This window comes from Podarcis vaucheri (assembly GCF_965113315.1).
Source record: "Podarcis vaucheri genome assembly, chromosome: Z".
NCBI lineage: Eukaryota > Metazoa > Chordata > Lepidosauria > Squamata > Lacertidae > Podarcis > Podarcis vaucheri.
Genome location: NC_138758.1, coordinates 44,074,022 through 44,362,379, shown reverse-complemented (window position 1 = coordinate 44,362,379; position 288,358 = coordinate 44,074,022). Strand labels below are relative to the sequence as shown.

General features: G+C 44.3%; 3 protein-coding genes and 2 long non-coding RNA genes across 11 annotated transcripts; 3 read left to right on the top strand and 2 right to left on the bottom strand.

Annotated features, from left to right (window-relative positions):
* Positions 1-77,062: 77,062 nt before the first annotated feature.
* On the top strand, positions 77,063-160,541 carry TNC (tenascin C). 6 transcript variants are annotated; one of them, XM_082208758.1, is made up of 27 exons: positions 77,063-77,475; positions 107,608-108,115; positions 110,737-112,329; positions 113,904-114,167; positions 115,757-115,872; positions 115,976-116,132; positions 118,341-118,610; positions 120,281-120,466; positions 120,882-120,971; positions 123,582-123,845; positions 128,915-129,187; positions 130,136-130,408; positions 132,308-132,583; positions 134,059-134,334; positions 135,509-135,781; positions 139,472-139,744; positions 142,829-142,951; positions 143,780-143,923; positions 144,710-144,829; positions 146,014-146,157; positions 146,463-146,593; positions 148,885-149,017; positions 150,474-150,625; positions 152,876-152,972; positions 153,725-153,886; positions 157,726-157,889; positions 159,429-160,541. In XM_082208758.1, exons 2-27 carry the CDS (start codon positions 107,653-107,655, stop codon positions 159,537-159,539), a joined length of 6,528 nt encoding a protein of 2,175 aa, XP_082064884.1. In that variant the 5' UTR covers positions 77,063-77,475; positions 107,608-107,652; the 3' UTR covers positions 159,540-160,541. The 6 variants fall into 6 exon arrangements, with proteins under 6 accessions (XP_082064884.1, XP_082064883.1, XP_082064885.1 ...); XM_082208757.1 differs by having other exon boundaries at positions 77,064-77,475; positions 107,523-108,115; XM_082208759.1 differs by lacking the exon at positions 134,059-134,334 and having other exon boundaries at positions 77,071-77,475; positions 107,523-108,115.
* A 12,921-nt stretch (positions 160,542-173,462) lies between these two features.
* Positions 173,463-187,241, bottom strand: LOC309524440. The gene is made up of 2 exons (XR_014215927.1): positions 186,946-187,241; positions 173,463-173,981 (listed from the first exon to the last, which is right to left on the bottom strand). It is a non-coding gene; the product is annotated as an uncharacterized lncRNA (long non-coding RNA).
* Positions 181,555-210,353, top strand: TNFSF8 (TNF superfamily member 8). The gene is made up of 5 exons (XM_082209019.1): positions 181,555-182,173; positions 191,443-191,488; positions 196,438-196,515; positions 206,237-209,134; positions 210,216-210,353. Exons 1-4 carry the CDS (start codon positions 181,976-181,978, stop codon positions 206,668-206,670), a joined length of 756 nt encoding a protein of 251 aa, XP_082065145.1. The 5' UTR covers positions 181,555-181,975; the 3' UTR covers positions 206,671-209,134; positions 210,216-210,353.
* A 55,177-nt stretch (positions 210,354-265,530) lies between these two features.
* Positions 265,531-273,231, bottom strand: LOC309524415. 2 transcript variants are annotated; one of them, XR_014215900.1, is made up of 5 exons: positions 273,089-273,231; positions 271,852-271,994; positions 270,811-270,864; positions 267,575-267,700; positions 265,531-266,540 (listed from the first exon to the last, which is right to left on the bottom strand). It is a non-coding gene; the product is annotated as an uncharacterized lncRNA (long non-coding RNA). The 2 variants fall into 2 exon arrangements; XR_014215901.1 differs by lacking the exon at positions 271,852-271,994.
* Positions 268,404-285,525, top strand: TNFSF15 (TNF superfamily member 15). Its single transcript, XM_082209022.1, has 4 exons — positions 268,404-268,841; positions 281,407-281,461; positions 283,821-283,853; positions 284,994-285,525. The coding sequence occupies exons 1-4, from the start codon at positions 268,662-268,664 to the stop codon at positions 285,440-285,442; spliced, it is 717 nt and encodes a 238-aa protein (XP_082065148.1). The 5' UTR covers positions 268,404-268,661; the 3' UTR covers positions 285,443-285,525.
* Positions 285,526-288,358: the final 2,833 nt, after the last annotated feature.

The following is a 288,358-nucleotide window of genomic DNA, read 5'->3' as shown; positions in this document are numbered from 1 at the left end:
AAAGTTAACTTCTCCTCCCTTCCTAACTGCTGTTGATAATGATCTGATCTGAAAGCCTCAGTGCTTTTCGTTACAGATACTAAAATAAATGCTGGTTCTTCCGGCCGGGAGGAAGCAGTCAAGTTCATTAGGATATCATGTACCTAAAGCAGAAACGGAGAACCTCTAGGGGCTGTTGGGACTCCCATCATCCTAAACCATTGTCTATGCTGCCTGGAGCCAACAATACCTGGAGGGTCACAGTTCTCCATTCCTAGTTTAGGAGAATCAATCCATTTCAGACCCAGTTTAGAGGCTGAATTATTCTGCAGTGGCATATTGTGTTTGTGTGTGTGGGGGGGGGGTCCATGCCCTTGGCACAATTTTGTGAGGGGGAACAAACAGGTGCCGTCACAGCAGTCCTCTTCATCGGAGCCTGGCTCCGTGTAAGAAGGAGTTGTGCCTTGGCTGTGGCGCTTATGCCTGGCCACAGCTCTGCCCCCGGGTCAGGCCTGACCTGGCAGCAGAGAGGAGGAGGCAAAAGCTGGGAGCAAGACATTATACATGGCCAGCTCTGAGTGATTAACTTGTTCTGACCAAAGCTGGGAGCTGACTGAGGTTGATTTTGCTTTACCCACTTGTGAGAACAGAGCCTTGAAGGGCCAACCCTCTGGACTGTCATTGTACAGTGGGAGGCATTTGGTTCTCAGACTCTGGTCTTATAGACTCTGGTGTTCTGGGATGTTATTGTTCAACCACCTCAAGTGCAATGGTTTCTCTATCTTTTGAAAGCAGCTCTAAGTTCTGACCTAGACTCAGTTCCTCATCTGCTGCCCCTGCAGCCTCTGTGTCCAGAACACTGGTGGATGCAGGAGGCATGACTTTTGTTTAGTCTGAGTATTGGTTTTTCACCTTTAAACAGGGTTCTATAAGCCATTAAATGTAATGTGGGTTTTTCACCCATCCCTGTCAAACAACATGGAAATATCTTAGATCAGAGGTTTTCAACCTTTTTGAGTCCACGGCTCCCTTAACCAACTATATTCTTTCTGTGGCACCCCTCTGGGGCTCAGGAGCCCAGTTGTGTCACTCTTTGCCTGCAGAGCTGGCAGCCTCTCATTCTTTTCCAAACATCTCTGAAATATACTTGGAGTCCTGTAGTGATTTCATGCTCTTTATTGCAGCTTGTAAAACAGTGATTTAATTGCCCCCCCAAGCTCAGGCTTTTATATACATTATTTACACAATGAGTTCCATCTGATTGGCTGATTCTGCTTCCCTCCTGGAGCCTGATTTGTTTTCTCCTGCAAGCCAATCAGTTGTTGCATTCTAGGATCCTGCTTGCCTATTGTTCTAGGATCCAAGCTTAGTTCATAACACCCTCCCTTGTGGAGTGTTCCCTCAACCTCCTCTCCTCTCCCCTCTGCTTGGGAGTCCTCTGGGCAGCTGCTGCTGCTGCCCCTGGTCTCTGAGCTGCCCCCTCCCACCCTAAAGAGAGGTGCCTCCTCACACTGCCCCACAAGGGCCTGGGGAGAGGATGCCCCAGCCTTAGTGACCCAACAGAGACTGGCCGAAGGTGAATGTGAGGCCTGCACCTTACCTTGGGAGGCAGCAGTAGTATCAGTGGGCACTGCCGGGTCTGCATGGTGGAAAGGCTCCCCTTCAGCACTGGGCACTCAGCTTCCAGGTGGGCCTTGCACACAGCAAGCACAAAAAAGGTCAGCACAGTGCCTGCCTGTCCGGCCTCCCACTTGTCTGTCCATTCCTAACAGCAAGGGCTGGTGAACTGGCTTGCTGGGCTCCCTCGCCCACTTGCTTGCTTATGCCGGCTGCCTCAGCTCCTGGCAACCAGCACCCCCTGGCCAGCCCCAGAGGCACCACTCGCCTGCAGAGCTTGCAGCCAGGGCTGCTGCAACAAACAGCTGCACAAGTTTTGGGGAGGCAGAGATGGGAGAGGGCATCAGAGGAGGACGCAAGGAAAGAAAGACGGGCAGAGGCCAGTGTTGCTTCCGGCACACAAGGCACCCCAGGGAGCCATGGCACACTGGTTGAAAAACACTGTGTTAGATGGTATCTAAGCATTTGGCAGGAATTATGAAAAAGCCCAAGTGGGTGAAGGGTGATAGATTCCCCACTTCTGTTAGTCCTGCTCCACCATTCCAGAGCATGCATGCATGTGCGCACGTGCGTGCGTGCGCGCACACACACAGCCATCTCAGGGAAGGGGATCAAACAAATCAATGAATTAACTGGAAGAAAAAGAAAAGAGGTATAAAGCAGGAAGCCCTCCTGAACTAGGGATGAAGGATAGATTTGGTTAATTTTGCATTCAAAGGTGGATCTATCTAACTGGCACTTTCCTGAAATGATACGAGAAACAAAATGCAACCATTCATTGCAACTCCACATTTTCAGTGCAGTTCTCTAGCCTAAGAACAGATGTGAAAAGTGTACAGTGGTACCTCGGATTACATACGCTTCAGGTTACATATGCTTCAGGTTACAGACTCTGCTAACCCAGAAATAGTGCTTCAGGTTAAGAACTTTGCTTCAGGATGAGAACAGAAATTGTGCTCTGGCGGCGCAGCAGCAGCAGGAGGCCCCATTAGCTAAAGTGGTGCTTCAGGTTAAGAACAGTTTCAGTTTAAGTACGGACCTACGGAACAAATTAAGTACTTAACCTGAGGTACCACTGTACATAAAATGCATTTGTTACTGAAAAGAGCATGCACAAATGCATTGCATTAGGAGAAACTGCTTGGGAGAAAAACTCTAAACAAGGCAAAATGCCACACACAAAAATGTGTAATTAGGAGAAATTTGCACTAAAATGCTGATGAATTTTCATGAAGACTTTTTGTTTTAAAGCATTCACAGACTGATGTGTAACTGTAGAGGACTAATGAATGGAAAGATGGAAAACCAAGATTGACAGATCTGCTCATTCCTATCCCAAACCTGGATGTGTGCATTCTTCTGTGTGGGAGTGAGCCCTATCCATAACTTCTTACCCTCTTTCCCCCTAACAACATAGTTATATAATAAGAGCCTGATGGATCAGGCCAATAGCCTATCTCCTGTTCTCACAATAGTGAGAAACCCGCAAGCAGGATTTGAACACAAGAGAACTCCCTGCTGTGATTTCCAGCAACTGCTATTCAGAAGCTTTGCTGACTCCAGCTGTGGAGGCAGAGCATAGTCATCATGGCTGGTAGCGTTTGATAGCCCTCTCCTGTATCAGGAAGGTAGGCTGGGGGTGTGGGGAGCTGTGTATTAGATGGGACATTCAGAGTCAGGCTGAGTTCAAAAGTGTAAGGACATAACTGAGAATCAGGTCAGACCTTTACAATGATAGAAATCTACATTCAGCACACATACACACTATTGAAGTACCACACTATACCTGTGTTTTAATTGCATTGGAAGCTCTCTCAAGTGTTATTGGAAGGTTAGTGGGTGGGATGCAAAAGCATTTTAGGTACCTATCAGCCAGTGCTTGCAACATCACTGCACAAATATCTCCCCTACGTGACTATGGTACCACTCGTACACACCACAACGACATTTCATGAATAGCTCTCCCATTTCAACATTAAGAAAACCATGCACGTTTGGTCATACCTTCTTCCAGTCTTGCAACATGCTGGGATATCATTGTTGGAAAAGTCAGTAAAGGTCTATCACAAGCACTATTGTTTCTGTAAATGTTATTCCAGTAGACTGAAGAGACAGAGAATGAGAAACATAGAGCATCCTCTCTAGCATATGCACGCTGAAAGCAACTCGCTCATCTGTTGTAAATCTGTTGACTTCTGCTAACGTTCCTGGTCCCGTGCCCATTTTGTCCAGGTGCACTTTTGGTCCAGATGTGTGTTGGCACCAGTAAAATCAGAGCTCATAAAAGGAAGAAGCAGAGCCATTATTTCTCAACCAGCAGACACTCTGTCAGCTTTTGAGGCTTAGACACTGATCGTGTGCATGCTGGAGAGTTAAAGATAATGCCATAGGCAGCCACTTTGCTTGAGGTAAAAGTGACACCTGATGCATCTTAACACATTGTTTTGTACACAAACAAAAAATAAGAAAGGTCCCCACCTCACTTAATGTTTCCTAAATTTTCTTTTCTTTTGCTTACTCCGTATATGAGAAACGGAAAACCTTTCACCTCGCAGACTGCACCTCCCTTCAGCCCCAGACACTGCGGCCACTGCGGCCACTGGCCAGGGATGATGGAAGTTGTAATCCAAGAGCAGTTGGAGGGTCATCTCCATCTTTACAAGCAGGGCTCCTCCAGATGACCTTTTTATTGAGCATTCATGGAACTGAGCCCATGTTCAGTCTTTATTGAGCATTTGTTCATATTTATTGACTGATTTATTTAAATAATTTGCGCCCCACATTTCACATGTGTCTTCTGGGTATTTTCCAGGAGCCACATGCCAGTGGTGGACAGGGGCCAGACACAAAAGTGGGTGGAGCAATTGGTGACTTAGACTTTGTAAATCAGGGTACTTTCTACATATACTCACACATCCATCTTTATCCTACAACCAAGAACTCAAGACTCATGATCAGAGTTCAATGACACATTCCAGCCAAGCAAAACTGCCCAAGGATGATGCACAGCAGGCTTGTGAAGGCTGTGGCTAGGAAGAGGGTGTGTACCTGAAGAGAGTCCTAAGGACCAGGTGAAAAGGCTGGGTGGCCACCTCTTGTGCCCTGCCTCTGAGGAGTCTCTGTCCCTGGAACAGAGTATCCTGGGAGAAGACATGGGTGGCTAGACATGAGCAATCCACACTGAATTGAATTTTGCATTTCTACATTTTGTTGCAGGACCCACTTGTGAATTTGTAGTTTTCAGATATTCCAGCTGCCTTTGAATTCAGCATCATCATAGTAGACTATCCATCATGCAACTGTTTTGCAGCTGCTTTGTTTCTGTGGCTGCAGGAGCCTAGGCTTGTCAAGGTATAGGAATGAAGAGCTTGGCAGGTTGTAACACTCATAAAATCCAAAACAGATCCATTTGTTGCCTTTCTGCCTTCTTGGTGGTCTTACTATTCCACTATTGATCACGTTGTAAGGAGGGTGGGTGGGTTGGAGAGAGGACCACAAATGCTGACTTTCTTTCTTTCTTTCTTTCTTTCTTTCTTTCTTTCTTTCTTTCTTTCTTTCTTCTTTCCCTCCCTTCCCAGCCCACAAAATTCCACTGAAAGAAAGGTCTCAAGAAAAGTGGCCAGGAAAGACCTTTGGTGTGTGGTCCCCAGTAAGCAATTGATTATTGTAACCACTAATAACTACTGTACCTCTATGGACATATGAAATGTCTTAAATCCACAGGAAAAGAAGAGAGAACCCACTTGAATGGTAAAGAATTGGTCATAAGCTGTTCTTTCAAATAATGCCATTATGTGCCCTCCAACAAAACAAAACCACAAGACCTTAAGAAGAGCCTCATAAATCATTCCAAAGCCCATGTAGTTCAGCATGTTTTTGCAGTGGCCAACCAGATGCTTCTGTAAAGCCCCCAGTCTGGGAGCAACAGCACACTCCCCACCTGTGATTTTCAGCAATTGACATTCACACTGCCTCCAACTGTAGAAATAGAGCATAGCCATATTGGAATCTAGAGATGTCAAATACTGTTTCAGTGGGCAAACCTCCTTCAAATATGTCCTTTGAATCCATGGATTCTTCTCCTGAGGATGGGGAGTCATGACACTCCAGGCACAAGCATTTTCTGGTTCATAACCAAGTCCAGCTACTGGCAAGTTGTGCCAAGGGACCTATTTTGGGTTTATTTCCTGCACCAGCCTGGAGTTAAAATATCAAATATGCAGACTTTTCCTATATTCACCCACCCGCTTTCTACCTGATCAGCAAGAGTTACAGAGCTCTGGATGTAATGAGGTCTCTGCTGTACAATTAAGTCCTACTGCTACCCACAGAAGTTAGGCTTGCTCCCTGGGTTATCTGAAACACTGAACTGGTAAAAAAAATCCAGACAATAATAATCTGAAGCACACTTCTACTTGCAATTGTATGGTGAAGTTTAATCATTGATTTGGGGGAAGCACTAAAAGACATAGGAAACTGCCTTACACCAAATCAGATCATTGGTCTGTTGAAGTCAGCAAAGTCTACATTTACGGGAAGTTCATCTCCTGCATTTCAGAAAAAGGCTCTCTCAGCTGTACTGGCAGATTCTGGGGATTGAAACTGGGACGTTCTGCTCTACCACTAAGCTATGGTCCTTCCCCAGGAGGACATAAAAAACTGTTTTATGCAGTGTCAGACCACTGCTCCATCTACAATGACTGCCAGCTATTTAGCAGGCTTTCAGATATGGGTTTTTCCAACCCCTATGTTGAAGTGCCAAGGATTAAACTTGACTTTCTACATGCAAAGAAGATGCTCCACCATTGAACTATGGATTCTTTCTGAAATGGGGCAATGGTGGACTGCACTCTTACTGGAGGGAATATGGCAAGGGGGCTGTTTAAAAAGGGGGTGGGGTGGGGGTGGGGTGGATTTGAGCATTGGAAGAGGAGCAGCTAACTCTGATGCCAATTCTGCAGTTCTTCAGACTCAAATCCAGAGAGCTCAGAAGCTTACAGGAAGCTTCTGCATTAAGCAATTAAGTGCCTTTCATTGGAGGATGAATGGAATGCCCATTATTATGCTCCAGACATGTTTCATTTCAATTGCGTAAACCTCCTTTTTAAAAAGAGCACTTTGCTTTCTCTGCAGAAACGCTTGTTACAGATGTCCCTTTTGAAGCAATGCCAATAAGAGGGAGAATTTAAAGAAGGAAAATTAGAGTTCACTTTGTTAAATCCATGAGACCATTTAATGATGTCATAGTAAACAGCACACATACACACACCTTCACACTTTATAGAAGGAGTGTGGGGAGGAGAAACCCATCTCTTTCAACTGCAATCTGTATATGTGCCTGAATAATTTGTGTGGCTGCCTGGGTGGCCATAATAAGCAAACCTGCTGCCTTAACATTCCATGTAGACAGGGCTGGGTATGCAACCAGGAAATGTGGAAGACATGACAGGTTTATTACTGGCTTCAGTTTTTGTGTGTGTGTTTTTAAGGGCTACACCTGCCCTACACAAATTATTTTAGTATGGTCTCATCTACATATTTGCCTCAATAATATATGAAAATATGAAGAACTGTCTGGCATGTGGATCACATTATTGCTAATAATAATAATAATAATAATAATAATAATAATAATAATGTCAGACAGAAAGAGGTATACATTTATAAAGAGATATAGAAGACACTGGGCTTCAAAATTGAACAATAGGCTTACTCACTCCAGCCTTTCCTTACTTCTCTGTGGGCAATGGTTTCAGCACCCATGGTTTCAGCACCATAGTACTGAACAGCAACCCTGCTAGGCATGAAATGAAATATCAGGGAGAGGGTGAAGTATTAGTACTTCCACGTGGCAAAAAACTGGGGCCAGCATTTGAGGTGAAGGGTAAAGTCTGCATTATATTGCACTTGCAGCACAGAAGCCTCTGACACTGAATAACTGAATATTCACAAACATTCCAATTGCATGAGTTAACCCTAGGATCAGACTGCAGCTTCCATTAAGAGGACACTTTCTGTTTACTCTGTTCTTGAAAGGTGAAAATGCCCACAAAGGTGACCAACATGCTTCTGCTTTAAACCATCAGCATCATCTATGCCTATGGTGACATTAGGCCCCAGTATTTGCTTAGCTTGAAGGACCTCCAATAATAGATGTTGCTGCTCAGCAAAGTTGTGAGAATTAAGGTCTGTTTGACTTTGTATTCAACCAAGTTTTATTAAGAAATCAATGGACCTGTTAGTCATGTCCTTTATTTTCAATGGGTCCTCAGAGTAGGACTAACAATAACCCTGTAACAACAGCCTTAAAGATGTCAGGGAGAAACAAAGGCTTTGCAGAGAGACCTCCAGCTTCACTGCTGTAGAGTTCAGGAGCTTGGCAGGTGGAAGAAGCTTCTGGGCCTTGCTGCAATCTTTGCACTAGTGACACTGCCTTTCAGATTGCAAGAACATCAGAATTTTGGACTTGAAAAATACTGAGATATTTTCTGATGGCAGTAGCCTCATTTTTGAATTGAGCTGAGAGCTTTTCTTCCATTACATATTGTATCTTCATCACTCCCAGGGCACAGTCTAAAGGCACATGGGGGCATTATTCTACTGACGCTAAACAGGTCTGGGTCTGGCCTGTGCCTGGATGGGTGAATACTTGGGTACCAGCAGCATGTCTGGGTCTACATGGCAGAATAAAAGTGTGATATAAATGTAAGAAAATTTGTTGTTGTTGTTGTTTTAAATGTATGCATCTTATTGAATTAAAAACACATTTCTCAAGCAAAATTCAGAGAGTCCATTCCAAATTCTGAGCACTTGGTCTATATTAATTAATATTGCCCAGGAAAGCTGACTCAACTCTTTTATAGAATGCAATCGTTCTGTAATATGAAGATCAGCCTTTCTTGTTCTGTTGATGTGTGAAAATAAGCGGCTTTTTGTCATCACAGATGAGACTGGATCATGAAAGGTTTGCAAATGAGCACATCACATCTTTCTTCTAATACCCTTGGAAATTTTTTACCATGAAACGACTTTGAATTTAGCTCCAAATAGAAGTTTCCTCCTGCATAATAGGTTATTTAAATGGGTAGCTGGTAATTATCATACACAGTCCTTTGGCTTAACTGATTCATTGGATTACACAAAACAACCCCTCCTCTCTCAATTAATATTCTGCACATCAATAGGAGCAGGATATGTGTCAGACACACTTTCAATAAAGGCTTCAGCTGATGCAGTTAGAAGGAATGCAATGAACATTTAAGAAGGCTTTAGATGCTTCCAAGAATATCCAAGTTGTATGAAAACTCCCTGCATATTTCTGCCTTCCCAAACCTTAGTGCAGCATGTTTAGAACCCTCAAAGTCTATACAACATTTTACTTGAGAAGGAGCTCCTGGGAATGGCTTTAACTCATCGGTAGAGCATCTGCTTTGCATGCAGAAGATCTCCCTTGCACTCCTTTCTGTTTTAGTAATGGATATTTAACCAGCATATGAATGTTATGGGGTGGCATCAGTTCATATCTGTGCATTCTAAATTCCTGGGTCCTGCTTTACTGCGCTTGGTTGGCAGGCCTGTTGAGTCACATGCCGCACTACTTTTGCAGGATACAGATCCTTCTGTAACTCTGCAGGTGGCGAGATTCCTGAATGCGGTTATCTCACACACAAAAACCACCAAAAACAACAACAACATCAAAAACTAATCAGACAGTTATGAAGAAGAGTGCATGTCGGATCTCGTCTTCAGTTTTCCTTTTTCTGGGATCCGTCCCTTGGAGCTCTCTCTGGCTCTGCTCAATGACCCACCCCTGCATCGTGGTGTTCACCTTCTGGTGCCGAATATATCGGTCTTTATGCCTCTGTGCTTTTATGTTTGTACATACTTTATGGGCTAATAGCCGTAAATAAATAAATAAATAAATAAATATCTGTGCATTTGTGTGGTCTTGTCTGTGTGTCTGAATGCCAGTGGAGGAGAAAATATAGTTTCTTTAGGATAGGGCCCCACAACATGGTTTAGCACAGGGCCCACTTAAAACAACCTTGCTTAATGCAGAACAGCTGCCCGGGGGGGGGGGAGTCTCTACTCCAAGTCCTGCGGCAACAGCCTTTCCTTCTGTCATTTGGCAAGCAGAGAGTGGAAATCCAGTTCGTGCTTTGGGCTCAAGGAGGTTTCCCCTTCATTTCTTTTCTCTGTATGGATAACTCCAGGCTGTTCGGCAGTGCAGCCAGTGGCATGGCAGGTCGCCAGGTAAGGAGTCTGGCTGACTCACTGGCTAAGAAGTGATCAGTATTTCCTTGGCTGGTATGGGAAGTGGAGTCACCCTGTTACATCCCTTTGCCAGTTTATCTGCAAATATGAAAAAGAGTCCTTTGTAGCTTTGGCTGCAGCTTTCCTGAAACTCATGGAGTAAATGCAGAATGTGGGCCTTTATAAGACTTATCAGGAGGACTGACCCAAGATGGGAAGAAGGAACATATTGGGTGGAATGGGGTGGGGAACGCCCCCTTTGAAATGCCCCCTCTCCCAATTTCAGCGGTCATTTATGGGATCCATAAATTGGAGTGAAAATCTTTTCCCATTCAGAATGAGGGCAGGAGCACTACTGAGTGTTCCTTCACTGCCACATCTCTGCCTGCCCCTAGGGTTGCAGGGATGGAAGAATCTGTCAGTTTTATTTTATCTCATTATCGCCTCCAATTTGAAATTCTCCATATCAGTTCACATTTAAAAATAAAATAAAGAAGTTGTCATGAAAATTCACCATCATTTTACTGCAAATTTCTCCAAATGCACACATTTGTATGTGCCTAATATGCACATTTATGCAAAGCAATTCCTCCCATCCCTACCTGGATAACTGTTGCCAGTCAGTGTGGACAATACTGAAGTAGTGGTCTGACAGTGCAAGGCAGCTGTCTGTGTTTGGGGAAGGACTATAGCACAGAGAAGGAACTTCTGCTTTGAATGCAAATGCTTCTAAGTTCCATCCTTAGCAACCTCCAGATAGGGCTGGGAATGTCCCTTTTTTAAAACCCAGGATGGCTGTGGTCATTCAGTGTACAGTACTGAACTAGATGGGCAAAAGGTCTGGCTCAGCATTAGGCAGCTTCCGATTAGGGCTGTGCACCATATGTGGCTGAGACAAATTGGGCATATTCACATGGACTCAGGAATCGGAAAAGTCAGGTACAGCCAATCAGAATTCCTGAAGACCATAGAATCATGTAGCTGGAAGAGATCCAAGGTTCATCTACCTGTAGTCCACCCCCCTGCAATGCAGGAATCTCAGCTAAATCATCCATGACAGATCCAACCTCTGCTTAAAACTGCTCCACTGTCAAACAGCTTTCTGTCAGAAAGCTTTTCCGTATGTTTAGCTGGAATCTTTTTTCTTGTAACTTTAGTACGCTTGGATACAGCGCATCAGGCCCTGGAGATTTGAATTCATTTAATGAAGTTAGGTGTTCCCTTTCCCTATCTTGGGTTGCAGCTCCCTCCTTACATCAGTTATTCTGTTATCACCAGGTTGCATATTGTTTTCCCTTTGGGTGAAGAATGGAGCCCAGCCCTCCCTGCCAATTCCACTGGAGTGACACCCCCCCCATTGGAGCGTAGGGCTACTCCATTTGCCCACTCACACGGGGGAGCTAGGTTGGCCAAAGCGGCCCTTGGATCACCCCAGTCTCACAAAGTAGCTTGGGGTTGGCAGAGTGGCTTGAGAAGGGTGCAACAGCCATGCACCCTTCGATCCCAGCCTTGCCAATCAAGGGTGAGACTGGGAGTGAAGGGCAAATGGAGGCAATTGCATCCTTCTCATGCTGTCCTGCCAGCCCCAAGCTGCTTTGCAAGGTTGGGATGTGATCTGAATGATTGGCTTGGCAAATGGTTCAGATCAGATCCCACCACCGCAAAGCAGTGTTGGGCTTGCAGGGTGGATTGAGGAGCCAAATGTGCAGTGTCCCCTAAAAAAAATGTACCGGGGCTGTTGCCCTGGCAGCAACCCCCCCCCCCATCCTGTGAAGGAGAGGTGGGTATCAAAGGGCCAAGATCTACCCCAACCTCCAGGAGAAGGTAGGAGTCAACTGCCTGTCCTTCCTGCATGGTGAAAACATGCAGGATTAGCCACTCCACCAAGTTACCAATCCTGCCTGATTCAAGTTGCTCCTTTGCAAGGGGGCTTCCCTGTAGAGAAGCCACTGACAAATGAGTACCAAGCAGAATCAACACCCCCTAGTCTCCGTTGGAAGGAAGGACTAGATGACCCTTTGGATTCCTTCCAACTCTGCCATACTATATCCCCCTCCCCCACAAATTCCCAAATATTTATGAACCCCAAAAGACCAATTATAAAGAAGGAAAGAGCTTTCCAGTGCTGGAGATTTTGCCAACCTTGATGGTGTTGAAATCTCTGATGGATTGGGGGGGGCACAATCTAAGGCCTTACAGTCGGACCCTGCGAGAGAGAGAGAGAGAGAGAGAGGTGTGTGTGTGTAAAATTGCTCTTCCAGCAAGTGTTTTTCTTTTCCTAGGACTGTTTCGCATTTGGGCCTGAACGTGACAGAAACAGATTATAGCTGAGGGCCCCTTTCTAATTACCTTTTGTAAGCTATGGAATTGACCTGCCTCCGTGGCAGTGAACTTTTCCTCCCTCTGCTTAGCTCAATGGCTTATTGTCCCACTGCCTCCCTCCCTTGCCTTTCAACTGCTTGTCATTCTACAGGAACCTCAACCAGGAGGTGGGAGTTTGCGCTGGAGAACTGACACTTATTGCTTCAGACAGACAAGGAGCTTAACTTTTTTTCACCTCCCTTGGGAATGGAGATGTTTTGGGAGGAGGAAGGGGGAAAGGGGGGGGGGACCTAGAGGCCAGTCTGCTGCATGTCAGTGAAAGATGAGTTAAGCCTTTTCTCCGGGCACCCTACATTGCTTCATTCCCCTCATAATCTCATCATTGCCTGGAAACTGCAGGCCAGAGACTAAAGAAGCCAGATAGGTTCACTTTGAAGTCTCTTCTAGAATCACTCCCAGGTTTTGAGGGCCATTCCGGAGCAGGAATGAACAGATCAGGAATTCAGATTTGCATATACTACATTACTAGGCTATTCAATCCCCCCCTTTTTTTTGCAAATAAAAAAGTCACAACTAAGTTCTACTCAGTGTAGACCTATTGAATTTGATAGAGCCATGCTACTCCTGTCCATTAATTTTAATGGACTAACTTTGGATACCATGTGTTGAGGTGCAACCAATGCCAGGCCAACTCAGAACAGACCCACTGAAATTTATGAACACGAGTAACTTAGAGCTATTGACTTGAATAGGTCTAATCTCAGTAGAACTTAGCTGGAGAAAACCGAAATTGTACAATTTCCTCTAAAATACACACCTTGTATGCAGCTTCTATGCATTCTTCCCCTAAATAGACATTTTCATATGCTTTCCAGTGCAAGGCCCCTAAAGCACATATTTTTGTACATATTGCCTTGTACATCTAGCTCAGGACTGTTTTCACTGATTGCCACCACATTCTCTAAGGTTTTAAGCAGGGCTCTTCTCCAGCTCTATCTGAAGAGATTCAGGATTGAACCTGGGACCTTCTGCATGAAAAGCAGACGCTTTACTACTGAGCTAAAGCTGTCCCCCCCAAGGGGGAATGCTTCAGTCGTTAAGAATTTGGGAGCCACTGAATATTTCAAATGCATGGAGTGGTCAGAGTTTGCTTTTATTTCAAGGGTGCCCTCCTCTGTGTTTCAGACTGGGATACAAATGCACTTTGGGATGATTCATGGCAAGCAGGCCGTAAACCAAATAAATAAATGAATGGCCTTGACTGCTTATAACCTTGGTTGCTTATAAATCCACAACAAAATAATTAATAAATAATTGCATTACAAAATTAAGGGCTGCCACTCCTGCTTGCATTGCTTGCCAACCCAGCACACACTAAGCCCCTGCCAACCCCCACCCCTCCTTTTACATCTCACCCACCCCACATCCTCTCACAGCATCACAGAAACTGCAGCCTTACTTTTTTTCTTTCAAACATTTATTAGAAAAAAATATATTATATAGAAGGACATCTAACAGCTTATAAGGTGTAATTTTTTTGGTAGTTCATAGTTTGCAAACAAACATCCTCCAGTTCTCTATGAACAATTATTCTGTTTCCTACCCTCCTAACTATTCCTAACCATTACTATAACCATTAATTTAATCAGCTGCATTCTATATCTCAAAAGTTTCACAATCCATTCTACTGTGGTTGGAGTTTTTGGTCTCGTCCCCCCCCCCCAAATTCATAAGCTGTGCATATACATTATGCTTCAATAAAGAAACTGCTTTTCTCAAATGGGGTTGGTTGGCCATGACTCCATATTCCTGCTGGAGCTGAAAAACCGTCTAGCCCACCCAGCCCATCCTGCTGATAGTTACTGGGATCCCTTAGATAATGATCTCTCCATGTCTCATGTCTTCCTCTGGGTAAGCTTTGTTGAGGTGGGTTTCATTGTGAAAGACCAAAGATGAGGGATTTGGTGGGGTGGGGGAAGGGGTGGGATGGATTCCTGCTCTTTGCCGATAACGAAAACGTTAATGGCTGAGGGGGGGAAACCCATTAATTTTTTTAATACCTAAGTGCCCCTTCTGTTCTCCCCTCTCCCTCACATTCCACCCCCACCCCATTCTGTTCTTCCTGAAATGAGCCTACCTTCAGGAAAGCATTTCAATCCTCTAAACCAGAGAGGGGAAAATAATCTCCGTACTGTGCGCCTGCATTTTTTTCCTGCCTCGGAGGCCTGGGCAATCTCTCCCAGGCTCCCCCCCCCCAGACTGTCCCTAGCTTTCATCCTGCCAAGCACAAGAAGAATAGACTATTCAATGCCAATGTACAGCATTTGCCTTTCGGTGTGTAGAACAAAACTGGATGAAAATAGGGATTTCTGCCGCCTGTTCTGTTGCTGGGGAGCCACAATGGTCTTAATGGATGCCATCTTTTGTGCTCAGGCGTCTTTTGTCTGTGTTCAGGATTTTCTTCAGTAAATTCTCCCCAAGGGCGGGGGGGGGGGAGAGAAAATTGGTGTGCATTTCCGGCTCATTCATTTGACCAACCCATCCACCAACCCATCTGCCTTAGTGGAGATAAACTTCATATTTCTTCCTTTCTTCCATTTCTAAATCACTCAGGGTTCTTTCCAACTCAGCTGTGCTCAGAGTAGACCCATTTAAATTAATAGATCTCAGTTAGCCTTGTCTATTTATTTTGATGGGCCAGCATGCTGAGTAGGACCTATACTGGATCCAACCTTCTATATGTTTAAAAATGTCTTAGTGGTATATACGGTAGAAAGAACAACCACAAAAAGCAATAAAATCCTGTCATGAAAAACAGAATCATTAACACCCTTCCCCATAAAAACAGTACAATCAAAACAGACAGTTTCTGCCCTATACATCTAAAGTAGCATCAGATCACTTCAAATGGACATGGCTTCCCCGAAACAATTTTGGGAACTGTAGTTTGTTCACAGGTACTGAGAGCTGTTAGTAAAGGTAGGAAGAATGGCAGATGAAGGTGATCGACTACATGGAATTGGCAGAAATGACTGGCAGAATCTGAGACCAGGGAGAAGAGTTGGTGAAAGAAGACTGGAAAAAAATTAAAGACTATTTACAGAAATATTGTAAAATTAATGAATGTTAGAAGGATGTTGGATAGAAACTAAGGGGTTTCCAGCTGTAATGCTTTAGGAGGTACAGGAAAAAAAGGTTTATAAATGGGTAAAAGCTTAATGGTAAGGATTTGCTGAACTAACAAATTGAAGTGGAATACAAAGAAGGGAGGTATGAGGAGGTCTGGGGAAATAAGCGTAAGGAAGATACGGTATGGAAAATTATTTGTTTTTTAACTGTTTTTATGTTGTATTTTGTATTTTGTTTCTTTTCATTTTTTCATTTTTTCATTGTTATATTTTCAAAAAACTTTAATAAATATCTTTTGAAGAAAAAAAAAGAGAGAGCTGTTAGTAAAGGTAAAGGTACCCCTGCCCGTACGAGCCAGTCTTGACAGACTCTAGGGTTGTGCACTCATCTCACTCTAGAGGCCGGGAGCCAGCGCTGTCCGCAGACACCTCCGGGTCACGTGGCTAGCGTGACGAAGCTGCTCTGGCGAGCCAGGGCCGCACACGGAAACGCCGTTTACCTTCCCGCTAGTAAGAGGTCCCTATTTATCTACTTGCACTTTGACGTGCTTTCGAACTGCTAGGTTGGCAGGCGCTGGGACTGAGCAATGGGAGCACACCCTGCTGTGGGGATTCAAACTGCCGACCATGCGATCGGCAAGTCCTAGGCGCTGAGGTTTAACCCACAGCGCCACCCGTGTCCCGCTGTTAGAAGTCTCCTATTCCACTTGTGGAGCTACAGTTCCCAGAGTTTTATGGGAGGAGAGTTTGGCTGCTAAAGCACTCTGGGAATTGTACTAGCTTTCTACATGTACTTGGTCACCCCTCTCTGTCCTCCATCCAGACAAAGAAGAAGCATTATCAGAGATATGAAGACCACATTTCAGCCAGACAGAAACATTCTAGGAAGAGGCAAAGTATGGAGGAGGAGGAGGAGGAGGAGGAGGAGGAGGAGGAGGAGGAGGAGGAAAGTGTCTAATACCAGATAGAGAGGTCTGGGGGCAAATTTGTCTCTGGGTTTGAGGTTTCCCCATCCCTGCCTTACAAAATCATAGCTACATTCCAGATGGGCATCTGTGTTCCTCTGCTGCTTGTAGCATCCCAATGCCTAACAACTTCACAGTGGCACCAGCTTCTTTGAATGGGAGCCCACCTCATCAGATGTGTGTTTACCCACCAGATGACATTGCGAAATCAACCACGGGAATGTGATCCAAACACTCTCATATCTGATTATTATTATGACTAGCCTACAACTGGCATGGAAATGTGCCTGAAACGGTCTGGAAAAGATCTAATTATGGGAGAGATTATTGAAACAATGTGTTTTGGCACCAGCTCAGCTACTCTGAAATGTCAGATCCAATCTGTTATCCAAACTTAGACATGCTACTACTATCATTAGCAAAACCAAGCAATTGTCAGATAATTAGTTATTGTAGTTTTAGGCAAAGTGCTGTAATGTGATCGAGGTTGTAATGTTCACATTCAGCTAGGGTTGCCATATCTTGAAGAACAAAAAGAGGGCAGTCTGAGCTGCTGCCAGCCCATACGTCTCTTTTCCTGGCTAGGGTAGCAGTGGCTGGAGTGTGCAGAGGCACCTGTGCCAGCACACCTCTTTCTCTGGCTCAGGCTGGCAGTGGCGTGCAGAACAGCCCAAGCCACCCATGTCACCTGCGCCACCTACATCTGTGCCTGAGCTGCCTGAGCCCGAACCATTGCCAACCTGAGTGGAAGCAGGACCCAAGCTCCTATCTGATTGCTCTGCTGCAGCACTTCTGCTTCTGGGGCACAGCACCGTCCTGAGCCTGTACATGCCCCCCCCCAAATAAAAAGCACCTCCCCGACCCAGACATTTCCTTTAAAATGAAAAATCCCCCCGGATGGGCTTGTTGGCCCCCCAAAAGAAGACATGTCCATGTTTTCCTGAACAAATGGCAACCCTAATTCAGCTCAAGGGAACACAAAAGAAATCAGAACAACCAGCTCCTGACTATAACTTGACATGTCATCAACTGTCTGGAATTTACCCATGGGCATAGCTAAGAGGGGGGCAAGCCCATGAATTTGCCCCAGCACTTGCTAAAGCTAACCTCAACTCTTCCTTTTATGTCTTTACTGGTTGTCTTACGTTTCATTGTGATTTCATTGTGAATGTTAGTTTGTGCTACGGAACACATGCAGAGACCTCAGGGTGAAGGGTGGGCAATCATAAATCTCAATATTAAATGAATAGGAGGGATTTCCAGCGAGGCAAGATGGCAAGCGCCATGGCTGAGCTCCTGAGGACCGCCAGCACCAACTGTGCTGCCTGGCTGGTCCCTGCGCAGCCACCACCTCCACCACTGTGATCGGGAGGGAACCAGGGATGCCCAACACCACAACCAGTGAGGATGCGCAGAGCCCCCAGCGGCCTCGAACCCACCAGGACCAGGAGCACCCTAGGGAAGGCCCAGTGGAGCTCCAAGGTCCAGAAGTCTCCAGAGCCAAACAGAAAACAAAAGGCAAAATGGAGGGGGCCTCAGCTGAGCACCAGCTTACCGTCGCCACTGCCACAGCCACTGCTGCCACTACCACCAAGGGAGACAGGTAGGAGCAAGGAATTGTGCAGCCTTGCCCAGGCCTGACCCCATGCCTACCTCCCAGGCAGCTAGCGCGAAAAGTGAAGGCTGGGGGCCGGGGGAGAACCATGTGCCAGAGACCACCCCAGGAAAAAACAAGTGCATCATGGGACCTCTAGGCTGGAAACGTATTATTATTATTATTATTATTATTATTATTAATTCTTATAATTCTTATAATTTTCTTATAATTTTCTTTTTTTTCTTTGAAGCACTGTAATGGCATCCATGCAGGAGGCCTGAACCATTGAAGGCTGCTCCCTGGGACTGCCACTGTACCCCTAACCCAGGGATGCAATATCCAGGCCCCGTGAACCCCGCAGTGAAATTAAAACTGCCTGTGAGTCAAAATTAACACCAATACTTTTTTTTGAAATTATATACACAAGCCCCTTTTTCATTAATACCATTAGTTTTCTTTCTTTCTTTCATTTCCACACATTTTCTAGTATTACATTTTTTACCATTATTATTTTTTAGTTTTGCCCTGGGATGCTTCCAATGTGCTTCAACAGTTTTCTTTAAAATCAAGATCAGTCAGTGCACTACTACCTGAGACACTTAGTAGCCAGCCTCTCTGCCTTCCTGCACTTAGACCTCACGTGCACTATACTTTTAAAGCAGCATTGTGCAACTTTAAAAATCTGTGGCTTCTGCAAAGGGTCTTGGGGACTGTACTTATTTAAGGCAGCTCAAAGATGTCAAGAGGCCCCTCACAGAGTCTCGATTCCTTGCTGGGAAGAGGGACTGACTGCTAAGCTGCTCTTATCTTTGAAGCAGTGATTGTTTAAAGTGGTATGATGCTGCTTTAAATGTGTAGAGCAGTTGAGGCCTTAAATTAAAAGCTGGGGAATGCAGCTTGAAGAAACTGCTCCTCCTCCTCCTCTTCTTCTCATATCATGAAGTGTGGATAGCCAGGGAGACTGAAGAGCATTGGAATAAATGTTTTTGGTTGTGTGTGTTTTTAAGCCACACCACTTTTGGCCTTCTTGCAAGGTAAGCTCAACCCCTCACCAACTGAAACTCTAAAAAAATAAATAAACCCCGAGCACCCAGCAAACAAAGCAGAAAAATGGAAGCCTTTTTATTGAGAGAAGAAAACTCTTTTTAAAACAAAAAACAGGAGGCTAGGTTTTTGGCATAGCATTGTTGTGCAATCATTCTTTTTACAGAATTCTGTGAGCTGCTTGCCATAGCATTCAGCCTCTTCGTGTCATTTCTGCCTCTTCCCCCTCATGCCGGAGATAAAAAGCAGTGATAAAAAGACCTCCCAGAGTCATCTTCAGAACTGGGATTGTTACACAGAGCTTATATAAATATAAAGTCATAAAATAGCCCTCTTATTTTTGAGTGTGGGCCAACTTCAACAACAACAATTTTATTAGATTTCTTTTTTAATCCACTCTTTATCATAAAGTTCCGGAATGGGTTCCAAGTATTTAAAAATACATGATTGATTTTGCACAATATTAAAATCAGTTAAAGCGATCTACAATCAACAGAAAAGTGGGGGTTCCCCCACTAAAATACATTTCTCTGTTGCCAAAATTCGTGGTGCATGTTTAGCATATAGATGAAAAGTATACAATGAAGCTGCCTGGTGCACCTCTATGGAGAAAGAACACATCATCCTAAAAATTCATCTTCTGAGGCCAGTGGAATTACTTGAGAGCTCTGCTGAGCTTAACACCTGGGAAAGTATACAGCAAGGAGATTTGAGTGCAGGAATATTTGAAGTTGCATCCCTAGATTTACACGAAATGCTGCATCTCATGGCCTTATTCATTGTCTTTAAAAATAAAGAAGTTAAATTTTAAATAAACAAACGAATATTGTTTATTTAAAATTTAACTTTTTTATTTTTATTAAAGATTTCCTTGGCCTACAAAAGTACATGCCTTGTCTCTTTTTTCAGGTTGTACAGTCTTACAAATCAGTTACATTTGTTGTGAGACATTAGTGTTGAGTACAGTATAAGGTTTGGTGCTAGAGGAGACGCTTGAGAGTCCCATGGACTGCAAGAAGATCCAACCTCTCCATCCTGAAGGAAATCAGCCCTGAGTGCTCACTGGAAGGACAGATCATGAAGCTGAGGCTCCAGTACTCTGGCTACCTCATGAGAAGAGAAGACTCCCTGGAAAAGACCCTGATGTTGGGAAAGATGGAGGGCGCAAGGAGAAGGGGACGACAGAGGACAAGATGGTTGGACAGTGTTCTCGAAGCTATGAACATGAGTTTGACCAAACTGCGGGAGGCAGTGGAAGGCAGGAGTGCCTGGCGTGCTCTGGTCCATGGGGCCACGAAGAGTCGGACATGACTAAATGACTAAACAACAACAACAACAGAGTATAAGGTTGGGGATGAAGGGGGGAGAAGAGGGGTGGGGTGATGAGGCTTATATTCTTTTGTATAGTGTATGTGTGGGGTTTTGTGTCATCATCAACTGGGTAGGTTCTCTTTCTATTCTTTTATTATACTTCCTTGGTAGTGAGAGGTATTGGGGGGCAGGGTGTGGTTGGTTTTCTGCTGTTGTCTGCAGTGGGGTTTGTTTGCATTTGTAAGGAGGGTTAGGGCTTGTTGGGTCAGGTAAGGCAGATTGATTTGTATGCTGTCGGCGGATTCTTGTTGTTGTCTTGTTGGGCTGTGTATGTGATAAAGGGGAGCCATACTGGGGTGGAGGCGTCCTCTTCTATTTGTCCCCATGTCAGTTTCAGTTTATTGGTTAGCTTTTCTAGTAAAGTCATTTTCCATACAATTAGATACCATTGGTCCATGTTTACTCCTGACAGGTCTCTCCAGTGCCTGGCTATGAGGCTTCTGACTGCTGAGAGTAGGTGGGTTATAAGCTCTGTATAATGTGAGTGGTCATTATGATATTGGAAGATGTTCAGTAGGGCCAGTTCTGGTGTGACTTTTAATACCTGTTTAATTATTTTGCATATGTCTTGTAGGACTGCTGTCCATAAGGGTTGGATTTTAGGACATTCCCACCGCATGTGGAGGTATGTGCCTGTGGAGGTGCAGCCTTGGACATATCAGCACCAGTTTCTGTGGTGTTAAGTACCATCTATGGGTGAGTTTCAGAGTGCGTTCCCTACATTTGGCTGATATGGACTTAAAGGGAGGTTTAGACCACATTCTAGTCCATTGTCTGGGGGTTAATTTCATAGCCTATGTTGTGCTCCCATGGTTCTTTCATTGTGTCAAGGGGGTTGTGGGATTTTGGAGCAGTATTTTGTATATTGTGGATACCATCCCTTTGCCATGTCAGGAGGTTTTCGAACATGGTCAAGGGCCTAGTGGCTGCTGATTTTACTACTGGATTGTTTAAGAAGGCATGTAGTTGAAGGCGTGTTAGCCAAGGTATTTGGGTGACTTGCATTTCATGTGTTGGTATGGGTTTGTTGTTTTTGTAGAAGCTTTTTAGACAGTGTAAGTCTTTGGCTTGCCAGGTTTTTATCTGGAGGTTTTGTGCTGCGTGTTGGAATTGTGGGTGATAGGCCAGGGGAGTTAGTGGGGATGGGGATTTTATTTAGTTTGTTTTGGAGAAATGGGTAATGGGCTTGCTGTTGTGGGGACCCATCGTTTCATCTCATCTTTTAGAACATATGGTATTTTATGGCGTACTTGGTTGGTGGTGTAATATGATTCTAAAGGTTACTCCAGCAACATCTCTCCATTTTATGTACCTTTTGGGTCCCATGACCAGCACCCAGGATTCCACAGTTGTTTTGTTCATTTTCTTTCTACCAGCCTCTATTCTCCATGTATTTCGGTGATGAAGCAAATCCCTAACAAGAGAATGCTGTGCTGCTTTTTGACTGTAAGCTGGATTTTTAGTACTACTACTACTAATACTACTACTACTATTCATCATCTATTGGGAGACTTGGTCTCCAAACAGAGAAGCCACAAGGCAGAAAAAAGAGATAATTAAGTGGTTGGGTTTCATTTCCTGCCAGCTCACCAAAACCCTTTTGCTTTTTTCTCTTTGGTCTTTGGAGAAAAGATGTTGAAATGGCAAAATCAGAGTAAAAAAAAATGCTTTTCAGATGTGGAATGTGTGTGGAGGAGCAATTGCCAGTCCTGTGTGCCCTTCCCAAAGAATCTAAGTTCCATGCAGCACAGATTGGCATTTCCCAGGACAAGCTGAAGCTTTGCACATTCTTCCTCCAACCCTCCTTTCCACCCCCAGAAAACCTTCAGCAAGAAAGAAGTTTGAGGCAACCCTGGCCTTGGCACATGTAAGTTGCTTCTCTAAGTTGCTGACAGTGAGGAAGTATTGACTGGGTGTTTGCTAATGTGTTCAGTGACCTCCCCATACCAAAAAAACACAAGAATAAAGTGGAGTCCAGAAGGACTGCACAATGCACAGGCTAGAGAATAATTCTGCATAGCAAAGGTTAAGACCTCACCACTGGGGATGCTGTTTCTTCCCCAGTGGCTGGATGCACAGAGAAAAGGCACATAACTTTGTCTAGGAACTCCCCCCCCCCCTCCTTCTGTATAAACAAAGAAGGGAGCTTGTCGGTGGAGAGCTTCCTCACTCTTGGTTTGGAAATTATGAATAAGGATATGGGACAAGTTTCCATAACAACTGATGGAAACCTCAGTAGAAAAAAGTGCTGCTATGCTTGAATCCTGCTTGCAGGTTTCCCACAGGCATCTGGTTGGCCGCTGCCAGAATACGATGCTGGACTAGACAAGTCATTGATCCAGTAGGCTCCTCTTATGTTCACATCTCAGCCTAACTTACTTCTTACAGCTGTGAAAATATGCAGCATGTCTTGCTGACTTTGGAATCAGCCAATGAAATGGATGATGCAGTCAAAGGAAAATGACTTCTTCATGTAAGTCATAATTCATTTTGCATTTAAGCCAGGGATGCAAAGATTCGTTCTTTTAGGTGATGCTTGAACCTCCCCATGACAAACATAATGCAAGTCCCAGAAAGGTGGGAATAGTTTGCCAAAAACATAATGGTGGGCCAACTTCCAAGGCCCAGAAGCCCCAATTAAGCCTGTGGGCCGGCTTCTGGTACTGGCTCCAGAGAGCTCACTGGGCTACTCAGATGGCAAGATGGGAGGTAAGTTTCAGGAATGGGGAAAATGTAAATGACATCCTTCCCCATCTTCCCTAACATCATCACCATCATCATTTTATTATTTGTACCCTGCCCATCTTGGGTGGCTTTCAACAGAATACTAAAAACAGAATAAAACTTCAAACATTAAAAACTTCCCTAAACAGGGCTGCCTTCAGATGTCTTCTGAAAGTCAGATAGTTGTTTATTTCCTTGACATCTGATGGGATGGCGTTCCACAGGGCAGGCACCACTTCCAAGAAGGCCCTTTGCCTGGTTCCCATGTTGCCTGTTGCAGGGTTTCCAGACCCAAACCTGAGGTTTTTTTATAGCTAATTCTGGAGATGGGAAGAATACCCCAAACTTTAATCCTTCCCTAGAACATATTTACAATAAGCTGACAATGAACTTAGTAGGTCAGTTCTCACTCTTTGTCTGCCTTCCACTGATTGATCACTATGCGTTGAATTCAGATGTCCCAAAGAGAACAATTCAAACTTTCCTGATATTTCCAGGTTTCTGTCTGGTTCTTTAGTGCTTTTTACAAATTCCTGCAGAACCTTTTGACAAGCTGATGACCCCAGTTTCATTTGCCCAGTTTTGTCTCTCTTTTTCCTGCCTCATGGATATAGAGGATATAAAGAGAGCACTTCAGTGGGCTTTTTTGATATTTGATCCTGCAACATGCTTTCACTGATATTAAGAAGGGAGTTGAAATTTATGGGTTGGGCAGTGTAAGGATTGGAGATGTCATAACTGTATATGAATTTTAACTCCTTAATCTTGAGAGCAGGGGAATTCACAGGTGTGTAGTTCAGTTTACTGATATGGTGATACCCAGTCTGAAAGCAAACACCTTTTCATCCATGGAAAAGCAGTTTCCTGGGGTTGCATCAGTTTTCCACAAAAGTATGTTCATAGCTGTAAAAAAGAAAGTCAATCTGTTCCAGCATGCTTCCAGTCAACCTGTGGTTAACTAGGAGAACATTAGTAATGGTGAGCATTTGGTGGGGTGGAGCTACTTCATGACTGGCATCAAAAGCCCTTCTTTAAGTAACTCTGAGAGGTGAAATCAAGTGCATTCCATCATGGAGACCCCTCTTCCAGTGGTACAGTCAGGATCCCTCTCTGGTCTGGCTGTACCAATAGGGTGGAGTGGTGCTGTGTGTATGTTTTTCCTCCTCCTGCAACTAACAGTTTTTTGTGCTATATTTTAGATGACTGCTTTTTAATTTATTGATGGTTGATTTTGTTTGCTGTTTGTTTTAATGGATGCATTTGTGATGTATACCAATTCTATAAATACTCAAGCTGCTTTGAATGCTCTCTGGCAGAAGGGGAGGGTGTACATTGATTCATGCTGCAATGCTGGGAACTTAATGTGTTTTATTTCTGAATTGAAGCTCTGATTCCTGCATTACAGGTTGGACTAGATGACCCTTGAGGCCGAAGTGTTATGATTCTGTTTATAGGACTATACTGTTTCATCACCAATTTAATATGCTTACTCAGAACCTAAGAAGCTGCATTATACTGTGTCAGACCCATGGGTCTGGATAGCCAAATATTATCTATCCTGTCTGGCAATGTCTCTCCATGTTTTCAGAATGAGGTATCTCCAAGGCCTACATGCAGATGTTATGGACTAGATGTGGGATCTTCTGCATGCAGAGCAGATGCTCTTCCAAAGTAAGTCCCATTGAATTTGATGAGGCATACTTGTTACTGTGTTTACAATAGTCAATTATGTACAAAGTTGACCATCTCATCTGTTTTTGAGAAGCCTAATCCAAATCCCAGAGAATCAACAGCAGACCCATAAACCACAGCATTCCTATGAGAGAACTCCCCCCCCTCTCCTAACTGGAGAAATCCCATGGATATATCCCATACACTGTGGTGGTCAGCATAGTTCGGTTGGTCAGGAAAGCCCTTTAGGGACAGAACAGATTTCTTTGTTTTCTTGTGAGTCACAAAGCTTAAGCCTCCCACAAAGAACAGCTTTTAGAAAGGGATTATTGTTTCTTACTTCAACCACAGATGTTTCTGAAAAGAAGAATGACATGGGAAGAAATAGATTGGGCAATAGAGAAATGGGCACCCTTGTCTGCCCTGACTGGCAGTGTCTCTCCAAGGTTTAAGAGAGAGGTTCCTCCTAGTCTCACACTGAGATGTCATGGAATGAACCTGGGACCTTGTGTCAGCAGAACCTATCTGCCACAGTACATGTGTCTGTTGGATCATAGAAGGAAGTGGGTGACTCATTGTCCTCCAAATATTATTGGACTATGACTCCAGTAACAGAACATTAAACATCAACCCCTGCCTTATTGGAATCTGCAATTGCAAGGTGGCTTCTCAGCTCCCCTGAGATTTTTTTCCACTTAATGCAGGGAAGTTGGGGTGGAGTGGGCATGCTTGGCACTTATAGGGCTGCTGGCAGTGGAGCTATCACATATAACCCCATATCTAAAAAGCCCTTTATGCCTGCACATTCTTTTGAATGCATAGAAAGTTCTTTTGTTGACCAAAATACTACAATGGTGTTTCATGGAGGGGTGTTGGCTTTTGGCATGGATCTTAGAGATCTGTGTGCGCTTTCCAGGTTGTCTACGAGTTTCAGGTTTGCGATCGCGGTTTTTAGCCAGTGTACAAAGAGATCTGCCGGGTGTACAAAGAGATTTGTCCTCTGTTCTCCGGGGGATATTGCGGAAGAGAGTGCTGCAGTGTCTGCTGTGATATTCTAGATCTGCTAGTTTTATTCTCGCTTCCATGCTTTCTCTTTCTTGGTGGTTGTCCGTATCAGCTAATTTGTTTTTCAGACATGTGTTTTCCTCTTGGAGTTGCTCTATTTGTTTTAGTTACATCTGGTTTTCCTTTTCTAGAGTGGAGATGGTGCCAGTGAGGGTTTCCACTTTGGAGGTCAGGTTGCTGATTATTGTCTTCGGGGGAGTCACTGTGTTCTTCAGTAGGTCTGCTATTCTTAGTTCCATTTCTCTCAGGTCCCTTTTCGTTGTTGCACAGTTGTCATCATGGGGGGGGATGTTGCGATCTCTTTGTTATTCAACATCTCTTTAGTTGATGCCGTCTCGATTGTCCTGGTGGCCTAGCCTGTAATCTGTTGAAGTGGGGGGGGGGGTGTTGTGGTTTGGTGATTCAGGTTATAGCATGAGATAAAAGACAAGAATATACATATACTGTTAAAAATGGGTGGGGGTGTATGTATATAGATATATGATTTTTGTTTGGTTTTTTTAATCAGATGGGGAGAAGGAGAATCAGAGTGTAGTACTGGGTGAATAAAACAAAAAGCAAAAAGAAAGCTAGGGGGATGGTAGGAGGGTGGAAAAGTAGGGACTTGAGAAAGTTTTTTTTAAAAAAAGTTTTAAAAAAATGTTGAGGTGTTGAAATCTAAAAAATTAAAAGGTGGGGATAAAATGTAGTGATGTGGCATCTGAATATAGACTGCATTTTTAATCAAGGCATATATTGGCTTATATCTTGATCAGGTTCCTAAATTAAATGGGCTTAGATTTTCAAAAGTATTCAAGCCAGGCAGAAGACCAGCAGTTTACAACCTTGGTAATGTTTATTCTCCTAGACAAGGGCCCCTTTTGATTGATAGCAGAAAACAATTCTCAAAGTCGTAAAAGCTGAAATTACAGGACACTGACCCTACATGTTACAGAAGATAAAAAAGGCAGAGATAAACATAATTAATAGTTGGTAAATAGTAAAATAATATCAATGTGCCTCCCAGTAAATGACCCAGATCTTCTTTCTAAGGTTAAAAGGCCAAGACCAAATGGGGAAGCATCTAGCTGGCAAGTCTTTTTTTCTAATGGGAAAAGCAGCTGGCTGAAGGAGGGGTTGTAAACTGGAGAGGCTTCTTTTGAAGCTGTTTTTTTACTGAGTTCCTTTTTACTTTACAAAGGCCTTATTCCTTTTAAAAGGCTACCTATGTTATGTATTAAATATATTGTCTTAAATGTAATTATGCAAAGGATTTAAGAAATGCTAGATTTCATATAGTTGTATTTAGCCCCCCTTGTCAGACAAGAGACGCCAAAACGAGCCCGCATGACAAATGGTTGTCAGACCTTTGTTTAAAGACCTCCAAAAGGAGATATTTCATTGATGATGCATGAGAATATGAACCCAAGGTCTCTGACATCTGTTCAAGATAAAATTTTAAATTATTAACCATCTGTTTTGGAGGGCAAGGAAGGCAAGAGGTGAGCTGGTAATTAAGATGCCTTGTTGAGACACATGTAAGATATATTACTACTTATTTGTCATTTATAGATGTAACAATATATAGCTCTTTGTGTTCCATATAAGGACAGGAGGATATGGGTGTATCTTTTAGAATTAATTATAGCAATCAGCCAATAGGAAATCCAACCAGGCTGATTGAACAGAGGCAGCCACAGGAGAAGCAAAGGGGGGCTGGATTAAGGGAATATAAGTGCTGGCCATAATGGCAGGAGGCCAGGCCAGAGCTTGGTAACTATATACCACTGTGCCTCTCATTTATTTGTCTGACAAATAAATTATTATTTCTCTGTTGCTGCGTTGAATATTTCATTCCAGCTAAGCGTTAACCACAAGCAGGGTGCTACATTTTATGGTGCCTGCGACTCGGATAAGTGGTCTGCTGGAACGCAGCCCCTTCGCCTTACTGGACGGGGTACAAGAGAGAGGACAACTGATTGCCTACCCAGCGCGCACTGGAAAAATTTTTTCCAGGGGAACGCAGCAGTCTCGTCTGTCTGATACCCTGCCCACTGACGGCGACGGACCGGGGGGAACCAGAGAAATAAACAGGGAACCAGCTAAGGGTAAGTGCACTAAGGGGTTTTGGCCCTCCAATTAATTGGGAGGAAGAGAAGTCCTGATCAAACTTCTGCGTCTCAGTAAAGGGGAACTGAGTACGCTAGGTGGCTGGGTACATCAGATGGTGGTCTGGTGGGGGAAAAGGGAAGAATGGGAGGTAGAGTGTGTGGTGAAGTATCTGGCGCATTGTATGTGTGAGAAAGTACAGAGCAATGTGTAGCTGACCTAAGTGTGGAGTGAGTACTACTTCGTTTCCCAGTAAGGTGTGTGTGTGAGTGACTGAGTGGATACTTCACAGGGCCATACAATGGGAGTTGGGGGTTCAAAGGGGGGAAATACACCTTTTAAATGTATGTTAAATAATTTTAAGAAAGCCTTCTCAGGGGCATATGGAGTCAAAATGACGCCAGAGCGCCTGAGAACGTTATGTGAACTAGAGTGGCCGAAACAAAATACTGGATGGCCATCTCAAGGAACCTTTGATATAAATTTAGTAAGCAAACTTTGGCCTAACATCGCCAAAGAAACTGGAGGGTGCCCAGAACAATTTTCATATATAGATTCCTGGCTGAGCACATTAAATAAAAATCCTCCATGGATAAGGGAATGCAAAGTCCAACGATGCAAATTATTGGCTGTAAAAGCCGAAGCTAGGAAAGGAATCTTGCCAAATAAACTCAAACCCATTTTTGAGGGACCAGAGGAAGAGCTGCTTCCATCTCCACCCTATGCTATCCCACATCGAAGGGAGCCTAATTCAAACCCTCCACCAGTTGTAACCCCAAGGCAAGAAAGTGGAATGAATAATGGGGGTGGAGTCACAGAACTTGATCCCTTGATAGATTATGATAAATATCTTCAGGAGGCATTGGAGTCCTATAACAAAGCCCAAGCAGAAGTGGTTATTCCACCTGTGAGTCCCAGTAGAACTCCATCTACAGTCTCTTTTAGTGGAATAACTGATTGCCTACCCCAAACCCCTGTATATCCAAGTCCTAGAGAATTATTACAGAAGTTACAGGGAGACCTTAATCGGTCAGCAAGCAATACAGCCAGGCGTATAAAGCTGCTAAAAGAACGCCTTGGGACAAATACCATCCCCTATGATTTGAGGCCCCTAGAGCAAAGCGAAGAGAAAGGTCACGTCGTAGCCCCTCTTAGAAGAGTATTTGATGCACTTGAGGAACCTGTGCTGGTTAATGGGCAACCCGGACGACGGCCACCTTGAACTTCGATCCTCCAGTACATTCCATTCACAACTACGGTTCTGATGAATTGGAAAACACCCTATCTTTCGCAGAAAAACCTCGGGCTATGATGGACTTGGTGACTTCAATAGTAAATACTCATAGTCCTACTTGGACAGATTGTCGCCAGCTCCTGAATACTCTCTTCACCACTGAGGAAAGGAGAGACATAATTGAAAAGGCACAGATACATTTGCGTGAGCAGGCCAGAGTGGGAAATATTTATAATATTGACCGTCATCTCCAGGACAACTTTCCCTTGGAAGATCCTAATTGGGATCCAAACAATGCAATTCACCTGGCCAGGCTTAACACCTACTGCCAGATGCTTGTGCAAGGTATCTGCAGGGCATGCCAGAAGCCCACTAATATGTCTAAAGTCTCAGGAGGGTAGACGTGTTACCCATAACACTGTTTCGTGTTTGGTGCACACCCACAAAAAGACTTAAGTTGTCACCTTTTGAGCTCCTGTATGGGAGGCCGCCCTCCTTTATTCAGGATATTCCAACTGACCTCAAACAAATAGGAGACCATGCAACACAGGGACAAGTGCAATCTCTCTCCCGTGTTTTTGTCTCTCTCCCGTGTTGGTTTGTTTGTTTTTATCTTAACAGGTGGGCCCTCGAGCGCACGCCGTGCAGCATTGCCGTGCCGATTCATCAGCTCCAGGCTGGCATAGCATATGGGTGAAAGAGTGGAAACGTGATCCACTTGCACCTAAGTGGCGTGGACCTTACACCGTCTTGCTCTCTACTCCAACAGCGGTGAAGGTAGCTGAGGTGACCCCCCTGGATTCATCACTCCCGTTTGAAGAAGTCCGAAGGCAGTTGGACGTGCAAAGGTGACCCCTCTAATCCTTTAAAACTGACTCTCTCCAAAAACCCCTGTATCTAGCCCTACGGGGAACGGGCTGGGTCACGGGCGACATTAGACGACCGGCCTGCTGCAGCCACAACCTGGAAGCTGGCTGACCTGCGCACGCCTGAAGCTTGAGGAGCGTCTGAACCAGAGACTGTGAGCGGAAAGATTCTCTTATACAATTGATTGACTGCCCCCTTGTGGAACAATTATCAGAGATATTACACATTGGGGATCCTTGGGATATATGTTTTGGTCTTGGTGGTTCCCCATTTCTGTCACTGGGGGAATTATATTGGGACTGATATTTATTTGCTATCACAATAAGGTAATCTTTTGTGAAAGGAATGCATATGCTAGACATCAACATGATTTTATTATTAATCCTGATCCCTTGGGAAGGGGAAGGGTCCTTGAATCTGACCAAATTTGCTAAATATGGATTCCGCTATGACCACAATATGTGGGTAGGTTTAGCTGAAATGGTAGCCAATGTTGCAAATAGGACCAATTGCCTTGTTTGCTCTCTTGGGCCAGATGATTCAGAGGGAGGTATGCCCTTATTACCGATACCATTAGATGCCATTGGTATGGTAAGCGAAATGCCACACCAAACAGAAATACAGAATTTCCCCGGATGGAACTCAACTAAACCATTACGAGTTATACCTGTACAAGGGGAATTCTGTGTACATAAATCATCAGATGCAGCTGATTCTACCATGATAGGCTCTTCTCATTGTCACTATACCTGGGATAATATTAAGAATACCTGGGCAAACGGTACTACCTATCGAACTCGGAATGCCTTGCCCTGTGCACCTTCTTTTATTCATGCATGGAAAGTGGTATGAAACATAACTGTGACAGAAAAAGGCAATCTAACATACTGCACTGTGAACTCTATACCCCTTGTGATACTTTGCCTTATGCACTCCACATACCAAAACCCTCAGACCCGATGGTTGTGGTGGATATGTGGAGAATGGGCATACAAGAAACTCCCTTCCAAATGGAGTGGGACTTGTTTCCTGGGGTATTACCACCAATGTGGATTATGCCCACTAATTTGGCCAAGCGTACACGAAGAAACGCTGATATTTCTCATATAGCAGGAGGAAGTACCCAAAGTTGGAGCGGTACTGATGATTGGCCACCAGAGCGCATTATAGCCTATTATGATCCTGTCTCCTGGAATCCTGGTGAGCTCATACAAGGGGCACGGGATCCTATTTATAATCTAAACAGAATAATTCGATTGCAAGCAGTAGTGGAACTTATTGCATAACAGCTGGATGAAAGTAGAGCCGTCATTTTGCAGCTGTAAATGGGAATGGATTATGTACTTGCCAAGCAGGGAGCCCTATGTGGAGTCTTGAACTTGACAGGGAATGCCTGTTGCTTTAACATTTCAGATAATGGTGAGGCAATCCGTGTGTTGGCCACAAAGAAGGAAAGTATAGCACATGTCCCAGTACAAACATGGGAAGGATGGGATATGGGATGGCTCACCAATTGGTTACCTAAAAGGGATACTATTGTCTTGCTTGTTTTTCTTGACAGTAGTAGTGATGGTTTTATGTATGATGCCAAGTATCATTTCATGTTTTAGAAGTACAATTAGCAAGATGATTTCGAATGAAACTCTACCTCATATCATGGCCCTATACAGAGCTTTAACTCAGGAATATGATGAAGTTCAAGCTATCAAGGACTCTTGGTGGCAAGGTCCTTGAGCTTGAAAGGGGGGAATGTGGCATCTGAATATAGACTGCATTTTTAATCAAGGCATATATTGGCTTATATCTTGATCAGGTTCCTAAATTAAATGGGCTTAGATTTTCAAAAGTATTCAAGCCAGGCAGAAGACCAGCAGTTTACAACCTTGGTAATGTTTATTCTCCTAGACAAGGGCCCCTTTTGATTGATAGCAGAAAACAATTCTCAAAGTCGTAAAAGCTGAAATTACAGGACACTGACCCTACATGTTACAGAAGATAAAAAAGGCAGAGATAAACATAATTAATAGTTGGTAAATAGTAAAATAATATCAATGTGCCTCCCAGTAAATGACCCAGATCTTCTTTCTAAGGTTAAAAGGCCAAGACCAAATGGGGAAGCATCTAGCTGGCAAGTCTTTTTTTCTAATGGGAAAAGCAGCTGGCTGAAGGAGGGGTTGTAAACTGGAGAGGCTTCTTTTGAAGCTGTTTTTTTACTGAGTTCCTTTTTACTTTACAAAGGCCTTATTCCTTTTAAAAGGCTACCTATGTTATGTATTAAATATATTGTCTTAAATGTAATTATGCAAAGGATTTAAGAAATGCTAGATTTCATATAGTTGTATTTAGCCCCCCTTGTCAGACAAGAGACGCCAAAACGAGCCCGCATGACAAATGGTTGTCAGACCTTTGTTTAAAGACCTCCAAAAGGAGATATTTCATTGATGATGCATGAGAATATGAACCCAAGGTCTCTGACATCTGTTCAAGATAAAATTTTAAATTATTAACCATCTGTTTTGGAGGGCAAGGAAGGCAAGAGGTGAGCTGGTAATTAAGATGCCTTGTTGAGACACATGTAAGATATATTACTACTTATTTGTCATTTATAGATGTAACAATATATAGCTCTTTGTGTTCCATATAAGGACAGGAGGATATGGGTGTATCTTTTAGAATTAATTATAGCAATCAGCCAATAGGAAATCCAACCAGGCTGATTGAACAGAGGCAGCCACAGGAGAAGCAAAGGGGGGCTGGATTAAGGGAATATAAGTGCTGGCCATAATGGCAGGAGGCCAGGCCAGAGCTTGGTAACTATATACCACTGTGCCTCTCATTTATTTGTCTGACAAATAAATTATTATTTCTCTGTTGCTGCGTTGAATATTTCATTCCAGCTAAGCGTTAACCACAAGCAGGGTGCTACAGTGATAGAAGGCAGGTTTTTTGGTTTTTTTTAAAAAGGGGGGTAAGAAAAGAGGAGGAAGAAGAGGAGGAGGAAGAGGAGAAGTACTACTGATAGAAAATGAGTAAAAATGAATTAAAATGTAGAGTGATTGTATTAATGAAAAGGGGGGTTTCTGCATATAATTAAAAAATGTATTATTTTGACTCACAAGCAGTTTCAATTCCACTGCGGAGTCTACGGAGCCTGGATGTCAGGTACCTGGGTTAGGACTAAGGTAGCAGTCCCATGGAACAGCCTTCAATGGTTCAGGCTTCCTGCATGGGAGCCGCCATTACAGTTCTTCCCCCTCCCCACCCCACCCCAAAAAATGAAGAAGAAAGGAAAAGAAGAAGAAGAAAATTCCACTCCCTTGAAAAAATATGGATCCCCCCACTGGCAGGGGAGGGCCTGTGCTGCATTTGTTTGTTTGTTTGTTTGTTTTCCTGGGTGGTCTCCAGCTCGCATTCCCCATTGGGCCCCCAGCCTGTTCCTTTCTCAATAATCGCCAGGGAGGTGGGCTCAGGGTCAGGCCTGGGCTAGGCTGTGCGCTTCCTCATGGTGTCCCTGGCTCTCCTGGTACCCTCTTACCTCTCTCTCTCAGTGATGGCAGTGGTTGTGGCAGCAGCAGCCGTAAGCTGGTGCTCAGCTGTGGGGGGGGGGCGCGCTCCTTCTTGCTTTTTGTTTTCCGTTTGGCTCTGGAGGCCTCTGGGCTTCGGAGTTCCGCTGGGCTTTTGGTGGGGTGCTCCCGGTCCCAGCTGGGTTGAGGCTGCTGGGGGCGGGGGTCTGGGGGCTCTGCACAGCCTCCTTGGTTGCCACATTGGGCACCCATTTCCCCCCAGTCACAGCAGCATTGGCGGTGGTGTTGGTGGTGTGGGGACCAGCCAGGCAGCATAGTTGATCATCACATGTTAGGGCAGAATCTTCAGGCATAAATGGGTTTGGGATGAGGCATTCTCTCTCGCACCCCCACTTTAAAATGACTCTATATGTCCTGTGCATTTAGCTGCATCCAGTGCTGAAATCCCAACATGCAAAGGTCAGCTCTTTACCACATTTTGAACCTGCAGTCAGCACATCTAAGTGATCAGGGATCACCTTGTTGGGTGGGGGGTCCTGAAACCAGACAGCCTTTGAGCTCTTGGCAGGCATGCCCCATAAATTATAGCTGCTTTGTCAGACACAGCTCCTGATGGCAGAGGTGTCTGTGATTTCTTTCTTTTCTAAATAAAACTCTCTAGAAACCTAAGGTGGTTGTGTCAAGGCAAGGGGCTGGTGGAAGGAAACCTGGCTGAAAGCAATTGTTTCCAACCAACCGTATCCATGTCTTTGATTTATGGGCAGCAGGAGCCATTATGTCCCTTACCCTTGTCTTTTCTTGATTGCAACATTCTGGAGTTTTATGTGCTAAATTAGAACAAGGATGAATGGCACCAACGTCCTATGGGGACTTTCTAATTTCATTTTTCAGCATTTTTCATTTCAGTGCCCTGTCTTTCTATCCAAGTAGAAGTCTGTTTTGCACAACAGTTGTCTGTCGATTTGGCAGAGATCTCGACATCTCAGATTCAACCTAATTATTCTTAGTATATTTTATTATTTTTACTAAATGTCACCAAGATATTTGGGAAGCTTCCCTTTCTGACCAGAATCTTCCAATCCTTTCGAATATGCTGCTCATTAAGAAAAGCGGGCATAGCCCATATCCTGAACAATGAATGAATGAATGAATTTTCGGCAACAAAAATATATCCAGAGTATTTTTAAAAAAATAACCTTTTGATGGAAAATTATATTTTACTGAACTGCATATCTAAATATGAACTGCATATCTAAATGTGAATCCTTGCGTATATTTTTTCTTAAAAAAAAATATCATAGTGTGGAAACAGAATGTACATGTGTGAACACCAGAGAATAGGAATACGTGGTCTGTCCATTTTTAATGTGATTATATCTTAAATGGGATTACTGATTGGCTGAAATCACTCAAAGAAACATGAAGCTGGTAGGGGTATTGGTGGCCACTGAAACAGCCACTTTTCCATCACATGACCTTCCAACCTAACTTACAATAATTCAATAGTACACACTTGCATTTAAAGCCCTAGTTGACAAGGGACTCCAACCTGCATGTTTCTTAAGGTCTACTGAACTGAAGCCCTCCTCCAATTGCTTTTTCTGTTGCAAGTGATTTAGTCAGCCACAACAGAGAGGTGCTTTAAAGTGTAGACACACTTGACAGTTATTGAAACAGAGGGGTTTCAGAAGGAAACAGAACTAAACATTGTCAAAAAAGTGAAATACCTGGGGGTCAATCTGTCTTCTAAGAGCTTGAATTTATTTAAAGACAACTATGAGAAATGTTGGTCAGAAGTTAAAAAAGACCTAGAAATCTGGTCAAGATTGAAACTATCCTTGTTAGGCCGAATTGCAGCTATAAAAATGAACGTTTTGCCAAAAATGTTGTTTTTGTTTCAAGCCTTGCAGATTGTGGACAGAGTGGAATGTTTTGGAAAGTGGCAGAAGGACATCTCTAGGTTTGTCTGGCAGGGCAAAAAGCCCCGAATAAAGTTTAAAATACTAACTGATGCAAAGGAGAGAGGGGGGTTTGCCCTGCCAGACTTAAGGTTATATTATGAAGCTGCGGCCTTCTGCTGGATGAAAGATTGGATTCTACTAGAAAACACTGATGTCCTAGATCTGGAAGGCTTTAATAATTCGTTAGGTTGGCATGCGTATCTGTGGTATGACAAGGGGAAAACACACGGAATGTTTAAAAACCATATTGTCAGAAAAGCAATATATATGGTCTGGAAAAAATACAAAGACTTATTGGAAAGCAAAACTCCGAGGTGGATTTCACCAATAGAGGCCAAGGCTCGGAAAAAACCCAATATGGAGGCATACTGGCCGAAATATTGGGAAATAATAGAAAACATTGGAGGTAATTGGAGGTTGCAGAGCTTTGAAAAATTAAAGGATAAGGTGCAAAATTGGTTACACTATGCCCAAATTAATGAGGTCTTTAAGCTAGACAAAAAAACAGGATTCCAGGTGGAAAAATCGAAACTTGAGACAGAGTTGTTAGAACCTAAGACCAAGTTATTATCGAGAATGTATAACTTGCTGCTTAAATGGAACACTCAGGATGAGACAGTTAAATCAGCGATGATAAAATGGGCTCAGGACATTGGTTATAATATCATGTCTGAAGACTGGGAGAGGTTATGGACCACCGGTATGAAGTTTACTGCATGTAATGCTCTGAAAGAAAATATTATGAAAATGGTATACAGGTGGTACATGACCCCGGTCAAGCTGGCTAAGATATACCATTTGTCCGATAATAAATGCTGGAAATGTAAGGAAGCTGAGGGGACATTCTTTCACCTTTGGTGGACTTGTCCAAGATTGAAGGCCTTCTGGGAAATGATTTATAACGAGTTAAAAAAGGTGTTCAAGTACACCTTCCCCAAGAAACCGGAGGCCTTCCTTCTGGGCATTGTCGGCCAGAAGGTGTTAAAAAAGGATAGAACCTTTTTTATGTATGCTACAACAGCAGCAAGAATCCTTATCGCTAAGCATTGGAAGACCCAAGATTTGCCCACACTGGAGGACTGGCAGACGCAATTGATGAACTACATGGAACTAGCCGAGATGACTGCAAGGATCCGAGACTTGGGAGAAGAGGCAATGGAGGAGGACTGGAAAAAATTTAAAGACTATTTGCAAAAGTATTATAAGTTATATGAATCTTAAGATGCCGTATGACTTGGAATGTTAGCCCCAGCAACGAAAATTTAATTATTTATGAAATTGGATAACATTTATGAAAGAATCAAAGTTTAAATGGGTAAAAATGACAACATGTTATATTTTTAGAGTAAATGGAAAATAAGAGATTTAAACCTAAATTGCAATTGAAAATACAAAGAAACATACGAAATAAGGGTATAATTTGCTGATAACTTTATTGTCAAGAATGCACTATGTGGGAGATGTGGGGAAGTCCAAAGGAAATTTGAAACAAGTTGTTGAAATGGTTGTGATTTTCTGTTTTTTTTCTTTCTTTCTTTCTTTCTATTCTTTATGTTACTTCTTTCTTCTGTTCTTTCTGTAATTTGGAAAAAATGCAATAAAAATCATTATAAAAAAAAGGAAAAAATAAAAATAAAGTGTAGACACACTGGCTTTTGAATATACCGTATTTTTCTGTGTATAAGACACCGCCATGTATAAGACGCCCCCTATTTTGGGGGGACGTCTTTTGGGGGGACCGCTCAGCACTATCCGTGTATAAGATGAGCCCCAATTTTAAACCTAATATTTTGGTTAAAAAAAACCCTAGTCTTATACTGAAAAATATGGTATATGACATTCAGAATTAACTGTTATCACAATAGTTTTAATTTCTGACTTTCCCTCCTTATTTTTGAAAAATTATTATCTTTGTATTATTGTATAAATAAGCTATTAGACATAGAGGTATAGTGCTCCACCCTACCCTGGGAATCCGAACTGGTTGTGGGTGTAGTTTAAAGATACTTGAAATGGAAGTGAATTCTCTTGACATTTGTAGGACTTCTGCCAATGTGGTAGCTAAGAAAGTGCCCTCCAGATGTATATTAGACTACAAAAGCTATAATCTCTCACCACTGTCCATGCTGCCTGGGACTGAGGGGAGATGTAGTCCAGGACTGGGGAACCTTATTCAGCCCGATGGCCACCTTCCCTCCTGGACAACCTTCTTGAGGTTGCATGCCGTTAGTGGGCAAGGTCTGAGGCAAAAAGTAGGTGGATCATTTACAGTGGTACCTCGGGTTACATACGCTTCAGGTTACAGACTCCGCTAACCCAGAAATAGTACCTCGAGTTAAGAACTTTGCTTCACGATGAGAACAGAAATCATGCTCTGGCAGCATGGCAGCAGCAGGAGGCCCCATTAGCTAAAGTGATGCTTCAGGTTAAGAACAGTTTCAGGATAAGAACAGACCCCCGGAACGAATTAAGTACTTAACCAGAGGTACAACTGTATTTATTTATTAGATTTATACTCCACATTTTCCTCCAAAGCAGCTCAGGGGAACAATGTACACACATAGCCTTTGAAAGGCACAGAGGTAGGTAGTTTTTTTCACAGTGCACTTTTGTAAATACAGTGGTACCTCTGGATGCAAATGAGATCTGTTCCGGAGCAGCCCCGTTCTCATCCTGAGTAGAGCGTAACCCACATCTGTGTGTGCATGGGTCACAATTCACCGCTTCCGCGCATGCACATGATGTCATTTTGAGGGTCTGCGCATGCGCGAGCGGCGAAACCCGGAAGTAACCTGCTACGTTATTTCCAGGTCACCGCGGAGCGCAACCCGAAAATACTTAACCTGAAGCTACTTCAACCCAAGGTATGACTGTAGCAGTTTGTGGTTGTATACACCTTTGCATAATAATGTAATCTAAAGTGGCAGCTAATATCTGTGTTGTCCGTGCACACGGGTTGGCTTGTTTGGCAGCTAAGAAGATCAGGAGAAAAGAACTAGATAAAATAGTGGTCAATTGCAAAGCTGGCACATCTCACCTGAGAACCCCCTGCTATTCTATCACAGTGTTTCCCAACCGGTGTTCCGCGGCACACTAGATGTTGCCTGGTGTGCCGCGAGATGTTGTCTGGAGGGAGGCGGGCGAGTCCAAAAAAGGTTGGGAAACACTGAAGTTTCTCTTTCAAAAAGGAAACGTGGGTTAAAGCGGCGACGCCGCCTCCCACTCACTTTCCTGCTCTGGCTTCCCTAACAGTTTTCCGAGTTGCGTCACTGGATCCAGCCCCCTTTTCCACAGGTGACATGGAGCTGGAGGGAGGGAAAGAGGGCTTTACGTTGCGCACAAAGGCAGCCTCCTAGAAGCGCTCTGGGCCGGCGCCGTTTCGCCAAAGGCGCCGGAGGACCCCCACCCTCAGCTCCTTCAGAAAGGAAGCCCCGCCCCTCGGCTCCCTACGCCGCCAGGCAGCTCAGCTGACTGACGAGGACGTTCTGCGGCGGCGGCCGCCGCACAACCACCGCAGTTGCTGGCAGCGTCCGCAGCGCAATAAGTAACAGCGCCTGGTGCTGCCAACTCTTTCTCTCTCTCTCCCGCCCCCCCGCCCCAAGCTCTCGCGCGCCCCGCGTCAACATCGCCGCGCGCAGCTTCCCGAGCTCGAGGCCAGCCGCTGCACGCATGTGCCGGCTCGTCATCGGCTCTGGTTGTTGCCTTTCTCCGCCGAGGTCGGTGGACCCCGAGCCTAGGCTTCCTTCCCGCACCCCGCTTTCCGAAGACCGCACACCAGTTGGGCCAGTACATATTCCCCTCCTGTGACTGGAGCGGAATAGCCCTTTCTCTTCTTCCCCAACCCTTGTCGTTAGAGGAGTCCCTCAGTCCCTCGCTTTGCTGCCTCCTCCCCCCCCCCAAAGCTTGGAGGTTCCCCGGCAAGGGGGAGGGGAAAAAATTGAAACTTACACTTTCGTGTGTCCCTCCCGGCGTGACGCTGCGCGCTGACGTCACGGGGCTGTAATGGTGGTGTGCCTCGAGATTTTTTTCATCAAACAAGTGTGCCTTTGCCCAAAAAAGGTTGGGAAACACTGTTCTATCATATGCAACCAATAATTTCTAGGAGACGCGACCGTGGTTATTGTATTTGCAGTGCCTGATGTTTTTATTGTTTTTATGGTTATTGTTGCTTTTCTTTTTGTTCCCTTTGTGAATGATGCCATGGCCTTTGGCTAGTGCAATAATGTTGATGATGATGATGACTAGGTTGGCTTGTTTATCTGTATGCAGAGGCACCTAAGTTACTGCACTGCCCCCTATTTTCCCCTTTTCATTTAAACATGGTGAGGGGGAGTGGCAAAGCCCTGCAACATCAGTAGATCTGCTCCAATAGAAAGTGAGCTGAGTAAGTGCTCTCTGTGTCCAAGGGCCTCATAGAAAACCCTAGAAGGCTGCATTTGGCCCCAGGCCTGAGGTTTGTTGTAATATACAGTTAATGATTAAGACTTGTGTGCATGAAAGTGTTAACCTGAGCTCAGGTTACCAGGGGAGCTATTTTTAATGAAATCCGCCAAAATCTGACATGAGCTGTCATGCGTCCGGATTTTCCCAGACATGCAGCAATTTTCTGCCCGGATGCTGATTATGAGTGGAGAATACCTCCTATGTCCAGGAAATTCCAGGTGTATGGCAACCCTAACTTAGCAGGCTCCCTGCAGCCTTTTGCCCCTCCCCCCCCCCCGCTCCCAGTCTTTTTCTTTTCCCCGCTCCCTGGAACAAATGGAAAAGGAGCCATGCAGCTTTGGCTCCCAGTTCAGCAAACCCTGCAAGTGAACTAAATCTCTCTAAAGGGAATTTTAAAGCCTGAATCTTTGCTAACCTTTTTGTAAGGAAACCAAGTTCTCTCTCTCTCTCTCTCTCTCTCTCTCACACACACACACACACACACAGTCATTTGGAAGCTTTTCACAACTTTGTTTCATTTCCAGCAGATGGAGACTTCTTTGTTTTGACTTCTGGAAACTCTATGAGATAAACATTCTCTTATTTGCAAAGCTAAGTGTATGTGATTTATTCTAGCCTAAGTGTTTTTGTGGAGAACATTTGTTTAAAGGTGGCTGAGGGTAGAGTCAAAATCTAACCAAGTTTGTATGTGTTTAGAGAAATTGCCATTCTGTGAGAGTATGAGATCTCTCTTCCAAACCTTTTTCTTCAACAAGGTTCCATGGGTGTAACCAAGAGAGCAGCTGCCCCCCTAAATCAATACAAATCAGGATCTGCACCCCCTAACAAAAAGCCTGGCTACGTCCATACAAGATTCCACCTTCTCTGGACTAATGTTTTTATGAACAACACAAAGGCCAACCAGGAAAAGGCACTTAAATAAGGCATAGAGCAGGACATGTGAAAGGTGTGGTGTGAGAAGAGGGATGGCCTGGGGAGACTCACAAGGGCCAGATGGAGAGATTTAGAGGGCCGCATTTGGCTCCAAGACCTGAATATCACCACACCACTTGTGGTTAAACAGCATCTGGAGGGGAGCACATTAGCTAGCCCAGCAGCTTAGAAGATATACCTGCCTTCTTTGACTTTGGAATATTTTCTGTATTTGGTCTGCTTTCCTAAGGCACAGCTCTCTTGCCATGAAACAGAGGAGGAGCATCATTTTGCAAACAGAAGGAAAGGTCTCCAATCACCCAAAGAAAGTCCTGTCTGTAAACAGGAAGCATCCAGTGACTGTATTTCTTTTCCCCCTCCCTGATGCCTTGGCAAAGCCTTCATTAGATGATCTCATCCCCGGCCAATTTCCTTTGCACATTGAAATAAAGACTGAACATGCTAATTAATTGTGAAAGGCCTTCCGCAAAGCCTAGTCTACCAGGAGGACATGAAAGCTGATGTTTGCCTTGCCTCAAAGAAGGGTGGCACAGCTGAAAGTGGCTTTATTTCCCTCCCTGGCAGACTTACAATGTTAAGGACCTTGAAAGCTCTGATCCCACCTCATTAAAGCCCCCTTGCCCTCTCCATAACCCATTATAAACTGAGGAAATGGTGAAAACAATCACCCATGCACTAATCCTCAGTTAGCATTTCCCCCTCTCAAGGTTTGCAGCACCTTTCCCATTGTTTGTTAAGAGTGGTTTTGCATTACAGCATCTCTCTCTCATTAGACGTCTTCAGCTCCATACATAATTTCAGAGTTCTTCTTATAGGCCCCATCACCTCCTCCACTGGTGACAAATATGTCTGATAATCCTCACCCCCTCCTCCTCCTCCTCCTCCACCTGCACCTGCCCCCCAGCAGATCTACTCTGGTATATCGGCTTTTGGACAAGGGAGGGATTTGTGTAGAAGAGTCCAAATGGCCCATCCAGGTGTGCCTGACTGCATTTCCAGACACTGAAATATAAACAGACTTATCAGCTCCATGGAAACAGCTGACATAACAGTTGGCTCAGTTCCTGGTGGATTGAATATTATTGCCTCCTTGGTTACCAGGGAAGTAACAAGCCCAGTTCAGTGGGGTGACAGTGGAGTATTTGCACCACGACAATCCTGCTGTACATAAAATTATGGAAAGATTCTGAGTTCTCTAGTTTCTCCACAAGTTTCTACTCCTTAGAGAGGGAGCGAGATCCTTAAACTTGTCTCTCCCCTTCCCACTGTAAGCAATGTCATAATTAAAATGGCCAGTCCCATCTGTTTATTTTTAACACACTTCTAATGTGCATGTATCACATTGTTAAAATACTGTACAAAAAGAAATTGTAATGCAAATAATTATTGGGAGAAAAGAAATGACAAACCTAGACAGCATCTTAAAAAGTAGAGACATCACCTTGCCAACAAAAGTCCGTATAGTAAAAGCTATTGTTTTCCCAGTAGTGATGTATGGAAGTGAAAGCTGGACTATAAAGAAGGCTGATCGCCGAAGAATTGATGCTGGAGGAGACTCTTGAGAGTCCCATGGACTGCAAGAAGATCAAAACTCTCCATTCTGAAGGAAATCAGCCTTGAGTGCTCACTGGAAGGACAGATCCTGAAGCTGAGACTCCAAGACTTTGGCCACCTCATGAGAAGAGAAGACTCCCTGGAAAAGACCCTGATGTTGGGAAATATGGAGGGCACAAGGAGAAGGGGACGACAGAGGACGAGATGGTTGGATAGTGTTCGCGAAGCTACCAGCATGAGTTTGACTAAACTGCGGGAGGCAGTGGAAGACAGGAGTGCCTGGCGTGCTCTAGTCCATGGGGTCATGAAGAGTCAGACACGACTAAACGATAAACAACAACAACAAAATGCAAATAATGTATTGCATTAAAAAAAAAACTTGGAAGAGAAACTATAGTGTGATTTGTTATCAGATATCATAAGAACATAGGAAATTAGAATTGAGTCAGAATGTTGACCCATTTAGCTCACTATTGTCTACACTGACTCTACAGGGTTTCTTCCAGTCCTGCCTGAAGATGCCAGGGATTGAAACTGAGAACTTCTGTAGGCAAAGCAGATGACAAGTTCAATCCCTGGCATATCCAGGTAGGAGTGGGACACAGTCCATAATACCTAGCAGACCTCACTGTTTGCAGCTTTGCAGGTTAAAAGGATCTGTTACAGGCAGTTTCAAGAGATTCCTTGAAGCTAAACAAACACTGGTCTGTCAGCACATGTACATGTGGTGGTGGCAACGGCCCAACATCACCATGGCCAGAAGGTGGAGATCCACAAAGGAAGTGCTTGGGGTTATTTCTTCTAAGAACTGGCCTACACAACCTGGAAGTGAGCCCTGCAAAACCTAGGAAGGAAGCTAAGTCATGATCTCACCCACACAAAAGGATTTCTGTTTTCCCCTTGTTTGCTGACTCACCAAACAGCAGAGGACTTTTGATGGATGAGAAATTCTGATTTATTTATTTGGGATTGGTTGCGTTTTCAGAGCCATCTGACTTTGAACTGAGAGATGGTATATATGTGTGAATATACATACACTGATTCTTCCTTGTTTCTAAAGGTTCTGATGCTTGAATTGTGGGAAGGGGATAGAGGGAATCCGACAACTTAAATTTGTGGTGGTCTCCCACAATGTATTTTTAGAAGGCTACTTAGGCGAGAACTGCTGGAAGTGCAACAGTAGAGAATGCTCGGTTTGTAACCTAATGCTTAATTATGTTTTCAGTAAGTCACTTAATATTGCTTACTAGGCAGAGTGGCATGATCTTTATTGAGTTAGCATGTGCTCTGATTGGCTGTGTTGTTCTGAAGCAGTTTTCTCTGTGTGCTTGGTTGAGGAGCTGTTCAATAGCAGAATGCATTGTGGCTTCAAGCTCCACATTGGGCAAAAGATTCCTGCATTGTAGAGCATTGGACTACATGACCCTAGTGGTCGCTTCCAACTCTGTGATTCCATAAGGCCTCAAGAGTTCCTTTCTCCCTGAACTATAAACCATTTTTGCTCAGTTTCCTTTGTAAAGTGTTATCAGGATTTTCTACCTTTCTCTGGACTCTGGGCTGTTATGTCAGGAACTTTGCTGACCAGAGCTTGATGGGGCTATAATTAGTGGGAGCTAGGATAGGTTAAAGGATTTCATTCAACCCATCCTTTGCCCCATAATTTAGCAACTGGCTGGCTTACTGAATTCATGCTTTTTGAAACAACAGATGAATAAAAACACAATCACCCTCTGAAATGTACATTTCTCTGAATTTTGCAGTGCAGCCGCATAAATAATGTGTGGTAATGCACATACTAGTGAAAGCAGCATACATAAATATATTACATTAGGGGGAAATGCTTTGCAAGAAGTGTATATATTGGGAGAAATTCACACTAAAATACTAATTAATTTTCTCATTATAAAAGTGATCTGGAGAGTTGAACTTAAGACTAGAAGAATGAAAAGCTGAGAGAAACCAAAATGGACATATACACATCTCTAGTCAGTAATCCATTGCTCCTGCAGCTGCTGGGAGGTACTAGACTTGAGATTATGCCTTACAGATCTCAGGAATCAGCTTTGAACCTAGCAACTGCCTGAGATCATGCATTTAAATTCAAAGACCCCAGCAAAACTAAAGCAGATCCAGTGCCATCCTAGGAGGTTATTTGCTTTAAGTTCCTTTCAGACTCTCAGTACTTTGTGGGGGAGAGCCAAGTTACAAAAAAGGCAATTCTGGCTAAACATAGGAAGAACTTTCTGACACTAAGAGCTGTTCGACAATGGAACAGTCTCCCCCTGGAGCTTGTAGACTCTCCTTCCTTGGAGGTGTTCAAGCAGAGGCTGGGTCTTGGATGCTTTAGTTGAGATTCCTGCATTGCAGGAGGCTAGACTGGATGACCCGTGGGGGCACCTCCCAACTTCATGATTCTATTATTATAAGTGCACAATGGAAATCTGGGTTTCCACAATTAAGTAGCAGATTAAAGTGCTCTGTTGCCTAAGTGCAAGAAATCCACTCTTAAGACATGCAAACACCTGACTTGCTGTGGTTGGGAAGGTGATACAGAAGGGGGAATGCACTGATAAGTGTGGGGTGATTGAATGATTAAAGAGAATATGTATAAACACCACAGAAAGAAATCAGGATGCATGCACTTTGTCATATAAGCTCCCCAAATCAGGACGAATACTGAATAAAGATTGAACACAGCCTAACCTCTGTAGAAGCTTTGTGCTAGCAAATCAGGATGAATGCTCAATAAACCAGTCATCTGAATGAGCCCTTGAAGGCAGCTGAAAAGCTGCCAGAATTGTTGCTGGACATGCTCTGGAGCAATTACAATTTTGTACAGTGTGGGTTTAAGCATCCTGTGGTGATGTCAGAAAACTCCCTGAGAGGACTCCTGAGGCTGGTGTTTTCTCCATAGCACAGCACACTCTGCAAAGGTGGGGAGTGGGGACCAGATATTTTGCATCTCTGTCAAGAGGGAATCCCAGGCCACCCCCTACTCCTTTCCTTTCTGCTCTCTTCATCCAAGCTCATACATTACTGGAGAGCTCATACATCAGGAATGCACCCTCAAAGCCACAACAATGGTGTGCAGGCGAATGCAGTCATGGAAAGTCTTCATGCCTCATGTTTGATTTCCTCCCCTTGAGAGAGAATCTTGTACGTATCCCGGGGGATGATCTCAGCATCTGAGCCTGCTGAATTTCTCCACATTTGTCTGGGTCACAGGGAGGGCAGAAACCCTTCCAAAGATTAGGGGAAGGAGGGAGGGAAGCATTCAGGTAGACGAGGAGATAGCTCTCCAAGAAATTCCATACCATTTGATGGGGTAGGTGGTCACTGTCCCCTGCTTTTTTACTTTAAACAAACAAAGGATGTAAGAAGCTGTCAAGCCATTGGTCCATCTCATTCAGTATTTCCTATACTTTCTGGCAGCAGCTCTTTAGGGTTTTGTTTGATCTAAGGTCTTTCCCCACTGTGCTTGGCATCCATGGCTGCCAGTAGCTTCAAAAATCTGTTTTGACTGGATACTATGCAATAACATAGGGCTGATTCCAATGCTAGTTCTACTCAGAGTAGAACTATTGAATGGGGGGAAAGCTGGGTGTGATCAGCATACCGGTGACACCAAACCCTGAACTTCCAGACAAACTTTCCCAGCAGTTTCATGTAAATTTCATGCTGGTCAATGTCCAAGGTATTGAACAGGTGTGACCCCCCCCCCCCGACCATCTTCTGGGTTTGCCCCTCCAGGAAGGAATGCAGCCACTGTAAAAGTGTGTCCCATCCCAGCAAGGTATCCCAGAAGGAAACCATGGTCGGTGGTATTGAAAGCTGCTGAGAGGACCAGTAAAACCATCAAGGACATATTCACCATGTCCAATTCCTGGTATGTCATCCACCAAGGCCACCAAGGCCATCTCTGTCTCGTAATCAGACTTGGAACCATATTGAAAAGGAACTAGATAATCAGTCACCCCCAGAAACCCCTGAAGTTGAGATACCTGCATGCATTTTTTCGGCTGGAACTCAGTTCTGACACCACTCAGGTGAGTGCCATTGCCATTCTAAGAGGAGGAGGAAGGTGTTCTTAGTGAGTTCTGGTATACCTTTTTCTCGAAAAATAGCACTGGTTACAAGTAACATTGTAAGGTGCAGGTAGAGTTGCCCCCATGTCTGTGAAAAACCATTATGGCCAAAGTTGTGTATTAGGTGCTTCTTAATTCTCGGAAATCAGCGAATTGAAAGGTAATGGAGTCAGCCTAATTTTTGGGGGGGGGCGTGGTCTGGTGATAATGAGCCACAATGAAAGCTTAGGGGGAATAGTGTGATGCAAATTGACAGGAGGAAGTTAGGGGTCATAGAATCCTCCCTGGCTACATTCCTTCATACCCTCGTGGAGTGCATTTGCCTTGCTGGAATTTGATATAATTTGATATTTATATATATATATATATTAGGTGCCAGGCAAAAACATTCCTCTTCAACCAGGCCTTTGGCAGATTAATGTTCTACAGCCCTTTAAATGTGTTTATCGGAGAAGTGGTTACTGTTTTGTTGCTTCTCTTTGACTATTTATTTGTGTTTTATCTTGTGTTTTTATCGTGAACCACTCAGATCTTTTGATGAAGAGCAATATATAAATCTAATTAATAATAAAATAAAATAATTCAATAAAGTCATAGTAATTGAGTGTATCAGAAAATATATAAAAAAAAATCATCGAAATAATTAATACAATTCAATAAAGCCATAGAGTTGAGTTGAGTGCCTCCCAGCAGAGGAAGGGGTTAGCTGATATTCTGTTTGCCCTACCACCCCTACCTAATGTCAAAAGAACTGCTGTTTTGTTCTTTAGGCATTTCCTTCATTGTTCTGTTTGTAGCTGATGGAGGTTGTAGTCCAAAATATTTGGAGGGCATCAGGTTGACAAAGGCTAAATTCCATAGTGTTAACTCGGTCACAATTTGTCAGCTATGTGCAATGGTTTTCCTTGGACACATGTTGTCAACTAGCCTGTGTATGCTGAAACAAGCTGATCTACATGTGCCATTTTTATTGGCGAGTTCGTTTGCCTGCAAGGGTTTCCTTGGGTGGAATGTGTCCTTGAACTTCTGATAGTGCATCTTGCTCACCTGAACGGAGCTTCACTTCTGCTTGACACAGTGGCTTTGGTGAAACTGTGCTCTCAACAGTCATTTTTCCTCTGTTTTTTGAGTATCCTCACTAGGGATGGACAAATCTGTCCATTTCAGTTTCTTTCTTCTTTTTTTGCAGGCTTCAATTCCCTATATTTCGACATCATTTTGCTTTTTAAAATGTCATGAAAATTCATCAGCATTTACTCCTTCATACTTTTTTCTATGCAATTTTGCTCAAAATACACATTTTTGCAAGGCAAACTTCACTGGTATAATGCATTTTTTGTTATTTTCACCATTTTGTGCATTTTTATATACACTTTACTCCAATATATGCATTTATGTACAGATTATTGACTGGAAAACTATATTGAAAAATTCAGTGAAGTGCGAAATTGAAGTACAGCTGTGTTTTGGCTCACACATTGATCCTGAAAGAAGAAATTAACTAGGTTCACCTTTAAAAGTGAACTGGATCAAGTCTGTCCCTCATCTGAAATCTCCACCTTCTATAAACCTCTAGAATCTACTGATCTTACTTCATTGTTATTGCTGCTGCAGTAATTTAGAGGGGGGAACTCTCCCACTTTTTGCAACTCCTTTTAAAACAGCTTGCTTATCCATTGACATGATCCTCACTTCCACTTGTCTCATTTACTCTAAGAGATGTTACTGTATACCCAAATACAGTGTACAGTACATAATATGAAGAACTGTGTTCTTCCGTCTTTGTCCCCTTATGTCATTGGACTACAACTCCCATTATCCCTGGCTTAGCCAATAGTCAGGGAGATGGGGGTTGTAGTTCAAAAACATCTGGACATCATGGCTGAAGAACAGCAGGCTTGCATGCTAATACCATATACAAGTGGGTCAGCATATATTCTGTGTTTTTGTTTTTTTTACATGGCTGACCATCATTTGAGGCCCTTCTCCACTGGAGGGTGGTAACACAAGAACAGGCCTTTGCAGTGGTGGCTCCCTGCTTGTGGAATGCTCTCCCCAGGGAGGGTCACCCAGTGCCATCATTATATATCTATAGGAGCATTTGGCTTTTAATTATCTATAGCTTTGAATGAATGGGATGCTTCAATCCAATTTTTAAAAATTAGAATAGTCTTTTATGTTTTGCTTTGTGTAGCTGCTTTAATGTGTTTGTTTGCTTATATATTGTAAATTGCTTTGAGTTACCTTGGTAAAAAGCAACAATGATCTATTGATGTTTGGCTTTGATTTTTTGCTTTTAACTTGCTTTTAACTTTTTAGGATTTACTGAATGCTTTTATAGTTTTATACAGTCGTACCTCGGGTTACATACGCTTCAGGTTACATACACTTCAGGTTACAGACTCCACTAACCCAGAAATAGTACCTTGGGTTAAGAACTTTGCTTCAGGATGAGAACAGAAATTGTGCTCCGGCGGTGTGGCGGCAGTAGGAGGCCCCATTAGCTAAAGTGGTGCTTCAGGTTAAGAACAGTTTCAGGTTAAGAACGGACCTCTGGAACAAATTAAGTACTTAACCTAGGTACCACTGTATTGTTTTTAACCACTGTGATATATTTGTTATGATACAGTGGTATGTAAATATTTTTAGAAATAAATAATATATTAAAATTAATAATAGCAGCAGCAGCAACAACAACAACAACAACAACAAGTCATAAACAAAACTCTTGCACTGAAAAAGGCTTTTCGTGAGGCCTGCATCATGACCTATACAAACTGGACACAAGGGTTTTTGGAAGGGCAGCTTTGATAAGCACATGAGGGGTCAATTTGCTCATCTCAAACTTCCTACAGTTTCACATGTGTATCTCCAGTTCAGAGCTAGCTGACTGCCTAAATAAAATAAAATAAAAATCTGCCATTCCCATTCTTACACTATAAAAGGGCATGCGCTTAAGCGTAAAGACCCTAAAAAGTTTTAGTATCTACTGTCTGACATCCCTAAAGCATTTCTCTCTTGGGGACAGGAGGATTTGCATGCCGTACATTCTGTAGTATTGGAATCATATAGAGACAGAGAATTGGTGGTTGGGATGAAGAGGCTTTTCAGCATGACAGCAACTTTCAAATGTAAATTCACTGGCTGATGGTTTGTGAAACAGAACAGTGACCTCAGAAGTCCTGACTAGCATACTTATGTCCTGAGGCTGAGCCAGAAGTTCTCAACTGAGAACTGTCAGCTTGAGATAAAGAGCTGGGGGCAAAGGCATAGTGTGGTGGGGGTGCATTGCTTCGATTGCACATTTTTTGGGGGGTGCAATCAGATGTCCCCACAACAGGCACAGAGCCCTGGTAACTGAGGCGTGATGGCAGGGGGGTTGACTTAGTGGACAGGCAGGTGGAGGCAGCGGGCAAGGAGCCTGTTGGAGGCAGGTTCTGTTCACCACACAGTAGTGTGGTGTCCTCCAATGCTGCACAGCCTGGAGGGGCCACCCCTGGCTGCTGGATGTCTCCCAACATTGTGCGCCTTGCGGGAAGTTGCCCCTGGCCTTGCTGCATTGGGAGATGCGGCATAGTCTGGCAGGATGTTGTCCTGGGCCATGCAATTTTGGGAGAGGCTGTGCAGACCAGTGCAACCTGGCAGACAAATGTCACATTGGGAGGAGGTCTGGTCGGTCTTGCCTGGTGCAACAGTCATCTTGCATTCAATGTGTGGTGTGCATGACAGCATGTACATGTGCTTGACATCAGCCCCACCAATTTTGGGCACAAGTTGGAATTGTGGGCATTAATCAAGGCTGCAGGGACGCAGGGGGCGCTGTGGGTAAAACCTCAGTGCCTAGGACTTGCTGATCATATGGTCGGCGGTTCGAATCCCCGCGGCTGGGTGAGCTCCCGCCGTTCGGTCCCAGCTCCTGCCCACCTAGCTGTTCGAAAGCACCCCCGGGTGCAAGTAGATAAATAGGTACCGCTTTATAGCGGGAAGGTAAACAGCATTTCTGTGTGTGGCACTGGTGCTGGCTCACCAGTGCAGCTTCGTCACGCTGGCCACGTGACCCGGAAGTGTCTTCGGACGGCGCTGGCTCCCGGCCTATAGAGTGAGATGAGCGCACAACCCTAGAGTCGGTCACGACTGGCCCATATGGGCAGGGGTACCTTTACCTTTACCTTTAATCAAGGCTGCATGCAAAAATTTGTTTATTCGGAGACATTTGCACTACAGTGCTGATAAATTTTGATGATGTCTATTGAACTAAAATTCAGAATTATTGCAGAACTTTGGAGATTTGAATTTTAAGAAAAATGAGAAACAGAGAGACCTGAAATAGACAGATTTGTCCATCCCTACCTGGGAGAGAATGCTGACCAAAACCCTGCACAGCAGTCTTCCCCAATCTCGGCCCTCCAGATGTTTTTGGCCTACAACTCCCATGATCCCTAGCTAGCAGGACCAGTGGTCAGGGTTGATGGAAATTGTAGTCTCAAAACATCTGGAGGGCCGAGGCTGAGGAAGCCTCTGCCAGGCTGTGTAGGCCCTACTGGTCTGACTCTATACAAGGCAGCTCCCTGTGTTTCCTATAGGCATAGTACCTACCCTATGACTAGCCTGATTTTGGAGGAGGACTGTAGTTCAAAGGTAGAACATCTGCTTTACACGTAGAAGGTTCCAGTTTCAATCCCTAGCATCTCTAGGTAGGACAGCTAAAGATTCCTAGTTTGAGACCCTGAAGTGTTGCTGCCACTAATGAGTTAGATGGACCAATGGTCTGACTCAGTACAAGTCCTATGTTATTCCTATGAATTGATTTTCTCTCTACATTTTAGAAATGCAATTAGATTTTTAAAAACCACTTCAAATTTCAAGATTTATTTTTCAAACATTCCATGGTATTCAGATGAGTTCTACTCAGTGTAAACCCATTGAAATGAATGAGCATAACCAGAACTTTTTTTCAGCTGGAGCTCACCAGAACTCAGTTCTGGCACCTCTCAGATGGGGACCAATGCCATTATAAGAGAACAAGGGAGGCATTCATGGTGAGTTCCGCCACCTCTTTTTCTAGAAAAATAGCCCTGAGAATAACTAAGATCCATTAATTTCAGTGACTCTGCTCAGAGTAAAACTGAGTTGAATGCGACCCACTGGTATAGAAAGTTGCATCAGCACCTTGAAGATGGGGATAAGCTTGAAATGGGGAGGCTGGGGCAGGGGAAACTGTATATTTCTTTTTCTGCTAGGCTTTCTTCACCTTGGGAGAACAAAGAGACGTCATCTGGAAAGGGTGGGCTATTGGCTGACTTTGCAGCTGGCACTGGTCAGCCATTGACCTCTCTGATCCTGGACAGTTGGTGGTCTAGTTTGTCTGGCCAAATTCCAGCTGGATGCATTTTCTTGCAACATTTCTTCTTTTGGTGGTGGGGATACTCCTGTAACCATTTCATTCTGAAGGAAACCCTTTCTGCATTCATTCTGTGATTCATTTTATAGGGCTTTCACTATTCTGTGGCAACTACAATCAAGTGATTGTATAGGCCAGCAGTAACTACAGTATCTGATAGTGTGTTGCCCTTGACCTGGTTTCAAACAGAGTTCCCAGCCAGTGATTGTTAGTGGAACATAGGACACTGCCTTGATGCCGGCTAAGACCTTTGTTCCAGTTAGCTCAGTATTGACAACACTGACTGGCAGACGCTTTGCAGGGTTTCAAATTAACATTCTTTCCCAGCCCTGCCTGAAAATACCAGGATTGAAGCTATGATCTTCTGTGTGCAAAGCAGATTTTCTATGGTTCCTCCCAAATAGAAAACTGCCTTACTCTGAGACTGGTCCCTCTAGCTTCGTATTGTCTTCATTGACTGACAGCAGCTTCTCCAAGTTGACTCTCCTAGCCCTACCTGGCTGTGCAGAGGATTGAACCTGGATTCTTCTGCATGGAAAGCAGATGCTCCACCACTGAGCTATGGCCCTTAACTTAAGACATGGGGAGCTGTCGTATACTGAGGGCTCATCCACACTTCCACTTGTCCCATGCCTAGAATTCACAGATCTGGGCGGCTTTCTGCTTTACCTGCACTTTCTATTATAATAATTTGTATTAAATTTTCTGTTTTACAATTTCAAATAAACATTTTCCAAATTTTAAAATATCCAATGACTTCCCTTTCTTCTCTTTCCATGCTTCATTTTATCATAGCTGTCAATGTTTCCCTTTTTTTAAGGGAAATTCCTTTGTTCCGAATAGGATTCCTTGCAAGAAGGGAAAAGTTGACAGCTATGCATTTTATACCCCTGCATATTTTACTATAACCATTTTCCACTTTTACATCCATCAAAAATTATTGACTCTGTTGAAATTATCTTAGTGCTGCCAGCGTTCTCAGCTGTACATAGTTATTTTCCATATATTCAATAAATGTTTTCCAATCCTCTTTAAATGTATGTTCTTCTTGCTCTCTTATTCTATGTGTTAAATCTGCAAGTTGTGCATATTCTGTCAACTTAAGTTGCCAGTAATCTTTAATTGGGACCTCGCTCACTTTCCATTTTGGAGCTAACAAAACATGGGCTGAAGTTGTTGCATACATAAATAACCTTTTCTGACACCTGGGAATTTCAGTCTGGGTTATCCCCAACAAAAAGGACTCTCATTTTGGGGGGAAAGTAATTTTAAACATTTTTCAAATTCATTATAAAACATTTCCCAATACCCTTTTACCTTTTTGCTAACACGCAGACCCATTTGTGTCACAACATAAAAATAACTTATACATGTACAATTACAGTGGTACCTCAGGTTCAGAACTTAATTCGTTCTGGAGGTCCGTTCTTAACCAGCAACTGTTCTTAACCTGAGGTGCCACTTTAGTTAATGGGGCCTCCTGTTGCAGCCGCGCCACCACCACGCAATTTCTGTTCTCATCCTGAAGTAGAGTTCTTAACCCGAGGTACTATTTCTGGGTTAGCGGAGTCTGTAACCTGAAGTGTCTGTAACCTGAAGCATCTGTAACCCGAGGTACCACTGTACAATAATGCAACGACCTTTGGGATGAGTGCCTATTTCCTTGTGGGAGCATCACCCAAGGAAGGTGAGCATAAATCTCCAAGGGAGTCATCAGGATTAAGAGGTAGATGATAGATTTTCTTGGAGCTAGTCACAAATGGGAGTGGAAAAGTCCCACACACTGATGCCCAATGGTTCAGTCCTAGTTGGTGGCAAACAATGTCACATGAAAGAGATCAAGAGAAGACAATATAAATGAACAGGAAAAGGATATTTGTTTGTTTGTTTGTAGGCATAGCCAGAATATAATTGAAAGATGGTTTCTCTTTTTTTGCCACAGCTTTTCTCCCAAAACCTTGAATATTTTCATTTAGCAGCACAGGATAGTCTTTGCACATCCCACAACATTGTAGAATGGATCAACCCCCTAATGTAGAGGTTCCCAAAATTATTTGGCCTACCACACACTTTTTTTGGGGGGGGTTACTCAGCACCTCCCTGGAAATCTACCTTCTTTAAGTGAACGAACAAAACAGAACAAACAGAAAGATGTAGTGACATATTTTTGTTTTTTTAATGTGTCTTTATTTCTACCTATACTCCACAACATTACATCTTTACGTCTTTACTATGGTAAAGAAAGATGTTGTAAATAAGACACATTGAAACATGAAATTATAAAATTATTTATTGAGCTCCATAGTAACATTCACATCACACACAGAAAATTAAGACAACAAGGAATAATATTAAAATAAAAATTATGAAAGCCATCTGAAACAATCCTAATGAGAAGGATCAACCTTATGCCCTGCTATCAATTTATTAATGTTCAGCTCTTTCTTTTTTGTCAGCAGCATTCTTAAATCACCACAATTAGCTATTTGCAGTCAGTTTCTTTTTTCATTAACAGATTTGTTGCCACAATGAATCCACGTTTCCCCTAAATATGATGAAGGAAATGCAACTAAAAACTTTCGTACTATAGCCCATAATCCAGGATAAAATGTAGGTATCTGGTTTTGCCGCTAGAGCTATCAGCAGCCTTCTTTGAATTTCAATTTCAATTCCTCATTTGTTGTTACTTCTATCAGTTCTTCTTGTAATTTTGGAGATTCTTCTGTGTTTGCATTTGAAAAAGGGTCCAAAATCCAGTCGGGTTTTAACTCTATGTTACATAGGTAAGTGTCATTGTGCGTCGAAGTTCCCCAGGCCACCCCAATAACTCACACTTCACACATCAAGTTTTGTTTAAGGTTTTTGGCATGAATTTGGCCACAACTTTATTTAAATACACACACGTGAGTGGTTGCTTAGGCATTGGTTACGACTATCTGTCCTTGCCCCAGGGACAGAACTGACTTCTGGATTCCAGCGGAAGCCAGTGAGGGAAACAACTTTTGGGGAGAAAATGAAGTCCCTCACTTCTCACCCTCATGCTGCTGGTGTCTTGCACGGCCCAAGTCCAATGCCAGGGACAAGGACGAAAAGAATGGCAAGCCCCTGGATTCCTTTAACAGAATTCCCTTTCCACACCACCATTGGAGGGGTGGGCACTTACCCCTCCACCAACCAATTTGAACCAATGCCTAACCGCCAACCTTACAAGTTGTGATGATTTGCTACACAGTAGGCAAAAACCAAATGGCACCAGCCAATCAGCCAAATGGACAAAATTCCTACCAGGCCCCTGCCCCAAGGCAGACGACCCCATGAATGGCATAGCAAGGTCAGAGGACAATGAACACCCCCCCTTTTCAGGGAGGGTGGGTGGGTGATCCAGTGCACACAGCCCAAGAGAAGGCCCCAGGCTGCGAGCCCTGTATTTAAGACCTCTGACCCCCTCTCACACTTTAGCAACATAACATTCTCCCCAGCAACACTCCTTGCCCAATCACAGCATGTGGCCAATTTGCTCAACAACAGTGGGGTGGCCTTTTTGGCCCCCACCAAAACACGTGCTCTCTATTATGGAGAACACGCTTCACACGACAGATGAAAGAGGTATGAACAGTATTTCAAAATATTCTTTTCCCCCCTTCAAATTTTTTTATTAAGTTTCACAAAATTATACACAAATAAAACACACACACACACAAACAAACAAACATAAATTATATCCTTATTAAAATTGCACTTATTAACATTGTTAAGTGACTTCCTCGCTTCCCCTTAGTTGAATTTCCATGCATATCCTTATAACGGCTTTCCAAATCATAATTCTTATGAACTTAACTTAGTCCAATAACATCCTTATATCTTTTCAATTCGAAATTGTACATGTTAAACATCACTTAACTTATATAAATTCCTAAGCCAATCTGTTGCTTGCAGGCTATTTCCAATTAGTTTAACTTAACAAATTTAACTAAGTAAACGTTTGAAAATTAGCTAAGTAATTGTTTGAAAATTTTGATTTTTCAAAATATTCTTTTCTTTTCTTCTTTCTTTTTACTTCCACTGACCCCTAATTTTTATTCAACACCCCCCATGGCACCCTAGGCTACTACTGCCCCCTTGGATCATTCCATCACCCCCCAGGGGGTGGTATCACCCACTTTTGGAAACACTGCCCTGATGGAGCAAACCCCATTGGATTAGCCTCCTTTTCATCCTGGATCCATCGTCTGCTCTCTTTATAAAAATATGTGAGTGTTGTACATTGCTAGCAACTGTTAGCAATATTTTTCCTGTTATAAAACATAATTCCTCCCACTTTCTTCTTTGATCTGCACAGTATCTTTGAAGTCACTCTCCCTCTGATGTGGTTTACTGCCCATTACCACTGGGAAATGCATTCCCCTAGAGGGCCACACCCCAATACAATGCCTTTTCCAGCCCTAATCCCCCATCACTGTCAATAAATGGATTTGCTCAAATAATTTTTGACAGACTGAGATATTTGATTGATTGATTGCGTTTCCAAGTTGCTGCATTAATGGGGTTCTCTGAGTTAAAGAACAGAAAGCAGTTACGAAACAGAAAGATAAAGCAATGTTGTGGTTCAAGGCCCCTATCCCCACTTAGTGGAATGAAGACACAGGACACGTAAGATAAGGTTAATGGGCAAGAAAAGGCCACAACTTTATTGATTACAGCAAGTGAAAAGGTATTGGCTTAGGCATTGGATCACGGCAGTTGACTCCACCCACTCGGAGAGGGGTGAGCCTAAAAGGGGGGGTATTCACCAGGAGGTGGAGCCTGTTGATGCTAATCCAACTATAAGCTCTCTCCTGATGTCAGCGAGGGTCGTGCCATGGCCCCCCGCCACACAGGCATCGGACAGGATCCACGACCGCTGGATTCCTTTAACGGAATACCCAAAATTGAAGGCATAGGCAATGGCCACACCTAGCCCTTCCACACACCACAAACACATTCCAATGCCTGACCTACCCACCAATACCACAAAAGTTGTGACGGTTGCTATGAGGTAGGCAAAAAAACCACAAAGCCTACCAGGCCCCCCGGACAACCAGGGTGACCAACCTAAGGTCCATAGCAAGGCCAAGAGGGAAACTGGGACCCTGAGCTCTAAGGGAGTGGAGGGTGGGTGACTTGCAATGGGCAGGCGGACAATGAGGCCACATGGCTGGCGCAGCAGCAAGTTAAGCTGCCAACCACGCCCCCTCCGAGCTGCCTGGTTGGGCGCTCACCTGTGGGCGTGGTGTGCCAACCAGGTGAGTGGGTGGCAGGGGGCTTAACTCCCCCCTGCGTGAGGCGGGCTTCAGGTCCCGCCCACAACCCCTCCCCTCTTGCCAGGAGGAGAGTCTTTAGGTAACAGGTCCTCTCATGCAGCCACCCTCTGGACTTCAGCTTGAGGGGACACTCAAAGTGCCCCCAGACTGTCATTATTTTGTGGGGAGGTTCCACGTGTGTATCATTCACTTAGATTTATACACTTAAAGTGCTCTGTCACCCTAGTCCAACAAATCCACTTTTAAAAAGAGAATTCTTGTGGTTAGAAAAGTGACAGAGAAATGCATAGAAAAGTGTGGAATGAACAAAACAATAGCAGGAGGGTATATAAGCACTTTGCAAGTGAATCAGAATGAATGTTCACCAGAAGGGCCAGCTCTATGGGGCCAAGGTGTTTTTGCCACCCCCGTTGGGGGGGGGCTGGGCCCACTCAATGTTGAGGGGGCAGAAGAGGCCAAGTGCCAAGCCAAGTGTGGCATGGCTTCAGTGGCTGGCTCTTCCTGCGCGTGAGAGCGTGAGAGGAGCCACCAGCTGCTGAAGCCATGTCACATGCCTGCTGCACATCACACACATGATGTCACACACACACGGCATACTCTAGGCATTTGATGTCACAAATGTGTGCTGCATGCTGCACATATGACATCACATGTGCAACACACCTTGAGGTCCTTCAATCTTAGGCACAAGTTGGTGCCTCTGATGCTTACTGTTGTATAACCACGCCGCCAACAAATCAAATTGGACATAATCTAACCTCCCCATAAGCTTTGTGCAAGTAAATCAGCATAAATGTTCAATAAACAGGTTGTATGGAGAAGCCCCCAGGGAACAGCCCTTATAGATGGTCTTAGAATCCTAGGACCTATGAGAAGATGCAATCCTTTAGGTATGTATCTAGTTACCAAGCTATGCAGGACTTTATGTCAAAATTAGTGCTTTGAGCCAGGAAATGGATTAGAAACCAAAGAATATTTTTTAAAAAATGAACCAATGTTATAGGTTCATTCATGCCTGATCCTGATTAGAAATTTTGCAGCCATATCCTTCACCAGTTGTTTTCCAGACCCTCTTGAAGGGTGGTCCTATGTGCAAAGCATTACAATATTCCAAACAGGAGTTTTAAAATAATAGAATGGGCTGCTGAAGCCCGGTTGTTTAGGCTACAGCTTTCATAACTTTGTTAATGTGTGATGACATGTCACATTTGTTGCCATGCATCTCTGAAAAGGGATTTAATTTATTTGCTTAGTCTCAATGATATATTCGCCTCAGTAATAACAAATGATCATTTATCAGACTTGCAGTCCATCTGAAGAAATGTGGCTGATCCAGCCTGGCTATGCTGGTTCTCAGAACAGTTCCGTATGTTATTTGCACTAATATATGTGTTTATGTGCACACTTTAGTCTTTGCAGTTCTGTACACTGGAAAGCTTCTAGCCCTTTCCAAAGCTACCTTCCCATCTAGTGGTAAAGCTGGGTGGCAGAACACCTCCCCTCTCATCAAATCAGTGTGAAGGGACGTATTGTGCAGAACTTTCCCCTTGGTCCCTCTCTGCCCCTAGTGGTGTGGGAGACCAGCAGCAAAGCTGGGTGGCTGAACACTGTGTCTCTCTGCTTCTGCTGCCTCCCTTACCAGGGTTGTCTCTGCAGTGTTGATGGGATGGGGCACTCATGGGGCCACCTCCTCTTCCATTTCCAACTGAGGCAGCTGCCTCACCCTGCCTCATGGGTGGGCTGGCTCTGTGAATTAAATTTCTCCACTCACCCTATACAGGCAGATAAAAGAAATTACTTCTTCATACAGCTCATATTTAAACCATGGAGCTCGCTCCCACGAGAGGCAGTGATGGCCACCACTTGAATGGCTGGACAAATTTGTGGACGATAAGGCTATCCATGGCTACTAGCCATGGTGATGATTTTCTACCTCCAACATTAGAGGCAATATGCTCAGAATTCCAGGTGGGGAAAGTTGCAGCTGTTCTCATGTCCACTGTGCAGGCTTCCCATAGGCATCTAGTTGGTCAATGTCCATCTGGTTGGAATGATGCTGGGTGCTCAATCCAACAGGTTCATTTTATATTCTAAATCTAAACCAACAAAGTAGATCCCACCATCCTGAGGCCTCCCCAGCTTGATTGGCAACAGCACCCAGTTGTTTGTACAGCAACATTTACAGGACCTCAGGGAGCACCTATTAAACAGGTGACCATATTGCCTCTAACCCCTCAGAACAGGCACAGGCAGTAATGTTGAAGGTTCCCTCTCCCTACTAGTAACATCTAGTGAGCAGAAGGAAATGAAGGTTCACAAAACAGTCAGAAGAGAGGGAAATATTTTAAAGCAAACTGTTCCTTAAGCATGGTCTTTCCCCAGACAGCCCTTTGGTCCGAAAAGCACTAGGGTGCTAGGTCTACAAGTGTGGTCAATAAGCAATGTGGGGGCTATGTGATGTATCACAGCAGTTATGTCAGACAAGGCCCCTGTTGTGTTGTGTTCTGGCCCTCTCCCTTCCATAGTGCTGAGCTTAACTAAGTGTTACCTGACTTTGATATTCTCCATACGGCTTTGGCATTTGGGCTTGTTTATATGTCCCGACAAGGAGAGAACAGATCTGTTTAATGTCCCCTGTATTTCTCTGCAGACGCTTTAAAATATTACATTGCAAATTGCCTTTGCCGTAGGGGCCTTGGTTCCCCAGATGAGCCTGCTAGTGGACTTACTAGTGGCAGATGAATTTGTTTGTGTAACAAGTGTAACAAGACAGATTGACTGTGACTAGATATCTTGGGAAGCCTGCCAAGGATGGTGAGGCACACAGTTGTGATTTGTCCTAAGTTGCATGTTGGAATATGTCCTCTTTTCAGTGGGCTTCCCTATCCAAGTCTGGTTTAAAGACATTAGTTGTATTTAACTAAGTCCTCCTTAGAATAGACCCATTTAAATGAATGAGCCTCACATAATAGAATCATAGAATTGTATGGTTAGAAAAGGCTCTACAGGTCTTATAGTCCAACCCTCTGAAATGCAGGAATCTCAGCTAAAGTCATCCAATCTCTGATTAAAAACCTCCAATGGGGTTTTTACCACCATCCAAGGGAGTCCATTCCACAGTCAAACAGCTCTTACCATCATAAAGTGCTTCCTAATCTCATTTATTGTTTTTTGAATCCAGATCCTACCTTCTGGAGTGGCACAAAACAAGCTTGCCCCATATTAGTTATGTGAACCTCAAAGCATCTATTCTGAGCAGGGTTCTAGCACTGAATATCACCCACAGAACCCTAAGGAGGAAGAGCAAGAAGTGCAGCTTTGAAGTTACTCATCCACAATTAGGGCTTATCCACACCTGGCACTTTCCAGGCACAGGCCCACACTTTAAAGCTTTTGCCCTGGAGCTTTTCCCATGAAAACCTGCTCTTTATTGCTGAAGCATAACAAACAGCAATTCAGGGTTTCTCTGGATTGCCATTTGCTCTGATTCAGCTTTGAAGTGTAGGCTTTTGCCAGGAAAGCTCTGGAGTGAAAGAAAGAAAAGGCACTTGGACATAGAGCCTTAAAATGTGGACTGTGCCTGGAAAGCACAGAGAAAGGGTAAGTGTGGATAAGCCTTAAGTGTGATGACTCACATGGAGATATCACAGTAGGGCTGGTCAGATCAAGAGGAAGGGTGGGAGCAGCTCAAGGAGCTGGAGTCTGGTGATCTTGGGGACCTACCAAGTTGGGATGGGTTTCACCTGGTCCCAGAGAAATCTTGGAATTATCTTGGGAGAAGATGACTGGTGCCAAGTCTGGCTCCAGAAAAGGTTCAAATGGATTGTCAGACAAGAGACCCAGCATTAGCCATTGGATGCTCCTGATCGATCCATTTGGAACAAAAAAAAACCACCCTCACCCCCCTCAGCAAGCCTCCTCCCACAGACGATGCATCAGATGACAAGCCCTCTCTGCCTGGGACCCTAGAGTCACTGTCAATCAGAGTAGACAACATTGCACTACAGCAGAGGCTGGTTCCTTAGGACAAATGAAGCACTGACCCACCAACTTCAGAATGCTCTCATTCACCCTCCACCTGCCTTCTTTCTTGCATCCATTCCAGAAGGAGCGACACTGGATTTCAGATTCCTTCCTTTCATCCCAGTGTTCTCTTTGTAGAGCTCAACAGGGAGGGCCAGACCCATAATTAGTTGATGCGGCCAGCCACTGGTTCTGATTCCGCCTATCGTTTGTATAGGCTCTACTTACGGTTGGCCTCTCTGCCTTGTGCCCTATCATAGAATCATAGAGTTGGAATAGACCACAAGGGCCATCGAGTGCAACCCCCTGCCAAGCAGGAAACACCATCAGAGCACTCCTGACATATGGTTGTCAAGCCTCTGCTTAAAGACCTCCAAAGGAGGAGATTCCACCACACTCCTTGGCAGCAAATTCCACTGTCAAACAGCTCTTACTGTCAGGAAGTTCTTCCTAATGTTTAGGTGGAATCTTCTTTCTTGTAGTTTGGATCCATTGCTCCATGTCCACTTCTCTGGAGCAGCAGAAAACAACCTTTCTCCCTCCTCTATATGACATCCTTTTATATATTTGAACATGGCTATCATATCACCCCTTAACCTCCTCTTCTCCAGGCTAAACATGCCCAGCTCCCTTAGCCGTTCCTCATAAGGCATCGTGTCCAGGCCTTTGACCATTTTGGTTGCCCTCCTCTGGACACGTTCCAGTTTGTCAGTGTCCTTCTTGAATTGTGGTGCCCAGAACTGGACACAGTACTCCAGGTGAGGTCTGACCAGAGCAGAATACAGTGGCACTATTACTTCCCTTGATCTAGATGCTATACTCCTATTGATGCAGCCCAGAATTGCATTGGCTTTTTTAGCTGCCGTGTCACACTGTTGGCTCATGTCAAGTTTGTGGTCAACCAAGACTCCTAGATCCAGTCCTGATGTTCATCAGCCACCACTGCTTGGTTAGGGGACTTGTGGTCTGACTCAGTAGAAGGCAACTTCCTAAATTCAGCATAGCAGCAGCTACTTTCCAGGCTAGAAACACTCTTCTGCACTCATCCCTCTCCCTCTGCTCCTAAGGATGCTGCCTCCCACACATTCTGCATGCCTATCATGTTAGACAGGGACTCTGGAGTGGCAGCTTTGCTTCAGAATTCCACAGATGGCTGTCAAGGCCTCTTAACAAATTCACCCAGAAGCCCTGAAAGGCTTCAGTCATTTGATTGTCTCCTGACCCAACTCCTGAAGCAATGATTGAGGAAGAGAAACCCACCACCTTTCATCAACCCACAGCTCTAGAGGCAGCACCTTCCTTAGCAAATGGGAGATTTCTGAAAGCTCTCGTCATCATTTACACTCCAATGTGATGGGGAAGGTGGAGAATGAAGCCTGGCTTGTGGAATTTATCTATCAGCATACTCACAGCTGAGCTCTTTCTGACTACATCCCTATTGTCTCAAAAATATATTTGAAGAAGGACTTTGAATTCTGGTGGAATGAGATCATCAGCCTCCAGTACCGAAATAGGACTTGGGAAACAGTGGCTGCTCCTGGAAGCATAAAGTGAGTCACTGCAGTTCCTACAGAAGTCAATGGCACCTCTCCAGCGTGCATCCCTGAAGCACGGTTCTTTGGAAGGTGCTGGGTCAACACCAACTCTGATTCACCTCTCCAAGAATGCTAAGGGCAACAAGGCCCTTGTCTCTCAGCACAGGGGAGCCAGGTTTCACAATGCTTCTGCTGTAGCTGCATCACAGACTGTTTGCGGCACAGGCTAGCCAGACAGCGTGGATGTGAACCAGACCAAAGTTTAATTAAAAGCATTTGGGAATGATGTGAGGATGCCTTTACGAAGTCAGCATTACTCACTTCTTGGGAGAATGTTGCCAACCTGAGTTGTCCTCTCATTGCTGTGCCATTAGTTTCAGGGATAATTTTATCCAGTCCTTTTTTAAAAAATAAACTAAAATAGGTGCCAGAACATACCATGTGCCCACCATCATCCTCACTGCCGCTTGCCCCCCTCCACTTGCTCACTCCCCTCCGGCATCATTGCTGCTTCCTCCTTCTCTGCTGCTGCTGTCTCCCATTGTTTTGCCGCGACCCTTACCACCCCGAAAGTGCCTTCTAGGAAGGTACCTGACGATAAAAAAAGGACACACCAGAGCCTTACGACTGCCAGGCGCCTTTCAGGAAGGCTCTTTGGCGATCATAAGGGTTGGGCCATAGTGCCTCTGTTCTTATTATCACCAAAGCGCCTTCCAGAAAGGTGCCTGACGGTTGTAAAGATCTAGCGTGCCCTTTTTACAGTCACCAGACACCTTTCCGGAAGGTGATTTGACATGGCCCTCAGGAAGGTTGTGCCTGCAGCTGCAGAAGGCAGCAGCAATGGAGGAGGAGAAGGTGGCAAAGATGGGGAGGTGAGTGAGTGGGAGGGAGGGAGGGAGGGCAGACAGGAAGTGGCAGCAAGATGGTGGCAGGGGAGGAAAGAGGTGGCAGTTTGCCGTGCTGATGCGTACTGACCCAAAAAAGCACTATTTATTTATTGCATTTTTTAAAAAAATACAGAGAAAGAATGAATTAAAAATTACACCTGAATGCACAACAAGAAAAAGGGAAAGCAGTTTGCTTGATCAGTGGCTGCTGGTGGCTACTTAGGAGAGTATCCAGCTAAGCTGTACTCCAGGGGTCAGCAACCTTTTTCAGCAGGGGGCCTGTCCACTGTCCCTCAGACCTTGTGGGGGGGCCGGACTATATTTTGAAAAAAGAATATGAACGAATTCCTATGCCTCACAAATAACCCAGAGATGCGTTTTAAATAAAAGCATACATTCTACTCATGTAAAAACACCAGGCAGGCCCCACAAATAACCCAGAGATGCATTTTAAATAAAAGGACACATTCTACTCACGTAAAAACACGCTGATTCCCAGACCATCTGCGGGCCGGATTTAGAAGGCGATTGGGCCGCATCCGGCCCCCAGGCCTTGGGTTGCCTACCCCTCCTCATAACAGACTCATTAATGTGTCCAGGCGAGCCTTGTCCATTAAGAATATAATAATAGCCCTGCTGGAACAAGGCCAGTGGCCCATCTGCTACAGCCTCCTGTTTGATGGTGGCCAGCAAGGGAAACCCACAGGCAGGACCCAAGAACAAGAGGCCTCTCCCCTACTGTATTTTCCAGCTGCTGGTTTTTAGAAGCATTGTTGTCTGACAGCTTAAGGCAGAACATCACAATCAAAATTAGTACTTAGTAGCCATTGATTATTTTTAGTTAGCCTACTTTGAATAGAACTAGCATTGAATATAACCCTTACTTTTTGACGTTTTCTTTTTTTTATCCATTGTTTCCAAAATAACTGATCCTGTAAACTTATTGTGACACATATACTCACAGTATATGTGGGTGGGGCCAGTTGTACATGTATATCTCTCTGGAAAATTTAGCTATAGGAAATATTGCTTTAGGGAAGGGGTGGAAAGATTTTGAAGGTGGCCACAACCACGCAGGAATGTTCTGCTTCCAGTCTTTCCAGGAATGGAAAGAAGGAACAGCTACTTAGTGGGAAGAAAACAAATGTTCCAGTGTTTTGTGCATCTGGCTTCCATTGTTGGACCTCATCCATGTAGCTGAGGGATCTTTTTTTCAGCTTCTTACATGTGCATGCTTGGAGGTAGTTTTGATTACTGATACCTCATTCTCTCTCCCTCTATGGACTAGTGGGGGTTGGTCCATTTGGCAGGACCAGTCTAGGACATTTTGGCATCTGAGGTAAAACAAAAAATGGTTCCCACCTCCCATCAGGAAAGAAGGGGCAAGTGATTAGGAACAAGGGGTCAATAAAGCTCTACATCAGGAACAAGGATGGAGGAGACCAACAGTGCCTCCTATTCACCAAGAGGTCCCTCTAAAAGTAGCATTACAGAGCGGGGGGGGCTGCCAAGGCAACAGGATCCACAGGGGCAGCAGATCTGGCCTCCAAGTAGTGTGCCACAGCTGTCACTGCCACCATAGCAGTTGCAGCAGCAGCGGGCAATGCGCTCCTTGGGGGCTAGATATGCTGCCCCTGTAGTTCCTGCCACCTGAGGCAGTTGCCTCACCTTGCCTTATGGGTTGGCCAGCCATGGCATTTGAGCAAATAGAGCACTGTCCCACCAACCTCAGTCAGCCATAAGTCAACCCCATCCTACCTGCCTTATTTACAATCAGTCCAATCAGCTTCCTTTGCCTTAGTCTCAGTGTTGCCCCCTGCAGAATTCAGTAGGAAGGCAGTTGGGGACAGAACTGGAATTAGTTAGTTTTGCCTGTCATTGGCTCTGGTGCCATCTTCCACTCTTCCAGTCCCAAGGGGCTTTGGAGGGAACCTCCTTTCCCTTCTTCCCATAAAAGTGAAGAGCAGTGGCTGCCGGAATGGAACATATTTTCAATGGAACGTGGCCGTTGACGACATCTGTGACGCCGCCACTGTGCTAATGGGGCAATCTGCATTGTCTCACCTCTATCAAAGCCTTTGGTGAAGGAAACTTTGCTGGAAACAAACCCAGGCATCCCTTATGCATCCTTTCCAGTACTGGGAAAGGCAAAATGACTGGGTCGTTTTGAGGTCTCTCCTCCCACACTGCCTGCTTTTCTTTCTTTCTTTCTTTCTTTCTTTCTTTCTTTCTTTCTTTCTCTTCCCTTCTCTTTTTTTCTTTTTTTCCATGCTATAACCCAAAGTCTGTCCTAACAGGAAATTTTCAGTCCATTAAAAGCCAAAAGTTACTGGAATTGTGCCTTTTTTTCTCTTTTTTCCTGGGCTTTCAGTGAGTTTCTCGAGCATTCTCATTAATCTTGGAAGGAACAGGTGTGAAAAATTCATCACTTCCCCTCCAGGGCTTGTTCAGACACACTGGTTGTGTAAGACACGACTAGGCTTCTGTCTGGCAGGGCTAGTAATCTGCTTCTAATTAACTGCATGCAATCCTTGTCGTCCCCCGCCCCTGCCACTGATTCATTCCTGAGCCATGAATGAACAGCTAATACAGAAAGTAATCAATAACGGTAAGAGTGTCCTGCAAAACTTGAACCTCAGGTCGAAGGCTCACATGTGGCCCTCCAGGAGTCTCTGACTGGCCCTTGGAATTCTCCCAAACCCCACCCCTTACTGGCTTGGCTTTGTGTTTCTGCCTGGCTGGAATGTGTCCTTCAACTCTCATAGTGTTTTTTCCATGTCTTGATGGAGAGTAGAGAGGAGTGTGCATGTCACTATGAGAGCATGTGGGGAAAGTTGCATACCCTCCAACCAGCTCCCTTTTTGTTATTTATTATCAGTCTGCTATATAATGTACATATTTCCAATGTTGTTTTATTAAGTTTTATTGCTTTCTTTGATATGTATCACTTGGATACATATTGCGAAAAGTGGTATAAAAGTATTCAAATAAATAAAATAATGAACAAATGAACAGATAAATAAAACATTTTGTCCTACTACTTCTGAATGTTGATCCAGATAGTCCTCCTTTTCTTTTGATCCTATATTGTGACAAATATGGGTTGTCTCCAATGTTAGTCCTCCTTAGATTTCACCCATTAAAACTAATGGGCCAAAGTCATGTTCATTGGTAATTTCAATGGGTCCACTCTGAATAGGCCTTGCATTAGAGGCACGGACACAGAGAGAGCTTTATTGTGGTCCATTGACCCAAAATGCACAGTAAAGTAAAGTTAAAGGAAAAGAGACCCCTGACCATTAGGTCCAGTCGTGACCGACTCAAGGTTGTCACCTTCACGAGCATGTGCATACCACCCAAACAAGCAGAAACCCAGCCCCCTGGATATTTCTTGTAAAATATAAAAATCTGCCCAGATGTATGGCAACCCTATGTAATAGTATCAATCTTATCCTCAAGTAGAATCTTGACATGAAAGGAGTCAGCAATTCCAGGTTGTTCTGTTAATATTGGATTGATTAGATGCTGCCTAACCGGGCTAAAGCCTCAGCGCCTAGGGCTTGCCGATCGAAAGGTCGGCGGTTCGAATCCCCGCGGCGGGGTGCGCTCCCGCTGCTCGGTCCCAGCGCCTGCCCACCTAGCAGTTCGAAAGCACCCCCGGGGGCAAGTAGATAAATAGGTACCGCTTACCAGCGGGAAGGTAAACGGCGTTCCGTGTGCGGCTCTGGCTCGCCAGAGCAGCGTTGTCACGCTGGCCCCGTGACCCGGAAGTGTCCCCGGACAGCGCTGGCCCCCGGCCAATAGATGTGAGATGGGCGCACAAACCCCAGAGTCTGTCAAGACTGGCCCGTTCGGGCAGGGGTACCTTTACCTTTACTTTAACCTGCTTATACAGACTACTGATGCAACGCTATGAAATTATTAGTGTTGTCAGACATGGAAAAGACAGCGTTAGTAATATGGAGAGAAATGATTAGGCAAGTTAGAAGAAGTGTAAAAATCTAAGTATTAGAATGTTTTAAGGAGAGTTAAAACATTATACGATCTGAAGAAAAATCAGAGTAGTACCTGGAGGTAGGCTGTATGAATTGTGTATTGCTTTGTAACGATTTGTCTCTGGACCATAATAAAGATTGTTGCTGTTGTTGAAACATTTGTCATGAATAAAGTTTGAATGCATTATATTTCTCAATTTTTTTATCAAACTGCATTCAGTGTACATGTCAGAAAAAAGATTTTGTAAGGAAAAGAGCTAAAGCAAAAGTTGTAACGTCATGTATAGATAGTTATATTGTTTACTATATAAATAGAATAATGTTTAAAAAGAAATTGTCACATGGTCTTCAACAGCATGCGATCAAGACTCTCATATGAGATTTCTATTTCCTCTTTAATATACAATTCCAGTGGGTTCCAGTGGTATCTTTCTTGATTTCTTAACTTAGTTGTTATTCTAATGATTAATCAAGTTAATCCAAATATTACAACTTTTCTAAACAATGGTTAGCAAAACAAACACAAGAAAATCCCCTGTGCATTGCAATAGATTAATGAAATAATGCTGTCTCTGGCAACTTGTCCAAAATACCCCATGCTTTCAGTGCTTCCATTAATGAGTCATGCTGACATGAACCATTTTCCCCTCCTTGTGACTGTGATGTAAAAGCCAGGGGAGCCAAATAACAGGGTGTTTAGGGGAATTGATGGGCACTGGGACCTAGAGGAAGCCAGAATAGCAATGTGTCATGGCAACCATGTGCACACCTGGTGCTTGGCGGTAGCAGATTAGACCTGATCAAATGCAAGAGGGAAGCACCAGGGGCTGTGTGATGGAGGAATGGAAAACAATCAAGGAAAGAGTCGCGGTTGATGACTGCAACCTCCATTGTAAATAGTGGTAGAGGTCAAAAGAGATCGAAAGGACTTGCCTCTTCTGAAACCCTTGCCCCTTGTTGGGGCTGTTTGTCTTCAGCTGTTACCATGCACATCCCCTGTTGTGTGTAGGGATGTGTCCTTTCATCATCTGTCTTTGTGTGCATCCCTTTCCATCTGAGACTTCACTAGGTGGAATGTTGCTGCATGGTGAGTGGGCTTCTGGGGGCGGGAAATGATTCAGTGCATAGCAGTGATAACCTATTTGTATAATAATAATAATAATAATAATAATAATAATAATAATAATAATAATAATAATGGCTTTATTATTTATACCCCACCCATCTGGCTGGGTTCCCCCAGCCACTCTGGGTGGCTTATAGCACATAATTTTTTAAAAAACATTGGACATTAAAAATATAGGGCTGCCTTCAGATGTCTTTTTACAGTCAGACAGTTGTTTATTTTCTTGATATCTGATGGGAGGGCATCCCACAGGGTGGGCGCCACTACTGAGAAGGCCCTCTGCCTGGTTCCCTGTAACTTCACTTCTCGCGGTGAGGGAACCACCTGAAAGAGTCTCCTGCTGCTGTTTTCTGCAGATGCAATAGAAGCAGTGAAGAAGATCCTCTTCGCTGTTGATATCACCACTTGGTAGGCTTGTTGTTGAGCTCTAACCCATATCTGGTCTGATTCAAAATAAGTTTTCTGCCACTGGCGCTCTAGCTGTCTCAGCAATTGATTCATCACCCTACAGCTCTGGTGGAAACCATAGGGCTGTCTGGGCTCCATGCAATTGGAGAGGGCACTTCGGAGCCAGACAGTCGATAGCCCTGCTTAACTCCATATTCTAGCAGGTCACCAGGGAATCAGCTGAAAGGCCATCAATATGGGATAAAACATCACCTACCACTCTTTGGAAACCATTTGTATCCATTAAGTGGAGGGGGTGGAACATCTGAATCAGTCCCACCTCCCTGCGGAGGGGAAGGGTCGCGGAGAAGTCCAGTTTCACCAGAAAGTGACCATGGCCCTTCTTTTATTTCACTTTTACTTAGTGTCAGATCACCCACATCCATAGAGGTGAACACCATGTCTAAGGCATGTCTGCAGCTACAAGTTGGGCCAAACTTACTCAGGGACAGCCTCATGGATGCCGTGCTTTCCACAAAGTCCCGAGCAGCCCCTTGTAAGGTTGTGTCGGCATGGATGTTAAAATTCCCCAGGACAATCAAACTAGGTGTTCTCCAGCAGAACATCTGCCATGACTTGAAGCAGATCGGGCAAAGAATCCTTGCTAACCTTCACAGGACCCATGATGCAGTATGACTGCAAAAAAATAATAATGTAGAAAATAAAACAAAACAAACAATGGGATAGTATTAATATAGCAACGTCATACAGGAAGCTCTTCAAATTCAATTTGGCAGCCAGTGTGTTGAAATCTGCTCCTTGAGATAGGGTAATTGAAACACAAAAATGAATCATTACAGTCTCTTTTGCACAATTTTAAACTGCACATGTCCTGATGCCACACATTGCAGAAGAAAATAAACTCAAAATCATTCCCTTTTCCCTAACCTACCACCTGATTCACATGATGGGAAGCACAACAGGGTCTGAATTCTTCATCCCAACTCCCCTTGATAGTCCCTTTGGGGAATTGCCATAGTTCAGTGGTGAAGCATCTTTTTGCAAACAGAGGGTCCCAGCTTCAATCTTCAGCATCTTCAGGTAGACCTAGGAGAAAACCCTGTTTAAAATTCTGGAGAGCCACCATCAGTGTAGATAGATATTTTTAGGGTTGCCAAATTCTAAAGAGCAAAAAAAGAGTTCACAGCCTTCTAGGTCAGTATTGCCTACACTGACTGGCAGCAGCTCTCCAGGGTTTCAGGCAGAGACTCTTTCCCCAGGTCCACCTGGAGATGCCAAGGATTGAATCTGGGGCCTTCATGCTCTGCCACTGAGCTACGGCCCTAAAACAAGCAGAAGACTGCACGATCAGGGGGAGGTTTCAAGAGATGGACAGACCCTGGATGAGTCTCTCACTCAGCATTAGGCAGAGGCTGGACAGTGTAGTGTAGGGGTAGAACGCTGGACTTGGAGTGGGGAGGAGGAGGGGAAAGCCCTTGGCAGGACGAGGGAGTCAGGGGAGCGAATGGAAGAGGGATCCCAGCAGAAGGAGAAGAGAGAGGGAAGGAAAGGAAGAGGGTCTGGAAGAGGAGAGGGGAGTGCTGGGGGGCGGTAGGGGCAAGGGAAGCACTGAAAAAGGTATGCCATGGCGAGAGGCTGGGGTGGGGGCAAGGGAATGAAGCAACAGAAAAAGGGAGAGCAAGCAAATGGGGAGCGATCAGAAATCAAAGCAGGAGGAAAACTCATTTGGGGAAAGAATCAGGGAGTGCAGCAGAGATTGGGGTAAAGGAGGGAGGAGGGAGATTAAATCAGTAAGTCACACTTGGGGAGAAGAGGGGTCTCCCAGAGCCAAAGATAGCCTCATTTTCTGGAGGACGCCCACAAAAGGGAAAAGAAAGGGGGTTGTGTGGTGTGGGGAGGGATCGTTGGATGGAAAAAGAGAACGGGAGAGAGGGATGCGGAGGAGGGCACACTGGGGGAGGAAGGGGAGGGAGCCTGAGAGAGAGTGAGTGAGAGAGAGGCACTATCGATTTTGTCCTGGGGGGCTTCAATCAGGAAGTGCTGCTGCAGTCGGGTGCTGAGAGGTGACTGCCTGTCTCTCTGTCTCCTTTCCTCCAGCTCTTTCCCTCTCTCACACACAGGGGAATTCAAAATCGCCCCAGCACGTGCATGACACACACACATACAACCCCAATTCAATGGGTTTTCCAAATGACAAATAAACACGCACTGTTGGCAGGGGGCCTTCTCAGTAGTGGCACCTTTCCTGTGGAACACCCTTCCTACAGATGTCAAGGAGATAAAGAATTACACAGCTTTTAGAAGACATCTGAAGGCAGCCCTGTATTGGGAGGTTTTCAAAGCTTGATGTTTTTATGATGTTTTTAGATATGCTGTAAACCGCCCAGAGTGGCTAGGGAAACCCAGCTAGATGAACAGTGTATAAATGATAACATTGTTGTTATTATTATTATTATTGCAGCTGTCTTCTCCTTTCTGTGCCGCAGCCCCTCCAAACCCACTCTGCATCTTCACACTCTTGCGCCAAAGCACTTGAAAGTGGTGCAAGAAAAGAGACTCAAGTGCAATAGCCAGGCAAGCAGCCAATCAGAAGCTTTGGTGATGATATCCAAAGCGTACCTGTATTTCTTATTGCTTTGGAAAGTGAAATTAGGAAGGTTCACATTTAAATGTAGAATCGATTTCATTGTTGGCCCTTCTCCATTTTTCCCTCTGCAGTACCCTGTGAGGTAGATTGGGTTGAGAGACAGTAATGTGGTTTCCCATTGAGCTTTGAACTCTGGTCTGCCAGATCCTAGTCCAATGCTCTAACTACAACACCAGTTGTGAATAGGCTATAGGAATAATGTACCATAGAGGGAAGGTTGCCTCCCTCATTCTCAGATTTGAGAATTATCTAGTCACAGCCTCTCCATCTTACCAGGATTCAATCTGATGTTAGCTTTGCGCTGGATTTCACCACCATCTTCCTACCTGGAAAAACAAGGTGATAGGGAGTTGTTCTTGGGGTGGGGGGTAGGGAGAGAGATTATATCTTAATTCTCCATAATCGTGCACAGCGAACATAATGACAGCTTACTCATTCCTTCTGAACTGCCAAACATTCTCTCTTTCCCTGCTCTGCAAGTCTGAGCTGAGCAACGGGAAAAGATTGCAGAGAATCTGTCATCAGAGCATTGCAACGGAGCTACTGAAATCTGCTGGAAGGGATTTTGGGATGGCAGCTGTCTTTAATAATAATTTAAACACACACACACACAAGTTAACCACAGAAAATGTGAACAAGTCAAATCCCATATGCTTGGAGGTTTCCTTCTCGTCCCCAAAGACGTCGAGGCAGGATATGAGCAGAGGTGTACGCTGCTGTGCCGGAAATGCAGAGAGAAACATGAGGCATTATGCCTCCCTATGCTCTCTTTGTCTGCCTTTCGGGAATGACCTCATCAGCCACGGCCTCCCACCATGACAGGAACTGGAGAACCATACATGGCCCAGAAGAAAACACAAGGGCTGAAGGAACTGTACACACTATACGGCTTAATCAGAGGATCTTGTCCCTTGTGGCTTCCTTTCCAGATATGCGGGGCTGGAGTAGGTGTTGAAAAGGGCCAGGAAAATCAACAGAAGCTTGGAATGACTTCATTGTTTGAGGAAAGCTTATGGCTGGGGTATAGAAACTCTTTCAGCCCAGGGGCCACATTCCCTTCGGAGAAACCTTTTCATTCAAATAGTGGGTTGGACCAGAGACAAAAGTGGGCAGAGAAATGAATGTACATTTTAGATTTGTACAGTAGGCTAGTTTCTACACTTACTCGCACACCTCTCTCTGTCCTCCATCCACATCAGAGTTCAAAGACACTTCTGGCCTGGCAAAAATACTCAGCACTTCAGTACCTGTCATTGAACTACTGGTAGAGATGGGGGAGAAATTCTATTTACAGTTTCCAAAACAATACGAGAACTGAAACACAGACATTCTTTGAAATCAGCACTTCTCTGAATTTTGTTATGCAGTTCTCCAGTTAAACAATGTGTACAAAAATGTATAAATTAGGGGGGAGTGTGCATAAAAAATGAATAAATTAATGAAAATAGCTTGAAACATGCATTATATTAAGTTAAATGCCTTGCAAAAATCTGCACGACTGGCAAATTGCCTACATAAAATGTGTTTATTAAGAGAAAATTGCACTAAAACATGAATAATTTTTTATATGTATAGAAGGGGTAAATTCCTGCAGCAACATGAAGAACTGAATTTAAGATGGGGAAAAGGAGAGACAAAGAGAACCAGAACTGACAGATCCATCCCTATGGGCAATCTTCCATAGGCTGCATGCTAATTGTGGGAGAAGGTGGAGCCAAAGATGGGCAGGACAACAGATAAGGCTCTCACTTTTGTACAGTTAGCTACGTTCCAGCCACACAAAAGCCAAAAGTTTCTAAACATGCACCTCTCCACTGTATATCCAGGAAAGCAAGAGGTGTTAATGAGCACGGTTCAAGGACACATCCCAACCAGGCAAAGGCACTTGGGAAGCTGCCCATTAGGTACCGTATTATACCCTTCAGGCTCAGAACAGTTCTCCACCCCTGTTCTAACCATTACGCTGCACCAGTTGTGAAGAGTTTTGTATTACCTCCCCATTCAATGAGTATACTAAAATCCACCTACCCCCACTCCCACACATAAACAAATCTCACTACAGCCAACCAAAGACAACCAACCACCTCCTAGGCCACCCCCCCAACCTCTCTCACCACCAAGGAAATACAACAAGCAAATAGTAAGAGAACCCATACAAGTGACCCTGACACAACCCCCTCCCCACATACACTAAGTAGTAGAATAGAAGCATTCCCACCCCACCCCACCCCGCTCACCACTCCCCCTCCCCTCTCCCCCTTTTCTTCCCAACCTAATACTGCATGCAACACTAATGTCTCACAACAAATGAAACTTATCTGTAGAAAACACAACTTGAAAAGACACAAAGCACGTATTTTCGTAAACTAAGAAGTCTTTAATAATTTTTTTTTAAAATGAAATGAAATAAAAAGTGTATTTTTATTTTTATTTAAAGAGGATTATACAAATCAACAGAGGAGAAGTCTGTTGATGGCCATGATGAATACTCCATTCTCCACAGTCAGTGACGGTATGCCTGAATACCAGTTGCTGCAAATCACAGATGTTGGGATCGCTGTTGTGCTCAGGGTCTGCCCTTGGGCGTCTCAGGCATTAGGCCAGCCACTGTGAGATCAGGACACTGGACTGACTGGATGGGGTTTTGCAGCTTCATTTTTTTTCTGGCTCCACAGAGATAATGTCTGTTCTGCAAACCATATTAATATCAACGCATGATGGGGCCTCTCAGTTGTGCCCCTGAATGCTTTGTTTTCTCCAGTGGTTTCCTTGTGTTCCTCAGCAAATTCAGCCTTTTCTTTCCATGCATCCTACTGTATCACCCTACTTTAGGGACATCCCAAGAAAACAGTGAATCTCTCTCTCTCTCCGCTCCAACACCCCCCCCCCCCCGAAACTAGTCTCCGGGTTGGCTAATGGCTCCAGCATGTGTGCTTCTGTCGGAAGTGAGAACTGCATGTAAAGTTATCAGACATCCATCCATCAGAGTAAGTGGCTCCCTCCTCTCACCTTGCCCCACACATTGTTAAATGCTTTGTAGAGCAGTTAAAAGCTGATGCTGCTAGATGATTCATTGCAAACCCACACAGGGGCAGTGGAGTGGCTGAATCAGCAAAGGGATATATATGTATACACACACACACACACACACACACTGGGTTGGGAACCCTGTGGTGGAGTCAACCTCTTTCCAAATTTGAGCAAGTTTATCGGGGGGGGGGGATGGGACGACTTTGCAAAATAATTTTTGGAGTGCTTACACGACCCTGATGGAGAAGGTGGTACTGTTAAACTACATGAAAGAGTCTCCTGGAACTGTTTTCAGCAGATACAAAAGAGATGATGAAGAAGGCCTTCTTTACTATCATTATTGCCACTTGGTAGGCTCAACATTGAACTCTAAGCTGTGTTTTCACCAATGGTGCTCTAGCAGTCTCAGCAATTATTTTATCACCCCATGGTCCCCATCCTCCCAGTTTTTCCTGATCCCATGTTGATGACATCCCATCTGATTCCCTGGAATGCGGAGTTAACCAGGGCTACGAACTGTCTGTCTCCAAAGTGCCCTCTCTTCAGCATCAGAGAGGCAGAGACTGAGGAAGGGGTGGGTGGTGGGTGTGGGCTGCCCCAGGTATCACCACTAGGGGGGGTGATGAAATGCCGGGCGGCACTCACCGCGGGGCCTGCAGCGCACCCAAGCCACGTGTCTCTCCTCGGAGAGATGCGGTGGCTTGGGTGTGCGCAGGCTCCACGCTGCCCAAACAGTCCGCCCGCTGCCTTTCCCCCCCCCAGCTGTAGGGTGGCTGAGTGGGAGGAGGCAGGCAGACTCCGGAGGCCCCGCGGCACCCAAGCAGTTTCCTCTGCTGCTGCAGAGAGGGCACTTTGGAGACAGACAGTTGGTAGCCCTGGTTAACTCCGCATTCCAGGGAATCAGATGTGAGGCCATCAACATGGGATAATGTATCCCCTACTATTTGGACCATTCAAATTGGTGCCACCTCCTTTCAGAGGGGAAGGGTTGCACAGAAGTCTAGTTGCGCCAGGAAGTGATCTGACCATGGCACTTCTTTTGTTTCACTTTTACTTAGTGTCAGACCACCCATGTGCACAGAGGTAAAGGCATGTCCAAGGCTTTGAGTAGGGCCATCTTATCCACCCAAGTTGTACCTCCCCAGCCATTATATTGGCTAGGCCATACTTTTGAGGCAACCCTGGCCCTCTCCCCTTAAAAACAAATGAACTTACAGAAAACTAACTTAAAAAAGTACACATAACAATTTAAAAATGATTTGAAACATCCCTCACCCCATTAAAATATTAAAATGGGGAGGATTTTATAAAGGAAGGAAGGAGAGAAGGTAGGACCACGAGAATCTCTGCTCATTGTCTGTCTCTGTTGACAGGACTGCCTCCTTCTGGTCACATTGGGAACTGACACTCGCCCAGCAATTCAAGCTGAAACATCTGGCAGAAACACCTTGAAGGCAGCCCTCAAGGACCCCCTGGGATGGGGCTTTGCCCATGATCTTGTTCGAGCACTCCACAAGGGTGTTGTGAATGTCCTTGGCACAATACAAGGTAGCTCATTCAATAGAGCATGAAACTCTTATCCGCAGGGTCATGGGTTTGAGCCCCACATAGGGTAAAAAGATTCCTGCATTGCAGGGGGTCGGACAGGATGGCCCTCATGGTTCTTTCCAACTCTACAATTCTATGATTCTAAGAGGTCTGGGACTTGATCAAGCTGAGACATTGAGTGTAGGGCAGGCTCTCTACCTAGACCGTGCCCAGCTTGGTAGCTGTCAGCACGGGGGTCAGTGAGTGCCTGCCACTGTCAAAACTCTGGGAGAGGCACCTGTAGACCAAGTGTAGCCCCAACTCCAACAGGTTGCGCAAGGCATAAAATTCCTTGAATAAAAATCGCAGCTGACTCTATTCACCTAAGCATCTGCTTTTGAGATGCCTTAGCTATCAACAAAGCATATACTTTTCATGAGCACTGGAAAACTAGTTCACATTTGTGTGTGTACACATGCACACACTGGATATATGGTGCTGCCTTAAGAGGACTGTGCTAGAGAGTCCTGGCAGCCTTAGTGATCTAATGGGGTGTGTGGGGTGTGTGTGGGTAGGTGGGTGTTAACAAAAATATAATGAAATGTGCAATATTCCTTGGGGAAATGCTCTCCCCTCTGAATCATTTGATGCCTTGAGCTGAGTTTCCTCCACACACACACACACACACACACACACAGTCCCTTAGTGGGGAGGAAAGGGGGTGCGGTTATGCCTTCCTCTCATCATAAATTACATGCAAATGCCTTTTGTGCCTCCGTGCCTATATATGTGAGTGCCTGTGTCTTTCACACAAGCAAGCGCAGGGTCCAGAGAGGACCTGTGCCTTTAATTTGCCAACTGCAAAACTACAGAGTCTGTGCCTTGAAGGCATCCCATTACAGTGGAATGAGCTAAGGATCTACTCAGCTATATAAACCAGCAGAAACTGCTTACTCCAACCAGAGTTTGCCTTACTGTCAAACATTCTCCCTCCCTCTCTTTCCCCCTCTCTCTGTCTTTCTCTCTCTGACTTGTCCCGTCTATACCATAGATGGGACAAGTTTTCTGATTTTTTCCCCTCAAGACAGAAGCGGATAAGAGTAAAGCATCCTATTTATCCCCTGGAGACTTGACACAGCACAAGGAACTAACACATATCAAAGGCAAGCAGGTAAGTCTTCTCTCCAACATTGAGCATGACATTTTTCAGGGGATGGAAAAGTGAATGTGTTAGAATAGGTTCCATTTTTTTATAGTTCTTTTTTTTCTGAGTTGCTGGAGTTTGGACCTGGAGATGCTTTTGGGATTACTAGGTGATAAAGATATAGATGATATAGATACAGATATAGATATGCAGAAATTTAAAAGTTTGTTTATTTTGTGTAATGCCAGATGGGATCAGATCTGTGTTTCTATGGTGTTTTCAGTGGATGCATAAATTAGCCAATGAATGAATGAGAGATGAAGGCATTCTAATGGAGGGTGTGCATGCACGCACACAGGCACACACATCCCAATTAAAGTAGCAAAGCAAACACACAATGAAAATGGATGGGGAGATGGGGGCGGTTTCATGTTTCTGAGACTTCAAGGGGTGATGGAGATTAACTGATAGCATTGGGAATGTAACCTTTTAAAGATGCAAATGAACCTTGTTCATTGTAAAGAAAGAAAGAAAGAAGCCCGTTTTGTGTTTGGCGGTGGATTCCAATTTCTTCCTGAAATGTGTGCGCCTGGCTTCCAGACCAAAAAATTTAAAGGCAAAGTTCAGCATGTATCTTTCTTTCATTTGGCTATTGAAAACAGAGGGTGATCTGTGCCAGAGGATGGAAAATGCTTCTCTTCTCCCACCTCTCCACAGCTCTTGAAGCAAGCTGCTTTTTTTCCACACTGAGCAGCCTATCACTCTGATAGTTTTATTCATCTCTACACTTTTCTGTGCACCAGCTGGCTGAATAGTGCATTTGTGCAAGCATGGGATCTCATGAGTTGAATGAGAAGAAAAACGGGTCTGTAACCCTTGGCTTGGCTAAGTAGCTGGATCTAGCTTCTCAACTTGCCAGCTACATGCAGTTGTATAATATCTTTCAGGACAGGCTGTAGGTTTTTATTAATGGAACATTTTCTTGCCCGCTTTCCCAAGTACTTCAGAAGTCTTGTGTGATGTAGTATGGATCTGAGGCTGGCTGGTCCTATTTCATTCAGAAGCCATACCCACTGGGTTGGATCCAACAATTCTACTTGGAGTAGACCCATTGAAACTATTGAACCTAAGTTAAGCATGTCGATGATTTTCAATGGGGATCTGTTCTCCATATGGTTAATATTGTGTTCAAGAGGGTTTACTCTCACCTAAGTGTGCTTAGGTTTACAGTTTTAATTCAGAACTATCACACAGATAAAAAGCATCAATGCTGTGAAATCCACATTGAAGATTGCACTGAATTCTGCCTAAAGTGAAAGTTGGAATCTTAAAGGAAACTATCACGGGGTTTTTGATAAGCAGCTTTTTCACAGAGGAGAGGTTGTTTTTGACTATTAAAATCTAAGCCATTTTAAGTTGTATTCCTAACTAAACACCCCATCAGACATAACAGAAAATGTGTCTGAGGAAATGCCTGAAGGATCATGTTGCATCTACCACTCAGTCCCATGGGAGAGAGAGCAGTAGCCTGACCTTATGTTTGCTCCAAACTAACTCCCGGTTTGCTTAATAGAATTACTCACAATGAAGTAAGATTAGATTCACAACACTGCAGTCTTATACACCATGGATGGGGAACTGGTTTCAGACTAAAATAATAATAAAATAAAATAAAGCTCCCCCATTCAGATAAGTGGGGCTACACTACACCACCTGCCTGCCTGTGCAGGAGAATCCCCGCAACACTGGGAGGTCATTCAGCAAGGGGGCCAGGGACACAGCAGTGAGGCCAGGCTGAGCTCTAGGACCCAGAGACACCCCCCCCCAGCAGCAGGCAGGCTGGGATGGGGATCCCTGCATGAAGGTGCCTGGTTTGCGCCCCTTCAAAATCATGTGCTCAAGGCTATGGAACCCCTGATCCCTCCACACTACACCCCTGCTTTGTACGGTAGACTAGTTTCACTCACACTTCCCTCTCTGTTTTCCACCCAGGCAACAAAAAGGCACCATCCAAGTTTAAGAACATATCCCAGCTGGGGAGTCAGAGTCTGGGGGGGGGGTGATGCTCAAAGAGGGTATGATGTAAGGCTGGGAAGGGGATGTGGATGAGTAAAAGAAGTGTCACTGAGGACAGTGGCAATGGTGGCCTCCAACTAGCGAGGTCTAGAGGACTGCATTTGGGATAAGTCCCATTGAACTCACTTCTGAGTAAATGAAAAGAGGATGCGCCAAGAACATGCATCAGAATAGGCTGTGGACTGTGCACGAGAAAGCACATGGGACACACCAGCCAGATTGCACCACATTCAGCTTACAGCCCTCCTTGTAACCGCACCCATTATCAGCATCCCCTTATGAGGAAGTCTGAATACAACCCAGCCAGTAGCACATTTAGGCTTCAACTTGACACACAGTTACCCGGGAACAAGTGCTATTGAACTTAGTGTGGCTTACTCCTGACTGACTAGACTTGTCTGGGACTGCCAAGAAACTGCCTGGACAGAGGGGTGTGTGCACTTGCAACTCCCCCCCCCCGCCCCCGCTGCCTGCCAGCTCCTATTTCACTACTGTGTCTTATTTCATCCCCTTGCAAGTGCACACAAAGCAGTATGTAGTGCTCCCAGTGCTCCCAATGGCTATTGTTTTAAAGCAACTGGTAATTTATTTATGGCACAGTCTTGGATCAGTTTAATGCGCTGAAAGTATAACTGGTTCCACTTTTGCTGGGGAGAAAATGCAACCCACTAAAACAAGTAGTTCTAAATAATCTGAAGAGATAAGCATTGGCAGGATGGGAACGTAACCTTAGCAGAGAAACAATTTCCACACCTGGCTACCAGAGGTGGAAGACAGATTTACAATGAGACCTCTCCTTCTTATTGGGATTATACTCTCACACAATCAATGTTTAGCAGGGGGAATTACAAAACTCTTCAGGTTTAGAGTTCAGGTTGTGTTGGAAAGTAATGCCCTGAATACTGTAGATTAGTTTATATATTCAGTAGTACAGTTGGGACACGGGTGGTGCTGTGGGTTAAACCACAGAGCCTAGGACTTGCCGATCAGAAGGTTGGCAGTTCAAATCCCTGTGATGGGGTGAGCTCCCGTTCTTCAGTCCCTGCTCCTGCCAACCTAGCAGTCCGAAAGCACATCAAAGTGCAGGTAGATTAATAGGTACCGCTCTGGCAGGAAGGTAAATGGCGTTTCCGTGCGCTGCTCTGGTTTGCCAGAAGTGGCTTAGTCATGTTGGCCACATGACCCAGAAACTGTATGCCGGCTCCCTCGGCCAGTAAAGCGAGATGAGTGCCGCAACCCCAGAGTCGGTCACGACTGGACCTAATGGTCAGGGGTCCCTGTACCTTTATTACAGTTGGTCAAGGGGCCAGGACCATTATTTGTGCAGCAACATCCAAATGTGTAATCAGCCTACCTATTGTCTAGGTAGGTTGCTCTGAGAAATGAGGTGGGTCAGGTAAGGAGGTGATGAGCCTATCTTTAGATCAGGGTTTCCCAAACTTGGGTCTCCAGCTGGTTTTGGACTATAGCTCCCATCACCCCGAGTTACCAGGACCAGTGGTCAGGGTTGATGGGAATCATAGTCCAACAACAGCCAGAGACCTAAGTTTGGAAAACCTTGCATTAGATGCATGATTGGGTCAGAGATTGCCTTTATGGTCCTTCCAGCTATGCAATTTGGTATGTCAATTGATATGTTAGAAGATGCAAATTGAACAGCCCTCCTAGCTGGGACTGTTCTGCTTTAAAATGCCAGTGTATTAGTCTGCATGTTGAGAGTGGTTCCTTCATGTAGAAAGCTAGCACATCAAGAGAGGAGTTTGCATGTTGGTTCTTCTTTGCGTGCTAATTTGCTGTGTGTCAGGAGATTCTGAAGGGAGCAGAGGGAATAAGAACTTGAGAGGGAATAAAGTAGCTCTGATCAATTCCACCATTTTTCAGACTTTAAGCTTTTGGCATGAATGGAATCTTCTGGTGCATACAGAACCCACAAACTGGTTTAGTATATATCAGATTCAAAAACAGGATGTGAGCCCTAAAGATTTTGCTGAATGAAAAGGCTAGTGAGAACCTCATAAGCCTACAAGGCTAGAAACACACAATTTGCTTGTTGGAATATAAGTCCTCTCTGCTTTCTAAAGCTTAAAAGGGATTTGCTTTAGGTTTCTGAAAAACTGTAAAACTATATTTCTTATACTGATTTATTTATTAATTTTATATCCTATATCTTCCTCCAAAAGAGATCATATATTGGGGTGGGGGAACCTTTTCTGCCCAAGGGCCACATGCTTTCTGGGTAATTTTCTGGGGGTCATATACCAGTGGTGGATGGGGCCAGAAGGAAAAGTAGGCAGAGCAACAAATGTGAATTTTACCATTACACAGTAGACTGGTTTCCTTACCCTCACACATCCCTCTCTGCCCTCCACCCAGGCATGTAAGAGTCATGATCAGAGTTCATTTCCAGCAAAGAAAACAAAAAGGGGATGTGAAGTGAAGTCAGTGAGGGGTGTGACCTGGGAAAAGCAGGTGTGGCTGTGAAGGGTTGTGTAGTCTAGAAAGAATCTCCAGGTGGCCTGTGGTTCCTCAACGCAATTGGAAATTTTGTCTTGCAATCTCATAATTGAGGGTCAAGGAGGTGGAAAGATGTGAGATGAGATAAAAGAAATAAGCAGAGTGGGGTACTGTAAGGCTCTAGTGGGGATTTGGCCACGAGCTTCCAGAGTCCAAGAGAAGTATTCTTAATGTCTGCTCCCTGACATTGGAACTCCCACCCTGGAGAAGCCAGACTGGCTCCTTCCTTGCTGTCCTTCCCCTGGCAGATGAAGACTTTTATGCTCCAACAGGCTTTTGGGGGCTGGCTGCTTTTAATTAAAGGGCTGGTGTTGTGCTGTTTTTATTGTAAATCCTGGTATGTTTAAACATATTTAATATAGTTTAAATTGTTGTTGTTGTTTAGTTGTTTAGCTGTGTCCGACTCTTCGTAACCCCATGGACCAGAGCACGACAAGAACTCCTGTTTTCCACTGCCTCCTGCAGTTTGGTCAAACTCATGCTGGTAGCTTCGAGAATACTGTCCAACCATCTCGTCCTCTGTCGTCCCCTTCTCCTTGTGCCCTCCATCTTTCCCAACATCAGGGTCTTTTCCAGGGAGTCTTCTCTTATCATGAGGTGGCCAGAGTATTGGAGCCTCAGCTTCAGGATCTGTCCTTCCAGGGAGCACTCAGGGCTGATTTCCTTCAGAATGGATAGGTTTGATTTTCTTGCAGTCCATGGGACTCTCAAGAGTCTCCTCCAGCACCATAATTCAAAAGCATCAATTCTTCGGCGATCAACCTTCTTTATAGTCCAGCTTTCACTTCCATACATCACTACTGGGAAAACAATAGCTTTTACTATATGGACTTTTGTTGGCAAGGTGATGTCTCTACTTTTTAAGATGCTGTCTAGGTTTGTCATTGCTTTTCTCCCAAGAAGCAGGCGTCTTTAATTTCGTGACTGCTGTCACCATCTGCAGTTTAAATAATATATAGTTTTAATTCTATCAATATTTAATTGTATTTTAATGATTGATTTTTCTTTTTTTAGCAGTTCTCGTTTTCATCTGTAAGCCTTGAATCCCTTCAGGGGAAAAGATGGGGTATATACATTGTAAGCTGATTAGTCCTTCTAGCCCAGGATGTCCCAATTAGTAGACAGCAAACAGCACCTGAATGAAACAGCATCTCTTCCCTACTGCAGTTTCCATCAACTGAGCCATGTTTCAAAAGCATCTGCTGAAGTTCAGAAAGCAACAGGAGGAAGTTGGGTGCAGGTAGCAACACAGCAGATGTGAACAGGTGCTTGACTAGGCAGAACCTGAGATAAGATAAGGGGTGATGGAAGCAGGTTGATTAGGGCGGTAGTTGTATCAGCTGTCCAAGTGCTAAGTCTCCTCATGCTGCTGCCTTGAATAGGGATGGGGAGCATGCTGCCCTTCAGATGCTGCTAGACTAATTTCCCGTGCAATGTACTACTTGCTTTTCTTTTTTAATTAGGTTTATATAGGAAAGTTGGAGGGACGGGAGCTGGAGCTATCCACTCCCTCCACCACTTGTCTCATTCACATATTACTAGAATTGCATAAAAGAGTAAATAAAACTGAGGTTTCATTGATAAAGAAGAAAATGTTTTTTTTATTTACACTTATTTCATATTTATAAGGATAGCTTTGAATTCTAAGTCAACATGGTGGAGCTACTCTCTCGTGGCTGTCTCCTGCAAGAGAGAAGGAAGGGGCGGAGCTTGCGAGTTTGGCAGGAAACCACATAGGGGAAAATACACTATCTCTTGCTCTTAATGCTGCCCTCTGCTGACTGTGAGCTTGCAAGGTTGCTAACACCTAACATTCTCAGGACATTTCTGACCTTAGGGATGCATGGTATCACTTTGGCTAAAGGTGTCCAAATGGACTTTGAACTGAGGATGGGAGGGAAATTCAGTGTGGTTCACATTCTAATGAAAACCTGCTTCATCTGCACTTCATGAAATAATGCACAAACTTAAATGTGTCTCCCCTGAATTTTGCAAAAATGTTCCTCAAGACTTCCTTCCCCAAAAGTGGATTGCTCTGGTAACATGGCATTTGGAGGCAAGATGTAGGCAACACCAGCAAATTCCCCTCAGGAACACACTGGTGAAGCAGCACCAAGCAAGATTGGACCCTCCTGTCTATTGCATGGCTGGTGGATGGGGAAGGAAGAAGCTCCTGCCCCTATGTTTAATTAGGGTTTAAAAATCCTATTAAACATTAGCCCCACACCCAAATTGATTTGAGGGTGGATCTTGGATTCCCCAGGTTGGCCTGAATTGGGTCAAGTGGGTGGGGGACTGTGCACAGTGTTAGTTTTGGAGCTAGAGTTTGACATGGACACGACTGCTAGACAAAAATCAACTTTGACTGCTAATTCAAAAACCAACAAATATCAGAAGGAAACCTGAGGATGAAACAAAAATGAACAAGTTAGTGACCCATTTGCTGGTGAAACACAAAGCTGTTAACAGGGAGCAATAATCTGCTTTGTATTCAAAGGATGCTCTCAGGTTTGGCCACAGCATTTTCTTCTCCTCAGACTCTCTTTGTCAGTGGCAAATGTTCTCCACATGTGGGAAAAATTAAGAACCAGGCACTTGTCCAGGAAATCCTGAAATATCCCCCTCCCCAAATGTGATGTAAATAAGCCGGAGAGTTGGGAGTTCCTTGGCCTGACAAGAGGCTGTCTGTCTGGCAAGCAGGATGTGTGGGGAGGGTGCGGGAATGGGAGGTGGGTTTCAGTACTGCTTTCTGAGGAGCTGAAAGGAGACTTGACATGTCTTCAGCCATAATGAGTAGGCAGAGCCTGCCATGTCCATCTAATTAAGGTTAAAATACACATTTCATTATGCAGAAACCTGATTGCCCTTTCTCTCATGAGAATGTTTCTTGTTTGATTAGAAAATGCTAGGGAGAGCTTTAAGGACTTGCAGCTGGGATTGGTGGCAGAGGGAGACCTCTGTGTGAATAGACTGGCCTGATTCACATCAGAAGCAGGGTTGTTGTTTTTTCAGTCCAAGAGCCACATTCCCTTCTACGCAACCTTCCAGGGGGCACATGCTAGTATTGGGCAGTGCTAGAAGCAAAAGGGGTGGAAGGACAAATGTGAACTAACTTACACATCCTTCTCTGTCGTGCAGGTGGCAAGAGCCACCACCAGAGTTCAAGGACACATTCTAGCTAGTCAAAAGGAGGAGGGTGCAAAGGAACGTCTGTGAGGAGTGTGGCCTGAGGTGAAGGGGTGTGACATGAGTGATAGGGGTTTCAAATTATAGTCTATAAGTGTGAACACATACGGAGTCCGACCATTGGTCCATTTCGTTCAAAATTGTCTACAATGACTGGTAGAGAATCTCTGATGTTTCAGGCAAGAGTGTCTCCCAGCCCTGCCAGGGGATGCCAAAAATTGAACCTAGAACATTTAGAATGCAAGGCAGATGTTCTACCATTGAGCCACATCTCCTCCTCCCATGAGAAATTTGCATCCTATGTGGAGATGGCAAGGAGAGAGGCTACTTGGTGTAGCCCTGATCTGTGTTCATGTGGTGGTGTTAACTGTGAGCAGAATCGCCAAGCAGGGCTGCTTAAGCACACATGTTGAGTCCAGATTAGCTGTTTAGTGTATATTTGGCAGGAATGGGTGCTCAGTGTATACAGAGTAGCAGATTCAGCTTTGCTGCTGTGGAATATGTGGAACAGCGCTGTGCCAATCTGTTTCCTTGGGAGGAATCGAAAGCAACGCTAACTGACCAGTTTGAAACTGGATAGCGTTAGTGACTTGGTGCAAACATGTGAGCTACGGAGAGGTGATTGAGGCCACTTTGCTCCTCCCCAATCATTCTGCCACTGTGCTGTGCTAAGCCACAGTTCTGTTTAGTATGTCATCCAGACCCAGGCTCTTGGTTTAGCTGTTTCCAGACTAACCACAAGCTTCAACTAAGGTTTGTTCTAGGGCAGAGGTAGGCAACCTAAGGCCCATGGGCCACAAGTGGCCCATGGGTTTCATTTAACTGGCCCACAAGCTGCCCCCAAACCGATTCGCCCACTCGGTGAGTCCCCACGCACTGCGCTAAACCGGACTTGCTTCTGTTGTGCCAGAAATCGTGTCTGCACAGGCACAGATGCCGGAAATTGCACGCGCACTCATACACAATCTGGCCCGTGGAGGGATCTCCACTGGAGTGAACTGGCTCAGGTGAGGTAAACATTGCCGACCCCTGTCCTAGGGTTTATGGTTAATGGTTTATCCAGGAGAGCTAAACCATGACTCAAGTTCAGGTGATATGTTAAGCCAAACAAGCATAGTAGCAGGATGACTAAGGAGGAGCAAAGTGCCCCCAATCACTCGCCCTCCCATGTTTTGTGCTAAGGAAATCAGGCTAGTATGAAATCCCTCAAGCTTGGACTCATCTACATTAGTCAAGAAACAGTGTTTTGAATACATTATAAACATCCGACCAGATGACGCCAGAAAGCAAAAAATAAAAATAAAATAAAAACAATTCTAAGCAATCTTCCATAGCATTCCCCCCTCTTGTTAAAACAATTTAATTTCTGACTTATTTATAGTGGGTTTTTCCCTGTGTGTAGATCCACCCAAGGTCCATTCTTCCAAAACAGAACACTGCTATCTTTTCCATATGGAGATTTGCTCACAGAAGGCTGCTTCTATTGATTTGTTCATCTGTTGCTCAGAGCTAAATGCATATTGTAGTTTTCTCCTTGTTAAATCAGTGGTGCACTTAGGGAACGAGTTCAGGGCAGAGGTCCAGTGCAGCACTCAGCTGATTGAGCAAGGACTGGCTTACCACATTTTGAATTAAGTGCAGAAATGCATAGCACCATCATAGAGCGGGTCCAAAGGAGATAATGTAAAGTTATTCTATCAATTGTTCTGTTACCTTTTTGCATACAGATGCCCTATTGTTGAGCTACATCCATCACTTAGGCAAAGGATAACTTTTTACACCATCATCCAAACACTCAAACAGGATGGGACCAACAGGTCAGAGCTGGAACAATTCTGTTCATTCCCTGTATATCTAGCGAGACTAGTGACTGGGAGTGGCAGTCAAGACCATATAACACCAGTCCCAAAACACCTACATTGGCTGCCAGTACATTTCCAAGCACAATTCAAAGTGTTGATGCTGGCCTTTAAAGCCTTAAATGGCCTTGGCCCAGTATACCTGATGGAGCATCTCCACCCCCATTGCTCAGCCCGGACACTGAGGTCCAGCACTGAGGGCCTTCTGGCGGATCCCTCACTGTGAGAAGTGAGGTTACAGGGAACCAGGTAGAGGGCCTTCTTGGTAGTGGCACCCACCTTGAGGAATGCCCTCCCATCAGATGTCAAGGAAATAAACAACTACCTGACTTTTAGAGAACATCTGAAAGCAGCCCTGTTTAGGGAAGTTTTAAATGTTTGATTCTATTTTTAAAATTCTGCTGGGAGCCACCCAGAGTGGCTGGGTATAAAATTATGATGATGATGATGATGATGATGATGATGATGATGATGATGTAGCCAATGCATTTCCCTCCAGGCATTTTGAACTCCAGCATACCGAACCAGCATGGGAGAGTCAGGGAGAGTGGGAGTTATAGTCCCGATCTAGAAGGTACCACACTGGCTAACAGTGGTCTGCACGCATTCATTCTCATGTGAACAAGGCTCAGGACATTTTCAGAACTCGAAAAATCAGGAGACTTATCTGAATGAGAAGCCTTTTATAAATATCCCCAAATTCAAACCATTGTTCCTTGTCTTCGCTATGGAAGACAGGATGGTCAGTTTTCCTCCTCTTCTCTCCCTCCCTACTTCTGACATCCTTTTAAATACAAACTGACAGCTTCTCCTTTCTGTAAATCCTTTTTCTCTTAGCTAAACAACATACACAGTGTGCCTTCAATCTCTCCACAGAAGTTTGCTATTTAGTTCCCTGGAGTGCTTCTCTGAATCCATTCCAACTTGTCAATTCTGAAGTCACTACTCAAAAAACAAAACAAAACAAAAATCTCAATGGTGCTGAGTAAGAACAGAAACATTACTTCTACAGTCTCTGAAATGTTCCCTCCCCTTTTGCTAACTCATTTCACTGTTTGACCATTTATAGTCCCAAACTAATGTTAAGACCCATTGTCATGATCAGACAAATCTAGCTGTGTGTTTGTGGATATTGATAGATGATAGATAGCTAGATAGATGATAGATAGCTAGATAGATAGATAGATGAGAGAGAGAGAGAGAGAGAGAGAGAGAGAGAGAGAGAGAGAGAGAATGAATCACATTCTGTTCTCTTCTCAGCATAAAACGGTCTTCAAGAAATGTCTGAAATTCAAAAGTGAGGATGTCTTTCAACTCTCTACTGGGAGAATATTCCTTAGCATGGGACGCTAAATGTCTGACTTCCAGTTGAGACCACTCAGGCATCTGTAACACAGGGGACAAGTAGCAGTGCCCCTCCATATGATCTCAGTGATTAAGCTGCACTATAAGGGCTCAGACAGTCCTTACGGTATTCTTTTATCAACATAAAAGGCTTGAACTTGGCCTGGTAGCATGTGGGCCGCCAGTGCAGATGCTTCAGCAAATGTGTCACAAGCTGCTAGTCATCTGCTTCCTTCAGCAGTATAGCCACTGCATTCTGCAATAGCTGGAACTTCTGGATCAGGCCCAAAGGAAGTCCCAAATAAAGTGCTTTGTGGTAATCCAGCCTCAAACTTACCTGGGCTACACCAGCCAAGTTATCGTTATATGACCAGACAAAGCTGGTAAAAGGCTATCCACAGAGGTCACCAGGGCCTTTAATGACAGACCACACATTTAAAGCAGCATTAAACATAGCTTCTCCTGAAGAGAACTAGGAACTATAGTTTTTTAAGGGTGTTAGGAGACCCTTAGTCCTTTTAAGGAGCTACAATTTTCAGAGTGGTTCAAGCCTTCTTTCCTAGGGATGCGCAGGGAGAAAGGATAAATGAATATTGAAATGAAAGTTGGAAAAGCTAATGTACTTGGAGCAGCAATGCAGGGAGGGAAAAAGAAGGAACATAATTTGAATTAATTTGGTAGTAATTTGTTTAAAATTATTGAAAATCAGCAAAAAAATAATTGGCAATCCCTCTTTCCTAGGGAACTCTGGGAGCTGTGGCTCTTTGAGATGAATAGAGGTCTCCTAACAACTCTTAGCACCCTTTACAAAGGATGGTTCCCAGAATTCTTTGGGGAAGCCAGGATTATTCAAAATGGCATTAATACTGCTTTAAATGTACAATGTGGCCTAAATGTACCTCCACTCTCTTTTATGAGGATGGTGAGTCGATAAGTTTTCCTTCTGATGAACTTCCTGCCCCTCCTCCTAAATAATTCCTGGGTTGCTCAGCGAGTGTTCCATCCATTGCTTGCTAAGAACATTTCTGTACTAGTGTATTTACATGTGTGGGAAGACGAAAAATCCCTTTCCACCATGCACGAGACCACATAAATGGTTCCTAGAAGGCTTGTGTTAATCTCCTCCACACATCCCCACAGCTGCTTGGCCTAGTTCTGTCAGATGTGGTGAAATCAAAAAATTATCTTCTCTGGGAAGGAGAACGAGAAAGTGGAGATTCAGCACACCATCTTTCAGCAGAGGGCGCTGGCCCTTTTAGGCTTGCAGGCACATCTGAACTGCTTGTTTCCATTCTCAGCCATTGCCAGTAAAGACTGATATAACTGATAAATGCAGACATGGAAATCGGTTCCATCATACTGGGCGGTAAGAGGAAGTTAATGGTGCCCACTGGTAGGGGTGGAGTTTGGTTTTTCAAATTTCAGTGGTGCCTTGTGTGAGGCCAAAATTTGGTGGCCTACCCACCCCCTTTCTGATCAATTCACTACATCATAGTTGTAAATCCCTGAGGCGCCCCTAGGCTCAACTCCCAGTGTGACGGAATCACTGCTGCCCTAAATCCAGCTCAGCCACTGGGACACTTGGGGTGGAAGGTGTGCAGCCCAGAAGTAGGAGAAACTAGAGCTGATGACATGCAGAGTTTAATTCATTCTATTTTTCTCCAATAATCCTCCTCCCTGCTGAGTTATGCAAGGGGCAGCATGAGACTAAGGGGGAGGTGGAAGCTCTCAGCCAGGGCTGTGTCCTGGGCCTGGTTGTAAGTAAGAAAGAAGGTAAGAAGAGTCTGGCTCTGGGCAGAATGTGGTTGGTGGGGCAACAGCCTCTTTGCCTTAATGGACCAGGCTTGGCAGGATCAAACTTTTCTATATTAAAAAAGACCAGATTGGCTTCATCCAGTGGAACAGCTATTCTGTAAATGGATTAATAGCTATAACACCAAATTAGAAAGGCCTGTAGCATACTGAACAACTGCCCCATTTTAACCCGGACTTCCTGGAATTACAAAAGCCACCCTGGCTTCCGATTCCAACCCAGGATGTCCTGGGATTTCTTATGGTTCACTGCTTTCTTTGGTTCTGCGCCTTCACTGACTGGCTGCCACTGATCGCCGCCATACACACACAAGGAGGGCCACAGCAATGTACTTCTGGAAGCCGGTGCCACTTCTGGAAGTACGGTACATCACTGTGGCCCTGTGTGTGTGTGTGTGTGTGTGTGTGTGTGGTGGCAGGCAGAGGCACATGGCAGCAGCCAGCCAGCTGACAGGCATGCCCATGCATGAGTGAGCAAAGGTAAGGTGACATCAGGTGTATGTGCGGTGGAAGTGAATGTGGGTGAAAGGCGGGGGCAAGTGGGTGGGCATCAGTGAGTTTGTGAGTAAGTGGTAGGATGGGGGGCGTGTCTGTGTCCCAATTTGCCCACCTTGAAATATTGGAGGGTGTGCTGTAGAATCTGTGATCTGTGTGTGTTTCAAAAAAGAAGTCCCAAGGATCCTGAAACTGAAACATCAGCTTTATGTTTAAACTACACATTAGCTGCTGCAATTTATTTTGGGGCGTGGGGGAGTACAAAGGGTGACAAAAAAAGAGAAAAGAATTACAAGGCCTATATGTATGAAAGCTGTAAAGGGCTTGGCATAATTCAAAGTGAAGTCATTGACAAAAAATGAGCTCCCGACCATGTGTAACTTGGCAAATGAACTTTCCAAAGGCATGTTTTAAAAAAGATCTTTTTCAGATCTTTGCCAGCTCCACATATGTCTTTTCAAAAAGGAGGGGTGGTTGGAAACAGGGTGGTGGGGAAACTGGCTGCACATGTAGTTGGGGTGTGGGGAAAACTGATCTGAAAACTCCAGTGTGTGTTTCGGCGAAGGCAAAGTACTGTTCTGCGTTGTGCTATTTTATTTTATTTATTTTATTAGAAGTATATCCCACCTTTCCTCTAAGGATCTCAAGGTGGCATACCTACTTTTCCTCCTCCCCATTTGATCCTCATAAAAACCCTGTGCAGTCATTTAGGCTGAGAGTGAATGAATGGCCCAGGGTCATCCAGTGAGTGTTATGCCTGAGCAGGGATTTTGAACCCTGATCCCCCCAGGTTGTAGTCTGACACTCTAAACACTGTACCACACTGGCTCTCATTAGTTCTGCCAAGGTGGGGGTTGTCAGCCAGGCATCATGGCACACACACACACAAAGCTTTTATTTAAAAAAATCCTTCCAGTAGCATCTTAAAGACCAACTAAGTTAGTTCTTGGTATGAGCTTTCGTGTGCATGCACACTTCTTCAGATACACCAACTAAGGTAGTTCTTGGTATGAGCTTTCGTGTGCATGCACACTTGCATGCACATGAAAGCTCATACCAAGAACTAACTTAGTTGGTCTTTAAGGTGCTACTGGAAGGATTTTTTTTATTTTGACTATGGCAGACCAACACGGCTACCTATCTGTAACTGAAACCATGAAAAGCTTTTATTGTTGCTCTGGGCAGGTGCCCTAGAATCTTGAGTTTTCATTGTTTTTTAAAATGTAAGCCTTTAGCTGGAAAGAAAGTTATGAAGCGAAATCTGCAGTTACTTTTTAAAGTGATTTCTGTAAAATGGGAATGACTGTGATGTGACCACTGAGCAGATTTCTACCCCACCCCAGAATTGTGGAATGCTCCCAGCAACAGCATCAGTGTGGGTGGGTGGGTGGGTGGGTGAAATCAAGATTGTCTCCACAATCAGGACCTTTCTACAGAAGGCAGCATTTCAACTATGCAGGAGCCAGAAAGTTCTATACAAACAAAAAACCACATGTGTTTACAGCTCTGGCCCCTCCATTCAGGCAATCAAGAGGCATTGTCACACTTCAAGGGCATATTCCAGACAAGCAGAAACACTGGAGGAAGGTGGGGAGCAGCATCTGTGAGGTTTGTGGCCTGGACGTGTCACATTCTGCTCCAGACCTTGAGGTTACACACCTCTGCCTTGGATGAGCAAGCAGGTACTGGACTCCTCCAAGGCAACATCCCTGCTTAGGGAAGCCTGGCAGCCTAATGAAATGTAAGCAATGGATTTTATTGGGGGGAAATTTCAAATGGGGATTTGGTCACTTACTTAGCACCAAAGAAGAGGACAAAAAGGAGGTACAGAGCAGTCAAGAGTTGCAGGAAGGAAGTCAGGCTGGCTAAAGCTCAGAAGGAGTTCAGGCTTGCAAGAGAGGTTAATAATAATAATAATAATAATAATAATAATAATAATAAAAGGTTTCTTCAGCAATGTCTGAAGTAATAGGAAGAACAAGCAAATGGTAGGTCCTCTGTGTGGGGAAGACGAAAAAATGCTATTGGTGATAGAGAAAAGGTGGAACTACTCAACACCTACTTTGCCTCTGTCTTCATCCAAAAGGAAAGTGATGCCCAGCCTGGTGATAACACAATAAATTATGTAAGGAGGGAGCTGCAGCCCAAGATAGGAAAAGAGGTAGTAAGGGAACACCCAGTTACTTTAAATGAATTCATATCTCCAGGGTCTGATGATCTGCATTCAAGGGTACAAAAGGAGCTTGTGGATGTAATCTCAGAGCCTTTGTCTATGATCTTTGAGAATTATTGGAGAACAGGTGAGATCCCTACATACTGGAGACAGACAAATGTTGTCACCATCTTCAAAAGGGGGTGGGGAAGGAAGACCCAGGTAACTACCGACCGAGAGTTTGACATTGATACTAGGGAAGGTCCTAGAACAGATAATTCAACAGTCGGTCTGTGAGCATTTAGAAAAGGGTGCTGTGATTACTAAGACCCAATATGCGTTTCTCAAAAATAAGTCATGCCAGACCAATCTGATTTCTTTTTTTAATGGAATTACAAACGTAGTGGATCAGGGGAATGCTGTGGACATAGTGTATCTTGATTTCAGTAAGGCTTTTAACAAAGTTCCCCTTGATATTCTTGTGAGTAGGCTGGTAAAATGTGACAAGTGGGGTGCCGTAGGGTTCTGCCCTGGGCCCATTGTTGTTCAACGTCTTTATAAATGATTTGGATGAAGGAATTGAGGGGATGCTCATCAAATTTGCAGGTGACACCAAACTGGGAGCAGTAGCTAATGCCGCAGAAGACAGACTCAGAATTCAAAACGACAATAACATATTGGAGAACTGGGCACAAGCTAACAAAATAAATTTCAATAGGGACAAATGTGTCCATCTCTAGGTGCCACATTTTAAGAAAGCTGTTGGCAAGCTGGAATGTGTGCAGAGGAGGGCAACCAAGATGATCTAGGGTCTGGAAGCTAAGCCTTATGAGGAATGCTTGAAGGAATTGGATATGCTTAGCCTGGAAAAGAGGAGACTGAGAGGAGATATGATAGCCATCTTCAAATATCTAAAGGGCTGTCACATGAAATAGGGAGCATGCTTGCTTTCTCCTGCTCTGGAGGCTAGGACTCAAGGCAATGGCTTCAAGTTACAAGAAAGGAGAACAGTCAAAAAAACTTCCTGACAGTAAGAGCTGTCCGACAGTGGAACAGACTCCCCCAAGAGGAAGTGGACTCTCCTTCCTTGGAGGTTTTTAAGCAGAGGCTGGATGGTCATCTGTCATGGATGCTTTAGCTGAGATTCCCACATTGCAGAGGGTTGGACTAGATGACTCTTGGGTCCCTTCCAACTCTAAGATTATATAATTCTATGCAATTAGTATATGCTGATTTATGCAAATCTGGAAGTAATTACTATACTTTAAGCACAAATCAAATGCATCTTACTCTAGTGGGGAAGACATTAATTAGGTGGTCAGTGTGCTTCCTTGGTCTGCTAACCAGGTGCTTACTGTTGGTGAGCAGCTTCCCTGCACCATAGGAAGCTACCTTTTACTGAGTCAGATCTTTGGTCCCTCTAGCTTCAGTTAGTGTCACTGGTCATTAGTCATTGGTCCATCTAGTCAGTGCCAGTGGCTTTTCAGGGTTTCAGGCAGAATTCTCTCCCATCCCTACCTGGAGACACCAGGAATTGAACCTGGGACCTTCTGCATGCAAAGCAGATCTTCCACCACTGAGGTATGCCTCATGCTGCTCTCCCTTCTGACTTGGACTAGACAGTCATTCAAATGGAGGATTCCTTCAAACAGGCTTCCTTCTCAAATAGAGGAACTTCCTGTGCAAATTAGGGTACATGGGCACCCTAGGTAGGGTAGCTGAATTTCCATCAGGTTCTAATCTCAGGGCACGGCACTGCCTGTAATGAGCTTGCAGAGGCAGAGTGAGTGAGTGAGAGTTTCCAAAGAGAAGCTGGCAGGGAGGCGGGGAAGCAGGTTTTTTGCTTTCCAGGGAGTCATTTTGTGTGGCCTACTTCTGAAGCTCCATTTCCATTTTTAGAACAGAGTTAATGTTTCCCCTCTTCAGTCTGATCGTTGCTGCTCATTGTGCCATGGTGACCTGCTGTTTCCAATCTATGGCCTTTGTATAAACTGTATCTACCCGAGGCCCTTTATGGACAGGCCCTGGAAAAGGGTGGAAGATAATAGCAACGGCTTTGCTGATAAGAAGCAAGCTTACCGGTGGGTAAGGGTGGGAAATGCTGTCCATGTTAGTTGACCTCCATTTCTCATTTAGTGATCCACATCAGTTTGCACTTCTTTTTAAAGTCCTCATGAAGATTCATCAACATTTTAGTGTAAATTTTTCCTAATATGTATATTTTTGAATGTAGTTTTTGCCTACTAGACAAATTTTTGCAAGATCATTTTCTCCAACATAATGCATTTATTTGCATGCTATTTCCACTAATATATACATTTCTGTGCACAGTTTACCCTTGCATAGGCAGTGTTGTGTGCATCACATGACCAGGAGAAATGCATTGCAAAATTCAGAGGTGTGTGAATTTTGAAGGATTGCTGTGTTTCAGATTGCGTTTTGTTTTGGAAAGTGTGAATGAAGTAGGTTTGCCTTGAAATATGAATTGAATTGAATTTCATCCCCTGCCCCTATTAATGGGTGATTTACCTTATCACTTTTCCTTATCACACAAACAAGCGCACACATACACACACACAACCAAAACAATGGCCTCTTGCAAATCATATCTGTCAGGGGTTCAGGAGCAGAGGCGAGGGCAAGAGAGGAAACAGAGAGCGAGGGGGAGGAGGCAGAAGAAAGGATGAGTGATGACGACGACCCGAGATCTCCGAGCCTTTCCAGTAAATCAGAAGATTCACAAAAAGGAGCACCAGTGGCCAGGGCAAGGGGGGAGACTAGGGGAAGAAAGAGCCAGAGGGGACTCAGAGGGGAGCAGTTGGAGATCGGGACCAACGTCACCGCCAGAGAGTAGGAAAGAGGAAGAGCGCCAGGGAGCAAGCGCTGGCAGCTCGCAACAGGAGGGAGGGCACGAGTCAGGAGTGGCCACACCTTCATCGGGGAGCGAAGTGACGGTTAGACGGAAAGTGGAAGGTTGGGCGCGCGCGCCAAGTTCAAATGCACAGGAAGGTGGCGCAGTAGGCAGCCCGGAAAGGGAGCCAGGTCCTAAAGCCCGGCGCAAGGAGACAGAAGGGTCCGGGGGGTCAGCGTCAGAAGAATCCCGGAAGGAAGAGACCCAGGGGGGCAGAGGGACCCAGAGGAGAACTGTCAGGCGGAAAAGGTGGAGCAGGGCTAGGATATTAAGTTGGTGCGCAAGGGGCGGAGACTCAGACGGAGCTTCGCCGATCTAAGCATAAGACGTAGGGTTGCACGCAGCAGCTCGAGAATGGAGACTGTAACTCAATAAAGACTTTTATTTAACGATCGCTGGCTAGCGTGATCCTCTGTGAGCTCGGATCTGGAAGTAACCCTGACAATATCAATAACTTGAGTTGGCTGATTTGCCAAAAGCCTCTCACAAACATGCTAGTGTTCTTTTCTCATTTTGTCATATGTCAGTTTCCATGCTGTTGATGAGTTGTCTTTCGATGCATCCTCATTTTTTCCAGTCCTGATTGCATTTTCTAGTGCTTCATGATCCAATTAATGGAGCCAATTTGACTCTCCTAAAATGAAATCTATCTGTGCCCAGCAATGTTCACAAAGTTCAGGCCTCAGACTGAGGTGAATGAATGTTGTGCTATGTAGTGGGATTGTTCACAGGCCACATCCCTCACCAGACCTACTTCATACCCTCCTTGAATGTTTATCCCAGATGGGAATGTGCCATTGAGCTCTGATAATACCTCTTGGTTATCGGGATGGAGGATAGAGGGGGAGTGTGTGTAGGAACTAGCCTACTCTGCAAAGGTGAGATTTATGTTAATTGCTCCACCCACTTTGCCTTTGGTCACACCCACCATGCCTTTGACATGTCACCCCACAAGGTTGCCCAGAGGAAATAAAGCCATTGTTCGCCGGGGGGGGGGGGAGATGATTTTCACCTGTGGTTAAGACAGAGTTGTCTCAAAACTACTTTTCATTTGAAAAGGTGTTCTTCATTTCTGAGTCTATTCCAGATTCCTTTAGGGCAGGGATGTCCAACCAGTAGATCGCAATCTACCAGTAGATTCCTGGCTGATCCTGGTAGATCTTGGGATCCTTACCACGTACAAAAAGTTATGGGGGAGCTTAAAAACTCTGTGCAATCCTCCCCCCCCCTGAAAAGCCCAACAACTCTGGGCACTTCCCTCCTAAAAAAAGCTCAGCAACTCTGGGCAATCCACCCACCTCACGCACACTCCTCCTCCCTCCAGTGGCAATGGGTAGATCACTGCCAGTTTTTTTATACTGGGAATAGAAAACAGTGTCTTGAGAGTTGGACATGCCTGCTTTAGGGGTATTGACAAAATTCATGCAGAGCTGCTTTCCTGTGTGAACAAACTATGTCTGCCTTCATTGTGTATGAAGCCTTCTTCCACCTTCTCTTCCCCCTGTCCCAAGGCCCCAGAAAATTACCTCAAGCCTGGGAAATGCACTGAAGGCAGGGTAGGTGCTCCAAGTCGTTTCCTACTGAGAATTGGGATCACGTGTCAATATTTCCAATGGGAAATTCTATGTATAATTTCTACCAATAATTTCTACCACTCAGGGAGTGGATAGGACAGCCACTGATTTGTGTCAGTTTCACCTGTCAATCCCAATTCCACATTAATTTGCAGCGAAAGAAAGAAATTGAACCTGCAGTTTACGCCTGGTAGTATGGATCAGTTCAGCTGACATCAAAATTAGCAGAAATTTATTATTTATATATATATTCCAGCTATTTATATAAATATATATATATGGTTTCTAAGTGGTGAAGATTCTAAGTGGTATACAAAGAGACTTTTTTAAATGTAGTTGACAAATGCAATAAAACTTAAAAAATAGAAAACTTAATTAAAAGAAAAAGTCTTCCTCAAGCAACTCTAACCTACAAGAGCATTCCTGAAACACAGTTACAGGAAGATTTTACAGAAGCGTTTGCATAGCTCAAAACCTAGCAACACAAGAAACTCACATAGAGCAGTTGCTATTTGCCTGTGATTGGCAAGGCTTTACCCACCCTGGAAGGGCTAATATGCCTGCAAATTTCACCCCTTCTATCAAAAGGAAGGAAAGGTATAGCCATTTTTCTGACCTCAAACAGCAGTGGGATGGGGCAAAGTCCACTCCGATAAAATGAGAGTCAAATAAGTTAGGCAGCCTATGGAGCACTTTGGAAATTGTTGGACAGTTTTCTGAAGCTTCAAGTTCAGGGTGAACCAAAATTTATAGTCTGTGCCTATCCCTACTACATAGTAGAACTAGAGGGATGATGGACTGCGCTTTGGGTCTTTGCTAACAAGTTTGACGCCAACCCGTCTTAGCCAAAAACACCAAGCAGTGAAACCTTTCACAGCTGAAACCCATCCACTGTAGCCATGAATCTATTGACTGCTGTGGGTTATGTCAGATAAACTTTGGATACTTTTTATAAACACAGTTGCTTTGAGTCAGATGTTTGAATAAGTAGCACCAAGGAGTGCATTATGTAATGGTTATATTTAGCTGGCCAGATTTACGGAAAAGCCTTGCCTAAATAAAAGGATCTCCACGCTCCTCATAACTCACTCCTGGAAATGAAACAATCAATTTTGCTCTGTCTGAATAAGCAACTGGCATTCATAATTCATAATTAGTCATTCTGTGTTCATGTCTCGGTATTTAATCTCCTGTAACTCCTGTTAATTGCATATAATTAGCGCCAAATCATTGAGACATCCCTGTTAGAGATATCCCATTAATAAGAGATTGCAGATGTGCTGATGTCTGCTTTCCTTCTGACATATTCTAGCCATGCAAGCAAGAGAGAAAACATAAATAAGCCTCCAACTTCTACTAGTAAGATGGCATGACTTCCTCTCCCTTTTGAACAGTCACTTAGCATTCGATAGCCACTGAGAATACTCTGAACTTATTGAGATTTGGGGGTGCTCCCCCATGTAGAGTCACACTCCATTTTGGGGGGTATTTATCCAAACCTTGGCATTCCCCAAGTTTGCTCTTTCTTCCACCTTTTGCATTTTGGCTGTGTTCCGAGAACTGAGATTACAATTCGGTTCTCCATCCCTAATATATACTATCAGCCATCAGAAGTTTATAGACTCCAACTCCCATCATCCTTATCCACTGGCCTTGCTGATTGGGGCTGATGAGAGATGGAGTCCAACATTTGGAAAGCCATAGGTTCCCCCATCCCTGGTATATATGAATGAAATATTACTACATACCCCTCTAAACACCTAACTGATCACAGCATTCTGCAGGACAGGATGTCTTCTACAGACCATCTTATCAGGAGGTCCATTTCTCACAATATTGAAACCAGGACTTTAGTGTGGCAGCACCTACCCTTTAGAATTCCCTCCACTTATATATTGGATAGGCACCTTCTCTTTTGTCCTTTGTGCACCTTCTAAAGATGGCTTTCTTTCAAGAAGCCTTCTAATTTATTTTCTATTTTACTTACTACATTTATATACCACCTTTTCCTCCAAAGAGCTCAATATGGTGTACATGGTTCTCTGCTCTTGTTCTGTCCACAGAACAACACTGTGAGGTGGGTTGGGCTGAGGGACAAGTGCCTGGACAAGTCACCAAGTGAGCTTCATGAATGAGTGGGGATTTCATGGGACATTATTGGAGCAATTCATGCTTTACCAGATGAGCCCATGAAGGGGCTGAAGCTCACAGAGCTTTCCTGTAAAATTTGCTCGAAAGAATTCTCTGAGATCACTTCCTTTGTCTGTCTTGGTAGGAAGCTGTAACACTACATAGTTCCTTCCTGCCTAGGTAGCCTCCTCTTTCTTCATCATGCTTCCAAGTTGACCACATATGCATGTCTGAGCTCTGCAGCTCAGAAACCATTTTTGTATTCTTGTAACTTAGATAGTAGTTATAAACCTGCCTTTATTTTGCTTCTGTAAACTGATGCTTCAATACCTAGATTATGTAAGTAAATACTACTTTTATTTCTTTACAAAACAATGTTTGAGTGATTGTTCTTGTTTAAGAGGGGTGGGGAGGGAGAGGCAATACCAGGAAAATCCAGCCTGCCTTAAAATCATCCTGGATTGTTGTTCCTAGAATGTCAAATCAAACTTGTCTTAGTTTCCAAATTTAAGCTACAAAGGATGATACTTTGAAGATCATATTAATGTGAGCAAGGAATACCGGTAAATAATAAGTAAACAATATATCCTCTCTTAGTGTCTTAAACCCATTCCTACATATGTGAATCTTGGTCTCCCAGGTCCTAATCTGACACTCTAATCATTACACCACACTGGTTCTAAATAGTTATATTTTATCCCAGTTGTTGTATGTGCTGTGTGTGTATGTTTCTATCTGCAATTGTTTCAAAGATTTATATATAAGTAGCCATTTTACATATGTACCGGTATTTGTTATGTTGTATATCATTTTGGGATGGCTCAGGGGAAGCAATTAATAAATGAAATGAAATGAAATAATTATATATTAAGATCAACAACAGTAAGCCATGCCTGTTTCTTGAGAGTGTCTAGCATTCACCCTTAGAGAGATTGGGTTTCTCTTATTTTACCATTGCAAATCAAGTTCCTTTGCATTTGTTTAGCCAGAGAGAAAGGGAATCATCTTTCCTTTGGTGATGGCTTCATGCTGTGAGTTCCTTTTGAAATTCTATCCATGCCTGCCCATCATTACATCTGCTATAAACAAAGGGATCCATTTACAGCCATCCCCAAACAACACTAGCAAAAGTTCCTGTCACACACAGCTTTTTTTCTCTTTTGCGATAGAAGAGTCACAGGCCAATTCAAGTATGTATGTATGTATGTATGTATGTATGTGTATAAAATAAAATAAAATAAAATAAAATAAAAATGTATAGCAGAAATATAGGAAGCTGTCTTATGTTCAGGTCATTAGACCACCTAACTCAATATTGTCCACACTGACTGGCAGTGGCTTTCTAGGATTTCATTGTTGTTGTTTAGTCGTGTCCGACTCTTCGTGACCCCATGGACCAGAGCACGCCAGGCACTCCTGTCTTCCACTACCTCCCGCAGTTTGGTCAAACTCATGTTGGTAGCTTCGAGAACACTGTCCAACCACCCCGTCCTCTGTTGTCTCCTTCTCCTTGTGGCCAAAGTATTGGAGTCTCAGCTTCAGGATCTGTCCTTCCAGTGGGCACTCAGGGCTGATTTCCTTCAGAATGGATCGGTTTGATTTTCTCGCAGTCCATGGGACTCTCAAGAGTCTCCTCCAGCACCATAATTCAAAAGCATCAATTCTTCGGCGATCAGCCTTCTTTATGGTCCAGCTCTTACTTCCATACATCACTACTGAGAAAACCATAGCTTTAACTATGTTAAGCTATAGTGATCCATGAAGGGGAGGATTTCATTAGGGGAGCTTATTCTCAGCCCTACCTGGAGATGCCATGTGACCTTCTGAATGCAGCACAGGTGCTCTGCCACTGAGCTATTGCCCTTCCCCTCATAGATAAATTTGTCAGGTAATGACAGAGCACCTTTGTCTATAACAATGCAAGAGCAGCAAGAGAGGTTGCTGTTGGCATGCCTTCAGCCACTGTTTCTTCCCAGTTAGGAACATCTGAAGAGCTCTGTTTTGTCAGGTCACAGTCCCACCTAGTATTATTAGCAGACAGGGCTTTTTGACTATTTACTTATGACTGATATTCTAGTTTGCTATTATTGATCTTCGTGTTTTATTTGCTTGAAATGTGTTGTATAGATCTTCTGTTGTGTGAGTCATTCTAAGACCTTTTAAAAAGAAAAAAGAAAAAAAGAAGCAGCAATGAATGAATTAAATGACAACAACTATGATGATTGGAACATCCTAGAAACATCAGAAAAGCCCTGCTGAATCAGATTAAACACCCATCCAGCCCCACATTGTGTTCTCACAATGGCCAACCAGATGCTTCTCAGAAGCCCACAAAGAGGACAGGAGTTCAACCACACATGGGTGCACATATACTTGAGTATGAAAGTTCACATTCCATATCCCTGTCATTGTGAATATATATTCTTGATGCTTGTCCCAAATACCCACTGCTGCTGATAATCTCTGCCTTCAAAGAATAGCTCCCATCAGCCACAGCCAACATCATCAATGATCTGGGGAGATTGAAGTTGAATTCCAGCAATATCCAGAGAGATAAATGTTCCCCATCCCTGCAATAAAGTAAAATAACAAGGGAAAATCCTTAAATCCCTATTTTATTTTCCCACTTTCTCCATACAGTTGAACCATCGAAGGCAGAGAGTCTTTTACCCATTAAGAAAGAGCAGCAATGGCAATGACATATATCAAAAGTCTTCTCACTCCTGCTGCGTCAAAAGCTGCAATCCACTCAATCTGCCTCCTCTCTCCTTTTTCTTTTTCTTTTAAAAAACCCAAACACTTTCAAGACACACTGGTTCCCCCCCACCAAGTGCCAAAAGATGGCCTGTGGCCCAGAGTCTTTTGGCAGCAACTGGATCTACTAGCAGATTTTCCTTAAGCAAGGCAAGCCATTTCAAGCTGTTCCCCATGAAAGCCTCCTCTGACTGCCACTGTTCATTTTTGTTAATCTGCCCTAATGAGGTCCCTTGCATCTCATTGGAGCATGCACAAGTGAGTTGACCTCACCGGTTCCTCCAAGTTCCCACACCAAAGCGCCTGGCAGCTTGAAATATATAAGCAGAGAGAAATTGACCTGAGTTAGAGAAGGCTGCTGAACAAGAACATTGGCACTTCTGTGGCAGCTTTTTCAAACCTGATGATGTTCAGAACTCCAATTCCAACTGGCTCTAATCTGCATGGTCAATAATAATGGGAGTTGTAGTTCAAAACATCTGGAGGGCACCAGCTTAGGGAAGGCTGTTCTATGGCCTCTGGTTATTGGGGGTTTTCAGGGACTGCAGAACTTGGAACTTGAACACCACAAAACTAACCAAACTATTACAGATTATATCCAAACTCTGGTAACCTTTGGACTTAGCTGAAGGCTTCAGATTGGGGTCTCAAGCCACAGAACCACCTTTAGGCAGAAAAGGTAATAGGTAAAAGGTAAAGGATCCCTGGACGGTTAAGTCCAGTTAAAGACAACTATGGGGTGCAATGCTTCATCTTGCTTCAGGCCGAGGAAGCCAGCTTTGTTCCACGGACAGATATCAATGACCTGCCTTGGTATAAATGAGTTTTCTATTTTCTACATCAGTGAATACAGAAACCTGTGGCTCTCCCAGTGTTGTTGAACTCCATCAGCCCCAGACAGCATGGCCAATGGTCAGGGATGATGGGAGCTGTAATCCAATGGCATCTGGAAGACCTCCAGTTCCCCACCCCTGTTCCATATGATTTATTTATTTTTTTAAAGATATTTATTAAGATTTTCAAAATATTACAAAAGGAAAAAAGAAAAAAGAAAAATACAAAATAAAAATAGTTAAAAACAATTCAGTCTTTCAATCACTTATCTTTCATTTGCTTATTTCCCGGACCTCCTCATGCCTCCCTTTTCTGTATTCCAATTCAGTTTGTTAGTTCAGCAAATCCCTCCCCTCTTTGTTTATCCTAGTCTTCAATCTTAAAGTATTGTAACATTAGATTTTTACCTATTAATAGTCCATTTTTTCATATTCCCTTATAACATTACAGCTAGAAACCACTTAGTTTCTATCCAACATCATTCTATCATTCATTAATTTTACAATATTTCTGTAAATAGTCTTTAAACTTTTTCCAATCTTCTTCCACCGACTCTTCTCCCTGGTCTCGGATTCTGCCAGTCATTTCTGCCAGTTCCATATAGTCCATCACCTTCATCTGCCATTCTTCCAAGGTGGGTAGATCTTGTGTCTTCCAATACTTTGCACTAGGTATTCTTGCTGCTGTTGTGGCATACATAAAGAAAATTCTATCCTTCTTTGGCACCAATTAGCTGACTATGCCCAGCAGGAAGGCCTCTGGTTTCTTTAGAAAGGTATATTTAAATACCTTTTTCATTTCATTAAAGATCATCTCCCAGAAAGCCTTAATCTTTGGGCACATCCACCAAAGGTGAAAGAATGTACCTTCGTTTTCTTTACATTTCCAACATTTATTATCAGGCAAATGATAGATTTTTGCAAGCTTGACTGGTGTCATGTACCACCTGTATATTATTTTCATAATATCCTCTCTTAGGGCATTACATGCCGTAAATTTCATACCTGTAGTCCACAACTGTTCCCAGTCAGCAAACATAATGTTATGTCCAACATCTTGTGCCCATTTAATCATAGCAGATCTCACCGTTTCATCCTGAGTATTCCATTTCAACAGCAAGTTATACATCTTTGACAAAATCTTAGTTTTAGGTTCTAACAGTTCTGTTTCTAATTTTGATTTTTCCACCTGGAAGCCAATTTTCTTGTCCAAATTGTATGCCTCCATTATCTGATAATAATGAAGCCAGTCTCGCACTTTATCTTTTAGTTTCTCAAAACTCTGCAGTTTCAATTTGTCTCCTTCTTGTTCCAAAATTTCTCAATATTTCGGCCATTTGGCCTCCATATTGAGCTTTTTCTGAGCCTTTGCTTCCATCGGTGACAATGATTGAATACTATGGGGAGTATATGAAAAGTTTTACCCATGCACAGTGCATTCTATTTCATTAACAATTGTGTCTATATTTGCCTGTGTATTGTGTTGGATTTTTTTTGGCAGGGGGAGTCTCAACAAGGAGCTCATTTAACAGCTCACCTCAACATCCCTGACAATTGTTTGTACTGGCTGGGGTGGATGGGAGTTGTAGTCCAGGGCCACAGGTTCCTCATCCTTGTTTTAAGTTACATGGTGGCTATTGCTGCATCTTTTGACAGCTAATTCCATGAGTTGCAATCTTGGTGGATCAGGGGAATTCTGTGGACATAGTGCATCTTGATTTCAGTAATGCTATGGACACCGCCCCCCATGATATTCTTGTAAGGAAGCTGCTAAAATGTGGGTTCCGCAAGGTAACTGCATTTGACCGAACTTGATAATACCCAGAGTTTTCTAGATTATCTAGCCCATGCATCTACATTCTTTTAGAGTATTTCATAAGAAGTCCTAATAATAATAATATTATCTTCTGACCAATGGAGGCTGTTCCTCATTAGAACTGGTGGTGCAGAAGGCTGGGATCCCAACAGCAGGTGCCACCAGAGTCAATGACAGGCACAGCCAGAGCCAAAGATATAGGTAGAGCAAACTAATTATTTTCTTGTTCGCCTTCTTCTCTCTGTTGGGTTCTACAAAAAAGGAGGAGGAAGCTGACAGGCAGGGCCACTCCCTGCAATGGTTGGAAGTAGAAAGGCAATGAGGTCTGGGATGTGCTAAGGACAGGCTGAGGTTGGTGGGGCAATGCCGCACTAGCCCCAATAAACCAGTCTCCACTGCTTATGGTTTTCCTGCATGATGCACACATACACTGATGCTAACAGCATCCTGGCAGAAAAGTACTCCTGTTGAGATATGACAGGCATACACTATCCATACTTTACAGAAACAACTAAAGGCATTTTTGTTTTGACAAGCTGGATGAAAAGGTATCTGCCTTGGGTGTTCATTTTGTTGTTTTCTGTAGGTGCTTAGAAATACTTTTAGTTGTTTTATGGTATATTTGTTAATTGCCTAGAGAAATGTAAAAAAGGGAGGGCTATGCACAGCCTCCCTACCAATGGAATGGGCCCCCCAATTCCCCCCAACCTAGGCTGGGCTGACCCAGGGAACATCCAACCTGGATCTGGCCCCAAATCAACTCAGTGGTAGGAATGGTTTTAAAATCCTAATTATAAACATGACTGTGAGGGGCAGAGGAAGGAGGTGCTGTGTGTCCATCCCCTCCTCTTGACCACATTGCAGAACAGGAGGGTCCATCCTGCTGGGTGATGTTTCACTAGCACATTCCCTGAAATTATCATGCTGGCGTATCACGCATCTGCAGCCTGCTGGTTTGAATCACCTAAGGGTTCAATCCTGCTCAGTATTAATGTGCTCTTGTGTGTATCATCTGGGAATAGATGCATAGATGAATAGTCAAATCTTCTTCCTACTTGATGCTTCATACCCTAACAGCCCCGGCCACTTTGGAATCCTTGACCCAGGGCAGTCTAGAACTTGCTCCCCTTCAGCCAAAGCCTGGATCCCCCTCCATTGGTCCTGTTTTGTTCAAGATGTGGACTTTGACTGAAACCAGTGCACAGGCCTAAAATTAACAACAGCAACATTCTATGATTCTATGATTCTTCCTGATTGATGGAGCTAGAGGTATCATGAGCCCACCTCCTTGGTTTAACATCTCCCTAAGCATACTTAAGTAATTATGGGCACACAGTGGCCTCTCTCTTGCCTCTCTTGTTTCAACAGAATTAATCTGCTGTGCCCCAGGGGCTCTGTGTTTTATTATGAAAAGGTAAACTGAGCTACCAAGAAGTAATTGGCAGAAGCCAGTGCCTTAGGATTTTCACTGGAGAAATGTTGGAGGGTATGGAATTATCTGACCCCCGAGCCGTCTGAAGACAACCTGGTATAGGGATTTTTTTTAAAAAAATGTTTCTTGTTTTATTATGTTTTTATATGTGTTGGAAGCTGCCCAGAACGCCTAGGGCAATGCAATAAGATGTATAGAGTATGAATAGGAAAATTATCAATATGGAATGGGATGTCCCTCGTTTCATCGGTGGAATGTTGGAGGGCATACAAGGGGTGCAAGCAATAACAAAGCCATCCGACTTAACAGTGCAAAGTGTGGGGAGGTTCAAGCTACCCTCATCTTCAGGAATACAATTATGGATTTGAGAAGTTGTTTTGCTGCTCCCAGTGAATGGTGTTTTTTATTTACTGCATTTGAGGTTTCAATTTTATGTACTGGATTTCTAGTTCTTTTTTATTTCTTTGAGTGTTTGTTTGAACTGAATAGCATGGTAGAATAACAACAAGAGCAACAACAATAGATGCAAAAATGGGTGTGGCAACAGATGTAACTCTTACCTTCTGTACAGTTGGCTACATCCCAATCGTGCTAAATATACATACAAACATCATCCAGTCAAGCAAGAGGCATTGTTATAGTCCATGAACTCATTCCAGCCAAGCAAAAGCTCTCAAGGGAGGACATGGAAAAGGACTGGGGATGGGCGTGGCATAGGGAGAGTGGGTGTAGGTCAGGGAGAGTCCAAAGTGCCAGGTAGAGAGACCCTGAAGGCTGCATTTAGCCCCCAGACCTAAGGTTCCCCACCGCAGGCTAATATTTCAAGAGCCACACAAAGGCCTCATCCAGATGATGAGGACCTTCCCCACCAATCAAGGAAGCTCGGAAGGACACATTTTCTTCTAGATCAATCCAAGGGGTGTTCACCCATCTCTATTCCATATCACTTTCTAGATTTGGTTCAAGGTGCTGGTGTTGACTCCACAACAACTTAAATGGTTTGGGCTCAGCATATCCTATAGTCTGCATCTGCCACTCTGTTTCACCACAGTTTTGAAGGTCTTATTCAGTTGCAAACTGATCGCTTCTGAACTCACTGCTGACCTCTTCCTGGAGGTCAACCACCCTGTCATGATATTGGTTTCACAGAGAAGTAACTTGCTCCATGTAACTTTAACTGTTGCAGGACCATTGATAGGAGGGAGAGCTGATCGGCACAATCACATCGAAACGAGCTTTTCTCATTGTTCCTTTCTATTGTGAACATAAAGGAGATTTGAAGCCATAAGAGAATTCCCAAGGAACTGAACCTCAACATGGGCCTCCATGTTTGGGTACTGGCCTTGGTGACCATCGCTTTATTCCATCAACACGTTCATGGTGGACTCATCAAAAGAATTATTCGGCAGAAGAGGGAGGCTGGACTCAATGTCACATTGCCGGAGGACAGCCAGCCTGTGGTCTTTAACCATGTCTACAATATTAAAGTCCCCGCAGGCAACCTCTGCTCTGTGGACTTGGACTCAGCAAGTGGCGACTCAGAACTCAAGACTCAGACTGAGCAGGACAAGCAATACCAGGAGCATACATTGAATGAGGAGAACCAGATTGTCTTCACACACAGGATAAACATCCCACGGCGGGCTTGTGGCTGTGCAGCAGCCCCTGATATCAAGGATCTCCTAAGTAGGTTGGAGGAACTGGAGGGACTGGTGTCCTCTCTGCGAGACCAGTGCACCAGTGGATCCGGGTGCTGCCCCAGTGGACAACCAGCAATAGGTATGGCAAAGCAGATGCTCCAACTACTGAGCTATGGCCCTTCAACAATGTAATGACTGGGGTGCTGAGTTAGGAACAAAGGAAGCTGCCTTATGCTGAGTCAGACCACTGGTCCATCTAGTCCAGCATTGTCTACACTGACTGGCAACAGCTCTCCAAAGTTTCAGGCAGGGGGATCTTCCTGTCCTACCAAGAGATGCTGGGAATAATAATAATTTATTATTTATACCCCGCCCATCTGGCTGGGTTTCGCCAGCCACTCTGGGTGGCTCCCAACAGAATTAAAAGCACAATAAAACATCAGACATTAAAAACTTCCTGAACAGGGCTGCCTTCAGATGTCTTCTAAAAGCCAGATAGTTGTTTATTTCCTTGACATCTGATGGGAGGGCATTCCACAGCATGGGTGCCACCACTGAGAAGGCCCACTGCCTGGTTCCCTGTAAGCTCACTTCTTGCAGTGAGGGAACCATCAGAAGACCCTCGGAGGAGGAACTCAGTGTCCGGGCTGAACAATGGGGGTGGAGATGCTTCTTCAGGTATACTGGGCCGAGGCCATTTAGGGCTTTAAAGGTCAGCACCAACACTTTGAATTGTGTTCAGAAACATACTGGGAGCCAAAGTAGGTCTTTCAGGACCAGTGTTATATGGTCTCGACTGCCACTCCCAGTAACCAGACCAGCTGCCGAATTCTGGAGCAGATGCTCCAGTGCATGCAGAGCAGATGTTCTACCACCAAGCCATAACAACAGGTGTTATTGTTGTGGGATTCAGAAATGCTGCGCAGTAAACTGCTGATTCCTCATATGTTTGCTGTCCTAAAAGGCTTTCAGTCTATTAGGTGGACCCAAATAAATAAATCAGGAAAGGAAGTTGTAGTCGAGAAAGGCCCATGATGGATAACAGGTACACGGTGCAGTTGTTTTATTTGTTCATTCTGTTTAATAATGTATACCTCACATTCCCAAATATTTCTTCAAAGAGCCTACTTACACATTCAGAACACAAAATGAATAAAGCATTCAACATTTAAAGGGGAATCAATATTAAATCGTATTAGCAGTCACAAAATAAACCCCAGTGTGGCTGGTACTTTTCCCTGTTTTAAATGGTGAGTGTGTTGTGAATAGACTGTGGGTAGCTAGGGATTCTATCTCACTTTTGTGCAATAAATTGCATTCTGGCCATGCAAAAGTGAGAGGTCTGTACACACACATCACATTTCTCCATCTCCCATCCAGGCAAGCAAGAAGCATTATCAAAGAAGCATTCCAGCCACCCAAATGTACTCAGGCTGGATGCAGCCTTTGGGAGGGTCTATGATCTGGAGAGAGTCCTTTTGAGGGCCAAAAAAAGAGGCATGGAGGGTTGTGTATGGCTCTGTAGCCTGAGTTTCCCACCCCTGGGTAGGTGGATAGACTATATGCAAGGAGGTGGTGCATCACAGTTAGGAAGCAATTGGTATTGGCTGTAGGCACCCTACTAGAGGACGGGCCTTAGCAGGAGCATGGTAATACAGGCCCCTGTTGTCAGCCCTGGAAAAGCATTCCCCATGCACCCTTCATCCAGTGAGCTCTGAACAGGCTCGAAAAGGCCACACGAAAACAATCCTGCATTCACACATACATTTGCAGCTATTGAGATTCCTCCCCACCATCAGCGCAGGTTTATGAATCAAGAATGCCAAGGAAGGCAGAAAAGTCAGTGAACCAACTTCTCATTATCATTAATTGCTTAATGCCAAGATAAGTATGTAAGTGGGTTACAAAAACAGCCACACAAATATAAAAACATCCATAATGAAAAGGCACATTGTGTTGTATCAAATTTAAATTCTATGTTAAAGGCATTTAATGGCATATGTGTTCTGTTTGTGAATGCTGTTGCACAAGAAAATGCATAAGCAGGTTTGTGGTAACTTTGCTGCGCAACATATTTGGCACTCTGTCCTGCAATGAATTTAATCTTGCCCACAGCTAACACTCAGTTGTCCACTAGCCCAAGAGGCTTTTGCTTCAGCAGACAGAGACATAGCTCAGAGAAGACTCACTGAAATGAATTGTCATGACTAATTTCAATGAGTCTGTTCCAGATATAATTTAGTTGGAGAATAAAACATTAAAACAATATAAACTTGCATCATCAAAACATGTAACAAAACAATCCCATTAAAGCAGTTAAAACAGGAGCCTCAAGTCAAGAGAACAAGGGAACGCCTACGTAAGTATTGTCAGAAGCTGAAAGGATGCCAGTACAGGTGATTGGTTGATTTTTTTCCCCAAGTTTGATTTTTTTGAAAATTTCTGACTTAAACCAGGAGTTGGAAAGAGTAGCAGTGTGCCTCTGAGTACCAGTTCTTGGGAATCACAAGTTGGGGAATGGGCTGTTGTGCTCAGGTCCTGCTAGTGGGATTCCCATAAGCATCTAGGCAACCACTGTGATAACAGGACGCTGGACTAGATGGGCCGTTGCCCTGATCCGGCAGGGCTCTTCTCATGTGTTTATGTTAATGGAGGGAAACTTCTAATCCATAATGTTTTCTGGTGCTTCTATGTTAGCTGTTGCTGTATATATATATATATATATTAATGATGGCATGCTTCCTTGTTTCACTGGCACAGGTCACATTGATGCTACTCCCTACTGCAGTGGACGGGGAAACTACAGTAATGATGTCTGTGGCTGCATCTGTGAACCTGGTTGGAAGGGCCCCAACTGCTCTGAACCAGAATGCCCCCAGAATTGCAACAACAGAGGGCAATGTGTCAATGGCAAGTGCATTTGTGATGAAGGCTTCACAGGGGAGGACTGTGGGCAACTGACATGTCCTGGGGACTGCAATGACCAAGGCAAATGTGTTGATGGCAAGTGTGTGTGTTTTGATGGCTACACCGGGGAGGACTGTAGCCAGGAAGTTTGCTTGGTGCCATGCAGTGAGAATGGGAAATGCGTCAATGGGCAGTGCATCTGTACAGAAGGCTTCAGTGGGACAGACTGCAGCCAATCCCTGTGCCTCAATAATTGCAATAACCGTGGGCGCTGTGTGGAGGAGGAGTGTGAGTGTGACGAAGGTTACACTGGAGAAGATTGCAGTGAGCTTATTTGCCCCAAAGACTGCTACGACCGTGGCCGTTGCGTTAATGGGACCTGCTATTGTGATGCTGGGTTCACTGGAGAAGATTGTGGGGAAATGACTTGTCCCAGCAACTGCCATGGGAATGGTCGTTGTGACAAGGGTTCGTGTGTATGCTATGAAGGGTTCATGGGGGATGACTGCGCCAACCGGAGGTGCCCCAAAGACTGCAACAAACGTGGCCGTTGCATTAATGGACAATGTGTGTGCCATGCAGGTTTCCTGGGCCTTGACTGTGGAGAAGTGAGGTGCCCCAGTGACTGCAACAACCACGGTCGCTGTGTGAATGGCCAGTGCGTGTGCAATGAAAAGTACATGGGGGATGACTGCAGTGAACTGCGGTGCCCCAATGACTGCAACAACCGTGGCCGCTGCATCAAGGGGCAGTGTGAGTGTGATGAGAGGTTTATGGGGGATGACTGCGGAGACTTGAAATGCCCTAATGACTGCCACAACCATGGAAGGTGTATCAATGGGCAGTGCGTGTGCAACGAGGGCTTTGTGGGTGAGGACTGTGGGCAGCTGCAGTGCCCCAATGACTGCAACGACCGGGGACGCTGTGTCAATGGCAAGTGTGTGTGTGATGACGCCTTCACTGGGGTGGACTGCAGTGAACTGCGGTGCCCGAAAGACTGCAACAGGCATGGTCGCTGCATCAATGGCCAGTGTGTGTGTGATGAGGGCTACACAGGGGAGGATTGTGCTGAAAGGACCTGCCCCAATGACTGCAACAACCGTGGGCGCTGCATCAATGGTGTGTGTGTTTGCAATGAAGGCTTTGTTGGGGATGACTGCCGAGAACTGGCCTGTGTGAACAACTGCAGTGGCCGAGGCCGTTGCATGAACGGGCAGTGTGTTTGTGAAGAGGGCTTCACCGGGGTAGACTGCAGCCAACTGCAGTGCCCCAAAGACTGCAACAATCAAGGGCGCTGCATCAACGGAGTGTGCATATGCGACGAGGGATACCAGGGACAAGATTGCAGTGAGCAGTCCTGCCCCAACAACTGCAACGATCTCGGCCGCTGTGTCAACGGACAGTGTGTCTGTGAAGAAGGTTATGTAGGCGATGACTGTTCTGATGGTAAGTACCACCCAAACAGTTACCATTATGTGCATGGGCTCCCTGTGGGAGGCAAGGTGGGGCAGTTGCCCACATGGATGAATCACCATTCTCAGTATTCTTTTATTTATTTGTTTTTTATTTATGAAATTTTAAAAGATTTTATGCACACATTGTACTGTATTAATCACTTCTTTTCCAAAGGCTTCCTAATCCATCTCTCTGTGGCATACTATGGAAATCTTGATCTGCTGCATATCCTCATATTTTACCCATTATCATTTCAAGACTTCCTTTTTGATGTTATCTGCTACTCATATGTTAACTCCTACTTGTAGGTTAAATTGTATATTATACCCTCTAAGATAATCTCCAAAACACCTCCACTCTTTTCTTATCTTTAACTCATCCTTATTCCTTAGTTTTGCCGTCATGGTTACTAATTCTATGCATTCTATCCATTTGTTCTGCCAGATTTCCTTTGTGGGTATCTTTTCTGCTTGCCTTTTTTTTTTTTTTTTTTTGCATATACTATTCTAGCTGCAGTGGTTGCGTACAAAAAAATATTGAGTGTCTTTTTTGGAATGTCATCACCTATTATCTCTAATAGAAAGGCCTCTGGTATTTGGGGAAATGTGAGTTTTAGAATCTGTTTCTAATTCTGTGTGGATAATTTACATGAGCATATTTGCATGACCACCACGTATGGATCAGGGTTCCCTCCACTTCGTGGCACTTCCAGCATAAATTAGACCCTTTTAAATACATTTTCACTATTTTTTCTGGGTGTCAAGTACCACCGGTACATAATCTTTTATAGGTTTACTTAATATGTTGTAACCAATATCTATGGCCCATTTTGTTATTGGCCCATTTTGCCCCACACTTTCTAGGCAGAGGTCTGCACTTTAAAGTTCCAAGCCTGAGTACTCTTTCTTTTCCTCCCCAGAGCTTTCCCTATGAAAAACTGCTCTTTAAAACTGAAGTGCAATGAAAAGCAATTGGGGTTTCCTGTGGATTTCCGTTTCCTCCAATTCAGCTGTAAAGAGCAGGTTTTTGTGGGGAAAGCTCAGGAGCAACAACAACAAAAAAGAGCACTTGGACAGAGCTTTAAAGCATGGAGGGGAAGTAAGAGAAGGCTAGAGTGAAGAGAAAAGCAACCCCCTCTCAGCACCCTAAACAAACTGTGTTTCCAGGAGTCTCTGAGGGAAGCCAATACAGTTTAAAGTGCTATGATACTGTTCTAAATGCATAGTGCAGATGGCTTCAAAGTTAGAAACGAGCTAAAGGTTCAGCACAAACATTTAATAGAGCCCTCTTTTAACTGTACTATGTTGAACAGCAGGGAATGGGTAGCATTTTTCCTTCTAAAAACAACAACAAGCAATATGAAATGCAGGTTCTAGCGTACATAGGGTGCTGGTGGGAGCCTTCAGAACCCTGATTCCCCACCTACAGTCCAAAATGACTACCCTGATCACGCAGCCTAGCCCTTAGCATGGCAAATGATCTGTGTCTCAGTTTTAAAAACGCATGACATTTGATTCTCTGCCATAGTACATGTTTTTATTTTATCTTTTAATTTCTCTTGTTAGTATTGCCTCCAAAAGATCTGACAGTTACAGATGTGACTGATAAGACTGTCAACCTGGAATGGAAGAATGAAAACGTGGTCACTGAATACCTCATCACCTATATCCCTACCGGAACTGGTGGCTTAGACTTTGAGTTCAGAGTGCCTGGGAACCATACGTCAGCCACCATCCGGGAGCTGGAGCCTGGTGTGGAATACTTCATCCGTGTTTTTGCCATCCTGAAGAACAAGAAAAGCATCCCAATTAGTGCCCGTGTAGCCACTTGTAAGTACATTAAAGCCCAGCTGATCCATTCAACTAACTTGCTTGTCTACAAAATGCTTACCTTCCTGTAAAATCAGGATGGAATACATGGGTGCACTGCTGTTTGCTTCTATGTTATTGTTTCTATGTTATGAGCCCAGATGTAATTAAGTGGGTACTAGTTGGGGCAGCCATCGTTTCCTCTGGTTCAGAAAACCTTTCTCCAATACTAGTCAAGTGCAAAACACCTCTTATTTAGCAAAGGAGGCTGGTCCATTAGGGTGAATGGGGCCTGACACTGCCCTGCCAGCTCTCACCTGCCTACTTTTTTTACTTAGGACCAGCCCAGAGGGTAGAACTGCCTATCAGCTTCCTCCTCCTAATTCTCTGTGTTGCCCCTTGCAGAACCAAGCAGGAAGGCGCTTCATCAGAAAGCCAAACCTGAGTGAAGGCAATGCTCTTACTCTGGAATGACAACATGTAGGCAAAGGGGGGAAATGGGCCAAAGAGCAGAGCATGAAAAGATTTAAGCCATCTTTACAGCCCCCCCCCTCCTGCCCTGTTGATATTTTCACCCCCTCCCATTGAAAGAATCTCCTGATCTGATGTTTTCAGAAAGGAGGGGGCGGAAACTGCTCTTCTTCTCTTCCGCTCCTCACTGCCTGCCTGACTCTGTGTGGAGAGAGTCTTATCTATGTAGTGACTAGATGGCTGAGTGGGAGCTGTAACACTCATGAAAGCCAGTAGTTCTTTAGTTTGCTGTAGCTATTAGAAATAAAAGAAGTTATGCTTCACAGCTAGCTTCCGCATTATTTATTCTCTGCTGAGTCTGGTGCTCACAATGCACAGTTGTGGGTCCAGTGCACTGAGACCTGCTTTCCAGAACTGGAGGGTCTCTAAAAGTGCTCCAGTTGCCTAGCCCAGTTGGGGCAGAATCAGTTATTGAGGCCAGTCGCTGACATAGGTTAAAAGGCGTACTGACACGCCCCACCCCACATTGCAAACAGGAATGTGGCTCTTTGCAACCTTCCAGTGAGTTGATGGATTTGGAGGAACTGCTTTCTTTCAGTCCTAAATCCTGGGCCTTCCTCAAGAATGACAGGGAAAAGGTTTGATAGTATGAATCATAGAATCATAGAGTTGGAAGAGACCACAAGGGCCATCGAGTCCAACCCCCTGCCAAGCAGGAAACACCATCAGAGCACTCCTGACATATGGTTGTCAAGCCTCTGCTTAAAGACCTCCAAAGAAGGAGACTCCACCACACTCCTTGGCAGCAAATTCCACTGTTGAACAGCTCTTACTGTCAGGAAGTTCTTCCTAATGTTTAGGTGGAATCTCCTTTCTTGTAGTTTGGATCCATTGCTCCGTGTCCGCTTCTCTGGAGCAGCAGAAAACAACCTTTCTCCCTCCTCTATGTGACATCCTTTTATATATTTGAACATATTTGTGGTCCCAGTATGTCGGATTTCTTCTTTGTAGCTTACTGGCTTTCAAGTAGTGTTCCAGCATATAGTGTTGGGGGTATTTCTATATATATATATTTAATGAATATGGTTTGAATGCTGAAGCCATGCCTCATGGATCTGCTTTCTGCTATTGCTTTCCAGATTTGCCTGCTCCAGATGGCTTGAAGTTCAAATCTATTAAAGAGACATCAGTGGAGGTGGAGTGGGACCCCCTGGACATCCCATTCAGTGGATGGGAGATTGTTTTTAACAGCCTGGTAAGGAAAGATTTGGCCTATGAATGGGTCCCTTGTGATGTGAAGGGCCCTGGTTACATTTCTTGCTTCTTTAAATTCCAATTGTTTAACTTTTGCATTGCAGAAGGAGGAGGACAATGTGGGAATCAGGAACAGTCTAAAGAAGCCCCAAACATCGTATTTGCAACCAGGCCTGGCACCAGGACAACAATATAATGTGTCTCTTTATGTTGTGAAGAATCAAACCAGAGGACCTGGCCTCTCCAGGGTAATAACAACAAGTAAGTAGCAACTGAATGTGATCAGCCTCTAGGTGACTGTACCAGTTATTAGTCTGACTATTTAGTGAGTTGCTTCTCTTGTTTGTTGCGAGAAGAAAATAGATACCCTGGGAAGGTGAGCAAGCAGCAATGCTGAGAGAAAGCTAGAATGGATGGCATTTGCAGTGGACGACTGTAGCAACTGTCAAAACTGATAGTTGCTGCAATCTTCAAGAGGCTTCTCACCAAACAAAGAATGAGCAAGGTTATCAACAAAAGCATAATGAAGTACTCTATATCCAAACCACAAGCATTATCACTGGAGAACATTTTAACACTAAAGACTACTTAGTTGATTTGAATCTATTTTTCCCAATAGAGTCTGCAATTACAGAATACTGAAAAATCTGGGCTCTTTCCATAGTGAGAAAACGAGATGCCAAGGTCTGACAGCAAACACTAGAGGCTGTGCTGTGAAAGGGAAGGGAGAAAGCAAACCAGTCAAACCAGCCTCTTCCTCTTAACTTCCACTGCTAGGAAAGGGCCCATGCAACAATAGCTCCTTCTTTTCACCAGATACACTGCCCCTCTACAGCTGCAGAACACTCCAGATAGCCCAACCCAACCTTTATCTGACTCAGTAAAAGCCTTAGCCTGCCCAAAAGCAGTTCATTTTAGGATTCAGGAGTTGGATAACTGGTGTATAATCTTATTTAAAAGGCCTGTTACCTTTTCTGTGCACACTGGTGTCTTCTGTGCAGCAAAGTTTCAAGCTGGGGGACTTAGAATTACAGAATCATAGAACTGTAGGGTTGGGAGGGACATCAGTGGTCATCTAGTCCAACCCCCTGCAACACAAGAATCATATCTAAAGAATCATTGACAGATAGCTATCCAAACTCTGTTTGAAAACTTCAAATGAAGGAGAGTCCATGACTTCCCAAGGTAGTCCATTCCATTGTCAAACAGCTCTTACCACCAGAGCTTTATTCCTAATGTTTAGTCAGAATCTCCTTTCTTGTAATATGAATCCATTTGTTCAGATCCAACCCTCTGGAGCACCAGAAAACAAGCTTGGTCCACCTTCTGTGTTACAGACCTTTAAGTATTTGAAGATGGCTATCGTTTCACCTCTCAGTCTTTTCTTTCTGAACATACCCATCTCCTAAAGTCTTTCCTGATCCTAGGGAATCTCTGGTCCACCCACTGGTCAGGTTTCACCCATTGGTCAGGAATCTCCCTAGAGCTCAGGGAACAAGATGAGGGATCTGGTCCCAGCAGGTCCACGTGGGAAGAACCAAGCCTCCTCCTTGGAACTCCTGTGATAGAACCACGTGGCACATGAGGATTCTTGGTCTGGGGCATGACAGCCAAGGAGCAAGTCATGGGAGTTGAAACCTTTCTCACATGTCCTCCCTCCTCACCTCCACAATGTAACGGGCAGCAGTTGGGAAGATAATTTGCTTCTTAGAACTGTAGTCTCCTAATCTCTCACATAGTGTGGGCTGCATCTAACCAGATGGCTACTCATTTCATAGTGGAGGGGGGCCATAATTGAGAGGCTAGGGCTGAGGGCCCACTGACAGCCTTCTTCCAGATGCCCCACAAGTACTGGGAGCCAACACTGTTGGAAAGACTAGTAACCTAATATTGACACACATTGGGATAGGAAAAGAAAGAGTACAATGGAACTGTGGAGGATGTAGAGCCGTTGAAAAAACTATCTCTCTGCATTTCTGTTGGGTCACCTTCCTGCTGTGTCTAGATTCTTACAGCAGTAAAGAGGAACAATAAAGGCACTTTATGTCACTGCAGTTCTCGTTGCTGCTGCAAAAAGAATATGGATGTCCCCAGAGGGTTAGTGAGTGGACAGCAGTACTGAAGCGGGGGTTGGGGGGCGCTCTTTGCATGTGCCTGTAGCAACTGTCAAATTGAATAGCTGCTCACCACATGTGGAAAACATTTTATCAAGTTTTATATGTTTTATTAGATACAGTACAGAGAAAATTAGAAAATGTGGTAAATTAACTAGCCAACTAATTAATTATTTAATGAAAATGAAAACTGTTTTGAGATGGAGATGTATGGTCTCTGCATACCCCCACCCCAGAGAATTTTTGCAATTCATTCAAATTTATTTTTGCACCCTTTAAAAAGCCTATTCATGAAGGAGTTGTATGGTATCCAAATATTCTAAATCCCTGTCTCATCCTTTTTGGTACTCAACAGAGCTTGATGCCCCCAGCCAGATTGAGGCAAATGATGTTACAGACACTACAGCACTGATCACATGGTTTAAACCATTGGCTGAGATTGATGGTGTTGAGCTGACTTTTGGGCCCAAGGATGTCCCAGGGGACCGAACAACCATCGACCTCTCGAAGGATGATAGCCAATACTCTATTGGGAATCTGAAACCACACACCGAATATGAGGTGACACTAGTGTCCCGACGTGGGGATATGGAGAGTGACCCTGTTACGGAAACCTTTGTCACAGGTAAGAAGTGGTCAGAGTTCTCCTTCCTACTTACCTACCTACATACCATGGTTTCCAGTGTGGCAGCAATGGATGCAATGGTGTCCTTGAATGATAACTTTGGTGCCCATAGACCCACTGAGCTCCCTCTCACTCAGTGCCCTTTTAGTCATGAGGTGGCGAGGAATTTACTTTTTTTCATCCCTTGAGAACTGCATAGAGCTGTGGGAGGAAGCTGGAAGACAGACACACTTTCCCACTTCCCTTTTCAGCTCTATGTGCTTGTCAGGTCTTGTATTAATTGTACTGGATCTGACTTTCTCCCAGATCACTTGGCAAAGCAAAGTGTATGATCAGAGCAAACTGGCAAACCATAAGCTGCAAGTTGGGACCAGGCTGGTCTTCTCTTGCTGGAGTTCTTGCCTGAATAGCAGCTGATGACTTTTGCTCCTTTGGCCAATGGTTGGGACCAGGGTGTTCTTTTCCATTACCTGCTTCTATCTGAAGAAGTGTGCATGCACACGAAAGCTCATACCAAGAACTAACTTAGTTGGTCTTTAAGGTGCTACTAGAAGGAATTTTTTTTATTTTGACCATGGCAGACCAACACGGCTACCTATCTGTAACTGCTTCTACAGTTCCAGTTCAAGAACTCCAACAGGTAGTTGGAGCAGGGTGTCCTTTTCTGGCAAAGCAGCAGCAGCTGCTTCAGCCAATGGATGGGTCCAGGCTAGTCTCTTTCTTGCCATGACGTTCTTCCTGGGAGACAAGGGGAGCAGCCCCCCAGTGGGCCTTGGTCTATTGGCTGATTGCAGAGGCCAGTGCGTGTTGCCCTTGAGCTCTGCAAGCTCAGAGCAGACTTCTACTAGGCACCAAATCTATTACTTTTAAAACTATCTACTTTCGGAGAATTGATTCAATCCTTTTTCTTTTACTTTTCTGACAACAAATAACTGCCTTGGAACCATGGTGCACTGCAGAACATTATGGAGCAATCCACGGGGCACATTCAGTGTACTAGTTAAGCCTTTGAGCATCACTATTGCTCCACATGAACTGCAGATGTGCACCAAAGCTCACCCAAAGTGCATCTGCAGACACACTTCTCTGGAAATGCTTGGGAGTACTGGGAACACTGGTGTGCCACCACATTGAGGAATCTCTTGAGAATCTTCTGAGGAACACCAAGGCACCCTGGGATTTAATCCAGAAACCGCTGCTGTATCACAAGGGTGGGGAACTTGTAGTCCTGCAGTCTGCAGATGTTGCTGAATGCCAATCCTTTTCAGCACCAACCAGCATGGCTAATGGTTAGTGTTCACTGGGATTGTAGTGTAGCAACACTTGAAGGGCCACAGGTTTCCTATCTATGCTAACATACCAAGGTTGAAAGTATTGGGTTGTATCCAACTAGGTTCTACTCAGGGTAGACCCATTGAAATGAATGGACCTGTTAGTCATGTCCATTAATGCCAATGAGTCTACTGTGAATAGGCTTGGCATTGGGCAGAAACCATTGTGCTGTTAGAAAGAGAGAGTTCATAAATGCTGAACCAAATCTGAACAGAGCAGAAGGAAGTTTGCCCATCACTAATGGGGAACATGTCCTAACATTTGTTAAGCCCAAAGCTTCCCCTGCAGTTCTGCATACGCAAACTTTGCTAACAGTTAACCACCTTCCTTCTGCCCAGAACTGGATGCTCCAAAAAATCTGAAACGCCTGTCTCAGACGGATAGCACCATCACCCTGGAATGGAAGAACAGCCAAGCAACACCGGAAGCTTACAGAATTAAGTATGCCCCCATTTCTGGTGGTGATCATGCTGAAGTCACAGTACCCAGAAGTGACCAAGCCACAACCAAAGCTACACTCACAGGTATGGCTCACCTGAAAGGTAGTCAAGTTACTGTTGGACCAAATGTCTATATAAGTTGCATGGCCTCAAGCTTGAATTGCATTCTTAAGACTACAAATCTTATCATGCAGGGCTAGTTATAAGACTACAAATCCTATCATGCTGTGGCATTCACAAGTTCTTAATCTTTTTTATTAAATAAAAGAGGGGGACACCTTTTTGACTGACACAGAGATGGCAAAACATATATGTTTAATATAAAAGATAAATAATTGCACTTTTAAAATCTTCACAACTAAGGTTTTATTCCTATGAAAATGTATACTTGTTTAATATATTAATTGATTGGTTTAAGAACATATAATTAATTGAAACTTCTTTAATCAAATGGCAACATGAATAAAAAGCTATTTCTCTTGTTTCTGTTGTTGTTTAGGTCTCAGGCCAGGAACTGAATATGGCATTGGAGTGACAGCTGTGAAGCAGGACAAAGAGAGCTCTCCTTCCACTATTAATGCTGGAACTGGTAGGAAAATGTCTCATCTTCTTTATAATAGGAAACAAATTGCCTGCCAGGAACCCCAGGGCTGTGGATTGTATGTGTAGCCAGGCTTCAGTGCCCTCTTCTGACACAAAAAGGAATAGCAGCAGTGATCAACTAGCAGTACAAAGCCTTTGTACTGTCCAGATTCAATATAAATACTTTCTCCATCTTTCCCAGCTTAAGATACTGATGCCTGGTTCCTGAGCCACAGAATACATTATGCAGGTCTCGATTCAAGTATTGTCACCCAGGGCTGCAGCCTGACCCTGACAGTCTTCATTAAACACTCAGCATTACAGGAGTAATGAAGCTTTTCCAGCTCAAGGGATGCTTCCCCTCAGGGGCATCCCTTTTAGAGATGCACGCCAGTAGTGGGTGTGGCCTGAGGCAAAAAGTGGGCAAAGCAAAGGATGGGATTCTAACCTTCGTAAACTAGGCTCCATTCCAGCTTTGCAGAAGTGAGAGGTTTCTAAACAAACACATACCTTTCACCATCCAGGGAAGAAAGGGGAATAATCACAATTCAGTGTCACATATGATTCAGTCAAAAGCACTTGAAAAACCACAGGGCAGTGCTGCTGAGAGACAGGCATTGGGGAGAAGGTGTGGCCTGGGGAGGAGTCCTGTGGGCTGGATAGAGAGGCTTGGGGGGCCACATTTGGCCCCTGGGCCCTAGAAAAATAAGGGGAGCCAGTGAAAACAGGAATCATTATAAGTATTATTATCATTTATTTTTTTCTCTAATGGGCTGGCAGTTAGTGAGACTGTAGACCATTACCACAGCCCACTTAAACTGGGACTTGGGTGTATGACAATAAAGATATTATTATTATTATTATTATTATTATTATTATTATTATTATTATTATTAATTATTATTATTATTATTATAGTTGGGGTTCCCTTTTTGTTTCCAAAGCTTGTAGGCAGACCTCTTTGAAACCCACATTTCCCCCAGTTGTATGTAACCCTGGCCAAATAGTGGTATGGTGCAAATAAGCAAATGTGCAGGCTTCCGGAGAGGAGATCATGGCTGCTTTATGCCTCACTGCTCACTTTGCTGCTATGCTTAGCTAAACTGTGGAGGGTCATTCAAACCTTGTGCTTTAACTCTCTCCACAAGCTGTAAACTATAGAGCAAACCTGTATGAGCTCATGCTCTGTTTGGAGATAGCTAAATCCTGGCTCAAAGCTTGGATGACATACTGAGCCAAACCATGGCTTAGTTTGGCACAGCACAGCACCAAAATGGCTGGGGAGAAGCAAATTGGCTTCATTCTCCTGTCAGGGAGCCTACGTGTTTGCTTATTACATACAAACCAGCCCAGTGTTTTTGTTGGATGCAGTGTGCATTCACATAGGAAGTGCTGAATTACCTTGGGCACCAGGTGAATGAACATTCAGAATATCCCACATACTTTCACAAATGATTTTTCTGCACTCTTAAGAGTACAACTCACATGATCTAGATTAGAACCAACACCTTTCTCAATACAGAGGGGACTACAGAGCACAAAGCTCCCAGGACTGAACTAGACCAGTGATTTCAAAAAATGGATAAATATCGTGCCAACGTTCTGCGGGTATATGTACATTTCAAAATTGCAGAGAGAGCTTGCTAGGCTCTGTCATGCATAAAGCCACGTAAATTTGGAGCACACTGCACTTTTTCCTCCTGTATCAGCAAATTTCTAACTGGCACTCTGCCTGTCCTGGAATAGAGAGGGGAGTCAGAAAACTGGTATGTGGGTAGGGCTGTTTTACCTCCCTCTTGAAGCCACTTCTGAAGAGGACATTGGCATGGACTAAAAAGTTTCTTTCAAATCACTAATAGTGGTGGTCAACCAGTGGTTGTCACTAGGCCAGGTCTGAACTGCAGGCTATCTGCTCACCACTGTATCTTATATCGGGAAATGTGTCCCAAAAGCGCATACAATATTGCAGCCAGGCAGCAGGATCTGTCTGAGGGTTTGCAGAGGCAATGCTGTTTGAGCAACTAACAACTTTATCACAGGGCAGGGATGGGGAACCCTTTTCAGCCTGAGGGCCACATTCCCTTCTGAGCAACCTTTTGAGGGCCACAGGTCTATGGAGTCGGGGCCAGATACAGAAGTGTGTTGAACAGCAAATGTAAATGCCGCCATTATACAGTTTCTAGTTTCACTGCATGGGCCTGGATACCTGGCCACAATGCTGCCCACCACAGAAGGTGAGAGGACTTGTAACATGCTGCTCACTTTGGGGGGGGGGTATCTGTACCCAACATGCATTACATTTTTTGCTTCCACACCCCTGCAACCCCCACAACCCTCTCGCAACCCTTTCAGTAATATGGGAGGAAACATCTCTTAAGCAATACAGTACCAAATGTTTGGGAATCTTCCAATAACAGTTCTCAGTAGAAGGAGACTCAACCTCTCTCTGCACTTTTTACACAGCTTGTAGTCCAGAAGAACAGGATCAACAGAATATACTGCTCCAGCTCCACCCAAACACAATTGTTCATTAACTGAGTCTTGTTAAATCAATTGGTCTACGTGGCCCAAAATGGTCCCCCAACTCTACAATTCTCTTATTTCTCTTTGCACACAGATCTGGATCGTCCCAAGGACTTGGAAATCACTGATCCTACCGAGACAACTCTCACTTTGCGGTGGAAAATACCCCGGGCTAAAATTGACCGCTATCGCCTTACTTACATGACCCCTGATGGGAGGAAGAATGAAATGGAGATTCCTGCCGATAGCACGTCTCACATCCTAAGGTCCCTAGATGCTGGGACAGAGTACACCATCAACCTTGTGGCAGAGAAGGGCAGGCACAAGAGCAAGCCTGCAACAGTGGTTGGCTCTACTGGTACGTGCCTTTGTGTTTGCATCTCCCCAAACAGGTTCTTGGATTGCACAATGGTTTCCAGCCTGAGGCCAATAGCCCCTTGTACACTGACCCTTTGGCTCTGACCCTTCAGTTCATGCCTCCATCCAAATTGTAGGCTTAAATTCCTATGGGGTGTGGGTACAGCAGACAAAAAAAGAAGAAGATAGGCAGCCCATAATATGCCTTTTCTGCAATCAGCCCCACTTCCCTCTTGCTCCAGCTTATGTTTGCATCATTTTAATGTTTCAAGAGTTCCAGTGGTCAGGCACATGAGCAGCAAATGTGCTTTGACCCCAAAGATGAGCCCTGTAATACGCCTCTTTTGCAAAGGATGGAACCAGGACACTGTGCGGTTATTTGCATGGCGATGCAAGTTGCCACATTAAATAGTCTTCTAGATTGACTTGGGACAGGATAGGGACAGACTGAACCTTAGCCCTATTCACACCTTAAATGCAACTTTAATAGCCACTTTAAAAACAATCTGGGAACTGTAATTCATAATGGGTGCTGACAGTTGTTAGGAGACCCCCTAGTTCCCTTGCAGAGCTACAGCTTCTAGAGTGGTCTAACAATCAACCTCTCTTCACTGGGAAGTCTGGGACTGGTAGCTTTGGGGGAAGTCATGACTGTTTAACATGGTGCTATACTGCTCTAAATGTATGGTGTGAATATGGCCCTTGTCATGCAAAAGCTCATTCCCTGGGAGAGAAACTATCAAAGGCACAAGTTTACATCTGATTAATGCTTGCAGCCATAAATATGATAACAGCATCTTCTTTCTAGGAAAGAACTTTTCAGGTATGAGTTTCCCAGCCAGCCATTCCAAGTCTTTAGCTCCAGTTTTGGTGGTCTGTGCAGCTAAAGAAGTAACAAGATCAAAGTTTCATTCTGTGCATATTTACAAGATGTGCATTGATATTCAGATTAGTGTCTGGATGTTAATGAAATCCCCATTGTTCCTTTTATGTTTCAGCAATAAAAAATAGAGTTCTTTGATGGGGGGGGGCTGGCATGGGCAGCTCATTGACACCATATGGAAGGTTTTTTCTTCACCTCTATAGTCTCATCTGGTTTTGAGAACCCAGGACAGTGAAATGCAGATGTTCCCCAAATTAGCGTATGCTCCACATTTTCCCCATTTAGGTATTGAGTACTTAGGGACCACAAGGAAGGGAAAGGGCTTTCTTTTAGATTTTCACATCCAATACTGATCATTTGAAAATTTCAAGGCAGACAGTTTCTTTTAACCATCTGCCAAGGCAAAACTCTAAAAAACGCACATGCTATAAATAACTGGAATCTCTCTGCATGAAATAAATTATTGGTCTATTGTGGATAGGGATGGTGGGAAGGTATTCATTGCTCTCATCTTGCCTAGTTTTATCTGTCAACTTCTATATGAGGAAGGTCCAGATTCTGAGGGGTATTCCCATTCCTGCTCAGTGGTAGGGCACCTGATTTGCATGCAGAAGACTGCAGATTCAACCCCTGGCATCTCTAGCTAGGGCTGGGAGAAACTCCTGCCTGAAGTCCTGTACAGCCACTGCCAGTGTAAACTATACAGAGCTAGATTGAGCAATTGTATAAGGCAGCTTCCTATCTTCCAGGGGAAAGGGCTGTAGCTCTGTGGTAGAGCACATGCTTTGCATGTAGAAATTCCCAGGTCCAATCCCCCAGAATTTCCAGGTAGGGCTATAAGAAACTCTGGCCTGAAACCCTGGAGAACTGTTGCCAGTCAGTGAGTTGTACTGAACTGGGAGCACGCCCATTTAGATCAAGGAATCCAAGTTAGTCATGCTTATTAATTACAGTAGGTCTACTCTGAATAGGACTTACATTGGTCACAACACTATGTAGACAATACTGGGTTAGATGGGCCAAAGGTCTGACACAGTAAAAGCCAGCTTCCTGTGTTCCATATTCTTCTAGGGATTGTATAAACGAGGTCTGAGCAAAAGTTGTATAAACAAGTGAGCTCAGATGTCCAAATCTGGACATTTCTGGCATCAAAGCCTTAAACCCCCTAGGGTTTTCTTGTTTTTTATTTATCAGTGATCGTCAGCCCAGAGTTATTTCTTCCCCACCCACCTCTTCCTGCTGGACAGGGACGCCAACTATAGGGGGCTCTGGGTGCCCGAGCACCCACACCGCAGGGCCCCTGACTCAACTTCCAGTGCCTCATGAAGCACCAGAAGTCATGTCCGAGGCCTTGTGAGACCTCAGAGATGCTTTACTAGGCCTTGTGAGGTCTTGGAACCTGACTTCCGGGTTCTGAGGCCGGGGGATGTGTGTGACGTCATGACATCACATCGCAACATGACATCATGACGTTGCATGCACTGGGCACCCATAACCTGGGGCCGAAGTTGGTTCCACTGCGGCTGGGGTCCCTCCATAATAAGTACAGGAACTCTTGCATCAAAGTACTGCTAGCCACTGTTCTGTCTCCCTCTGCCTCCAAGTGAAGTTGCCCTTGTCCCAATATATAAGCACCAGGAGGACCATTCAAACAAGGGCCCGGAAGGATGCTGGGATGTGACTCAGGGAGATGATTGTTCCCTTATTATATTCCCTTGATTGCCTCTAGCGTGGGCAAGGAATCTTCCATCCTGAGCCAAATCATACAAGACATGTTGCTTCACCCCTTCTGCTGTTAAATGACACTAAGTCCCTTTGTATTCCTTTAGTATCAGGCAGCTTGAATAACCCAGGCTTGGCCTTCTGAATTGGCTTCTGTGATTCTTAAGTTGATGTCCCCCAGGAACAACCCATGGAGGCGAAGACTGGGGCAGGAATTTGATAACATTCCTCCACAGCAAAACATGAGTGGGCTTTTAGGAGCTGCAGCCGATGTCAGTCACACTCTGGAAAATAAGGAACATGAATAACTTAGGTACATTGATTTTAGTGGGTCTACTCTTAGTTGGATATGTTTTGTGGGATTTGGGTCCTAGAAAAAGAAATGGTAGGAATAGTTCCAAGGCCCTGATCCAGATTAAGTTAGATGGTCTCAAATCCCACTGTAACAACAGGGATTTAAGTTGCATTTCCTCCTTGAAGCTCAGGGTGACACACATTCCCTGCCCGCCAGTGTTGTCTTCACAACATCCCTGTGAGGTAGGGTAGACTTAGCTTCATAGCTGCAGCTTAGGATTTGAACCTGAGTCTCCCCCACCCTTTTCCTGGCATGCCAATCACTGACTCTCCTTCTGGTTAACTCCTTCTGCTCAAGGACCACAGACAGACTGAAGTATAGTTCCATTTGAGACAAAGACAGTCAAAGTTCTACTTGTTCTCATTAACTTGAGTAAAACTGCTTCATGGTCTTCACCTCCTCAGCAGCAGGAAGGTTCCTGCTCCATTGTAAAGGGTTGGCTGATTCCTGGGACAAAGAAAACCACTGCATCTAGGCCCTGTGCTGTCAATACTGACCAACAGGCACTCCCTGAGGTTTCAGGTCCATCTCTTTAGGTAGTAAAGAAGACAGATTCACCCCAGTCAGCATCCAGGAAAGCATTCCCATCTGGTATGATTTAGGGAGATAGGAAGCTGCCCTAAAGTGAAGTAGACCATTGGTCCATCCAGCACACTATTGTCCCAATTGCTTGGTAATAGCTGTCCAGGCAGGACACATTCATTGTTCAGGGTTGAATCTGGGACCATCTGTATGCAAGGCAGATGTTCTCCCCCTGAGCTATGGCTGAAGTAACAGTGAGGGATCACATTTAAATTCTTTACAGCATTCATATTCTCAATATGAACAATATGAACCATATATAGAAATGGCAGCAGCAGAAGCTGGAGGCTTTGCTTAGAGTATAATAAATAGAGGAATTTCATTTTTGGAAGGAATGTTTATAGCCAGATATCTGTTGTCCATCCAAGAAGCTCTTAACTCAAGACTGTATTTATTCTTTTCTTAATCTACCTGCTATGTCTGGCTACTGTCGCCTCATCTAGGCCTCTATATTTCTCATATTTATTATATTTCTACCCCATTCTTCCTTTTAGAGAGCTCAGAATAGCTACATGTAGCTCCCAGTCCAAGCTCATGCCTGCTTTGCTTTGGCAATTTCATAGAAACAGATCATGCACTGGGTTGTTACTAGGATGGGGAAGAAACTGGATTCAGTTTGCATTTAAAGATAAACCAGCCAAATTCACACTTTCCCAAATTAATGTGAATTGAAGCACAACCATCAAAATTCATACTGCTCTGAATCTTGTGATGTAGTTCTCCAGCCAAAAAAAAAATGTACAAAAATGCATATACTAGTATACTGTGTGCAGGAGCATGCATATTAGTGAAAATAACATACAGAAATGCATTATATTAGGAAAATCTGATTTCTTAGTTGTTGAAAGCATGGCATTTTACCCATTTAACCACTGTATCCGAGAAAATATGAAATTGCTGTTCACTATGAAAACAGGACTCTCTCCCCTTGCCAGTAGAAGACAACTAATATGGAGATATAGGGAGCACTATCCACCCCCTTCCTTGAAAACATAGGAGTCAACTCCTAGGGGCTGTGGGGGCTTTGGTCCCCACAATAAAATATTTACCTCCTTTACCTCATTCGTTACTGCATTCCTGTAATAGCTTTGGGGGAGCAAATATTGAATTGTTAATGGTTTACTGTAAAGCAGCAGACTGTATGTGTGTGTCTTACAAAATGAATATCAGATGGAAATCAGTACCTGAATTGCCTTTTTAGATCCCACAGCTTAATATTCTTGCTTGCTAAAAAGCTATAGCTTTACTGAGGCTATCAAGGTTTATAGGTGGCTTCGCTGATGTCTGCTTCCTCAGCTGTGTTCCCGAATCTCTTTTGGAAATCTTATCCCCAGGTTGTCTCCTAGGACATATAGCTCCTGAAGTGTGTGTATAAGTGAAAGGGAGATGGGCTCATAAATACGTAACCAGGTAAAAATGGAACTCATTACCATGAAAGCTTTGAGACAGGCGGTACCTCATCACTCCTTTGCTTGCTTTGACCTTCAAATCTGATTAACCAATTTGGCTCTCTGTCCTTTACATCTAGAAAAAGAGCCTGAGCTGGGGAATTTATCAGTCTCAGAGGTTCACTGGGATGGATTCCAGCTCACCTGGACGGCTGGAGAAGGGGCCTTTGAGAACTTTGTCATGCAGGTGCAGGAGCCAAACCAGCCAGAAAATGGACATAATATCACCATCCCAGGCTATTTGCGATTTGTGAATCTTACTGGCCTCCTGCCAAGCACTCTTTACACTATCACTCTCTATGGTGTGACTCGGGGCTACAGAACAAAGCCCCTTTCAGTTGAATCCATGACAGGTATCTTCTTCTCTTTTTTTGCATCTGCTCACCTGTTTCAGCCACCATTTCTTGCTTCCTTCCTTCCTTCCTTTGCAGAAAGAGAGAGAATGGCATCTGCTCAACCCTGCATTGTTTCCCTCCCTCCCTAATGACGAGCAAATCTCCTGTAGGTTGACTATTTCATTTCATGGTAACCTGTGGAACCACTTTCTGGAGAGCTACCAATTGACATGCTACTTGCTTCCCTGCTATTTTCATCTAAAAAACAGGGACAGGGGTTTATCAGTTGTGATGCTTTCCTTATTTGAAGAACATCCCTAGCAGAATATTAAGGAACTGAGTGAAAGGAACTGAGGCTTGGCTGTAGATTAAAGTAATCTTCCAGCATGAAAACCATAGTCCTAAATCTATGCTCAAAGGCACTTTCCTCTGCATTTAATTTCTTTTATAATCATCTGTATTCTGAAGATCTCCAGGCAGCATAATATGCCTCTTCTTCCACTCCATATGCTATCAGCTCAGTACAGTATTTACAAAGTTTCTTTGCAAGTGTTTCAAAAATGTGCAGCTATTTCCTGAGAGTTTTCTCCCAGTTTAGTGTGTGTGTGTGTGTGTGTGTGAGAGAGAGAGAGAGAGAGAGAGAGAGAGAGAGAGAGAGAGAGAGAGAGATAATGGATATTATTGCAACTTTCCCCTCTAGAGTTGTGCATAGGAGAAGACTCAAAATCATTTCTAGGGAGCTGCTCTGCATTCTGCTTCTACGCATGGGGGCCTTGATTATCTTCGACATCATCTATTTTGCATTGGCTTTTAGCTTTTTTCCTTATTTGCTTGCTTGAGCTGGTCTCTCCCCCATTTCATCTCCTGCATTGTTCAGCTCGGGACTTGAAGTCAAATAGAACAGACTTTGAACTTTCAGTTAAAATCAAAATTAAAATCAAATTCAATGTTGTTTCCCTTCTTCAGCGATGAAGCCCGAAGTCAGCAACTTAACAGTTTGGGGCATCACCCCTGAAGGCTTCAATCTCTCCTGGATCACCACCAAAGGAAACTTCGAGAGCTTTATCATTGAAATTATTGATTCCAACAGGTTGCTGGAACCCATGGAATACAACATCTCAGGCCATTTAAAGGCTGCTCATATCTCAGGGCTGTCCCCTAAAACTAATTTCATTATCTACCTCTATGGAGTTACTCGTGGTTTCCGTACTCAGGCATTAAGCACTACAGCTACTACAGGTATATGATCCTACCTCATGTGTTATTCAGTTTCCTTTTCAAGACCATCCTTAACCTCAGCATCATTTACTCTTTCACACTTCCTATTGCCTTCTGTTGAATTGCAGAAATGGACAACCAAAATTGTATGTGTGCTGAAGTGTTCCCTTACATGAAAAGATATTTGGAGCTTTTTTCATGGGCTTTTTTTTTTTTTTTTTGTAGGGAGAAGGGGCAATAAAGTGGAAAATTAACTATTTGTGTATGCCACTTTTAAAGTCATTGTTTAACTATGAAAGAGGTAACAATGGCCACCAACTCGGATGGCTTTAAGAGAGGAGTACACAAATTCATGGAGGGTAAGACTATCATGAGGCACAATGGCCAAGTTCTCCTTCTAGTCTGTATGCCTCTGAATACCAGTCGTGGGGAATCACAGATTGTGTTAACAAGATGGTGGACTATGGTAGGCCTTTGGCTTTAATCCAATAGAGCTCTTTTTACAATTTTGTAACTGAGATAAGTTTTTCTTCCTCTCTTATAAACACTGAAAGTAGGGGTTATCTGGTGAAGATGGCTGTGGCAGATTTAGGACAAATAATAATAATTCACTCAATGCCTATTTAAATTATAGGACTTTGCTGTGGTGCAGCAGAGATTTTATTATGTTCCATGAAGAAAAGAAGCCATTTTTTCTAGAAGTGTAGAACATGAGCGCATAAGGGAAAATGAGAATAGAAATGCTTGTTAGTCCATCACAATATCCTGTTTTGATGGACTTGGGAAATTTCTAAGTAGTTTTTTTCTAAGGTATATTATACTTTCCATTGATCCTCCAAAGTTTCATAGGGTAGAGAATGGAAAGTGTGCTAAATATATGTAGCCATATCTAGCATCTCTTGTAGCCCCTTGCAGATGTTGGTTATACATGGGAAGAACTAATGAGTGTAACAACAAATCGCTGTTCCCAGGGAACTCTGGGAATTGTATCTCTGTGAAGAGAATAGAAGTCTCTTAACAATTCTTGGCACCCTTGACGTGTTAAAAATGTGTAGTGCAGGTGGGGCCTTAATCTTAACAATAAAGTCTCCACCCACCCCAGTTTCACTAAAAATATGAAGTTATGAAATTTCACATTATACATATAATATTATACACATACTATATACCCCCCCAGATTTACTAAAGATTTACTGAAGTAACCTGCACATAAATAGATAGACACACCAACACACATAACTCTATAAAGCAGTCTCAGCTAGCACAGTCTATGTGGGACTAGTAGTCCAACAAAACCTGGAAAGCACCATGTTGGTATCAAAATGCATGTTTCAATATACGTATAAGAGGAAACAGAGGAAACAGAGTACAGCATGAGGCTTGACATTTTATGGGTATTATCACAAATATATGCATAAATGTATTTTTAAACATAATTTTGCATATAATTATCCAGACTTTTTAAAAAAAACAACAACAACAAACCAACCAACCAACAGTGCACATAGTTTAGACAGAAGTAGGTTCTCAATACAAGAGACAGTTCAGTGTGAGAAAAGCCTGTGGGTTAGAATTCTGTATATATATATATCTCTTTAAAACTGATTCATTTCTATCCTAGTCGTCTCAATGCTACCTACTGCTTTCCTGTATTTTTGCCATTGTATAAATTGGACAACCAAAAAGCACCCTTTAAAGGTTGCTTTAAATGTTAGCTCTACTCAGAGTAGACCCAGTGACTAACTTAAGTCCATTAAATTCAGTGGGTGTATGCTCAGTAGGATTTAGCCGGATACAACCCAAAGTTTACAGGTAGGATTCCACCGGGCATGTTTCTTCTGCATCCTTGAGTTCTTCTGTTATTGTATTCCACCTTGGAAGTTTTGCCCATGTTGATTCCAATGTGTTTTTTCCTCATAGTAACTGCACATCTCCTTAGCAAACTCACAGTTTCAGATACTTCCTCTGACAGCCTGTCCCTCATGTGGGAAGCGCAGGACGTTGCCTTTGACCATTTCCTCTTAGATGTTAGAAACACCAACAACCAGTCTCTGGACTCCCAGCAGCACACAGTGCCAGGGGACTCTCGGAGCTTTGTTCTCATCAATCTCAGACCGAACTCTAATTATACCCTCCAGCTTCATGGCTTGGTTGATGGGCAAAGTAGCCAGACCTTGATGACATGGGCTACCACAGGTATATCACCTCCAAGATTTGCCTTTTCTCTGATTCCTTTTACTCATAAGTGCAGTTTCCCCAAGTATGATATTTTCCTTCCTGTCTTAATTTAGAAAGGGTGCTTATTTCTCAGAACCGGAGTAAAACTGAAAGGAGGACAATGTTGTTACAACTGTTGTGTCCCAACAATTAAGGACTTCTTCTGTACATGCACACATGCTAATCTACATCACATATGTGTGTGTGCTACTTACAACATACATATATGCATATATAAATATATGTGTATGTACTTGTTCCAGCAGACATTTTTCTACAGCATCACTGCATCTGATCTCCCATCACTGACCATCATTGCACTTCTTCTGTCTTTCTTCTTCCTGCCTTGATGTTTTCATCATGAGGCCTTGCTATCCCACAGTTCTTGTCATCCTGAGAGATAAATCTTTGCATGCCACCTTGCTTTATGATGGCACATATCAGTGTTCTGCTGTTGGACCTAGAAGACACCTCAGTTACTTATATTTTCAGTATTGCAATGTATCAACCAAAGAGAGATGGGAAGCTGCATGGTTGGTACCAATACCATTATACATATCAAGAGTCTCATCTGTCTGGCATCTCTGCATATATTATTATGCTGAGTCAGTACTTGGAATGGAAAAGCAAAGCCCATCTCTTTCTTGAGCTTCCAGCCCAAGAGTACAGTCACTTCTACCAATCATCCACAAGATGCCAGCGTGTTTTGCTAACAAAGGCACCTCCAGGGTAACCAAGATCCTACTGTATGTCTTGCCTGACAGGATTCTTTCATTTTGCATTGCATGCAGGAGCTTTTAAGTTCCAAGGGCTATGCCTGATCTGACCGGAAAAGCATGCTTTGACAATGTCCAAGTGGTGGAGAAATGTTGGGAAAACTATTTCAAACTTGCATGTTAAGTCTGGTGGTGCTATATCTGTCTTCTGTGTTGCTGTACATTCCACCATCTTCAGGTGATCATGAGATCACATTGAGCTTGTTTCTTTAAAGGCACATGAGCATTACAAAACCATGCCAACACTGCTTTGTCACCATATGGCAGCATGAGGGCAGTTCTAGCATGAGTCCTTAATTGGGGTCAGTTAGGTTTCACACATGCAGTAAGCAGCGCTGAGGCAAGCACAGCTTCTTGGGAGCTGGCGCCTGCTTCAGTTCTGCTTTGGTCCCTGCTCACAACCATTTTTCTCCCTTCCATTCCTGAGGCAAAAAATAAAACATCTTACCTTGGGGAAAGAGAAGGGAGACTTATTGGGGGGCTCTCCTAGATGAGCAGACCATCCATTGATGCAAGTTATGTCATTTTTATACTCTGGACTTAGTGGTTTTGTGCCAGGGGTGGGGAACCTCACATGTTGTTGATTAAGTGATGCATCTTCTGTTTTCTCTACCACCACATGGCTGCCAACCAGTAATGCTTTTCTCTTTCCGCTTTTTGTGTTCCCTTTTTCTTCAGAGGTCGAACCACAGCTGGGCATGCTTACACTCACAAATGCTAAGGCCAACACATTCAACCTTTCCTGGACCACAAGAGATGGGCCTTTTGCAAAGTTGGCTGTAAATGTTAGAGATTCCCATTTGTTCCGGGAGTCTCAGAAGCTTTCGGTGTCAGGAGAGGCTCATGACACTCTCGTCTCAGGCTCAGTAGATTATACTGATTATGACATTAACATTCAGGGCACAACCACAGGCGGGAGACACACTGAGTCTCTCATCTCTTTGTTGATGACAGGTACCCATTTAAAAGACATCGGGTGTTTGTTCCCCCCACCCCTTCCATTCCCCTCCTATTTGGATTAAATGAGTTGGCAATTGTGATTGCGGCATTTTCACCATGTACTGCCTATCCCATATCTAAGAATGTTGATGGATTACAGCTTTGTGGAGCAAAGTTGATTGACTTTCAATTGAGGGTTGCCTGTTTGTTTGTTTTAAACCAAACAGCAGTAGGCAATGGACAATACAAAATTTATATTACTATGTGTCTGGAGAAGAAAACATTGACGGTTAATATGATCTCCATCTTCGTGTAATTGTAGCCATGAGATCTTGGACTGCCTTGGAAGGTGGTAAATTCTCCTTTGCCAGAGGTTTTAGACAGATATTGTTGGGCTCAAATTGCCATCAATCCCAGCCAACATGGCCAATTGTCAGGGATGAGGTCTAACAACATCTAAAGAGCCACAGGTTCTCTGCTGCTATACACAATTACTTGGAAGCAAGTTCCATTGACCACACTGAGACTTACTTCTGAGTAAACACACTGAAGTTTGTCTACCACTCTCATAGATTTGGTTTCCCAAACTTGCATCTCCAGCTGTTTTTGGACTACAACTCACATCATCCTCAGCTAGCAGGACCAGTGATCAGGGATGGTGGGAACTGTAGTCCAAAAACAGCTGGAGACCCAAGTTTGGGAAACACGGCCATAGATATTTAGAAGGCACTGAAGCAGAGCTTCCATAGTCTCGGTTATGACTAGGACAGGTCCATGCAGGTGTTGATGGGTCTTCTAATAACCTGATCTCAAACTGCAGCATAACCCTTTGTGCAGCTAACATAGACCACATCATGAAGCTTGACTGTGCTATCCATGGAGATATTGCATTGTACCCAAACTAAGTTCTCTTCAGAGTAGACCCAAATTATTCAGTTCATTGATTTCAACAGGTTTATTCTGAGTAGGACTGGCACTGGATACAGCCCACTGAGTGATGGATATGCATGTATGAATCTACCTTGAAAACTATATACATTTATTTCACCATTAATACTACACTGTAATAGTTGCTAGTTTCCCCTGCTCCCCCATGGAGACCTGTGGTTGATATCAAGTTACACGCACTGTCTTATCTAACTCTTTTTTTTTTCTCCTTTGTGTTTTTCACACCTTCCCCTTCTTTCAGAGCCTTTGCCCCCACTGGAAAACCTCACTGTCTCAGGCATTAATCCATATGGCTTTACAGTGTCCTGGATGGCATCAGAGAATGCCTTTGACAGCTTTCTAATAATCGTGGTGGATTCTGGCAAACTGCTGGACCCCCAGGAGTTCCTCCTCTCAGGAGCCCAGCGTCAGCTGACACTTAGAGGTCTCATAACTGGCATTGGCTATGAGGTTGTGCTTTACGGTTTTGCTCATGGTCGCCAAACTAGGCCCTTAAGTGTTGTTGCTCTAACAGGTATTTTAATGCAACTGGAATGTTCTCTACCTCTAATGCACACTTTCTTCATCCTTCCTCTGGACACTTTTTTTTTTTTAATGCCTCATTTGGTGACCAACCATGGTTTCCCTCATCACTAGCTACTGACACATTCACTAACATGACTCCCATACTTCTTTTTCTTGGATGCCCTATCTCTTGGAGAACCAAACTGAGAGAACCAACAGATGTTGATTTGTTCAGATGTCTTTGAACCCCTATCCGAAGGGGGAGTTTCAATGTATCCTCATTGATTGAATCTTTGTTTATACATTCTACTTCTCTTCCCTTGTTTATTTATTCTACTTTTGGAAAAGCAGATTGCATGAGGTACACAGCAAGAGAAGAATGTTCCTATCCAAACACTGATCAGGGTTAACTTCAAGAAAACTTGAGCTTTCAAGAACTCCATGAGTGTTAAACTCCCTATGGGCTGGGTCATTCTGCAAAATGATGACAGGGACAATACCAGCAGTGAACATTATGTCCAACCAAGTATTCTGAAGGGTACCCCACATCTAAACCCATCAATATATCCATTTAACTAAACTCAGCCCCACCACCATATTGTCTCCATTGGAAAGCTTCAGCAGTGGCTTTGAACAAGGATTTAAATCCGTGTTAGGAACTTACTTCTGAAGGAAGAATAATCTTAATGCTTGGAACATTTTTCAGTAGTACTCCAGGACTCCTTAAAACACCTCTTCTCCATGATAGTCCGATCTATTTTCTTCATACAAGAGAATCTGCAATGATGGCCAATATGATCTAAGTTTGCATACATAGCTGAGCTTTCATATTCCTTGTAAGCCAAGGTATCCAGCTTCATTGGAATCCTATTGGGAAAGATTTTACTTAGTTGATTAATATATTGCCTTTCTTCCATAGAACTCAACGCAGCACAGCATACATAGGATTCCTAGGCAATCTCCCATCTAGGCACTAAATAGACCTAGACTGGTTTTGAGCTGCAGCCAAGTAGCGAACTCCTAGTTCAAGGATATGATCTAGCCCTCTATAAATAATTTGTCCTGCCCTCTCAAGACCAATGGCCAAAAGGAAAGGAATAGAAGTAGACACAGCACTGGGATGGGTGGAGATGCTTCCCTAACATCACATTGATCATTTAATGGATAGACAGGAGTAATATTCCCTCTCTTCAGCTGATCTGCTTTGTTCAGCTGATGAGGAGGTTGTCTGCCTGTGTATGTCCTTTGTATGTGCATGTGAGAGTGTGTGGGGATCATACCCATCACTGCATTGCCCCACTAACCTCAGTCTGAACTTAGCCAGCATCCACCTGCCTATCTTCTTTCTTGCAACCAGTCCAGGGTGTTTCAGTGTTTTAGTCTCAGTGTTGCCCCTTGTAGAACCCTGCAGGAAGCTCTTGACCGTCCTACTCTCTCTCTCTCTCTCTCTCTCTCTCTCTCTCTCTGTGTGTGTGTTTAATCCTTTAAAAAAATCACCATATTAATTCAATTCCTAGCCAAGAAACTAAGGATTTTTCCAATCCTTAGCAGCATTATTTGACATCTACCCATATTTACTTGTAGCCTTTCTGTTCTCTCTCTCCATCTCTCTTTCATTATCTCAGAATATCTTGCTAAGTAAACACAGCTCCGGAAGGTGCAAGAAAATTGATGCTACAGCAATCTTGGTAGCTTTTGAAGCATGCATGGCTAAACAGTGATACCGCTTTATTTAGTTCCTTCCACCTGTAAAAGTGCAACAAGTGCACTGCTGCATCAGACCCAAAGTCCATATAGCCAAGTTATCTTTTTCCACTAGTGGCCAGCCAGATGGGCTTGGGAACTATTATGTCCCCAGAGGAACTAATTCTAGTTCACATATGTCCCTTTACAAAATGAGCTAGTTCAGTTCATGTTCAGTTCTCAGTTCCATCTAAGTTCATCCAAAGTAACCCTAAGCAAAAAAGAGAAAAAAATCAGCATTCCCAAGTTGCTGAACTGAAGTATACAATATATTTAAGACTAAGAAGACATCAGAACACACACACAGTAGACTGTGAATTCTTTGGTTTATTTACCCCAATTGTGATGTTTACGTTTAAAGGCCCAAAGAGTAAATAAACAAACAAAACCCACATGTAAGAAAATAAATCTGAAGAAGAACTAGAAATTGTTCAAAGTTTCTACCCCCAAATGAACTTAATTCATGTTTAGTTCACCCGGAATTTTTGAGGACCACTTTCAGGTGTGGTTCAGAAGGGTTTTTTCTAACAATTCAGTGAAACCAAACTACTTAAACCAAACTAGTTCACTACAAACATGTGTGCTGCCTATGTACCTGGAAGGTTAGTTTGTGATGGCCTGACCCAGTTCAAATTTTGGCACCAGGGAGGGAAGGACATGCTACAGCCAGATAAGAGCTTTTGCACCTGGGACTATGCTCATCTTGAGATCCAGATGCTCATTACAAGCTGGGCACATGCATAATATGAACCTAGTATTCCAGTGAAATCACTAATCAAACTGCTTCAGTCAGGTGTCAAACATGCACCATGTGGATCAGATTTGTCTGAAGAGGTGCTACATAGAAGAGAGCAAAAATTTATTCTCATCTGTGTCAGAGAAAAGAACTAGAACTTTGTGCTTATGTTACAGGAGATCAGGTTTCAGACAAGCAATAGGAAAACATCTTGCTAGGGGAAAGCAGCTCAACAATAGAACCAGCTACCTAGGGAATTGGTTAGGCTCTTCCTCAGTCGAGAGTCATCTGCTCAGGCATGAAAAACCTCTGCCCCTCCAAATGTTATTAGACTTCAGCTCCCATTAGTCCCATACAGCATGGCCAACAGGGAATAGTAGCCCAACAACATCAGGAGGACTGCAGAAGCTCCCCGCTCCTGCCCTCCATTTTTTGTATGGATAGGGCAGAAGGGGTGGTTCAATAAGACAGTGCCCCACCAACCCCAGGTATCCCCACCTGCCTGCCTTCTTGCTTATTACCAGTCTCAGTGTTAGTCTTGCAGAACTCAGCAGTGAGGAGGTTGGGAACAAAACTGAAATAAGTTGACTCAGCATATCATTGGCTTCACCTCCACCTACTGATAGCCTCCTCGTCTTCTGTGCCACCAGCCACCACTGGATCAGGGGTGCTGGACTAAAGGGGCTACAAACTTATTATAATTTGTGAATTGGAAGAATAGGTTGTTTTGTTCAAAGGCGTGCTTTGATGTGAACCCGGGAAAACGACAATGTTCAGATAATTTACAGTGGTTTTGCTTTTAATGACCTTCTTTAAAAAAAATGAGCAGAAAAATAGGAGATTCTGATGGAAGACAGAGAACGAATGAACATCAGGCTTACTACCAGCATGTTTTAATATTGCATGGCAGGGGGAGATGGTGAGTGATTATGCCGTGCTGCTTTGGGGGTCCTTGAAGAGTGATCGCACCTACACCCACATATTTTGATAAGAATGTGTCTTGCTCATAATCTCTGAATGCATTTCCCTCCTTTTTTTGGATAGCGGATTCTTTCCACTTCTTTGAATTTGTGACGGAAACATTTACATCATACGCTAATCTGACTTGGGGCAAATCTCCTTGGAGTCTCCTCCTTTTTCTTCTTTTAAAGGAAATTAAAAATCTTATTTCTCCCTCTCTTGCTTTCTTTCTTTCTCTTTCTCCCCCTCTTGCACTTTCAGAAGCAGAACCTGAAGTGGACAACCTTCTGGTGTCAGATGCAACCCCTAATGGCTTTCGTCTGTCTTGGACGGCAGATGATGGAGCCTTTGACAGTTTTGTTCTTAAAATAAGGGACACCAATATGGTATCAGACCCTCTGGAACTAATTGTACCAGGCCATGAACGCACCCAAGATATAATAGGGCTGAAAGAAGGCACAGGATATTACATTGATCTCTATGGAGTTACCAGTGGACAACGTTCCCAACCTGTAAATACAATCGCTACAACAGGTATTGTTTGGATAAAGTGTGGCAAGGATGAGAAAGGCATGATCCACTCACCTGCATATGTGTGCATGTGTCTTTCACATCTGTACCTTTCTTCTTGACACGCTACATTTCCATATGCAGGGTCTTGTTTCTTTATTTTTTAAGGTGAAGGAGCATCCCATCATGTGAGCCCAACTGTCATTCTGAACTAAGGAGTATTATCCAGTCTTAGTCCTACTCAAAGCAGAGGCTTTGGAACTGATGGACATGACTAATTTAAGTACATTAATTCCAAAGGATAAAATTTAGCTGCAAGCAATGCTGGCTTTTCATACCATAAAAAATTGGAAAGTACAAAAATGGGTGTAACGTCTGTGGAATCCTTGTTGGAACATGCATCCATCACTGGTCAGTAGGTCTTCACACAGACCAACTCATGCAAAGAGGACAGCTATTTCAAAGTGGCTTTACTTGTTAAGCATAGGAAACTGTCCTGTAACAACTCAGACCATGGTCCATCTACTCAGTATTCACCAGAGTTGAGGAACCTCTGGCTCAGGGGCCACATTTAACCCACCAGGCCTCCCCATTTGAACCACAAGATCATTTTCCACAAACCATGCCCACTTAGACCACACCTGATGTCATAGGAAGTTCAATACTGTTTTATCACTATCTCTCCCCCACTCCATAGGCCAGCTTTTAACAGGTTGGAAGGAACACCTACAAGTCAATCAGTCAATGTTATTATGGTGCAAGGTGATTGACATGTCGGTGCTCCTGCCCTATCTGGGGTTTCAGGCAAGAGACATTCCAATCCCTACTTGGTGATGCCTTGGATTGAACCTAGGTCCTTCTGCATGGAAAGTACATACTTTGCCACTATGATACAGCTTTTCTCCAGGATAAATATCTATTAGCTGTTTTTAGTGCCTCCTTCCCACCATCATCAGTGACAGAATCTGAGTCAGCCCTTTTCAGAATGACTTAGGAGCCCAGGATTTAATTCTGTAAGTTGGTAACAGGAAAAAAGTCCATTAAAATCTCCAACAACATTGCTTATAGTGCAGCAATTCAGAGAGCTTCAAGGAATCGTGGTCCTCATGATGTGTGAGTGACGTGTAATTAGCTTTTGATTTTATGGCTTTCGGTCTGTCAGTACACCCAAATTTTGATGCTAATGCAAAAAAGATTTTCCCAAAGGCAAATAAAGAAACCTGCGACACCTGGAGGGCCATGGGTCCCCATCCCTTCTGCACTGAGGTTTGGACTGGAAAGGGTAAATAGGTCCAGATGCTATTGGACTCCAACACCCATCAGCCCTTAGGATAGCTTTTTCTCATTCTTTCCTTACAAATCTTGAAATGCTGAAGATGTTTCAGAATTGGGTTTTGTAAGCAAAGTCAAATTAGGAAAATGCATACATCCTCCAAATTTAGAAGAAGAAGAAATTAGTTGAACTTTAACTTGCATGTCTTATTAGATTATTTTAATGTGATTTGCTTCTGGTATTTGTCTCTTGCTTGCTAATGGACATCTCTTGTGTGGGTTGCTTATTTTTTATTTTTTATTCAAAAAAAAACCCCTAAGTTGTTTTCATTGCAACTGGGGGAAAATCATCTATTTACAGTTAAAAGGCTGAATGTACATACTGGGCTGCCAGATTATTTTTTTCTTCTGGGTGTTGGATAGCTCTTCCATTTTATTTCCCTTTTGCAAGTTGACCTGCCAAAAGAAATGTAAGACCCGTAGCAAAAATCTTGACATGAAAACTTGTAAACTTGAACAGCTTTGATTTGCACATGGTTTTATCATTATCTGCAATGAGTATGCAGGGACATTTAACCAAGGGGAAGAGGGCAGGATATACACAAAACTGACAGATTTACATCAGCCACATTTTTTTTTTCTATTCAAAGAGTATCTACATCTGATGCCAATCATCAGCATAAACATTGTGACAAAAATGCCCCAACAATGCTATGAAGGCAAAAAGCTGGGAAATAGAAACATAATGACTATATGCCCTGTCCAATCTACATTTCCACTGGAAACTCCTAGGTGTGTGTGCATGAATACACAGTCATGACTTACCCCTAATAATCCTGGTAACACTAGTGTGTTGGAGGTGCTGTGAGGTGCCTAGGAGATGCCTTGTCTGCTCACAGAACTACAGTTCTAAAAGTAGTTTAGCAATCACTCTTCCTGGGAAAATATGGGTATTGTAGCTCTGTGAAGGGGTCTCCTGACAACTCCCAGCAGCCTTAACAGACTGCTGTCCCCAGGATTCTTTGGAGGAAACCATGACTGTGTAAAGTGGGATGGTACGTTAATCATCAGATGACACAGTTGGTTAGAGTGTGGTGCTGATAATGCCAAGGATGCAGGTTTGATCCCCATAAGGAACATCTGCATGTTCCTGAATTGCAGTGGGTTGGACTAGATGACCCTCAGGGTCCCTTCCAACTCTACAGTTCTATGCTTCTATGGTACTGCTTTAAGTGAATACTGCAGATGAGGACTAATTCCAGTTTTGGCCCCACCTTCCTCCCCATTGAGTTCTATAAAAGGGTAATACTGAAACTAAAGAAGGGAAAGTTGATAGCCAGGCCCTGGAGCATAAATGTGCAGAGGCTTCCCCAATACAAGAGCTCCATGTTCACAACTGAGAACACATGAATCTCTCAGCTAGAGCTATGACACCTGACATACTATCAAAGACCATGAATGATCCATTTTGAGTACAGCATTTGCTATCCTGATGTCGTCTCCTGGCGGAAGGTGTCTTGGGATTTGAGCATTACAATTCTTTTGGGGGGGTCATGGGGGAGTTGTGTGCAGTATTGACTACAACTTCAAGATCCTTGTCAAAAACAAAAACTTGGCCATGAAGACAATCATTTGCCTGTGCCAAGTAAAAATGCTTTGTGGTATGGAACTTTCCATTCCAGTCATGACACTGGACCAAATATTTATTGTAGCTCCTGGACTGGAAATCTGAGACCGTGTGTGTGTGTGTGTTTTTTTTTCCCCTACCAGCCTGGCTGATGCAACAATTTGTTAACTCCTTCTCTTTGTTTGCCTTACTGTCTGTCTCTTGGTTAGCAATGGGACCTCCCAAGGAAATTACATTCTCTGATATTACCGAAGACTCAGCTGTGGTCAGTTGGACACCCCCACGGACAAGGGTGGACCTCTTCCGGATTACCTATGTTCCAGTTACAGGAGGTAAGGAAGAAGAAGGGTGTATGAACAGGGATGGGCCAGAGGAGGGGAAACTGGAGGTGGCCAAATGCCTGGCCCTCAGAATCTTTTCAGGCCACATCTCCCAATCTCCCACCAGCACTTATCTATGCCCTTCATGAATGGTTTTGCCTGACTTAAAAGTGTTCATGAACTGTGATCATTTGCTTGCCTGGATGCAGCTTAAAGAGAGATGGTATGTGTGTAAGATAAGATTTGCATCCGTTGCTTTGTCTACTTTTGTCTCTGACCCCATCCTCTGCTGGCATGTGCCTCCCCAACCCCCAAGGTTACCTGAGGAAGGCTATGACCCTTGGGATGAAATAATGTTTCTACCTTTTTCATAATACCAATGAAGCTGGATGTTGGGAGGTTCACAACAGACAAAAGAAAACACTTCTTCTCATGGTGCATAAAGGAACTATGGAATGCGCAACCAGAAGATGTTGTGACAGCCACCCACTTGGATGTCTTTAAGGGGAGATTAGACAAATTCATACCCATGATGGCTGTGTACTACCCCCAGCGCTGGTTGCAGTATGCATCTGAATACCAGTTGCTGTGGAAGAGGAGTAGGGAAAGAGCTGTTGTGCTCATGTATTTCTTGTAGCCTTCTCAGAAGCATCTTATTGGTCACTGAGAACAGGATGCTGGACTAGATGGGCGTTTGGCTCATGCAGCAGGGCTCTTATGTTCTCTTATGGCTGGTAACGTATTGTGAATGTTGGAGACAAAATACTTAAGCCTTTGCTTCTGGTTTCTGAACCTTGCACACTTAGTCCCACCAGTCACCCAAGCTACTATCTATTCCAGGTCCCCCCAATTATGTGACAGTAGATGGAAGCAAGAGTAGAACTAAACTGGTAAAACTGATCCCTGGCGTGGAGTACATTGTCAGTATCATCTCTGTCAAAGGATTTGAAGAAAGTGAGCCTGTTTCTGGATCTGTGACCACAGGTATGTCCCAGACGTTGATGGCAATTAAGTGATCAGTAGCCAGGATGCTTTACAGCAGGAGTAGGGAACAGGATCCAGAGCTCCTGTCTCCTGGTGAGCCATTTTGAGAAAAAGATAGGGCTGACCACTGTCAAACACCTGATGTCTGGTTACCACAGGTGTGCTCCTGATTCTTTCCTTTGGACTCAAGCGAGATTGCAAAGGAAGATACCTACCAATATGGGGTTGCAGGCAGACATAGTTTAGGGGCAAGGAACAGTTCCACTTTTGAGTGCAGCCAGCCACATTGGGGTTGGTAGCAAAAGCCCTGCTTACCATGGAAAAATGAAGAGTTCATTTTAAGGTTCCTGGTTGTTCTTTTTCAGCCATTTGGCGTAATGTCAGGTGTGCATATATAATGTCAGGTGTGCATGATCTGGGCGAAGTGGCTTTATTAGGCCTGCGGACTGGAGATTCCTCACAATTGAGGAAAGAGAGTAGAAAAGGGCAGATCCCTGCCCTGAGGAGCTTACAGCCTAAAATTTGACACAGAGGCAACAGTGGAGAAAGGGGAAGAAAGACTGGGAGAAACAAGGGACCAAGATATGGCCATTACAGTTGCATGCATTTAGACTTAGTTCCCACTGCATTACTGGGAACTAGAGGGCTATCCTTGACAGGAAATGTATGTCTTTTTTTCAGAAGGGATTTGAAGGAAGTAATACAGATGATACCACACAGGTGTTCTAGCAAGTGGTACCAAGGCAGATTGTGACATTCTATCTCTGTCTGTCTCCCACTCTATAGCTCTGGATAGACCATCAGGGCTAATGGCAGTGAACATCACGGATTCCAAAGCACTGGCTGTTTGGCAGCCAGCAATTGCTGCTGTTGATGAGTACATCATTTCCTATGTTACTGAGGGTGGTAAGTCAACATTGCTTTGAAGTAAGGCTGGGGCTGGGGGAGAAATGCGACCCAATTTTAAAGTCAAAACTACCAAATTTGCACTTTCTGAAATAGCATGTGAACTGAAACAAAGTCATATTTTAAAATCTGCAATCCTCCAGATTTTGCGATGCAGTTCTACAGCCAAGAAATGTGTACTAAAAATGCAGCTGCTGGGGGGAATAGTGTATATACAAATAACAACAAACAAAAATGCATTATGTCAGGGGAGATTGCTTTGTAAAAATGTGTGTCAGGCAAAACTGAATACAAAATGTGTATATTAGGAGAAATTCACACTACCATGCAGATGAGGATTTTTATTTTTATTTTTAATGCAAACAGTTGTGGCATTTTCTTCTTACCTACAACCACTCGAGGGGATGTCTCAGTCTGTCATTGGCCCTGGGTTCACCTCCTGCTGACCTCCCTCCTTTCTGCCCTACCAGTACCAATGGGCACCAGCCACAATTGCACTATTTGCTTTTTGCTAACTCTGTCATGGAGCTCTCCTAAAATTGTTGGGTTGTCCTTGGAGTAAACCCATTGAAATTAATGCACCTAATTTAGCAATGGCCGTGTTTCAATGGGTCTACTCTGAGTAGGACCAATGTTGGCTACAACCCATGAATTGCAGAAGAGTAGCCATGTTAAGTTATAGTATAAATATATTTGAAACGTTAAAGGTGTTTGTTGTATTTGTAGCCTGCTTTTTTTGGCAAGTTCATTTGTGATCCAGATTGGTTCAATGTGAATTGTAATTTGCATCGTATCCTGACTTAAGACCTTATGATGGGAGATGGGTTTGAGATATTTCTAAGAAAGAAAATAAAATGGCAGGGATGAAGTTCAACAAGCTCTCTCATCCAAGTGGGCTGTGTTGCAGAGTCCTCTTCTCTATATAGAGTGGCCAAAATTAGCTGAGGAGCAACACATGCATTGCAAAAAGCAGTGAATCCAATATGCCATTAGCTTAGAGCACTGTGATAATAATGTCAAGGTTGAAGGTTTGATCCCTGCATCTTCCTGCACTGAAGGGGGTTGGACTAGATTATCCTTAGAATCCCTTTCAACTCTACAATTCTAGGATTCTATGGTTCAACAAATGCACCTGCTGAATCCAAGTTGCTTGATCGATGTTCTGTCTTTCTTTGTTGTTCTAGAGCGTGAAATTACTCAGAGTGTCTCAGGCAATACTGTGGAATATGATCTCACTGGCCTCCGTCCAGCCTCTGAATATACACTCCGGATCTATGCCAGGAAGGGACCACAGAAAAGCACAGTCATATCCACCAAATTCACTACAGGTAGGTTCTGTTCTATCATAGGTTACTGATGAAGCTTGTGGTCCTAAAACAAGTATATTGCACTGGATTCTCAGAAGGGAGGGCTGAGTCTGCATGAGTTGGTTCCTATACATATCTTTTCCAACCTTGTTCCTTCCAGTTTTTTTGGACTATGACTCTTAACATCCTTGACTATTGTTCATGCTGCCTTGGGTCAATGGCAGCTATGGTTCAAAACATCTGGAAGGCACCAGGCAGACTGATCTTTATATTAAAATATATTTAAAATAAAAAATAAAAATAAAAATTTCTCATCTTTCTCCTAGACCTTGATGCTCCAAGGGATCTCACTGCAACTGATGTTCAGTTTGAAACAGCACAGCTAACATGGAAGCCCCCTCGTGCCCCTGTTACAGGTTACCTCTTGATCTATGAATCAATTGATGGCAAAGTCAAGGTAAGCATTTGAGTCTAGTATGATAGTCTCTGTTCTGTGCAGACTGCAAAGGGGAGGACCCAATATTAAGGATGCGTTCAGACATGCATTAAGTTTCCCTCTGATTATAATGACAGCACTTCTGTCTGTTTTCTAATGTGTCTTTCACACTGCAGTGGCTGGTGCATTATGGAACTATGAGTTTTAGACTGATATACCAGCATGTTGCAATAAATTTCATTCGCATCATTGAGCATGGTGTGACACAACAATGAATGTTGTTAGACAATATCACTACAGTGGACGCTCAGGTTGCGAACGTGATCTGTGTGGGAGGCATGTTCGCAACCTGCAGTGTTTGCAACCTGCAGCGGCACATCTGCACATGCACAGGTCGCAATTTGGCGCTTCTGCACATGTGCAAAGCGCCAAAACCCGGAAGTAACCCATTTCGGTACTTCCAGGTTCGGCGCAGTGCACAACCCAAAAACGCACAGCCTGAAGTGTCTGTAACCTGAGGTATGACTGTAATCCTTTACCCTTTCCGCACATGCCTGCTTTTGTTTCCCCATGACTGTTTGTTTGTTTTGCATATTGCCCTGTATGCAGAGGTCTTGGGGCAGTTCACAACATGAAGTTACAGTATAAAAAGCACAACATGCATACTAAAAATAATTAAAACAATTAACAATAATAATAAAAAATACACTCCTCCACAAAGGCCCCTAAACAATACACCAACCCAAAATACAAATACAAAATCTAAATTAATATATAACATTTAAAAACAATTTAAATCAACCTCCCCCTTCCAATAAAACAGCACCCACCCAAGTTAAAACTCTTTCTCCACTAGAATAATAATTTTAACAAAGGAGGGCTGGCCATCGCCCTCGTTCCACCACCAAAGTGCCCCTCATGAAAACCACAGGAAAGATCTGTATGCCCGTACACTGCCCCCAATTCTGTCACTTTATCTCACAATTTTCAAGGTTAAGGATGGTTGCAAATGTATCTTCAGTGGAATCAAATGGAAATGAACATGTGCTATCTTCCATTAGTTTTCCAGCTCTTGCGTTGTGTGAAGGCTCAAGTATAATGTGAGAATTAACAATTTGGGAAATGTTAGGGAAATGGAGTATACTGCTGTGTGAATGCAGCCTTAGAGCGCATGGCTTGTTTGGGAAAGTTCCCAGGTTCCCATATAAGCCTGACAAGAATCCCTGTCAGAAGGCCCCATAGAGCGGCAATCAATCAGCATTTCACAGGGCCAATGGTATATAGGAGCTTTCTACGTTCCTCCTGTGAACAGGAGTTCTACATCAATGGGGGGGGGGTGGTAATTATTGTTGTACCCAATGCCAATTCCACTCAGACTAGATCCCATTCAAACCAATAGGCCTAAGTTTGTCCTGACCATTAATTGAAATGGGTCTTCTCTGAGCGAAAATAATATTGGACACAATCCAATGTAACCAGAATTGCACTGCTCAGATATACATGAGACATATCAGAGGGCTTGGAGGGGAACACGAACATTTCCAGCAATGCACAAAACCTTTGTGGGTAGGACTTCAGGCTGTTGATGTGAATTTTAAGAGCAAAGAGGCCAAACTCAAAAAATGCTCTTCCTGGGCTGGAGGCTGCCATATTTGTTTCCCAGAATGCTAAGCATCCCCCATCATTCCAATGGGATCTCTGGGGACAAGAAACTGGAAGCGCCAGCCTAGGAAGGGCAAAGAGGAGTGGCAGTGAGTTTTGAACCTCTGCCTTCAAAATTCACCCCACCCCTGAAAATAGCCAGGGGGGGTACTGCCCTTCTCACATCCATGCTTTCTTCATAAAAAGCCTGGCATTGCACAGCCAAATTATTTGCCAGGAAATGCCCTTTGAGACCATTTTCGATGGGTGTCTAAGACATGATGAGTTTGGGCAGCAGAAACATCCCTTCTATTTAGTGCAGTCATGTTCATAGAGATGCCACAGTAGGAGATACATATTTGATGTGCTCCAAATATGCTGCTGTGCTTAGTGCATGTATCAGCCAAGTTCATACCAACACTAACCTTGCTTTCTAGCTATGCCACCAGCATATTCTTGTATGAAAGATTTATCTTAAAGAAACCATTCCCTTGCTTCTAATGTGGCGTGGTGTGAGAAGATCTTATCAGGAACAGAAATGGCCTCATCAATCTTTGACACTGTTTTCTTAAGGTAGCATGAATGATTCAACAACCATGTAAAATATGGAACAAGTCTTCATTCTTAATTCATTCACCCTCCATTCATTATTGATTCCCCCCACCCTGCAGGAAGTTATCCTGGGACCTGAGTCGAATTCCTACAGCTTGTCAGAGCTGAGTCCATCCACCCAGTACACAGTGAAATTACAGGCCCTAAACCGGAGTTTGAAGAGCAAGATCATCCAAGCAATATTCACCACAAGTATGATACATGCAGGGACTGGGAGGTGACACTTCCTACTCCTACCCCCCAAAGCAAACTGGCCCATATTTCAATACAACTGCTGTGTGCCTGACGCTGGATTATCACATTCAGTTCTGATTGCATCTTTTAAAAATGCCATAGAGCTGGGAAAGGCAGCTCAAGGGGAAGGGTGGTTTCTCAGTCCTCCCCCAATCTTTGTTCTCCAATTTTACCAGGAGCTAAGCCATGGTCTGAACCTGGGCCCATGTTTTGCCTTAAGCAACAAGCTATAGTCATGAGTTGTTCTTGGCATACCACTCATAGTTTGTCTGGAGGGAGACAAATCATGATGCATGCTTCATACATAATGCTGAGCCAAACCATGGCTTAGCTTCAGGTAACACAGCAGGAGAAGGACCAGGGAAGATGTGGAGCAGCCACAATTTCTGCTGTGTGGACCCTTGTACTTCCACATTCAAATGTAGGAATGATTTGCCTCAGCGTCAGGCGTGCCAACTTGAATAGAATATGGGAGGGGGGCAGGTAAGCCCTATCCTGCATATTTGATCACATGATGCAGTGCACACACAACATCTGATTGGCAATGGCCATCAACTTGGGGGGTGGGGGCAGCCCCCTCAAATATTTTATTGCAGGGGCTGAAGCCTCCATGGCCCCTAGAAATTGGCTCCTATGCTTATCGTAAATGTTGTCATGGTGGTCAGAATTTGACATCTTTGTTGGGCCCAACAAAATCACACCTTTCTTTCAAGAGAGGTCAAGAAAGAAATGGGACACTGCACCCCTAACCTCCATGTGCCACCAGACAGCCTGATTTTCTACTTACATCTTCTCCAGAGGATCAAACTGCCTATGCCAGTTTCCTCTTAGTTAGTGTCATGCCACATTTACACCATACAGTTAAAGCACTATGTTTCCTTAGCTGTGGTTCCTGCACTGCTGGGGATCAGACTAGATAGCTCTTTAAACAGCCATGTTCCCCCCCCCCCCAAATGAATTCTGGGAGCTATAGTTTGTTAAAGGTTCTGAGTGTTGCTGGGACACCCTCTATTCTCATACAGAGCCACAACCCCCAGTTCCCAGTGAATATGAATTGATTGTTTAAGTGCACTGGTAATTGTAGCCCTGGGAAGGGATTGAGGATTTCCTAACAACTCCCAGCACCCTTAAAAACTACAGTTGCCAAAATTCTTTGGAGGAAACCATGGCTGTTTAAAATGGTATCATAGCACTTTAAATGTATAGTGTGAATGGGGCCTGGGTGTTGCTCTTGTAGAACTCTGCAGAGAGGAATATGGCGACAAATCTAGAATTAGTTGGCTCTGCCTCCACTTCTTTTGGTCTACCTGCCTTCTTCCATGTCTGGCTCAATAGGCACCACTCACCACTGCTTTCTCGGTAACAAGTGCTGGTACTCAAGTAGTGATTCTTTGCTTGTTCCCCTTTGCTGCAGCTGGACTCTTGTATCCTTACCCCAGAGACTGCTCCCAAGCTCTATTGAATGGAGAAACAGCCTCTGGCCTCTACACTATTTACCTAAATGGCAACAAGTCTCAGCCTACAGAGGTGTTCTGCGACATGAGTTCTGATGGAGGTGGATGGATTGTGAGTATTTGTACTACTCTACTTACTTAATTACTTATCTACCTTTCCACACAATAGGTAGCAACCAGCCATTATTGTAGCTACAACAATCTACTCCCATCTTCTGGCATTCACAAAGGGCATGGGAGAGAAGCAGAGTCTTCTCCCCTTTCTGCATTGAATGGGGAAAGGTAAAAAACAGTCCAAGTCTCTACCAACTGCCCGAAAGCTGCTTCTTACTTGCTCAAAAGGTTCAGTGGAGACAATACATCCAGATTAGGGTCCTGTGTAGCACTGGGTCTCCTGCATGCTGCAGACTCTTGCTCCTGGTGATACGGCAAATGGATTTGTGGGTGCTTGGCTTGGTGGGAGAGCACGTGGCGTTGATGTTCAGTCCTTAGCATCTCCAGGTAGAATTGTTGATCAACCCTGGAGAGCCTACTGCCTGTCAGTGTAGATGATACTGAACTTGATGGACAAATTTTCAAACTCAATTAATATGTAATTGGCTGGGGGTGAGAGGGGAGGGGGAGATGTTTGCATAGAGGATGCATTTTTGTATCCTTCTCCCCCCTCTCTTCACTGCCGGACCAAGTGGACCTTCTTTGACCTGTGGCTCTCCAAGACCCCTTGACCCCAGAGGAACCTGGCATGATTTGACAGTCCCAGGTGTGAGAAGAAGAGGAAAGAGGAGGAGGAGTAAATGAGGGGCTGGCAGGCACCCAGGAATGGAGAAGGGAGGTCCTCTCCTTGAGTCTCTAGATGTTGGAGAGGAGGAAGCAGATCTGCCAACTCCCTCCTATGATTCTCCTATGGAACACAGAGCCTCATCAGGGAGGGGGAAAGATTTTGACCAGTCAGAGGGAGGCCCCGAACAGGAGTACACAGGTGACATGGCTTCAATCCTGGAAGCAGAGGGGAGGAGACAGTGTTTTTGGTGAGAAGCAGGTGCCACTCTTTCAGGTGAGATCAGATGCACCCACCCATGTGGAGTGTGTGCATGTTAATGTGGCAGAAACATAAGGCAAGAGAGTATTGTCCATGAGCTCTACCCACCTCATACTTAAAAGCTTGGTGGGAGTTACATGAAAACTGCCTTGCAATATTCAAAACTTCTGTTTAGTTATTAACCTCTTCCCTTGCTTTCCCACCCACCTTGGAATCATGATTTCTGGACCTTCTGCTTTCTGCTGAACATGTACTGCTGATAGCATAAACACACATCTCTTCTTTACCCTCAAGTAAGAGTCACAGTACTCTCAGCAGCCAGAAGCTTCATAGCCAGGCACTGGAGAGACCTGTCAGGAGTAAACATGGACCAATGGTATCAAATTGCATGGGCAATGACCTTACTAGAAAAGCTAACCAATAAACTGAAACTGACATGGGGACAAATAGAAGAGGACACCTTCGCCCCAGTATGGCTCCCCTTTATCACATACACAGCCCAACAAGATAACAACAAGAATCCACTGAAAGCATACAAATCAATCTGCCTTACCTGACCCAACAAGCCCTCCCCTCCCTCACAAATGCAAACAAACCCAACTGCAGACAACCACAGACAACCAACCACACCCTGCTCCCCAATACCTCTCACTACCAAGGAACTATAACGAGAAAATATAAAGAGAACCTACCCAGTTGAGGCTGACATAAAACCCCACAAGTACACTATACAAAAGAATTTAAGTCTTACCGCCCTACCCCTCCTCTACCCCTTCTTCTTCCCCAACCTTATACCGTACCCAACACTAATGTCTCACAACAAACATAACTGATCTGTAAGAAAGACTGTACAACCTGAAAAAAGAGACAAGGCATGTACTTTTGTAAACCAAGAAAATATTTAATAAAAAAGAAAGAAACATATGGAATGGAAAAAAAGTAAGAGTCACTGTCATTGTGGCAGGATCCTAGGGGTAATCCAGGACTGCCTCAACTCAAGAAGACTGCATCAGTCCAATCTACTTCAGGGTCTGGGATTTGGAAAGGTCTAGTATAAAGTGGCTTCCTGTGTTTGCTGGTCTGGTGCATAAACTGTCTATGTGGCCAATCAAAGGCTTTGCGTTCAAGAGGCTCCAGGTTCAGTTCATGGTGTCTCTGAGCAACGACTGGTGAGCAGCATTGGGAAAGATTCATGCATGAGGGTCTGGAGATCACCAGCCACACACCACAGGCAGCACTTGGTATATAAATACACATGCTGTCTGCCACTGTCCTATTATATTAATGTTTATAACAATAACAATGTTTATTTTTGGGTTCTAGGTGTTTCTAAGAAGGCAGAATGGAGAGCAGGAATTCTACCAGAACTGGAGGACTTATGAGGCTGGATTTGGAAATCCCAATGGTGAATTCTGGCTAGGTACGTGACCAACAAGTGTCCCCTTACATTGCACAAAGGACTGCGCCCTTGGTTTGGTGCCCTGTGCAGGAGGACCACCTACACCAGCCTATATTTGGCACTGCCACCACCTTCAAAGGAAGTCTGTTCCACCATCAAACAACTCTTACCACCAGAAAGTTCTTCCTGATGTTTGGCCAGATTCTCCTTTCTTGTAACTTGAAGCCACTGGTTTGGGTCCTACCCTCCGGAGCAGGAGAAAACAAGCTTGCTCCATCTTCCATGTGACAGCCCTTTGGATATTTGAAGATGGCTTTCATATCTCCTCTCAGACTCCTCTTTTCCAGGCTAAACATACCCAATTCGCTCAGCCATTCCTCATAAGGCTTGGTTTCCAGTCCCTTTATTATCATGTTTGCCCTCCTCCGCACACCTTCCATCTTGTCAATATCCTTCTTAAATTGTGGTGCCCAGAACTAGACACAGTATTCCAGGTGTGGTCTGACGAAGACAGATACTAGAGCAATACTATGACTTCCCTTGATCTGGATACTATAGTTATGTTGATGCAGCCTGGAATAGCATTAGCTTTTTCTGCTGCTGCATCACACTGTTGGCTCATGTTAAGCTTGTGGTCTGCTGACACCTCTAGATCCTTTTCACATGTACTACTGACAACTGAGGCGTCCCCCCATCTAATATTTCTGCAGCAGGTTATTCCTGCCTGTATAGAACCATGCATTTGTTCCAATGTTCTTGATTGTTCCCTATAGGTCTGGACAAGCTCCACAAAATCACTTCCCAGGGCCAGTACGAGCTGCGGGTGGATTTGCGTGACCATGGAGAAACTGCCTATGCCCTCTATGACAAGTTTTTTGTCGGTGATGCCAGGTCTCGCTACCGGCTGAAAGTGGAAGGATATAGTGGCACGGCAGGTGGGTTTGTGTGCTAGCCTCAGAATAACTTGTAAGCCTCTGCAATTGTTTGTTTGTAAGGTGATTTACAACATTCCTGCATTGCAAAAGTTTGGACTAGGTGACCAATTGGGTCCCTTCCAGCTCTATGATTCTGCAGAACATAATGAACAGTATATGCCAATCCCTAACACAATATGCATGCCGTACAAAATCCATGCAATACAAAACACTTACGTGTGTGTGTGTGTGGGTGGGTGGGTGGGTGGGTTTGTGTATTATTATGTGCTGATTATTACGGTGTACTGATTATTATTATGAGTTGCATTTATGTAACTCATAATAATAAACAATGCCTAATGGTACATAATATGTAATGAGCATAGTTAATATATGCTAAACAGGAATGATACACAGTATCATCCAAGCAATAAACACGTACACTCTGTAAAATACAAAGTCTAATAACCTTATCACAGATGCAGCTGTAAAGTATAATACACATCTAGTAACACCTTCCTGAAAAAAACAGAGGGAAATCAGAAGTTCAAACTACTTCTGTTGTGTTCTATGTCCTTCCCCAATGCTCTGGTAAAGTCATTCTTAGATTGCAAACTGGAGCTGTCAGTCACAGAAGAACCCACACCTCTGCCCCTGCCTCCTCATTTCCATTTTATGAAGAAGTTGAAGCAAGTTACAATAATGTATCATAGTTGTTTTAAAAAGAAAAGATTCTGGGGCAATCTGAATATCTCTAAGAAAGGAATACTTACCTGGGGCATGTCTCATTTGATTTCTTCTCTTGTTGAGTCTTGATTAGCATAATTAACAACAACAGGTGATAGCCAACTAAGTTTTATTCGGAGTAGGGGAAATGGAAAATGGAAACAATGCAGCAGTCATTCATTATTTAGTCACCTTTTATAGGTATCCTAGAATTCTAGGTGACTCCAAGGGTCATCTAGTCCACCTATGCAATATAGAAATAACAACTAAAGAATCCTTGACATGTGGTCATACAATCAGTCTTTAAAAACACCCAAGGAATGAGAGTCCATCACTTTTCAAGGTGGTCCATTCCACTGTCAAACAGCTATTACCGTCAGGCTGGATCAAAGAAGTGTTTCAGTTAAATGCTTTGTAAACTCATACAGGGAAATCCGGTTGGGAAAGATGGGACTCCACAGCGCCATCTGGTGTCACAGTGTTATATCCACAGCTGTCAATGTTTCCCTTTTTTTAAGGGAAGTCCCCTTATTCCAAATAGGATTCCTCGCAAGAAAAGGGAAAAGTTGACAGCTATGGTTATATCGCTTATACAGCACATATAAAATGCTTTTTCTTTATCAATCGAGTTGAGTCCTCAGAAAGTTCTTAACATTTAGTAGCAATCTCCTTTCTTATTTCTTGAAACCATTGGTTTGGGTCTTCCCATCCAGAGCAGCAGAAGCGAAGCTTGTTCCATCCTCCACATGAAAGCCTTTCAGATGCTTGAAGATGGCTATCATCTCCTCAGTCTTCTGTTCTCCAAGCTAAACATAGCTAGCCTCCTCCACTATTCCTCATAAGGCTTGGTTTCTAAACACTTGATCTTCCTGGTTGCCCTCTGCACGTGTTTCATCTTGTCTAAATCCTTTTCAAACAGAGTTATCCCCTCTGTCAACAATGTATGCTAATAACTTGTTGTGACCCTCGGCCTTAATTTTGTGTAAGCTATGCATGGGGACGCGGGTGGCGCTGTGGGTAAAACCACAGAGCCTAGGACTTGCCGATTGCATGGTTGGCGGTTCGAATCCCCACGACAGGGTGCGCTCCCGTCGTTCGGTCCCAGCGCCTGCCAACCTAGCAGTTCGAAAGCACCCCCGGGTACAAGTAGATAAATAGGGACCGCTTACCAGCGGGAAGGTAAATGGCGTTCCATGTGCTGCGCTGGCTCGCCAGAGTAGCTTCGTCACGCTGGCCACGTGACCCGGAAGTGTCTGCGGACAGCGCTGGCCCCCGGCCTATAGAGTGAGATGAGCGCACAACCCTAGAGTCTGGCAATACTGGCCCGAATGGGCAGGGGTACCTTTACCTTTACCTTTACCTTATGCATGGAGGGGAAAGGGGGGGAACAAACCCAAACCCAAGCCCAAGTTCTGGCATTTATGGTTCTTACAATGCATTTAAGAGATGATGCCAGTGGTGGTTGAGCACTTCTTGATAAAGAGTTCCCCACCCCCAGAAGGAGCATTATTTTATTTTTGTCCATCAATTTAACACAGGGTTAAAATGGGTTGCATTGGGATACCTTTGTTTCCTGCAAGGGATTATGGGCCTTTTTGTGTAACATTGCTTCTGTGTGTCATTTCCATTTTAAATCTACCTGGTGCTGAGCAACTGGCTGTTTTTTCAGTCTTGGAATGTAAACAAACAGCCTGAGCCCAGCAATGTCTCTCTTGAAGCTCTAAGTACCTGTCCTGAATATGGCTTACACAAGAAGGAACATGATGGGTCAAGATGCCAAGAATGTGCTTAGCGGTTCCCCATCATAACAAGCTGTACATTGTGTGACAAAGCATGGAAAATGTTCTGGAAGACCACATCTGCTTTGTTGCAAAGATGGCAGGCCAAATCCCACAGGCTCCTTCCAGTCCTTTCTTTTGCCCCCTTCCCAACCCCTTATATTGGAACCAGTATTGGAATGAGCTGGATGATCTCCCAACAAAAACAAAACACATTCAATAGAAAGGGAGTAGAGAATCTAGAAGAGTTGTGAGCAGCTAATTCAACTCAGAGCAGGCCCTGTTGGAATTAGTAGATGCAAGTTAGTAATGTGTGCTATTCTCCATGGGTCTGTTTGTTCTGAGAATCCCCAGAGATAGGTAACTTTATAATGCAAACCATATGCACCCTTCCAAGCTTTGTTTTGAAGCCTGCTAGGGGCGGGGTGGAAAATGCCAGTGGCCACCAGACTAGAAATTTTGTAAACCCCCCACCCCCGCAAAGCAGATGGATGTATCTGTCCACTTCTGATTCTCTCAGTCCCCCCCCCAAAAAAAAATATAAAGTTTAGTTCTTCACAATTCCACCATTAGTTTGCTATTTCTTCACTTATTTAAACCTCATCATAGAAATTCATGAGTATTTCTCTGCAGATTTCTTCCAATATGGGGAAGGGCTCACTCAGATCACTACTTCAGACAGTTCTCTTTGTTTCTGCCCGCATGACATCAGTCTTTCTTTTGTGTTCCACAAACCAGGCTGGCACTATCATTAGGCAGTGGGGCATCTACTTCAGGTGGTAAATGCCAGGGAACAGCAGCATTTTGCCCTTTTCCTCCTAAACCTATCTGCTCTGTGCCACCTAAGCTAGCCCACTGACCTTAGGTATAGTCAGACTTCTCTGAAGTCTCTCAGCCCCACTCACCTCACAGAGAGGAAGGGAAAGGAGAATGTTAGCCACTTTGAGACTCCTTAAGGTAGTGATAAAGCGGGATATCAAATCCAAACTCTTCTTCTTCAACCAGTTTCCTCTCCCAAGCCACCTACCTGCCTTCCTACCTGTTCAGAGGTTGGCCCTGCCTGTGGTCTTCCTCCTCCTTTGGCTCAGTGTTGCCCTTGTTAGAACTCAGCAGTGAAGAGGGTGGGTTATAACTAGGAATAGTTGTCTCCACCTGTTATTGACGCTAGTGCCATCTACTGTTGGGCTCCCAGACTTCCACCCTACAGGTGCCAATAGGAGCCAGCAGCCACTTGTATTTGGAATGAGGAAGAGGAGACATACTATTTTGCCCTTCACCTCGGGTCACAAAAATGTATAGTACAGTTCCTGCTAGCAACAACCTAAAAATCAGCTATGTTTTTTCTCCATCACACAGGCGATTCCATGACCTACCACAATGCACGCCCCTTTTCCACCCATGACAAGGACCACGATTCAGCAATTACTAACTGCGCTTTATCATACAAAGGAGCTTTCTGGTACAAGAACTGCCACCGTGTTAACCTGATGGGTAGATATGGGGACAACAACCACAGCCAGGTAAGTTGTTGTACATTGCACTTGTCATGCAGGGTATAAGTGGGCAAGTCGCCACCTTGCAGAGCTTAGAAGTGGAGATGGGAGGTTATCCTACCAGTGCTAGCCCTATTCAGAGTAGACATTGAAATTAATGGATAGCACTAACTTTTTGTTGGCATCTGTCTCCATCAAGAGACAATGCAGTGCGCCTCTGGGGGTGAAGTCAAAACTGCTGGATAATTGTAGTGCCTGCTGTGGCTGAAGAGACTCATAAATGATGCATTCCTTGCTGTTTTTGCTGTGTTAGCAGTGCCCTCTCTGGGGCACTAGCCTGGGCAATGTGCATGGAGGTCCTGGGCTGTCCTGATTATAATGTGCCCCCTTCTCGGACTCTCTGATGTGGTCCAAAAGGAAAGCATAGCACTACATTTGGCACCAGCTTGGCTGCAGGAGTTCCCAGAAGGAGGCATACAAGATGCCACCTGGCTGCCTTAGGGACTCCACGCTGCATTTGTGTAGTGTTTACTCCTTAGCCCTTTCTTCTCCTGAAGATGTCCCACAAGGCATCAGGTGCAGATTTTCCCTTGATGTTTACTCACTAAACTTAGATCCATTAATTCCAATGGGTGTATACTGAGTAAAACAAGGTGAATCATTACATCAAGGCTAAAGAAACCCTGAACATCCCACTGAGCTAAGTTCAGAGTGTAGCTACATCAGCCCCACCAGATGGCTATATTTTCAGCTTTGCTTAAATGCTTCCAGCAGTGCAAAGCCCATTTCCTCCTGTTTCTGTTGGAATTCTCTGGTATCCCTGCCTACATACCTACTCTCTGATTAGACAAGCAGGCAGGCGGCACTGCCACAGTTCCAGGCACTTAAAGGAGGCCCAGAGAAAGAAGATGTGGTGTGGGGAAAGTCCCGAAGCCACATAGGAAGCCCTGGAAGCCCACATTTTGTCCCTTGAGTCTGAGGTTTCCCACCATTGCTATTGAGGACTGCTTGGGAATAAATATCAACCGATAGAATTGATGGCTATGATGACATTTCTTTTTTTAAAAAAATTTTTTATTCAAGATTATAACAAGACATATTATCCAAAAACATATCATCCTTGTTTCCCACCCCCATTTTTCCTCCCTCCCCCCCACCCACACAAAAACCAACCATCCCTCACCCCACCCCCCAACTTCCCTCAGTTCCAGTCTTTGGTTTCTCTAAGAATACTGTTTTCTGCATGTTACAAAGTTGTATAGATCCTCAAACTATTAAGCTAATTATTATCAATAAAAGGTTTGTGAATGTTTATTCAAAACCTGCCAAGGAGTCCAGTTCGCTTTGTTGCGTCTTCAGATACTTTGTAAAGGGTTCCCATTCATCCTTAAAGTCACAGTTATCCGTGTCCCGTAGCTTATATGTCAGTTAATGGCTATGATGGCATTTCAACCAGGGATGCCATGGCTTGTAGTTGATACTCTTAACTGCACACAATAGCTAGTAAACAGTTGCATTCGCCTGTTCATTTATATCAACCTTCCGTTCTTGCCTCTGTTTTTGCAGGGTGTCAACTGGTTCCACTGGAAAGGTCATGAGCACTCCATCCAGTTTGCAGAGATGAAACTGAGACCCTACAGCTTTAGGAATCTTGAAGGGAGACGAAAGAGAGCATGAATCCTCCATGGGGTTGGCTGACAGAAAGAAAAAGAATGGTTGCTTGTTTGTTTGTTTTTCCAGAAATTTGGGGGAAGGGAGATTAGAAATGGAGATGGGAACTTTACCAAAGCATCAGTGTTGCTTGACGTAACCTTGGCTCCCTTGACCATTTTTTATTGGGGGTGGGAAAGGCTTCTTCAAAACGTAGCGTGCTCAACTGAGCATCCCTTTTCCCCTATCTGTAGCTGGCTTTCTTTGCACCAAAGATGACAATCGCCAGGGAGGGAAGCGGGGAGGGGAGGGGATGTCAGGGAAGAGGACACAATCTGGCATATTCACACACAGAATCACACACACAAAATATATACATTATTATTGTGATCATTATTAGCCATCCTTGAGCTTTATTAGCTGATGATCTGGAAGCTTTTCCTATATATACAGACTGGATCCAGACTTCTCCATGACTAACTGAAGTTCCATTGGTTTCAGTGGGTTTACTCCAAGCATGACTAAAGGTGCAATCCTATCTCCTCTCACCTGGGAGTAGTGGTGGCTGGTGCACATTTGGACTGGTAGGGTGGATGGCAGAGTGCGCAATAGTAGGTGGCACCAGAGCCAATGACATTCTAGTTTTGTCCCCATCCTCCTCCCTGCTGAGTTCGAAAAGGGCAACAGTGAGACAAAGAAGGAGGACCTAACTTCTTAGTAGGCATGGTGGAGATTGCACTGCAAGTCTGGATCCACCTCTCTCTATATATATTTTTAAAAAACACAGATATAGAAAAGGGCAAGGAAGAAAGCAGCCCTGTTTAAACATTTCATCCTAAGATTAATATTATTAATATAATGAAAAGAAATGAAAAGAAAAGAAAAGGATGATAATAATAATAAGCTAAGTTTTTTGTCATCAAGGTTTTTTTTTTAAACAATCCATGCTTTCCAAAACACAGCAGGACAGTGTCTGATTGTACATTTTTAAAAAAATTAAATAAAAGCACAATTTTACTTTTACAGAAATCTCTGAGTCTTTTTTTTTAATGTGTCATATTGGTTGGTGTACATTCAAGGGGTATGGGTGTATACAGGCCTCTTCGCATTGTGTGTGTGTGTATGTGTATGTGTACGTGTGTGTGTACCATAGCAATGTCAGAAAAAATTGCAGGCAGTCTCCATTTAAATTCCTTGCATTGCCAGTGAAAGCAAAGATGTGTGGGACCACAGATTTCCCACCCCTGAATTAAAGGATCTCTGGAAAAGGGTTTAGGAAGAACTTGTTTGTGAGACCATGGAGCAATGTTGACAGTCAATAGTATAGATGGTGATGGAGGAAGTACTAGTCTCCTGCACCAAATTATTCTAAAGGTGAGGCAAAGTCTCAAAATGGTACAGAGCCATCATTTATCAGCAGTGAATTGAAGGGGAAGGACCATAGCTTAGTGGCTGAGATCCCAGGTTCAACCCTGGCATCTCCAGATAAGGAAGGGCTGGGAAAGATCTCTGGAGAGTCTCTGCCAGCAAGTGTAGACAGTCCTAAGCTAGGTGGGTCATTATGTGATGAAGCCACTTGTTCCTATGTATTCAGGGAAGGGCCAAAACACCTTGGCAGAGCACACACATAGTATGCAGTTGTTCCGACATTCAGTCCCCAGTATCCCCCGTTTGAAATACTGGAGAGTCTCTGCAAGTTAGTGTTGAATATTGAGCTAAATGGATCAAGGACCTGAAATAGCAAAAGGCAGTTATTTTGTCATGGGACAATGATGTGCTGATGACAGCTTTCCCCTGGGTTGATGACCCCAAACAATGCCTTGATAGGAGAACTTGGGCAATGTTGCAATCAGTCAAAAAATGTGACAATTGATAAAGCTGAATCTTTCACCGTCAATTTGAGGCTTTGTCTCTTGCTTCTGAAACTCAATGAAGAATACTGGATGCAATGAGAGGTCTCAATGAGTGGTCTCAATTGGGATAAAGCAATCTTCCCATGTCCTTTTTCTGAGTAGATCGGGACCATCAAGATGGTCATTTGCTTTCGATAATATCCAATTCTCACTCCCTCCATTATACAGCACAGACCACCTGGTGATGTGGTTTCTAATGGAGATGCTCTCCTGCTGAGCCCATATCAGAGGTGCGACAATCTTTTAGGCATTCCTTTGTTCGGTACTTTTGAGGGGTAAAAAGACATAGAAAGGGTTTGTACTCTTGCTATATGTCTTGTGGGTGCCGGCACAAAACGGCTAGAGCCATTTTGAAAGAGAGGGTGGGGTTGTTACCCCATACTGTTCTGCTACATTTTGGGCCCTTCCTGGTCATTGTATCTGGACCCTCAACCCAGCTGGATCCTAGATCCCTCAAGACCCATCCTGGTAGAACTGCCGTACATGGTTTCACCTTACAAATGCTAAAGATCTTCTGCATTAGAAATCCAGTGCCTCAAGGAGTGTTCTGCTTTCCCATATACAATCCTCAAAAAGGGGAAGGAGTAAGAAGCCTGCACCCCAAACTGCTTCAGCTAACTTAGAGCTCACCCATTCTCTGCTTCTTTCTCAGAACCATTTCCTGCTTTAAACCAGCAGGTGGCAGACAAGTTCCGTTCTTTACAAGGAAAAGCACATAGAATCATAGAAGAGTTGGAAGGAATCCCAAGGGTCATCTAGTCCAACCCCCTGCAATGCAGGAATCTCAACTAAAGTAGCCATGATGGTTGGCCATCTCCAAGGAAGGGGAGTCCATCACCTTATGAGGGAGTCTGTTGCACTGTCGAACAGCTCATAGCATCAAAAAGTTCCTTCTGATGTTTAGTTGGAATCTCTTTTCTTGTTGCTTGAATCCAATGGTTCAAGTCCTACCCTCTAGAGCAGGTGAAAACAAGATAGCTCCATCTTTCATGTGACAGCTCTCTGGATATTTGAAAATGGCTATCATATATCCTCTCTCCTCTTTTCCAGGCTAAACATACCCAGCTCCCTTAACAGTTCTTCTTAAAACTTGGTTTTCCAGACCCTTGATCATCTTGGTTGTCCTCCTCTGCACATGTTCCAGCATGTTCTTCTTAATTTGTGGTGCCCAGAATTGGACACAGTGTTCCAGGTGTGGTCTGACCAAGGCAGAATAGGGTGGGACTATTACTTCCCTTGACCTGGACACTTCTTCTTCTTCTTCTTCTTCTTCTTCTTCTTCTTCTTCTTCTTCTTCCACTCGTAGCCAAGTAAGATTGTCTTCCATAAATATGGTTTTAACAATGAGTTTGTAAGTGACTGTGGAGGCCAACTCTGGATCCACACGTCCTTCCACAGTGGGGACATTGGTTTCCGGGCAGGAGGGTTTGCCAAGTGTGCCTTCCTCCTAGCACGTTTCTCCCTTCTCCCTTCTGTCCTGAGTTCGAGTGTCTTCAAAGCCCATGACACCTTTGGTAAAGGCTGTTCTCCAACTGAAGCACTCGTAAGCCAATGTTTCCCTGTTTAGTGTGGGACTATAATTTCCCTTGACCTGGACACTATACTTCTATTGATGCAGCCTAGAATAACGTTAGCCTTTTTTTGCTGCTGCTGCATTACACTGTTGACTCATGTTAAGCTGGTGGCCTACCCAAACCCCTAAACCCCTTTCACATGTACTGCTAGTAAGCCGGGTATCCCCCATCTTATATTTGCACATCTAGTTCTTCCTGCCTGTGTAAGCCTCTAATGTATGTACCCATGGGAGTGGCCAAGGGAGGGCAAGGGGAGCAGCTGCCCCCGCAAAAACAATAAAAATACTTACCTAACTGACCAATCACATCGGTTCTGCCCCCTCCCAACAAAAGTCCTGGCTGCACCCTTGTATGTACCTTATGTATGTATACAGACTCAATGAGAGGTATGAGCTTGCCTTTGCTGAGTGATTCATTTATATTAGGCCTAATTTGAGACAAACAAACTCTCTTCTCCTCATCAGCACGAAGAAGCCATTCTCTTTCCTGAGCTCTCATATTTGTCAGAATGGAAAATCCCTGTTCACAACAATATGTAGGAGAAAAGTCAATGCTCTTGCTCTCAGTGTGTGTGTGTGTGTGTGTGTGTGTGTGTGTGTGTGTGTTTGTACACACACACACCTATATAAAAAAATTATATTATTCTATACCAGGTATGTCCAAAGTCCGTTTTGGGGGCCTAATTCGTCCCACCGGCAAATTTAATCCGGCCCAGTGGCAATATATGTCCTGGGGTAAAATCCTAAAAAAAATCTCAGCAAGTTCAATCCTAAAAAAAGCTCAGCAAGTTTGATCAGCCCTCATGCATGTTCACTTCTTCAAATCTGGCCCTCTTTGAAAAAAGTTTGGGCACCCCTGTTCTATACTGTACTATACTACACTGAAAATTTTTAATGTTTCTTTGACTCTCCTGGAATCTTCCCACCACACCCTTTGAGAACCGCTGCAGGAAGGCAAAAGTACCCAAGGAACAGCAGAACTAGGGCCAGTGAAGGGTGTGGCCGGTGGAAACAGGGTGTGGCGTTCCAAGGCCCAGACACGGATGCTGAAGGGGTCCTCTGGTCCCGGGCCTGATGTTCCCCAATCCTATTAAACAGCCTCCTATAGTCTCCTACTCAGAGACGTCATATGGTATGAGGGTGGAGAGGCGTGAAATAATGCAAAGCAGAGCAAGGGAAGCCACAAGCCAAACCTCTGCTTTGCAATTAGCTGGAGCTTCATGCACTGCCTCCACAGCGTTCGCTCTGGAGACCACATTAAAAGCAGTGTTTGCTCTGGTTTCCGAGGACGCAGCTGGCAGTGATATAGTCAAATGGCTTGAGGATGACTGCAGTTAGAAGCTTGCTGCTTTAATTTCAGTTCTTTCCTCGGAAACTTACCAAAAAGAAAACCAAAAAACCTAAACCTCACCATTTCCTGAGTCTTTACAGTAACTCCTGTGCGAAAGGTTGAAAATGATTTAAAGCAGACAGAATGAACTGTGGGGTTGGATCCAAAGCCTCACAACAAAAACATGATATCAGATGAACCAGTCTGCTAAGTGCAAATTGATCTCTGGAACTCCCTGCCTCTTGATAGCAGGCAAGCACTTTTTTTCAGCACTTGCTAAAAAACATTTTGGTTAGGCAAACCTACCCAATTTACTATGTATATTTGCTTTTAAAATTGTTGAGCTATTTGACATTTTGATAATTTTATAGTGCCTACTGTTTTTAAAATGTATTTGCACTGCAGATAGATAGATATGAATATGAATATGAGCAGGTTGCACAGTTATTAGGGGATTTGGGTTGGCATCCATCTATCTTGGGAGACTTGGGCTACGCCACTACCTTGCCCATCTATTTGCTGTGGGAACAGGGCAGCATTCAGAGGCTCCCTGTCTCACTGGAGTGTCTTAAGTTCCCGATCCATGGAGATTATATAAGGAAGTTGCTTCATTTTTTATAAGAGACTGGGTAGAAATTAAGTGCTCTCTTCCATCTCAAATGCCTGTGGTGTTAAAAGTATTGAGTCCTGAAAAGGATCTAGGAGATCTGTTATCTGATTATTGATGTAAGCCTCCAGAATGTATCTTGTATAGTGTATCTCTAAAGAAGTGTGCGTGCTCATGAAAGCTTACACTGGGCATAGGCAAACTCCGGCCCTCCAGATGTTTTGGGACTACAACTCCCATCACCCCTGACCACTGGTCCTGTTAGCTAGGGATGATGGGAGTTGTAGGGCTGCCATACATCCAAATTTCCTGGACACAACCGGAATACAGTAGAAGAAGAGAAGAAGAAGAGTTTGGATTTGATATCCCGCTTTATCACTACCCTAGGGAGTCTCAAAGCGGCTAACAATCTCCTTTCCCTTCCTCCCTCACAACAAACACTCTGTGAGGTGAGTGGGGCTGAGAGACTTCAAAGAAGTGTGACTAGCCCAAGGTCACCCAGCAGCTGCATGTGGAGGAGCGGAGACACGAACCCAGTTCACCAGATTATGATTCTATCGCTCTTAACCACTACACCACACTGGCTCTCAATCTGAATCATTGGTTGGCATGGCTTGACATAAGAAGTCTCTACAGAATCCCATCTTCCAAACACAATATAATAATAATAATAATAATAATAATAATAATAATAATAATAATAATAATTTGTTATTTATACCCTGCCCCAGCCACTCTGGGTGATTCCCAATAGAATATAAAAACACAATAAAACATCAAACATTAAAAACTTCCCTAAACAGGGCTGCATTCAAATGTCTTCTAAAAGTCAGATAGTTGTTTATTTCCTTGACATCTGACGGGAGGGCATTCCACAGGGCAGGCGCCACTACCGAGAAGGCCCTCTGCCTGGTTCCCTGCAACCTCACTTCTTGCAGCGAGGGAACCTGCCAGAAGGTCCTCGGCGTGAGACCTCAGTGTCCAGGCTGAACAATTGGGGTGGAGACACTACTTCAGGTATACTGGGCCAAGACAGTTTAGGGCTTTGACTTGTGATCAGAAACGTACTGGGAGCCAATGATAAGCTTAGAGAGGCCCCAAAGATATCCTCTAGGCTACCCACTCCAACCTACCTAATCCTGTAACAATATTTTTATTTTGGCATCCAAATGTGACCACACTATAGCTGGGATCCAAAGGACCACTTTTCAGCCACCTTCTTCCTCTTTCCCCATAAAGCTGCTCCTGCGGCTTGCAGACCTTTGGGTACAGCATCCCAGTAAGGGCTTAGAAAAGGGGATCGGAAAACTCCCATGCCCAAAAGCACTCGGTGTGCACAAACAAAAGGGTCTTAGCTAGCATGTCCTAAGAATCAGTTCCGAATGTCTGCTGCTACAATCCAAGTAAAATGATTGCTCACTAGTTCAGTAGTTGGAAACAGTGTCCTGGCAGAAATCCAGATGTACGGCAACTCATGCCAGAAGTCTAGATTTTGGCAAATTTCCTTAAAAATAGCTCAAAGGATCAAAGGGTTAAAGGGTCCTTGGCCCTGAAGGTCTCTGGATGTTCTTAGTCTCGCCTACCTTGCGGAGTCACTGTGGTATAAATGAATGGATATAATTTCCCCTTTCTCTTTTCTTTCTTTCTTTTCTTTTTTAAAGAAAAAGGTCAGTGACTGCTGTCTGAGCTCTGCATAAAAGGAACAGGAGCACAGATGCAATCTTTTTCAAAGACTTTTGGTTAAATGTCCCAAGAATAGTTTCCAACATGACAGGCTATAAACTGGATGGTGGTTTTATTAGACTATTTTTTTGTAAAAATAATAGTAAATAAATAAAAATCCTACTGTTCTACTTGCTCCATGGAATATTAAGAACAGCTTCTTCTCCAGAGCGATCTCGGCCCTGAATGGGAAGCCCGGACTTTGAAAGTCATCTAATCTTCCTTGCTGTATTATACTGTATTAATTAGTGTTTTTATAGTTGTTTTGATTTTGTGTGGAGTGCCCTACCTGGGTGGATGGAGCAGCCAAGTAATTTCGTTGTCCCCGAGAGGGGGCAATGACAATAAAAATATTATTATTATTATTATTATTATTATTATTATTATTATTGCTGACTTTCTGCCTGCTGCAGAAATCCTCAGTGCTTTGGAAGAGTCCAGCCTATCACTGGGATGTTCTCTTGTGGAAGTGTTACAGTCCAGGATTGCTAATGAACATGCAGATATACTTTATAGACCACTAGCAGCCTCATACCCAGCTTGCTTGGGAATTCTAAGTGAAATATACTCAGAGTCGCAAAGTGATTTCATGCTCTTTATTCAGCTCATAGTGGTGAGGAGGAATGAATGAATGTCCCCTCACAGTATCTACTTTATATACATTATTTACACAATGGGCTGCACATGATTGGCTAATTCCGGAATTCTACTGTAAGCCAATTAGGTTGTGGATTCACTTCTATCTGGAGCAGGATTGGGTGGTTCCTGCCAACCAATCATACTGCTGCATTGTTCTAGGACCAATCAGACTGCTGCATTCTGAATCCTATTGTTCTAGGACCAATCAGACTGCTGCATTTTGGATCCTATTGTTCTAGGACAAATCAGACTGCTGCAGTTTGGATCCTATTCAACTCAATACATAACACTAAGAAAAGTTTAATTTTCCATTAGTTTCTTCATTTTTTCCTGTTCTGATCATATCCTACGCAGCATCTCCTCTTCCGCTTTTTCACTTTTCTCTTCCTCTGTTCCCGTATAATTTCAGCTGATGCCTGCCATGCTGTGATGTTTCGGCAGTCCTTACCCTGATAATACTAGCATATGGGTCTCTTAAAAGTCAGGTGGGCATCTAGTTGTTCCAGCTTTACCTCTGGGGCTAACTCTAACATGTACCAACCAATATTGCTCAACCAATAACTTTGGTTTATTAGCTAATAAAGAAACATGAAGCATTACTGCTCAAACCACTTGGAAAGAAAGGAAAATGGCTCACATATGTTGATTTATTAAAGGACCATGAAAATGGAAATTAAGAGATTATGATGAGATCAAAGACCACTTTCAGAGTTGGTTGCATTATCGACAACTATATGAAACACATAAAGAAGACAGCAAGAAAGGATTCAGTTATACAAAATCTAGGTTTCAAATGGAAGTGATTGAAGGGAAAGGGAAATTACTGAAGGCCGCATACTATTAGAATGGGAGACGAAACATGAAGAGGTAAAATCAGTTATGATTAAATGGGCACAAGATGTAAGTCACAACGTTATGATGGAAGATTTGGAAAAATTATGGAAAACTGATTTAAAATTTACTGATTGTTCCCTATTGAAGGAGAATTACATGAAGATGATGTACAGATGGCACACGACAGCAGTGCAGTTAGGGAAAATGTACAAAACTAGTTCAAATATATGTTGAAAGTGTAAGGAAAAGGAAGGGGTATTTTATCATATGTGGTGGGATTGTAATGTAATTTTAAAAAATTGGAAAATGGTATACAATGAATTGAAGAAAATGTTCCATTTAACATTTGTTAAAAAACCTGAAGCATTTTTGTTAGGGATTGTAGGAAAAGATCTGCCAAAAAAGCTGAAAAACATCTTCATGTATGCAACAGCAGACTCAAGAGTTCTAATAGCACAAGGATGGAAGGCTGAAGAAACCCCAACTAAAGAATCATGGCAAGAAAAATTTATGGACTATGCAGAACTGGCAAAATTGACATATAAGCTACGGGACAAGGATAACTGTGACTTCCAACTCATTTCCAACTCATAAGACTCCTTACTAAAATATTGGCTGTATGTGGATTACTTGATATGAGGAATTGGAACTGCGAAATGGGAAATGAATGCATGGGCATAATCATAAATAGGCACGGTACAAGGAGGGGCAGACAAATCAGACAAATTCAGTTCCTCATTTTTTCTAAACTTGTTCAGTTCTCCACATTTTCACATCAGTTTGCAATAAAAATACAGATTTTTGTAAAGCCATTTCCCCTAAAATAATGCATTTTTAATGTTATTTTCATCAATATATGGTTTTTCTAGACACCTTACCCCAGTGTATGCATTTCTGTACTCATTACTCAGCTGGAGAACTGAACTAGAATATTTAGAGGAGTGTGAATTTTGAAGGACAGCTGTGCAGTGGTTCTTGTTTTGGAAGGTGCATCTCTGGGTGCAAGACATGAAATAAGACTGTAAGGAAAGTCTGGGTCAGCTCAGGCAAGTCTGGGCTAATTCAGGCAAGTCTGGGCTAATTCAGGCAAGTCTGGGCATGTAGTAGCTAGACTTTAAAGAACATACACAATGCCCACAAACCAAAGCATCAATGTGTTATATTCTCCAGTGCTATCTGGAATTGTACAAACTAAGGCTGCATATACATTTCCCTTTACTCTTCACCCAGTACACTCTCACCACTGGTTTGAGTAGTGGTGTGTACACATTGTGAGCCCACAACCCATATCTATCCTGTTTCTTTTCTATAGTTTTTATATACATATATAAAAACTGTATTTTTCATTATTTGAAAAAAAGAAAAAAGAATGACCTAGCTGTGTTTTAAACTGACAACGTGAGCATAGCCTAGAGATTCTAACTCCTCCTCCGCCCCCAGTGTGGATAGGGGGATATTTCTTCTGAGTCATCACCTACCATGCATCTGTTAAAAGGCACATACTTTCTGCGAAAACGGTAGGCAATTCTGTTCTAAGCAAAATAAAACCCTTTTTGGTTTAACACATGTTAAGGCTTTCTACATTCACTCAAGCTCCAAAATGCCAGGACATACCACAGGTTAAGGGTCACACTCTTAACAAACATGTTATCTAGGAAATATGGATTTGGTATGGCATCCTATGATGTGGTTAGTTCCAATTTTACCACTGTTTTAGAGATGCATGGCTGTCAGCAGGCAGTGGTGGACTAAAGTCTAAGATTTGTCTGTTTACAGTGGTACCCCGGGTTACATACGCTTCAGGTTACAGACGCTTCAGGTTACATGCTCCGCTAACCCAGAAATAGTACCTCGGGTTAAGAACTTTGCTTCAGGATGAAAACAGAAATTGTGCTCCAGCGGCACAGCAGCAGCGGGAGGCCCCATTAGCTAAAGTGGTGCTTCAGGTTAAGACCAGTTTAAGGTTAAGAACGGACCTCCAGAACAAATTAACTACTTAACCCGAGGTACCACTGTACTGGAATAGACTCAAGGAGGCTAATGTAACTGCCTGGAGCTATCATGCAACTGGAGTTAACATTCCACATTACAAATATTCATCCAGCTGGGATCTGGTTCCGATTTTTAGCTACTGACTATTATTCATTATAATAGCAGGGTGCATTTCAGCAGACTCGTCCTTAACATAGGACTGTGATCATAAATGTAACAATGTAAAAAAGGGGTTTTTTTGTTTTTTAAACGCAGATTGTACCTTTGCATTGCTTCCTACTTTCTACACACATTCCACTCAGTCCTCCAGCCAGCCACACAAGAGGCTTTCTCAGAGTTCAAGAACACAGTCCAGCCAGGCAAAAGCACTCAATGAGGGTGTAAGCAGGGCCAGTAAGAGGTGTGGCTCTCTGTTGGGTTATGACCTAAGAAGAATCCCAAGGGCCAGACAGAGAAGCCAGGAGGGCCACTTTCAGCCCCTGTTCTGCTGAATCGCCAACCAAATCACAAATCACCGTCCTGGCTTTTAAAACACAGCAGTACAAGACTTTCTGTGTAAATAAACAGAGCACATAAAAGATGGAATCAAGGCTTCAAAAACACCAGTCTCCTGGGATAGCTCAGTTAGTAGGGCATGAGACTCTTAATTTCATGGTCATGGGTTCAAGCCCCATGTTGGGCAAAAGATTCCTGCATTGCAGGCAGTTTCAGCGGTTCTCAACCTGTGGGTCCCCAGATGTTGTTGGACTACAACTCCCATCATCCCTGAGCTCTGGCCTTGCTAGCTAGGGGTGATGGGAGTTGTAGTTCAACAACATCTGGGGACCCACAAGTTGAGAAAGGCTGGACTAGATGATCCTTGTGATCCCTTCCAGCTCTATGAGTCTATGATTAGTATTGGCAAGGGAGGGAAACTAGGTAGTGACCTCACTTTCCCCTATAAAATGTTGGAGCTTATGCATTGACTTTAAAGTCTCATGCATCAACAGGCATTGCTTACTGTTTTCTTTAGAATTTTATAGAAACTTGGGGAAATGATTTTGAAACTTGGGCTTCCCCTGATAAAAGATACAGAGAGCTGTGATCTTTTAAGTGCTGGGAAAAAATAGACAGATTTGGAAGGGAAAAATTGCTTACAATGCTGCCACTAGTGTCTGAGAAAGACTTCCAGCATATATTTTCCACTCAATCAGAACAGGTTGCAAATGTAAACAAAATGTTTCTCTCTTGTTGCACCACATAAGGAACATTACCGTATGCCATGAATGATATTCTCCATCTGATTCAGTTGACAAATACATATATGTTAGCTGCCAGGAACCTGATTGTGTTGCTAGTTGTCTGCATACACTTAGAGGACCCTATGATTCCCAATTCAAGCGTACTATATACATCAGCAAGAGGTGGCCATGAAATTATTTCCATGTGACCCACCCAGTTGCCTGGTGCTTAACATAGGAAGCTTCCTTATATGAGTCAGATCACTTGGCAGCCCCATTTGGAAGAGGAGGAGGAAGGAAAGGAAGTGGGTTGGGTACTGGAAGGCAGGCATCCAGGGACAGAAGAGGGGGGTGCCCTTCTGGGTACTCTAGATGTCAGAGAGGCAAGCAAATCTGGTGATTCCCACCCCCACCCCCACCTACTGTGGAGTGCAGAGCCTCATCAGGGAGGGGGGGGGAGAACTTCAAGCAGCCAGAAGAAGGGGTGAATAGGAAGAGGTGGTGATGGAGCAAGTTGTTTTCCCCTCCCGCTTCAACAAGCTACCCTCCTCTCTGGTCTCCCAGAACCCAAAGAGGTATGAAAAGGGTGGAGCAAAGGCAAGACAAAGGAGTATCAGATTGCTTGGGGAGGACTTGGGGGAGGCATAGGAACCAACTCCTAGGGACTGAGATCCCTTTGCCTCTCCCCCTCAATAAAATATTTGAGGTGGCCAGCCCCCCCCCCGCCCCAGTTGATGGACACTGCCATTTAAATGGTGTTTGTGCATCATGTTATATGATTGATAATGTGGGACACCCTTGGATGGACAAGAGGGATGGGATTTAGGTCAGTGGACTGTCATGCCAAATTGGGCAAGAATATATTTCCAGGTGTCCAAATCAGTGCTGTTTAGAATGCATCGATTTGTGTGCCATCTTGATTCAAAATGGCATCTCACGGTTTCCAAACACAGACCAAAACCAACTGCCTGGTCTCAGGAACCATCACCCCCAATGGGGCAATGATAGCCTCAAAAGTGTTCCAGTCAAAGCAGTTTGGAACAGTTAGGCCCACCACCTTGATTCAAAATAGTGTCCAACAGTTTTCAATTTAGGCCAAAATCCACTCCTCAATTTCAAGAACTATAATGCTAAATGGAGACAGTATCTCCAGAGGCATCTGGATCATTCTAACTTAGAATGGTTTGATCGCCTTATTGATTTAAAATGTTTAAGTTTCCAAATGTAGACAAAAAAACAGTTCCTCCATCTTGGGAACTGTCATGTGATGTTTGGCAACAATGAAAATTATAAATAAAATTTATATAAAAAATAAAGTAGCTAGGTATTCCCTTACCACCTCTTTATCTTGGGCTGCAGCTCCCTCCTTACATCATTTATTCTGTTGCTATTCTGATAGCAACTGTTGGCTCCTCATGTATACTCCTCCTTTATGATTTCCCCTTTTTACACTTTTTATCCATGCCCTTCTTAACTCTCAGCTCATCTGTTCGCTCCTTATGCAGCCACGTCGATTCCTTATATGCCTCCCACTTTTCTTTCTTCTTGGAATTGTCTGCATTTGGGCCTTCAACGTTTCTCTTTTTAGAAACTCCCATCCATCTTGAACTCCCTTCTCTTTGAGTATTTCTGACCATGGGATCTCACCCATTAGCTCCTTCAGTTTTTTTGAAATTGGTCTTCTTAAAATCCAGAGTGCGTGTCCGACAACACTTAGCTTTCCCTTTCCTTTGTATTGTGAAACATAGGAGGACATTATCACTTCATACCAAGTTTCCAAGTGTATCCACTTCCTCCCTGTTGGTGAGGACCTGGTCCAAAGTAGATGATCCCCTTGTTGCTTTTTCCACCTTCTGGGAAGTGAAATTGTCGGTGAAGCAATGGAGGAATTTGTCAGACCTTACATTCTTGTGTGAGTTTGAGTCCCACCAGATATCAGGGAAGTTTAAGTCCCCCATGATTGTTATTTCTCTCTATTTTGAATGTTTGGTAATCTGCTCTAGTAAGGCATCATCCAAGTTTTCAGTATGGCTTGGCAGTCTATAGCATTCACACACAGTAAAGTCACTGTTGTTTCTCTCTCCTTCAATTCCCCCCCCCCCCATATACTCTCAATCCGCTTTCTATGTTCCAGGTCATGGATTTATTCACAAGTGTAAACATCCTTTACATAAAATGCTACTCCTCCTCCTGTCCTGTTTGGTCTATTCCTTTTGAACAGGTTATACTTCTCAATTCCTACATTCCAGTCATGAGTTTCACCCCACATTTGCCATCCCGTATTAAAAGCTCCAGTTTGTCTTGCTTGGTTCCCATACTTGTTACCTATCAAGAAAAAGCTAAAAAAGATACTGCATGTTTGATTTCCAGATTATTATTTTTATAGAAATCCTCCTAGGTAAACCACAATTCAGAGCAAGCAAAGAGAACAAAAAAGGTGCAGAACAGGGGAATTCTACGATCTCCTCATTCATAGGACTGTTTTGTAGATGAACTGGATAACTTTTTCATGTCATCTAATATTCTAGAATCACGAGAACTTGGTTTGGCAGCTTAGTTGTAATGGATTTGTCTTGGGGGCAGGGCAGGATTCTTTGTTCAGTACTATGCCCACACATTGCAGGATCCTTATGCAGTCCCTGAAAGATAGTAGATGTGTGGTAAATAACACCCAAAAATATTTGTGCATCTATTTGCATTTTCCCATGCAAACACACACACACACACACACACAAATACACAGGATGAACACAAACCCCCAGTGGAAATGACACATTGGAAACTTCTTATTGTAGTCACAAACTGCCAAGAGTCAAAAGCATAGAGTCAGACAGATCTTTATCTATTGCCACTGAAATGCTGAGGCTTATTTCTCAAAATTCCAGAACTGAAGTTTCTTCCCCTTGAGGTTGTTGCTTATTTCATAACACCCACCACTGCCTCCTCCACCTCAGTGATCTTCTTACTTGGCTTCCCTAAGTGCTCATTTTATGAAACTTATGCCCTGCTCTACCCCTTCAGTTTTTAGGGTGCATAACATTTTTTAAAATCACATTGGTGTTCTTTTTTTAAAAAAAGCAAGAAGAGATTATAATTACACTTTAAGGCCCCATGGATTCTCAGAACCCCAGGTTGTCTCACCAGTCAGGCAAAGGTAACCCTCTCGTGATTTTCTGAGCCATCAATGCATTCTGTGGGAGTGAGTTCCACAGTTTTTTTCTCTGGCCTGAATCTTCCAGCATTCAGCTTCATTTTATGTCCATGAGTTCTAACATTATGGGAGAGGGAGAAAAGTTTTTATTTATCCACCTTCTCCATGCCACAAATACTTTTATAAACCTTTATCATGTCACCTCTTACTCACCTTTTCTCTAAACTAGAAAGTCCCAAACACTGCAACCTCTCCGCCCCCGCCCCCCGCCCCCATTTCTCTCTACCTGACTCTGTTTCACAGTGTTTCACAGCTGCTGCTGTCCCATCATATCTGGCTCACCTGTGCCTTCATTTGAACTGGCAGCAAAGGGAGCAATGTGGCAGGCAACAACAATTCCTATCTCTTCCCAACAACAGTGCAACCCTATGCAGAAGTAAGCACATTTACAACACAAGTCCCTTTGAGTAAGCAGGTGTAGGAATGCAGTCCCATTTTCCTTCTGACCCTTTCCTCTTCTGACCAATGCTTACAAGACCTTTTGTGCACAATCAAAGAAGAAGAGGAGGAGGAAGAAGAATTACGACTGTGGCCACACACATGCATGTTGTGTTCCACAGTAACCTCATGAATGTTTGGCTGCAATCTATCCAGATAGGCTGTGGCAGGGATGGGGAACCTGAGAACCTCCAGATATTGTTTCCCTACAACACCCAACATGCCTTATCCCTGGAGAATGGGACTTTGCTATACATCTCAAATAAGAGATAAGAGTAAGCATCCTCATTGTGCACTTCTGCCAGGATGGCTTCTTTGACTGCTGCCCATCAATCAGGATTCTAGCTCTACGAATGTTAAATCTGTCTAACCACTTGAATCCCCTCCTATGCCCAAGAGGGGAACCTATATCTCTCTGGGTTTTTCTGGAATCCAACACCCATTATCCCTGACTGATATACAGGCAGATGGGAGCAATTGGTGGCAGTATCTGTAGAGCCAAAAGTTAGTCACTCTTGACTTCTGCCAAAACATGTCAAAGTCTCTCTTATAAATACTCATTCCACTATGTTAAATGCATTTGTTGATTAATAAATGTGTCAAATGTCTTCCCCACCCCACTTGACTCATACCTATGTACGCAGGTCTTTGCTTATGTCAAGTTCCAGAGAATTATGTTAATTTGCCCTGACTCACTGTTGCATTGCTATTTTTCAAAGATTTTAACACTGTTTTAATGGACTGTTGTATTTTTTCGGCTTTGTGCCATCTTGAGTTGTATACAAAGAGCAGCATTGAAATGAATAAATAGTGGAGTCTAACCATTTTTATTGTCATCTTAACGTCAAAGCATATGAATCTTATGAATAACTCCTCTGATTATAGCACTAAACCACCTCTCTCTCTCTCTCTCTCTCTCTCTCTCTCTCTCTCTCTGCTTCTTTCATGTTATTAGATCTTCTGTTATCTAAATCTTCTGTGGTATCTTGTATATCATTAATATCTCCCTCATTCCATTGAAACCCTTCTCCAATATATAAAAAGGTTTTCAAGTTTATCTCTTTTTGCCAAAGTTATTTTTATCTTGAATTCAGATCTCTTTGTGTTCCAAAGCTGTATTTGATGTATAATTTATTAATATATATTTTCCTCATCACAGCAAGGAAATATGCAGCCCACCCCTTCCCTGTACCTGAGACCTACTGCATGCAAAGCAGATGCTGAACTACCAATGAGCTACCACCCTTCCCCTAAAATAGGAACATAGGAATCTGCCTCATACTGAGCCTGATCATTGACTCATCTATTGTCAACCCTGGTTGGTAGCAGCTCCCAAGAATTGCAGGCAAGGGCCTTTCGCTGCCCTATCTGAAGATGTTGGAGATTGAATCATGCAAAGCAGATACTCTATTACTGATTCACAGCATGAGAAATAATAAATGAAAGAGAATGAATGTGTTTGAGTGCAGCCCTAACAGAAATTCTTGCTAATGAGCTGCCTGAAGACGACAAAAAAGATTGATTCAGTCAGTGAAAATAAAATCAGATGTATATATTTGGAATGGGCTTAGTGGATAAAAGCCATGAGAACTTTGATTGTACTTTTTTAATAATTTTTTTTTATTAATTCTCCAATATTTGCCCATTACCACAGTTTTGCCAATTATACAGATTCCAATTAATATCAAAATGATTCCAATTATTTCCAGATTTATACAATTTAATCAAAGTGGTTTCCCATGCTCCTTGATCAATGTTTTTTGTCCAGTTCTTATATTGCTGCAATTCGTATCTTTTATTAAAACCTAATTACATTTCAGTTGGTATTTTAATTATTAAGATAACAGCTGCATTTTTAGCAATTTCTATCCATTTTAATACCTTATCTAACTTTCCATAGGATTTCAAATGAATTGTTCTAATTATTTTCCTTTTTTCTGTGTGTGTCAGTCTGAATATGTCCATTTATGTAGTCCTTGGCATTTGCCTGCTGTCCTATTCTTGAAATTCCTCCAAATGCTGTTGTCTCTCAGTGTGGGGCTATAATCCTGGAGAATTCTCAAAGTATCTCAATAGCTCCCTCCCATCATGCTCCCAGTCCACTCTTTCTTACTACTCAGTCAACACCTAGAAATTTCCACAGCCCAGGAAAGAGGGATCCAGCTTCCGCCACAGGGGATCTTCAAGTACTTTCATTTTAATTAATCACCATCAGGGTCTCCATGCCTCCCTCATCCATGGCTCCAAATTCCTTTCATCTTTACAGCTGCATTTTGGCCAAAATCCACTAAAGTTGCATCTCTTTTCTGTTGTTGTTGTTGTTGTTGTTGTTGTTGTTGTTGTTGTTGTTGTTGTTGTTGTTGTTTTGGGGTAGAGATGGTATCTGCTCTAATTTTCCAAGATAATCCATTCAAGCAATAGAGCTCCCCACCACCACAGCTAATTGTTATTTTAATCACAAGTTTTATTCCATACTGCAATCAAATCTAATTTTGTATCTTTAAAGTTTTGCGTCTGGAGAGGGTTGCCAAATCATTAATAAAGAAACTAAAAATAAACAGGAAACCAGAGGCTCCCTTCTCCATCATCCACAGCCCACACCAAATAAAATCCTTTTCTCAGTTTTAAACCTCAGATCAATGCAGCTGGGTAATTTCGCAGTTCGGATGACAACATCTCTCAGAGCGCACCTGACTTTAAACCCAATTAAAAACCCAATTAACAGGAAAACCTATGCTTCTTAATAGCACCATAGGAGCGTTTTTAGCAGGCAAAGTGCTTTTACACTCGGCACCTCCCTGCCATTCCATGCCAGAGTGAGAGTGAGAGCCAGGTACTGAGACAAGGTAAAAAAAGGTAAAGGACCCCTGGATGGCTAAGTCCAAACAAAAGTGATTATGGGGTGTGGCGCTCATCTCGCTTTCAGGCCGAGGGAGCCAGTGTTTGTCCACAGACAGCTTTCTGGGTCATGTGGCCAGCATGACTAAACCACTTCTGGTGCAACAGAACACCGTTACGGAAACCAGAGCGCATGGAAATGCTGTTTACCTTCCCGCCAGAGCGGTAACTATTTATCTACTTGCACTGGTGTGCTTTTGAACTGCTAGATAGGCAGGAGCTGGGACAGAGCAACAGGAGCTCACCCCATTATGTGGATTTGAACCACCAGCCTTCTGATTGACAAGTCCAAGAGGCTTAGTGGTTTAGACCACAGTGAAGCCTATTCCTCCCTTCCCTGAGAGGAATTTCCAATAATGATTTATCCTCTATCATTCCTGTTTTTCTCTGCCTTCGATCCCCTCAGTGTCATGGGAACTGCCTCCATTAAGGCAATCCCAATGTGACTCCTGGTAGTTTGGGCTGGCTTCATCCTTTCCAGGCTGGATACCTGGAGGTCTCCACCTACAGAATTTCTCCCAAAACAGTCTCAGCAAAGTTTTTCAGGGACTTGTTAATACCCACCAAAAAGCAGGGGTAAGTTTTTAAACACACTGAATTCTCTTCCAGTTCAGAAATTCAAGCTGCAGAATTTAGGTAGCAAAATGTCAAATACAATTCAATGTAAACAACTGTAAAGTGATGCACATTGGGGCAAAAATAATAGGAATCACATATACACTAATGGTACTGAACTGATAGTGACTGACTGACCAGGAACTTCCAATATTATAATGTTGTTATAGAAAGCTACAATGCAATCACATTTTAAATATTCTGTACAGTTCTGGTAAGGAACGCGGGTGGCACTGTGGGTTAAACCACAGAGCCTAGGGCTTGCCGATCAGAAGGTCAGTGGTTTGAATCCCCGCGACAGGGTGAACTCCCATTGCTCGGTCCCTGCTCCTGCCAACCTAGCAGTTTGAAAGCCCGTCAAAAGTGCAAGTAGATAAATAGATATATAGGTATACCGGAAGGTAAATGGTGTTTCCGTGCGCTGCTCTGGTTTCGCCAGAAGCGGCTTAGTCATGCTGGCCACATGCCCCATAAGCTGTATGCTGGCTCCCTTGGCCAGTAAAACGAGATGAGCGCCGCAACCCCAGAGTTGACCACAACTGGACCTAATGCCCAGGGATCCCTTTACCTTTACAGTTCTGGTAATCTCACCTCAATAAAGAATCTGGAAGAGATTCAGAAAAAGGCAACCAAAACTATCAGGGGGAGTGAAACAACTCCCAAGTGAGAAAAAGTGGAAACATTTGGGGGTTTTCAGTCTGAAAATGTGAAGCATCTGGGCAGTATCATGTTTCTAAGATCTGGTCTAACCTTGCTCATCTCACTGGCCATATCCATTGAAGCAGGAAGAGTTTCACAAGGGTTCTTATTAGGCTGGATTTTGCTGGGAAATAATATTCCTGGGTTGATGTGGTTCACTTTTAGCTTGTGACTTTGCCCCTGAACTCTTGCTTCCACCTTGACTGGGCCCCAGCACAGGCCTGATGCTCAGTTCCTAGCTCCACTCTGCCATTCGTATAAACGTTTGTGTACAAAAGGCCACAAGAAGCCTTAGTGAAACTAACATGCTTTCTCTCTACCACCACAAGTACAGATAGAGGTGAAAATGACAAGAAGTTCAAACCCACTGCAATATTCATCTCCAGAGTGAAATGGTATCTTTGATTCACTGCAGAGATAGAGGGCAGGGGAGAGAAGCCTAATCAAGATGTGAGACCTCACTACAGAACAGAAAAGATGAAATTGACAAGCTTCAGCAGTTGGAAGGCGTGAGATGGGGAGCTGTTTCCATTCCCTTGTAGCCAGTCTCCCAGCAGTACACATACCAAGGGTGGGTGAGGCCTCAGCCAAAAGTGGACAAGGCAATTGAAAAGTACTCTACTTTTCAGCCATGCAAAATCCAGATGTTTCTACAGCTTCTGCCTATGCTTCTCCATTACCTGTCCAGACAAACAAGAGACATTTGCACAGTTGGAGGACACATTGCAGTCAGGCAACAACACTCCATGTGAGCATGGAGTAGGGCTAGTGAATGGGATGATCAGTAGAGAGGGGACAGCAAGGCCCCCCTTTCAGTGTGATATTAAGGTAGGGAGACAGCAGAAGAAATGAGAGTGCTTTTATCTATAAATACATGCTTGTATATTTTGTAGGTATGGCTGATTTTTTTCTCTCTTGTATTGTGGATCTGCTAATAGTTTTTATGAGCCCTGTATGTTGTTATTTTTTGTAGTTATTTTTTGTAGTTTATACTGATGTTTTAAGAGGGTATCTTATCTCAGGCATAGCCCACATGGCACACTCTAGATATTGGACTATAGAATCATAGAATTATAGAGTTGGAAGGGACCATGAGCATCATCTAGTCTAAGCACCTGCAATGCAGGAATCTTTTGCCCAATGTGGAGCTGAAGCCCATGTCCTGAGATTAAAAGTCCCATAACTCCCTCCACCTCTGGCTGCTGGTCATGCTGTCTTGGGTTGATGGGCATTGGAGCCTGAAAGCATCTTGAGACCACAACATTGGCTACGCCTGTCTTCTCCAATTGACCAGTGCTACTCTAAACTGTAGTGGCCCTTTTGAACCTGTATACGGAAATAGAAGTAGATTCAGAAAGTAAAATATATATATATTTCTCATCTCCAGGGCTGTACTGAAAGAACTTCAGTTTTAATTATCTAGATTGCAGGTATTCAAGGCTTTGACAAATTGGTCTTCTCACAAACGAAACATATTTAAAGGGCAGAGGTCAAATGACCTTTTTAAAAATATGTGGCATGATTTTATTTCTCATACAAATACAGTGGTACCTCGGGTTAAGAATTTAATTCGTTCTGGAGGTCCATTCTTAACCTGAAACTGTTCTTACCCTGAGGTACCACTTTAGCCAATGGGGCCTCCCACTGTTGCCACAGCGTGATTTCTGTTCTCATCCTGAAGCAAAGTCCTTAACCCGAGGTACTATTTCTGGGTTAGCAGAGTCTGTAACCTGAAGCGTCTGTAACCCGAGGTACCACTGTATTGAGGCACATGATCACTCAGTGCCATCACATATGCAAATACCTGGCTCATTTAAGGCTATATAGAACATTTATTCTCAATAATGATGGAATTCATAGATGGAAAATGTTTTTATTTTTACAAAACTTTATTATTTGTAAAGGAAATCTTTGTATGAATTAATGCATTATTATTCCTTTGGAGTTGTGCTGTATCTTCGTACTTCTGTCCTGTGATGCCTTATGATTTAAATTTTTGATTCTTTGTTTTCTTTTTGTTGTGTTTGCGCTTTTAATTCTTTTATTTTTACTTTTCTGATATCTTGATGCTGTAAACTGCTCAGAGATTTCTTTATAATATGGAGCAGTATATGCGTGACTTAAATAAATAAATAATGAACAAATGTGCTTGGGATGTCTCTAGAAAAAAACACAACTGTGAATATTTGATACCATGGAGTGGAACAGTGTAGAAAGAAAGGAGCATGTTTTCCATTGCATTTATGTTGAGGCTGTACACTTGTTTCTAAATATATATGTATATCTGAATCAGCAGCTCTGGGAATTCAGATCTCCAAAGCGGAAATCACTCAGTGTAGCTGCATCATCACATGAAGAAAGGAAACAAGTCTGCAATTTGTGAAAGAGGAAGTCACCAAAATTGAGAGTGATTTATTTTACCAAAATGTGACAATGGGGTTGTACAAATCTACTGAGAGAGGGGAATGAGCCGTGTTTTGTTGCTACTCACTATTCAGTGTGAGGCACTACAAATGGGCTCACACAAGCACTGTCCTGGTGGAAGTCTGTTTTGGGAGTACCGAAAAGCCTTCTCTTTGTTGAGATCATAGTCGACTCACCTCCCGCCTCCAGATCTCCTCTCCTTTTTTTTTCTTCATACGGCAAGTGATGAATCTATTTTTTCCAGATCACATGAGCCAAAATGTGGGGGAATCCTCTAAGGAGCAGAGACTTGTTTGAAGGTGATCAGAAAGAGGTATGGAGTGAAAGGCTTGAGGACTTCATAAGGGGATGAACTCTCAGGCAGAACGGAAAGCTTTCATGCAAGTGAATTGTCCTCAGGAAGCTACCAGAGATATGACTGAAGAAAGTGTCACCAGGAAGTTCAGTGCCCCAATCCAAACATACTTCTGTTTTGCCATCATTTCTCTCACAATCTGCCTTCTTGCATCTTTGGGAACCATTGTGGTCTTGGTACTTCAAAGGACGGTAAGTTGCTTCCTGCTTCTGCCCTAGGGCTCTCTTAACTCCTGTTATCCAGATAAAATGTTGAGTTTCAGCTTTCACGGCACACCTTTTGCAATTATTCAGGCTTTGGCTTCAACTGATCCATGAAAGCCAACTCCACTGTACAATGCCAGTACAATTGCATTGCGGAGAGTAGGTGACTGGATATGAAATACAGGCTGAGATCTTTACTACTTGAAATGTCACAAAATTCCTACAAGCAGACTCAACGTGTTGATTTCAAGCTCTTGGAATAAGGACATTTGTTTTGCTGATGGTATTCTGTAAAACATGGGTAGGTAAAATGTTGACATCCAGATATTGTTGGACTCCAATTCTCATTAGAAATGTGGTCAATATTCAAGCATGTTTTAAGCCAAGAACTATTTCACAAATATAGAGAACAGCAAAATTTAAAGTGCTATTACATTTTGTTTTATGTATTAGTCTAGAAGTTGAGAAATAGGTTGGTTTGCTCAATTTAAATTCTCCTCCATCCCTAATTGGAAACTGTCTTATATGTGGTCATATTTTATTCCTTGGAGTCTAAGGCAGAGACAGGTCTTTCCTATCACATGCCGAGGTCCTTTAACTGGGAAATGACTGAAACTGATCCTAGGACCTTCTGTATGCAAACACTATGCTCTAGCACTGAGCTATGGTCCTGATCTATCTAGAGGATGCTGATTTAAGAAAAGAAAATGTTTGATAGACTAAAAAGGCACCCCATATAATTGTGCACATATGTATGTACACACATATTGGATCCAACTAAGTTATACACACAGTAGACACATTGAAATTAATAAACCTAAGCCAGAGATATTCATTCATTTCAGTGGGTCTACTCTAAGTAGAACAAACACTGGATTCATAAAATCATATAAAGGTAGAGTTGGAGTGACCCTTAGGGTCATTCAGTCCAACCCCCAGTAAGACAAGAATCTCAGTAAGGATAGCAGTAAGGATTCAAAACAGAGAATGGGGAGAAAGGTTAGAAAAGAAATGGCAGAAGCAATAACTTTAGGGGTATCCAATATCCTTACTTGGATACTTTCCCCTCCAAAAAGTATGGCCCATTAGTAGATGATTTTGGGATACTCTCCCTCATGTTCTGAGCTCCTAGGGAGTCTCCAGAGGAAGCTCTCTTACAACCCTTGATTATTCAATATTAATTTGTGGGTTTCTTTTTACATAAAAGTCTCAAGAAAATTCATAGAAATATAATAAGATCATAGTTTTAAAAGCAGTACAAAGCACATACTGAAAACATGACTTAAAACAGTTCAAAATGAACCCCTAAGGCACAATTTTTTTATCCATTGAGCTGTTGAAATGTCTTCAGGTATTCTTGTTATTATTTTTATGTCTTTAATGGCTGCTCACAATAAATTGAACTGATTTCTGAGTAAAACACAGTCATGACAGACTATTTGCTATGCAATATTAACTTGTTTTATTTCTTTTCCCTGGCAGTGAGGCAGTTGAATGCTACTTTTGATTCTTTCTTTTGTCATCCTTTTCTTTGTATATTGTTTAAAACCATATAGAAATAAATAATAGTAGTAATAATAATAATAATAATAATAATAATAATAATAATTTGGAAAGAACCAAATGTTTGGGGAGTGAGATAAGATGAATAGTGGTGGAAATAGCCATGATAATCTCATGAGAAACTGAGTTTGAGGTGGGGGGCACGTCACTCAAGGGCATTGGTATGTATTAGAAGGAATGGAACCTACTTTGTAAAGTTGTGCCAACAGAGATGGAGGGTTAGATTCCATTCCCATTAAAAGGCAAATCAACCTGCTTTGCAGTTTCTGAAACAGTATGCAATGTATGCATTCTATGAAATGAGTACTTCTCCAAAATTTTGCAGGTCATAAATTAACATTATAGATGTGATTGGTTTCCAGGATTATTATTATTTCAATAGGAAACAAGGTCTTAATAGCATTGAATGTAGGAAATGGTTTTTTAATGTTACTGCATAGGAAAATTATCTGTAAGAGTTAAGAGGGGAGGGAGAAACCTGACTGTCTAAGCTAAATTTCACAAACAAAATTCTGAAAAGGTTTGAAATCCAAAGTCTCAAGGGCATAGGAGCCAACTCCTGGGGGCTGAGGGGGCTTTGGCCTCCCTAATAAAATATTTGAGGGGGCTGGGGGCCCCCAAAGTTGACGAGCATTGCCATTCAAATGGGGCGTGTACATTGCATCATGTGATCGATTTTGTGGGGCAGGGCTTACCTGGGTCTTCCCAATGGGATTACATAGGGATGTAATATGAGGATCTCATAATACTAGAATTTGAGGCTCTTCATCCAACAAAGCTGAATGTCAGAAGATTCAAGACAGGCAAATTATTTCTCCCTGCAGTGCATAGTTGAAGCTATGAAGTTCACTCCCACAAGTTATACTGGTGGCCTCCAACTTGGGTGATTTTAAAAGAGGATTAGATAAGTTCATGGAAGATAAAACCATTAAGGATACTAGCTACAGTGGCTGTACTTTGCCTTCATGGTCAGAGGTAGCATGCCTCTGAATACCAGTTGCTGGGACTCATAAGTGCGGACAGTGCTACTGTTGCACTCAGGTCCACAGTTTGTGTGCTATCCATGGGCATCTGGTTTGCCACCTTGCAAACAGGGTGCTGGATCAGATGGGCTAGATCAAGCAGGTCTACTCCGAAGTTCTTATAAAGGGAAGTTCCTAGTACAGATAATTCAACAGTCAGTCTGTGAGCATTTATAAAAGGATTCTGTGGTTACTAAGACCCAGCATGAGATTCCTAACAATTTTTTTTTTGGGGGGGGGATTACAAACTTGGTGGATCAGGGAAATGCTGTGGATATAGTACCGTATTTTTTGCTCCATAGGGCGCACCGGACCATAGGACGCACCTAGTTTTTAGGGGGGGGGAAATAAAGGGGGGGGAATATTTTTTTCCCCAGCCCCAAAGAGCAAAGAAGCCAAGACAGCCAGCGGGATCCATCCTGCTGGCTGTCTTGGTTTCCTCTTTAGCCGTGTGCAACCTCTCCAGCCGGGAGAGGCTGTGTGCAGCTTTGGCAGAAGCCAAGGCAGCGAGTGGGATGGATCCCACTCGCTGTCTTGGCTTCGTTTCTAACCGCGGGTCTGGGGTGGGGGAAACCCGAGCTTCCCCCGACCCCAGCCCCCAGAACGGGTCCGGGAGCGGCGGCAAGGTTGTGAAGCCTTTGGAGTGCAGCGCAAGTTCCCGCTGCTCTCCAAAGGCTTCAGGGATAGCCGCCTGAAACCTTTGGAGCACAGCGGGACCTCGTGCTGCACTCCAAAGTTTTCGGGTTCCTTTCGAAAAATAAGGTATATCTTGATTTCAGTGAGGCTTTTGACAAAGTCCTCCATGATTTTCTCTCGAGGAAGCTGCTAAAATGTGGGTTGAATGAGGTAACTGTTAGGTGGATTTGTAGCTAGTTGACTCATCGAACCCAAAGAGCACTGAACCCAAAGAGTACTCATTAATGGTTCCTCAACATCCTGGAAAAAAAGTGACAAGTGGGGTGCCTCAGGGTTCTGTCCTGGGCCCATTGTTGTTCAACATCTTTATAAATGATTTGGATGAAGGAATTGAGGGGAAGCTCATCAAATTTGCAGATGACTCCAAACTGGGAGGGGTAGATAATGCCACAGAAGGCAGAATCAGAATTCAAAATGACCTTAATGGATTAGAGAACAGGGCGCAAGCTAACAAAATGAATTATAATAAGGACAAATGTAAGGTTCCGCACTTAGGCAGGAAGATGCACAAATATAGGATGGGGGACATCTGGCTTACTAGTAGTACATGTGAAAAGGATCTAGGGGTCTTGGTGGACCACAAACTTAACATGAGTCAATAGTGTGATGCAGCAGCAAAAAAAGCTTAGGCTACTCTAGGCTGAATCAACAGACGTATCAAGGGAAGTCATAGTACCGTTCTACTCTGCCTTGGTTAGACCACACCTGGAATACTTTGTCCAGTTCCGGGACCACAATTTAAGAAGGATGTTGACAAGCTGGAATGTGTGCAGAGGAGGGCAACCAAGATGATCAAGAGTCTGGAAACTAAGTCTTATGAGAAATGCTTGAAGGAGCTGGGTATTTTTAGCCTGGAAAAGAAGAGACTGAGAGGAGATATGATAGCCATCTTCAAATATCTTAAGGGCTGTCACATGGAGGAGGGAGCTTCCTTGTTTTCTCCTGCCCTTGAGGGTAGGATTCGAGGTAATGGCTTCAAGCTCCAAGAAAGGAGATTCCAACTAAGCTTTCAGAAAAGCTTTCTGGTAGGAAGAACTGTTCAGCAGTGGAACAGACTCCCACAAGAGGTGGTGAACTCTGCTTCCTTGGAGGTTGGATGGTCATCTGTCATGGATGCCTTAGCTGAGATTCCTGCATTGCAAGGGGGTTGGACTAGATGACCCTTGGGTAACTTCCAGTTCTAAGATTCTATGATTCTATGGTTTTAAGTCTGGAAGATTCAGGACAGACAAAAAAAAGTGCTTCTTCACACAGCACCTTGCTAAACTATGGATTTCAATGTCACGAAAGGTGGTGATGGCCACCACCAACATGAATGGATTTAATAGAGGATCGGACAAATTCATGGAGGATAAGGAGGATATTGATGGCTAAGTTCTACCTCCTGAATACTAGGAATGAGGGGTGTGTGCAGGAAGCAGTATTTTGTAAGGCACAGCACACAAATTAAGATGCACATCTGCATCTGGTCCCACTTACCATTGGTGTGTGGCCCCCAGAATAATATCCATGAGGGTGAGCACCACCAGGATTGACACCGTGATGCCAGAAACAAAGCCCCCAGGATTTGTGCTTTGATCTGGTAGATGTCAGTGCTTCACTTCCCAGACGTCACAAAAGCGGGGGAGGCCAGAAAGAAAATGATGTTGCTATACTTTCAAGAAGTAGCAGCCTGTGGTCATTACATTGGTTGATAGTGTTTATGCAAATCCAGCTGCGAAAATCAGGTGTCGCTTGCTGGTGCTCTTCTTAGTGTTGCCAAGCCAGTACAGCTGCAGTAAAAGATAGAAACCAAAACTAGGAAAATTCCCCCATTAATGTCTAGACTCTAGACATTTAGCAACCACTTTCTTCAGGCACCCTGGGTCTACAGAACTCTCCTTCGTATTCCCATCTCTCCATAGCTTACAATCCTTCCTAGTCTCAACCACTATGGAATATCTTTCCTAAATAAAGCCATACAATCAAAGAGTCACAAGGGATCTTCAGAGTTAGCTAATCCAACCCCATGGGTCTGTGCTGGATCTTCCATGCAGGATCTGTAAATGGAGAAATCTGAGGGCTCCCTTGGACAAAAAACAAGGACACCAGCCAGGAATACCAGAGCAAAATAGCAGCCAGTAGGCTTGGTCTTTATTGAAGACTGTCAAGACAGGACTCCCACCTGCCACAAGGTGGAACAAGATGGAAGCCCCGAACAAAAGAGCCCCCAAACTTTTATTAGCTGCTAATCCCCATGTTATACCCCCCCCAAACTACATCACTCATACATCACGGTTACATCATGAAAGGGGAGGTCTGGTGATTGACAGATTGGTAAACCCAGCCACCTATCAAGCTTGTCCCTCAGGGGTTTGAGGGAGTTAAGTATCTGACCCAGGGGATAGATCCAGTTCCCCAGGATGGACTGAATGACAGACAGGTAGAAAGCTGTGTGTGTATCTTTCTAGGGAAGGTTGAGAGGGCCATAGCTCAATGGCAATTAAGGATGGAAAGCTCTGTCATTTTGGTGCTCACAGTTTCTGATTTTTCTTAAATTTGGTTCTCCACAATTCTGTCACAATTTCTGATATTTATATATAATAATCACCATGAACATTCTTCAGTATTTTAGGAGAAACACATTTTGTGAGCAATTTATCCTCATATAATGCATTTTGGGATGCCATTTTCATTCATCATGCACACCTTCCCCTGGCATGTGCATTTTTGTAAACATTTCTTGGTTGGAGAAATGAATCACAAAATTCAAAGAAGTGCGCATTTTGAGGGACGGCCGTGTTTCAGTTCTCAAATTGTTTTGGAAAGTGCAAACTTATACATTCGGCTTTAAATGTACACTGAATCAAAGTTATCCCCCTTCCCTAGTAGTAGGGCATCTGCTTTGCAAGCAGAAGAATCCAAGTTCAATTCCTGGTGTCCCCAGGTGGGCTAAGCCTGGAAAGAGCCACTGCCAGTCAGCAACGATAGTATTGAACTAGATGGACCAATGTTCTGACTCACTATAAGACAGCATCCTACGCTCTTGCATACCACCCAAACAAAACTATGAGAAGTGAGAAGAGCAGTCTTTTTCCCCTCCTTCAAACCAACTATTGATCTCATTGGTCTCAAAGACATTTGACAGCTATCCTCAGGGAGCGATCCACACTCCTGACAAGCAATCACTACAATTCCCTAGAATAACATTTTTGGCATAATGTCACCAAATTGATTTTCTAAGGAAGACAGATGTTGTTGCAGCCTCAAGCTTGTAAGTGACCAGTTATATCAGGATTGAACAAAACTGCACCAGCACCCAAGAGAAAACACTAACCTTTCTGATCAGAGCTATGTTTTGATGAAAGAAGGGCAAGATTAATTTCCATCTGGCAAAGTTGAGGCCATGCCCAGAGAGCCAGCTTACTGCCTCTGCAGTGTGTTAAGAACTTGTTGAACTCACAGTTTAAGAAGGTTTTGGGTGGTTGCTGATATTGTTTTACTAGGAGGGGGCACTGTTGTCATTTTTTATATTTCTGAAGTCTTTATTTCAAGTATTGCAACAAAACAGATGCAAAATTATTTTTTAAAAAAATAAAAAGTCTGCTTATTACATTGCTATATGTCTTTCACCCAAAGAAATCAGAGCAGCATACAAAATGTCCTCTATCCCATCCTCATTTTAACCTCACAACAACCCTGTGAGGTAGCTTAGCCCAAACTCATACTGGCAGATTCATCACAGAATAGCACACCAAAGGCCCATCTAGACCAGCATCTTGCTGTGGAAGCCCATACGTAGGATGTGATAGCAACAGGTCTCTCTTGCTGTCGTCCTCCAGCCAGTGGCGTAGCGTGGGTTGTCAGCACCCGGGGCAAGGCAAGTAATTTGCGCCCCCTAACCTGTGGATTTGCACCCCCTAACCCTAACCCCCAGATGTTGCGCCCGGTGCGCCCGGGCCCCCCTGCACCCCCCCACGCTACGCCACTGCCTCCAGCAACTGGCATTCAGATAAACTGCCTCTGAACATGGAAGTTCCACTGTGTTAATCATGGCCAATAGCCATTGATAGACTCTTCCTCCATGGATTTGTCTAATCCCTTTTTTAAAGCCTCTTTGAGGGAAGCCATGTGATTTAAATGTGTATCAAATGCTCTTGGTATGGTGTGGATCTGGCCTATGTTAGCAGTCTTCACCACCTCTTTTGACAGTGCATTCATTATGTGCGCTGCTCTGGTTCGCCAGAAGCGGCTTAGTTATGCTGACCACATGACACGGAAGCTGTACATTGGCCCCTCGGCCAATAAAGCGAGATGAGTGCCACAACCCCAGAGTCGTCCATGACTGGACCTAATGGTCAGGGGTCTCTTTACCTTTATATACAGTGGTACCTCAGGTTACAAACACCTCGAATTACAAACACTTTGGGTTACCGACTCCGCTAACCTGGAAGTAGTACCTCAGGATGAGAACAGAAATTGTGCGCCGATGGCACAGCGGCAGCAGGAGGCCCCATTAGCTAAAGTGGTACCTCAGGTTAAGAACGGTTTCAAGTTAAGAACAGATCTCCAGAACGAATTAAGTTCTTAACCAGAGATACCACTGTAATGAAGATGCCAAATTCACATCCATTGGGAGGGAACATTTAGGGCACTAGCCTGCCATAGAGAATGCCCTCTCCCAAGCTTCTTAGGGTAACGGAATTGCCAAGATCCAGTGGGTTTTTTCTTTAAAAAAATGTTTAGGGGTACTCTAATTTTTACTCAAGAAAATCACCATTTTATACTTGGGGAAAACAAATACAGTAAATGGACAAAAGTACAAAGATTCACAAAATGTTTAGGGGTATGCGTACTCCTGTGTCCCCCCGGGGGGGGAGCACTGCCAAGATCAGGGGTCAGCAACCTTTCTCAGCCGTGGGCTGGTCCACTGTCCCTCAGACCATGTGGTGGGCCGAACTATATTTTGAAAGGGGGGGGGAGAACAAATTCCTATGCCCCACAAATAACTCAGAGACGCATTTTAAATAAAAGCACACATTCTACTCATGTAAAAACACCAGGCAGGGCCCACAAATAACCCAGAGATGCATTTTAAATAAATGGACACATTCTACTCATGTAAAAACACGCTGATTCCCGGACTGTTCGTGGGCCAGATTGAGAAGGTGATTGAACCGCATCTGCCTACCCCTGGCCAAGATCTATAAAGACTGTTGATTTTAATACCCAGGGAGGTCTGTAGAGAAGGACGTGGTCTTTCAGGTATTTGGGGTTTGTGTCATTTAGGTCTTAAAATGCTAAGATAAGCAGCTTTAAATGGGCCCAGAAATGAACTAGCAACCAGTGCTGCTGTTTTTTTTTAAAAAAGGGAGTTATGTGAGATTTAAATGGAACCCAGTAATCTGGCTGCTGCATTTTAGGCCAGCTGAAGTTTCTAAGTCATCTTCAAGGGCAGTGCCATGCAGAGTGCATTGCAATAATCCAAATCTGGATGTTACCACCCCTGAAACTTCATGCCCCATTGTTGGTGTCTCACATCACCTAAGGGTGCTCCATCTCATTTTGAGAATGTGGGGTTTCAAAACACCATTGACTTTTTTACAACATTTTGGCATTGTCCAATGGTCCAGGTTTGATGGGGCACAGTTTGCAATTTTATCAATGAAACAGCTGGATACTCATTACCACAATTTCCCCAAATAGTATTATGTTATTTGAAAAATATGGTATTATGGACTAGGGAGACTAGGCTAGTCCCATAAATGTTCCCCTGGTGCCTCCTTCCCAAAGCCTGGGACGCTTCTTAGGGGTGATGGATTTTGTGTCTTAACATATGGGGTGCAGTTTAGCCACCTCTGATTTAAAATAAAGACTATTATGAGTCAAAGTTCATTTAAATGTAATCTACGATAATGAAAGCAAGGAACACACAAAAAACAATATGTCTAGGACATCATAGATGTAACTTTCTCTTGACTTTTTGTCTCTTTGAAGGGATCTACGGCTGAGTATGATGGACACCAAGGAAGAGAGAAATGTGGTAAGATGATATGAATGAGATAAATTATAAGTGAATATTTTTGGCATGGATGGTCTGAAAATGTTGGATTTGAGCCAGTTATTGCTTGGGCTGATAATTCCTTGGTGGTGGGGAGGGGGGCACTTAAAGCAGGCACAGTCACACCTGCCAGGTGGGTTTGCCGAGTCACGCAAAACAATGTAAACTGGTCCCAAGTCGCTAAGGGCTTTATATACGTACTTGGCCTAGTAGCAAATCAGTAACCACTGTAGAGCACAGGTGTTATTTGCCTCACTCCTGTCTGTGATTGTCCCGCAGCATTTTGCACTAACTGCAGCTTCCAGATCAAATGTGAGGGAAGTCCCACATGGAACACATTGCAATAATCCAGTTTTGAAGTAATCAGTGCATGAACTATTATGGCAAGGCTTCCCCAGTCCAGGAATGGCTGTTGCTGTCAAAACAGCAGCACTTGGTAAAAGGTACAGTGGTACCTCAGGTTACAAACACTTCAGGTTACAGGTGCTTCAGGTTACAGACTCTGCTAACCCAGAAATAGTACCTTGGGTTAAGAACTTTGCTTCAGGGTGAGAACAGAAATCGTGCTCTGGTGGCATGGTGGCAGTGGGAGGCCCCATTATCTAAAGTGGTACCTCAGGTTAAGAACAGTTTCAGGTTAAGAACGGATCTCCAGAATGAATTAAGTTCTTAACCCGAGGTACCGCTGTACTTCCATACACTGAGGCTACCTGAGCTTCCAGTGACACAGCTGGATCCAAAAGCACCCCAAACTGTGAACCTGCTCCTTAAAGGAGAAAGCAAACTCATCCAAGGTAGGCAACTGGCCAGTTTCTTATACACAAGAGCTATTCACCCATGGTGCCTACTTGAACTAGTACTGTACCAGTGACAGGATGAAGTGGTTTCAGTGCTAGAAAACAGAGGTTTCCGTATGCCGGATGTGAATCCTATAATTTTCACCTTGCCTTTGTCAGCTGCATTGCACAATCTTCATTGTTTGGGCAAAGATGGACCTATTCTACATCACCATGGGGGACATTTTCCAGACTGATGGATACATACCCTTCTGATCAACCTCCTGAGGGCCACATGCCTGAGGAAAAAGTGATCAGAACAACAAGTACAAAGTTCTGCCTTTGTACATTGACCTGGTTTCTACACAAACACTCACATTGCCCTGTCTATTCTCCATCCAGAAAAGCAAGAGGCATCAACAGAGTTCCATGATAGGCAAAAACACTCCAGGAGGTTGCAAAGCAGAACCAGTGAGGGTTGTGGTTCAGGAGAGTATGTGTGGCCTGGAGAGAGAGCACCAAGGACCAGATAGAGAAGCCTAGTGGATCACATTTTCTCCCATGCACCCAAGCCTGAAGCTCCCCTGTTCTACATGCTGATATCATTTCATCAGATTGATTCCTTCCTTTGTACCATGTACCACACTCCCCACAAGAGAGATGCAAAATCCTTGCAACAGCCCTGTGAGGTGGATTAGACTGAGGGACTGTGACTGGCCCAAAGTCACCCAGTGAGTTTCATGGCCGAGTGGGGATTTGAACCCTGGTTTCCCAAGGCCAACATACTAGCCAATACATTACACCAGTGCTGGTACATGGGCACAGTACACAGGGCAACAAGAATGGTAGTTCTCCTAGTCCAGTGCATCTGGCTGTTTCCATTTTGCCTCCATAGAATTAGAATATAAGATGGTTGGGGTTAATGAGTTCACGAGTAGTCAATATACCCATTAAAAGAGCAAAGTATCCAATCTTAATGCAAGGATATTTTGTTGGCAAGATAAAGGAAGCTCATGTCTGAAATGGAGCAGATTATCTACAAGACTCTCAAGGCCAAACTGCCTTGCCGAGTTGATTCAGAGCTATTAAAACCACCTAATAAATCTTCATCCCACATTTCTTTTGGCAGAGAACAGGATACCGTTAGCTAAATACCTAGAGGTACTCAAATGTGACTTTATGTGTACACACACACACACACACACACACACATTACTCAGCTATCAATCATCAAGGGCTGAAATGGAAACAGCCCACCAGGATTTAATTGAGATTAATGCATGGATAGATAATTGAAGGGGTATCATGCTTGTATTCAGTGACATAGTGTAGCCTATGTTGTGAGCAAAGAGGAAGTGTCACAGAATCAATCATCCTAGAGAGGCAAAGCTCTGCTTTTGTGCAGTCAGCACTGTGTTTCATTCATTTACCCTTGACTGAATATTGAAATCTACGGTATTTTCTACTGATCCAGAAAGATGGCCCATCCATTTAGTCCTAGGGTAGACAACCTTCTTGGTTCAACAGGTCAGATCCTTATCAGGATCAGCCTTGAGGGACCTCCCAGTTGTCAATCATCTGAAGTCATGATACAATGCCAACTGCAATGTACTTTGGAAAAGCACCTTACAAGGTGTTGCTAAAAGGAAGCTTTCCCTTCTCTCAGTTTTAGCAAAGGATTCTGATACAAATCCCTTCCTGATTTGATATGGAACCCTACCAAACTGAGCAGGATTAAAGTCCCATTCATTGGCTGATAAGTGAAGGGGTTAAATCCTGTTATGCTAAGGTTACCAGATGTCGAACTAAGCTAATCGAAAACTGAGGTACCACTGTACAGTATTTATTTTTCCCAATTTGAACCGAATATGAATGATTATTTATTACAACAGCAGTCATAAAAAAGAAACGTGAAACACACAGAAAAAAATAGGATATACAGGTTAAATTGCCCCATTGGCACTTTGCAATAAATAAGTGGGTTTTGGGTTGCAGTTTGGGCACTTGGTCTCTAAAAGGTTCACCATCACTGTACTAGGGCTATGCCCTGATTCTGATGAAACCCAAATTCTGAACAAAATCAGCTTTGGCGGGATTTGGTTGTCCCATGCCAAATTGACTCACCTAGAGCAGGCAGGGCAGGCAACCTCTGCACAGCCTCCTTCACCAAACCTTCCCTGCGAGGAGCACAAGTGGTGAAACAACAAGCAGCCAATTAGCAGAACATTAACTCCTGCTTTCTGCACGGGCTCCTTGACCAGTGCAATTTCCCTAGGGAACATGTTGGCAAGGCAGCATCCAGAAGGATTGAGTGCAGTTTTTCTTCTTCCCCTGTTACCACCTTTCTGACAACATTAAAATAGGCCCCCAAATCAATTTGGAGCCTGGATCCAAGGTGGACTCTGAGTTGGATTGGTATGTGGGTACACAGCCATAGAATGTGTTCCACATATCACACTGATAGGCTAAATTGGAACCTGTGTCTCATCTACTTAGATCTGCTGGTAGGAGATTCCTCACCAGTGCTCTAGAGGTTGCTAGGTTCCAACTTCCATTAGCCCTGCTGACTACAGCTGATGTGACTTTGAGTCCCAAAAAAATCTGGAGGGTACCATGTGGGCTACCTCCATTCTACACCTTGTACCCATAGAAGTCTTTGCTTAGATCTTGTAGTTACAGTGCTGTTTGTTAAGCGTTGTGATACATAAACCATTCAGAACGCCAGGCAATAACTGAAAAACATGTTTAATCAAGTGAAAGAATGTAGAGAAGTATTAATAACATATTTGTTGTCCCAGCTGAGTTCAGGCATGAAATTTCCACCTAAAGCCAGTAGAAGGCTCTGTTCTATCACATATGAGAAATGTGTTAGATGCACAGAACCTGTTTCTAAGAATCCTGCATCCATCTAGTGTAAAGTGAGAGCTGGACCATAAAGAAGGCTGATCGCAGAAGAATTGATGCTTTTGAATTATGGTGCTGGAGGAGACTCCTGAGATTCTCACGGAAATCAGCCCTGAGTGCTCACTGGAAGGACAGATCCTGAAATTGAGGCTCCAATACTTTGGCCACCTCATGAGAAGAGAAGACTCCCCTGGAAAGACCCTGATGTTGCGAAAGATGCAGGGCATAAGGAGAAGGGGACGACAGAGGACGACATGGTTGGATAGTGTTCTCGAAGCTACTAGCATGAACTTGACTGTGGGAGGCAGTGGAAGACAGAAGTGCCTGGCGTGCTCTGGTCCATGGGGTCACGAAGAGTCGGACACGACTAAACGACTAAACAACAACAACAGTGTAAAGTCATAATTAATGACACCAATCAAGCCTCAGCATCAGGCTCTGATCCTTGCCAAGCCAATACAGTAATGTTCTTAAGTTGTGAAATTCTTCCTTAGTGATGGAACTCAAAAAGCCGAATCACTGTTTATATTTTGAAATGGTGTCTCTAGGTGATTCTTGGTGAATTAAGCACACTGAAAGTTCATTATCCCACCCATAAACTCACATGATCTGATTCAATGCATTAATAAAGAAATGTTGTTGTTGTTGTTTTTTTAAAAAAAACCAAACTACCGGTACTTTTCTCCCACACCTGCTTCCTGGCCCTTGTATAATAATTCCAAAAAACACCAATATTTGAATCCCGCAACTTTGGCACCTTTCTGTGGTCCTTAGTAGGGATTCTAAGTCACCTTGGAGCATCATTTTTGTATAAAGAAAGAGCAGTAGTAATCAGGCCCAGAGAGAGGGAGGACCATATGGGCCACAAAATTATTTATATACAGTGGTACCTCGGGTTACATACGCTTCAGGTTACAGACTCCACTAACCCAGAAATAGTGCTTCCAGTTAAGAGCTTTGCTTCAGGATGAGAACAGAAATCGTGCTCCGGCGGCACGGCGGCAGCGGGAGGCCCCATTAGCTAAAGTGGTGCTTCGGGTTAAGAACAGTTTCAGGTTAAGAACGGACCTCTGGAACGAATTAAGTACTTAACCCGAGGTACCACTGTACTTACTTGTTTATAAGACTTCAGTTATCCCCAGGGTAAAAAAAAGAGGGGGGCACATGATCTACCTGGCCCGGGCCTCTGCCTGGCTCTGCAAGGCCCTGGTAGTAACAAGGGTTTTGTTTGTTTTCTTCTTGTCTTTTCAGTGCCATGGAAAATATCAGCAGAGGCTTTGAAAGGTCTGCAGACAATGGCATCTGAGAAAGCAGCTGCATATCTTCAAGGTCAGTGAGAATAGTCTATAAATCAAAGTATGAGAGGTTGCCCTCTCCCACCATAAAAGCCTCATTGCCTCATTCTGTATACCTTATATTCTTTGAGTTCCACAAATGCTCTTACCTACCCCATGACTCTCCACTGTATACATGTGTGTAGAATAGGGTGTTCCAGAGGCATGTTGTAGATATCTATGGATCCATAGGATTGCCAGTCAGCGTAGGCAGTACTCTGCTAGATGGACCAATAGTCTAACTCAGTATAAGCCAGCTTCCTATGTTCGTTTTGCTATCCACCTAGACTGAGTCCCCTTTCTGGGCCTTTATTTTATGTCGCACTCCAGCCAATGCCTTCAGCAGCTAAGGTCCCACTCCTAGGAGACAGTAAGTGGGCACACTCACTTGCAAAGCCATAGTTGGTAATGCAGTGCGGTCTAAACCAAGGTCAAGCACAGATTATCAGCCCAGGTCAAAAACATGATCTAGAGATAAGGCCAGTTCAAGGTCAATATCACAAAGAATTCCAACAAGGTACAGCGTAGCAAGATAGACTTGGGAACAAGGAAACAGAGACTTCTGTTGTCATCATAAAATGGAAGGCTCACCTTCTCTGACTTCTTAGAACAAACCCTAGCCACGGCTGCTGATAATAAATGCATTTCAGGGACCCCTTACACACAAGGAGACCCAGTCTACTTCTACTTGTGGGAATGTTAAGGATTGTAGGAAACAATATAATGATTAAGTAGTATCCTTCCTTCACTCACGCTAGTGAGTGATGTAGCAGAGCAAATTCTTGCAATCTGGGGAACCAGGTTCGCATCTCCGCTCCTCCACATGCAGCTGCTGGGTGACCTTGGGCTAGTCACACTTCTCTGAAGTCTCTCAGCCCCACTCACCTCACAGAGTGTTTGCTGTGGGGGAGGAAGGGAAAGGAGAATGTTAGCCGCTTTGAGACTCCTTCGGGTAGTGATAAAGCGGGATATCAAATCCAAACTACTCTTCTTCCTCTTCTACACCACAAACACTCATTTGGCCTTATGGCATCTTTGGCCAGGGCCAACCCATGATGTGTTGTTGCTTGAGGCAAAGCAGAAAATGGTCCACCCTTCCCCCACCATTGCCACGTCCTCCACCTGAGGCAAACAGAGGCAGTCCAGGGGAGCCTCTGATTTCTGAAGGAAGCAGGGGAGAAAAAAGGCAGCCAGAAAGGAGCAAACAGTGGGTAGGGCTGGAGCAGGAAGCGAGGTGGTGATGACAGCAAGCAACAAGCACAGGAGGCGGTGAGAGATGTGCTCTTGGGGCCCCAGACCTACTGCCCCTGCCAGCTGTTCCCAGCATGCTGCCTGAGGTGACTGCCTCACTGTCTTTGCCTGCCCTACACCTTGTATCACATATATAAAAAAAACAATCAGGAAATTTGTAGCTTATCTCCATGCCAGTCTACACATATTGGCAGGCAGACCTGCCCATGAGACAGGCTGAGGCAGTTGTCACCAGTGGTAGAAGCTCGAGAGGTGGTGTCCCTGTGGGCACCTTGCCTGCCTTGCTACCTCTGGCAGTGACAGAGAAGCAGGGGTGTTTCCAGTGAAATCTTGTGAGATTTCATTGACATCTTGCAAGATCTCATGTGGAACCTGCCCCCACTACTTTGTGGGCACCACTACACTACCCAGGTAAGGAAGGCTACATTACAGCCAGGGGGCAGGGGCAGGGTGGAATTTTCCCGCTGAGAAAAGGGACACACTTCCCCTGCATATTGCCCCGTGTGCATGTCACAGTAAGCATGTCTTAAACAAGCAATGGTTGTGTGAACACTGCTCAGACTTTCCTGAATTATTCTCCTCCACCACCCCTGTGGGGAAAGTAGAATTCAGATATCTTACATGTGTTGAGCTTAGCTCCCATCCTCGTCGCCAGTAAAATATATTCAGAGTCGAGAGTGGATTTCATGCTCTTTATTCAGCTCATGGTGGTGAGGAGGAATGGAAGTTCCCCCAGAATGTCTGCTTTATATACATTATTTACACAATGGCCTGCACGTGATTGGCTAATTCCAGGATTCTTCTGTGAGCCAATCAGGTCTCGGATTCACTTCCACCTGGACCCGGATTGCGTGGCTCCTGTGGACCAATCAGACTGCTGCATTCTGGAGCCTATTGTTCTAGGACCAATCAGGCTGCTGCATTTTGAATCCTATTGTACTAGGACCAATCAGACTGCTGCATTTTGGATCCTATTCAACTTAGTACATAACAGAACTATATAATAAGAACTTTATTGTTCAACACATCTTTCTTATTGAAGTCTAATTAACCTTTGGGAGTGTTGTAGAGAGGGAAGGAATTGGTTACAGAGGAACAAAACACCCATACCATCTCCAGATGTCACCAAGCTCAACAATCAGGTGCTTTTGTGCTTCCGTGTGTTGCATTTCTAGCCCACTCCCCCCCCCCAAGGAGCTCAAGCTGGCATACATGGTTCTTTCCCTCCTCCACAAGAGCCCTGTGAGGCAGGCTAAAAGATGACGACCCAGTGAGCTTCATTGCCAAGTGGGGATTTGAAACCTGGTCTCCCAGGTCCTAGTCCATCACTCTAACTTCAACACCACAGCACATGAAGTAAAGAATTATGATGTTGGCAAATGTATCTGTTGGAGAAATTTGCACTAAACTGATGACAGGTGCATGTGACTTGGCTTAAAAAGCTTCATGGGTCATAGAGAGAAACCAAGAGTCCTCATTAGGCCAATCTACTGCAGGATTTCCAACAACTATCTTCTTGTCACCTTGAGACAATTTTTTATAGTAGGCATCTAACACGCTTAACTAATAATAATAGTAGAATTATAAAATGGTAGAGTTGGAAGGAACACCCCAAGGGTCACCAAGTATTCCTAAAAGAAAAGCTTCTGGTTTCTTAAAAAAAAGTTATATTGAACATCCCCCCCCAGCTAATTATATATCATTTCCCAGAACATCTGCTTCTATATTTAGTAGAGATAAGGCATCCAGCTTGCCTTGTTGCATAGTTGTTGGTTGTTCTGTTGTGGTTTTTAATATACTTCAACCAAGAAAATGAAAGCTTACTGAGCAATTTCTGCCAATTAATGTTAAAAATCTGGCAATGGGAAATGTTTGTGGTGCCCCCCTTCCCTTGATGCCTTAAACACTGCTTACTTTGCTTAATAGTTAATCTAGCCCTGATGAAGGGCCTTCTGCTCTTCTGCTCTGGGTGAGGCAAAGTAATCTACTGATTAGTTTGGCACAGTTGGAGGTTTCAGATTGCCTTGAAAGACTTTTGACTGATGAGCTTCTATCTCACCACAATGTCGTCAGCTGGTCATGCAACAAATGGTTGCATCAACTGGATGACCTCAATCCACATCCACTTGCATTCTCAGAGCTCAGCTGAAAGCAGCCATAAGGGCGAAACTGAACCAGACATAAGAGCAGGAAGGTCAAATGAGGAGCCAAAACTAGAAACTATTCAATGAGTAATTTCCTTCAGCTTTCTCCTCTGCTGCTGCTGGGACTGCAGAAGTGTGTGCCACCAGCTGCAGATGTGCTGCATGACAGGATTTGACTCAGTCCTATGCAATAGTCATACACAGTTACTGATGTAACTGAAGTTTCTGATACACAAAGAAGCTCCTCTGGGATTACATCTTCAGGAGGAACATGCTTTATGTTGAGTCGGTTACTTATAGATTTTGCTCCTAGCATGTTTTCTTGACTAAATTCTAAAACAGGTTGCAATTGAGAAGATTTTGGATCTGAAGGGTCATCGTCAACTGAATTCTACTCAGAGCAGACCCACTGAAATGAATAGGCTTCAGATAGTCATGCCTATTCATTTCAGTGGGTCTACACTTTGAGTATGACTTAGCTGAACACAACTGAAGGCTTTATTATATCAGGGATGAGGAACCTGTCAACCTCCAAATGCTGCTGGACTCCTAAGACCCATCATCCCTGGCCACTGGACATGTCCATTGAGGCTGTTGAGAGTTGGAGTCCAACAACATATGGAGAGCCAGAGGTTCTCTGCTTCTGCTGTATATGGCCTGGTGTGTCCACATTGACTTGGTGGTGTGTTCACATTGACTCTGCTGACTAGATTCAAGCTCGGAAGTGGGTGCTTAATTCACAGATCCTAACATACCTGTTTCTGCTGGTGATGTAGCAGAAGGTCAGGCACCAAACCCCGTTTGCTGGAGTTCCTAATTCAGGGATGGGGAACCTGTAGCCCTCCAGCTGCTATTGGACTCCCATCAGCCTCTGCCACTATGTCCAATGGCCAAGGATGATGGGGGTTATAGTTAAACTACATCTGGAGGGTTACAGTTTCTCAATCTCTACCCTGCTTCAAGACTTTTCAGTACCTGGTTCTTTGAATATATACCAACATCTATTTGTGCTTCTTGGTGCAATTGCAATTGCAATAAAATAAAATAACAACAACAACACAGAATTAGTGAATTTGACAGTGATAGTTTCTGAGAGGAGCTGAAACTAAAAGGCTTGTTCTTCCCACCTGAGTCTGAAGTTTGCTTGAAATGAATCTAGATGATCTGTGTCCTTCAAGCATACCTGAAATTGAACTGTTTCCAAATTCTAGAGCACTTGACCCAAAAAGGGATATTAGTGACTGGGCAATAGTTATCTGGTCTTCAACCGCAAGGTCAGGACTCAGGACCCACTACTGGGTCGTGGCCTGATCCAATGTGGGTTGCAATAGGAGCACCAGTACAATGCAAATATATAAGAAATGGGTCCCCAAATACATGTTTGAGTTTAAAGTGGTCCTGGGCCTGAGAAGGTTGAAGATACCTGATCTAATATTTCCAGATCCAATGACAACCTTTTGAGAAGGTGGTACACTATTGCCTACTTAAGGGCAACGTGAGGTTGTATTAACATTTTTGCATGGGCAGAAATGTGTGTGTTCCCATTAGCAAAATACAACACAAACAGAATCCACACAATGCCACACAAACAGAAGTATGTTGCATTTTATCATACAATCAAATGAAGATTAGATTTGGCTGTTAGGTTTTTCAGTTTCTTATTAATGAGCATTGGTAGCATGGGGGGGCAGACAAATGAATGGAAAGTTTCAGAGCACAGTATAAACAAAAATTAAAGAAACTCTCTATTTTAAACAAGAATTCAGGACAGGAACTGAGGATAACGCAAAGCCACAGAAGAACAAAGAAGTAAAAAAGTGAAAATCCTATTGGGTGGTCAACATTATTGAGCTCATGGCACGGTGCATGCCCCAGCAGGAGGTACATGTGCAGTATCTGGAGCCATCTGGCTTACTGCATCTTCTTATCATTATTGAATACCTATTATTTCTAGCAAATGAGCAGTGGGAGAAGAAGGAGCAGTTCACTGCCAGAGTCCTTGACTTTTCCTCTGGGAGGTGGACAGAGTAGCGACAGAAGGAAAGCCAATGTGTGGTCAGTGATGCAGAGGTGATGGAAACACTGGGTAGTGTGACCCACTGGTGACAGCTTGCCCTAGGGCCCCCAAAATTCTGGCACCAACCCTGGTACCCAGCTTTTTCTAAATAAAATTGATGGATTATTATTATTTTATTAAACAATAAAGCAGACAATACAAATGGAAAAAGACAAACAAAAAATTGTATGAATTCAGTACAAGGAGCTTTTGATGATAAAATCAAATAGTAACACATCAGGAGTAAATAGAATTGTCAGGGGTTTAGGAGCAGAGGCAAGGGCAAGGGAGGAAACAGAGAGCGAAGGGGAGGAGGCAGAAGAAAAGATGAGTGATGACGACGACCCGAGATCTCCGAGTCTTTCCAGTGAATCAGAGGATTCACAGAAAGGAGCACCAGTGGCCAGGGCAAGGGGGGAGTCTAGGGGGGCACCCCAGGAAGATAGAGCCAGAGGGGACTCAGAGGAGAGCAGTTGGAAATCGGGACCAGCGTCACCGCCAGAGAGCAGGGAAGAGGAAGGGAGCCAGGGGGCAAGCGCTGGCAGCTCACCACAGGAGGGAGGGCATGAGTCAGGAGTGGCCACACCTCCATCGGGGAGCGAAGAAACGGTTAAGAGGAAAGTGGAAGGTTGGGCGCGCGCGCCAAGTTCAAATGCAGAGGAAGGCGGCGCAGTAAGCAGCCCGGAAAGGGAGCCAGGTCCTAAAGCCCGGCGCAAGGAGGCAGGAGGGTCCGGGTCAGCGTCAGAAGAATCCCGGAAGGAAGAAGCCCCGGGGGGTAGAGGGACCCAGAGGAGGACAGTCAGGCGGAAAAGGTGGAGCAGGGCTAGGATATTAAGTTGGTGCGCACGGGGCGGAGACTCAGACGGAGCTTCGTCGATCTAGCTACTAGACGTAGAGTTGCGCGCAGCAGCGTGAGAATGGAAACTGTAATTCAATAAAGACTTTTACTAAATGATCGCTGGCTAGCGTGATCCTCTGTGAGCTAGGATCTTCAAGCAGCTCTGACAAGAATGAATATAGTTATAAAGTTATAAATGGGGTGTAAAAGTAATAAATGGGATTTACATTGAACAAGAAAAGAAAAGAAAAGAAAAGAAAAGAAAAGAAAAGAAAAGAAAAGAAAAGGATATTGCCTGTTTGTAAATTATTCCCGTGTAATTGTGTTGCCGTATAGTTTTTATTATTACCGTATTTTTCGCCCTATAGGACACACTTTTTCTCCTCCAAAAATGAAGGGGAAATGTGTGTGCGTCCTATGGGGCGAATGCAGGCTTTCGCTGAAGCCTGGAGAGCGAGAGGGGTCGGTGCGCACCGACCCCTCTTGCTCTCCAGGCTTCAGGAGAGCCCGTCGCCAGCCCCGCAAACTCGGGGGACAGCGGGAGAAGGCTGGCGGAGGGCTTTCCCCTCCTCCAGCCCCGCAAGCTCCCAGAGCGATGCCAAAGCTGCACGCAGCTTCCACATGGCTCTGGGTCCCGTTCTGGGGGCTGGGGGAGGGGGAAGCCCGAGCTTCCCCAGCCCCGCGCCTGGGGGGGAGGGGAATAAATTTTTTACCTTTATTTCCCCCCCCAAAAAAAAATCTAGGTGCATCCTATGGGCCGGTGCATCCTATAGGGCGAAAAATACGGTATTTATTGTTCATTAGATTTATATACCACCCTTCATCATAAGATCTCAGTGCAGTTCACAGAATAAAATACAGGATAAAAACACAAGTAAATAATTAAAACAAAACAGCAAAACATTAACCCTGGTGTTATGTATTCAGTGGTCTGTGTTTGCCTGAGCTTGAGTCTGGAGTCTGGACTAAGGATTCTGAGCTCCTGTGTTCTGATTCGATACATGTTGTCCAATCACAGAACATTTCAGGATTTTTGCCTCTGCCATTGGCCCTTGAAGTCTGAGTCATGATTTCCAGTTTGGAAGTGTAAACAGCCAATCATATTGGGAGTGGGAATGGCCCAGGCTTTCAGAAATTTATATAAGTAGTTGCTTTGGTTCTGTTTCCCAGTTACAGTGGTGCCCCGCAAGACGAATGCCTCGCAAGACAAAAAACCCACTAGACGAAAGGGTTTTCCGTTTTTCGATGCGCTTCGCAAGACGAATTTCCCTATGGGCTTGCTTCACAAGACGAAAACATCTTGCAAGTCTTGTGATTTTTTTCGCTTCCCCCCTTTTTCTAAGCCGCTAATAGCCTTTTAGCCCCTAAGCTGCTAAACCTTTAATAGCCGCTAAACCGCTAATAGCGCTAATCCGCTAAGCCGCTAATAGGGTTGCTTCGCAAGACGAAAAAACCGCTAGACGAAGAGACTCGCGGAACGGATTATTTTCGTCTTGCGAGGCACCACTGTACGTAGTTCAGTAAAGGTTCTTGCTGTTATCACTGTGTCTTGCCTCATGGGAACCCACCTACACTTTACCCCCCTTCCCACAGACACATTTAAAAGGCTATGGAATATTAATCAGCTGAAGGCGGAAGAGGAATGTTTTTGCCTGGCATCTAAAAATATATAATGAAGGTGTCTCCCTGTGGAGAGCATTCCACAAGCAGGGAGTTCTTGTGTTGCCACGCTCCGGACCTCACATGGAGGAGGCACACGAAAAAGGGCCTCAGAGGATGAATGCAGAGACCATGACGGTTAAATGGGGAGAGGCAGTCCTTGAGGTATTGTGGTCCTGAGCCATTTAAGGCTTTATAGGTCAAAGCCAGTACTTTGAACTGCTAATAGGCAGCCAGTGCAGTCAGGTCAGGGTCAGTGTAATAATATGCTCAAACCATCTTGTCCCAGTGAGCAGCCTGGCTGTTGAATTCTGCACCAGCTGAAGCTTCTGAACCATCTTCAGAGGCAGCCCCACATAATTAATCATTAACCCTCAAATAGAAGTGAAATCAGAAAGATCAGTGCTATCCCTAACCACATAAAGTCAACAGGTCAATTTCCCTGAGCACTGGATATAATTTTCTTGAGCCAGTCTAAAGTATAACATGACACATCTTTCCAGCCCTAAGCAATTATTAATCAAGTGACTACCAAGAGATATATAATTAACTGTTTACATATAAGATCCATACCTAGTTTTTGCATTCCTTAAAGTTGTCTTTACGCCAATACATTTAATTGCTATCCTTTTGTATTATTGTGATTAATAGCTATACAGTGGTACCTTGGGTTAAGAACTTAATTTGTTCTGGAGGTCCGTTCTTAACCTGAAACTGTTCTTAACCTGAGGCACCACTTTAGCTAATGGGGCCTCCTGCTGCCGCCGCACGATTTCTGTTCTCATCCTGAGGTAAAGTTCTTAACACGAGGCATAGCTGTCAACTTTCAGATTTGAAAATAAGGGATCAGCAGCCTCACCTGTCCCGGGGACAGTCTACAGGATATCTAACAATCCAGGATAGCAGCGGGAAGCAGTGGGAAATGGCGCTGGAATAAGGGAATTTCCCACAAAAAAAAAGGGAAGGTTGACAGCTATGACCTGAGGTACTATTTCTGGGTTAGCGGAGTCTGTAACCTGAAGCGTCTGTAACCTGAAGCATCTGTAACCCAAGGTACCACTGTACTGCTTACCAGCAAAAATGGCTTATAGGCAGTTTACAAGTATATAATCAATTGTAATATGCACACAGAATTAAAATCCACAATAAAACAATTTCATTAAAGCATTCAAAAAACATCCATGATTAAAATGTGCAATAAAACAAGTTACAATATGGTTGAAAGACATAACAGTTTAAAACTTTTTTAGTAAAGCAATTAAAACAATTATAACAGGAAGTTCAAGTACAGGGGAATGTTTCACTAAACAGTTATCTTGTCAAGAGGTGACAGAATGCCAATCTTGATGGGGCCTCACGTATTACAGCAATGGATTGGATAAATCATGGGTGGGAAACCCTGGAACCAAATGTTACCCTCTAAGTTATCTAGCCCTTGGGACTCTCCACACCACACTCCCTCCCCCAGGCCACGCCACTCACTGGCTCTGCTTCATGGAGTGTTCCCCACTCCCTTGAGTGGAATATGTCCTTGAGCTGTAATAATGTTTCTTGCTTGCTTAGATGGAGGATAGAGAGGAGTATGTGAGTGCATGTAGAAAACAGTACAAAGGCAAAAATTGCATTTGCTGGGCCTCTCACTTTTGTCCCGGGCCCCGCCCACCTCTGACACGGTTGTCCCAGAAGATAATGTGACCATCTGGCTGAAATTGGCTTCCCACCCATTTTAAATGATGAATGCTTATATCTCATCCTCTCCTTTCTTTAGTGCTTAGGCCAATCAACCAGTCAGAACTGCGATGGATTAATGAGGGCATCCTGTACAACATTCACTACAACCATGGAAGACTGGTGATCCAGACACCTGGAATGTACTTCATCTATTGTCATTTGCACTTTTACATTGCCGAGTGCAAAGGTGGGGAAATCACCATAAAGTTGGAGATTCTTGTGAACACATCTGTGGCAAGGTCAACTTTGCTCACTTTGTGCAGCTCTCAGAAAACTTTCAGAGACAAAAGACAAGACCTCTTTGTAACTTTACTGGCAGAATTGAAGAAGGGGAATACAATAGGAGTACAGGTCAATGACTTCAGATATGTGGATGTATCTGACTTTCCTGAAAACAATGTTTTTGGAGCCTTCAAGTACACTGGTGAAAACTGGAGGTACTCTTTGTTCAGGACAGAAGATGAAAAATGACTTTAATTGTTCTAAATAAAGTATATGTATACTGAGGGCCTGTCATTTGAGATGTGCCAAATTCAGTCCCTCTTGAAGGGACTATGGAACATTTGGTGGCTATTATGCAGAGAACAGTGGAGGCTGGTCCACTAGGACAAACAGGACACTGCCCCATCAACATCAATCTGCCCTTAGCCAGCCTGCCCTTGCCTGCCTTCTTCTTTGCAACCAGACAAGGGTCGACTCTGGCTTCCAGCTTCATAGTGTTATCCTGGTAGAACTCAAAGGGGAGGAGGATGGGGACAAAACGAGGATTAGTTGACTCCACCTGTCATTGGCTCTGGATCTGGATCTGTCTTCTGCCCTCCCTCCCAGACCCTTTGGGCACCACTCACCAATGGCAGAAAGTGGGGTGTGAAATACACATACACACACAAAGAAAAAACTTGTTATTGCTGCAGAAAAGTTAAAAGGTATTTCTGATCTTATAAAATACAAGGATACCCTGAACTGGCATAGAAATGGGGGGGGGTGTCTGGGTGCTATATTTTCTTTTTTTTCTATTTATATGGTAGGAGAAAATGCAGGTATGATCTAGCAGTTATATGTCCCATTGATTTCAATGGAAGAGCTTTGTGGTGCAATTCTACATGTTTGCTCCAATATAAGCCACATCGAGTCCACTGACAGGGATAGAAGAACCTCAGGTGTGGGGTCATATGTGCCCATCCAGGCCTCTTTATTTGGCCCTTGGGATTTCCACCAGGCTGCACCAGTTCTTCAGCCACTCTCCCCAGGCCACACCATTCACTATCTCTGTCAATGCCTCTTGCAAACCTGGTCAGATGATAGAGAGCGGTACGTGACTGTGTATAGAAACTAGCCTACTGGAAAAAGTAACATTCACATTTTTTTGCTCTGCCTAGTCTTTCAGCTGGCTCACACACCACTTTGTGGCTGTAGGAAGCTTGTTCAGAAGGGTATGTGGAAAATTATTTCCCAGGCCTAGTGCATAGGATTGTAGCTCTTCTCTCTCCTGCTGAGAATAATTGGACCTAAAAGTCAATTTTGCCCATTGGATTTATATTCCAGGGATGCAATCCCACACCCAATTTCCTGGGAATAAGCCTGTTAAACACACTGGAATTTATTTAGGAATTGGAATAGCCGTGTATAATATTGTTAGAAGAAGAGAAAAGCTGTATCTTCAAGATGACCTTGAAGCTCAAATGACATTTCCCCAAAATCTGATAGAACTTCAATGTGACTTCCAAAAAGTCAAACCTTAGCAAGTTTCTTTTCAGAAATGCAATTTCTGAGGAATGGTATAACTTTTAACTTTTGTTGATGTCTTAGGAGGTACTATATGAAACTACCAATCAATGACAATTCTATTAAGAATACCACTGGTTATTTTTTCTCTTTTCTTTTGGAAAAAATCCCTAAATCCATAATGCAACATGAAACGGAAAATGGTGGGTTGGGAGCCACTAGTGGTCCACAGCCTGGACATCTCTTGAGATTCATCTACTGTAATAGCAGAGTCTAGATTCTCGCAGATGCAAGCAATTTTATCCTCACAATGCTTTGCAAACCAGCCACAACGAGCTACTGTCGGTTCCGCCACCTCCTTGGGCCAAACTGTTGAAGGCCTCACACTCCCAATAGAAGTTCTGCTGTGCAGCACAGTGAGGATGCAATGGAGGCAGCAAAGTATGCCTTCATTGCCACTAGGTAGGCTTGATGATGGGCCCTCACCGTGTTCAATTGCATTTGACTAGAGTTTTCCTCTACTCACGTTCAACCTATCTCCCAGCTTGTTTCCTTAACCTAAGCTCTGGAATATACCAGAGAAGCAAGCAGGCTCCACAAAGTGAGAGAGAGTACTCAGGGGCAATCATGTCAATGGCCTAAGCCGTTCTGATGTTCAGAAGTCATCCAGGGCTTTGACAGAAGCACCAAGCATATCAGTCAGAAAATCCCAGAGAGTCACCTGGAAACCCATTGGATCTATCAGCCTTCAAGGGTGCACCATCCTCATAGGTCCCTGTCTCTTCAGAGGAGATAGGGTGCTGAAAGCCCAAATCTCCACGGGAAGTGAGATGGCTATGTCAAGGGACTGCTGTAAATATCCCCTCAGGAACTCTATAGTTCTATGATTCTAACAAGTACCCCAGAATTGCAGAGTTGGAAGGGACCCCAAGGGTTATCTACTATAACCCCCTGAAATGTTTTTGTTTAGAAATGCAGAATTCACAGCTAAATAACTCCTGACAGTCAGCCATCCGACCTGCTTAAAAACCTCCAAGGAAGGTGAGTTTACTACCTTCCAAGGTAGTCCATGCTATTGTCAAATGTCTCTTACAGTGCAAACGAATTAAAATTTCTCCTTCATTCCTATTCTCCACTGCATCCCAGTTAAGATTACTCTGGAATAAATTACATGAACAGAGTACAGATGTTTAATAAAAGAAGCTAAAGTGTATACATAGACGCCGACTCCATGGGGCCTGAGGGGGCCCGAGCCCCCTCAAAAATTCGTTTGGGGGGCTCTGCCCCCCCAATAATCTCGGGCGCCCCTCCAGCATCAATCCCCACGCCCGCGCCGCCAGCCCCCGACGGGCGCCCCCTCCCCGGCTTGCCAGCTCCGCGCGCGCTCCGCCTCGCCTGCCAGCTCGGCTCCCTCCTTCCCTCGCGCAGCTTGTTTTGAAATTCCCCTTCCAGCTCCGCCGCAGCTCGCCCACTCCCTCCGCCCTCGCCGCCGCCGCCGCCTCCTCCTCCTCCAGTCCCCTCCCCTCGGCTGTCCCCCGCACAGGCTGCCTCACGTACGCGGCTGCAGGCAGCCCCCGGAATGGAGTCCCCGCGCGCGGAAGGGAGTGGCGGGCGCGCAAAAGGAGAGAAAGCCGCCGGTGCGCGGAAGGGGCCGGTGGATGGATGGACCGGCGGGCGGCGGAGTCACCTGGCTGGAGGGAGGTGGCGCGCAGCGGAGCTTCCAGGAGCGGCGGCAAGTTACCTGCGCGTCGCCAAGGGCGCACCTGCCTGGCCGCCAGCTGGAGGCTGAGGGCCGCGCTATCTAGACTTTTGGCTTTTGGTCTGCAGAAAATTCACCCACACCCAACAGGGGGTGAGAAAGGCCTAAATAGCTTTTTATTATCACTATATGTATATCCCACCACCTCCTCCCCACCTGCTCCCTCGCCAGCCAGCCAGCCAGGCAGCCGCGCGCCCTAGCCGGAGAGCCCCGGCCGTCCCCGTCACGCAATCGGCTGGATCTCCCTTCAGCAGGCCGTGCTCACAACTCGGCCCAGGGACCCCCCAGCAGCAGATCTCCGGCCCAGCTGAAGAATCCGGCAACAAGCCCCCTCCTCCCCAATCGCTCCGCCGAAATACGCTCCAAAACCCCCCAGATAGGCCGCCGGCCGCCAAGTCTCGTGGCGCCCTGAGCGAGGGTCTCTCCCCAACACCGCCACCTCGAACTGCGTTCTCCTGGCTACCCGAGCGAAGCAGCAGCAGGACCCCGGTATGGGCCCCCCCAATATTTTTTATAAGTCGGCGCCCCTGAGTGTATATAAATGGTTATTAATCTTTGTAAAGTTCTTGACAGCAGGGAGGCTGGATGATTCAGGATACACACCCAATGCTTATGCCAAAACCTAATGACATCTGTAATCAATAAAGCTGTAGCCTGTCTGATCCCAAAATGATTGTCCTGTAACGATTACATCATCCCATGCTTTAGCCCTCACCACCTGCATGTGAGCTTGGCAATATTCCTTGTTTAGCAAATATTCACACTGTCCCACTATCTTGTGATCAGCATAATGAGAAATAAAAGCACACTATAAATGAAAGCGATGCTTAGGATATCCTGTTATAGAGCAAGAGCATGGTGCAATAGAGTTGTAATTTTCAGGCAGATGACAGAACAAAGAAAGCTTTAAAAGGACCACCTCTCCCCATATGACCCAACCATCAACTGAGGGTATTCTTCATGTGCCCCCTTCCATGAGAATATACAAAAAAAACACAACAGAACATCACACATTAAATGCTTCCTGATACAGGGCTGCCTTCAGATGTTTATGGAAGGTCGTATGATTATCCACCTCTTTGACATCTGCAGGGCAGGCACCACTACCAAGAAGGCCCTCTGCCTGATTCCCTGTAACTTCACTTCTCGCAGTGAGGGAACCACCAAAAGGTCCTCAGACCCCCTGAAGTATGGGGGCAAAGGTGCTCCTTCAGGTAGACCAACCATGCCAGAACCCAAGCCTGAACCCAAGCCCTCACAGACACAAAAAAACTATAAGAAATTAAAAATGAACACACACACACCAGACCCAGACAATTGCTATAACTTGTAAAAATGCCCCCAGATGGACATGTAGAAAGAGGACATGTCCAGGATTTCCCAGATGTATGGCAACCCTAGGCTGTGTCACCTGTCTGAACAAAGGACTTAAATTCTAAAAGCAGCTCTCAGACCACCTCATAAAACCATTAGTTGAGGTTTTAATTTAATATAAAAAAATACCCAGTCAATAGAGTTAATAGTGCATTATGCAAAAGTGCCACAGAACGAATCGACACTGGGTTGTGTCCAACTAAACTCTACTCAGAGTAGGCCCATTGGAATTAATGGCTCTAAGTCAGTAATGTTCATTATTTTCAGTGGGGCTATTCTGAACAGGACTAATATTGATTGAACCTATTGTCCCATTACATTAATATTCTGCAGTTCAGAAATGGAGGACCATGGCTATGCTTGCTGGAGTTTTGAGTCACATGTCTGGAAGACATCCAATTCCCCATCCATGCTCTGAATCAACCACTGAAGTGGATGAGTATGTTGAGGGGAAAACAGAAACCACCTATTGTTAGAACTAAAGAAAACAGATATAATCTCAGTAGTAGATAGGTAGCCGTGTTGGTCTGCCATAGTCAAAATAAAAAAAATTCCTTCCAGTAGCACCTTAAAGACCAACTAAGTTAGTTCTTGGTATGAGCTTTCGTGTGCATGCACACTTCTTAATCTCAGTAACCTTTCTTCTTCCGCTTCCTTTGGGTTTTAAGCCAATATTTGAGAACAGGGCAAGTGAGCTCTTATTTCAGTTAGCAACATTCTTGTTTCAGTTTGTAAGAAAGGAAGTCTTAAGTACCCACCACCCAAAGTACAATAGAACTTCCTTTGCATGTCTGGACCCCTCGAAGTCTGGTGATGGGATTAGGTTTTCCTTGGCCAACAATCAGCTCAGCAGTTGTCACCTCTGGGCATTTCCTGGGGTGGGAGGTGTGTATACATGTCTTCAAGCTTGGTCTCCGTCATCGCCAACTGCCACTGATTGTTATAGAGGTTGTATTCACACAGCAGTTTATTCCATTTCCCCATTTGTGGGCACACGGGCTAAACCCTGTCTGTGGTGCCTACCCCTTTCCCCAAATGATAACACAAGAGACCAGAGTATGGGTTCAAACTGGCCACAACTTTATTGAATTTCAGAAGTGGGAAACTTGGCACAGGCCTTGGCAGGTAACCCCCTCAGCCCACCTGGCTGAGGATATGCAGGCAGATGAGGCCCAGTGAGAGGGGACTGCAAAGCACAAACTTACACAGCATGCCCGTCCACTGACCTCGTCCGGGGAGTTAGACCTACATGCCGCCACTCTAGGGCCAGGGTCTCCTGGTCTTTGCCCTTTAACGGGCCCTGCAAGCGCCACCGCATGGGGAGGGAGCATGAATGCATCCCCCCCCAACTTGATGTTAGACTAAAGGCTACCTTGCCAAGGCCTAAAATCGCCCTCCTGGGCTGGCAGGCAGCAGCGGGGGGCAATGCCGCCCCCCCCCCGCCACTGAGAAAAGGGACTAGGCCGCGTTTTGAGGCCTAGTCGGGCCTGTGCCGCCCTCCCAGTGCCCGCCCCCCCCACCGTAAAAGCAAGCAGGCCCAGCCGCGGCCTTGCTGGAGCCCCGCACCGCCCGCCTGGGTAGGAAGGGGCACCGGGCAGGCGGCGGTGGGGAGCGATTCCCCCCCCTGCCACTGCCCAAATGCAAGCAAAAGTAAAGAAGGCCGGTTACCTACCTCAGTCTGGCCGCCTGATCCTGATCCCAGAAGGAAGAGCAGCAAAAGAGGCTTGAGCCCAGGAGTCAGCCTCTTTTCTTTTGGCCTTAGGCCCACCCCTGGCCAGCTGTCCATTGTCCTCCCTGGCCGAGGGCGGGTCAAAGGCCCGCTCAGGCAGGTGGGTGGCACCCGCCCAGGTGAGCCTCGCTTGGTGCCGCAAACCCCGCCCACCTGTGGGGAAGGGAGGGCAGATATTCCTTAACTATTGGAAGATTCAAGACACATAGAAGAAAGTACTTCTTCCATCCATTTGTGGAATGCTGTCCTCAGTGCCTCTTGCCTTCATTATACATCTTTAGGTGCCAGGTGAAAACATCCCTTTTCAACCAGGCCTTTTGCTGATTAATATTCTACAGCAGTGGTTCCCAATTAGGGATTTGGGGACCCCTGAAGGTCTGTGAAACCGACCCAGGGGGTCTGCAGCCCCATCCCTTGCCTCCACCCAACTACTTTTTTGTCACATTTGCATGGCAATATCACAAAATTTGTGGTCTGTTTTAGCGCTGTGTGATTTTTCAATATGTTGGCCAAAATCGGTTTTGAAATAACACCACGGTAACGATTTTGACCCAGCAATACACAACAATATATTGCTCCTCGCACGAGGGAAAACAGGGCAGCTGATTTCAAGGCACCGCTGATATTGTACGATGATCTCAGCTGATAAACACTGCTGATCTGAGCTGCCTGCGAGTGATGTGGCACGGTGGCTCTGCCGCCCTGCAGTCACTCGCTGTCACTCACAAGCCCCCTCCTGCTGGAGGGTGGCTAAGGGGAAAGTGGCGGGTGGTGCCAGCCAAATGCTTTTCGGGCAGCACAGTGCCTGCAGGCACTCGAGCCACTGCGTCGCTCGCAGGAGAGATGCCGTGACTTGGGCGTGCTGCAGGCCCAGTGATGCTTGCGGGGCCAGCGCGTGCCAGTTGCATCATTTTTGGCCACCCTCTGGTGGGAGGGACAGCAGCTCAGCATGCTAAGAGCCCAGCCCCAGACTGCACTGCTTTTGGGAGCAAAGCACCCGGCTCTAGGGCTCCTGGACTTGCACGTCACCTTGATCTCCATCATGCTGCCCCCAAGGTAAGTGTCGCCCTGCCCGCTAGCTACGTTAGTGCATAGAGTGATCAACATTTTCAAAAGTAGGGTGTCCATGTTAGCTGGAATGTGTTCAGAAGAGGGCAGTCAAGGTGATCAAGGGTCTGGAAACGACGTAAGCCAATTGAGGAATGCTTGAAGGAGCTGGATATGTTTAGCCTGGAAAAAGAGGAGACTGAGAGGAGATATGATAGCCACCTTCAAATATCTTAAGGGCTTTCACATGGAGGAGAGAGCAAGCTTGTTTTCTCCTGCTCTGGAGGGTAGTACTTGAACCAATGGCTTCAAGTTACAAGAAAGGAGATTCCTACTAAACGTCAGGAAGACATTTCTGATGATAAGAGCTGTTTGACAGTGGAACAGATTCCCACGAGAGATGGTGGACTCTCCTTTTTTTGGGGGGGGGGTTAAGCAGAGGTTGGATAATCATCTGTCATGGATGCTTTAGCTGAGATTCCTGCATTACAGTGGGTTAGACTACATGGCCCTTGGGTCCCTTCCAGCTGTAAAATTCTATAATTCTAACAGGTACTGCAGTGTGAAAGGAAAATTAGAAAATGGAACAGAAGCACTGGCATTATATTGGGGAAACCAATACAGTGGTACCTCGGGTTAAGAACTTAATTCGTTCTGGAGGTCCATTCTTAAGCTGAAACTGTTAATGCATGAGTCCGTCCCAGAAATACAACCAGAGATCCTTTAGAAATTAGGAATATAGAAGGATACTGAGGATACATATTTGTCCATGTAAGTACAGTGGTACCTCGGATTAAGTACTTAATTCGTTCCACTATACGAAACAGATATTGATAGACGACTTCTCAAAATACTTAGAGAGTTACATTTAGACACCACAGTTAAAATCAGAACTGGGATGTCAAGCAACTATACTGACCCACTGCCACTGGGGAATGGGGTTAAACAGGGCTGTTTGTTAGCGCCGTTCCTCTTTAATTTCTATATAAACGACATTGTTCTACATATGGCAAAGTATAAGTCATCAGCTCCTGCCCTGGAAGGCAAACACCTGAATATATTGCTATATGCGGATGACATGGCTGTCATGGCACTCACTCGAAGGGGCCTACACAGCATGCTGGAGGGGCTTGCAGCTTATTGTTCCCAAAACTCTCTAAAGATAAATTATGACAAAACAAAAATTGTGGTATTTACTAGAGCTCGCCACACATTTAGATGGTCTTTAGATGAACACAAAATTGAACAGTGTCTTTTTTTAAAATATCTTGGTATCACTTTCCAAGCTACATCTAGCTGGCTTGCCCACTTCAAGACTGTAGCCCTTCTAACACGTAGGACAATCGGTGCTCTGCTCAGTTTTTTTTATTAGAGGGGAGGGCAACTGGTGATCCCGGCACTAAAAGCTTTTGTTGGAAAAGTGATTCCCCAGATATTATATGGACTAGAACTCTGGGGATGGAATCAGAAGCTCTTAGAACGGCTTGAAATCTTCCAAAATTTTTATCTCAGAAGAATTCTAGGCCTCCCTCAGAGTACTCCGGCAGCTCTCTTAAAAGTGGAAGTAGGATTACCCTCTGTGTCTGCCAGGGCCCACTTAAGATTCCTGCGTTTTTCCACCAACCTCACAGATGCCCCGAACACCTTATTGGCTAAACAAGCCTTTGTATCATTACAAAATAATACTACTTGGCGTAAAAACCTACTAGATATCCTATCCAGATATAATCTACCTGAGTTTAATACTCTCAAATTGTGGAGCCCCGATAAAGTTCGGGAATGGATCTTTGAAAAAGACGCCTTTTTGGACTCCACAAAGATAAAAAATTCTGGGTTTTCCTACTGGCTTCCCTGAGTAAAAGCAGTCAAAATCTGTGCCAACTACTTGGCGGAGATCACTGATCCCACCCTTCGGAGAGCTTTCACTATGGCACGGTTTCAAACACTGCCAAGTGTATATCTGACCGGTAGATTCACAAAAACCCCAGTAGAACTTCGTTTATGTCCTTGTTTTATGAAAACTAAAGAGGATCTTACACATTACCTCCTCTATTGCCCCATCTACTCGGGCTTTAGAGACGCATTGCTGCAAATTATACCCAACTCTATAACTAATCCTGAAGATAGAGTAAAATTCTTGTTAGTTGATGCAAACCCACGTATTACCCATGTGGTAGTGGTTTTTGTGATGAAGGCCATGAAAGCCAGGGAAAGATTTATGGATGACAATGCAAAGACCCCTTCATCGTCTGTTTAACTCGTTGCTTGTTTTCCCTCTCTTTCTATTTTGTGGGATGAAGGTTTTGTTGGCATAGTATCTAATGAATTTTAATATTTTTTTACTATTGTTGTGTCGATGTTTGTGTACAGGCATGGTCCTCACAATAAACGGATTTGTTGTTGTTGTTGTTAATTCGTTCCGGAGGTCCGTTGTTAACCTGAAACTGTTCTTAACCTGAAGCACCACTTTAGCTAATGGGGCCTCCCACTGCCACCACACCATCATCGTGCGATTTCTGTTCTCACCCTGAGGTAAAGTTCTTAACCCATGGTACTATTTCTGGGTTAGCGGAGTCTGTAACCTGAAGCGTCTGTAACCTGAAGTGTCTGTAACCCGAGGTACCACTGTACAGCATTCCCCACATCTTTATGCAACCAAGAGTTCCCTGTCAAGTAAGCCTGCTTCTGATTTGCAGCTACCATTTGGTTGAAATTTGACAACTGTGAGAGATAATTACGTAATATATAAATCTGTGCGGACCAGGAAGCCACTCCTATTTGTTTAGCTGGGAATGTATCAGGCCTTGAGAGGATGACATAATTTCTGAAATTTCACAGATTACATTGCCAGCACTCTCGTGTATTCACAGCATTTGTAGACTCATGGCCAGGGATCCTTGCCAAGTACCTCCCCCACCCTTGTGTTTTGCTGACGTTTTCTTTCTGCCTCTGCCTGCTTGCTGTACACTTTATGTATCTGCTCACCAAGGGTGGGTCCTTTGCTGACTTCCAAAACTGGTTATGTTAGCATCTGACTGTAAGAGCTTTCTGAGTTGTTTGCTAAGCAAACAAAAACATGAAGTTCAATAGAATGTTGATTTCACAATAGATCAGTATACTGTTTTGCATATGGCATCTGGAAGCCTACTTCACTTCTATGGCATGGGAAGTTTAAACTTGAAGCTTGTGCATTCTTGGTAGACCCTCATCTCTTCTGGTTTATCCCCCTCTTCATACCCCTGCCCACAGACAAAAGAGTAATTGGGGATAGCTGGGTTGTTCAATGGAGTTCACCATCTCAGCAGGAAATCCGTTCACACAATGGAGGAACAGGGCATTTCCTCTTGTGGCAGCCATCATTTGAGGAATTCCCTCCCCTCGAATATTAGACAGCCACCACCTCTGATGTCTTTTCAGTGCCTAACTGAAGCCCTTCCTCTTCCAACAAGCCTTTTAAATTGAAAGCTCCCACAGAGTCTGTACTGGAATTGTTTTATTGGTTTTATCACACATTGTTTGCCACTCTGAGCATCCTTGAGAGGAAGGGAGGGATATAAATTTCAATAAAGAAATGAATAAAATGTTATCCTTATCATTAAAGTTCCAATTTGTTACACACCTTCAGCATAAGGCCCCAGGGTGGGCCCCAGTAATCTTAAAATATCCTATAAAAAGGAGTAGAAAACAAATTGGAGTCAGGCTATATACGCTATATCAATATTGCCAAAGGCCAGGGTAATGAAATGTGTTTTCAGCATATATGGAGCAATTGTTTTGTTCAAAGCACACATGTCCTTACACTCTTCCTGTAAGGTTCACCCCGTGCTTTTTTTCTTTAAAAAGAATGTTTAGAGGTACTCTAATTTTCCTACTCACATTGAAATAATCCCCCTCAATGAGGCGAAACATAGATTCACAAAATGTTTAGGGGTATGCGTACCCCTGCACCACCACCACCCCGAAAAAAAGCACTGGGTTCACAAATACTATTATTACCATGTAGCAGGCTGGAGGCTTCTGGTAGCAATCCCATGCACACTTATCTAGGTAGTAAGGTCTACTGAACACAGTGAGTCTTAACTTACAAGAAAATACAAATATGATTGGACAGTAAGACTGAAAGAATGAAGAAGCCACCTACTGTCTCTATAAGGAAGCTTGAGAAAGTTATTCTTTGTGATTAATTTATCTACTATATCTTTTGAACATTCCCTCTCCACACACACACACCCTGGTGTGGTCATTCTTGTCATTCTGGAACTTCTTAAGTTTAAGATGGTTTTGATCTATGTTTGGATACTGTTGAACTCTATTTTGAATGAAGGTGGCAGGCTAAACTGTTCCAAACCGCACTGCTTTGGTCACCTCTAAGCATATTGTCACCCAGTTTGCAAGATTGTTACTGAGATGGAGGAGCAGGTTTAAATCTTTGTTTGGAAAATATCAGATGCCTTTTGGCTCAGGGTGTGGATCCTGGCAGAGTACTGACATGACATACAGTGGTACCTCGGGTTACAGATGCTTCAGGTTACAGACTCCGCTAACCCAGAATAGTATCTCGGGTTAAGAACTTTGCTTCAGGATGAGAACAGAAATCGTATGACGACGGCGCAGCAGCAGCGGGAGGCCCCATTAGCTAAAGTGGTGCTTCAGGTTAAGAACAGTTTCAGGTTAAGAACAGACCTCCAGAACGAATTTAGTTCTTAACCCGAACTACCACTGTATTCATACTAGCTCTTCTGTATGACTCAGCTCGTATTGTAAATGGTGATGCAACCTTGGACTGCTTCCAGACTTTGCTTCTCATGTTGCTCTCCCTGTATTTTGACCTTGGCCACAACCAAACCTTTCGTTTTGCGTAGCCCTGGGAGTGGAATAGGAACTGCTGGATTTGTCTTCCCCTGAAACTGCACAGTACCTAAATGCAGTTATCAGCTATGGTTTGTAATGGAAACAGAGTCTTTTTGAGTTAGCTGCTCACTTCCTGGGAAGTTCACCTGGTGCTGGCACTGCCTTAATTTTGGTGCCAGGTACCAAGCACTGAAATGGGACGCAGGTGGTGCTGTGGTCTAAACCACTGAGCCTGGGGCTTGCTGATCAGAAGGTCAGGGTTCAAATCCCCGTGACAGGGTGAGCTCCCGTTGTTCGGTCCCTGCTCCTGCCCACCTAGCAGTTCAAAAATACGTCAAAGTGCAAGTAGATAAATAGGTACCACTCCGGCAGGAAGGTAAACAGCGCTTCTGTGCGCTGCTCTGGTTCACTAGAAGTGGCTTAGTCATGCTGGCCACATGACCCGGAAGCTGTCTGCGGATGAACGCTGGCTTCCTCGGCCTATAGAATGAGATGAGCGCGCAACCCCAGAGTCATCTGCGACTGGACCTAAGGGTCAGGGGTACCTTTACCTTTTCCAAGCACTGAAGAACATAAGAAGAGCCTGGTGGATCAGGCCACAGGCCCCATCTAGTCAAGCATCCTGTTCTCACAGTAGCCAACTAGATACCTATGGGAATCTCGCAAGCAGGACCTCAGTACAAGAGCACCCACAATTAAAGTACAAGAGCACCCACAATTAAAATGAACAGTAAAACAAGCCAATTTAGTTATAACAGCAATAAAAACCTATTGCAACATGAGATTTAAGCTGTTGTGTGTGTGGCCTGTCTCTTTAAGAGACGTGTCTGTTCTGCCAATAAAAACATCCATTCCCATCTCTTGGTGTGGTTCCTTCCACCCTTAAGCTATGCTATGCTGCAAAGCTGTTTACCAAAAAATAGGACTAATTAAGTTATTATGACTCCTTCTGCTTCCTGTATTAGGGCAGACCCATTGTGACTTTTCCTCACATAGTGAATAATCTTCCCAACAACCACGCAATACCACACAAGTCAAGAGAGCAAGAAAATGCATTTCAAAGCTGGCATGTATTCAAAAGCCAGCAGAATCCCAATACTGATGGGGCCCCACATATTTCATCAGGGAGAACATTTCACAGCAATGGTGCCATCAGGGGAGAAATCCACTTCTGTGTTACAAAAAACCAATAATCTGTTAGAAGGAGGGGCCTCTTATCCAACTCTCATGGCTAATCCTCAGAAATGCTCTTCAGATACTTCCCATCCAATAGGAAACGTCAGCAATCTGGATGACAATGGCCAGAGCCAAGAATGGGCAGAAAAACAAATGCAAAGTTTCCCTTTGTACAGTGGGGCAGTTTTTTAATAAACACCTACCCACATTCTTCTCTAACATCCATCAAGGAAATCAAGAGGCATCATCAGAGTTCTAGTACATATTCCAGCCAGGCACACACACTGTGTACAAAGCAGGGGTCAGCAACCTTTTTCAGCCATGGGCCTGTCCACCGTTCCTCAGACCATGTGGTGGGCCAGACTATGTTTTGGAAATAATTCCTGTGCCCCACAATAACCCAGAGATGCATTTTAATTAAAAGCACACATTCTACTCATGTAAAAACACGCTGATTCCCAAACCATCCACGGGCCGGATTGAGAAGGCGATTGGGCCGCATCCGGCCCATGGGTCTTAAGTATAAAGTAACACTGGCGAGGGGTGAAACCTAGTGAGAGTGTGTGCAGCTGAGACTTAGTGGTGTGATTTGGTGAGATCCCCAGATGTCACATTTGGCTTCCAAGGCTTGAGGTTTCCCACCCTTGCTATAAACAAACTGAGCAATGTGGAGTGTTCCTTTTTACAGTTCCAGTTAGCAAGCCATACACTTCCAAGTGATACTCCATTCCATTTTGCAGAAGTAATAGTAATAGTAATAGTAATATAGTAATAGTAAGTAACCATAACTACATAGAAATAAAGCATGGATGGCTCAGTTGGTTAGAGCATGGTGCTGATAATGCCAAGGTTGCAGGTTCGATCCCCATAAGGGACAGCTGCGTGTTCCTGGGTTGCAGGGTGTTGGACTCTATGACTCTATGAAATATTAAAAAGAGAGAGACTCAATTCTATTCTGCCTCCCATCCAGTTTTTGAGTGTTTCTCTCCCTCCCCCCACAAAAAATATAGCCAGTTAGCATTCCCTGGGAGGAGCATCCTCAGTTCTCCTTGGGGTTTTCTTTGGGGGGGGGGAGAGAAGGTCCCACTGATATTTTCCCCCAAGACCTTTTTGTACTTTTGTAGAAAACCCATTGATTTTCCTTAGGCCAGCTCGTATTTTCTGTCATGCACAAGTGTTTGCATGTTAGCTTTATAAGCCTCAGCACTCAGAGCCTAAACATTAGAAATCAGAGGCAAATTGTTTTCCCCGACCTGCATATATTGTTCAACAAAAGAAAGAAAGAAATGCCCTTCCTTTGCCTTTTCAGGTGAACACAAAGCAAACTATTGCATACAGCAGACAGAGAACAGTATCCCTTCAACAGTGATGTAAGAGTGTGTGTGTGAGGGGTGTGTGTGCATTCAGGTAGATATCATTACTGAGAAAATAAGGGTGTCACTCACCTAGCTCAAGCTGATTTAGTGGTCAGGAAGTTATCTTAACATACAACCCTGGGTTAGGTGGAGAACTTTCACTGCCTGTGTAAGCAAATCAAGACCCACCGCATTCCACAATCACTGAGTCACTTAGGCTATCTGAACTTTCTCACTTACAACCATGAGAGGTTCCTGCCAGGCCCTTTTGTACCTGACTCAGGCACTGAAAGCATGTATCACCTTTGCATGTTTTGATTCATAAATATGTCTTCTCCTGGTTCAGACTCACTCTCAAAAATATTCACACACACAAAATAATGCATTTTCTTAAGAAACTAGATAAGTGCTGACTCTTGCACTGGATCTCTTACAGCATTATTGATTCATTAGTCTTTTATGTAGCTCAATGGGGGAGGGACATAAGGTCCAGTGGAATCACATGCCCCACAAAATCTTGTAGGAGAGTAACCCATCATACAAGTCTTGGCTTTATGTTTCCATCAGAGGTGGACAATATTGGCAATTTGAAACTCCTAGACATGCATTTATCAAATAGCAGTGCTATATACAATATTTGTTCCATTTTTTGGTGCTTCCGGGGGGGGGGTTAATTTTGGAAGGGTATATACTCTTTTTACAAATAAGACTTTTAATCCAGGCCATATTCTGTTCTCACAAGGCTCCTGGAAAAAACAGGAGACTTGACAGAAGCAACAACAAGCAAGCAGCAACAAAGCAGTTTTCAGGGCCCATCTAAGTAAGAGTCCACACTCTAAGATGCCAAATCTGAACACCCTAAGCAGAGCTTTCCAAACTTTTCATGTTACACTTTTTAAGACATGCATCATTTCGTGACCCAGTAATTCTGTTTTACTGGCAAAACGGAGGTTAAAAAACTAAATCCTTTCCAGACCTGGGAGCATTCACGCAACAGACCTACACACTGCAGCCGACACACTAACGTGCCGCAACACACAATTTGGAAAGCTCTGGGTCAGGATCCAAACTAGCAGAGTTCACAGCAAGGGTCAGGTGGGAAGCAAACTCAGGGCAGTCTGTGCTTAGTCTTTGGCACAGGCAGGTGAGCTAACAGTAGTCAGATCATAGAGGTCATTCATAAACAGCATTCCAGCAGATCTTTCATCCCAGCTCTGGGGTTTTTGAGCTGGACTGCTGGAATGACATCCCAACCTCAGAGTCTTACTCCCAAGGAGAGCTTTATACATGGGCACTTCTTTGGATGGTTCAAGTTTCCATTTAGCATTTAAGGTACTACCTTTCTTTTGGGCTTGGGACCCATTTGGCCTTGATGACAGAGGCTGGATTTGATCCAGCTATTCTGTTTTGTTTTGTTTTGTTATATTATTAGAGTTTGGAAAAAGTAATACAAATATGACTTATTATTATTATTATTTTAACATTTGTATGCCACCCATCTGATTGGGTTGCCCCAGCCACTCTGGGCAGCTGGTGGGAGGGCATCATCTTTTTAAATCAAAACTAAAATGTTAATCTGAATAAAAACACAAATCAAAAAGAAAAAGGAAAGAAATAGAAATAGAAAAGGATAAAGAGATAGAAAGAATCAAGTAAATAAGGAACTTCCAAATGTTCTAACAGCTCAGCCACTCGAATATAACATCCAATAGAAGCACTTTCTATAAACCAACATTACCTCCAATCCTCAAACCCAAATATCATTAATTTATTTTCTTTTTCACATAAAAAGTCTGTGAGGGGCTTCCAGTGTTTAGCAAATGTTAGCATTGACTTTCCTCTGATTAAACATATCAGCTTTGGACCCAGGAGTCCTGTTGAGGCTCCCCTAACTGGGACATTATATAACATCTACTACATCTACTACAATCCATCTGAATCTGTTTAGTAACTGGAATATAATTATTCTCAACAAGATTTTCCAATTATTTATCTAGTGGTGTGTGTGTGTGTGTGTGTGTGTGTGTGTGTGTGCTATTTCTATTTTTCTATTTCTATATCATCTTTCACTACAGAGAGTACTAAAGAGGTTTAAAGAGTAGTAACTGTTTAAGGATACAGCTAAATGATACTGGTGCAACACCCCAGTGGTGGGAAACCTCTGACACTGTGGTTTTTTGAATTCAATTATATGAATTACAGTATATTGCAGGACCTGCAGGTGATGTCCTGTTTGATGTAACATGTTCCTTTCCTCCTGGGACTTTTAAAGTTAACTGTCTCCATGAGATACACACCATTTGGGGTTACAAGGATGAGCCAGACAGCTTTGTGTTCTCATTTTGTATTTTATGCTGTGAACGACCCTGTGGTCTTTGGGTGTAGGGTGGGACACAAATTTAATGAATTGATAATTAATAATTAAGTACAACTGTCACAAATAATTTGTGTAGATTTGGAGGATGTTTAAATGTATAACAGGAGGCTTGTTGGTAGCTTTAGCAAGCCATTCAAAGCTTGCTAACAATGGGTACCTTTCTCTGATTGCCAAGTGATAGTTAAGAGTTGCTGGATGGAAATCTACCAGAAATGGGATATAATAATAATAATAATAATAATAATAATAATAATAATAATAATAATTTGTATATCATCATTAATCTGAGGATCACACGGTTTTTTATAATATAAAAACACAAAAATACATAACAGTAACAAACAAAACAATACCTCCACACATAGTTTAAAATGCTATAGATTGTTTAATCAGTCTGAGCTGTCTGAAGGCAATCCTGTATAAGGATTTTTTTAAAAAAATGTTTATGTTTTATTGTTTTCAAATGTGTTGAAAATCTACCAGAGTGGCTGGGGCAACCCAGTAAGATGTGTGGGGTATAAATAGTAAAATTATCATTATAGAATGGGACATCCCTGTTTTTATTGGAGAAATGGAGGGTATGGTGGTTATAGAGGAAGAGTTTTGCCTGGTGCCTAAAGATATGTAATTATCAGGAGCCAAAGTCAAAGGCAGGTCAGCAATAAAAACCCCAGGGTTAGGGAAGTTAACTCTTTATTCAAAGAAACCAAAACAGTGCAGGCCTAGTGTTAACAGCAACTCTTCCTAGTAGGTAGTTGTGAGGACTGAAGATCCTTGCCTTCCCACCACTCCCTAAGAGTCCTCCTCCCTGGGATCCTTCCTGAACAACCTGAGGGTCCTTCATCTTGTCTCTCATTGCTCTGCCCTCTTTATTCCTCTGTGTGTTCTGGGAGTCCAAGGAGGAGGGGAGCTGGCCACAGCAGGAGGGGAGACTCCCTGGATTCTTTAGCAGCCTGCTTCCGCTCTGCCTCTTGACCCCCTCTGTGTCTGCTCTCTGCCACAGCCTCTTCTTGCTCATTAAACCCTGTTGCCTCTTCAGCTTCTGACACTTTCCCAGCCTGCCCCCTCTTCTCCCTCTGACCACTCATCATCATTCCACTACCAATCCTCTGGCTCTGAAGTTTCTTCCCCTGGGGATTCCCTTGGAGTTTCCTCAGCTGGTGCCTCCTACCGCTCCTAGATATCCAGCCAGTCCACGACCATAATGAAGGCATCAGGCAAGCCTCCCTGGAGAGGGCATCACACAAATAGGGAGCTCCTGCAGAAAAGGTCTGTTCTCATATTGCCACCCTCCAGACCTCTTGTGGAGGAGGCACACAAAGAATGGCCTCAGATGATCTGGGTTGGTTCATATAGAGAGAGGCAGTCCTTGAGGTATTGTAGTCCTGAGCCATTTAAGGATTTATAGGTCAAAACCAGCACTTTGACTTAAGCCCAGAAACTAGAGTTGCCATATCTCTGGGAATTCCTGGACATGTCCTTTTTTGGGGGTCCTACATGCCCAGCCGGGGGAGATTTTACATTTTAAACCAAACTCAGGGCTCAGCAGTGGCAGATTGCCCTAAAAAAGCTCAACAACTTTTTGTGTCCGAATTTTTTACCTCTTGAAATATGGCAGCCCTACCAGAAACTAATTGTCAGCCAGTACCATCAGGCTAGGATCACTGTAATATGCAGACTGAAATGTGTAGGGCAGTGCCCCTTTTGTCTCAGGAACCAGTCTCTGTTGAGTCACAGATTCCTTTCTTAGCACATTAAAACAGAAGATCAAAGAATGATCTTGTCGAACATCATATGCCTAACATTTCTGATGCTTGCAAGAAACCCACAGGCATGGAGAGAATGCTAAGAGATGTTAATGGCTAATATTTCCCAACTAACCACCAATTAGCTTTATCTGATAAGTGAATAAAAGAGAGTTATAGAATTAGCTTTGCTGTAATTACTTCCAGATTGGTTTGCCACAATCTCTCTTCATGTGAGTTTCTTTAAGAACAATCTGGGAACTTCAGTTCATTTAAAAGGCAGGTACTAGGTGCTTTTCTCCCACTCACAATTCAGAGTGGATGCTTCCAACCTTTTCCTGCTGGCTGACTATTTGTTGCTGGGCTTGATTTAACATGCTGGCATTGACCTGCAGTATCCTAAATGGCCTGGGAAGTGAGTCCTCTAAGAAACTGCTTACTCCCATGTCCGAAGGGCCGTTTCTACTATTAGGGTCACCAACCTTTGGAGCACATTTGGAATTTTAAGAACTTGTTGTGGTCTATGTTTGGATATAATTTGTTGCCAGTTTGAATCAAGAACCTTTCAGAACTGGGCTTCTTCGGGGGGGGGGGCATTTATCAGAATTCCTGAACTATATCAGGTACAAGACTGCTAGTATTTGGACCCCTCTTAAGATATCACCACCAAATTTTGCATGATGTAACTGTGTTACGGAAAAATCTGGGTGCGGGTTTACTCTGCCACCCAGCTCGTCGGACTAAGTCCGCGGGTCCCTGCGGAAGAAAAGGAGCTCAGCCGAAGACAGGAGCAAACTGCAGAAGATCCAAGTTTATTGCGCAACAGGTTCAAGGCGTGATTGAACAGTGAGAAAGGGGTGACAGGGGTTTTTGAAACTTCCCTCCATGTCCCAGAATGCAGCGGAAAATACATCATAATTGCATCACGGATACATTAGGGAGAGGTTGGGTTACACAGGTTACGTCATGAATATCTTAAGGAGAGGTTGGGTTACACAGATTAACATAATGGGCAGGGAGGGGGAAATATGCAGAGCTGGAGATATGCGCGGATAAGCGCTTCCTGAGTACCGGTGATGAGAAGACACTAGTCCTAGTATGCAAAGTCTGTCACCTGGCATTGCCCGGAGGAAAGGCTGGGCAGAGTGATTTGATCAGATTAGGGTTTTCCTGAGTACGTGACTCCTCGCTCGAGGGATTATGGAGGCCGAGCAGGTGTCGTGGAGTCCTGGAGAAACTGAGTCGATTGACACCAAAACCAAGGAAATCGGAGATGTGGTTGATTTTATATGAATTTTAGAAGTTTTAGGTTATTCTAGTCCTATTCCTATAGCAAGGATTGAAGTCGGAAATAAAATGGATACATTGTTGCAAGTTTTGACACTTTTACGAGTCCACGAGTTTCGATTCCATTGTTCTCCCAGCGGGGAGCCGTCAGTAGCTTGTCAAGGGGTCAAATGGGGTGTGCAGAGGCTAGCTGAGCTGACTCTGCAGAACGGGTGCATGGTTCTGATTGGTTAAAGCACTGCCATTGAAACAAATGGGAACGCGGCTACCATTGAAACAAATGGGAATGCAATTTGACACGGTCAACCCATGATAAAGATAGAGCGAGAGGGAGAGAAAGAGGCTCGAGAGTTTTGGGCTTATTTCGCCCGGGTCCTTGGGGTTTGGGTTGGTGTGGTGCTTGTGCAATGGTGAGGGGGCTGAGAGGGTGAACGTACAGTGGGTGCCCTCGAGGTCATCGCCTTGGACGTACCAAAGGAGGGGTGAAGGAAGGTACCCCCCCTTTCCCGTAACAAACTGAGATAAAGGAGCCACTTCAAATCAATAACCTTTAAAAACTTCACTGATTTTTTTTTTTGGGGGGGTGGAGAAGTGGAGTGCTTCTCAGAATTAATTGACAACACCAGCTATGAGGCTGCTAGTAATTGATATGTGGTTGGTATGCATGCTTTGCAACTTTATTGTGAAGTTTATTGTCACTTTATTGTGACGCAGGTGGCACTGTGGTTGATGGTTCAAATCCCCGCAACAGGGTGAAATCCCGTTGCTCGGTCCCTGCTCCTGCCATCCTAGCAGTTTGAAAGCACGTCAGAGTGCAAGTAGATAAATAGGTACCATTCCGGCGGGAAGGTAAATGGTGTTTCTGTGCGCTGCTCTGGTTCACCAGGAGCGACTTAGTCATGCTGGCCACATGACCCGGAAGCTGTCTGCGGACAAACGCCAGCTGCCAGTAAAGCAAGATGAGCGCCGCAACCCCAAGGCCACTCACAACTGGACTTAACTGTTAGGGGTCCTTTACCTTTTTTAAAAAATAAAATAAAATGGTGGTGTGCAAAGCACTTAAGATACGGGGAAGTGTAATGTGCACCAAGATTTGAGTAGCTGTAATTGATATGTGGTGAATATGCAAGCTTTGCATCTTTATAGTGAAGTAATAAAAATGGTGATGTGCGAAACACCTAAAATATAGGCAAGTGTTATGTGCAGCAAGATTTGAGTATCTGACTGCCTCCTCTAGGAAACCCAGCTGGATTTACCACCACTATGGTATCAGTTTCCCAAAGTTCATTATGTTTTTGGCTTTGGTAGGTTGTTAGCTCTTGGATTAGGCACATACTTCACATGCAGATGGTTTGGGTTTTAATCCCCAGTGTCTCCTATTGCGGAAGATCTCATGTCATAGGACTGGGAAATATTGCATCAGTTCAGCTCTGATGCTGATGAAACCATTATGTGAGCAGCCCTGACGATAGCAGCTACGTACCTTGGGTGGTTCCTCAGATAACAGTTATATTTTATAAGTCATCATCAGATAAAAATATGGAGGAGGAAGGAACACAATAACATAAATAAGTATTCCTTGTGGGCGTTACTGAACAGCAAATAACACATAAAAATGTCTGAAGCTAGGATGTAAAATATGAGATTCCCCAAATGCCTAGCTAAAATAAAACTTAAATTTAATAAATTCTAGTTAATCAAGTCACCTTTGCAACCCTCTGAAATGTTGTTGTTGTTGTTGTTGTTGTTGTTGTCGTTGTTGTCGTCGTCGTCGTCATCATCCTGGTATTACTCCTATGGATGGATCAGACTAAGCTTGTCTTGTCCTATTTCCAGGTGAATTTATAATGCAAAACCTGAGAAAAATTCCAGGAAATACACTAAAAAAAAAGGAGTTACAAAGTGGTCTGAAGGTTGCATGTTTCTTCTGTCTTCCTTCTACTCCCCCCCTACACTTTTAATGCATACTTTCCCCTCATATATGCACCTTTGAATATATTGATTAGCTGTAGAACTGCACTGCAAAATTCAGAATAGTGCTGTGCAAAACTGCGAGTTCATTTCTGGGCCTAGACTGGGCTGTATCAGGATAGTCCTGGGCTGGATCAGACCAGATCTAAGACTCTGAATTGGTCCCAGAACCAGATCAGGTTTTGCATACAAGTCTATGTTGGAGGGTGTCCCTTTTCCAGTTCAAAAATTGATTCGAAGTGTGAATTACAAAAGCTTCACATGTCCCAGTTTTCCTGGGACATTCCCAGAATTGCAGAAGCCATACTATCTTCTGATTTGATCCCAGAATGTCCTGTTTCCCCCCACTCCAGCTCAGGGAGGAGGATGAGTCTTGCTCTTGTGCGAGTTAGCTACTTCCCGCAAGAGCACAGCACCAAAAGACACATGTCCCATTTTTCATCAGAGGAATGTTGGATGCAGAGGAGCCAACTCCTAGGGGGCAAGGTCCCTTTGCCCCTCCAATAGAATATTTGAGGGGGCTGCCCTCCCAAGTTGATGGGCATTGCCATTCTTGTCATCAATTATGCAGTGCAGGGCTTATCTGCCCCCCCCCATATTTTATTCAAGTTGCCCCCCCTGGTTGGAGGGTATGGAATTGGATAACTTTGCCTATAAATACACACTGATTCAAGTTTCTCTTTCATCTCTACTTCCAAGAACATAACACGAAGAAGAACCTCCTCTGCAGATCCTAAAGTTGTTATATGGACAGGCACTCCACCATGTGAATAAATCCACTTGAGAGGATCTATACTAATCTAAAAGTTGACATCCCACAATATTCTGTTTTGACAGAAATTTCAGTCAGGGACTGAAGCTGGCACCCACTTCTAAGAGAATTTGTTTGCTTGTTATTGCATTGCTTATTATCACCTTTCCTCCAATAAATGCAAGATGCTACACATGGCTCTCCCTCCCTCCCTCCATTATATCCCAACAAAGCTGTGAGGTAGGTTGGGCTAAAAGTTGATGCCCAGCCCAAAATCACTTAAGTGAGCTTCATGGTCAATTAGGGATTTGAACCCTGGTCTTCCATGTCCTAGTCTAACTCTCTCAGTAGTTTTCAACCAGTATGCCATGGACTCAAAAAGGTTGAAAACCTCTGCTATAACTGTCAGAGGTGGATTATTGTTCATGAAAGAGCTGTCAAAATGTATAACCCTAGAGAAGGATCATGCACTTTGCATGTACAAGATCCCTGGATCAGTCTCTGGCATCTCCAGATAAAGCAGATGTGGAGAACATCTGTGGACTTCCAGATGTTATTGAATTCCACCTCCCATCAGCTCCAACCATCACACACTCCTATCTATCCTCCATCCAGGCAAGCAAGAAGCACTATCTGAATTTAAGGACACACTTCAGCCAGGTAAAGAGGTCTGGAGGGACACAATTGATCAGTGGCCCTGAGGTTCCTCACCACTGCCTAAAGATGAAAGAAAGCTTCCTCAGCCCTGCTCCTCTCCATGCTTTTCATATAGTGCTCGAGCCATTAAGCCACAGTATTGCTCCCAGAGGTCACAGACATAAGCACGGGCTCTGTAGCACGTCTTCCTTCCAGCACACCTACGCTATTCTGGATGTTTTCAGCAGTTTGGCACAATCCAACTTTCTCTTTTCTTACAATCCATTTCATGATGTTGCAGCTTGCCCAACATTCCTTTGTTAAATATTGAAAAGGCTTTCCATAGAAAAGTACACCTCTGGCTCTGTGGTCATGGATAATCAAAAGAGATGAAAAACAGCACCTTCACCTTTTGTGGGAGGGGGGGCATTTATGGGAAATTGAATCGTCACTTGCTTTCCCCTCTCAGTGCACACCTTTCCTTAAACTTCTCGTGTCACAGGAAAAGAAAGATGACACCACAGGGAAAAGCAAACAATTTGAGAACCTGAAATATTTAATTTAAATTTCTGCCTTCCTCTGAACTGTGTTCTCCTCACCTCCATTGGTAAACTTTCCATGCTAAATTCAACACAAAAAGGTAAAGGGACCCCTGACCATTAGGTCCAGTCGTGGCCGACTCTGGGGTTGCGGTGCTCATCTCGCTTGTTAAACCACAGAGCCTAGGATTTGCCGATCAGAAGGTCGGCGGTTTGAATCCTGCTACGGGGTGAGCTCCCGTTGCTTGGTCCCTGCTCCTGCCAACCTAGCAGTTCAAAAGTACATCAAAGTGCAAGTAGATAAATAGGTACTGCTCCAGCGGGAGGGTAAACGCCGTTTCCATGTGCTGCTCTGGTTCGCCAGAAGCAGTTTAGTCATGCTGGCCACATGACCTGGAAGCTGTACGCCGGCTGGATCAGCCAATAAAGCAAGATGAGTGCCACAACCCCAGAGTGGGTCATGACTGGACCTAATGGTCCAAGTAAATATGCATAAGATTATTCTTACCCTTATGAAAAAGGTTCGGAAAGGGGCAGCCAAAATGATCAAGGGGATTGAGCGCCCCACCCCAAAGTGCTTGGGAGTTTAGAAAAAATGTAAGTAAGAGGCTTCAGAATGGAAGTTTATAAACCTATGCATGGCATGGAGAAGGTGGATAAAGAAAAAATATCCTCCCTCTCTCATAACACTAGAATGCTTGGACATCCAATGAAGCTGAATGTTGGAAGCTTTAGGGCAGATAAAAGAAAGTTCTTCACACTCTGTATAGTTCATCTGTGGAACTCAGAACCGCAGGAGGCAGTAATGGCCACCAACTTTGATTTTTTTTAAAAAGAGTTTAGACAAATTCATGGACAGCAGGGCTATTGATGACTACTAGCCATGGTATGTATGCTCTGCCTCCACAGCTGGGAGCAGCTATGCTTCTGAATACCTCAGAAGGAGAAAGCATTATTGTGCTTGGGTTATGTTTACAGCTACTCACAGGCATCTATTTGGCCACTGCAAGACAGGATGCTGGAGGAGAAGGGCCTTTGGCCTGGTCCAGTGGCTTCTTCACCTGTTCTTATTTATTGAATCTTTAGCCCCCCCCCCCTTCTTCCTCCTCAAGGAATCCTGGACAGAAAACAGATACACAATTTAAAAACTGAGCAAAAGCATTCTAAAACAGCTAAAACATTCTAAGAACTATTTCAGTTTAAAACATCTAAAAGCATTTACAGCTAAAAATGTTATTCCATCCGGTGATCTTGGGGTTGCCAGGAACAGTATTCTTCAGCCACCAAATGCCTGAGCAAACAGAAATATTTTCAAATTCCTCCTGAAAGTTAATAATGATGAAGACAGCCACATCTCTCTAGGGAGGGCATCCCACAACTGGGGAACCACTACTGAAAAGGCCCCCTCTTGGTTCAGTGTGAAGCTGGGGTTTCCACCTGTCCTGTATAATACAGAATTGTCCTGTATTTCAATGTAAAATGCTGCGTCCTGTATTGATACATGTATCTGCTTTCATGGGTGTAGCTAGGGGGCTGGCCCCATCAAGTAAATAAATAAAAATAACTCACTGACCAGTTGTGTCTTGGGGAGTAAACCCTGAGGAGCAATCCATACCTGCTGCCTTCCACAACATTTTTGGGAGTAAACCCTACGCAAATCCAGGGTGGAGTCCCTAAGATGGTTGGATGGCACCTTCTATGCCTCCTTCAAGCAACTTCAGCAGCCAAGCTGGTGCCAGATGTATGGCTTTGCTCTCCTTTGGGCCGCATCAGTGAGGCTGAGAATCGGTGTGGGTGGAGGCAGCCCAGGCTGTCCATACACCCTGTCCAGGCTTGCGATTCAGAGAAATCACTTTGGTGCTGGTAACACAGCAAAAACAATGCAGAAGGCAGCAGTTATTGTTATAAGCTCAGCCTGTTTGGCGTAAAGTATGAGCACTACTGGTTGCCTTCATCGGTATACTTGCAAGAAATTGTGCATAAGATTATTCTTGCCCATAAGCCCTGGTCAATAAAGTGCTGACCTGCCACTGTCCAACTGCTTTAATGGGTGCTTGGAGCTCAGAGTATCACTTGAGACAAGCGGACCAAACTACTGAACCAGGCCAAAAAAAAGAAAAGAAGCAAACCCTTTTGCACCTAGCAAGCTGGAACATCAAGACCGTGTGCGCTGGCTTGTCCACTGACATGCTGCAGGTTAACAACTCACAGAAGATGCCTGTCTTTGACTGAGCTGAAAACACTCAACACTGACCTTGCTGCTCTACAGTAGACCAGCGTTGCTTCAAATGGCTTCCTCCAAGAGAAGAACTACACCATTTTCTGGCATCCAGCATAGGGCATCCAGCATAGATTTTGCAGTAAGGAATTCTCTTCTGTCTGTGATAGAACCACTGACCAATGCATCAGAATGCTTTCTTCCCCTCTGCCTCTCAACCACCTCTGGTTCAATTAACATCTTGAGCACTTATTCTCCCTCTATATGTTCTGACATACAGACCAAAGACCAGTTCTACAAGAACCTAGACCAAGCTGTCAGGAGGGTCCCAGCCTGTGAACACCTATTCCTGCTGGGAGATTTCAATGCCAGAGTTGGCAGCAATCATCACACATGGGACAACTGCATAGGACATGGACAAGAATGGACAAAGGCTGCTTGAGCTGTGCTTGTATCACAAACACTTTCTTCTCTACCAAGGCAAAACACGGAGTGTCCTGGAGAGATCCAAGGTAGGGTCGCTGGCATGAACTGGACTTGATCGGCCAGCACTGAACTGTATGTGTGTCACATAGAGCTGTATGTATATCACAGTGCCCACAGAATGTGTGACCATGAATCACCACTGCCAGTACAGCCATACCTGAACTTTATGAATGCTTCTGTGATTATGTCGAACAAGCTCCACTGAAATGTAGCAAGGTGGAACTACATCAAAAAGGGACTTCCGGGGTTGACGCGATCTGGGAATGGCGGATTCCCTCCGAGCTCCGGAGGGAATCGGCTCAGCAGGGGACGGGTCTTTGCCGTGCCGGCGACACGGGGACCCTTAAAACCGCAGGCGCGGAATGCCTGCGGACTGAAGACTCGGCGGGTGCCTTAAGCGCCCCCCCTGATTCGCGAAGAGCCTTTTTAAAGGCTGCGGAGGGGATACGGGGGGTGGCGCGGCACTGAGAGTCCATCGCTACCTCTGCTGAGCGAAGCCGCGAGCCATGACCGGAGAGCGCTGACTTCCTTCCTTGAAATTCGGCTGAAAAAACAACCCGTGAGTAATTTGGACTTGGCTTTTAAGAAATTTATCCACTGAATTTGAGACGATCGGGGGATGTGCTAAAAGGAAGTCCGCACCCCCTACCTTGCAGACGATCTAGAGCAACGAAAAAAGAACTAAGCTGGAGTGCCTACCCTGTAAAGGGTGAGTTTTAAAAAAGACAGTAACTTCCAAGATTTGGAAATTTTGAGCAGGAGAGAGAAGTGTTGGATGTTTTATGTTCTGATGTAAACAACCCCCCCTCCCGGGCCCGGGAGCGTCCTGCTTTGGAGCCGGTTTAAGAAGTGCAGAGTTTGACAGCTGTCAAAGCTGTCAAACGGACTGTTAATAGTGGAAAATTGCTACCTAAGTTACCTCTGGATTAAAAAGAGTTACAATTGATCTAAAATTGTTGGAAATAAAGAAACAATAACAAGACAGAGGACTGTTGGGGAAAAGAATATTAAGTAACCAGATTCCCTCTAGAGGGAATTCTGTGGAATTACAATGGCTGTGGATGGAAAGATACTGGGAGAAATCGAAAGGATGTTTTATTTGGTTGGAATCTTACAAGAGCAGACTACGGCTATGAGTGAACAATTGATGACCTTGACTTCTGAAACAAGTAGTCCTGCTGAATGTAAAGAGGACCTCAATGAGAAAGAATCCACAGCTGAACCAGAAATGATAATAAAAGCAGAGGAGAAGACAAAACAAGAAAGAGAAGAAGTGATGTGGGAAAATACTGAGCAGAAGCTGACGCCTGTGGAATACAAACAAGGAGACTATTGGAGTAAATCTACTATAAATCCACGAAAGATCCAGAAGACGAAAGTGGAGGCCCTGGGAGTCTATGAAATTAAGGAATTTAAAATAAAGAAATATAATTGGGGCCTCCACATAGACTCTGACTTTGATTACCTTCAAGATTCATGCCTTGTGGAAACTCTTCAGCAGCTGTTTGCAAATATGGGAAGAGACTTTGGATTGATGGTGAAAGAACTCTTTCGAGATGTGACGACTGGCATAAAGGGTTACCAACAAGACCGGCGGAGAGGGACTGAAAGAGACTGGAGGGCCTCGGACGTGAGGAACCCGGGCTAAGAACTGTTATTTTGGACATGCTTTGGGAAGGGACGCAAACCGGGGATGGGAGGGAGGGAAAAATTAAGTTCTAACAACACTCATGATTATGGGATTTGGTTAAAAAGATCATTATTCAAGACAAAATGGGAAATCGATGGAAGGGAATTGAGGTCCAACTTAGAAAAAATTAATTTTGTTTGCTTTTATAAAAGGACTAATATTAGGATAGGGAAATGCCAATTTGCTGACATAAATTTGGAAATGGGGATGCAAGGGAGGGGGTAGGGGGAAGTCAATGACCAGGGTTAGGAAATAATATTTGCGGGAAAGTATATATGTTTGTTGTTGTTTTCTTTTTTTTCTTTGTTTATGTGTTTATTTGTTTTTTGTGTTTTTGTTTTTGTCTATATAAAATGTGAAAACCCAATAAAAATTTTATAAAAAAAAAAAAAAGGAACTACATCAAAAAGGAAAACATACAAAACAACTATATCCTCCTTTGGCAAAAGAGATCAGCAGGTCCCTGACTGGTTTGAGACCAGCATTCAGGACATGGAACTTGTTATTGCTGCAAAGTGTGAGGCTTTTGTGAACTACAAGCATGTGCTTGCTGCACTGAGAAAGGCAAGGAGTGATGTGCAGCAGATTGCCAGATGATATGCCAGTGGCTACTGGCTATAGCTGTGTCAGAACACTCAACATGTTGCTGACAATGGCAACACTTCCAAAATGTACAAAGGCATGAAGAAAGCCTTTGGACCAAGGCAGTCAAGAAAGGTGCACCACTGAAAACCAGGTCTAGAGAGATTACCACAGCAAGCAGATGAAGTGATGGGCAGAGCACTATCAAGAGCTATAATCGTGGGAAACATGGTCACTGCATAGCAGTTGACAGCATCCAGAGTGCCTCTTTTGGAAGGTGTCCCTCCCTCCCTTGATGAGCTGAAGAACGCCAGGCATTGGTAAAGCCCTGGGACAGGATGGAATCCCAACAGAAGTACTGATAGCTGGTGCCAACTCCTTCCTCATGATGCATCTCCATTGCTTTCTCTTGCAGTGTTTGGAAACAGGATCTGTGCCAAAAGACATGTGTGGCTTCAGCATTGTGACTACAAAAACAAAAGTGACCACCATGACCATTGAATCTCCCTTCTGAATACTGTGGAGAAAGCCTTCACTCATGTAGTTCTCAACAAATTAGTCACTCACAATGCGACTTTTGAGCTCATAGTCAATAGTCAACATGATTTTCTCACTGCACCAGGTTCAGGAGAAATGCCAAAAGCAAAAACACCCATTGTACATTTCTTTTGTGGAGCTGATGAAGGCCTTTGACCTTGCCAGCCAGAAATGATTCCTCGCACTGCAGAATAAGATAGATGCCCACCTAACCTCCACAAGATGGTCATGTCCTTCCACATGTGCAGCACCACCCAGCATGTTGGCTCATCCTTGGATGCCTTCCCTGCAAAAAGTGGTGTGAAACAGGGCTGTGTTCTCACCCCAACTCTCTTCAGCATATTCTTCTCCCTGGTGTTCTCCTATGCCTTCAGCTTGACTGAAGATGGTGTGTACATTCATTCAAGGAATGATGGGGGTCTCTTCAACCTGGCACATCACCACACCAAAACAAAGGTGTGGTGAGCTCTTTGTTGTTTGAGAGTGCACTCCCAGAAGCTCTGCAGAGTCTCATCAACTGTTTTACCTAAGCCTGCAGGAAATTTGGCCTTACTACAGCCCGATGAAGACCATATCCTAGGTCAGGACATTGTCAGCACTCCATGCATCAGCGCAGGTGACCACATGCTTGAGGTGGTAAGTAATTTTTTTCTACCTTGGCTCCACCTTAACCAGTAACCTCTCCATTGAAACTCTGCTAGACAAACATATTGACAAGGCAGCTATGGCAATGGCTCGCCTCTCCAAAAGGGTTTGGGAGAATGCAGTGCTAATGACCAACACCAAGATGAAGGTGTACCAGTGTTGAGCACACTGCTTTTATGGTAGTAGGACATAAGCAACTTATACCTGTCAGGAGCGCCTTCCACATGCACGGTGTCAGGAGGATTTGGAGCATCACATGACAAGACAGTCACAAAGATGTGCTCTCCAAAGTCCACATTCCCAGCATGCTTGCACTCTGTCTCAGTGACATCTATGCTGACTTTTATGTTTTCTATGTTGCCGGAGAGCGCTGACTTTTTCCTGTGGACAATTGGACTTTAAACAACTACCCGTGAGTAGAACGGAAAATTGGACTATGAAACATCTTAATTTGGCACCGAAGTGGGAAGGTTCTAAACAGGAAGTTCGCCTTCCACTTTTGTAAATAGATTGAAGCAAAGACATTGCAAGCTAAAGTCCGGAAAGTCTTTTGTAAAGGATTAAATCTCCATCGGCTAAAACTACTAAACCCCCCTTGGAAGCAGGAGAAGAGGGGGGAAATTTTAGATTGTTCAAGCCTGCAGGAGAGAGAGTAAAGAAAGATAAATTTCCACCGCCTTGAACCTGGGAACGGGTTGCTAGGAAGACAGACGTTTTGGGAAAGTGCGTTGACTGTGAATAAAACGTTTGCTGACAGATAGTTAAAAAAGAGAAACATATTGATTCCAATGTTTCCTTTTGCATTTAAAAGGAACAAAATATTTGAAAAACGAAAGTAATTTTGTTGCTGGATCTGCTTTTAAAAGGACGGATACAAATGGAAATTGTTTCCCCTAGAGGGAGCTTTTGAACTGTTGTTGGAGTCGATCTGGGGAATTCTCCAGCTGTAGAGATTAAAGATCGTGAGAACCAGACATTGACCTTGAACAAGAATGTGCCCAGAAGAAGCCTTAGTGATTGCTTTTTGCAAGACAAGCGCTTTATTGGAACAGCTACATGAGAAGATGGATTTGATGACTGTTGCAGCTAATAATTTTGGACAAACAGTGAATACCTATATAGAAACCTCTCAGGAACCGACCTAGGAATCTGCTTTGACAGGGCAAGTTGTGCAGAAGACAAAGGAGGAGGTTGCTGTTGAACCTCAAGTAATACAAGTGGAGAGAGCCGCAGCCTTGCAGGAACATAAGCTGTTGTTTTTGATGACCGAACCTGGAGAAAGTCAGATTTGGAGAGATGGAGTCTCGTTTGGATTGGAGATGGGAAATTGGATAGATCCTCCTATGCAGGGCTGTTCTGGCTTCTGGGATCTGGTTCTGCGCCAGGGAGAGTCTGGAGTTGCCGGGGCCTTTAACTTTGGAGGGACTTTGAAACATGCCTTGAAATACCTTTTGGATTTTAGTGCTGACTATGGAGAATGGGCTGACCTGTCGAGGAGGGATAAAGACATTGTTAGGTTGGAGTCCCCTCGAGATCTACTCCTCAGCAATAAAGGAAGGAAATTAAGAACAAGATCAGCAGAAGACAAAGTAAAGTGCAGGTATAAATATGAAGAAGATCTGCAGAAGGGGCATGGAAAAGAGTTAAGAGCCTCGGATAGAAGGTTGATGGACTAAATGGAATGGATAGAAAGGACTGACAGAACCCGAGACCAGGAAGAAGAGACGGTGGATGAAGATTGGAAGAAAGTTTAAAAATTCATTTAGAGAAATATTGTAAAATTAATGAGTGTTAGAAAAAATGTTGGAATGAAACTATTTGGCTTTAGTAGAAATGCTATAAGGAGTTATGTACAAATAAGTTTTAAGTTTTAGGGCTTTTTATGGTAAGATAAGGTTAAAATAAATTAAGACAATTTAATGACAGAACATAGTGAAAGATGGAAAGGATTTGCTGAGATAATTAATAACTAGAATACAAAAAAGGGAGGTGTGAGGAGGTCGATGAAACAAGATAACGAAAGATAAAGATTTGGGAATACTGGATTTGTTTTTAATTTTTTGTTCGCTTTTGTTTTTGATTTTGATGTATTGTGTGTTTTGTTCTCTTTTTTCTTTTTATTGACTTGTATTGTTTAACTTCCTTTCCCCCCCTTTCTTTTCTTTTTCTCTTTTTCTCTGTAATTTTAAATTCTCAATAAATATCATTTTTTTAAAAAGAAGAAGAAGCTACGAACATGAGTTTGACCAAACTGCGGGAGGCAGTGGAAGACAGGAGTGCCTGGCATGTTCTTGTTCATGGGGTCATGAAGAGTCGGACACAACTAAACGATTAAACAACAGCAACAATGTTATCATCTCTAAGTCTTCTTTTCTCCAACCTAAACATACCCAACTCCCTCAACCATTGTTAATTTCCAGTTCCCATTTGGCCCCAGCAAGCATAGCCCAGTAGGATGCTGGGAGCTGTCACTCAGAAACATCTGGTGGGCCACATATACTCCACCCTTCTTCTAATGCACAGTTCAGGCTCTGCATCACATCATTTCTTAAGAGGAAACAAGTAATGAAGAGAAATTTGTGAGTGGGGCATCAAAAGGCCACCAGCATCTCAGAGCATTGTTCAGATGCTTTGTGGCTTGGATGGCAGAAGGAAGCTGCCTCTTGTGTTTTCACAGGCAGAGTGGAAATGTCCGTGTGGAATCTAGCTTTCTTGTCTCAACTCGTGACAGCCTCTCCATAAGCCTTCCAAACATCATCTGATATGATGTAACATGGAACAAAAGGGAAATACTTCCTCCTCCCAAGCCTGGAATTTCATCATGCCCAGAAGCATTAGTTAGTTGCTATTTTAAGACTTCTGCAGGGGGAGGGGCGTATGCATACCGTTGAGGATAGAAATCAGCTTATCCTTAGCATGCCTGGGTGAGCGCAGCTGCTGCTGGAGAAATCCCCTTTTCAAAATTTGAGAGTTCTCAGTTCTTTGGAATGCTTTTAGAATGCCATCTTTGAGGGGAACATATTCCCTGCTGTTCCAAGAGATGGGACAAGTCGGTTCAGTACCTGGGGCATGCACACACATACATGCATACACCCACACCCAGGGCCCGTCTTAAGCATATCCAGCGCCCGTGGTACAAAGATCCCTCCGGTGCCCATCCACCCCCGCTTCCCAGAACTTTTTAAAGGGTGGGGACCCCAAAGTTGTTGACCTTTTTCTAGGGAGCTGACACCACGCTTACACATTATCTCTGCTTGAGAAAAGAAAACAGGAAGTATAAATAAACTTTTTTTAGTTGCTCATTTATTAACAATGCACCTAGATACACACTTATATATTCTCGGGTTCATGTGGGCCAGCCAAAATCTGACAAGTCACTGCTGGTCTTAAATTGTCCAAGCAAAATGGCATAGCTCCACCTGGCACCAAAATCAGAGAAAAAATGCTGAACTTAGATATACCTCAGTCAGTAAAGCAGGAGACTCTTAATCTCAGGGTTGTGGTTTCAAGCCCCATGTTGGGCAAAAGATTCCTGCATTGCAGGGGGTTGGACTAGATGACCCTGGTGGTTCCCTTCCAACTGTGTGAATGGTTCTGTTATTCTGTTGTATCTGAAGGGCTGTTCACAGGGAAGATGGAGCAAATGTGTTTTGTGAGAGATGCTTGTGCTGTGATTCCTGCACTGGAGGGGGTTGGTCTAGACTCTAGAAGACCCTCTGGGGTCCCTTCCAACCGTCCAATTCTGTGATACTATGATTAAAATACTCCAAGAAATAAATAAACGGGCTTCTCTGTGGCAATCACTGGAAAGGCTCCAGGGGCGGCCATCCCACAGAAAGTTTGGTATGTGCCCTGTAGCCCAAGCCCCATTCACCAGGCGAGACCCGGTGAGCCGAAGGAGCGCTCCGCAGTGGCAACGGGGCTGCCCAGGAGAGCTTGCGTACGTGACAGTACACCTGAGGGATCATGCCGGGAACTGATGGGGTTTGAAGTCCTTGGCCAAAGGTATTAAATGGCGTTGGAATGAAGCAAATCGGTGGAACTAGTGATTTTATATGAATTTCCAAAGTTTTGAGGCTTTTCCCTAAAGTCGGCAGGTTTCGGAAACACTCTGACATTGATTTGTTACGTTTCATCCAGGTTATGAAAGAGTTAACAAGATAACAAGGTTTCGGTAGAGTCCATTGTTCTCGCAGCGGGAGATCGATGAGGTGCTAAATGACGAAACAGCGCCGGGATGAAGGATGACCCTGGCGCTGCAGAACGGAACAGGGTCCTAGTGCCTCCGACGGGCGCTGGAGGCGCGCAGGCACCAAACCTCTGCTCTGCCTCGCTTACCTCCCTGCTCTCCCCTCCACTGCTTGGCACCCTGTCTGACAGCGCCACTACTCCCAATGGTAAAGACGTCCCTGCACACACCATATGTGTAAATAAAACATTCCCAACACACTAAATCAGGTGTACATACAGGAGGAGAAATTTGATTCAGCTTGCATTAATAGGTGAGCCTGCCAGATTCACAGTTTATGAAGCAATATGCTTCGATTTTGCAATGTAGTTCCCTAGTCAGTATCTTGAAGAGCAAAAAAGGAGGACAGCATGAGCTGCTGCCAGTCTGAGCTGGGGGAAGAGGTACGTGCAGACGTGTGGAGCCGCAATCCCTACACCCGTCTCAGGTTGGAAGTGGCTGTGGAGTGCAGAGCACTCACGCCCGCATGCCTCTTTCCCCAGCTCGGGCTGGCAGCTGCAGTGGTGTGCAGAGCAGCCTGAACCCGAACCACTCAAACCCAAGCCCAACTCCCCACCCCCGCCCCACAATTGGACATTTCCCAGATGGGCATGTGGGTTTTCCCAAACGTATGACAACCCTAACATATGCAAAACACTGGAAAGCCCCCTTGCCCCTGCTTGCTTTCGTACTGTACATTGCATAATTGTTAGTATTTGCTGCTGCTGCTGTTTTACTTGCATTTCTGAGAGTTTGGGATGCTGTTGGACAGAGAAGTGTGCAGTGGCCTCCTTGCCTTGCTGCCAAACTCACATGTCTGCTTATCTCTTCTTGATGATTTGTCAGATGGGGCTCACTCTAGCTCATGCAGCAGGCAATACAGTGGTACCTCGGGTTAAGTACTTAATTTGTCCCAGAGGTCCGTTCTTAACCTGAAACTGTTCTTAACCTGAAGCACCACTTTAGCTAATGGGGCCTCCCACTGCCACCACACCACCAGAGCATGATTTCTGTTCTCATCCTGAAGCAAAGTTCTTAACCCGAGGTACTATTTCTGGGTTAGCGGAGACTGTAACCTGAAGCGTATGTAACCTGAAGCGTATGTAACCCGAGGTACCACTGTATTATAACAGGCTGTAAATTTCCTATTTGTTTTCCACAAATTTTCCCAATCACTCATTGGAATAGTATGACCAACATCCTGGGCCCACCTAACGATCAGTGGCGGAGGAACCCTCTCTGGCACCCAGGGCGGCGCAGCCCATACGGACTGCGCATGTGTGGCATCCCATGCGTGCGCAGTCTGTACGGGCTGCCACTTGCACAGTGACCGTATGGGCTGCCGCTTGCACACAGCAGCCATACGGATGCCTGTACGGACGTCACGCAAGAACAGCAGCCCGAACGGGTGCCGCATGAGCAGCGCCCATATGGACTGCACATGCCCTCGGCCACTCTACAGCCGGGGGAAGGCAGGGGCCATCTTGTCACCCCTCCCAGAGTGGCACCCAGGGCAGCCCTGCCCCCCTCCTACGCCCCTGCTAATCATTACTCATTTGACCTCCTCCTCCTTGACTTTCCAGTCAAGGAGGAGTCGGTATATTCTGGAAAGTATCTTAGTTTTATTATTTAACAATTCTGTTTCCAATTTAGAGGGTTCTTTGGCAAAGCCCTTCTTTTTATTAAGTGTAAAGGTCTCGTTTAGTTGGAAGTACTGCAACGATCCTGAAAAATGTTCTTTCATACCATCATACTGTTTTAACTTTAGTTGGTGCCTTCCTCCATTAATAATGACTTATATGTGAGCCAGCCTACCTGCCTATTCTTTTTCTTTACTGCATTAGCCTCCAAGGCGGAGATCCACTGTGGGGTTTTATATTCAATCAGGTCTTTATATTTTATCCAAACTGTATATAGCGCTTTTCTAATAATGTGATTCAGAAACCCCTTGTGTGCCTTAGTCTTGTTGTAGTTAAGGTGAGCATGCCAACCAAAAAGATTGTCATGCCCTTCCAAATCAAGCAAGTTCGTATTTTGGAGTAGACACCAATCCCTTATCCAGAATAGGCAGCCTGCCTCATAATAAAGCTTCAGGTTGGGAAGGCCAAATCCACCCCTCTCTTTAACGTCAATTAACAATTTGTGCTTAATTCTAGGTCTCTGTCCTTCCCAAATGAATATATATATATATATATATATATATATATATATATATATATATATTTGCTTTCGTAGATTTTCACGGGTACAGGAATGCAGGTTTTGGTATCTTCGGGTGTCTTCCCGTGTAAGAGTAGGGGTGTCTGGGCGACGTTTCGACGAGGTCTCACTCGTCATCTTCAGGCTGGTGCTTTCGGCTTCTTGTTACTGGAACTTCCGCCCAATTTCGTTATTGAATGTGGATTACAAAATTTTTGCAGACATTTTAGCAAAAAGATTTAAAAGAGTACTGATGGAGAAGATTCACAGAGACCAAGCAGGCTTTCTCCCAAAAAGACACCTCTCAGACAATGTTAGGAACATAATAGACATTTTGGAAAAGTTAGAGGTGAATATAAATACTAAAGCAGTTTTGATATTTGTGGATGCGGAGAAAGCCTTTGACAATATTTCGTGGAGTTTTATGAAAAAGAATCTTCATGGGATGGGGGTAGGACAAGGATTTGAGAATGGTATGGGTGCAATATATTCCGAACAAAAAGCTAAGCTGATTGTAAACAATGTAATAACTGAGGAACTTAAGATAGAAAAAGGAACACGACAGGGGTGCCCAATTTCCCCATTGCTTTTTATTTCGGTCCTGGAGGTGTTGCTGAACATGATTAGAGATGACCAGCAAGTTAAAGGTGTACAGGTCGGAACTAAACACTATAAGTTAAGAGCGTTCGCAGATGACCTTGTATTGACTTTGCAGGAGCCAAACACTAGTACAAAAAGAGTGTTGGAAATAATCCAACAATTTGGGCAGGTAGCCGGATTTAAATTGAATAAACAAAAAACTAAAGTCTTAGGGAAAAACCTAACAGATAGGGAAAAGAATAAGTTTCAAGAAGAGACAGGTCTGACGGTGGTTAAGAAGGTGAAATATCTAGGGGTTAATTTAACATCTAAAAACTTGAATCTGTATAAGGACAATTATGAAAAATGCTGGTCAGAAATTAAAAAAGATCTAGAAATATGGTCAAATTTGAGATTGTCAATGTTAGGCCGAATTGCAGTGATTAAGATGAATGTATTGCCTAGAATGTTATTTTTATTTCAAACTTTGCAGATTATTGACAAGATGGACTGTTTCAAGAGGTGGCAGAAAGACATTGCGAAATTTGTCTGGCAGGGCAAAAAGCCCAGAATAAAATATAAAATATTAACAGATGCAAAAGAAAGAGGGGGATTTGCCCTGCCGGACTTAAAATTGTACTATGAAGCAGCAGCATTCTGCTGGCTGAAAGAGTGGATGCTCCTCGAGAATACAGATATCTTGGACTTAGAAGGTTTCAATAATGCATTTGGCTGGCATGCATATCTATGGTATGACAAAATCAAAGTGCATAGTGCCTTTAAAAATCATATTGTAAGGAAAGCGTTGTTTAATGTTTGGATGAGATATAAAGATCTGTTGGAAAACAAAACCCCTAGATGGTTGTCACCCTTAGAGGCTAAGGCCCACAAGAAAGTTAATATGGAGGACGGATGGCCAAAGTATTGTGAGATCTTAGAACAGGATGGAGAGAAACTGAAATTAAAGAGCCATGAAAAACTAAAACCCAAAGTACAAGATTGGCTCCACTATTATCAAATAATGGAGGTTTTCAAACAAGACAGGAAAATTGGCTTCCAGGTGGAAAAATCAAAACTTGAGACAGAATTGTTAGAACCCAATACTAAGAATTTGTCAAGAATGTATAACTTGCTGTTGAAATGGAATACACAAGACGAAACAGTTAAATCAGTTATGATTAAGTGGGCACAGGATATTGGTCATAATATTATGTCTGCTGACTGGGAAAGGTTGTGGAACACTGGTATTAAATTTACGGCATGTAGTGCTTTAAAGGAAAATGTTATGAAAATGGTCTATAGGTGGTACATGACCCCAGTTAAGCTAGCAAAAATTTACCATTTGCCTGATAATAAATGTTGGAAATGTAAGGAAACTGAAGGTACTTTTTATCATCTTTGGTGGACATGCCCGAAGATTAAGGCTTTCTGGGAGATGATATATAATGAAATGAAAAAGGTATTTAAATATACCTTCCTTAAGAAACCAGAGGCCTTTCTCTTGGGCATTGTCGGCCAATTGGTGCCAAAAAAGGATAGAACTTTTTTCATGTATGCAACAACAGCAGCAAGAATACTGATCGCAAAGTATTGGAAGACACAAGATTTACCCACCTTGGAAGAATGGCAGATGAAAGTGATTGACTATATGACATTGGCGGAAATGACGAGCAGAATTCGTGACCAGGGAAAGGAGACTGCGGAAGAAGATTGGAAGAAATTTAAGATTTATCTTAAGAACTATTATAAACTTGATGAAGCTTAGAATGTCGAGATTTTACAGAGAGAAAGGGTTGCAGTAATATAAGATCAGATTAAGAAAGGACTATGATGAATTAGGATGGGAAAGAACATTTATAAGTTGCTATAAAATTTGGACATGAGGATGCAGAAAGGGGAGGTATGGGGAAGTCCGAGGAAAGAAGTCTATGAAAGGACATTTTGAAATTATATTTGTTTGTTTGTCTGTTTTTCTTTTATGTTTGTTTGTTATAAAAACTTTTGTAAAACTAATAAAAATTTTATAAAAAAAAAAAAAGAATCACCCTATTTCCTTTCCCTGTAAGTTTTGCACAAGTCAGCTCCACTTATATCCATGCTATAAACTGAAAGCACTCTTTCAATTTGACAGTCATAGCTTCCCCCTAAAATTCTGGGAAATATAGTTGGTTAAGGGGGCTGGGAACTGTAACTTTTTGAAGGGTCTCCTTCTAACTCTCAGCCAGTGGTGAAGTTACCTGCTCCAACACTGGGAGTGGCATACATCTGGAGGAATGGCTGGCACGCCTCCCAGGGGGCGTGGCATGCATCGGGGCAAGCGTCACGCATCACAGGGCGTGCGTGGCGAGCATAGAGCATCCCAGATGTGTGCCGCGAGCATCACAAGGGTGCACGGTGAGGGCCGAGCATTGCAGGAGGGCGCAGACGTGATAGCACACCCCCCATGGCACCCGGGACAGGCGGCCACCCCCCCGCCCCCACCTTCATCCGTCAGTGCTCTCAGCACCATTTGTAGTGCTCTCAACTATAAATCCTAGGATACTTTGGTGGAAGCTATGACTATTAAAGAAGGCTGATCGCCAAAGAATTGATGCTTTTGAATTATGGTGCTGGAGGAGACTCTTGAGAGTCCCATGGACTGCAAGAAGATCAAACCTCTCCATTCTTAAGGAAATCAGCCCTGAGTGCTCACTGGAAGGACAGATCGTGAAGCTGAGGCTCCAATACTTTGGCCACCTCATGAGAAGAGAAGACTTCCTGGAAAAGACCCTGATGCTGGGAAAGATGGAGGGCACAAGGAGAAGGGGACGACAGAGGACGAGATGGTTGGATACTGTTCTTGAAGCTACCAGCATGAGTTTGACCAAACTGCAGGAGGCAGTGGAAGACAGGAGTGCGTGGCGTGCTCTGGTCCAGGGGGTCACGAAGAGTCGGACATGAGTAAACCAGTATGGTGTAGTGGTTAAGAGCCAGTGTGGTGTAGTGGTTAAGAGCGGTAGTCTCGTAATCTGGGGAACCGGGTTCGCGTCTCTGCTCCTCCACATGCAGCTGCTGGGTGACCTTCGGCCAGTCGCAGTTCTCTGAAGTCTCTCAGCCCCACTCAGCTCACAGAGTGTTTGTTGTGGGGGAGGAAGGGAAAGGAGAATGTAAGCCGCTTTGAGACTCCTTAAAAGGAGTGAAAGGCGGGATATCAAATCCAAACTCTGCTTCTTCTTCTTCTTCTAAACGACTAAACAACAACAACATGACTATTAAAAGTAGCATAATAGTGCTTTTGATGTAGGATGTGGATGTGACCATAGACAGCTGCCTTATAGCAAGTCAGACCAACTTCCACCTGGTTCACTTCACTGATTGGCAGCAGCTCCCAAGTGTTTCAAGTGGGAACTGCTCTCACCCCTACCTGGAGATAATATCTCCATTCAGAGGCACCAGCTTGCAAGGGCAATTGCAGGGAGTGGGGGCAAACGTCAGGCATGTGGTGTCAGTACATAAGGAGGAGTCGGGGGGGGGAGTCAAATTCAGCTGCAGTATGGCTTCAGAGGCTTATGGCTCCTCCTCCTCTTCCTGCCACCACCACCACCAGTGGAGGGCTGCTTTGACCCTTCTTCCTAACCCCCATTGGACTCAAAAGAGCACTAAGAAAGCTTGCATCATACTGTGAATCTGAATGTCTCAAAATCAACTTTCAAAAGACCAAGATACTCGCTTTTGGGGAAAAACCAAAGCTTAGAAGCTGGGAACTCTAAGGCAGAAGCAGAAGCAGATAAATTAGAACATTAAATTAGAACCATAAATTAGAACAAGTCACAAACTACAAGTATCTAGGAATGTGGTACAGGCCTCAGGAACCAACAAACTACACATAAACTCCATCAGGAGTTCAGCGGAAAAAACGCAAATTGTATTCTTAAATTCTTCACAGCACAGGGGGGCTTCTTTGTCCCCGCAGCTCTAAAATTATACAAGGCCAAAACTTTGGCACCACTCCTGTATGGTTCCTTTTTGGGTCTGCCTTCCTCTGCTTTCTCTCCCCCCCCCATAGAGAGTTCAATCTAGACTTCTTAGAGCTCTCCTCCAAGTCCCCAGATGTGTCTCAAATGCATGGGTGAGATTGGAAACGGGGATGATGAGAGTGGAGGCAAGCATTTGCTTAACATCAATATACAAATGGCTAACATTGAATCTGCTCCCCCGAGGGATAGCCCCACTGATCCTCTGCGACCAATTCCAGTCAGGCTGGCAGAAACTGGGTTTTGCCCCTCAAGCCCTTCTAAGTCTGGGCTTGGGCCAGGCAAAAGCCACGGTCAGGCAAAGAATATTAGATACCGAGAGACAACAGGACTGTGCAAGGTGCCCCGACTATAAAATTGGAGAAATCGAGAGATACATAACTGCACCAGCAGCATATCTCTCCTTTTTCGTATCTAGAAATGCAAGAAGGGCCTTTACACTTGCCAGAAGCGCAGCTCTTCCCTTGCCAGTCCTGGATGGAGCCTTTAGAAAGGTCCCCTATGCCCAGAGACTTTGCACCTGCCCATTGGGAGAGATAGGAAGCCCAGAACACTTGTTCTTTAAATGTCCCTTTTACGAAGAGGCATGCAGTAAGTTCATTGATCCCATACTGCTGAGGCTCGCCGACCTGCCACAAAAGCAAAAATTTGACCTTTTGCTGTCAGGCAAAGACCAGAAGAAGACCTGGATGGTCGCCAGATTCTGTATGCAAATCTGTAGACGCAGACCATCGCCCAACTCAAAATAGTCCGGCATGAAAATCCCCAAACCCGGTTCTATGGGTGACTCTGAGTCAACTCCCTGGGATAGTTTATGGTTGCACAGTGTGTCTAAATTTATTTTTGTATATTGTTTTAATTGTCTGTTTTAACCATATTTGCACATCAGTTTCTAATACTGTGAGTGTCCTCTATTTCAGAGGCTTCTACTCTGCAGCCTCTTACAGTTGGTTTAACTACGAGTCTTTTAGTTCTTACGCTCTTACAGTTGTTTTAACTGAATGTTTTTATTTGTTTTTAGTTTTTTTCTGTTTTAATTATCAGGTGTTTCTTTTAATCCACTTAATATTCTATTCTCTGACTGCTGGTCTATAACTGTAATAAACTGATTGATTGATTGACCCTTCTTTCCCTCTGCAGCAGTGGGAGAAAGAGAGGAGTGGGCCACCAAAGCTACACCGTTCTCAGCTCTGAGCTTGGCAACTTCTGTCCCCTGATTTATTATTTGTTACATGGGGGGTACACCCCCGAAATATTGGAGGGGGGTGAAAGGGCTCAGCCCCCAGGAGTTGGAGCCTTGTCCCCATTCATCTAAAACTGTATGTCTCCAAAATAACCTCCCAGTTGTTTGGTGATTGCCAGCTTATTGCTGCCCACTGGCCCAGAAGCATCAATCATCAGACAGATTACCCAAAAAACATGAGGAGAGGTTAAATAATTTCTGTTTTACCCACCTCCAAATTGGTAAAATCTTCTATTGTGTGAGAACCACTGCACCTATCATCCTGAAAATTGGTCGGCAGTATTAATTTGTTTGTCTGTTTATGAAATTCATATACTGCTCTTCATCTGAGGATCACAGGGTGATTTAAAGTATAAAAATACAAAAACACATAACCTAATAACAAACAGAACGATACCCTTGCACACAAACAACTTAAAAGGGCATAGATTGTTTCATCAGTCAAAGGCTGGGGAGAAGAGAAATGTTTTTGACTGGCATGTAAAAATATGTGATGAAGGTGGCAGGCAAGCCCCTCTGGGGAGATCATTCCACAAGCAGGGAGCCACTGCAGAAAAGGCCCATTCTCATGTTGCCACCCTCTGGAGCTCTCATGGAAAGGGCACAGGAAGAAGGGCCTCCAATGATGATTACAGGGTTTCAGTCGGTTCATATAAGGGAGGCGGTCCTTGAGGTATTGTGGTGCTGAGCCATTATAGCATTAAATGAGCTTTATAGGTTTTAAACCAGCATTTGAATTGGGCCTGAAAACTAATCGGCAGCCAGTATAGTCAGGCCAAAGGGACGCGGGTGGTGCTGTGGGTTAAACCACAGAGCCTAGGACTTGCTGATCAGAAGGACAGCGGTTTGAATCCCTGTGACGGGGTGAGCTTGGTGCCTGCTCCTGCCAACCTAGCAGTTGAAAGCAGGAAGTACAAGTAGATAAATAGGTACCGCTCCAGCAGGAAGGTAAACGGTGTTTCCGTGTGCTGCTCTGGTTCACCAGAAGTGGCTTAGTCATGCTAAGTAGAGTAGAGCTGTACACCGGCTCCCTCGGCCAATAAAGCGAGATGAGCACCACAACCCCAGAGTTGGCCACAACTGGATCTAATGGTCAGGGGTCCCTTTACCTTTACCTATAGTCAGGCCAGGATTGGTATTATATGCCTCAGTGTGTGACCCGGCCACTGACATCCTAGAGCAGGGGTTGGCAACCTAAGGCCCAGGGGCCGGATCTGGCCCAATCACCTTCTCAATCCAGCCCGTGGATAATCCAGGAATCAGCGTGTTTTTACATGAGTAGAATGTGTCCTTTTATTTAAAATGCATCTCTGGGTTATTTGTGGGGCATAGGAATTCATTCATTCATTCATTTTTTCAAAATACAGTGGTGCCTTGCAAGATGAAAATAATTCGTTCCGCGAGTCTTTTCGTCTTGCGATGTTTTTCGTCTTGCGAAGCACGGTCCGTCGCAACTGCGCCTCTTCAAGCGGCTTTAAGAAAAAAGCGCAAGATGTTTTCATCTTGCGAAGCAAGCCCATAGGGAAATTCGTCTAGCGAAGCCACGCAAAACCGAAAAACCCTTTTGTCTAGCGAGTTTTTCGTCTTGCGAGGCATTCGTCTTGCGGGGCACCACTGTATAGTCTTGCCCACCACATGGTCTGAGGGACGGTGGACCGGCCCACAGCTGAAAAAGGTTGCTGACCCCTGTCCTAGATGGAACAAACATGCCTTCAAATTGCAACCAATTATGACAGAAAAAGTTAGATTTTTTTCTTAAAAACAAATGATAAAGGTTCCCTGCAGAAAACCTGCTGAATTCATCTGCCTGTAATTTGGCAGACTTGGTCTGCTTGCAGGCACTTTTAGTGGTTTTTCAACTCCTCATTATAGTCAGTGAGGGAAAGTAGAGCTCTGGAATTGTTGTTGTTGTCCTACTCCCCCACCCCCCACCCCCCAGAACTGGGACTCAAGGCAGCTCACAAAAATCAAAGCAAACATGGATAAACACAAAAAGTTTAAAAAGAAGAGAAAAGATAATTAAACAAATTCAGGTATAATGGATCTGAGTTGGACCTGAAGAACAAGTTGAATCGAAAAGTCACAGAGCAGATCCAAAATTGATCAGTTTGCTGTAGAAACTAGGTTACATCTTGCCTAGTCAATCCGTGGAATCCTATTCCTGTTAACTTCCTGTAACACTGTAACATGCCTTACTTGAAAGAAAGGCAAGACTGAACAAAACAATAGAGAATGACAAAATTCCCAGAGTTACTGTGAAGAGCCAGTGCTCCAAAACATGTGGAAATGGGTTCTGTATCAAGTGACTGGAATCACTAGGTCATCAAAAAAGAATTCTGTTGGCTTTCCAAAACTACTAGAGACTCAGGATGCTTCTCAGAACTTCTGACAGGTTGAAACGGCAGACTGGTGTCTCCTTTTCATGGCCTTCCCAGAAACATCTCATTGGCCACTGTGAGAAACAGGATGCTGGACTAGACAGACCCAAATGTCTCTTATTTCATCCCTTCTCCCTGTCATCAGGATCTCATCTACGTCTAGATAAAGATGAATTGCCTTAGCTTGGTGGTAGAGCATCTGGCTTTGCATGGATAATGTCTCAGATTCAATTCCCAGCTTCTATAGGTAGGGCTGGGAAAGGTCCCAGCCTGAGACCCTGGAGAGAAGTCAAGTCGGTGTAGATCAACCTTCCACAACCCAGCGCACCCAAATATTTAGAAGACAACTACAGTTGAGCCCTAGCGAGCTGGGCCAATGGACAAGGGTGTGAGGAATTATAGTTCAGCAACATCTGGAGTGCATCAAATTGAGGAAGTTTGGTGTAGAAAATACATACTGGTAACTAAATGGAGCAAAGCTCAGACACAGGATAAGGCAGCTTTCTAGGTTTATATGATAAAGAGCTAATGTTCTGTTCAAAGGCAATGGCTTCTTTGCACCTAGTTTGGGGGCACTCTTGCCTGTTTCCACATGAAGATACTACCTTTATTCACATACCCTATCCATATCCAGCTCATCCATCCACTTTCCTTCCTCACGCTCACCCCATGCTAGAGCATGCAAATACACATTCCATTCTCCTCTTACTCTCACTTATTTCCTCTCACACAGAGACATACCCAACTTATTCATGTTCATCTTCACAACTCCATATGCATGCACATTACCTCTCACAACACATGGATGTGCATATGTTCTCTTCCACTTATGCACACTATTGTATTCTGCACCTTCTCTCTCACACACATTCATCTCACACTCACACAATTTATCTCACCCCCAAGAACATGCATATATGTGTTAATCGTGTCACAGAGGCAGCAGAGGTGCAGGTAGTAGCAGCAGCACTGGCCAGACTGGTTTCTTCACCAGTCAGGTTAGTCTAATCCAGGGGTCAGCAAACTTTTTCAGTAGGGGGCCGGTCCACTGTCCCTCAGACCTTGGGGGGGGTGTCGGACTATATTCTTTTTGAGGAGGGGGGAAATGAACAAATTCCTAAGCCCCACAAATAACCCAGAGATGCATTTGAAATAAAAGCACACATTCTACTCATGTAAAAACACGTTGATTCCCAGACCGTCCGTGGGCTGGATTTAGAAGGCAATTGGGCCGGATCCAGCCCCCAGGCTTTAGTTTGCCTACCCATGGTCTAATCTAGTCCTGCATGGAGTAGCAGTGGGTGGTAGCAGCAGCTACCAATCCTGATTCCTCCCTGTCCTCCGTCTGCTGGGACTAGAAGCAAGCCTACTCCAAATACCAGGTGGTTATTTGAGGAGGCATTATGCACTGGCATAGTTTTCAGCCACCTAACATGCCAAACAGGAGCATGATAACTGGCAGAATTTGATAAGCTTCATACCCTCTACCGTTTCTGCAAGTTGCATGTATGTATGCGAAATAACTAGAGAGTTGTGGCCATTTTACTTTTCAATAAGTTATTTTATTTCTTGATGGGGGGGTACTTTATGGTGGCTAGCATAGCACGCACACCTATCTACCTGTCTGAAATTTGTCAGGGTTAATCTCCCCTTGAGGAGTTATCATGTCTCCAAAAACCATGCCCCTACATGAGAAAGAGGGGCGCGGGTGGCGCTGTGGGTTAAACCACAGAGCCTAGGACTTGCTGATCAGAAGGTCAGTGGTCCAAATCCCTGCGACGGGATGAGCTCCCATTGCTCGGTCCCTGCTCCTGCCAACCTAGCAGTTCAAAAGCACGTCAAAGTACAAGTAGATAAATGGGAACCACTCCGGCGGGAAGGTAAATGGTATTTCCGTGTGCTTCTCTGGTTTGCCACATGACAACAGCTGGCCACATGAGCTGTACTCCGGCTCCCTCGGCCAATAAAATGAGATGAGCACCGCAACCCCAGAGTCAGCCACGACTGGACCTGATGGTCAGGGGTCCCTTTACTTTTACCTTTTACATGAGAAAGCTTGTTACTGTCATTTTGGTTTCCCAGTGCAAGTCAAAAGGAGGACTGCAGTAGAGCTGAGCAATGTGCCATCGCAATAACGGTTTCAGAATATTTGATCTGGCAATATATCACAAACTGTTCAACACTCCAGGGGACGGTGAGGTCATTGGCTGCTACCTTCCAAGTGTCAGGAAGGTGAGGAAAGCTTAACTGCGGCTCACACCCCTTGCTCTGAAGGCAAGCAGGAACAAACTCCCATTTCCACCTTGGCTACCCCCTCATCTCTCCTCATCTCCCCAAGGGCGAAATGCACCATGCAAAGGGTGCATCACGTGACATGTCCTGCCCAGTAGGACATGCCACGGGGAGGAGTGCAGCGCTGGACTCCTTGCTCCACCTCCTTCACGGGGCATGTGCAGCTGCATGTGGAGGAGCGGAGACGCGAACCCGGTTCCCCAGATTACGAGTCTACCGCTCTTAACCACTACACCACACTGGCTCCATTCCTGCCTCACAGGCCACCTGTAAGGCAATGTGTAGGGAAGGGAAGAGAGGGGAAGCCTTCTCCTTATGAGACCCTTGGTGTGGGGCTTCCTGTTCCAGCATCTCACTCTTTCTCCATTGCTTATTCCTGCATACCTCTCTATGTCTAGGTAGCAGTTGCCAGGATATCACCCCATTTGCCTCTACATAGTTCCATCCTGATGTTGGGAAAGATGGAGGGCACAAGGAGAAGGGGACAACACAGGACGAAATGGTTGGACAGTGTTCTCAAAGCTACCAGCATGAGTTTGACCAAACTGCGGGAGGCAGTGGAAGACAGGAGTGCCTGGTCCATGGGGTCACGAAGAGTCGGACACGACCAAACGACTAAACAACAACAGGTCTATCCTTGTTACAGACATTGGGATATATTGGTATATCACAATGCTTAGCTGATGACATATCACAATGTTGAAGCCAGATACTGCTCAGCCCTGGACAACAGATTCAGATTTCTGAATGTTGATTTGATTTCTGGGTCCAAATTACGTTGGAGTGGGTCCAAATCACTCTTAACAGAATTGAGGCCCATTCTGAATTGTGGAATTAGGTCTCAAAGCAAGTCAGGAAAGAGGGATTTCTACAACCTTAATAGAGACTACAGTGGTACCTCGGGTTACAGATGCTTCAGGTTACAGACTCTTCTAACCCGGAAATAGTACCTCGGGTTAAGAACTTTTCTTCAGGATGAGAACAGATATCGTGCAGCAGTGGCGTGGCAGCAGCGGGAGGCCCCATTAGCTAAAGTGGTGCCTCAGGTTAAGAACAGTTTCAGGTTAAGAACAGACCTCCAGAATGAATTAAGTTCTCAACTCGAGGTACCACTGTATCTTTGGCAGATAGGGCCCTAGAGCAGTGTTTCCCAACCGGTGTTCCGCGGCACACTACTGTGCCGTGAGACATTGGCTGGTGTGCCGTGGGAGGGAGGCGGGCGAGTCGGGCGGTGAGAGGCGGCGGCGGCGAGGATCCGCGTCGAGCCGGGGGCGGCTCCGCGGTGGTGGTGCCGAGCGGCGGGGCAGCGCGTGCAAAAGGGAGGAGCGCGAGACAGCGGAGGAGGAGGAGGCCGGCATGTCCGGGCAGCAGCAGCAACAACAGCAGCAGCAGCAACTCCCGGCGACGGCTCCTCAAGCCCCGCTGCCGCCCCCTCCTCCGCCCGCTATCGCCGCCACCACCACAACAGCCGCCGCCGCCTCAGTTGCCGCCGTCCCTCAGTCCCTCGCTCTGCTGCCTCCTCCCACCCCCAAAGCTTGGAGGTTCCCCGGCAAGGGGGAGGGAAAAAACTTTCACTTTCGTGCGTCCCTCCCGGCGTGACGCTGCGCGCTGACGTCACGGGGCTGTAATGGTGGTGTGCCGCGAGATTTTTTTCATTAAACAGGTGTGCCGTTGCCCAAAAAAGTTTGGGAAACACTGCCCTAGAGGTTTCTTCAGGAGGCCTCTGTCAAGCTGCACATGGACTCCCCTGAAATTAGCCCCAGTCAGCTGAACCCTTAGCTGCTGTAGCAAGGCGAGCAAGTGATTGGCTGTGATCCTGAAATGTATGACTGTGTGTCATGGGCTTTCTTTTTTAACAGACTGCACAGTAAATATTTGGTTTGGCTGCAGTCTGGAAAGTGTGACTAGGGGCAGGCCTGCACAGTGAACGGCTCTTGCCTGGGTGTGATCTAAATGTTTCTTCCATCTGGGCTACAACCCAACATGTGAAAGTATGTTTATGTCTGACCATGGAGGCATAGGAAAAGTCAGAAATTACTGGCAAGTGATTGGTGTGTGCTGGCTGGGATTTTATTTGCATGACGGTAAGTCTGTCTTGTTAGTGACAATGTGTCAGCAACCATGTGACTTCAGCAGGTGGTGTGTAGGGAAGTTGGGCTACAATTGTTTGGCATGAACTGCTTTTTGTCTGGGGTTAGTGCTTTGCTGAGTGTGTGTCTCCAATGGCCCATCTAGTCCAATATCCTGCATGCCCTCAATATTTATCCGATGAAAATAGGGACATCCTGTTCTACTTCAAGAAGCTTCTTCCTCATTTGATCTGACCACATGCAGAGACATCATATACACTTTGAGACTGGTTATCTTGTGCCTATGACAACCTCTCCGCCTCACCTGCCTCACAGCATTGCTGTAAAGAAAAAAATTGCAAGGAAAGGGATTAACACCTTCAACAGATAAATGGAATGAAAGAAAAATTTAGTTGTAAGCTGCCTTGAGTCCCTGTCAGGGAGAAAGGTGGGAAAGGAGGAGGAGGAGGAGGAGGAGGAGGAGGAGGAGTGAGAATGATCAGGAACATACGAGAGAGTAAATCCTATTGAACTCTGTGGGACTTTGTTCTGAGTAAAAATGCCTAGGGTTGCATTGTAAGGCTGCCCAATCTTGACCTGGGAGTAAGCTCCATTGAATACAGTGTGACTTACTTCTGAGTAGACAGTGTTAGGCTCCAATTAAAATAAAGGAATCAACACACAATATGTTTCCTTAAAAAATGGCTGGCTACGGAAGCACTGCGATGAAAGAATTTAAATGAATTGGTGACATTTTCCTTCAAAATTATAATCTTAAACATTTCAAAAGAACCATGGCACATAAGTCCTCTTCAATAGGTTTTTCACCAACTTTTCTTACCCACCTGCGGTATGATACTGCCCTTAAAACTGTGAAACAGAGGTTATGGGATATTGCCTTTAGTGATTTATAGTCTCACTCACATGGAACCTGTGGAATCCAATACGTACATTTTTTGTTGTTGTTATCTCCCTGCTGTAAGAATTTCACTTTCTAAAGCCAGATTAAATGTTTTTCCATCTGAAGTGCTATGGGGAAGATTGGCTGGTGTCCCATACCAAGATAGGCTGTGCCCATGTTCCCAGGATGTTGAATGTATGGAACACATTTTATTGCGTTGTAGTCTAGGGTTACCAGATGTCCCCATTTCCTGAGGACAGTCCCCGGATTTGCAAACCTGTCCCTGAACAAGTTCTGTCCCCAGATGTCCCCGGATTTCATCAAATGTCCCCAGGAAACGTGACACCCTGCTCTCCTGGAGTAATATGCAGCTGGAGGGGTGGGAATATGGTTTTTGTGCAGGCAGAGGCAGAGGTGGGGGGGTCAAAGAGTGAGAAAGAAGGGCTTTGCACCTTGCCCGGCAGAGAAACCGTGCACCTTGAGCCCCTCCCTTCCTCCCTTCCTCCTTTGTTTTGAGAGATCGCAGGTGGGTGGCCACTGCTCAGGAGGGGCGCAAGGCATGCAGTTTCTCTGCTGGGCAAGGTGCAAAGCTCTTCTTTCTCACGCTGTGAAACTCTCAAAACGAAGGGGTAAGGGGACAGGAGATCAGGGGAGGCTCGGGAGTCACGGGCACCTTGCCTGGCAGAGAAACCGTGCACCTTGCGCCCCTCCTGGGCAATGGTGCAGTGCCCGCCCATGACTCCGGAATCTCCCCCAATCTCCTGCCCCCTTGCCCCTTCAGTTTCCCCCTTCATTTAGAATTTCACAGGGTGTGAAAGAAGAGCTTTGCACCTTGCCCAGCAGAAAAAAACATGTGCCTTGTGCCCCTTACGGGAACCGGCCACTCCCGAGCCTCCCCTGATCTGTCTAAAGGAAGGGGGAAGGGGGAAGGAGATCAGGGGAGGCTTGGGAGACATGGGCGGGCAGTGCGCCATTGTCCAGGAGGGGCACAAGGCACAGGGTTTCTCTGCTGGGCAAGGTGGAAAGCCCTTCTTTCGCACTCTTCGATCCCCACCACCACCTCTGCCTGCGCAAAAACCATATTTCCACCCCTCCAGCTGCATATTACTCCAGGAGAGCAGGGTGTCACGTTCTTCCCATCCCTCACGTTTTCCTAGGGACGGGTGGCAACCCTAGGCACAATGGACTCTACTGAAACATAGGGTTTGCTGCCTTCCCCAATCTGTCAAAACAAAGGGGAAAGATTGGAGGAGGCTTGGGAGTCACATGCAGTTGCCCAGGAGGTGCGCAAGAGGTGTGCTTTCTCTGCTGGGCAAGGTGTGGAGAGGTGAGATGACTTTGATCCCCTTGGCCAACTGGAGTGGCCACGGAGCTGGCACGGAGCTGGGTGGCTGAGCATGAGAGAGAGCGTGAACGAGAGTGTGTCCCCGATGGCTGTGAACTGCAGAAGTCAAATTGGGGCCTTATGTTCTTTTAAGCTGAAGCTGCTTGAGTTGAGGTACATCCACTGCAGGGAGTTGGTCTAGATGTCCCTCAGAGGTCCTTTCCAAATATGTGATTCTGTGATCATCCCACAGTCGTATTCTCAAACTCTGCTTCTCAAACTCAACCCCCCAGGTTTCTCTCCTCCGGACTTCTCAAGACAGCAAAACAGCTGATGTATAGATGTAATTAGGGATAATAAAGCATTTTGTGATGGCCTGGAAATCTGATTCAGAGGCCGAACTGGAGGAATCCCAGCCTGCACAGGACTCCCGCCTCCAGGGCCGGCTGAGCTGGGGCAGGGCCTTGATTCTGAAGCGCCTGCACCTGTGCCGGATCCTCAGGAGCAGGCACCAGGTGAATTCACTCTGGCTCCGGAGGTGATTGAGGACGCATTGCCTACAGGTGTGCCTCTCCCAGCCCTGTCAGGGGAAAGTGAGTCTCCCCCTGGGTCCAGTAACCCACCGGCCTCTCCTGAGCTGCAGAAGCTCAGGGCAGAGAGGCGGAGGAAACTGGTTTCTCCCAGGAGGAGTGCTCGCCTTAAGGCCAGGAGAGGCGGGTCACCTGGGGGCCAGGACTGCCCCTGGCCTCAGAGAAGATAAAGGCCAGTCAGCCCAGTCCCAGGTTGTGGGAGCAATGTCTTGAAGAGGTGTTTCGGCCAGCATCCAGTCCTGTTCCCCCAGAGTTCCTGTCCTTGCCCGGCTCCTCGCTGTGGACCCCGCTTTGCCCGTGGAGGACTGTCTGCCGACCCTCGACTCAGGTCCTGGACCTTGCCCCACGGTAACCTCCCCCCTGGACCAGCTCACATTTATTCATTTATTTATTTTTAAAAGTGTCCCCGGATTCATTGGAAAACATCTGGTAACCATATTTTAGTCTGTATAAACAGATCAGACAGCATCTAATCAATCCAATACTAACAGAACAACCTGAAATTGCTTACTCATTTCATGCCAACTCTCCTTGAGGATACGTTTGATACTACAGTGGTACCTCTGGTTACATACTTAATTCATTCCGGAAGTCCGTTCTTAACCTGAAACTGCTCTTAACCTGAAGCACCACTTTAGCTAATGGGGCCTCCTGCTGCTGCCGCACCGCCACTGCGTGATTTCTGTTCTCATCCTGAAGCAAAGTTCTTAACCCGAGGTACTATTTCTGGGTTAGCAGAGTCTATGTAACCTGAAGCGTATGTAACCTGAGATACCACTGTATTCCACTGGCTGTAGCAAAATTCCTCTCGACGGCAGTAAAAATCAGAAATCACTATGTACAGACTAAAGCTCTTCTGTTGGCTAGCAAGGCCGATCTTACAACTTAATAACTGTTGATATATACCACTGTTTAGTGATGTATGGAGGTGAGAGCTGGACCATAAAGAAGGCAGATCGCCGAAGAATGGATGCTTTTGAATTATGGTGCTGGAAGAGACTCTTGAGAGTCCCATGGACTGTAAGAAGATCAAACCTATCCATTCTTTAGGAAATCAGCCCTGAGTGCTCGCTGGAAGGACAGGTCCTGAAGCTGAGGCTCCAAGACTTTGGCCACCTCATGAGAAGAGAAGACTCCCTGGAAAAGACCCTGATGTTGGGAAAGATGGAGGGCACAAGAAGGGGACGAGAGAGGACGAGATGGTGGGACAGTGTTCTCGAAGCTACAAACATGAGTTTGACCAAACTGCGGGAGGCAGTGGAAGACAGGAGTGCCTGGCATGCTCTTGTCCATGGGGTCACGAAGAGTCGGACACGACTAAACAACTAAACAACAACAACAACATATACCACTGTTGTACTGTGTATTTTGGATCTATGGGCCACATTAAAGCTGTTTGTGTGCATTTTAAAAGGAAACATTACTAAAGGAAGTCAAATATAAAATGCACATTTAAAACATCACAGTTAGCAAGAAAATAAAATATCTTAATCATAGAATGTATCTGCTGCTGTTGCTGCCAATACCGTGGATCCTGGAGAGTGGCAGCTGCGGAAGCTCAGGCTAAGTGACCTGGGTCTGCCCTAAGAGACAGCCGGAATAGTCTCTGGCTTAATCGGCAGGCTCAGCTTTTGTAGCTGGAGTCAGTCAGGGAAAAGGCCAGCTAGGAAAAGGCAGGAAGCAGGTCTTTCAGGTCCCACAGCCAAGTTTAAGTACGTGCTGCATTAAAAAGTACTTCCTTTTACATGTCTTGAAACTTCTTTTCTTGTGTAACTTTTTATTAGATTTTACAAATACAGTCATACCTCTTTTTACGTCCGCTTCATATTACGTTCTTTCAGGATACGTCCCGCGGTGACCCGGAAGTACTGGAAAGGGTTACTTCGGGATTTCGCCACTCGCGCATGCGCACAAAATAACATCACGCGCATGCGCAGAAGTGGTGAATCGTGACCTGCGCATGCACAGACGCGGGTTGCATTCTGCTCATGTTGCGAATGGGGCTCCAGAACGGATCCCATTTGCAACCAGAGGTACCACGGTAATGCCAAGAAACAAACCAAGATGATCTATTATCTTTTATGCATGGCAACACACAGCATTTTAAGGGCACTTCAAAAACAAAACAAGTTCTAGTGTTGTGATGGATGGAGAATAACTTTTCTCTATCCACTTTCTTGATGCCATGCATAATTTTATAAACTTCTATCATGTCACCTCTTACACACCCTTTCTTCATAGCTCTTGAAGGCCATAATGATTCTGAACTCCAGTTGGAAAACACAGGAGGGTTAACAACTGTGAGAACATGTGGTTAGAATACGGTTAGCAACTCTGAGAACAGGATGAAAGGTTGGACCCTGATCCAGCAGGCTCTTATGTTTTTACAGTGGTACCTCTGGTTACATACACTTCAGGTTACATACACTTCACGTTACAGACTCTGCTAACTCAGAAATAGTGCTTCAGGTTAAGAACTTTGCTTCAGGATGAGAACAGAAATCATGGTCCAGCGGCGCAGCAGAGCAGGAGGCCCCATTAGCTAAAGTGGTGCTTCAGGTTAAGAACAGTTTCAGGTTAAGTACGGACCTCCAGAACGAATTAAGTAGTTTACCTGAGATACCACTGTATGTTCTTACTATTCCTGGCCCCTTTCCAGAAGTGCTATTACATTCATTCATATTGTTGCAACATCTTGAAACAATGGAGAGGTTCCTGCTACGATGAGAGAGGTTCTTTTTCTTGCTGAAACACACATAGCACACAGGCAACCCACTTAATTCTAATCCCACCAAAACAAAATGCAAATGGAAAGACAATTATTCATGTAAATCTTCCAAATTCTGTGATTCAGTTTTCCAATCAAAGTGCACGCATCGGAGAAATTGTGTGTAAATATGCATATAACAGTGAAAACAACACAAAGAATCATGTTATACTGGGGAAAATGGCTTAGCGTTTTCTTTTCATAAGCATAAAAATTGAAGACTGATGTGGAAATGCTTAGGAATAGAAAACCATTGGGGATAATTCCATTATTTAACCCTGGTCTGCGCATCACATAATATTAGATACTCTTCCCTATGTTGGAGGGGATGTCCCAAAAGAGAGACATACCCCCACATGTGGTGGAATTGTGGACATGCACATCAATTCTAGAGACAAGTCTTCAATTAAATATTGAAAATTGTGAGGAAACCTGTTCATCTTGATGTCAAATTATGGGCTTGTCCACACTTCTGCTTGTGTTGTTCCTAGAAAGCACAGGTCCAGGTAGTTTTCCACTTTCCCCACACTTTCTAGGCACAGGTCTGAGTGGTTTTCCCCTTGTCCCACTTCTTTCCCAGGGAAATCCCACTCCTTAACTATAGACAAGAACAAATGGAAACCTGGGGGGACGGGGGGGACCTGAATTGCCATTTGCTCTGATTGAGCACTAAAGAACAGTTTTCTCTTGGGAAAGCAGTGGGACAAGAGGAAGTGTGGATGAATCCTGCTTATTATCAATATTTGAAGATGATAATGCTGACTTAACTTGGAAAGTTATTATACATTTGCTGGTTATGGCCAGTGGCAGAGCTAGCCACTTGGGCACCTGCAGCGGCGCACATTCTATGCACCCAGGGGCGGGGCAAGCCATCTAGGGGAGTGATCAGCGTGGCAATCAGCGCCCATTGGGGGTGATCGGCATGGTGATTGGCGCCCAGGGGGATGATCGGTGTGACAATCCGCCCAGGGGGGATTTTGTCACCCCTTCATGGATGTCGCCCAGGGTGGACCGCCCCCCTTCCTATGCCCTTGGCTGGATCACTCATGTATACAGCCTCTTTTCCACACACAGAGTTCCCTGACATTCAGTCTGTCTAGACGAGCTGGGAGCTGGGGGCACTGTTATGCAGTAGTTTCGCTCCTTCCTCCTGGGCCGTGTCCAGAAAGTGGTGGTGGGGGATGAGTGTTCAGACCCCTGGGGTGCCTCAGGGTTCTGTCCTCTCCCCCATGCTTTTCAACATCTACATGAAGCCGCTGGGAGAGATAATCAGGGGGTTTGGGCTTCATGTTCATCAGTATGTGGATGATACTCAGCTCTACATCTCTTTCAAATCGGAACCAGTGAAGGCAGTGAAGGTCCTGTGTGAATGCCCGGAGGAGGTTGGAGGATGGATGGCACTAACAGATTGAGGTTGAATCCTGACATGACGAGTACTCTTTTTGGGGGACAGGGAGCAGGCAGGTGTGGGGGACTCCCTGGTCCTGAATGGGGTAACTGTGCCCCTGAAGGCACAAGTGCACAGCCTGGAGTCATTTTGGACTCACAGCTGTCCATGGAGGCACAGAGCAGCTGTCAACCAGCTCCATCTGGTATGCAGACTGAGACCCTACCTGCCTGCAGATTGTCTCGCCAGAGTGGTGCATGTTCTAGTTATCTCCCGCGTGGACTACTGCCATGCACTCTACGTGGGGCTACCTTTGAAGGTGACCTGGAAACTACAACTAATTCAGAATGTGGCAGCCAGACTGGTGACTGGGAGTGGCTGCCAAGACCACATAACACTGGTCTTGAAAGACCTACATTGGCTTACTGTACATTTCCGAGCACAATTCAAAGTATTCATATTGACTTTTAAAGCCCTAAACGGCCTTGGCCCAGTATACCTGAAGGAGCGTCTCCACCCCCATCGTTCTGCCCGAACACTGAAGTCCAGCTCTGAGGACCTTCTGGCAGTTCCCTCACTGTGAGAAGCCAAGTTACAGGGAACCAGGCAGAGGGCCTTCTTGGTAGTGGCACCCGCCCTGTGGAACGCCCTCCCACCAGATGTCAAAGAGATAAATAACTATCTGACATTTAGAAGACATCTGAAAGCAGCCCTCTTTAGGGAAATTTTTAATGACTGATGTTTTAATGTTTTTTTAATCTTTGTTGGAAGCCGTCCAGAGTGGCTGAGGAAACCCAGCCAGATGGGCAGGGTATAAATAATAAATTATTATTATTATCAGTGACCTGCAAGCAGCACACCTAGAGGCCATATTCTGTTTCTTTTGCAAGCATATGCCACCAGCTCATTATATATACAGAATTCTCTCTCACACACTCACTTGAGTGGAATTTACCCTTCCAATTTTTTGCTTGTTGATGCTGCCACAAGATTTGTTCCAGGTTCACAGTGAAATAGAATAAAACATTACTGCATGTTCTGTACTGTAGGTAACTGGGATGTCAAATTCATAATACTATGCATAGAGAAAGTACACTGAAGGAAAGACATGCATGCATGCACATTTGACCATTTCAAGTTTTTGGGCGCAGGAAGCATAGATGGATTCAAATGTGTTCTTTATGTTGTCCTTTTCTAGATAAGGATGCACATTCAATTTTAATGCGACTGTGCACATAGGTGCATGAGCAGGCACATACGCAGAATTCTGTAAGCACCTCTGTGCTGTTTATCTGTGAGTGGGGACTGAAAATTCCACTGGTGCTTGAAGTGCTGATATGTAGACAAAGCTGATCAAGGCACACACACCACCAAAGGAAGAAGACAAAATTGACAACAATCACCTGCCCCTCTTTTTCCAGCAAAAGTGTCTGATGAAAGGAATTCTACTTATAGGAAGAATGGATCCAAAACTGTGTATTTTTAGAGATCATCCCAGGATGCAATGTGTCATAATGGCACATGAACCAACAACAGTGTAAAGAATTTTTGGCTCTCTGGATGTTGCTGAGCTACAATTTCCACCATCCTAAACTACCGGCCATGCTTGCTGAGGTTAATGGAGCTTGCAATTCAGCATCATCTGGAAGGTCAACTGTTCCCCATGCCTGATATACAGTTAGAGTAGAAAAATTGGAGAGATGTGAAAATCTGTAGAAATTTGGGGATAAATTTGATCTGGTTGGCATTTAAAAGCAAGCCTACCTACTGTATTTTTCGCTCTATAAGACGCACCAGACCACAAGACACACCTAGTTTCTGGAGGAGGAAAACAAGAAAAAAAATAATTCTGAATCTCAGAAGCCAGAACAGCTACAGGGATCACTGCGCAGTGAAAGCAGCAATCCCTCTTGCTGTTCTGGCTTCTGTGATAGCTGCACAGCCTGCATTCGCTCCATAAGACGCACACACATTTCCCCTTACTTTTTAGGATGGAAAAAGTGAGTCTTATAGAGCAAAAAAATATGGTAGTTCCCGTTACTCATTTTCCAGAACTTCTAAATGGACCAATGATTAGACTCAGTACAAGTACAAGGACAGCGTTTTGTACATGGCAACTGTCATCATTTAAAAAGTTTGTCACACATGGAGCAACTGGTATCTCTTGTCACATTTTGATAGTTAACAAAGATGATTACATAGAATGGGAATTAATTGTTAAAGAGATGACAGAAAACATTAGAAACAAATATAATGGGGCAGGGAATGGAGATATATTTTCCACTAATGTGGCCCTATCTACTGGAGTAAATATAACTTTTTAAAAAGTCATATAGTAGGCATGTGACCTCACTCCATTTGCCAAAAATGTATCACAGAATAATTGATGCAGGAAATGTGGAAAGAGTGTGGTGGATTCCATCCAAATATGGTAAACCAAAAATTGTGGGGGTGGAGGAAATACTGCATTCATGCAGAAAATGGATTGGATATCACATACCAATGAACATCTTACAAATTATTTGAATTATCTCTAAAGAGAGAAAAGAGAGAGAGGTCCAACCAGACCATCATGATTTAGTAGGCATTATGTTAACTGTGGCTAAAATGTTGATAACAGTTAAAGTGTATGCCCATGTGGTTCCAGCTGAACAAGAGTGCTTTAACAAAGTATGATAATTTGCCAAAATTTACTGAAATGTTCCATTTTCAAAAAGGAAGACAATGGATAAGGCTTTTAATGACTCCCTCTACTGTCAGAGGCAGCATGTCCCTGAATACCAGTTGCTAGGGATAACAAATGGGGAGTATTTTTGTTTCACTCAGGTACCGATTTTGGTTTTCCCAATAGTATGCAGGCGGCTACTGTGTTTGGCCAGTTCGGCCTTTGGCCTGATCCAGCAGGGTTGTTCTTATGTTAGTACAGCAGATGTACCAAGGGGAATGAGAACGAGGGCCAAAATAGTGGCAGGATGGCTATAGTAAACATGAACACTCTGTTTTCATGTGCTGAAAAATATGTGCTTAGCTGGGCACAATGAATTTTGGCATGACTTCCACTCATAGTAGTTATTTAAGAGACTAAATGTTCACCTCTTGTTTGCTTTGTCTCTAAACTAAAGAGTCCCAACCACTGCAACCTTTTTTCATAGGAAAGTCACTCCACCCCTTAATTATTTTAGTCATCCAAGTAGGGTGGATTCTAATCTCCATTCCCAATGGGATAGCTTTGGGTGGTGTTTTGAGGTAAGACGCTCATGAACTTAGCACTCTATTGACACTAGATGGAAAATGCAATGAAAACCTGACATTCACTACCACAAGAGATAGTAATGGCCACCAACTTGGATGACTTTAAGAGAGGATTAGAAAAATTTATGACCTTTGCATAAATGAGCCAGAGGGATTACTCAATTCCAGCTGTGTATATGTGAAAAACTTTTTCCTGCTATGCCTTCTTCAAGTCAAAGACATCCACTTACTGAGGAATCAGTCTGGACAGAATGTCTAGTTCTTACCTTTAAGTACTAAACCCAGCTTTTTTGCTTCGTGACTGTGGAGCTGAGAGAGCAACAGCTTTCAAATTCTCCCTCTGAGAAGTCTTCTGGTCTTCATTTGTCTCAAGCTCTGGGACTTTTGTGCATGCTAGAGGATGGATCTGGGTTAGATCTTACACCCACTGCAATGAAAGGTCAGCAAAAATGTTCCTTTTCCCTGTTGCTGAAGCTTTGGCCTTTCTGCTCAGGCATCTTGCTGAAGCTGTTGTTCTACCAGAAGGCTGGTCCATTAGGGCAAATTAGGTATGACTCCACCAACCTCTGTCTGATTTTGCCTAGCTCTCATCTTCCTGCTTACCTGCCTTCATACTTACATCCAGTCCAAGGGGTGGCACTGTGGGTAAAAGATGACATGACAGAAGTTTATAAAATTATGTATGGCAAGGAGAATGTGAAGAGAAAAATGTATTTCTCCCTCTGTCATTAACATTAGAACTTGTGGACATTGAATGAAGTTGAATGTTGGAGAATTCAAGGCAGAAAAAAAGAAAGTACGGTAATTTTTTACTCAGTACATAATTAAACTATGGAACTTGCTCCCCCAGGAGACAGTGAGCACCACCAACTTAAAGGTAAAGGGACCCCTGACCATTAGGTCCAGTCGCAGACAACTCTGGGGTTGTGGCGCTCATCTCGCTTTATTGGCCAAGGGAGCCGGCGTACAGCTTCCGGGTCACGTGGCCAGCATGACTAAGCCGCTTCTGGTGAACCAGAGCAGCACACAGAAACACCGTTTACCTTCCCGCTGGAGCGGTACCTATTTATCTACTTGCACTTTGACGTGCTTTCGAACTGCTAGGTTGGCAGAAGCAGGGAACCGAGCAAAGGGAGCTCACCCCATCGCGGGGATTCGAACCGCCAACTTCTGATTAGCAAGTCCTAGGCTCTGTGGTTTAACCCACAGCACCACCAGAGTCCCTATCACCAACTTGGTTGGCTTTAAAAGAGGATTAGGCAAATTCATGGATAAGAGAGCTATTAATGGCAACTAGCCACAGTGGCTCTGCCCTGTCTCCAATGCTTCTCAATACCAGTGGCTAGAACCCTCATGAGGGGAGAGTGCCTTTGAGCTTGTGTTTTGCTTGAGGGTTTTCCACAGGCGTCTTGCTGGTAAGAACATGGTGCTGGATTAGATAGGCCCTTGGCCTGATCCAGCAGCCTTGTCTTTTGTTATTAACACAAGGCTATGCATGAGTGACAGCGCCCCTTCAAGTGGCCTAGCACCATCAGCAGAGTGCCAGAGGCAAGCAAGTGCAGATGAGTTGGCTGAGGGTGGAAGAGAGCCTAGAACAGAGGCGAGGCTGCTTTCCTGGCCCTGGCCTGTAAGTTAGGTTAAAATGGGTGGGTGGATGTTTAATCATCACTTACTGTCAGTGTGCCAAGAAGGGCCTCCTCCTGACTGCCTGGTGATGTGGTGTGGTTAAGCATCCCTAAAACGTGTTCTTCAAGGGCACAAACTCATCCACTTTTTCATCCGACAGGGTTGGATGGATCCTGCAGGAAGATAAGTAGTGTTTGTTTGTTTTTTAACCCCTCTGCATTCACCATCCATGTATAAAATGACCCCCAATTTTAACTACAAAAATTTAAGGGGGGGGGAATACCGTCTTATACCCAGAAAAATACAGTATGTTTTCACACAGCACACAGGTATGATATGGAATTTGCTCCCACTAAATGTGACGGCCACCAGCACCTTTCAAAAAAGATAAAGGTGTCAATGGATGCTACTCCTAGCCATAATGGCTTTGTTCTCCCTCCACTGTGGAAGGCAGTATGCCTCTGAATACCAGTCACTGGCTATCACAAATGGGGAGATGTGCTGTTGTCCTCAGGTCCTGCAGGCAGGCTTCCCATAAGTATCTGTTGGCCACTGAGAAATCAGGGTCCTGCACTACATAGGTTCTTGGTCCGATGCAGCAGGGCTTTTCTTACATTCTTAAAGGTGAGAACAATTTGAAAGACCTTGAGCCTCTTTTATTAAGAGTCTCAAAAAGGTGTATGAGCTTCAGATAAGATAGGAAACGAGACAGAGACTGAGAAAGGCACCTGGAAACTGACACTGCAGCTAGTCTCAGCGGAAGCTCCTGCCGCTGCCCCACTCACTGCCTCCCTCACTCGCGTTTCTCCCTTCCCCTCGGGGACTTTCCTCCGACTTCCTCCTTCCTAAGTGCCATCCTCCCCAGCCCAGGCGTTAGGGAAAGCGAGGCGATTCCGGCGTAGGTGTGGCATCCTGGCTGAGATGGAAGGGTGTGTCTCCCCCCTTAACTCCACGTGCCCTCTAGTCGCGTCGCGGAGTGGGATGGCTCTCGCGCTCCCCCCCCCCTCTCCTCCTATCTCCACCCAGGAATATACAGGGCTATATAATGGGTCCCCAATCAGGGCCCAGAAGACATTTGCTACCCCCCCTTCCCCATTGGCTCGGTGATATTCAGAGCCTGGGGAAGACTTGGCTATGGACGGGGCGCGAATGCAGCAATTGGCGGAAGAGCATTACGGGTACAGGTGGGAGCGGCTGGCGGGCGACCTGCGGAGGCTCCAGTGTCTGGCGCTTTTTTGCCTTCTGCTTCTTGTGCTCTTGGCTATGCCCGTGATTTACCTGCTGGGCAGCAGCCTCAGGTGCAAGCAAGACGAGGTAAGGAATAATACAAGGACCTGCGTTTTACTCTGTAGTGTCTGCACTGACCGGCAGCGGCTCCCCGGGGTTTCGAACCACGGGGTGCCAGGTATTTATTTGAACGTGGGACATTCTGCATGCAAAGCAGATGCTCTTACGCTGAGCTCCCGCGCTTCCCCAAATCAAAGGGTAGGTTGTCTCTCTGTGGGCGGGATTTATCAGAGAAAGCTGCCGAGTCAGGCCAGGGATCCGTCTAGCTCAGAACTTCCAGCAGCGCACCCTCCAGTGTTTTGAGGCAGGATCCTCGCCCCCTTCCCCCAGTCGTACTGGGAGATGCCCGGGACCTGGGACTTTGGGACGCGCAAAGCAGGTACTTTCTCACTGAACGCTCAACATGCAAATTTCATGCTGAACATTTTAACTTGTTTCTACTGTACTCGTATTTTGATCCGTCTGTAGGCTGACTTACCATTATCGTTTTCTGTTAAGAGGTATTGGAATGATTAAATAGTCTATATACTCTGTTAAGTAAACAAACAAATAAACAATGCGGAAACCCACGGAGGGATCTTTGGCTAGGGAAGCTGTGGAGCGGGTGGGGCTCCACAGAACCGCGTCCCAAAGAAACGTTGTGGACCAGAGGAGGTGGGAGTTTGTTTCTCTCTTCACAGTTGTGGAATCCGGAAGTGTAGTTGGAACGTTACTCTTCCCTTCCTTCCTTCGTTCATTCATTCGTTTCTCCTCTGCTTCTTGTCATGGCGATGGCTGTTTGTGTGTGTTTTTAGGGGCATGCTTGTAGGATGAAGTTTAGATTGCAACGCGCTCCAGTAATTTGCTCATCTCCAGCATAAGGGAGCAGGTCGCTGTTGTTACTGCAGATTTAAGATGTGTGCGTGTGCTGACTACTATAGATGGGAGGGTGGGCTTTATCAGCCCATGGGTTTCATTCACTTTTTGTCAGTATTTTGGGGTGTACATGTGAGGGGGTGGGAGGCCAGAGGCGATGCAGGCGAAGCAATGAATGTCCGTTTTACCTTTAAATAGTAGACTAGTTTGTACACACACTTTCACACCCCTCTCTATCCTCCAAGCAGAAGGCATCATCGGAGTTCAAGGATACAGTCAAGCCAGTTAAAGACACTCTCTTGGGGAGAGGGGGTGCATCTGGGTAGGCATGGTGGTCTGGGGAGGAGACATGAGGGCTGGACAGAGAAGCTTTGAGGGCCACCTTTGGCCCCAAGGTTTGAAATTCTCCACTCCTGTTGTAGATCAAATATGCCATTTTTGTTATTCACAACAGCCCTGCCAGGTGACTTAACTGAGACGGCTCAAGAAGTAACCTGCCAGACTAAATGACTGATTCCCCCAGTTCAAGCTGAGTAATTCTTATCAGACTCACTCAGCTGAGTGTTAGAGGACAGGGGACACGACAAGGTACCACTGGGCCTGATTAGGGGAGTGGAATTCTGTCCCCAGTGGAATCATTATATCAGGGCAGGAAGACTTTTTGAAGTGGGCTTTTTCTGGAGGGCCCCAGACTCAAGGTGTCTGTGTGTTGTGTCCTCATCTCCCATGGAAGACTTGAGGCATAAAAGGTTGGACAATATAAGGTTGGACAATCCAGAAAATAAAAAAAACCTGCAACCTGATTTGGTGTTTTATCACCACTGTTGGAGAAGGCCAGTCTCTGAATATACTGTAGTTCCTGGGAATCACGTGAGGAGAGCTGCAATTGCACTTGGCTCCTGCTTAAAGCCTTCACAGAGGCAGGTTGGCCACTAGTGAAAACAGCCTGCTGGACTTTGGCTTCATGCAGCAGAACTCTTATGATGTCACTAAGCTTTGTGACACAGACTTTTTGTGGTGCTTCTAGCAGTAAGGTTCCAGATGATGGTTGGGTGATGCTAGTGGTGATGCTATGGAATGTCCATAAACATTCAATTGCTCGGGTAATATAGCAGCCGAGAATAGGATGTTCAAAACTCACCTTCTGCAAGAAGGCTTACTTTGACAGTTTGGTCAGCTGTGAGGCAGGCAGGAGCTGTGTGGAGCAGACAAAAAGTTGGAAAAGGTGAATGGGACATGGTCCCAGAAGAGATAGTAGGTAAGAGGCAAAGATCCCACATGCAGGATGGCTAGAGGAGAGGGGCAGATTCAGCAGTGGAATGAAATATGAAAAGGGTGATAGGATGGAGCTAGAACACAATGAGTTAAAGAGCCCTCTGAACTTCCATACCTTGAGAGGGATCCTGCAGTTTAGAGAGAATCCTAACATGCACAGAGATCCAGATATGAGAGCCAGGAGGTTACCTGAAATACATACCATATTTTTCGCTCTATAAGACGCACTTGTCCCCCTCCTAAAAAGTAAGGGGAAATGTGTGTGCATCTTATGGAGCGAATGAAGGCTGCACAGCTATTGCTGAAGCCAGGAGAGCAAGAGGGATCGGTGCGCACCAATCCCTCTTGCTCTCCTGGCTTCAGCGATAGCCATGCAAAGCCTCTTGAGTGAAGCGGGAGCATTCCTGCTTCTTCACTCAGGAGGCTTTGCATTGAGGCTTCCCTTTTGCTGTGCTGGCTTCTGGCTTAGCCGTGCACAGCCTCTTCCGGGCAGGGGGAGCCTTCATCCCACTGCCCTGAAGAGGCTTCGCATGGCTTTCCCATAAGCCAGAAGAGCAAGAGGCTATCCCAGAAGCCAGATCCCTCTTGCTGTTCTGGCTTCTGGGATTCAGAATATCTTTTTTTCTTGTTTTCCTCCTCCAAAACATAGGTGCATCTTATGGTCTGGTGCGTCTTATAGAGCGAAAAATACAGTATATTTAATTTCCATAGTCCCCCACACCTTTTTTCTGGTCTCTCTGTGCTTTTACATTTCCACGGAGTGGCCTGGTTCATGCATCACCCATACCCAGGAGTGGGGAACTTTCGTTTCAGCCCGGGGGCTGCATTTCCTTCTAGGCAGGCTTCTAGGGGCCACATGAGCAGGATTAGAGACAAAAGCTGACAAAGCAACACATGTAAAATTTACCTTTGTACAGTTGGCTAGTTTCTACACCTTCTCCTCTCCATCCTCCATCCAGGCAAGCAAGAGGCATCATGGGAGTCTCAGGAACACATTCCAGCCAGGCAAAAACACTCAGGGTGCAGTCCAAGGCAAGTCAGAGGTGTAGTCTGGGATGAGTTACAAGGGGCAGAAAGAGCAGCCAGAGAAGGGGCACATTTGCCCCAAGGTTCCATACCCTTGCACTTAGCCAAAATTAAACCACAATTCATATGCAAACTGCAAATCACCACAAAGAAGATCATGCAAAGATGGCTTGTTTTGTGGGAGCATATGCCCTACTTAAAAGGGACGTGGATGGCTCTGTGGGTTAAACCACAGAGCCTAGGACTTGCCGATCTGATGGTCAGTGGTTCGAATCCCCGCGATGGGGTGAGCTCCCGTTGCTCGGTCCCTGTTCCTGCCAACCTGGCAGTTCGAAAGCATGTCAAAGTGCAAGTAGATAAATAGGTACCACTCCGGTGGGAAGGTAAACAACATTTCCGTGCACTGCTCTGGTTTGCCAGAAGCGGCTTAGTCATGCTGGCCACATGACCCGGAAGCTGTCTGTGGGCAAACGCCGACTCCCTCGGCCAATAAAGTGAGATGAGCGTTGCAACCCCAGAGTCGGCCACGACTGGACCTAATGTTCAGGGGTCCCTTTACCTTTACCTTTTATGGCCTACTTAACTCCCCATGTGCTTCATATTACCTACCCAACATCCGAAAAGAATTCGTAGAGCTGTATTGCTACCATTGCCTCAGCAGATCTCCCTGCCCCTTCCTATTGGCTGGCTGCAAAGGTGTGGAAATTTTCTCAAGAGTTATTTGCCCACTCTCCTCAAGAGCACTCAAAAGATTATAGCAGCCTAGGGTTTCTTTAACCCCTTCCTTCCACTGCTCTACATTATTCCCTTGTGCGCGCACTCCCCCCCCCCGCAATGGTATACTGAAATGTGACTCCATTACTTTCCCATTTAGATACTATATCATCCTTCCCCAGATAGGGGAGCTGCATGAATATAACCCATTAGAGAGTATATAGTCTAATATTGTTTCAAATATTCTGCAAAAAAATGTTGGAGAGCAGGGACTTTTTCTTGCTCTGTCCTCCTCTTGGGGCCAAGCCTCGCACAGGATTCTGCTGTTGCTCAAGGACCAGTCAGCGTTGAAGGTCAGTACCCACACCTTACATTTAAGGCACTCTTATCCCACTTTAACATACCTGGAGAATCCTGGGAACTATGGTTTGTTGAGACTGGTGGGAACTGTAGATCTGTGAGGTCGGTACCCGTAACAAACAAGAGCTTCCATCATGTTTTTGCAGGAAGTCATGACTGATAAAGTGGAATAAGAGTTTGTTGTTTGGGGCAGTGGCGTAGCGTGGGGGGTGCCAGGGGTGCCGGCCGCACCGGCCGCAACATCTGGGGGGGCGCGCTCGCTGCCTCCGGAGTCGCCGAAGAGCCTCGGGCGCAGGCTGTAGCGGAGCCGCATGTCTCGCGGAACCGACGAGCTGTGCGCGCGTCCGGGCTGAAGGCGCCCGGCAGGCAGCGACTCTCAGCGCTCACCGCGGAGGACGCGCCAGGCAGCCCCTCCTCACAGCCCCGCCTCCGCCAGTGCTGCTGCAGCTGCTGGGCCGTTGCATTTTCCTCGCCTCTCTGCCCCCCTCCTCCTCCGGGCAAGCGGCGTCGTTTGGGCGGCAGCGCCAGCGGCAACTCGCAGGTTAGGGGTTGGGGGGGCGCAAATTACTTGCCTTGCCCCGGGTTAGGGGGCGCAAATTACTTGCGTTGCCCCGGGTGCTGACAACTCACGCTACGCCGCTGGTTTGGGGCAGATGTGACCTTAGACTCCGGGCTTCTCTACACTTCTTCTTCTCTCACTGTTCACTCCCCACACCACCACGGGGAAACCACTCTTTAGCACTCAGTTGGAGCAAACCTGGGAAAGGAGTGGAGCAGAGAGAAAACCACTTGGGCCTGTATCTAGAAAGTATGGGTCAAGTTCACACCTGTTCACACCTGTGCTTTCCAGGCATGGGACTAACAGAAGTGTGGACTTGTCTTGAGCCTTACATAGCAGCAAGTATCTGAAGAAGTGTGCATGCACACAAAAGCTCATACCAAGAACTAACTTAGTTGGTCTTTAAGGTGCTACTGGAAGGAATTTTTTTTATTTTGACTATGACAGACCAACACGGCTACCTATCTACTATAGCAGCAAGTGTTTCTGTCTAACTTTACTGAAAGGGGCTTCTTCAGTTAAAGGGGCCCAGCCTTCTCCAACTGTTTTTCCCCACTACAAATTAGCAGGGAAGGCTGGCTGGCTGCATGCATGAGGGCTTCTGTGATACGAGAGTCCTCAGGGTCAGAGTATGGGAACATTACATCCTTTGGCTGGAGTGGTGCCAGCATCACGAGATCCTCTCATGGATGTGCTTCTGGGGCTGGCCCTCTCTGTAATTTCCCCTTTCTGACTCAGACTCCTTGACATCCCATGAATGAGGGGAATCCAGTGCCAGGGTAATGAGACATTTTGTTTTCAGGCAGGATTCCATGCTCCTGAAAACTGTTGCATGAGGGAAGGGGATGAAGGATGTGACTACATAGTGTGTACAGGTTTCAGGGAATGTCCAGGAGAGTGGGTGGATTGCGCTGCTGATGCTGCTAAGATCACCTTACTTCATATACCTCATCTCCTCTCCTGTCTTCCCCCAGTGTTGGTGCTTCCAATATGCCCCCCTCCCCCCCGCCACAAAAACCCTTTCCCCTTGCAATCCAGATTTGGGACTTTCCAACATGTGTAAACTTAAGGCTGCCCAGCCCAGTCGGTGAAAGTCATTGAGCAAAAGACAATTTCTAACCACCACCACCCCATTGACTAGCATCTTTATAGCCTGGTGGGTAAACAAACAAGCCACACCTAAGCCATAGTTAAGGAACTGTGTGAGTTTGCACCTATCACTGAACCATAGCAAAGTTCAGTAAGCCAACAACAAACCATGGTTCCTTTTGGCTAACAAACCATAGTTAAAGGGCTGGACTGGGCGGTAATGGTTTAACAGCAAATAGTTAATTAGTAATAACTAATAAATAAGTATATTATTAATTATTTAGTAATGAATAAATTGGGATTTATTAACTAAACTTTATTTAATGGTTTAACATTGTGTGCAAAGCATGCAAATACTGTGGTTTGCTTTTCCAAATGACTTGTATGTGTGGGGTTTTATTATTACCCCCTACCCCCTCAAAAAATCTGGGCAATCACTTGCATAGACTGAGGAACATTTTAGGAGTGCTGCAGTGTTAGCACATATCTGCACAGCTGTGTGCACCCTCTGTAGCTCTCCTGCCTGCCTGTGCCGCTCAAGTTTGCACCTCCACCTGTTTATTCTCTGCCCCCAACAGAAAGTGAAATTGGGTCGCAGCAGTGCTTTTCTTCCAGAAAAAAGGTGCCAGTGCTCACCATGAAGTTGTTATAGTAAGTGCCATGCTTTTAACCAGTGGTTTTTTCCCAGGTAAAGAAAGGCGCTGGTACTGCGTACCCTTGAGTGTCCCTAGATAAAAAGCACTGGATAGGCCTGGAGAAAAGTGTCGCACTGGGATATGAACAGCCACATCAAGAATCAAACATGACAGATTACCATGATTGGTATTCAAGTAATGTGTACTCAGTGCAGACCCACTGAAATTAATTCATTGGACTCAACTGTACTGTAAGATGTGCTTACTGAGTTTTCAAAACCAACAATTTGTTGTTGTTGTTTAGTCGTTTAGTCGTGTCCGACTCTTCGTGACCCCATGGACATGCCAGGCACTCCTGTCTTCCACTGCCTCCCGCAGTTTGGTCAAACTCATGCTGGTAGCTTCGAAAACACTATCCAAGCATCTCGTCCTCTGTCGTCCCCTTCTCCTTGTGCCCTCCATCTTTCCCAGCATCAGGGTTTTTTCCAGGGAGTCTTCTCTTCTCATGAGGTGGCCAAAGTATTGGAGCCTCAGCTTCACGATCTGTCCTTCCAGTGAGCACTCAGGGCTGATTTCCTTAAGAATGGATACGTTTGATCTTCTTGCAGTCCATGGGACTCTCAAGAGTCTCCTCCAGCACTATAATTCAAAAGCATCAGTTCTTTGGTGATCAGCCTTCTTTATGGTCCAGCTCTCACTTCTATACATCACTACTGGGAAAACCATAGCTTTTACTATACGGACCTTGTGATGTCTCTGCTTTTTAGGATGCTGTCCAGGTTTGTCATTGCTTTTCTCCCAAGAAGCAGGCATCTTTTAATTTTGTGACTGCTGTCACCATCTGCAGTGATCAAAAACAACAATATGCAAACAATAAAGAAACAACGAACAACGGCTGTGTGAAGCACATATTAGGGTTGCCACCTGTCCTGTATAATACAGGATTGTCCCGTATTTCAACGTAAAATGCTGCATCCTGTATTGATACAGTTTTGACCTGTATTTCAAGTCCATTCTCTCTCTCTCTCTCTCTCTCTCTCTCTCTCTCTCTCTCCCAAGTTTGGGATCCTCTCCAAATGCATTTGTTTGAAAGGGTGTGTGAAAGGTCATGTATTTAAGCTCTGGGTAGCTAAGCACAGACAGATTTTAAAATTCATGTGTATGTGTGTGTGTGCACGTGTTTGTGTGTGACAAATTCCGTAGATGCCATCCTGTTAGGCTGCACGAGATTGTAATGGATTGCTTTGAAGTCACTTTAGAACCAGATGGGAGGGGGGAAATCACCCCGAACTGCCCTGCCCTGCTCTGTCCTGTATTTTGCGGGAACAGAGGTGGCAAACCTAAGCACACTATTGAAGTTTGAATAAAATAAACAGAAGGTTTAGTACACTTGCAGACACCACAGTAAAATAGATTCTGTAAAGGGACATATTGGAAGCATGAGTCACATATCAACAAGGGAGCCTTCCACATAGAGGTGTATATTGTTGTGGGCCTATTCATTTCAAAACTTATAAATGGAGACTGTGCAATGTTAAAATAGTCTCACAACCAACCCATGGTGGGATCAGACAAGACAATATCCAGCATCAGGAACCAAGCAAGACAGATGACTGTGGGTGGTATTCAACTAATGTTTATTCAGAGTAGACCCATTAAAATTAATGACCCTAACTCAGACATCTTCATTAATTACAATGGATCTACTTTGAGTAAAAGTTAGTTGAATTACACAGAACTTCTTCCAGGCTTGGGACATGCATTTGGGGGCCTACTTCTTACCCCCCCCCCCAAAAAAAAAATATTTGTATGGTGGCACAGCTGCTGTTGTGACCTGCCTTAGATCAGTCCACAACCTGATAGTGGATACTGGATGAGTAGTTGAAGACCAATGCAGCAGCAAATATACCTAGATGTGGTGGGTTCAGGAATGATTTGGACTAAGTTCTGCTTAGAGTAGATCAGAATGAACAAACCTAAGCTAGCCATGCCCATCAATTTCAATGGGTCTATTCTGAGTAGGAATAACCTGGGATAAAATCCTTTGCTTGGTTATCTTATTGATAATAAATACCAGCATAATACCAGATAATAAAAACTCAGCATGTTTCTGTCATTTATCAATATGCAACTCATGTAGGAGTTATTGCATAAACATCCGTTGGCAATTAGCATGAGCAGAGGTCACACAGCAAATGAGATTGCTCATTAACTTTCTACAGTGCTTTCATTCAAGGAAATGCAAGTATATTGGTGTCATGTGTGGAGCTCTGTAATATGGGCCTCTGCCAAGGGTGGAAGCTTGTTGGCCCAGCTGAGTATAAACCAGGGAACTGAACTTCCTATTTATGTCATGGATAAACTCCATCAGCGGATGTGGGTGGTTGCATTCTTTATTTAAGTGTTAGAGAAATTGTGTAAATAATACAAGTGGAGCCTAGAGCAAAAAGTTCTGATAACAGTTTACTGAACAGATGGAACAACAAACAGTGCATAATTTGAGGAGAAAGGAACAGACAGGTTTTGTCTTTCAGTTAAGGCCTTGTACATAACAGGGGGGCATGCAACTAAAAACACAGAGAAAACTTCCTGAGAAAACAACCAACCAGAGCACATGCTAGCTCATGTCACTCTACCTTGTTGCTAAGCAACATCTCCACACACACCCCTCTTGACTAGTGGGCTTAACCTTTAAATGACATACTGCATTATCTCTGCTGGTGTACTTTCTACATAAAGTACTCATAGGTGCAGGAGATCCACCCTGATCCTAAACATGGTCTTTTCTGCTGATTTTCCCTGGTGGTTAAGGGATTGCTGTCCCATAGGAGACATTTCAGGTATTCAGAATGTTTGTGTCCTTGTGATTTGGGGGCAGTGGGTCACCTAATACATGTATGTATGTATGTATGTATGAGCAAATAGTAAGATTCATTAACTTTCTAATTTTGACCTTGTTTCATACCAAAGCAGTGCTTTTTCTGAGTTTGTAAATCATTTTAATTTTGACTCTTGTCAATACAGATAAAGTCCATCATTATTATTGTAATTGCTCACAAAGACTTTAAAAAAGTATTCAGACTGAAGTGGAAATGTGAAGAACAGAATTTAGGACTGGGCATACAAAAACTGAGTAAAACCAACTTTGATAGATTCATCTATCCTTGGTCAGAAATGCAGGTGGAAAGGCAAGTGGAAATCAATCAAGTGGTCTTTTCACAGCCATGATTTTCAAACCAAAAACTTCACAGACAACACTTCCCCTGCCTTCTTCCCCGCCCACTCCAGTGCTGGCAGGGGGTAAGTCCCCTTTGTGGTACAGTCAACCCATGCAGAGCACTGACTGGTTTTGTAAATAATGGTCAGTGAAACTGTGCCTCCCCTCCCTGATATCCTTGGACTTCAATTTTCATAATGGCCATTGCTCATGGATGAAAGGAGCTGGAGTCCACCACCATCTGGAGGGTGACCTTGAAATTATTTATTAAATTTATATACCATCCTTCATCAAAAGACCACAGCATGGTTTAGAAAGCAGAACACAAATGGCAGCACATAACATCTATACAATATAAAACTCAAGGCAGTAATATAAATACCATTATAATAATGAGAAATAGATAACAAAATACAGATTCTCCTAAAAGAGAATCAGCAGGAGGATATCTTAAATACAAAAAGTCCTTCTGCTTCTTGTACAGCCAAGTTCTATATGCAATACCTAGAGTAGACAGTCACATTGAATCTACAGTCCCTTTTTCAGGTAGCTGTTGTATTATGAGAGATACTAAGGCACCATCTACATGTTACTAATCCAGATTGTCCTGTGAATAACGATGGTGATGACAGTATGATTGCATCTTACACACATTTTAACTTGTGTGATTTCAACCTTAAGTGGTTGCAGGCAAACCGGCCGGTTGAAACTGCACACGTTAAATGTGCTTAAAGAGCTTAAAAACTATTATTGTGTTGTGTCTGCTTGAGGTTTCCAAATGTGAAAACAAAATGAAGGCTCTCTGCCTTGCTTGGTGCAGATCTGGTTTCCCTGCTCAGTTTCCAGCTGTAAAGTGATGTCTAGACTCTAGGGGTTAAAAGTTAACTGCACGTACCAGGTGTCCTGTCCTCATGCCAAAGGGACTCTCCTGCATTCCATCTGTTTGGTATGCACAGCTGCAGGAAGCAAATGACAAGTTACTGTAATTAGTAATGCCTGCGTTGTTGTCGGGGGAGAGTGGTTTGTTTGTGTGAGTGAGTGAGTGGGCAGGGATTGACCAGTACAGTGGTACCTTGGGTTAAGTACTTAATTCGTTCCGGAGGTCTGTTCTTAACCTGAAACTGTTCTTAACTTGAGGTACCACTTTAGCTAATGGGGCCTCCTGCTGCCGCCACGCCACCAGAGCACGATTTCTATTCTCATCCTGAAGCAAAGTTCTTAGCCTGAAGCACTATTTCTGGGTTAGCAGAGTCTGTAACCTGAAGCACTATTTCTGGGTTAGCAGAGTCTATAACCTGAAGCGTATGTAACCTGAAGCGTATGTAACCCGAGGTACCACTGTACAAATATTAACTGGACAGGAATGTGTGGAGTTTTATTTTTGCTTGGTGTGATTTCTCTAGCCTTTCAGCAGGCACTGAAAATAGTACATACAGTGAAGGTGTCTGCCTGATGTCCCTTAGGCAGGGAGCTCCAGAGTGTAAGTGTTGTTACACTAAAATACCAATTTCTTACAAATGCAAACAGGTATTATGTGGCAGTGTAACAATGCTAGTTCTGCAGACAGACGTGGTAGAGTGAGTATATTTGGGGTAAGGTGATCTTGCAGGTAAACTGGTCTGAAATTGTTGAATAAATACAGGGGTGGGGAACATTTTCAGCCCGTGGTGGACCACTTTGCCTGGTCGTCCCCCCGCCACCGCCACCACCACCACTTGGCAGTGCAAATTGAATTGAAACCATAGTGCTGATGACTTTCCTAGCCAATCCAAGTGGGGCTTGATTTTCATTACCCATAAACCTATTGATACACTGCAGAGCTCCTGAAACTCCAGAGTGAAGCTAATCAGCTGACTTCAGACCCTGCTTTTTGAAGGGGTTGTGTGCTCCCAAGTGGACCCAATCCCAGAGGGGCTTGGATTTGGTGCCCAGTTTAAAAGGTACCAAACACAGCCTCAGCTTGCCAAGGAGCAATTAGGAATATGTTTCAAGGCTCCTGGTGGTTCTTTTGCACCCAAGTTGCTACCTGTCCTGTACCTTATTTATTTAGAGCAGGCACATCCAACTCCCAAGAGACTGCGATCTACTCCCAGTATAAAAAAAACTGGCAGTGATCTATCTATTGTCATTGGAGGGAGGAGGAATGTGCGTGTGGGGGTGGGTATTGCCCAGAGTTGTTGAGCTTTTAGAGGGTAGGATTGCCCAGAGTTCTTCAGCTTTTATTTGTTAACTTTCAGTAAACTTTATTTAATTCCACGATCGATAAGGGTCCCACGATCTACCAGGATCAGCCAGGGATCTACTGGTAGATTGCAATCTACTGGTTGGACATGCTTGATTTAGAGCATCTACACCCTAATATTTGGCCAAAAAGGCTCACAGTGTGGCTTAGGTAAAGGGACCCCTGACCATTAGGTCCAATCGTGACCAACTCTGGGGTTGCGGTGCTCATCTCACTTTATTGGCCAAGGGAGCCAGCGTACAGCTTCTGGGTCATGTGGCCAGCATGACTAAGCCGCTTCTGGCGAACCAGAGCAGTGCTCGGAAATGCCATTTACCTTCCCGCCGGAGCGGTACCTATTTATCTACTTGCACTTTGATGTGCTTTTGAACTGCTAGGTTGGCAGGAGCAGGGATTGAGCAACAGGAGCTCACCCCGTCGCAGGGATTCGAACCGCCGACCTTCTGATTGGCAAGTCCTAGGCTCAGTGGTTTAACCCACAGCGCCACCCGCGTCCAATCAATTAAAACAAGACATTGCCCGCCCACAGGCTTTCTCTCTCTCTCTATCTCTCTCTCTCTCTCATATGGATTAGAGGTGCCACATTCCTGAATTAATCACTTGTGCATTTTCCTTTACAGATGTCACCTGAAACACTTCCTATATTCCAGAAACAAGAGGCCTCTCCTGCAAATTGTGAGTTTGCTTAAAAGAAGAAGAAGAATTGTAGTGTTTGCTTTGTGTTCCAAATAAGATTCTCCCTGCAGCAAATTACTCCAGGCAGTAGCAGGCATTGGCAGAATTGGAGCATAGGACGTTACCTTATAATAAATGACATCCCAAAAGACATGAAAAGAATCGTTTTATATGCAACAGCTGCCACAAGGTTATTGATTGCAAAAAGTTGGAAGTCAGAAGAAGTACCACCATTGAAAGATTGGCAAATTATTTTTTTTTAAAATGATTGAATTAGGAAAAATGACGGCAACACTTAGAATGCAATCTATACAAAATCTCAAACAGGAATGGAAATGTGTAGAAGAATACATGACCAAAAGATGCTCCAACAAGAATTTATTGATATGTTTAGACTGATTTCACTAAGTTAAATTAAGCTAAGCTAAGCAGATATATAAGATTGAATGTTTAATTATTAAGATACAAAATTACAATCTCAATAATAAAGTTACAAAATAATAACAAGGAAGTCACTCATGGGTGGAGAGAAGACACAGGGCAAGAAATAAGAAATGCATAAATGTTGATACATAATGAAATGTGAAAATGTGAATTTACGAATATAATCTATATGTATCAATATGTAAAGATTTCATATACGTATTACAACATTAATAATAAATAAATGCAAAAAAAAGTGCAAAAAAGGGAAGTTATCTCAAACTGAGTCATAACACAGGTCCATCTAGTTCATTATTGCTACACTGACTGGCAGCAGTTCTCCAGTGTTTCAGGCAGGGGTCTATCTTAGCCCTGCGTAGAGAAGCCAAGGATTAAACCTGGAACCTTATGCACGCAAAACAGCTGCTCTCCCACTGAGCTACAGCCCTTCGCCCATGATGCTTAATTGTGGGGAAAGCTAGTGGTGAAAAATGTGCTTGAGGTGATATCACAGCTTGGAAGGGGGATGCATTCTCCATGGCAGGAATGGGAAACTTATGTGGCCCTCAAAATGTTGTTGAACTCTGTTGCAGGGAGTTGGACTCGATGACCCTTGGGGTCCCTTCCAACTCTAGAATTCTGTGATTCTGTGGGCTAGGGTTGATGGGGGTTGAAGCCCAACAGCATCTAGGGGGCCATCCTCCCTGTCCAAAAAGGAGCATAGCCCTGGACTGCAGAGGTTCAGGGGCCTCAGTTCACTTCCAACATGTGCTATAGCAAGTTGCTCCTTAGGAGGTCTCTATGGTGTTGTGCAACCCGTGCAAAATGCAGACCATCCATTTTTACATCATCTCCAATTAGGGGCTATCAGACCTCCAATAACAAAAAAAAAACTTACAGGACAGTCTGCTTGATGGTCAACAAACCAGTATTGATTGAGAGCTAGTGTGATGTAGTGGTTAGAGCAGAAATAGCCAGCAGGTGTCCTCTAGGTGCTGTTGGCCTGCAGCTGCTATCATCCATGACCATTGGCCATCAATGGTCATAGTGTAATCCAACACTATCTGGAGGGTACTCTGTTAGCTCCCCAGGATTAGAAATTTGGTCTGGGGTCTGGGAGACCAGGGCTCAAATCGCCACTCAGCCATGGAGCACATTACATCACAACCATGTAAGTTAGATTATGCTGGGAGTAATCAGTGACTGGCCTAGAGTCACCAGGTGAGCTTCATGGCCAAGTGAGCATTTGAACCCTGATTTCCTCCAGGCCCTAGTCCAACACACTAACCATTACACCTCTGGATGGGTGATAAACCAAGCTGCCTTTAAAACACTGTTTATGCCTCTGCAGCCAGGGATAGGCAGAAAATATTGTTCTTGACATTCTGTATCACTCCCTGCCTACTTATTCAAGGGACAGATTTCTCAGGAATTCTCCAGAGAGCTTATTTCCTGAACCATAGTGAGAAATCCCATTATTTATTGACAGATGAGAATAAATGTGCTACATTTAAGGTTTCTATGCTCCCCTTAGGTGGTGATCACCTGTGCTAAAACATACTTCTACACTGCTTGCACCTTTGTGGAGATCAATGATTTATAGGAAATAGATTTGACTGGCACATTTATAGAAAGTTCAACAACCACATCAATTATGCAGCCCACTTTTGCCCCTGATGCCTCCCATCCATGGCATTTCAAGAAGGTTGCCCTCAAGGGAATGTAGTCCTGGAGTTTAAAACAGTTCTCCACTCTTTTATTATGGGATGGCAATATACATTTGGCTCCAGGATTGCTGGGCTCACTCAACATCTGGTTAGAGGGGCAATGTATGGTTTATCCAGAAGAAAGTAAGGATGTACAAGATTGTGGTCTTAGAATGCATTAGGTAATTCATTCTCTCTCCCTTTCTCTCTCTCTCTCTCTTACATTGCAGATTCAGAAAGCAAGCCAAAGATCCACCTTTCAGGTAATTTTTCACTTTGCAGTTGTTTCTCCTCCAAAGCTTTATGTCTCTGGAGTGTGTTCCTTCCACTTTCAGAAGCCCATCAGAATAGAAAGGTCTCAGGAATAGCCCCTGGTAGTGTTCAGTGGTATTAAAATACATGCTTGCAAAGCACAGTTGTCTGGAAATATGGTACTGTGCATGTGTTTAAAAGAACAGCATACACTTCTTGCAGTGGCTAGATATGGTAGGATGGTGAAACTATTAAAGTGGTGGCTGATGCTCATTGAGATTGGTAGGGCAGAGAACAGGGAACCCAACATTAGGTGGCGGAAAAGTCAGAGCCAGTGCCATGTGGAGCCAACTGATTTTAGTTTTGTCCCCATCCTCCTCCCTGCTGAGTTTTACAAGAAGAACACTGAGACTAAAGCAGAGAAAGCTGAGGGGCTGTGCCACCCCCTTGACTGGTAGGTGGGGTCTGGCTATGGGCAGGCAGAGATTGGCATGCCAAAATCCTAATGGCCCACTAGAACTACAGTACCCCTCTTCTAGGTCTTCAGTGGGCAACACTAAACAGAAATAGACCTGAGAAAATATGGAGAGGATTTGGAAGGAAGAGAGAGAGAGAGAGAGAGAGAGAGAGAGAGAGAGAGAGACTGGATATAGCACAGAATGGAGAGACAACGTTACCAGTCTAGTGAGATGAACCCACTGGTTCAAGTTTCATGCACCACTAAATTTAGAGAAATGCAAATCTTGAGTGACCATTGCATTTTTGACAGTTTTGTTTCAGGAAGTGCAGTAGGTAGGTTTACATTAGGATGCAACCTAAACTAAATCTATCTCCTATCCATAGACTCAGGTAGGCTCACCTGGGTTCAGGTGGGACCTCTGGTGTTCATCTGAGTTTGTGGCAGGGAACCAGTGACCCTCCATTACTCATCAGCCTCAGCCACCACAGCCAACTGTCAGGGATTATGGGAGCTGTTGTTCAGAAATATCTGGGGGTACACAATTTCTTCCCCACTCCTGGGGTGATGGTGATGATTTGGGGCTGAATCTGAATAACAGGCTAGAAAGTCACAAAAGCCATCAGCCTCTTTGAATGTTTTTAGCCCTCAGTGAGAGCATATAACTAAATTGTTTTGCTTTGTCTTATCACAGCTATCAAGCAAAATTCATCCTGTGCCAACAATGTGCTTCCAATCTTAGAGTGGACAGTTCGCAGAAATGAACAGCACAGTCCAATGAAGTATTTCAATGGTTTCTTGGTGATCCCAAAAAATGGATATTACTTTGTCTACACTCAGGTCACTTTCCGATGTCCTGATGGTACATGCGAAAACATAGAGTACTGTGGAAAGAAAGGTGTGGATGTAAGAAACGTAATGCAGGTGGTTTCATTGAAGAGCCCAAGCTATCCTGCACCTCGCCCAATCATGAAAGGTGAGAGTTCCATTGACAATAATGGAAAATGGAAGAAAACCATTTATGTTGGAGGTATTTTCCAGCTATGGGAAGATGACACACTCATGGTCAATGTCAGCAATCCTGCACTGGTGGGATTTGGTGGTGAAGGAGACATAACCTACTTTGGTGCTTTCTTAATCTAACTGCCCATTTGAAACCATGGATTCTCCCACTTACAGACCAGAATTTCCACAATGCAGTGTAATAAAAGGATGCTACCTACAAATGCTTCCAGAAATTTCCTCTGCTGACATGGCCTTGATGGGGAAGTTCCAAAGTCCTGGTCTTGTTTTCTGAAGCGGAGTTGAGGGATCTGGAATCCTTCCATGTCGCATAAATGCTGGTTTTGGATGTATTCTGTCTGCTCAGCTCCCTGAGCTTTCAATTATTTCAGGATATTTGTATCGTGCACACACTGAACTGCTAATCCACAACTTAGAACATAGGAAATTGCCAATTCTACTCTGAGCCCATTGGTCCATCTGGCTCAGTATTGTCTACACTAACTGGCAGCAACTCTCCAGGATTCCAGGAATGGGGTCCTTCCTATCCCTAACTGGAGATGCTGGGGACCAAACTTGAGACCTTCTGCGTGCAAAGCAGATGCTCTACCACTTATCTAGGACCTTTCCCTGAACTTCATTTGCTCACACATAGAGTTGTGTCAGGAGTCATTTTTAAGCAATAATTTTCTGATTTGCACATGCACCACCACCAAAACAAACAAATGAAAAGTAAACTTTTGGTTTGGTGTTTTACCAATGACTGGGAGAGTTCGTATGCACACTTTAGCAAATAGATAAAAATACTACCACACACACAATCATAGAATTGCAGTTGGAAGGAACCCCAAGGGCCATCTAGTCCAATCTCCAGCAATACAGGAATCCTGCCCATAGCCATCTCTGGGTGGACTCAAACCACCAATCTTTCAGTTAGCAGCCAGACACACTGACGCATTGTACACCACTGGCAAAGTGTTGGTGTGGTGTTTTACCAGTGACTGAGAGTACATGTGCTCATGAATAAAAACATAGCATAAAAATAATATTGATAATATTATTGATAATAATATTGATTTCATCCAAAGACATTGTGAGGCCCGAAGCACAGCACAGATTTTGCTATGATTTATACTTGCTGATTTATTTTCACATATATGCCACTTCCAATGGGAAGGTCAATCTGTAAAAAAAAAAAAAAACAGAGGAAGGGGCAAAAGATCCAAGCTTTGCTCCCTTCCCATTTGGATGACACTACAGCAATACCCCTGATTCAATTGTATTTGTGATCACTATGAAGTTCAGTAGCATAGACAAGAGTGAATGCAGGTTCACTGAAGGGACTGGACCCTGTAACAATTTGCTCATCTTTCCAATTAGAAAGTTAGATGTATCCCAAATTAAACTAGACCTCAAGTGTCAGAGTATGCAGAGAAGGGGTAAACAAAAACTCCATAAAGGAGCAGGAAGGGAAACATCTGTCTGGCCAGTTTGAAGCTGCTACTCCCAAGATTATATTATCTGAAGCAGTTTCTTTGCGCACACATGCAGCGGCGTAGTGTGGTTTGTCAGCACCTGGGGCAAGGCAAGTAATTTGCGCCCCCTAACCCAGGGCAAGGCAAGTAATTTGCGCCCCCTAACCCCTAACCTGCCGCCGCTGCCAGCTTCTTCTTGCTGCTGCCTGGTCTGGTCTGGTGTGGTTCTCTCCCGCGCTCAGCGCTGCACTGGGCGGCCACTGCACTGTCCCTCCCCCAGATAGTCCCTCGCTCTCTCTCTGCACCGCACGCCTGGCACCCACCCCCTCCACAGTCGGCGGCGACCCAGCGGCTCGGATCGGATTCGCACAGCCAGCACTGCAGTGAGAGAGAGTGAGTGAGCCAGGTAGGGGCAGAGCGCTGCGAGTGCGAGCGCGAGCGCGCCCCTCCCCAGATGTTGTGCCCGGTGCGCCCAGCCCCCCTTGCACCCCTCACGCTACACCACTGCACACATGTTCCTGTGCTTTTCACCCTGCTTGAAATTTCCCAAGCTCAAATAATGGTGCTATTGGCTTGAAACATGCCCCTTTCCCACATTCTGCTCTGGGACAAACAGAACACCCCCTCTGTGTCTTTTAACCCAGTGCAGCTGCTGAAGCCTCACCTGCCCCTTGAAATGGAATGGAAACCATTTCAGAACCTGTGGAGCTTTCAACATTTGTCTTCATCATTGCATTGTACTATGTTGACCCCTCGCCCTTTTTTCTTCTTTGTTCTTAGAGGGTGGGATATGAAATGAAATAAACAATACATGGAGATATACCTGGTTATGGGCTGTTTGCATGACTACAAGGAATTATGAGGAATCCAGCCTTGTAACTGGAACAGTTGTGTATCAGCAAGAAACTACAGGGCTATGTGCAAATTGCTGTGAATCTTTCAGTGAAGAACTGTGGGACAAGGGAGAGAACTACAGGTCATAGCTACACTCTGAACCTACCGGTATATTAGATTGGTTCTAATTAACCATCATGGCATTCACTTACTCCACCCCAAAGATTTGAGATGAAATTGGGTTTGGACCTATGCCATATTATACCTGCTCGTATACATGCATCACTGCATGCAAAATGTGCCATTCCTTAGTTATTATTAGAATCACAATGTATGCACAACCTTTCATTCCAGCGAGAAATACCAAGACAGAAATGCCAAGGCACGAACAAATAGCAAAATAGCAAGAACAAAGCCAATCATAAAAATACAAAGTAGTGCCAGGTTCATCCACACTGCAAATTTCTGAGTAGTTTTATACCACTTGTACATTTCCTAGATAGAATCCTGGGGTTTTGTTAAACATTCTCCCCAAAGAATTAACTGTGAAAGATTAGTAATCTGTGGCACCCGCTCTGCTCAGACTAAAATTGTGGGGTTGTCCCAGTGGAGAGGGAGTGACCCCTTAAATCAGCTCAGATCTGTGGTGTGGATGTATCTCTAGGTACTGTACTTAAATGATTTGGGGCACAAGACCCAAAAACAAATGTGTGTAAATGTAAAACAGGCGATAAGGTGTGACTGGAAT

What these genes read in the sequence shown, in the direction of transcription:
- TNC (XM_082208758.1), top strand. Translation starts at nt 107,653, where the DNA reads ATGGGCCTCCATGTTTGGGTACTGGCCTTGGTGACCATCGCTTTATTC. An exon ending in CTCCAGGGTAATAACAACAA is followed by an intron (nt 116,133 to 118,340) that starts GTAAGTAGCAAC and finishes GGTACTCAACAG; the next exon opens with AGCTTGATGCCCCCAGCCAG. An exon ending in AACCAAAGCTACACTCACAG is followed by an intron (nt 120,467 to 120,881) that starts GTATGGCTCACC and finishes GTTGTTGTTTAG; the next exon opens with GTCTCAGGCCAGGAACTGAA.
- TNFSF8 (XM_082209019.1), top strand. Translation starts at nt 181,976, where the DNA reads ATGAACTCTCAGGCAGAACGGAAAGCTTTCATGCAAGTGAATTGTCCT. An exon ending in CCAAGGAAGAGAGAAATGTG is followed by an intron (nt 191,489 to 196,437) that starts GTAAGATGATAT and finishes TTGTCTTTTCAG; the next exon opens with TGCCATGGAAAATATCAGCA. An exon ending in AGCAGCTGCATATCTTCAAG is followed by an intron (nt 196,516 to 206,236) that starts GTCAGTGAGAAT and finishes TCCTTTCTTTAG; the next exon opens with TGCTTAGGCCAATCAACCAG.
- TNFSF15 (XM_082209022.1), top strand. Translation starts at nt 268,662, where the DNA reads ATGGACGGGGCGCGAATGCAGCAATTGGCGGAAGAGCATTACGGGTAC. An exon ending in TCAGGTGCAAGCAAGACGAG is followed by an intron (nt 268,842 to 281,406) that starts GTAAGGAATAAT and finishes TTTCCTTTACAG; the next exon opens with ATGTCACCTGAAACACTTCC. An exon ending in GCCAAAGATCCACCTTTCAG is followed by an intron (nt 283,854 to 284,993) that starts GTAATTTTTCAC and finishes GTCTTATCACAG; the next exon opens with CTATCAAGCAAAATTCATCC.